The sequence below is a fragment of the Diplotaxodon limnothrissa genome, linkage group LG23, assembly GCF_057381915.1.
Source record: "Diplotaxodon limnothrissa isolate DT_005_m linkage group LG23, D_limnothrissa_male_GT1.1, whole genome shotgun sequence".
Taxonomy (NCBI): Eukaryota; Metazoa; Chordata; class Actinopteri; order Cichliformes; family Cichlidae; genus Diplotaxodon; species Diplotaxodon limnothrissa.
This window is the reverse complement of record NC_140617.1, coordinates 10,328,742-10,556,241: the sequence shown is the minus strand read 5'-3', so window position 1 is coordinate 10,556,241 and position 227,500 is coordinate 10,328,742. Positions and strand designations below refer to the sequence as shown.

Genomic DNA, 227,500 nt, shown 5'->3' with positions numbered 1-227,500 from the left:
CACACACATTCCTGAGGAGAAGTTGTTTGTCTGGATCAGGGAAGTGCGTATGGAAGATTTTTAAGTGTGTGTTGATGGATGTGATAGCTGTGTGTGTGTGTGTTGATGGATGTGTGTGTGTGTGTGTGTGTGTGTGTGTGTGTGTGTGTGTGTGAGAGAGAGAAGGATATCCTCTCTACTTTGTGTGTGTGTGTGCTAGACCTTGACCCTGGTGTTCAGCTACGTGTGTGCAGACACACACAGCTGGTCCTGATTATTCCTGTTGGGAAACAGAAGCCTGTACTTCCTCACTCATACTGATCCTTCCCTGGTACTACTGGTACTAGTACTACCTGTAATCCTGCTGCAGGTGTAGATTTCGGGGGCTTGTCAGTGGTTGGCTGTGCCGAAATGTGTTGGTGATACAGTAGTAATATAGTAATAACCCCCTCCCTCCCTCTGCTCACAGGTCACCTGGGCTTCCAGGATAGCTTCGTGACACCTGGAGTTTTCACGGTGGCCGAGCTCGTCCGAGTGTCTCAGAGTAAGTTCTGTCTCTCTCTCTCTCACTCTCCTCCTGCAGTGAGGCTGAATGAGGCCAAGCACTGATTGGATCGCAGATCTGTCATCGATAGTGCATCTAATGTAATTCCTCCAGACCAAACCACAGGCTGCCTATCTTAATGAACACACTGTGTGTGTGTGTGTGTGTGTGTGTGTGTGTGTGTGTGTGTGTGTGTGTGTGTGTGTGTGTGTGTGTGTGTGTGGCTGCTGATGTGTGTTTGAGTGGTCTTCCTGCTGATGAACATAAGAACATGTTTAGGAGAGTGTGAATTGTGAGCTCAGCTTGCAGCACGAGGCTGAGCACCTGGGCATCAGAGAGCCAGGTGTTCACCGTATTCTATAACAATAATAGTAATAACAATAGTAATAACTGTTACTTAGTAACACCTTATAAGTAACTGATTACCAAAATCACTGTATGTATAATAACATCATAGATTAAAATGTGAACAACACAGACTCAAACATTATGTGTTTTAAAGATGGTGAGAGTCGACGCTGCAGGAGAGTGCACGAGCGGCCAGTCAGCTCAAGGCTCTGAAGCACCATCGATTAATCGAATTCTCAGATAAGAACTACTTCTGTGATAAATATTCAGAAGAGAAAAACACAGGTCTTGCAAAATGACTCTTTACACACCATATTAAAATAGAAAACATTTTCTTAAATGCAAACATAAATAAACCTCAAGTCTCTTATCAAAGGTCAATATAATCTGTATGAAACTGAAACCTAAAACGTGTACCTTTACTCTGTGTTCTTGGAAGGTTTGTGACACTGTTTCATCTCCTTGATGAGCCAGATTACATTTGGTTTGTATGTATGTATTGTGTGCATATGTGTGCAGTGAATGACCGAGTTTGTGTCTGTAAGCCTTTAAAGGAGAATGCGGTGTCTGCGAGCATATTGGCATTGTGACGTTTGTCCTGTGCTTTGATGCAAAGTGCCTGTGCTGCTGAGAAGACATGCTTTGATGGTGCGTCGTTAATTAATATTAATAATAACAATTCATCTGCAGGTTTTTCTCTGTGTAGAACAAACAGCGTTGGGCAGAGCAGCTACAAACTTCCTTTTCTTCCTCTGGTAGTTTGTCGATCAGCTGCTTTGATGAAGGACTCCCGCTCGCTGTTTCCCAGTAAAGGTTTTAATGGTGATCACAGGAACATATACTGCTTTGGGCTATACAAACAAAGTTTTTTTACTGTATTGTTGTGGCTCCGCCTCTTGTGCAAACAGACTCCGCCTCCGTGTTAAACTGTCCCAGCATCATCAGGACTGCGTGGGCTGAATGTGGTCAGACTTTTTATCCACACGCTGCTCCTAAATGTGTTTCTACTGCAGGTCTGTGAGTGCTGCAGAGCTGTGCATTAAACGAGGATTTCATATAATCGAGTTATCCGAATTACTCGATGAATCGTTGCAGCCCCAGTTGATATTAAAACTCTTCAGATCCAGGATCTGCTGCCAATCAGCAGCCGCTCCAACTCAACTCTAATTATGAGGAAATATGAGCGACAGGCGGGCGATCGAGAGACCGCAGGGTGGAGGAGAGAGAGGGGAGGGGTAAGATGGGTGTGCAATGGACAGAAAGGACAAGTGAGAGAGAGAGGCGGGGGGACATGACCTTTAAAAAGTGCCGACATGCAGGAGAGAGAGAGAGGGAGAGAGAGCGCAGTGGGATCTATATGAGTCTGTCGATCGCCCACCGCTAACAATAGGCGATGTAAAGTGCCTGTCAGCACACACACAGACCCCCGATCAAAGAGCCATCGATCACACATACACACAGTTATCCCTGCTTGATCAGATACTCACATGCAGCTGCTATCTCACACTCACTTAATGACACTGAAATATAAGGCATTCTTTCAAATTAAAAGCATCAGTGAAGTCTGTTAAACTTTTTGTTCTCCAAGGGTAGCTTTGCATGATTCAAAGTTCTGAATAAGTCTCCTCAGCTATGTCCAAATCCAACTGAAACCCATGTACTCTGATTGGCCAGTATCTGGAAGGTTATTGAGGGTACAGAGCGCATAAGCACATGTACGAGTACGTGTTGGAGCCTGAATGGAGCCTGAACATCCTACATACAGCAGGAACATCATGATGTTGGTAAATAGTTTGCTCAGCAGGAAAAACCGAGGTTGGACTTAGTCTTTCAAGTACACAAACACATGTTGCTGCGTGCAGCGTGTCCCTGAAATGAGCTGTAATGTCAGGTAACGATTAAAATGACTGCAGCCTGTACAGACTCCTGTTCACACACTGGACTTCATTAAAGTGCGAGGGCTGTGGTTGTGATGCTTCACGGAAATACAGTTGTAGAAGAGTAACATGTTCCTCCACACAGAAACACGCAATTTATAGAATGATGGTACCTAGAACAGTGGTTTTTGGTGTTGCATTGCTGCTGATGTATTTGGCTTACCGTGTCTTCTTCAGGGTCTGTGTTTCTGCCCTGAAAGTGCCAAGTGGTGTTTTTTTAAGTGCCATCCATTTTTTGATTTGATTGAGCAGCCATAGAACTATTTTGAGCTGATAGCGCCGTGAGTGCAGTGGTGTTCAGAAGATGTTTGCTCTGAGCACTTTGAGCTCAGGCTTATTGGAATTGTTCAGAAAATAGACGCTGAGAGCAAAAGTGAGGCAGCCTGTGGGCAGACCTTTGCAAATCATGCTGTAAACAACACCTCTATGCTGACAACACTGTCCTTTACTGTTCAGTGGTGCTGTACATTGTGGTCTTTAGTGTTGCTTTGGATGGCTGAGAAACTGAATTTTAAATTTCACGTGACACCTGTCAGCACATTCGGCAGGAGAACTAGCTCCTTCAGAACAGTAGATGATAGAAGAGAAGAGAAAAGGCCTTTACTGTCATTGTACATGTACAACGAAGTTGTGGGTGCTTCACACCGACTTTGCCGGAATAAAATATAAAGCGTATAAAAGAAATAAATAACAAAAATAAGAGAAAGGCACACAATAGAGGACAAAGTGCTCGGAAGCAGTGCAAAGAAAAAAAGGACTTCTTAGAGTCCATGTGTGAGTGTCCTGAGTGATGAGGGTTACTCAGCCTAGGACTGGGCGATATATCGAGTTTTTAAATATATCAATATATTTTTATACGAGATATGAGATGTGATAATATCGTTTATATCGATATAGTCTATGTTACGTTATAATTATACTTGTGGAACCGCAAGTTTGCCTCTTTCATCCACTTTTGTCTCTACGCAACGTTACTCTGCCTCGCCTCTCTCCTTCACTGAACACAACTCCTCCCCCTCCATCACTTCACCTGCAGGCAACGAGAAGATGGACACGGCAGCTATCAAAGAGGAGCTGGTCAGTAAAAAGAAAACATTTGGAGATTACCATTTTAGTGCTGTCAGCGTTACTCTCGTTAAAATGACCTTAACGCTGTAACTGCATTAATGTGGCAAATTAACGAGTTACCGCGGATCACCCTGTGTGTGGGGCTACACGGCGTAGTGTTTGTTAACAGTCTGAATGGCCCAGGGGAAGAAGCTGTTAGTGTGCGGAGGTGTGGGACCTGATCGACTAGTGGGTCAAGCAGGTGGTGGGCGGGGTGCGAGGGGTCACCTGTGATGGCCCTGGTTTACCTGAGATGATTTTTTTCTCTGGGCAGATGGAAGCAGCATCCTATCAGTGTTGAGATCATTATAATGCTCCTCAATATAAGCTGAGGTTAGACCATCAGCCCTGGCTACTATTTCGCTCCAGTTACTTTTACCATCGCCCTAAGGAAAGCGTTGCAATTTTACTCAATGTGAAGCTGAAACAAAAAATATGAAGGACAATGAGATTTCTCATTTTCATCCTTTAATTTTGAATTCTACCTCCAGATGTTCTTGTTTCACTCCATTATTTGCTTTTCATAGAAATAACTTTATTACTTTTACTTTTTCTTTTTTCCCTACTGACAAAGTTTTTCTATTCGGCTGTATTATAAATGAAGTCTCTCTCAGGCTGAATGAACATGTATTCACACACACACACACACACACACACACACACACACACACACACACACACTATTCAAGTACATTAGCTTTTAACTGATAACCTGAAATGCCTATTGCGCGCACACACACACACACACACACACACACACACACACACACACTGTGGACTCTCCTGCACTCTAATCCATAAGTGATTCTTCCAGAGCCGCATCGCTGCAAATCTGCTGACCAACACAAAGCGCGCGCCTGCACACACACACACACACACACACACACACACACACACACACACACACACACACACACACACACACACAGAGCGAAAGGGTGTGTGTGTGTTTGTGAATACATTTGTGTCTGTCTGAATGTGTCTGTGTGTGTAAGTATATGAATATATACTGTACTTATAGAGTGTGTGTGTGTGTGTGTGTGTGTGTGTTTGTGTGTGTGTGTGTGTTGCAGCAGCATTAAAGCAGCTCTGCTTTGCTGCCACAGACACTTTTCTTACTCCTCACTTTGCTCGCATTAGAAATATTAAATGTAGACAAAGCTGAAAAATGTTTTTCATCTCATCTCCTTTTATATTAATACAATACACACGTTATTCTCAGTACATCTCAGTACATTTTATTCATACAGCCAAAAGTTACACATTTGTGTGAGTGATTTCTGTAGAAAAATTTATCCAGCCTGATGAAACCTGTAAATGTCTCAGATTACAGTGGAACCTGAAGGAAGCGCTCCATCCTCAGGTTCCTCCGCAGTCGAAGCGAATTCGTGTAGAAGTTTCTGCTGATTTATGTTAACGTTCACCTCGTGAGTCCGAACTCTACAGCTTTTTATGTTCTTCTTGATGAAGCTGTTGTCATAATTTCCTGTAGTTATATATTTGTGATGTTTTGAGCTCTCGGGGCCACCGTACGGTGGCCAAAGAATATATGTATGATGCTGAAGCAAACCTGGAAGGACACCTTTACTTCAGTGTAAAACTCAGCTGACGTCGGCAGATTCTTGCTGCGGCCCTCGTTCTCCTAAGCGTTCCCCTTTAAGAGCATAAAAAGAATTCATGCATTTCTTCATTCAAATAAGCAGCTGTGGGGGAGTGACAACAGGCGAACATCTGCATCATGCAGGATCAAATTCAGACTCCAGCATGTTTGGATGAGGTGGAAGATTACAGGAAGCAGAAATTACGATTTGCTGCCAAAGGTCACCTGATCACTTCAGTGTGTGTGTTATCAGGAGTATGTATTTCTTTTCTTTTTTTCTTTTTCTTTTGCCTGTCCCGTTTGGATCTTTAGCCATCAGAATTGTTGTCTTAAGGCCAAGAAAGATGCCAAGTTGATTTACTTTACCGGGTGGATCATCATGGCCTTGCCATATTGGTCCATTTGATTGACCTTTATTATAATTATGTATTTATTTTATTTTCGTTTTTTAAAGACGGGACAGACATGACTGGGGGATAGGACAGAGAGAAAGAATGAAAGAAAGAGAGGGAGAGAAAGAAAAATAGAGGGGAGAAGAGATGGTGAGAAAGGGGGGAAGAAAAAAAAGAAGAACAAACAAAACACCTGGATCACCCGTATGGAGATAAAAAAAAAAAAAAAAACCAGAGGAGAAAACGAACAACAAAGAGCAAAATAATAAAAACAACATCATCACAATAAACTAGCTAACAGTAGATAACAGTAGATGCAAAATATTACATGTTATTGTTTTTTTTGTTTTTGTTTTTTTTGTTTTTTTGTTTTTTAGTATGTATTTCAATGAAAGTGTTCCCGGTGGTAGGACATGGTGCAGAAGTAGCACTGGGAGTCTCCGTTTGATGCCAAAGAAAAGATAACAAACTTCTTCTGGTTCCTGCGTGCTGAAGGGGAAGTCTCAGGAGAACCTGAGACCAGGAAACCAGGAGCCTGAAGAAAATTTTAACATGTAATGTGACAGGCAGTGTGGAAAAACAGTGAGAATGAGGCACAGGAAAAAGGCAAAGTCCAAGAAACAGTCCAAAGATTAAAAACAAGGAAAGAACTCCGAACATGGCAATAGACAGAACCTTACTTGAAGCTTCACCTACATCACCATCACCCCACAGCACTCTTTGTGATTATATGAAGAATCATTTCTGGTGTGGTTCTTCTTTAAATGGAGTGAACACACACACACAAACACACACACACGCGGGGGTCTGCAGGGGTGACTGAAGCCTATAGCTCACCAGAAGATGAGATGTGGTTGTGGTGGAGGGGGGGCTGGTGGGGTATTGAACAGAGCGCGCACGCACACACACAGCGGGTGACCTTGGCGTTGTGCAGCCATTACACAATTCACTGGCAGGCCAATCGAATCTCTCTCTGTCGATCAATATCCTATTAAAGCAGCACACAAAGAGAGAGAGGCCGGCCGGGCGAGCGAGCGGGCAGGTTAGTGTAGCGGCCGCGGTCACATGTAATTGGTCACTTCAGTGTATTCCTGACTTCTCCTTCCTCTCTCTCGCTGCGATGTGTCATTAAACTCTCGCTCTCTCTTCCTGTCGTTCTTCCTCTGATCCTCCTCTTTCTTTTTTTTCTTTGCTCATATTCCTCCTCTCTTTCTTCCTCCCTCCGTCCTCTCCCTCGCAGTCTGTTTCTGCCGCTCTGTACAAACCTCACCTGAGCGAGACATTACAGCTGCGTTTATGAGGGCCATAACATTGTGGACAGTAACTTGTGTTTGTTGTGCTTGTTGAACTGACAACAGCGAGGCGTCCATCTGTCACCAGAATTCCTACCGGTCAAAATTTAACCAAAGCAGTGCTCCTCAGGAAATAAGAGCTGCTGGTTGCTGAGGGATGAGCATAAAATTGGGATCAGCATAAAATTGCTAGGTCTAGTTAATAGTTTTTTAAGGGTTATTTAATAGGAAAAAAAATATTACTGTACTCATATACACATACCAGCTAATGTTAGCCTCAAGTTTCCTAAAAATCACACTTTCCCTCTGACAAACAGTTTGATTACATTCTTATATTGTATGAGAGTTTAATCACTAAGAGTCCAACAATGTTAGATCCACTTCAAAGACCATTTCATTATGACCATAACAGTAGCTAACAGAGGCCAACGGCAGCTTACCGAGGCTATTAACAGTTAACTAAAGCCCCTTTTCCATTAATACCTACTCGGATATACTCACCACGGATCGCCACTCGGGTCGACTGGTTTTCCATTACAATCTGGTACTACCTAACGTTCGTGGTTGTCGTCATAGCAACGCATCCAAGCATCCCGCAATGTAATTAATATACGACATGATTGCTACAAAAAAGGTGGACGTCAAGTAGGGCTGCACGATTAATCGTTAGAAAATCACGATCTCAATTCATACTTATGTGCGATCTCATTTCCAAATGACAACGATTCCATCCAAAAAATAAATAAATAGCCGGCGACGATTGTACCGCATTTTGATCCGGGACGTAATTTGCATGAAGACAAGCGCTCACTCTTCCTGCTCAACAAATGACAAGGGCAGAGCCTTATACCACGTGATACTGGATGCTAAAATTGGCAGGGAAAAAACAACGGAGAGCACGTCAGAGATGATGAAAAAGTGACAGGAGAAAATCCGTCCCGGTCAACCACCCAAACATCAATAACAGGAACCTTATACAGCGCTTCCCTATACCCGTCGAACTCCCGCAGGCACAAAGAAATTACGGAGGCTATCACTTATCACCTGACCAAAGATATGGCTCCCATCAACACTGTGCAAAATGAGAGATTTAGGAAAATGATCAACACCCTAGACAAACGCTACACAGTGCCGTCCCGCAACTATTTTTCTATTGTTGCACTACCTGCTCTATACACGCAGTGTCGAGCAACGGTGGAGACGGAATTTCAAGCAGTACAACATTTTGCGGCAACCACAAAATGTGAGACATTTGTTGTTTTTATGTTTATTTATTGTTTTTATGTTCAGTCTCAACTGTTACGAAGTTGATGTGCAGTTAATAAGTGCAATAAATATTTTAATAATAAATATTTAAATAAATATTGGAAAAGAAAATCGTGAGAGAATCGTGATCTCAATTCTAAGCCAAAAAATCGTGATTCTCATTTTATGCAAAATCGTGCAGCCCTAATGTCAAGGCAAGAATATATCTGCTGCTCGGTCTGTGGCTTTTTGTCATACTCGGGGAACACGGCGTTGTTTTTTGTAACCGTTTCCTTCATTGGCGAGTTTCAAAAAAGGGTGGTTTTATTCTTGTCAACATGACGCTCTCATGACTCATCGAGTGACGCTACTGTCCAGCTAATCGGTGGCATGCAGTCTGACGATGTTACATTTTAGTACTGACTAAGAACCCTGGGCGAGCAGGTACTAAAAAAGTACTTGGTAACAGGTACTATAACCTAATGGAAAACCCTGATAACTGTTGTGAACCGTGCCAAGTCGATCCGAGTAGGTACTAATAGAAAAGGGGCTTAAGGCTAACACAAGCTAACAGTACCTAACTAAGGCTAACTACAGCTAACTTAAGGCTAAGGGTAGCTAAATAAATGAGGACACTTCTCACCCTGCATTGACAGCTGAGGTAAACAGTGGACTAACAGCGTTCCACAGAAAATTCTCGGGGAGATCCGTCTAGGTGCGGCTGTTATGGGGTAAACTCAAAATGTTTTTGATCTCTGTTAGCTGACATGTTAGCATGTTTGTCCTACAGAAGCTAACATATCTAGAATTATGCACTTGAATTGGGCAGTGTAAGAAAACGGAACTCGGTTGACTGCAATCTGTAATCTACTGACATCTAGTGGTGAAAAATGTTACACACTGAAAGTTTAAGATTTGAAAGGTAATTCAAGCATGATTGTGTATGGCAATCTGTTAAATTACTGCAGGTGAAGGGACTTCTCAAACCTGGTTTCTTTACATATTAGATTTAAAATGCTGATATTTGTGTTAAAATAATACGATCTCTACATTTTCATAGTCAGGGGATCTTTTTAAGTGAATCGATTAAACAATGGGTGTTCCAGTTATTAATTGTGCCTAGCAAACTGGCACGTGGGTGTAGCACAGGCTGTAAAAGGAGCTGCAGCTCACTCTGAGTCTCTTTGATGTTTTTAGACACTTGTAACCAGCTCTCTCACACACACTCACACACACAGATGCATGAGTGGAGTGCCAGCAGTGCACCTTGGCACTGAAACAGATTTCATGAAAACACACACACACACAAACTTCCTGCCAGTGTGTCAGGAGAGTTGATATTAGACGTAAGGATGTTGGGGATTACAGCTGATATGATGGCTTCACACACACACAGTGCAAACACACAAACACTCAAATAGATAAGAAGGCAGATGACCCACTTGGCACCTTCTCGTACCTTCGTCTGTCTCACTATCGCGCTCTCTCTCTCACACACACACACACACACACACACACACACACACACACACACACACACACAGGATGAAAGATGAATAAACCTGGAGGCCTGCATGCTTCAGACTCCTCCTCCTCCCTCCCCTGCCCTCTGCCACACACACCTGGTGGTGTGCCAGCAGCAGATGGGCACCGTGGCACAAATGACACAAAGATGTTTGACAATTTTAATAATAATCACAATAATAATCATAATAATGAAAGTGTGAATTGGAACAATAAAACAAAGGGAACAGCTGTAAGCGATCAAAGAGGTGCCTTTGCGAGTTCTCACAGAAACACGATGAAGATGTGCTTTAAAGGGGGGTTACAGTAGTAACCACTGTATGGCGAGTGACCTGAAAGCATCATTAATACAGCGAAGTTGAGCCGAAGCTCCAGCTGGCAGACGTCCAGACAGCAGAGCACCGGCCCCCGGCATTCAAATGCAAGAAGTAAACACAGAGCAGCTTCATTACTGCCAGAAATCTAATCAGCAAGGATACAAATCAACCAGGAGCAGCTGCAGAGTGCTGCCAGCGCCCTCCACAGGCTGCACACGTCAGTGCAGCAGTGCCTCTCAGACAGAGCCCATCAACACCATGTTTCAGCTGTCATCTCATTTATGATTAACCATTAACATCTCAGAGGTTCACCCACAGCCTCAGTGAGCACATGCAGCAGATTATCCATGATTGGCTGCTTTTATATCCTTATCTCTTTTTATTCTAGAAAAAATCAGCTTTTCACTGAATTTCCCAGAGGAATTATTAAAGTTCTATTTTTATTCTTAATATTAGATGGTACACCATACTTTGTGTCTACTGATTATCTTTATTTTTACCACTTTGGACAGTTTCAGTTCAGTTCAGCTTTATTTATATTGCACCAACAACAGTCGCCTCACGGCACTTCATATCGTAGGCTAAATATCCTACAATGATACAGAGAAACCCCAACAACAGACAACCCCCTATAAGCAAGCTTGGGAGACAGCTGGAAGGAAAAACTCCCTTTTAACAGGAAAAAACCTGGCGGAGCCAGGCTCAGTGAGGGGCGGCCATCTGAGAGACCAGTTAGATTTACTACTATCACAAGGGCTTATCCATTATTTTTAACAGTTTATGCAACTAGTAAAGGAGTCTAGGACTTGCTTATGATGGCTGTTTTAACATCAATGATTGTTGGCGATCTCCATGTTACCATGGAGATGTTTAAAATGTCTAAACATGAGTTAGCTTAGTGAGCGCGAAGCTTCAGAAAGCAAGTGAACAAAGTGGCGTACGATATAACATGTTCTCAAGGTTTTCAGCAAGACTGCGATAACGAAAATAATCGAGTCTATAGGGGAGTTTGGGATTTGCAGTGCATTATGGGATGAGTAGTTCCTTCACAGTTAAGTCACTCTCCACACGGTAGCTTTGCCTTTTTCAACTCAAGACTGGCTTCACTGAAAGCTTCACACTCTTTATGAGTTTGTAAAACCTCAGAGGAGAAGTGAACAAGAAGTTTCCGTCCAAAACTGGAGTCATAAAAAAGTGGACTGCAATTATTAAATTACAGGGTAAGTTTACTTGTCCTCAGACGTAAAAACACAGAACAGGTCGACTGTTCGTTACGAGCCGTGGCAGTCACAGGAAACTTGTACGTTCTTTATTTTTCAGTTTTTAAATTATCTTTGTTTTTACTTCCTGCTCCCGTGGGAAAGGAGTTTAAAACGTCCACACACGAATGACCAACTCTCTGTGTGTGTATATGTGTGGGTGTGTGTGTGTGTGTGTGCATGTGTGCGTGTCTCAGGTCAGCCCTATCTCTACAGGGCAGAGAGAGAGAGAGTGATAGATAGGTGGAGCGAGATCACGGTGCTGAGCTCAGCAGAAAACTCCCCACCAGGTCCTGTCAGTCCTCCCCCTCCCTCCTCCTTCTCCTTTCATCCCATCACACCATCATGCTATCTGTCAATAAAACGATGAAGAGTAGGGATGAGGGTGTGGGGGGGGGCTGGAGGCGAGGGGGTAGATGGATGTCCGGTTTTGAAGCTGATTGCTGCCTTTGTTCAGCAGGATTTTCAAATTGAAGCATTTGACAACAAAGAGCCGGATCGCTCCCTCGCTCCCTCCCTCCCTGCTTTAACACGGAGAGCCTCGCAGGGCTTTGTGGAAGAGCTTCTGTCCCCCGAGAATAGGATGGGGGGGGCAGCAGAACATGAACACATCAGAGAGGAAGAGGGCCACAGCTTGTTGTTGTTGGTAGATGCTAATGTTGCGTGCTAACTGCTCTCATATACAATGATGACATAAACTCCTGTTGTGAGCTAATATTGAATATGTAAACAGAGACAAGCGGTGCTCGGCCTCGTCAGGCTGTTTGTTGGGAGCAGTGGCTTCAGAGTCTCATTTATAAAAGCGACTCATTTTTGTCTTTTTTTAAGGAGGGCAGTAATTTTATCACCTCCTGAGCCAATTCATCCGCCCGCCAGATTAGTCCTGACGATCCTCTGACTGTCAGAGGAGACGTTAACAGCTCTGAGCTGAACAGAGTCCCACTACTGCACACACAGGTGGGGCAATTTTAAATGCATACACCTGTGCACTTACTGGAGTGTTTAACGAGGAGCTAAACAACAACACCTGTCCGCACACAATCCCTGCATCATGCGCTTCAGGGTGAGCTCAGAAAACGTTCCCTGGAAGCTGCAGGAGGATCATATGTCGAAGCTAATCTGCTGGTTCTGCTCGGCCAGAAAATCCCAGTGACTGATGCAAACACACAGTCACTCAGAATTTCTCCTTAAAATATTCTCCCAGGTTATTGGTGCTTTAACGTGGAGTTAATCAGGCTGTTCAATCAGTTGTGTTTTTGAAACGCAGGAATATTCACACGAGACATCTAGCAGGACGATAAGTGAAACTTATTTTCAAGGTCTGTCCCTCTCTTGTCCTTCACCTCCATCGGCACCATCTCTCCGTCACTTTACAGTTTTTGTTTTAGAAGTGCAGATTTAGCACAGAGGTTTCTGTTGGTCTAGTTTCCAGGGGAGAGGAGGTCCAGGATATAGCCTAACCCCGTCACTGGAAGAATGTGATAAAACTTATGTTATGCTTGTGGCGTGACGGGCGGTCAGATGTCCAGTGACGCGTTGTGTTGCAGCATCTCTTCAGGCAGGAGGAAACACATTTAATAAGAGTCAACCTTTACTTTTTAAATGTGCACTTTGGATGATTAGAAGCTTTAGCCTTCTTTTCTCGTGTGCAGCAGCTTTATGAGACAGTAACTGCTGCCGCAGCAGGCTTTCATTGGAGTGTCCGTACTCCCATGAAGTCTCCTTCACTGCTGGAAGTTTCTTGTCTCCTTTAAGGAAACCTGAAAGTGTCAGTGAGGAGCTTTCACAGCTTGTCCTCCTGATTTTTATCAACATGTTTAATGCACCTTGTTCAGCCTCCAGGTGTGTGTGTGTGTGTGTGTGTGTGTGTGTGTGTGTGTGTGTGTGTGTGTGTGTTCACTGGTTATATTAAAATGTCACCGTATCCGTACTGACACTCTCTGTCTGTCCGTCCATCAGCGCCCATCGCAGCCGGCACCGGGCCAAACTTCTCGCTGGCCGACCTCGACAGCTCCTCCTACTACAGCATGAGCCCAGGAGCCATGAGGAGACCACTGCCCAGTACCTCCTCCTCCAGGTACACACCAGCACACTCAGCACCTCCTCCTGTTGTTCATGTGACAATTTATCAGTTTTAATGACTGCAGTCAATCAATCGATTGACTAAGGTCAAAGTGTTTCTCAAAGAGGGAAACATGCGCATCATAGAAAACTCTAAACAATGATCCAATAAGTGCTTTTGTAAAATAGAAGAAGTAGAAAACTGATTCTATAATATTTCATGGAGCACCTGTAATAAAATAAATGGGACGCAGAGTCTGTGCAGTGACTCGCAGCACCTGCGCCCTGTTTAAATAACCTTTGTTGAGCTGTCAGCGGACAGAATGGTGAGGCGTCAGTGCTGAGTGTAAGCGCCACCTAGTGGCCCGTGGACTGACCTTTCAGCGATGCTGGAGAAGTCGCTTCATCATTGGCCGATGTTCCCAAACCAGAACTCGAGATGGCTTCATTTCGTTTTTTACTTCCAAACATTCAAATCCAGATGGTTTATGTTCCAGCCGTACAGTGCTCAGAGGACACACAAACAACAAAGAGTTGGTTGGATTTGTGAAATGAAATGACTGCAATGGACAGATGCAAGGATGACGACGGTCACACCCTCGTGCAGTGCACTGGATGGATGCTGTATCACAGACACGATAGGACAGCTGTCAGTATTTCACTAACTCACCTGCAGGGTGTGTAGAGTGTAGAGGCTACGGCAGCTTTGGTCTGTGCATGAACACTAACTGTTTGTTCCTAATGTGGCTTAATGTATGTTAGAGCACACACACACACACACACACACACACACACACACGCACACAGCTGATTGGTTCTGATCTGACCCCCTAAAACAGCCCTTAGAACACATGTGTCAAAGTCAAGGCCCGCGGGCCACATCCGGCCCGGCGTAAATTTATATCTGGCCCGCGAGATCATTTTATATAGATATATTATTATTGTTATGCATGGCCCGGCGATAGGAGGTGCTAATAATATACAAACAACAGATCCCATAATGCAGCGCTGCAGCCTCCTTGCCGAACGCTAGGCTATTTGGGAACATTCCCGCGTCAATCAAGTCAAACTTCTGTTATTGCGAAGCTAGCCGCTCACAATGGTGGAGAGAAAAGTTGACTCTGAAAGCAGAGCCTTTCAGCGCCAGTGGGTGACTGACTATATGTTTACAGACATTGCTAGTAAACCCGTGTGTCTTATTAGTGTTGCTAATGTGGCTGTAATTAAGGAATTTAATTTAAGACGGCACTACGAGACAAAACATCAGGATAAGCTGAAAAACCTAAATGCAGAGAAGAAACTACAGAAAGTAGAAGAGCTAAAGAAGAATCTGACATTTCAGCAGACTTGTTTTCACCAGAGCAAAATCACAAAGTGAAGCTGTTGTGAAAGCAAGTTTTATTGTAGCAGTGGAGATAGCCAAATCAGCCCGGTACCACTGTAAAGAGCTGCATGATGAAGGTGTGCGACGTCTTGTGTCCAGACAAAATGCAGATTTTGGCAAATGTGAGCCTGAGGAGAAATACGATTGCTGATGGGGTTTGTGAGATGGCCACTGATTTAAGAACACAGTTGTGTGAAAAAAGCAGAAACTTTATCGCATACTCTCTTGCTGTGGATGAAAGTATAGACATGATGGACATTGCACAGCTGGCCATCTTCATCCGTGGAGAGGAAATATTGAACATTAAATCGATGCACGGGACAATGACAGGAAAAGACATTTTTTTAAACGTATGTCAAAGTGTAACAAACTTGTTGGACTTACAACAGATGGAGCGCCGGTGTTGTGCGGTGAAAAAAGCAGACTAGTCAGCAGGATGCGAGTAAAGATGCAGGAGGAGAACTGCACTGGTGGGTTAACAGCATATCACTGCATCACACACCAGGAAAGGCTGTGTGGTAAAATGGAGCATGTAATGATCACCGTAACACAAACCGTAAATTTTATCCAAGCTAAAGGTTTAAATTACCGTCAATTTCAGTCTTTTATGTGGGAAATAGATTCAGTTTGCCGACATGCCATCATACAGAGGTCCTTTGGCTGAGTTGGGGAAAAGTTCTCAATAGAGTTTTTGAGCTCAGCAAGGAAACCTGTCAATTCATGGACATGACATGTATGATGCAGTGAAGGCATTTCAAGTGAAGCTGTCACAAATGCACCAGTGCAACTTGCCTCACTTTCCCTGTTGCCAAGTAATGTTGAACCAAATCAGCGCACTTTGCTGAACTGCACCTGTGCAGATTCAGATGGAGCTGCAGTGTAATGATACACTCAAGGGAAAGTACGACACTGAATGGCCCGCACAGTTTATTAGTTCCACTCCTGAAGCAATGCTCCGTCTACATGCGGCTCCAACCTTGTGTTTGCTTTCATTTATTTTTTTCTGGGGTTTTGGCAGCATGTTCATATTTCTAACTTGCATAATTTTGACAGGATATATTTTTATGAAGAGCAAAATATTTAAAGTTAAAGTTTATTTTTTTAAGTTTATTTAATCTGGAATAACATTCCTGTCTGTTTTTATTCATATTTGTTTAAAAAACATTGTTTTAGTGTGTTCAATAAATGTTTATCTTGTTTGGCCTGCGACCTAAAGTGTGCCTTGAGTTTTGGCCCCCTGTGCAATTGAGTTTGACACCCCTGCCTTAGAAGGTACTCACAACTCACTGATATCCTCACAGTGATGGTTTAAACTCAAATGATTATACAAACACACTCTCTCTCTCACTCACACACACACACACACACACACACACACTCTCTCACACACATATGCTTGCAGGGTTTGCCCTGACCTCTTCTCTTAAATCGATGCGGTCGCAAAAGTCGTCTGTCTGCTGAAATACCTGCCCTGCAGCGCACACGCACGCACGCACGCACACACAGTTAGCTGAGTGTGTGTGTGTGTGTCCTCTGTCTTCTACACCCTCTCCCCCTCTCTCTTCTCTGACTCCAAACACATCTCCAGAGACCTCCCACACACACACATTACCACACACACACACACACACAGAGATCGCTGTGAGGCAGTGAAGCAGATCCATATGGAAATATTTAAGTCTTTACTAATGTCAAAGACCCTCCATTCATACAAACACATCTCAGTGTACAGGCAGAACACACACACACACACACACACACACACACACACACACACTGTTAATGTTTTAACTTCCTGTTAAACAAACAGATCTGGCCAGTGAGGTGTAAACCTGCTGTCTGTGAGTCGTTGCTCTCATTTCTCAGGCTTAAACCTTAAAGTAAAGCAAACAGAAAATGTGTGAAATGCATAAATAACTGCACAAGTACACAAAGACTACAGCTGGGTTTGGAGGGTAAAGGAGGACATGTAAATTTATGTCTTACAGAAAGGTATGAAAACAAATGAGCACTGGACTCCAGTGAAAGCAAAAATGGCCTCCATGGAAAAGTTCAAGGAAAACACCACTGCTAGCCAAGAAGATCACAAAAGCAAACTGCAAACAAACATCTGGATGATCTCCGAGACTTCTGGGAAATCTTCTGTAGACTGACAAGACAGAAGCTGAACTTTGTGGAAGGTTTCAGTCCCATTACATCTGCATCAAACTAACAGCTTTGTTCCCTTAATGAATGAAATCATCATTTAAAACCTGCACTCTGCATTTACTCAGGTTCTCTTTATTTGATGATCTGAAACATGTGAGTGTGACCAATATGTGAGGAAAAAAGAAATAAGGGAGGGGCAGGTAGGTGAGATTGAACAGTTGGATGTGTGGGAGGGAGCCTGATGTGCTGGTCTCAGGTTTGGGTGGGACTTCAAACAGCTGATAGCAGGAATCAGAGGGGTCTGTGTGGGTGTTTAGGACTCCACCTGTTCTCCGTTTGAGCTCTGAGCTGGAGAACAGCGGGGTTAATAATGGGAGGAGTCACCAATGCTGCTCTGTCTCTCTGCAGCTCTGCCAAGAGGATAAAGTGCATGGAGGAGGACGTGGACAGCCCGGGGGAGGAGTCCTACTACCCAAGCCAGGGTCGGTCTCCAGGCAGCGGCAGCCAGGCCAGCAGCTGGCACGACGTGGAGCCAGGTATGTAACCACACCCCGAAACGAAACCCCAGCCGCCTCCTCTAATAACAGCCCCGCCATCTTAATACCCCATCTGACCCCGGCCCTAACACTCCCCCCACCTCCACCATGCAGACTCTCGTCATCACACATCCCAGAGCTAACCTGCCGCTCCAACGCAGCCCAGCGGAGCGATGCTACCATGGTGCAGTGTGCAGTTGGTGCTTCCAGCAGGGTGTGTGTGTGTGTGTGTGTGTGTGTGTGTGTGTGTGTGTGTGTGTGTGTGTAAGAGTGATTTTTTTAATGTTTTGTCAGAGAGTGTGATCTCTCGACTGCCTGTCTCATAAAGGGGACGTCACAGGTTTGATCCTGCACACTTGCAGAATCAGATCCAAAACAGTCACATAAACAGGAAGCAGCCTCCAGCATGCCTCCGTGTAGCTCAGTGTGAATCTGAACAGTTCAGAGACACAAATCTGTTCAGTGAGCCTCACGAAGCCGAGAAAGGGGGGAAAAATTTAATTCGCATTAATATGTCATTAAACTGTCATCTCAGAAGAAATCCATGTTTTTTAATTTGTCTTATAATTATTATAAATTAGTCGATTCATTCTTCACTTTTAATTACTTTTTCAACAGTCAGGCAGTTTGTTTAGTTACCCTTAGTTACCTTTAATTTTTGTATTTTTACGTCATATTTTTAAATATTTCTTTGGTGGGTTTTTCTAGATAGAGAAGTCAAATTATACATTTAAATTTCAAATGTTTTGATATAATATAAATAATAATCTGGCATTTGACAAATATACAAATATCAGTCAAATAAAATATATTTTAATACAAAAAGTCTTTACGTTCATTTTGACATTTTTATTCAGTATTTTTATGATATTTTATTTCAGTGAATGTTGCGTTTTTCAAATATATTTATAGATATTCTTTGCGTGGCTTTTATGGGTTAGAATGATTTTATATTTTGTTTGCCAGGTGTTTGTTTGCCATTTTGTTAAATGGGTTGGAAATTTATTCAGTTACATGTTTTAGTTTTTATTCTTAATTCAATTTTACATGATCATTTATTTATTTTTAATGTTCGTTAAAACTATACTGTAATTGTTATTGAACTTATTAAAATATTTAGATAGAAATTTTATTCTTGCATTTAAAAGATGTGAATATCAATCAAATATGTTTATTAATAATATTAGAATAAGAATATTATATTTTTATAATTGCTATTATGAAGGTATTTAAATTTTCTTTCTGTTCTCTATGTTTCTTTTTTTTTTTATTTCTTTAAAAAACATTTTTTAATAATATTTTGGAAATTCGAGCAGACCCCCGCGAGTACCCGGTTCGATTCCCAGCCGAGCGACCATCTGCTGCATGTCGTTCTTCTCTCTGTGCTGTTTCCTGTCACTCTCTCTGCTCTCAGTCTTTTGAAGGAACAAAAATGTCCAGGAAGATATGTGCAGAATAAACTGCTTTCCTAATATAAATTCATTTTACAGAGATGTTTAGGTTTCTGTTGAGTATTTCTATGATTTCAGTACAATCAAATCTATTTTTAAAGCCGGTTTACAGCTACAACAGAAGCACGTCCACTCTGGTTCATACTGAATTATAAATCACAGGTTAGCTGTCTCAAAGGAAACGTTTAAATATTTTATTTTTATTTGCGTTAGAAAAAATAGAAAATTGCTTTAATTCTCAGTTATTATTTATTATATTCAGTTCATTGCATTCACATTGTTCCAGTGCATTTTTGGTTTATTTTATTTTTTACTTTCATTTTTGCAGACTCAATATTTTTTTTTTGGTAACCATGTTCTTAAACACACACGCATACACTGATTATATTTATGAGTTCCTTCCTCTTCCTGTCTCCTCTTCCTCTCTCAGCCGGTGTATTCATGCTACTTTTCCTTTCCGTTTCTTTTCTTCCTTTCCTCCGTCTTGCGTTGGAAAGCTGGATATAAGCTGCGTGGCTCTCTAGCTAGCTCTTTCATCTCCCGACAAGGTAAAGACGTCAACACGCCTCCTCACTTCCTGTCTACATGTCTGTGAAACCGCCTCCTCCTCCTTCTCCTCCTTTTTGTCTGAGTTTCCGTCTCGTGCCCCCCTCAACCTCCTTCACCTCCCCACCGCACTCCACCCAACCCTAACTCCACTCACCTGGCAGCATGCTGATGATGTCACTGTGGCACGTCGATTTTGTTTAGTTTGTGGACGAGAAAACCAGCTGGATGGACAGCAGGACAGTTTGTGTCTGTGTGCGAGTGTGTGTGTGTGTGTGTTGAATGTGAATATGTGACATGGTAACGAGTAAAGGTGTTGTTAGTTTGTGTATCAGGAGACGTTTGAATCTGATAAATGACCAAAACTAACCACAGATTGTATATTAAAGATGGAAGGTAACTCAAACTGGTTTTCAGTGTGAGGCAGCCTAATGGCTGCTGGATGAGAGGGTGGAGCTCTAACTTACTGCTAATCAGTAACATCAAAACCCTTGAATTTCACTCAGCAGTCCTGGAGCTCCGCCTTTTTGGACGCTCTGCTAGTACAGGAACCTCACAGCAGCCAAGTTATTGGTCAGTTGACGTCATTATGACAGTCCAGAGGTCGAGTTCGGGTGAAGCCGAGCAGACAGCTAGCGGCTACAGCCACCTGTGTCACCATCCACCTGTCAATCAAAGAGGCCACACCCCTAATTATTATGAAGGGCAATATTATCTAGAGACCAAACAGTTTCTGGATTGTGTTGTATTGGACAAAGGTGGATGAAGATGGAGTTGCCAAGCAGAAAGAGAGGAGGAAGACCTCAGAGGATGTTCATGGATGTAGTGATGGAGGACATATTGGTGTGAGAGAGGAGGATGCTGGGAATGATGGAGGCAGACGATCTGCTGTGGAGACCCGTTAAAGGTCTCCACATTTAATTAAATGGTTGTGGGTTTTTATGTTTATTTTATTGTGTTGTTCCATTTTCATTTTGTAATGTTTTACAGATTTTTATTTGAAATAACATGTTTGGTTAAATTATTAACTGGGACACATTAAATAATGGCTAAATGGATGATGAATGAATGAATCATAATCAGTGATGGATTGATGGATCATGGATGGATGGATGATGAAGGATAGATGGATGGAGGATGGATGGATGGATGATGAAGGGTGGATGATGGATGGATGAATGATGGATGCATCATGGATGGATGACGAATGATGGATGGGTTGATGATGGATGGATGGATGAATAATGGATCACGGATGGATGGATGGATGGATGGATGGATCTTGAATGAATGATGGATGATTAATAATGGTGGATGCATCATGGATGGATGATGATGAATGATTGATGGGTGGATGGATAATGAATGATGGAGGGATGGACGATGGATGGATCAATCATGGATGACTGATAGATTGGATGGATGGATGGATGGATGGATGTGGAAACAGGATGAGGAAGAAGATATTGAACAGCCTCAGTTCCACCTGACAAAACCTCTTCGGTCCTTCATCACACTCACAAACAAACAACCCCCTCTGCCTCTTCCTCCTCCTACTGCACCTCTGCCCGTCACTACAAGCCCCACCCCTTCCAGGTAGACCACAATCTGTGTTGTTCCCTCTGTTCACAGCTCGTCTCCGAGCTGTGGAACAATCGTGTGTTTGTGCTGATAATCAGCCATGCAGAGCCTTATTTGCAGTAAAAGTACTTCAGAGTAAAAGTACTCCATTACAATAAAAGTATTGCATGTAGAAAGCAGCCAGCCCGGGTTCAAATCTGACATGCGGCCCTTTGCCACATGTCTCCCGCCCCTCGTGTCACTCTTCACTCCACTGTGTAATAAAGGCCAAAAATAAAATATTTTAAAAAGCTGTATTGAAGATGATCACTGTTGTTCCTGTGATGAACTAATTCAGCCTGAACTGCATCTATCTGGTAGCTATGGTAAAAATTAAAATGTGAGCAGTCAAGATGTTCCCGTCTGCTGAAGCTTATTAAATATTTCAAATAAAAATCATCACATGTAAGTGTGTCTCGATATTAACGGCAGCCAGGTTATGTTTGTTTTTATCCCAGCTGATAGCGTTTCACACTGCTGAGCTGACAGGAAAGAGAAACAGCATGTCTGAGTTTCACGTCTCTCAGAAAACTGACTTTTTATGTTTGAATAAAAATGCTGCCGGCTGGCCCATCTGACACACAAAGAAATAAAAATAAATGATGGGCTTTAGATCATCACTCACATTCACATTTTTATTTGGTTTTGTGTGTTTTTATTTATATATTTTGTTGCACACTTTTCATGTCGATATTATTATTTTTATAAAATTTCAGGCTTTTGTTCTTTTTTATATTTTAGTGTTTCATTTTATTTGTCATCATTTTTACTCATGTTGTCCTTTTTTGCTGGTATCTAAAAACTTAAAAAGGTTCAGACACACTAAACTCTCTGACACCTGCAGCCTGTGACTCAATCTCCAAGCCCCGCCCCTGATCTCTAAGCCCCACTCCAAACCACCACCTCCCTCCTCCCAACTCCTCCCCACATTGGAGGTGCATAAAAAGTGTTTAAAGAATCAAATCTGCCATGACCCGCTCCTCCTCATCATGATCATCATGGTTCTTGGCAGGGATGCCGTCACCCGCCAGCGCTCTAAAGAGGTCAGAGAAGTCCGGTTTCTGCGGCACTGCGCCTTCACCGAGCGGCGCCTCCTCCACCTCCTCCTCTTCTTCTTCCTCCTCTTCCCCCCGAACGGCTTTCACACACCATCACCGGCCCGTCATTACCGGGCCTCGAGGTGAGGTCATCCCCAGAAACCTCCCTCACCCGCCTCCCACCACACACACTCACCTCCTTCACCCCACCCCCACCCCCGTCAGTCTCTGTGGATTTTGTCAGGAGGAGGCACCTGTAGACACACACCTATAGGCTGTAGGCAGGGCACTGTGTGTGTGTGTGTGTGTGTGTGTGTGTGTGTGTGTGTGTGTGTGTTATGAGAGCATCCTTCCCACCTCACACCTGTTCTTACGTCCCACCCACCCACCACTAACCCGTCTCCTGCTCCTTTCTCGTCTTCTGATTGGCTGAAATAATCTACCACAGAAACACACTTCCTCCTTATGTGTGTGTGTGTGTGTGTGTCTGTGCGGCTGTTGAGTCTTGAGAAGTGTTTTCCATAATAATAATCTGCAGATAATCCTCATTCATCACTTTACCATCTAATCTGGCGAGCAGCTGAAAACTCACAGATCAGCTAAAAAATGATTTTTAAGATGACAAACTTTCTGTGTAGTACAACAGGAAGCAGAGGGGTTATAAAATAATCTGATTTACTGAGCAGCACAGGCGCACCTTAACGATGCGTCATGTGATGCTTTGTCCAACATGAGGAAATGAAATCCTCACATTTAGTGTGATTTGCTTGTAGTTCAGGTCTCAGTGAAGTTTGTGCAGGAGAGCCGATAAAGTCGTCACATTACATGTAAGAAAACATTCCATCTTAAAAGCTGCAACAGCCGTCAGAGCTGTGACGAAGATTAGTAGGCAGCAGGAAATCCTGCAATTTCGCTGCTGAAAGTTAAATGTTTCACTTTTTCGAGCTTCTTATTATTTCATCTGTTACCAATTAAAAGGCCTCAACACCGAACACTGTCACGTCTTTTATTGTGAAAGCTCTGCAGGAACGAGTTGAAGCAAACTCTGAGAGATTTTGAGTTGAGGTGGTTCAGGCATCTGACAAGGATGCCTCCTTGGCGAGGTTTTCCGGGCAGGTCCCACCAGGAGGAGGCCCCGGGGCAGACCCAGGACACGGTGGAGATTATATCTCTCGGCTGGCTTGGGAACGCCTTGGTGTTCCCCCGGACAAGCTGGAGGAGGTGGCTGGGGAGAGGGAGGTCTGGGCTTCTCTGCTTGGGCTGCTGCCCCCGCGACCCGGCCCCGGATAAGCAGAAGAAAATGGATGGATGGTCTGAAGATCACTTTTGGCCTTTCTTATCAAGGTCTTTCCTCCACACCCCCTCTCTGCACCTCCAGTGATGGAGTATGGAGTATTTCTGTATTTTCTTCATCCTCACCTCCTTTAAAATTCTTTCACATGTGGTGAAAATGAAGGAACTCTGCTGTTTTAATTCTTTGCCTTCTTCTTATCGTTTATCAATCCACCTCCTGATGGACAATATCTTCTTCAAGGAATAGTTGGCAGGGGAGAGAGGAGGAGGAGGAGAGGGGTGTCTGAGGTAGTGAAGCGAGGCAATTTGCAAAGTGGAACTAATCCCAGCTCTTTCTTCTGTGTTCGACATACCACACACACCGCTGCTGCAGCGCCGCTGAAGGCAAATCCTCCGCTTTGCCGTCTCGCCCGAAGAAAGACGAGAAGATCGATATCAGAGAAGTTCACAGATTCAGCTGATGACAGGGAAATCACACACTTTCATCCTACAGCTGAGATAGACGCTGAGATGTGGGAAGGGGGCTGATTTTACGCTGTGATTGGATTGGCCACCTGATCTATGCTTTAGCAAAAAGGAAAGTGTGAAGACTAATCTGAAAAGCAGAGATAGTGTCTGTCTCCCGAATCCAAATTGGAAGCTGGTTCCACAGAGTAGGGTCCTGAAAACTGAAGCTCTGCATCCCATTCTACTTGAAAATACTCTAGGAACAACAAGTAAGCCTGCAGTCTGAGAGCGAAGTGCTTTAATGGGGTGATATGGTACTGTAAGGTCATTAAGATAAGATGTGTCCGGATTATTCAGCAGGAGCAGGATTTTAAATTCTGGATTTAACAGGGAGCCAATGAGGGGATCTGAGGAGAAACGTGCGTGTTTTTATCTTTGGAAGTTGGTTTGTGGGTGTGAGATCCACTGGTTTACTCTGTCGATCACTGAGGCCATCAAATAAATGAAGTTGGCACAATGCATCGGAAAAAAATCCCAGAAACAGGATGTGGGACCAAACTAAATCAAACACACACACAGGTGGCTGAGCATGCCTGCACACTGAGTGAGATCATTTCTATTAATGTACACACACTCTGTCCCCGTGTGTGTGTGTGTCTGTGGTTACAAGAGAAAGAGAGAGGGCAGAGAAAGCCATCCATCCAATGATTACTGTAAATACACTGCTACAGAGCACATACACACACACACATACTCACACACACGGGCGGTCAGTGTGTATTGTCAGAGTGATAAATCACAGCAGACTTTAAGTGAATTAGTGCAGCAGCTTTAACTCTCCTTCCTACGCTCCCTCGCTCTCTCTCTGTCATTTCTAATGTCTCTCTATCTCCCTCGCTCCCCCCTCAGCATCTTCTCTGCACTCTCCTCAGACCTCCATACATCACAGGCCTTAATGAGGCCTCATCCGCTAACGAGCAATCAGAGAGTATTAGACCAATTAGAGCCTTAATTAGACTGAAGGAGAGAAGGAAGAGGAGGAGCCACGTAAATGATGTAGCCTCACCTCCATACACCTGTAGTGATTGACAGCTGGGGTGTCCTGTTGTCATTGGTTCATCTGCTCTGTGTGTCCATCGTCATGTATCTGCATGTTAAGCCACGCCCCCTTAATAAACTTAATAAACTCCTTGCTTCCCACAATGATTATGTCTCTACCTTCCTCCCCCAACTCTCCTTCCCTTTAATCATTTAATCTCTTCCTCTCTCTCTCCCCCCTCAGCGAGCCCCCACGCTCCCCCTTCCAGCCTCCACTTCTCCTCCTCCCCCATCCTGCAGCAGCCTGGCTCCTACTTCTCCCACCCAGCCATCAGGTATCACCCGCAGGAGACGCTCAAGGAGTTTGTCCAGCTGGTCTGTCCTGACTCCGCCCAGCAGGCCGGACAGGTGGGCTTCCTCAACGTAAGCACGCACAGAGACACAGACACATGCACGCACACACACATGTACACACACACAAACACATCTGAGCTGGGTTTTCCAGCCTCTGCAAAGGTGGGATCTGTTTGCAAAAGTGCTGCAGTGTGTGTGTGTGTGTGTGTGTGTGTGTGTGTGTGTGTGTGTGTGTGTGTGTGTGTGTGTGTGCCTGTGTGTGTGGCCTTTGTACTGCAGTGAGATAGTTGATATATCTAAGTCTAGACACTGAATCAATACACCTTCCACACACACACACACACACACACACACACAGGCAGACACACACACACACAGGCTCAGACACACAAACACAAACACAGAGCATCTGCTTTCCGTTTTTCCTACATGTTGGCCCGACTGCAGGGCGATCCCGATTGGAAGGCCGAGCCGCCTCTAACTTAACCTTAACCCCCGAGCACTCGTTCTCTGCCTGGTGTCGACTGGATGAAACAGCTGATCTTTTTCTAATCGTTACTAAGAACCGATTAAAATTGCGCGATAGTCACACTGAAATTTGTTGGAAACTGAAAGCATATTTTGTTTTGTTTTTTAACCTGGATAAAAACCAGGAAAAGAAAGCAGCCCGTGTCCTGTTTGAACACTTTGTCAGCTTTGCATTTCAAAAAATTAAAACCCATCATGTCAAATTTCTCAAATTCTAAAATGCGATGTTTGGGACAAAAAAAAAAAACTCACAACCTCACACGCACACAGATATAGCCGCTGGGAGGAGTGTTTCCACTATAGACACGCCCCTTTCACTTAATTGCAGAGTGTCACCAAGAGATGGGGCTTTCTTCCAAAAACCCTTGACCTGGATCGTTAGCTACAGATGGTTTTCTCACTTTTATTGTCGGGTCTTTGCTTTATACTCTAAAGCTCGCTGAGGCCACTGTTGTAAATAAAACTGAATTGAATTTGACATTCTTTGATAGCTGTCGCTGTAAAACTCTTTACCCATTAAAATATAAAAACTTTAATTTTTAAAAATGTAAAATAAAGGATAAAACTTCACAGTCTATTTGGCCATCCAGACGTTTTATACTGCAGATCACTAAAACTGTTTCCAGTAAAGTTCTTCATTTATCCATTTCAATCTAATCTAATAAATAAATAAAAAATTTTAAAAAAGAAATAAGCTTCCTCATAGATCCCAAACCAGATGTGGAGGTGATTTCTGAGACTGGTACATCTTCATTTATCATTTATTCTGTTGCTTGCTGGGCTGTTGCCTTTTCAGACCTCTGTTTGAATTATAAGCGCATCCTTCATCGTTTCTGTTAAGTTGCAGCTTAATATTCTCATTCATTCTTTAGATTTCTTTAAACTCTCATGTTGTGCAAAAGTCTTGAGCGAAATGTAATTCCTCTATAGTTTGTATAAGAGAGGCCGGACTTTCACCTGCCCTCCAGGCTGTATGATGGTTCCAGAATTGTCCTTTGGACATCCTCGTACCTGAGATGGGGATGTTTATGAAAGTTTATCAGAATAGTGTTACCTTGATGGATGTGCCTGGGTGTGTAACTCTTATCAGCTGAGTTGTCCAGGGGCTGGGATGATGTCTTTGGAAATGTGCGACATAAGCAAACAAACAAAGCAACCTCATGGTGCCTTCCATAAAACAGGACATCAGAAGACTGCCAAAGAAATGGAGTGCAGACTACTGTGTAAATTTTAATAAATGTAAGGTTTTCCTGTTTGATCTTCAGTTTCTGTTGAAAATCTTTGTTTCAAAAAGGAGAGACGCACTTTCACAGTTACTCCAAGATAAAACGAGTAATATTCTGATGTCAGAGTTTTCATGTACGCGGCGCTGCACTGAAATCTGTTTCTCTAAATGAGCGGCCTGACTAAACTAAACATGCATGTTCCGTCACGTCATTGCACCAAGTAGAAATTACTTCTGCATGTTGTTAATTTACACTCTGGTATAATTTTTATGTATGCAAACTTTAAAAACAGGATTTCAACATTTGTAAAAATCTAAATGCAACCTATGTGATGAAATTTATTAAAGGACACGGCGGTGGCGTTCAAACATCGCAGAGATGGGGGGTTGCTGCTTGTCTGTAGGAGGCTCGGAGCACGACAGTTGAACAACAAGCACTAAAATGAGAAAAGTGAAAAGTCCGGGAATATACAAAGAAAATGATTCCTGTTCGTGAGTTCAAATCACAGTCTGCGTTCTCGCTCACCTGTCTGTAAACGTTGGCGCTAAAATTCCTGCAGTGATTTATCACAGATGTGCAGAGCGCTGAAGGAGAGTTAAAAAATAGAAGCGGTTCACAGCTGCAGTTTACTGCACTTTAAATCCAGACATTATTAGTAAAACTACTGTTAATATATTTAACAAACTGTGTTATTAAAGTGTTTATTTATGTATCCATCATCAGGATTCTAATAAATTCAATAATTGCAGTGAAAAAGCAGCTTTAAATGCTCAGGACTCATCAGTACTGAAGGTCAACGCTATGATTCTCTTCTAATTCTAGGATCTATGAACAAATTGAAAAGGTCTCGTGTAACAAGCTTGTAAATGAATACGCCTCCACCCTGCTCCCCCTGATGGATACACAAGCCATTACAACTGATTTTCCTAAATGCTGCTTAGAGGTCTTACTACCCGATGTTGTGTTGTTCCCGTCATAGGCGGGAATATCATTACGGTCCCTCAGGGAGTCAGTCAAACTGATCAGAGAGTCGAATCACAGTAAATAAAGAGTAAAGTCAGAGGAGAGCAGCCAATCAGATGGCTCCACGCCTGAGGAGTAGAGCTGAGTAGGTGTCCCGGTGTCTTACTGATTTGAATCCCTCCTCGGTCCTTGCTCTTTGTTATGGTCAGTTTTCTTTGAAGGCAAACATATTTGTCCCTTTCTTTTTTTTCCCACTTCTTTGTATGTTTCTTCACATCCACTCTTATCGCCCTGCTGTCTGTCAGTCTTCGTATTAAGGTGTTGATTATTGTTCTGATAAATTCAATAATTGCAGTGAAAAAGTAGCTGGAAATGCTCAGGAGGACTCGTCGGTACTGAACAGACCAATCACAGTGGTTTGGGCTGCGTTAACGCAGCGTTTCCAGGAAGGTTTCAGAAGGGTTTGTGTTTGCGACGTACCTGCAGCATTGATTTAACACTGAAGCACCTGCACGTCCTTCTTGGGCTAAAAGCAGGAGGAATTCTGTGTACAGGTGTTTTGGATCATCATTTTATGGATGAGAACAAAATTAAACCAACATGTCCTTCTGACTGATGGAAACAAAGACGCACGTCTTTACTGCACTGACAGGACAAATATTTCATGCTTTGTGAGAGATGGTTCTTCACTTCCAGGCAGGTCTGTCACAGCAGTTTTTGCTGCATGTTCAGCCCAGGGGCGTAATTTGCAGGGGGGTTACAGTGGTAACCCTTACCCTAAACCATAACCTAACTGTAACGCTGACACTAAAACCACATTTTGAATCTCAAAACTCCCTTCAAACACACACACACTCTCACACACACACACACACACACACACGCACACTGTCACACAGTCTCACTCTCACACACTCTCAGACACTCTGTCTCTCTCTCTCTTTCTCACACACACACACACACACACACTGAGAGGACGAGCTGTGACCGACCTGTTGATGTTTCTTTACAGAATATCGTACACATATTCTAACTGTGTCCCCCCCACCTCTTCAGCCTAATGGTAGCTCCCAGGGAAAGGTCCACAACCCTTTCCTGCCGACGCCCATGCTGCCTCCCCCACCGCCTCCTCCGATGGCCCGTCCCGTCCCACTGCCTGTTGACGCCAAGCCGCCCTCCACCTCCTCCACTGAGGGAGGAGGAAACTCACCCACCTCACCCAGTGAGTGTGCGCGCACACACACACGGCAGATTTAAGTACCATCACGCATCACTTCTGCGTGTTTAAACTCGATTTTCCTGCTGGCTGTCACGCCCCCACACAAAAGGAACGACGCATCAGGGTTCAGTTATTAATCTGATATTTAGTTCTCGTGTAATCTGTGAGAAGTGATTTGTGATTGGATTATTTCTGACTGCAGGGTTCAGTGACGCTTCCTGTCTTTTGGCGAAAACAGATGCAGTCACTGCCAAAATATTTAATCCTCCTAATACTCATCAACGACACATGGAGACACTGAAATTTCTTTGTATTTATTACTGATGTTTTTGCTTGATGTGTTTGTCATCTGTCTGACCTACTTCTTCTAAATAACTCTGTCAAGTCTTTCAAAACTTTATTAACAACGGCGTAGAAAATATAAACTTTCAAATCAGGTTCCTCTGAATCTAACTTGATTTGGGTCTGAATTTAAGGAGATAAGGAGATTGAATTTACAGTGTATCAGAGCTCTGTCAGGTCATCACGTGTTAATAACGGGCCTGTGTGTTTGTTGTGCAGCCTACTCCACCCCCACCACGTCTCCAGCTCAGCGGTTCGTCAGCGTCGGACCTCGGGACCCCGGCTTTAACATCCCTCAGCAACCACAGGTAACCAACAAACACAGGTCTGTCAGCTGCAAACATGTTTACAAACATATAAACATGTTTATTTCTGCTGTAAAGTTTTAACATGGGAGTCTATGGGGACTAATTCACTGCTGGAGCCTCTGCTGGATGTCAGAGGAACTGCATCTTCTGGCCTCATTTTCAGCATGAGAGCGTGCTGCGCACACATGGTGTACCTGTGCTGGTCAGTGTGAAACTAGAGGAAGCAAAAAGAGGTCAGACACCCATCAGCCAATCGGAGAACAGGATTTTGGGATTTATAAACAAAGACATTAACAGGGAAAGAAGCAGCGCTTCACTTCAGGCCTGAATCATTTACTGCAGGGCGGGTGGTTAGTGAACACAGCATCCTCATTGGATACTCTGTGTGTGTGTGTGTGTGTGTGTGTGTGTGTGTGTGTGTGTGTGTGTGTGTGTGTGTGTTTGGGGGGGGTCAGGGTCTGTTTGCCAGCTGATTTATGAAGAGAGTAACGATTGGGCAGCCTTGACTTAACTCATCCTGCACGCACACACAAACAGTGAGGTGGGAGTCCTCTGTTGACAATCCAGACATGCTTGATCGCTTTGGTGTGTGTGTGTGTGTGTGTGGTGGCCCGCAGTGAACAAGGGTGTCGATTTATCGACTCTGTCACACACCAGCGCGCGCACACACACACTCTCTCTCGTGAAGACATGAGCCAGGTGTTTGTCACCGCTGCCAGAAACAGACTTGTGTTATTTATTCTTTCTCCGTCTCTCGGGGACGATGTCGCGCTCCTCGAGTGATGAGCAGCTTCTCCTCCAAAGGTTTCCTTTCTGGGAATGAATTTAACCGTCAGTCATCAGAAAAATACAAAAATATCCAGGAGAATTTTTGTGTTTTGTTGGAAAATAAAGAAAATTTGGTCTTTTTTTAGTTTTATTTCTGCTTCAGATTCAGCAGGTTTGGAAAACGACTCACAGCTTTTTTAGGAAATGTGGACGTTGTTTGGAGAGTTTAAACACAGTAGAGAAGAAGACATGTTTTTAAAGCCAGCATGTATGTTTTTTAAATAAGAGATTTATTATTTTTGGGGGGGTTATGTGATGGTGTTTTGGAGGAAAGTGGTGATATTTTAGGGTGGAGGTGGACATGATGAGGAAGGATTTAACATCTTTAACATCACACTTGGGCTGGATTAGGTCCTCACACATGAATGTAAACACGTGTGAGTGTGTTTACATTTATATGTGTGTGTGTGTTGGGGGCAGGGGGGGCAGCTGGCGTTGTCTTTGTGTGAGAGTGGGCGTCATGCCCACACAGGTCAGAGTGGTGGTTGCCCATGGTGACAAGGATGGAGGGAAGACGCCGAAACTAACACACACATACACACACACAACATCAGGGAGAACACGGACTTGCGGTGGGACACTGGGTCAGAAAGTCAGTGCTGAGCCATGCTGTCAGCATCACTGGGAGGCGAGACAAAACACAAAAGTACAGAAGAACCACAGCATGTTCTCTCCCAGGAGCTCCAGAACCAGCCCAGAAACCACAAACGCACTCTGAAGTGCTCGTTTTCTGCTTTTCTTTTATTTCCTGTCAGATATCTGCTGTTCCAGTCGTCAATGTTCACATCAAACACGATCAGAGTTTCTGATACTGAGCTCAGTGTACAGCAATCTCTGCGAGCCCAGAGCTCAGCCACATCTACATACTCAGGTTATCACAGCTTTTTCTACTGTAGCATCAGGATGATGTTGCATAGAGAAGCCCCACCCACCCACTTTGGCAGGTGCCAATCAGATGAAAGCTAACTTGAGAGGCTGAAGCCAGAAGAAGATGGGGAAGATATTTTGAGCTGTGAATCATGCAAAGCTACTCTGGAAAGATCCAAGAAAAATATTATGGAGCTGTAAATGAGCAAAGCAGGTCCTCTTTAACATCTTTTATGAGCCCGTTCTGAAGGACAGCTTGTATCTTTAAGACGTCAGAGGCGTTCACAAAAACCTGATGCTGTGCAAATGACAGCGAGCTGCAAAACTCAAAGACCTACATGAAAATCCTGCTTTTATTTGTGCCATAAGGGACACAAGTACATTTCACAGTCTGTAATTTTAGCTACTTTGATCATGTCTGTAATTCAGACATCAGGACTCAATCACGTGGACTCAATTACCAGGAATCACACAACAGGACTCCAGGACTCAAACATCAGGGTTTGGACACCAAGACTCAGATATCAGGATTCGGACATAAGGACAGACATCAGTTCTCAAACACCAGGACTCAAACATCAGGACACTAGGACTTGGACCACAGGACTCCGATACCAGGACTCAGATACCAAGATTCTGACACCAGGACTTAGACATCTGGAGTCACACATCAGGCTTCTGAACTTGTCTTTTTTATTCAATGAATATTTGTCTATCATCCATCTCTCTCCATCTATCATTGCTACTGTTTCTGTCTTGTCCTGAGTCAGCACTTCTCCAAGACTCACACACTCACTTAGTGAGTCATGATGTGGGTGTGGTGTTTGCACTGCATACGTGTGTGTGTTCAATACGAGTGTGTGTGTTTTAGATTCACCTTGCAAATCGGACACGGAGACGGTGGATGACTACACACACAAAGGGGAAAGCACCCTCACTGCCTCCAATGAAACCCTACCACACAAACACACACACACTTGTATTGATCAGGTTATGGCTGGCTGTGGTATCACGGTGTGTGTGTAAATGTTTTAGTACCAGTTTTTCAGAAATGAGATTCTTTTGAACTTTTTAGACTCTCAAAGACACAAGTGACTTTTTGTTAAACTGTCATGATATCAGGGCTTTTTCTCCACATGGACATTCGTACGGTGAAAGGTCGCTGTTGGAAGAAAAGAAGAAAATAGTCTTCATCACCTTTTGCTTTTAAGATAAGATAACCTTTATTAGTCCTACACGTGGGAAATTTGTTTTGAAACTGCCCTTGAGTTCCTCGTGTACCTCACACAGTTTTTCAAAGCTAATACTTGTTTGCTCCACAGCTCTGGTTGATAACTGGTTTTATATACCTCTATATTGGGAAATCTAAGAGATCTGTTGCATTAGCTTTGGTTGAGGCACACCTTCCTCTGCAGCAAATGACGGGCAGATGACACAGAGTGACTGTCACTGAAATCTTCTCTCTCTGAGTGATCGATAAGCCATCATACTTAATCAATATGTTATCGATATCTCTGGTTTTTCACCGCTTTTAGACTGGTGCTGAACGGTGATTTAGACTGGTTTTACTTGTTACTTTGGATTGGTTTTAGACATTGTCTTGAACAGCTTTTAGAGCGTCTTACAGACTTCCCTGGATGTTCAGGATGGTTGTTGTGCTGCACAATGAATTACTTCCTTGAAGCTAAGAGCCACAGACAGAGTGGGATGTACCAAGGTGGACAACACATTGAGATTGCTGAGAATATGAAAAACATGGAAAAACAACATCAGATTGCTCCTTTAAAATCGCCTTCCGTCTTTCGCTGTGATGAGTTTCTACAGTCTGAATCACAGCTGTCAGCATCAACCCACTGTGTGGTAACATTACTCCACACACACACACACACACAAACACACTCTGTCTGGCCTGTGAGAGTTTCATCTTCTGAGTCTTCTCAGGACAGAGGGAGGAGCTGCAGTGCAGCGAGCAAGCGAGAGGCCGAGAGACACCGATAGAAACAGGAAGAGAGAGAGCGAGGTAGAAAAGTCCCAGCGTCAGCAAGTTGTATTGATTAAAAACTAACCTTCCAGTCTTCTCCTCTATCACTACTGCAGACACACACACACACACACACACACACACACACACACACACAGCAATAGAATTACAACGAGTCAGGAGCAACTGAGGTCTGAGTGCAGAGAAACCCTGCAACACACGCACACAAAGAAAAAAAGGAATGCCTGATCCCGCGTGTTTCATTTAACTTTCACTTTAAATTCAAAATCCAGAAGCACATTTTCTAAAAAATGTACATTCTTTAAGTGTGTGTTTTGTTTTTATTCCTGTGTGTGTGTGTGTGTGTGTGTGTGTGTGTGTGTGTGTGTGTGTGTGTGTGTGTGTGTGTGTGTGTGTGTGTGTGAAGAAGTGCCGAGTGGGACGGGGAGGAGAAAGTGATCGAGAGAGGATGAACATAAAGAAAGAAACGGTGGGAGAGGATAAAAGAGGCGGGGTAGTGGGACGGGGATGTGGGGAGGTGATGCGGTTGCCTTGGCGATGGTAGTCACGTCCCGGGCCGTCTGGTTGTCCTTAGCAACCAGACATGATGTAACGCAGAGATGAACTTGAACTGGACGGGCCAGTGAGGAAGAGGAGGGAGAGATTCATGAACGATGCACCTTTGGCGATCGATACGAGCCTATCAGAGATGGATTACACACACACACACACACACAGAGTTTTGTGCTCCTGTGTCATAAACTCATACCCAGAGAGGAGAAGCAGCGTCCTGTGTTTGTAGTCCGAGAACCTGACAGTCTGACATCAGCCTGTTGTGGGTTCGACTAAATCAAGCCCCACTGGCATCCCCTAGAGGCAGCAGTGTTCATTACAACCACAGGATTATAGTGCTGGAAAGAGAATATCCTGAGGATAGCATCAAATAGCAAATAACAGAAATCCAGCCTGGAGGGACTGTTTGAGGTGTACTTAAAGGAGGCAAAGTCTTTTAATTCCCACAGTGTATCTGTATTATTGGACAGCAGCAGAGTAGCTCGGCATGATACAGGGTTCAAAATTATCTTCTTCTATCTCTTTACATTATGCTTTAGTGCACCACCTCAGTTTATGAACATGCAGTTTTAGCTCCTGCCCCTGGGAAAGACTTTCTTCTGATTTGCTGCTACTCGTAAATGGAAGGGTTGAACATGCTTATATGGTGATCTCTGTTGGAGACTATTTAATCATATCATATCTCTATGTCACACAGACCCAATAGAAGAAAAAAATGGATAAATTGGTCTCAGAAAGTTGACTCTGTTCATCTGGACAAAGCGTTTCCAAGTTTCTGAGATTTCCTTACCCGGGAGATTGAGCATCCATCAAGGCGTGACTGGGTGTTTAGAGCACTCTGTAGCCTAAGCTTTTAGCTCACAGTGATCACTGTACATACACTGACCTCATAAACTTCTAAAACTAATTTTTTTACACCTTTGCACTAGGGCTGCCACGATTAGTCGACTAATCACGATTACGTCGGCTATCAAAATTGTCAACGACAAATTTAATATTCAACGCGTCGTTTGAAGCTTTGTAAGATCCTGAAAGACGCAGGAATAAGTGGTAGGATTTAAGAGTTTAATAACAGACTGAAACAGAAGATGGCAGCAATGCATCTACAGCTGCCGCTAAACCCCGAAGAAGAAGAAGCAGTCTCCGGTATCGTAGCTGTGTCCAAATTTAGGGGCTGCATCCTTCGGATCCGATTATGTTACAGCGACGCAACGAAGGCTGTCCAAATTCGAAGACTTCTCCAAATGCGGCCGACAAATGCGTCCTCCTTTTCCCCAGATTTGAAGGATGGGTTGGGTGTGTCCTTCGTGGCCCAACCTATCCCAGAATTCATAGCGCGGCCCAGCCAATTCTAGTTTCCAACAATGGCGGCAACTACTTAGTATTAATATTACTCGTATTACTCTTTCTAGGTCACAAAATAAACTTTTAAGATATTTTCAGGTGAGAATGTAGGTGTGTAAACTTCAAATATCTGCTCGGTTTATCAAGACGTCACATATTTGTAAAAGTGCTCCGATGTTTTTTGAGACGTCTGTTACCCACCAGCTCAATAGCTAGCCGGGGGGTTCAAGGCTCACTAGAGCCAGTGAGAAAACCGGACTCCCGGCACATTGTTTTCAAACCCCCCGCAGTCTTTCGCTACTCAGGTTAAACATGATATATACCGTATTTTCACGACCATAAGACGCACTGTGCTAAAAGGCGCAGTCTCAGTTATGTGTGCCATTACTGTATTTAACACACACATAAGGCGCACTGGATCATAGGGCGCATACAAGTACCGTATGCGTATTTAAAAATAAAGCGGGAGCAAACCTGAGTTCGGTACCTTACTCACATTTTTATTACCAGTAATCGTCATCATCAACAACACACAAGCATACAAGTGTGCGTATTTAAAAATAAAGCAGGAGCAAAACAAAGTTTGGTACTCACATTTTTATCATCAATCAAACCCATCGAAGTCCTCATCCTCTGTGTCTGAATTGAACAGCTGCGCTAAATCTCCATCAAACATGCCAGGTTCACTTTCTTCACTGTCAGAGTCACTTTCCGTGCCGTGCGGCTCCTCGGAAATGATGCCGGCTTTTGCGAAAGCTCGAACAACAGTGCCAGCAGACATGTTAGCCCAAGCATCTACAATCCATTGGCAAATTGTGGCATAACTCGCCGGGCGCTGCCTTCCACTCTTGGTGAAACTGTGGTCTCCATCCGTCATCCATCGCTGGATGTGTTTGTCGCCGATGTGTTTGCTGCAGTAGGAGCGGAAGATGGCCAGCTTTTCCTTATAATCCGCTGGAAGTTGCTGCGCTACCGTAGTCCTGGTCCGGATGGAAAAATGGCACCGTTTCATAAAAAGTGAAAGTGAAACTGCTTTTAGCCGAATGGTGACCGTCGAAACGCTTCTCCCGCTCGTTCTTTGCTCGATGATCCACCGCTCGAGTCTTTCCTCCAACTCGGGCCACCTCGCCTTATGTCCGCGGAAACTCAACTGCGTTTTCTTGACCTGCCGGAGCTTGTTTTCTAGCTTCCTCCATTTGCGAACCATCGATTCGTTAATCTTAAATTCTCTCGCCGCTGCTCGATTTCCATGTTCCTCCGCGTAGCTGATGGCCTTCAGTTTAAACTGTGCTTCGTAAGCGTGTCTCTTTGCCACTTTCAGGGTTGTTAAAACAACGATGTCCTGCATAACGCACATACCTGTTCTTTTATACAGGTATGTGCGATAAAGTCAACGCACACACTTCACCCTTTAGCGTTCTCATGGTGTTCTCTACTACGTCCTCCTTACAACACACAGGGCGCACTGCGCTATAGGGCGCGCCGTACTTTTTGAAGAAAATCTAAGACTTTTAAGTGCGCCTTATGGTTGTGAAAATACGGTAAGTCACTTAGATAACTTAAAAATAATAATAATTAAAATTAATTATAGTTTGACTTTTTTCAGTATTTTATTTGTTCCTGAGTAAATTGGTTTTGCTGAGATTAAAGTTCTAATTTTCGCACAGCTGAATAAACGTCAAACAGAAAACTGATTAAACAGAAGTGTGAGATGGTCGAGAATTTACTCCAGTGTCCTGTTATATTTTAGATAGCAAGGAGCAGACGGCTGAGTTTATTATACTCCACCGAGATAATCTGCAAATTTCATTAAAAGTTTAATAAACTATCATCTTGTCTTTATTTTTAGTTAGCACATAACTTAAACACTTCAAACTGTAAGTTAATGATAGCTATATAAGAGCAGACGCATGCTGATGCAATAAGCTGTATGTTTTACGTCCAATGGATGCATGATCTGATTAGCCGACTAATCACAAAAATAATCGGCGACTAGTCGACTATCAAAATAATCGTTTGTGGCAGCCCTACTTTGCACCCATATAACTGAGAGGAAGTATGGAAAACTTCATATTTGCCCTTTGTTGGGGGCAGCCCACCAGACACCATCAGCATATATTTTTGTCACCTGTCCTACAAAAACAGGCAGTTTCACTCAAAAGTCAGTTAATGCTTTAATTTTAATCCATCTGGGTCCCAACTGTCTGGAGGTTGAATGTGGGTTTGTTTGGCCTACTGTCAGTGTCAGAGTGAAGATCATTCATGGACACACCTTTTCTGGTCTTGTGTTGTAACAGGATATATTGAATAACAGTCTCACTTATTTCAATCTAAAGAAATAATTCATGTTTCCTCAAAGACATACTTGAGTTATCCTGAATTCAGGAGAACACACATATTTAGTTTGGCGCTACAAGCTAATCCACCTTAAGATTTATACTGTAACATCATGAATCCTTAAGTAAGTTTTTCCATATTCAGTTTTTAACCACAGTTTGGAGAATTGTTTCTATAGCAACAGGAGTTGAATGTATCATCTGCATAGAAAAGTCCATAAACTTCAGTCACAGTGTCATTGGTTTGTGGCCAATAACAAACCACACAACAAGCCGTCCTGGAGGCTGCACGGTGGGAAGATTTCATACAGCCTTAGACTAATCTTTGAAACCTTAGTGATATATGTGTAACCCCGCTGATTGGTTCTGGGTAAATTTGGACGACAAGTACCTGCAGTCGGGATCGTCCGGTAAGTGGTTGCTAAAGCAGTCCAGATGTTAACATCTGTTTTTATCTCTCCACAGTGGTACCTGGGATAAGGACTCCAGAGGCCCCTCCGCCCACCTGTACGACAGATCGCTGCAGTCTCCTCTCCGACCTTTCACCTTTGATGCCAGCTGTGACAGAAAGCCCAGTCTAACCTATCCCTATTCCTTTCCTGTTCCGCCTCCACCAGCACCACACACAGGCTCAGCAGCATCAGCATGGCTACAGCGGATCAAACGCACCGTGACCCCCTGCAAACTGTATATCACAGACATCCGTGCAAACGTATGGTTCACACCTCAGTGTCCATATACAGTGCCAGACCCACCCCCCCCCCAAATCCAACCAGGTTGATAAGTACGTGGGCGACCTGAGCCTTTGGGAAAGACTGAGTCACAGAGCTTCTGACGACACATATGCTCTCCCATCATCCTTTGCAGCGGGTGCATCCGTGGACTTACAGTCATACGAAACCCTCCCCACACTCATCACCTGCCCCCCCGTCTGGAGTCCGATGGTTTGGGGGTTCGTGAAGTTGGGATGTGGCACAGTTGGTACGAGGGGCCACCAACATCGCCACCACCTGAGCCTTCACGGACTTCCTGGGATGGACTTCACGCCCCTCGGTTGCTGGCAGGTCAGGGAGGGGGAAGTTGGAAGGCTCTTTGAAAGGACATGGACCTGGATGGATGTGGAGGTGTGACGGGCGCAAACAGACGCCCCCACCTGTTTCACAGAAATAACAAGAACTTCATGTGGAGGGGGGGGGCTGTGACGGGCGACTGGGTGGAGGGTGGGTATAATCGTGGGGTTTTAGGGTTTAAGGTTTTCTTTATGTGAAGTGTTGCGACCAGATGCTGGTGGATCCGAGTTTGTTCCTCTTGGATGCTTTTTGGCTTCACGGCTCATTGATTTTTCTCTTTTCGCCACCATTTCAGCCTCCTCGTCCTCCACCATCCACCCATGGGGGTGAAGCTACAGCATGCTAAGAGTGGGCCGAAAACTCTGGTGTCCGAATCGAGGCAGGCAGATAGGAGAGAGAAGAGCAACTCAAACTTTACCAGTGAAATATTGATCATGAGGAAAGTGCAATTTTGTTGGCTAGCTGTTGGATAGTTAAATATCTTTGTAAGATAGCTCGTTGAAAACAGTTGATGAAAAGTATATATAAATATATATTTTTCTTCCTAGTCCGCTCACACCTCTGGGACTCTAAAATAGCGGGGTAAAAAAGACAACCACACAGCGCTGAAGTCGAAACCACAGCCGGGTGAGAAATAAGGCGAGCTGTATTCACTTTTATCGTTTCTTCTTTGTCGTTTGTTCATCGTGTGAAGCTGTTAGATGGTAGAATGAGAATCCCTTTAACAAATATCATTTTAAACAATCAGTCTTTTAAAGCAGCTGAAGTCTGCGCTTCATTTTGTTTGAGGAGGGAAAAATACGCCAAGCGGTTAACTTATTTTAATGAGCACATCGTTTTACTTTCGATCCGAATTTAATGAAATCTGGAGAAAAAGTACCATGTGAGTTTAAGCTGAAAATAATCGCGTGGTTTAATCTTTTAACGGGTGCCGCCCAGTAAGGGCCGGCCCTGTGATTGGCTGGGTCTCCTAGAGGTCGTGCCCAGCCAAAAGCACTTATTCCCGCAGTTGGCCAATAGGCTGTGAGTTTGTAATCAGGGGTTTTGGTTTAGCTATGAAGAGGTAGAGCAGAGGGTAACTCTCTGGAAGCTTTCGTCCACAAACAGACGGCCGACAGCGCTTCACGTGCAACTCAGCATTTTATCGATCTTGAGTTTTGTTTTTCCTTTCCTATACTATATATATAAATATATACACACACACACACACACACACACTTACGACCATCCAGCGTTGAACAAAAGTGAATTTAAGTGAAAAAGTTATTTTAAAAAAAAAAAGAACAAAAAAATGCATGTTCTAGTGTTAGTGACAGATTTTTCCATAGATGATGTAGTTAGTGAGAAAAGACACTATATTGTAAACCCAACATCCGGCACTTGCCAGCAGCCGTCTATTAGTTTCCTCTTGCTGTCCTTCACAAACAACCAGCTCTCTTCGCTTCTCGTCATCTCTCCATCCTTTTTATTTCTCCTTCCTTCCTTTTCCTGCCACAACAGATCAGTTCTGCTTCGGTTTCGAGACGTTCATTCTTCCGTTTGATCTCAGATTGCACGGAAACACGTGTTCCTCATCGATGTGCCTTGAGCTTCAATTCAGTCCTGAGAGGTTTCATGAGATCTGGCGTGGAGAGTCGTGATTGGTTGTTTCTTTCCTTTAGTTTTCCTACTTTTCCTCCATACCCGAGATGTCGTAGAAGGCATTGAAGCTGAGGAGGAACCCTTTGTATTACGAGCTCTCGGGCCTGCGTGGCGTTCTGCCCCGCCCTCCAACACCTGCAGACCTGAGCAGATGAAATCTACACCAGCTACTATCAGCTCCATGTGCTAACAGCTAAAAGCACGCTGAAGTTTGGTGGAATGAGCACCCAGTGCGAGGTCATGTGACGTGATGATGTCTGGTTTGAACAAAAGGAAGTGAGCAGCACGGTTTGAGCCAACAGTTCTGCAGCTAAAAGTAGGTTTCAGGAAGTGCAGAGGTCAAAGTTCAGGGTCTCTGCTTTAGCAGTTTGGTCTTAGTTTTACAGCTGAAAGTGTTCAGCCAACAGTTTCATGATGGCAGACTTTTCAGTAAGTGAGCCGACCACATCACCTAATGAGCAAAACGTCATCCAGGTCTTGGTGGTCTTACGCACTTCACCTGAAGGCAGCTGGACTTCTTCTTAAGGTTCCTCACCTCACTGAGAGGCTTCCTCCATCCTAAAAGTTAATGTGGAGTCCTGGTATTTCTCTCAGGACCTCCTCCAAGGTGACAACCTGAGACTCCCTGTTTCTAGAATGGAGGAAGTGTATCCTTTAGAAGTAGGATGAGGAGTTCACTCCTCCTGCTCCTCCACATCAAAAGGAGGCAGCCGGGGTGTCAGGCACGGCTCACCTCAGAGATTACATATCTCGGCTGTCCTGGGAACCAGCACCGCCGCTGTCCTTGGAGGTGGCAGAGGCAAGGGAAGTCTGGGCCCGGCCCCAGATAACCTGCAGAAAAAGTCGAGCAGCTTTAATGATAAATGTTAACAGAGCAGCATATTTGTTCGCCATGAGCAAAACAAAATGTGAACGAATTAACACACCGACAGGTTTTAAATATCACTCTGGGTCACCACACCTGAATCAAATGATAAGTTCATTACCAGGCCTCTGGTGGTAATTTAGCCATTTAAATCAGCTGTGTTGGATCAAGGAGACATCTAAAACCTGCAGGAAACCGGCCCTATTTTAAAGCCTGGTTAGGACACTTTTGGTCCAATGCATTCCAGGCCAGCTTGTTACAGGTGTTTAGATGGTCACATGATTCTCTGAGAGTCTGCTACGCCTGGTGTGAGTAGGCTGTCACTGCAGGTGTGCTCATTGCACTGACCTTCACGCTCGTGTTGAAGGGGCAGACTGCTCTCCTGCGATGACTTGCGTCTGTTGCTGCGATCTCTGAACAGCAAAAAAACGTTTCTTTCACGTCTTCCTGTTTCCATTTTCAGTCCGTCAGTTCGTCTACTTTTGTTCCCACATTTGAATAACAAGGACATAAAATATGCAATACCTGCTTGCACTCAGACTTACGTAGTCTTCTGTTTCGTCTGTTTTGTGTTTGTTTTTTTCTTTCAACCAAAGTTAGCGTGCATGTGACTTCTGTCATGCTCCATGGTCAGTCCCTGAAAATGGTGAAGCCCCGCGGCGCCGCTCAGGGTGATTTACTCCGTTTCTTTCTTCCTTCCTTCCTTCCTTCCAGACAACCACAGTCTGACATCCGGGTCTCTCTTTCCCAAATCCTTTTTATTTGATTCCTTTAGTTGCCTCCGACAAGTCCAACTTCTCGTCCATCGTTCGGAAACGTTTCCGACGCCACTGCCCGCCTGCTGTGACGGCGCCCGCGGCTGTGACGGTCGAGTGGTTTCTCTTGCGGGTGCCGTGTTTCTTCCTCGTGTTTGTTCTGTCTCTGTTCTTGCCTACCCTTTAGCCATGAGTTGGGCATTAATTATCTGCACTAAATATGAAATAAATAGTGAAAAGTATGAAATTTAAAAAATAAAAAAAATAAAAACAGCTTCCAGGGCTTAAAGCGAGTGAAGGGAATAAAATATTGCACGGACATTTTTTTGAAAGTGTCAGAAAAACTAAAAAAGCAGCCTAGCATCTAATCAGCGACGTACGGCTGCATGTAAGATAACAACCCAATTGCACCGTTTTTAAAGACAGAAAATGATATAAAGCAATAGTTTGGGCAGCGTGTTTTGTTCTCGTGTTGTGTCATTTAGTTCAGCGGCGAAGAGACGGGCGGTGGGCAGAGCAGCAGCTGACTGCAAGACTTGTTTGTATGTTGTATAGTTTTATTAATTACACTGATTTTAAAGCTGCCCTATTTTCTAATGCAGGACTTTTGTAACATTGATTAAATGAGGAAAAAGTAGTGTTGTGAATTTTCTGATCGTTTGTATCGAGGCCACATTACTAGAACTGGTTGGTTTGTTTTCTGGGAACTGGACTTGAGTTGAAAACTTTCCTGTTTCCTGATTTGATTTCTTAGTTTTTCCTTTATTTGTTTTCCTTTTTTTGTGTATTTAAGGACATTTCCTCTGTTGATGGTTTAGCATATTCCTGCACTTACACGTTTGGGCGCTGTGGTGATCAGACCTTTGTAAATGGATGTTACAGTATGCTGTATGTTTTTGAAGGTTCTTTGTTGCATCAGTGTCGATGAAGCTAAATCCAGTAATTCTGAGGAAAATTGGTAAGAAAAGCGAGTTTTTTATGCATTTTTAACATTTTCGTTTTAGGCAGGAGACAATGACATAGCCAGCCAAAGGATGCCCCTACTATAAATGCATCTCGGCATCTTTTTTTGTGTTCACCATTCCATGCGGGAAAATAAACAGCTTGATTATGCAACATGATTCTTTTTCTTTTCCATCTGTTTCTTTCTTCACTGGCCCACAAGATCACCACCTCCTCCTCACCCAGCCCTCCTCGAGCCTGGAGGTCCGCTTTGATCTCCGTCCATCCACACATCTGCCGCTGCTCCTCACATACAGTCAGCAGGTATCAGCCGGCGAGCGGCGAAGGCTGGCTTCCAGCGTGCTCTGAGGTCCCGCTCGCGATGTTTAGAGTAAACATTGAGAGGCGAGAACGCCAGCGAAGCTGCAGCTGGCGCTGTGGCCTCTGATTGCTTACAAGGGTCAAAGCGTCACGATGGCCACGGTGGCAGCAACGGTATTGTCATTGCCAGCCCCTTGCTGGCAGCGCCGCCATCTGTGACAGGAAGCAGGAAAAAAATCGCACGTTAACGTCAGTCAGTCAATGTGTCGTTATCCTGCTACTAACACGACACGTCTAAAGTTCAGTCGGGTGATTGAAGGAACGTGATCGGCAGAAACGGTTAAAGTTTAGAAGTTTAGGATTTTTACACGAGTCCACCTGTATCAAATTTTTTCTCACTCTAATGTAAACCAACTGACTCGACCAATCAGGTAGTTCCGTCACCTTTACAGTTTTGTCTTCGGAGAGGACGCCGACAGCTGCCCCGAGTGGTTTTACCGCTCGTTTGTGACTCAGATTCTAACTGCAGCAGGTTCCTGTCGTTTCATCTACGAGTCTGAGCTGCGCAACGTCACAGAAAACGCATAGCGAGCCAAAACCCGCATGGTGCTGCTGCGGTGACTGCACGTCCGGCCCGCAGCTCGTGTGCTCAGCGTCGGTGTGTTTTGAGTTCAGGACAGACTCAATCAGCGGAGCAGCAGTGGTCACGCTGGAACTCGTTGGAGAGACCCGGCTCTCTCACCCACCACACCTCCTTTACATTAAAAGACACATAAACCCCACCCCCACGCTGTGTCCAACCGGCTGAACCACCAGCAGGGGCGTTTGTTCGAAACACCTCACCCGCCTGCAGCCTCCTCCACTCCACTCACCCCCACACAATCATCCAAAGCTACCAGACAGAGAGCTGGAGTCACAGACTGAAAAACTCCAGAGGAGAGCCGCCGCCCGTGTCTCCTCCTCCTCGCTGCTAACCGTAGATCCTCGGGTTGGAGGAACCGTGCCGCTCCATCAGGAAACAGGGTTGAATGAAGGCCGCGCTTTTTACGCTAATGCCTTTGTTGTCTTCACGTTTGTCCAAATTCTCCTGGGCAGCGATTAACCCCTCCCACCTCACACACCCACCCCCGCCACCCGAGAAACACATCAGACCGGGCGCCGTGCGAGTCTGCGGGTCGGAAACAATCCGAAGGGGAGTCGGTAGAGCCAGGTGTTTTTTGTCCACCCAAGGGTGAAGGCAGAGCACTCTGGTGGGATCCGCCCCCACGCTTCGCTCTAAACCGAGTCCAAACGTTTCCCACGGAGCAGGAGGAAGACATCTTTCAGCACGTCGCTGTGCCGGAGCGCCAGCCAGGAAATCAGTACAAATGGCTTCAGTTTAGAGAAATGAAGGAAAGTCGTTGGACGCGAGGCAGGTAGCACTGGAGCTGCTCTCCGGCGCTCGGCTGTAATGAATCACGGTGTCACTGTTCCTTTGCAAAGATATTTATTTATCCTGCAAACATTACAAGGTGCTAAGTGTTAAATGGAGCCAGTGAAGCTGAGCTAAGCTGCAGAATGGGACAATTTGAACTCGCCATCATGCTTCATCACAGCATAGCAGTCTAATCTGCATGAGAACTATGCACTGACTAAAAACAGACACCCACACGTGCACGTGGCACGGTGTGGCACGGCAGCCCATGTGCGTGCGCCCGCCTGCTCGCCCACGTGGACTGGTTTGATCTAAAATCTTCAGCCTCTGCCTTCTTCTTCTTCTTCTTCTACGGTCGGTCCTTCCATTTCCAGATCCCAGCGAGTTAAACATGTGAAAAGAAAAGAGAAACCAACCAGCATATTACACGATATATCAAAAAAGATCAAATGTAGTGCCTGTGAACTCCTGTATTATAATGCTCTTCTGAATACTGATCCAATAATTGTTTGTAACTGTTGACATTTCTGAACACCAGTAGCCTTTGCTGTCTGTCAGGCCCCTCTGATTATAGCTGATGTACAATAACCATGAGATATAACTGCATGCTCTTCCATAATCGCCTAGTAAGCTGTGACGAAGACGACAAATGAGAAAAAAAAGACAACTTCTGTTTCTGACCTCTCCCTGTACGCCTCAAACTGACTCACCTCCTCTCCTTCATCCTCCTCATCCTCTCTCATCCACCTCTTTCTAATGGGCGTGCCACCATGATGACTGCCCCAGGCCGGCGCCGGCGGCCTCAGCCCCGCCGGGTTTCAATCCGACAATCTCCAGTGAACTTTTTACATCAGCAAATGCCCGGCTGGCCTGGCCTCCCCACCTCCTCCCCTCCCCCTGTGCATCCATTGACCAGCAGAAATCTGTATGTGGCTCTGGGTGAATCCCCCTCCTCCTCCTCAGGCAGTTTCCTGCAGGAGACCGAATCGATGGCCTCGGCCTTTTTCTGCAGCGCTCAGCATTCTCCAGGACCGAACCCCCTCCTTCCTCCTCCTGCCTCTGCTGCGTCTCCCTCAGTGGGGCTTCAAACGAGCCGCTGCTCCTCCAGGATGAGAAGGGTTTAGACGGAGGAGGTGGTAGCTGCACCTGGGAGACCCCCCTCCTCCTCTCCCACCTTCTCCTCCTCCTCTCCCAGGCCAGCTGGGGTCGATCGGCTCGTCTAGCTCACCTCCAGTGGCTCCTGCGTCTGTCGATGCCGCTCGGCTCTTTGAAACCGAACAGCTCCTTCGACTCGTGCGTCTCTTTCAGGCAGGAAACTTTCTTGATGACCACACGCTTTTGTTAGAGGACGCCGCCGCTCGATTCGCCTCCCGCCTGCTTCACTGCAGCCGGTTTTCTAAAACATGCTCTCCTGTTTTAAACTCTTTATTCACGTCTTTCTTTCTGAGAGCTCCTCAGTGCACAGCTCTGCACAGCTTAACCCTCAAACAGCCTCGACATACTGCTCTGTTTGTGTTCTTCACCGTTTCCTTTTCCTGTGACGGATGATCTAAAATGTTTTCATGTCATTAATGAAGGATAATAATAATGAGCCAACCCGACTGTCTGAGAACTGCAGACAGTACAGTCTAAAGATTAAAGTCACAATCAAAGCAACATTTCCTGTAAAAATAAAAACAAAATAAATAATCTGCTCTAAATATCTTATCCATTTAAACATGTAGTAACAAATGAAATAACTGCAAACTTGCTATTACATTGCATGTGCAATACATTCTGGGCCCATGACATCATCAGCCGTTGGCTGATGAGCCTCCAGAGTTCAGCTGCTGGTTGTGGTTTGAATTTCTGTCCCAAAGGGAACAGTGATATTATTCTGCACAGCAGAAGAGGAGAGACGATGAAGACAACTTCCAGAGCAGTCGCTGTGCTCTCAGTACTTCTGTCCTGAGGAATGTGATGCACAGAAAGACTCACAACAGCAAACAACATTAACGTCCTGTCAGGACCACGAACTTCGTCACGCGGTGATGCATGGTTCCCGGTGCAGGTCAATACGGTTGGTGGATGTAGACGGGGAAAAGAAAGTGGTCACTGCATGAAACTGCTCATGATCAGGTTACGGGTCATGACCTCAGCAGAGAGACAAGCTGCTGCTGCGGCTGATGATGATGAGTTTATTGAATATTTTTTAGGATTTTTTTTGGGCATAAAATATGAAGACAAAATTCACCAAAATCAAATAAATAAATATTTAATCTCACCGACTCAAACAGAACTACAAATCGACACAAACTTACACCAACGTGAGTTTTCATCAGAGTGCTCCAATGTCTCCTGAGCAACGTGCACGAAGTGAAGATTTTTCAGTTTAACAAGCAAAACATCCCATGAGGCTTGAGAGGTGTCATGATCGTATGTAATACCAATGTAATAACCTGAGGCGGTTAAACTGATTGTATTATTTTTATGTATTAATTAAAAACACATAAATATTTAAAAACTAAAAACATGTTTAAACAATAAAAACAAATTTGAAACTGAAACAAAAAGAAAGAAAGAAATATAAAGCAGTGAAAAATTCTAAACTGTAAGTCAGAAAGACGGGCATTATCAGGTGGGGTTGGTTGCAATGTGGCTTGTAGAGGCAGAATCAGCTTAAACAATAAAACCTGTTCCCAGTTAAATGTGTAGATGAGAATCAGCTGATGTGGACAGGCTCTGAAATCAGCTGATCTGCTGAGATTGAGATTAACTCCATGCTGGATAGAGTGGAATAAAATAGAATAGAATCCAGCGTTAGGAGTTTTTGCCCTGTATTTACATTTTTGTTCAAATAAAGCCAGGGATTCATTTTTTGATTATTTTTTTTAGTTCACTCATTTTGATGTTTGAGGCCGTCATCAAACGTATTGATCTGCTCAATCAGCTTTCAGAAGCTTCTGTCGTTGCCTTTTGTCCTGTCCGCTGGAGGTGAAGCTAACAGTCACTAACCCACGACAATCTCGAGGAAGGAGAGCTTTATCTTTACCCTGAGCGTTGCTGGGCAGGCGGGCCGCAACCCGGGGCAGTCTGAGTCACATAACCGTATCCCATCATCCCACTCTCACTGCCCAAATCACCATGGAAACCAGACACCATCTTCACCCACACCGCCACCCTGTGTTTAACCATTCAGCCATCAACTCCACCTTCATTCTCACCCAGAACTGACTGAAACCTTGTGCCTCTACAACTCTTTTATGGAACAGGGCGGCGTTTTCTGCTGCTGCCGCGCCGGTCCACCACCCGGTGTCGCCAAACCTTAGTTTGTGTAGTCTCCATTAGCTGTCCATCCTCTGTGTTCTGAAGTTTGCACTGACTTCTCCGTCTGTCCTTCGGTTTCTCTCGTTTCTGTTGAAATGGTGAACTTTAGGTCCATCCCTCCCAGCCCCATTAGTGACTCCATGTCCAACAAAGACTCAATTTACTGGAAGCAAAATGTGCATTTCCTATGCAACAACGACAAAAAATAAAGACGCTAAAGCTCTATCGACCTCCTCGGTTTCTTTTTCTCTCTGTACTGCTTTCTTTCCTTCCCAGGACAACAACTGCTGCACAATATTTATGTGCTAGCTGAACCAAACCTCCAGGTTTGACCTCTGACAGTGACCTCAGCCGCAGTATCTGAAACTTTATTTCTGTTTCACAAGTCAGTCATTTTAGTCTGCTTTTCACTTCTGGAAGTCTGTTTTGTTTGAATCTGCTCACACCATTAACTCTGTGAAGTCTGAGTCATTGACCGTGATGATCCCAACCCTGACCATATCACCATGATTCTTTCTGTTTTCTTGTCAGTCAGAGGACATGAAATAAAGAATTTAACTCCCATCAAGAATTTTCAGAATGTTTTTTATTTTGTTCTTGGGTTAGGATTCGGGTCTCACCAGTGATGATTTAGACCTCACCGAGTTAATGCAAACTCAAAGCTTCTTGTGTACAATCAATTAAAACTTATTGCATACATACTCGATATAACCACAGCTGAAAGAACGACAAACTGAAGTAGACGGTGGAAAGAATTCAGGTAGATTACATCAGAAGTGTCAAAAACCCGACCTGATATAAGAAAATTCTGGGTTACAACAATAGTGCAGAAAACACTTGAATATTGTTTTCTGCATTTTAAAACAGTCACACACACATCTCTACACTCATGAGTGAGTGCATAGAGTTCTTATCAAGTGTAATTCTCTTACTGCACTGGCAGATTTAGAAGATTTAGACTACAATCTATTATTTTTAACTTATTTTAAGATGGATAATTTTTGCAGTGCATGCACATGCACATCCTACACCTTTACTGATAAAATGCTGTGCTCACTTTTTCTTTCATGTTATAATAAATTGGGGGCTGATCCGGGATGGGTTTGTTATGTGTGTATACAGAGATGAGAGTGGAATTTTGGAGATGGAGGAATCCCAGGTTCTAGAGTAGTGATGTAGAATGGGGAAACAACTCACTTTCAAAGAACTAATAGATTGATGTTAAACTCTTCATAGTTTCCTATGGGGCTGTTTGTTTTATAAACAGGCTGTTGCTCCTCTTTGTGCATTTATCTGAACACACTGGAAAAAATAAGAACATATCACACAAGCTATCATGCATGCTCCTGAAACTTTGGCTAATATAAAGGTGAAACCATTGGATCCGTTCCTGCAGTGGCTCAAACAATTAACTACCCACCAGGGCCGTCACATCCCAACCATAAAGAGAGTGACCCTAAAAGGATCAAAACAACATTTGACATTAAGATTGCACTTAACCAATCCATTCTACACTGTTTTCACCAACCTGAGAAGCACATAAAAAACAGATAGTAAAAACTGGTGAGGAACACCACAATGTCATAAATGAAAATAACTTTATAATAAAGTAGCACATGACAAAGCATCTGCAATAATGTTGTTACTTTCTTTAATGTGTCTGACGTCAAGATTAAATGTCTGGAAAAACAGTGAATTAGGCGTCGGTTGTGACATCAGAGCAACTGTAGAAATGTCAGAGTTGTGATCAGTCTCAACAACTAAGGGAATTTAACCTTCTCCCACATATAGGTCAACGTGTTGCAAAGCCAAAATAAGTCCTAATGGCGCCTCCTCAATTACAGACTAGCTAACTTGATAACAGTTAAACTTGACTGACTGGTCTCACCAATGTAGGATCATCCTCTTACATCAAGACTGCCCCTGCACCCACTTGGCTGACGTCCACCAAACCCCAAAATCTTTGCAGTTCCTTCTTTGTTGTTGTTGGTAGAGGATACTGCTCGATTCCTGCAACCTCCTGCAACTCACATTTTGCCAAGTTAATATTCAATTAAATTTTATTTATTTATATAGCGCCAAATCACAACAACAGTCGCCTCAAGGCACTTTATATTGTAAGGTAGACCCTACAATAATACATACAGAGAAAACCCAACAATCATATGACCCCCTATGAGCAAGCATTTTGGGGACAGTGGGAAGGAAAAACTCCCTTTTAATAGGAAGAAACCTCCGGCAAAACCAGGCTCAGGAAGGGGCGGCCATCTGCTGCGACCTGTTGGGGTGAGAGAAGGAAGACAGGATAAAAGACATGCTGTGGAAGAGAGACAGAGATTAATAACAAGTACGATTCAATGCAGAGAGGTCTATTAACACATAGTGATTTAAAAAGGTGACTGAAAAGGAAAAACTCAATGCATCATGGGAGTCCCCCAGCAGCCTATGCCTATTGCAGCATAACTAAGGGAGGATTCAGGGTCACCTGATCCAGCCCTAACTATATGCTTCAGCAAAAAGGAAAGTTTTAAGCCTAATCTTAGAAGTAGAGGTAGTGTCTGTCTCCCGAAATCAAACTGGAAGCTGGTTCCATAGAAGAAAACTGAAGGCTCTGCCTCCCATTCTACTTTTAAATACGCTAGGAACAACAAGTAGGCCTGCAGAGCGAGAGCGAAGTGCTCTAATAGGGTGATATGGTACTACAAGGTCATTAAGATAACATGGGGCCTGATTATTTAAGACCTTGTATGTAAGGAGCAGGATTTTGAATTCAATTCTCCCTTCATCAGGGAGCCAATGTAGGGAAGCCAATGCAGGAGAAATATGCTCTCTCTTTCTAGTCCCTGTCAGTACTCTTGCTGCAGCATTTTGGATTAGCTGAAGGCTTTTCAGGGAGTTTTTAGGACATCCTGATAATAATGAATTACAGTAGTCCAGCCTGGAAGTAATAAATGCATGGACTAGCTTTTCAGCGTCACTCTGAGACAGGATAGTTCTAATTTTAGAGATGTTGAGCAAATGGAAGAAAGCAGTCCTACATATTTGTTTAATATGTACATTGAAGGACATGTCCTGGTCAAAAATTACTCCAAGGTTCCTCAAGGTGTTACTGGAGGCCAAAGTAATGCCATCCAGAGTAAGAATCTGGTTAGATACCATATTTCTAAGATTTTCAGGGCCGAGTACAATAACCTCAGTTTTATCTGAATTAAGAAGCAGAAAGTTAGTGGTCATCCAGGTCTTTATGTCTTTAAGACATTCCTGCAGTTTAACTAATTGGCGTGTGTTACCTGGCTTCATGGTAGTGATGTGCGATACCACTGATTTCCTTTCCGATCCGATACCAAGTAGAATTCAGGGTGGTATTGACGATACTGATCCGATACCAATACTTTGTACAAAAACTTATTTTATTTATTGTATCTTTTATTGTATATCTAATTACAGCATCATAATGATTACAGGACATCAGATTACTTGTTATTATCACTTAATAATGCAGAATTCATCATATAGAAATAAAAAAAACCTGAAGTTGTGCGCTATTTGAACACCTTGCCTCCCTGCAGCACTAAAGGACTCCATGAGAGACGTCTGTCTCGCCCTAGCAGCACCTGTCCATGTCCACTCCTCCTCTTCAGTTCGCTTCAACATACGCTCGTCATATTCTCTGATATGATTTACTCTGAGGTGTTTGACAAATTTGTGGTGTTGCCACAACACCTCACTTTCTTGCCACATGTATCGCAAACCACGTCTCGGCTGTTTGTGGATGTAAAATATGTCCGCACATGACTCCAATTACGCTCAGCCATTGTTGTGAGTGCGCATGCCAAGGGTCTACGACACATTTATACAGCCGTATTTCGCACATGACTATGAAAGGTGGAAGAGGAAGTAGTTCCTTCCAATGTAGACAATCCGAATGATATATTTTCTTTCCACTGTGTTCCGGTTAATGATAAACTACAAATTTACCCTAAATTACTAAAATATTGATATTTTAATGTGAGAATCGATTCTAGAACATAAATGACTGGTATCGGAGGAATCGATATTTCAGTATCGATCCGCACACCACTACTTCATGGATAGATAGAGCTGGGTGTCATCAGCTTAGCAGTGAAAATGTATACTACAGTGGGGCAAAAAAGTATTTAGTCAGCCACCGATTGTGCAAGTTCCCCCACCTAAAATGATGACAGAGGTCAGTAATTTGCACCAGAGGTACACTTCAACTGTGAGAGACAGAATGTGAAAAAAAAATCCATGAATCCACATGGTAGGATTTGTAAAGAATTTATTCGTAAATCAGGGTGGAAAATAAGTATTTGGTCAATAACAAAAATACAACTCAATACTTTGTAACATAACCTTTGTTGGCAATAACAGAGGTCAAATGTTTACTATAGGTCTTTACCAGGTTTGCACACACAGTAGCTGGTATTTTGACCCATTCCTCCATGCAGATCTTCTCGAGAGCAGTGATGTTTTGGGGCTGTCGCCGAGCAACACGGACTTTCAACTCCCGCCACAGATTTTCTATGGGGTTGAGGTCTGGAGACTGGCTAGGCCACTCCAGGACTTTCAAATGCTTCTTACGGAGCCACTCCTTTGTTGCCCGGGCGGTGTGTTTTGGATCGTTGTCATGTTGGAAGACCCAGCCTCGTTTCATCTTCAAAGTTCTCACTGATGGAAGGAGGTTTTGGCTCAAAATCTCACGATACATGGCCCCATTCATTCTGTCCTTAACGCGGATCAGTCGTCCTGTCCCCTTGGCAGAAAAACAGCCCCATAGCATGATGTTTCCACCCCCATGCTTCACAGTAGGTATGGTGTTCTTGGGATGCAACTCAGTATTCTTCGTCCTCCAAACACGACGAGTTGAGTTTATACCAAAAAGTTCTACTTTGGTTTCATCTGACCACATGACATTCTCCCAATCCTCTGCTGTATCATCCATGTGCTCTCTGGCAAACTTCAGACGGGCCTGGACATGCACTGGCTTCAGCAGCGGAACACGTCTGGCACTGCGGGATTTGATTCCCTGCCGTTGTAGTGTGTTACTGATGGTGACCTTTGTTACTTTGGTCCCAGCTCTCTGCAGGTCATTCACCAGGTCCCCCCGTGTGGTTCTGGGATCTTTGCTCACCGTTCTCATGATCATTTTGACCCCACGGGATGAGATCTTGCGTGGAGCCCCAGATCGAGGGAGATTATCAGTGGTCTTGTATGTCTTCCATTTTTTCACACCAAGCTGCTTGCCTATTGTAGATTCACTCTTCCCAGTCTGGTGCAGGTCTACAATACTTTTCCTGGTGTCCTTCGAAAGCTCTTTGGTCTTGGCCATGGCGGAGTTTGGAGTCTGACTGTTTGAGGCTGTGGACAGGTGTCTTTTATACAGATGATGAGTTCAAACAGGTGCCATTCATACAGGTAACGAGTGGGGGACAGAAAAGCTTCTTACAGAAGACGTTACAGGTCTGTGAGAGCCAGAGATTTTCCTTGTTTGAGGTGACAAAATACTTATTTTCCACCCTAATTTACGAATAAATTCTTTACAAATCCTACCATGTGAATTCATGGATATTTTTTTTTCACATTCTGTCTCTCACAGTTGAAGTGTACATCTGGTGCAAATTACTGACCTCTGTCATCATTTTAAGTGGGGGAACTTGCACAATCGGTGGCTGACTAAATACTTTTTTGCCCCACTGTATGTCTTCTGATGATACTGCCTAAGGCAAGCATTTATAATGTAAACAGAATTGGTCCTAGCACTGAACCCTGTGGAATACCATAATTAACGTCAGAGGACTCTCCATTTACATGAACATATTGGAACATATTAGATAGACACGATTTAAACCACTGCAGTGCAGTACCTGTAATACCTACAGTGTGTTCTAATCGCTCTAATAGAATATTATGGTCAACAGTATCGAACACTGAACTGAGGTCTAGCAGGACAAGCACAGAGTTGAGTCCACTGTCAGAGGCCATAAGAAGACAATTTGTAACCTTCACTAAAGCTGTTTCTGTGCTGTGATGAGCTCTGAAACCTGACTGAAACTCTTCAAATAAGCCATTCTGCTGCAGATGATCTGTTAGCTGTTTGACAACTACTCTTTCAAGAGTTTTTGATATTAAAGGAAGGTTGGAGATTGGCCTATAATTAGCTAAGACTGCTGGGTCTAGAGATGGCTTTTTGAGTAAAGGTTTAACTACTGCCAGCTTGAAGGCCTGTGGTACATAGCCGATTATTAGCGATAGGTTCATAATATTTAAGATTGAAGCATTAGTTAATGGCTGGACTTCATTGATGAGTCTTGTAGGAATGGGGTCTAAAAGACACGTTGATGGTTTGGAGGAAGTAATTATTGAAGTTAACTCAGAAAGATCAATTGGAGAAAAAGAGTCTAACTTAACATCAATGGCACTAAAGGTAGCTGTAGATAATCTTACATCTCTGAGATGGTTATGGGTAATTTTTTCTCTAATGATTAACGTTTTTATTTGTGAAGAAGTTCAATAATTCATTAGTAGTTAATGTTAAAGGAATAGTTGGCTCAACAGTGCTCTGACTTTTTGTCAGCCTGGCTGCAGTGCTGAAGAGAAACCTGGGGTTGTTCTTATTTTCTATAATCAGTGACGAATAATAAGATGTTCTAGCTTTGTGGAGGTCTTTCTTATAAAGCAACAAACTATTTCTCCAGGCTAAATGATGATCTTCTAAATTTGTGATTGTAGTAAGTGTAAGATTGGCATTAGCCAGTCGATGAAACAATACTCATATGCGATGAAGATGAGCATACCACATTTCACTGTATATTACCAAATCATCCAAAAACAACTGAACAGCCCTCTAAGCTGGCCACAGCTTTATTCATTAACCGGAGTTGGAGTGTTTCTTAAGCCAAGTGGTAAAACTTTATAAAGAGCAGAAGGGGTAACGAAAGCTGATATTTCCTGTGCTTGTTCTGACAATGGCACCTGCAGATAACCTTTAATCAGATCAAATTTGCTTACAAACTTGGTCGATCCAACCTGGCCAATACAGTCATCCATCCGTGCCAATGGTAAAGAGTCTGGTTTTTATACAGAATTGACTTTTCTAAAATCCATACAAAATCTTGATGTTTTCGCTGGCTTTGGCAACAGGATACATGGGGAAGCCCAGCTAGAGGAAGAAGGAGACGCAATGTTATTTTGGAGTATAAAAGAAGCTTCAGCAGTCAAATGTTTCAGTTTGTCTGGTGCCATGCGATCGAACCGCTGCTTGATTGGCTGTAGCCTACATCTCCAACATCAAGCTCATGCTTATGTTCATCCAGCAAGATGAAACATCACCAAACAAACAGATACTTCAAAATCAGTTCTGACAACTCACTGCATTCATCTTCTGGAAAATGAGACAGCAACTTATCCAAGTTACAAGAGACTCTGAATTTTTGAACCATAGAGCAAACTGTCATCGGGTTCTGGTATTTCATCAAAGAAACAGACAAAACTAGTTCTTAACACTGACTAGAATTTTGGTCACTTGCATAATACGGTTTGAGTATGTTTACATGACAGAGCTTAACTGACTTTTTCTGTTTTGGGTTTGAAGATCAGAAAGTTTCTCTTTAACCATATGAGGACCTGTATATCGGGCCTGAAAAGGAGATTGCACAATTGGCAACAGCGCCTAAACATGGTCCCTTAAAACTAAACTCACAATGTTTTGTGTCCTTTATTCTAGTCTTTGCAAAGTCAACCAAGGTTTTAGGTGGCTCTGAATCAACCCAGTTATCCTTTAATACAGCCAAGAGTCCACGCACACTATGTCCAAACACAAGCTCACTGGGGCTGAAGCCTGTGGTCTCCTGGTCTCTTGCAGCCAGAATCAGCCACGGAAGACCCTCTTTCCAGTCTTTACCAAGCAATAGGTATGCATAGATTACGGTTTATGTGCAGAGTTTCTAAAACTTCTCCAAACACGTAGGATGAAAAATTCGAACCTTGGTCACTCTGTATTGTTTTAGGAATACCAAACACTGAACTGAAAACTGACAAATGGTATCTCCCGTGACATCATCAACCAGAGTGAAGCACCTTCGAAACAACAGACCATTATGCAACATATAACCACAAACTTCACTGTGTATTTCAGCTTCAGGCAACACTCGATTGAATAGATCTTTCAGACTCTGATCATTCTGCTGCTCATGGAACAGCACATTCTGTGAAACTGTCAGAGAAAACTTATTTAAAGATGGAACCTGCAACTCCGGCACGTGTAACCACACAAGCAGAAAAATCCTCTGGGAACTGACCAACACCGTCATGACAGATTGCTTTGGAAAATATGTCACAATTGGTACAGGAGGAACATCAGCCCAAACCCCACTACCAGCCAAACCACTGCCCAAAATAAAGCAAACACCATGCATCCAGGCAATGCTGGATGTACTCCTGCAGAAGCTTCCCCTTGAAGAAGCTCACAATCACAAGAATCTCTCTCATAGAGCAGCACAAACTCATCTGCTGGCACAGCAGCTTCAGCAGCAGTTGGGTCTTTTTTCTCAGTGAATTAAATTGCTACTTCAGCCGAAAGCATGTTTTTAAACTGCTCCAAAATCTTTAACTCACACAAGTCATCAAATGTGGAAATTTCAAGTGCACCCAGCCAGCATTTAAAATAACTTGTTAAGTTAATTGAAAATAATTTTTTTATTTTAAATTAAGGAGTTTATTGGGCAAACTCAACATATGTTTGTCCATTTCTCTTTTCTGATGTTCTGAACCTCTGCCTTTATACAAGCTCATAAGCTTTAAGCACAGCAAACTTAATTTTGGCTTAATCACAGAAATCAATAGAGTTCAAAGACGCCTCCCGTGCCTTACCTTTAAGCAACAGCGCGCACTCTGCATCTGACCAGCCTCTAGCTTTGGAAACGCAATCAAGGAAAACAAAAAATGAATCTGGGCCCTTTTCATTAAATTGAGAGACTTAACGCAAATTATTAATGTCAAAAGGATGCAATGTCCCATCATCATCCAACTGTTTGTCCAAGGACAGATGAGAAATGTCCAGCCTTTTTTCTGTTTGCCTACAAATCATTTCCACTTCGATTTGCTTTTTAACTTCATTTACGTTTATTTTTTCCAAATTCCAGCTGAATTAAAAGAAGCTCTTTTTGCTGCTCAAAAGTAAGACCAGAAAACTCAGCCGGCGTCACACGAACTGAGGGAAGCGATTCCTCTGGAATTGGATTTAACACAGAAGGAAACCCTTCCTGGTCAACCTTAATAAGACCCATCTCCAACAACTTTAATTTCAGAGACTTTGATTGGTTCTTTGAGGCATTTATCTGTAACAAGAAAAGGATAATGCTCAGCAAGTCTCAACAGCTGTTCCTTTGTGCACTTTTCCAATGACTCCTCTGATGGAGAAACAACAAATGTTCCAAGTTCGGCCATTCTTTTTGGTTACACGGCTCACAACAGATTTTCATATGGATATGGATATGACCACAGATGTGAAGTCTCCCTTTTATCTAATATCAGCTCCCCCTAAATAATCTCCTCTCTAGTCTTCATGCAGCACTTGCAGCAGGTATTAAATAGTGAAAAACTAATAACAAGCTGGTGTATGAAGTCAGAAAAATCAGTCATGTCAATGTGAATGGGTGACAATGTTGAATGTAAATGATGAGTGTTAAATGAGGCAAACCAAACGTGAACAAACTTACAAATGTTGGCATCCCCAAAAAACACTGACCGCAACAAAGAGTCAGGACCCAGGATAGTAAAAAGTCCCGACATAAATATTGTTTTCAGCTCTGCTGAAACACCAGGACACCAGTTCATAAATGCTAACAACACATTGTGCACATTTGCATTCCCCGTTAACCGGCGCTGTTATCTCTTTGTTTTAACTTTGTACTGTTGGATAAACTTACATCCTCACCCCTCTGAGCACGCTCAGTAATCCGTCCGTGAAGCCCTCGTCTCTGCAGACCACAGGCTGTGAAATCCAGGCAGAGCGAGACCTCTGCTTCTGCTGCCTATCAGATCTGCTGATGTCAGCAGAGTTTGTGTGTGTGTGTGTGTGTGTGTGTGTGTGTGTGTGTGTGTGTGTGTGGTATGAACATCTCTAACAGTGTTTCACAGCATGAGCATGTGAGCATCTCTTCCCAGGACGTGTTTTTAAGTGTTTGTGATCTAAAGTCAGCTATTCAGTTAATCTCAGAAATCCTTCTTGGTTCATCTCCTCCTCCTCTTCCTCCTCCTCAGATGTGTGTTGTGTTGTTGTCGGCTGAGCTCAGTTTCCCCCCCGGGTGCCTGGTGGATGGAGGAGGGGTGGGAGCAGCCTCACCTTCTCTACTCAGGTTTCAGGGAGGGAGACAACCGCAGAGGAGCGTGAATAATTCAGCCAGCCGCCAACACCAGGCATCGCCTTTCCACAACACACACACACACACACAAAAACACACACATGGCCATGACCTGATATGCCCCCACAACACAGAAACCAACAGTCCAGAGGTCGGGCTGTGAACTTGGAAGAGGCTCACACCCTGAAACACAGACGAACACCTACACTGGGCTTCCAGAACGAGCATCAACAGAAAAGGTTTGGACCACAGGAAATGGACCCCCAGACAGGAAGTGGGGACTCTGTAAAGGATGTCAAGTGGTCTGAAATCAGGATAAAAAAGCTGGCTATTTTTCCCTTATTTACACACACACACACACACACACACACACACACACACACACACACACACACACACACACACACACACACGTGTATCAATCATGACGATGGTGCTGTGAAAAAAGGATGGACACAAAAACTCATCTACAGCAGTGGTCCCCATCCTTTTTTGCGCCACGGACCAGTTTATGTCCAACAATATTTTCACGGACCGGCTTTTAAGGTGCCGTGTATAAATACAACAAATAAAACCATTACTGGTACCAAAAAAAGGAAGATTTATTCATAATACACGGGAAAAGACCCAGCGAAAACAATTAAAAAATAATAATAAAAACCTTGAAAACCATAAACTGGTACCGGTCCGTGGCCCGAAGGTTGGAGTCCGCTGGTCTACCATCGTTGCTGTCCTGCTTTCTGGGAGAACTGGGACTAGAAGGAACTGGACTGAAAGTCTAAAAGGTTCCCTGGAAGTCTGAGAGAGGCACACTGAGCAGATATCAGCTGAAGCAGATATCCTTCATTTTAGCAGAGCAGCTGAGGATCTGACACTGATGGCATGTTGTCAGATATTAATCCTGGTCCATGCCACAGACGTGCAGCAGCAGCACTTCAGCGCTCTGTTTCTCTATCCAGGCTTCTGTTCCTGGTGGTACCATGACAGTTTGGATGACACAGACCTGAAGCCTGACCTGCTGTGGGAAAACCGGGTAGCTGATACTGGACCACATAGAGACTGTTTTAACCTGGTGTTCACCGATGATTATAAGGCTCAGGTGTGTGATTGGAGCCAAGCTCACGAAGCATCCCTGTGTTCCTGTCCCATCAGCTGGGATGGGTTCAGGTGACATTCACGTTGTTTGGTCTTCTGGCCAAAACTCTGAGGTGTTTGAGCCTGGAGTGTGTCTGAGGGTGAAGAGCTTTTTTTCCTCGTTCAGGGTGGAGTCTCTTGAGAGTGCATGTTCCTGTTCCTGTTCAGCTGTGATGTGACCCTGGGGAACCTTCTTTGTTCCGTGTGACCTCTGACCCTCAGAGAGCTCTGTTGCAGGCAGCAGTGTTTGTTAGAAGTGCGTGACAGCTGCAGGTGGATCTAGCAGAACGAGCCTCTGATGAGTCAAACAGATCCCGGAGTCGTCTGAACGCTGCAGCGCTGTTCAGTGGATTGAATGACGCTGATCTGACATCAGGGCTGATTCTGTGGTTCTGCCGTCTGTGGGAGTTCAGATGTTAGAGTTTTGGACATGAAGCTGTGATCAGCTGTGCCTAAACTGACTGTGGTTCAGGACAAACCCAGTGAGATGGCGGACGGCATCATTTTTTCCACAGATTTCAGCCGCTTATTGCAAATGTGACATTGAGAGAGTCACATGATCAAGCAGAGCAGTTTTAATAGTGTGAAACGTCGCTCGTTGTTTGTTCACTATATTTGTTTCCAGGCTGTCTCATGGACAGATTGCAGTGGGCCAGCGAGGGTGGAATTTAGAGCGTTAATGAGGGCGACTGGCCCCGGGTGAAGACACGTCTGGTGGAGTCGTGGCTGCAGGCGGTGCTGTGAAGCGTGGAAACTACAGACCCAGATATTCAGGCAGAAACATGCAGGTGAAACAGGTGTGAGCGCTCTGATCCTCCGAGACTACAAACCTTTGTTACCAGAAGCTTTCTGCTTTCTGCAGTTTTGAGCTCTGGTATCCAGTCAGGTTAGAGCATTCAGCTCTGCATGCAGGTAAATGCTCCGTATGGAGACAAAAAGAGGAAAACAATTGGAAAACGGTGGCTCACAGCTTTTCTTTTTTTCATAGATTTTTAAAGAGTTCCACCCTTGCTTTAAGGCCTTCACACTCCAAGCGTTTCGCTAAAAAATGACTGACTACTGAACTTGTAGTGTACCATATGTACACTCCGAACATGCTGTTTTTTTTGTCTTTAAAAGACTTACTGTGGAAAAAACTGAGTGAACATGAAGCGATGATGAACCGATCCTGATGTTTCTGAACAAGAAAAGAAAGAAACAGATTGTGGGTTCATCCGATTGTCAGCAGGAAGCAGCAGCAAGGCTTCCTGGTTTGATCCTGGACTTGAAGCTTTCGTCCATGTTTCAGGATGTCAGTGGGGCAGTCTGAGCTCTTGTTGGACCACTGAGATAAAACAGGATTATTTTACTGTGTATATTAGTGTGTGACAGTGTGAGGCGAGCGCAGAATGCAGACCTGAAGTCGTCTCTGACTGTGTGGATGCTGTGAGGCCATAAATCTCTCCACAGGTGGATTCTGCCAATGTTCTCAGCTCCTGACGACGACGCGAGCAGCAGCTCCACTTTTATGGTCAAACTTCTCCATCCACAATTAAAGTTTCTCTCTCTGTTCCCGGTCATCCATTCACACCCAGCCACGGTAACCACGGTGACATTGCTGTAACAAAGGGCCACGGACACGCCCCTCCAATTTCCCCTCAGACATCCTGAAAGACCAATTACAGAAGAGGATTAAGGCGTTCCGCGTCCACACGCAAATTAGCATTAATCAAAGGGTGTGTGTGTGTTTTGGGGTGAATAGTGATGAGCTCCAGACTCAGCGTGAACTCGTATAATTGCTCTTGGTGTTTGTGATCGATACCACATCCACCGCCGAGTGTAGCCAATGGCAGCAGGCTTCCAGCAAGTGTGTGTGTGTGGCTGATCAGTATCAGACAGATTTTATTCCTTAGATGGATGGTAATATTAAAACTAGAACAGGACACGAGCGGCTTGCTGAACGCCATTTGTTGATCTGAAGATTATTTCTCCTTTTATAATGACCAGATATGCTGTTTCCTGTCTTTACTTTAACATGAGCTTCTGTTTTTAGTTCATTATGACTCTGGATACTGTAGCGCCTGTGAAAAAGAGAGCCTCAAATCAGAAGGACTGCCTGCTCTGTATCACAAATTTAGAAGATCGTCATTTAGCCTGGAGAAATAGTTTGCTGCTTTATAAAAATGCCTACCGTAAAGGTAGAACATCTTACTATTCATCTGTCATGATGTGTGCTGTGGCAGGCAAGGATGTAGGACCCAAACGCAGGACTCAGAGACACAATGATTAACTAAGAGCAGCAGCTTTATTCCTGGAGATAAACGCAAGACACGAAGCTCAAACTAGAAAAATGGGAAACTAGAAAACAAAACCGGGAAACAGAGAACCAGAACATTACCAGAAGGACAGAAGAAAAACACAGCATGGTGAGGGTACGACGCAACAACTAACAGAGAGAAACACAGGGCTTAAATACACAAGCAGGACAACGAAAGGATGGGGAACAGGAGGTAACACAGCTGGGACAAGCACAACCAGACACACTGCACACAGGACCGAGACTATCAAAATAAAGAGGAAGCAAGAGACAGTCACAAAGACGCGGACTTGACACTGAGACACAGAGACATGAACTGTGGGACACGAAAAAGGCACCGAGTAGACAAAACACAGAAGGCACATAACCAAAACCTAAAGACTAGAAATCAGGAGATACTAAAGAACTTAGGGAACTAGAAATCAAGAAACAAAAACCAAGAGACTACTAGTGACAAATCATAATGAAATCGAGGATTAATGATAATATAAAACCCTGGGTCACCGACCCAGGACTGTGACATCATCATTGATTGAAGAAAATATGAACAACCCTAGGTTTCTCTTCAGCACCGTAGCCAGGCTGACAAAAGTCAGAGCACCGTTGAGCCAACCATTCCCTCCCAACCATTCCCATTAACTAGTAATGACTTCATGAATTTCTTCACAAATAAGATTTTAACCATTAGAGAAAAAATTACTCATAATCATCTCACAGATGTACACTGTAAAATGTAATATTGTGTTTAATTAAAAAATATTAAATAGGCTGAACTCAGTTTTTATCAATTTGTTATTAGAACTCGATTTAAATAAGTTACCAGTACTTTTTATGCAAAACCGCTGATCAACTCAATTTATTTGAGTTGTCTTAACTTAGAAAAACTAAGTAAGATGGAAGTTTTGCTTCTAAGTGCGGAAGGATGAAAGATGTGTTTTGAAAATGCCCCGTCACTACCGTCCTCCTCCCTCTCGGATCAGTCCGCATGTTCATGGTGCCAGCATTTGTTATGGAATATGTTGAGCAAACCTGGAAAAGCGTCAGCTCAAAATATTATTGTTGTCATTGCTGTGGATCTTTACCTGATACACTGACTTGGTGAGTAAATGTTTACTCTTATTCAAACTGATTTTGTGGCTTCTCTTAGTTTAGCACTGGGTTTATAATCTTGCTAGCTAGTTAGTGTTAGCCTAGCGTTGCTGCTGCAGACCCCACTCCTACAAAACTGCTCAAAGAAGTCCTGCCATTAATTAATGCTTCATTCTTAAATACGATCAGCCTTTCTTCTTCTCTCACGATGTGTTTTCACCTCTCTGCATTTAATTGTTAGTTATTATTAATCTCTGGCTTTCTTCCACAGTGCTCACAGTAGAAAAGCGCTATATAAGTGGGCGATCACCTAATGGCGATTGGCTAACAGCTTTTGAGAGGCAATGAGCAGATCCTGGATCAGCCAGGACCTTTTGATTGATAGAGTCAGACTGGAAACCAAAGGTGTCGCCCCCTGCTGTTCATGCAAGTTTAAGGCATTTTCACGTTAGCATCATGTAAATTTAAGCTACCGTATTTTCACGACCATAAGACGCACTGTACTAAAAGTCGCAGTCTCAGTTATGTGTGCCATTACTGTATTTAACACACACATAAGGCGCACTGGATTATAGGGCGCATACAAGTACCGTATGCGTATTTAAAAATAAAGCGGGAGCAAACCTGAGTTCGGTACCTTACTCACATTTCTATTACCGGTAATCGTCATCATCAACAACACACAAGCATACAAGTGTGCATATTTAAAAATAAAGCAGGAGCAAAACAAAGTTTGGTACTCACATTTTTATCATCAATCAAACCCATCGAAGTCCTCATCCTCTGTGTCTGAATTGAACAGCTGCGCTAAATCTCCATCAAACATGCCAGGTTCACTTTCTTCACTGTCAGAGTCACTTTCCGTGCCGTGCGGCTCCTCGGAAATGATGCCGGCTTTTGCGAAAGCTCGAACAACAGTGCCAGCAGACATGTTAGCCCAAGCATCTACAATCCATTGGCAAATTGTGGCGTAACTCGCCCGGCGCTGCCTTCCACTCTTGGTGAAACTGTGGTCTCCATCGGTCATCCATCGCTCCCAGGCCGCTCGCAGCCTTACTTTGAACGGGCGGTTCACACCGATGTCCAGCGGTTGGAGTTCCTTTGTCAGGCCTCCCGGAATGACAGCAAGCTCACAGTTCATTTGTTTCACTAGTTTTTTCACATTGGCTGTGAGATGGGCACGCATAGAGTCACAGATTAAGAGCGATGGTGATGCGTGGAAAAAAACCACCTGGTCTCCTTACATACACCTCCCTCAGCCACTCTTTCATCATTTCCTCATCCATCCAGCCCTTTTCATTTGCCTTAATGATGATTCCTGCTGGAAACTTCTCTTTAGGCAAAGTCTTTCGCTTAAAAATCACCATAGGCGGCAGTTTCTGTCCATTAGCATGGCAGCCAAGCACAACAGTAAAAGAAGACTTTTCATACCCCGTTGTGCGTATCGCTACCGTGCTGGTCCCCTTCTTCTCCACAGTGTGACTCACCGGGATGTCAAAAGTGAGCGGGACCTCGTCCATGTTCGTGATGTGGCTGAGCTGGATGTTTTTGTCGCCGATGTGTTTGCTGCAGTAGGACCGGAAGATGGCCAGCTTTTCCTTATAATCCGCTGGAAGTTGCTGCGCTACCGTAGTCCTGGTCCGGATGGAAAAATGGCACCGTTTCATAAAACGAAAGCACCAAGACGGACCTCCTTGGAAATGTTCAATGTTCATCTCTTCAGCTAGTGAAACTGCTTTTAGCCGAATGGTGACCGTCGAAACGCTTCTCCCGCTCGTTCTTTGCTCGATGATCCACCGCTCGAGTCTTTCCTCCAGCTCGGGCCACCTCGCCTTATGTCTGCGGAAACTCAGCTGCGTTTTCTTGACCTGCCGGAGCTTGTTTTCTAGCTTCCTCCATTTGCGAACCATCGATTCGTTAATCTTAAATTCTCTCGCCGCTGCTCGATTTCCATGTTCCTCCGCATAGCTGATGGCCTTCAGTTTAAACTGTGCTTCATAAGCGTGTCTCTTTGCCATTTTCAGGGTTGTTAAAACAACGATGTTCCACATAATGCACATACCTGTCCTTTTATACAGGTATGTGCGATTGTCCGGTATATACGATCAACGCCCACACTTCACCCTTTAGCGTTCTCATGGTGTTCTCTACTACGTCCTCCTTACAACACACAGGGCGCACTGCGCTATAGGGCGCGCCGTACTTTTTGAAGAAAATCTAAGACTTTTAAGTGCGCCTTATGGTCGTGAAAATACGGTATGTCCATGTTTTACAGTCTGTGGAAAAATCCTGAGCTCGGATTTGTTGCACTCTTACTTTTATATAATGTTCAGCTTTAATACAATTTAAACAGGTGTGTTATAGAAACAAGGAAATCGCAGTAGCCAAACAGATTCTGTATCAGGCTTTAAACGTGTGTATGTTTACGTCAGTCTGAAGTGTTCCACAGCAGAGACGTGAGGAGAAGATCAGTCTGTGAATCACAGCAGCGAGGAAAGGATGTGGAGGACAGAGTCACGATGACATGAGGAGGCGGTGGTGGGCTGGGCTTCCTCCTCAGGGGAGACGTTGACCTGTCAGAGTAAATGTCTCGTCTGCAGGGACATAAAATCATATTTAAAGATCAGATGCTTTAAATCGTGACCAGCTCTGTTTGAAGAACCTTGAAGGACCTTGATGGCTCAGTACCCTTTGTTTGGTAAATTAATAAATATATCATTAATATTTTCTCTGACGGGATTTAAAATTTGGAATAACGTGAAGACACTGCTGCAGTTGACCCCAAGCTGACAGGCCATCATTTACCTGTGATGACCTGGAGATACAGATGTGTACCTGATTTAAAGACTTTGTTTCTGAAGCATGAACACGGTTGCTGAAACTGAGACTCTGCCGTAAATGAGCTGTGAAGGATTCGGCCAAGCCCAAGTGTTAGGGGTCAATGCAGCTTATTGAATAATTATTGGTGGAAAATTGAGCAACAGCTAATAACTTAGAAACAAGCATGCTGTGTATTGTCAGCATATAGATTAAAAATATCGCATCATGTTTGACCTCTGACCTCTCCTAAAGCTGTTTGCCATTGCCATTGTTTGTACTGACAGTATATCGGCATATAGGGAATGATATATGGGGATTCTAAACACCACATTACATTATTGTGACTTTTTGTGCATCACAATAACAGGTTATAACTGTTTACATACATAAGAATTTAAATACATGGACTGTGCTCCTGAATACTTTATGCTTTTAAAGAAACGTTTTTTCTCTTGATATTTATGACGAAACATCTAACCAAATTTTATTAAACAATGAAATGAATGTGACACATGTTCACATAAATAAAAGTAATACAATAAAATAAACAATAATGACACTCAAAATGATGCCAGGTATGGGTTTCAACAGGGCAAATAAAAACAACTTTGCGCTAAATTATATTTAAAGAGAGAGAAAAATAAATTATATGTGAAGGAAGCACCACAGAGTGAGCTGCCTTCTTGTTTGATACAACGCTTGTTCTAATTTTACATTTGAACCAAAGGACAAAAGTAAAATAAAGTAACCTATTTTTAATTATCCTACAAATGAATCTTTATTTGAAGCAGATTCATAAAGACACAGGCAGCTGCAGCACCAATATCATGATTTTCTGAATTGAACACATTAGTGATCAGATCTGTCCAGTCTCAAACATCAGGCCAGAGGTTCAAATCCTGGAACGATTTTTCAAACCAAACACTCTTTAATGGAAAATCCATTTCTGCTTTCTGATATTAATGTGTAAAAATTAAACACACACACACACCGGTGCAGCTGAGCTTCACACAGTGCCCGTGTCACACAGTGACCGACCGAGTGTGAATATTGAAATGACTTATCTGGTCACACACACACACAGGGATTATAGCGGTCTGGCATTTATTTTGTGAACTTCCATCAACAAACACATTTGGACATCCGTCTTCGTGAGGACTTCTGACCCTGAATCCTGGTTTGAACCCTCAGACCCTCCTCCTCTCAGACCTGCAGGCCCCACCAGTTTCCTCGTTCCTGGTCCTCACAAAGACAGAAGTGCAGGAGGGCACACACTCAGCTGGGTGAAGGTTTGCATGAAGCTTCCACCTTATCTGCAAACTTTCCTCCTACTTCGTTCCAACCGACACAACTGTAATTTCATGGCCTCTGTTTCCCACACAGCACACTCTTTGTGTGTGTGTGTGTGTGTGTGTTTTACCTCCCAATCACAGTATTTTGTGACGACGGACTTGTGTGTATATATAAATATATGTTGGACATGGTCCACCAAGATGAGATGATGAACATCCACAAGTACATCAGGAAGATAGCCACAACTGACCATGTGCTTAGTCTATACCTGAGGCACCATGGAAGGCTAGGCCCCTGCACGGTATGCACCACTGGCAGATAGAGGAAGTGGCTGACATCCAAAAGTCCTACCAGTGGCTGGCAAAGCTGGACTGAAAGACAGCACAGAGGGACTAATCATGGCAGCACAGGACAAATGCCCCTGAGACAATCTAGCACATGACAGCAGGGTGCAAGATGCTAGCAAGCAGGGCATACATGGAACGCCACAACCAAGCAGCCAGCATAGTATACAGAAACATTTTTGCTGAGCATGGCCTGGAAGTCCCAAGGTCAAAATGGGAGACGCCCTCTAGGGTGGTGTAGAATGACCGAGCTAAGATCCCGTGGGAATTCCAGATACAGACAAACTGGTAATGGCTAACCAACTGGACATAGTAGTGGTGGACAAGCAGAGGAAGACAGCCATAGTGATAGATGTAACAATAAAAAATGACAGCAGGGGTCCCAGGGGTAATCGGAGCACTTAGTGCAGTGACTTCCAAACTAGGCGAGTGGCTCCAGCAGATTCCTGGAACAACATCTGAGACATCTGTCTAGAAGAGCGCAGTCCCAGGAGCAGCTAAGATACTGTGCAGGACCCTCAAGTCACAGAGGAGGACCCAAGCTTGCAGGGGCTAGAGGGGAATTTTCTACGAACCAATCAGTAGCCTCCTCTGTTGACATGTGACCATCTGCAGTTCCCTTGATGCCCACTAGATGCTGCTGTGATCAAACCCAGACTGACCCAAGTCCTCACGGTGCTGCTGTGAGAAATTATCCCTTAAAACATTTATGATAAAGTTAAGATTTAAGATAAATAACACATTTGTGTAAAATCGTGCTGCTGTAACTTCTTCAATGTGAATTATTACTTGAATCAAAACGTCCAGACATCAGAAGAGGTCAGACAGATGTGTTTAAAATGTAACGTATATGTTGATGCTGATTCTGACACAGCCACAATAGCTTTGAAGTGAAACCATCATTCTCCTGGCATGTGTGATGTGCCATATTTTGGCCTGGATGGAAGGTGTTGAAGACCGGGTTTCCATGTCTGTGATGTCTTCAGGTGGAAGTCCACGAGACTTTAGCTTTTACAGCTTTTTAATCTCACCTTTCAGATGGCTGGACTTACATTTATGAAGGCATTGCTAGTAAAATCCACTCTGTGTAAATCTACAGTTTTATGAAGATGTTTTCTTCTCCATGGAAAGAATCCTGAGATCATCCACTCAAATCTTCTAGCATTCCTCTTTTTAAGACTGAACCAAACTGTGGGTGACCCTAAGGTTTCTGCTGCTCAGAGTCTTCTCCATCCTTTCTTCTTCTGTGATCCTGCTGCAGGTTCCACAGCTGCTTGGGTCTGCTTACAGCTTTTTAACATCCTGTCTGCTGCTGAGGCCGACAGATGTTGGCACGTCAGCTTTCTCCTGATGCACTCGGACAATCAGACATCCACCTTTCTTCGCTAGGGTGGATGTTGAGATGAAAGGAAGGATCCTGGGATCATCCCTCTCTGTCATCTCTCTCTCTCTCTCACACACACACACACACACACACACACACACACAAAAGAGCTCCCACTCTTTCTGCTTCCTCCCGGTCTGAACTGTGAATCTTGTGAAGCGTGCTTCAGGATGATAATTGAATTTTGATGAAAGCCACATGGAGGCTAACTCTACATGGAAATACAAGGAGTACCCCCAACACACACACACACACACACACACACACACACGCTCACTCGCTCTGTGTACACAGTAATAATTAACCAGAGGAAATGCTCGCTGCTCAGCGCTAACAGGAACTCCTGTTTCTGTGTGTAAATTAGAAAATAAACTGGCCTTCATGTTTTACTTCAGCAGTTCAATTTGACTCCATTATCACATTTTCTGTTCATACACAGACAGCAATTGCAGAAACGAATATGCTCTACTCAAAGTTATTTGAATCCAGCTGTTACACATGAATGCATGGTCCAGCACCAGAAAGTTCAAAACCAGAAAGATAACATTAGAAAAACCACAAAAATGTACAAATGTCACCGGATGCTGTAGCTGCACATGACGGTGTTATGTCACAGGTTGCTGTTGTTGCAGATGTTAGTATGATGTCCGGTATTGTTGCACGTGTTCTCAGAGCGTTGCGTTTTCTCTAACAGTTGCTGTAATTGCACAGGTTTGTTTATTGCTTCAGTTACCATGTACAGTTGCAGGAGTCACTAGACTTTTAACCACATTTTTTTCACCGTCCAAACATTTCCAGACTGATGGTAGTGTGATATCATTTCCTGTCTGTGCTCTTGGCCGTATCGCTGTGTGGCAACACTGAAATGTGTCTTTGAGCCCTGAAAACTGGAAAACCCAGCAGTGGAAAAAGATCCAGCTCATTTTGAAGGTTTTTCCACTGTCTGGTTTTTAAGAAGTCTTAATGCATCATTACCTCCGTAAACTTCAACCACAAACAGGAAGTAAAAGCTTACATTAAACCTCAAATGTGACTAAAGTAGCCGAGGTTGGAAGAGAAGCTTTGAAATCTGCTGGAAATTCTGTGACTTCAGAAAAGTTTTCACACCCTTATCTGAAAAGTAGGAAAATATGTTTTCCTTTTAGTTTCCCCAGCAGTGGGTGGCACAGTGGTTAGCACTGCTGCCTCACAGCAGGAGAAGCTCCTGGCCTCTTGGCCGGGGTTTCTGTGTGGTTAGGTTAACTGGTGATTCTAACCCCCTGACAAGAAGATGGATTTAAACGTAGATTTAAACTAAAGGCAGACTGCTGGTGACTGTCAAACAGGCCTGAAATACATCTACAGTAATAACAGAGATGCTGGTGTGTAGATTAACAAAAAGAAACTTTATTTACAAAGTCTTTATGACAAACAGAATAAGTTAGAGACAGGAATGGGTGGAGCAACATGTCAGCACACCAAAAAACAAAAGTGCAATTAAGTGTTTTTTTTAAGGATGACTCGGAGCGACCATTGAATAGATTCAAACAGACTGTGACTGAAGATGAGGAGGGATTTCTTCACAGCAGGTCTGAATTTATTGCACTGATGGAGATGCCTAAACAGAGAGGGAGAAAATATCCTTTAATATTTGGTCATTCATAGAAGCCCCTCGATCAGGGACAACACTGATCAGATAAAAACAAAGATTTGGGAACAGTTCATCTTCCAACCATCAACCTCGGAGGCTGACTAAATGAAGCATCAAGAAACCCTACACACTGCGGAACATCAGTCATTTACTGACGTTTAAGACCTAAAAACTTACAGGCAGCGTCCAGGTGAGCTCACAGAGAGTGATGTGGCTTCCTGAAAGTCTCGTTGGTGATGGACAGACGGGTCAGACGGGCGCCGTAATAATCCACAATGTAGTTTGATCCGTCTGCTGGACCCACGATCTGCAGGAGAAACCAGAGAGAGGGAGGGAAATTAGAGCCAGGTTTTCAGAAAGCGGAGTTGTTGTTTCTGTGAGCTTCTAAAGCAGAGGTGGAGGTGATCGTGCTCAAAGCAGCTGAAGGCTGACGCTTTAACAAAGATGCTCAGCAGGAGGACAAGATTAATATTTGTGCGTTTGTGAGGATGGTTTGAGCCTCCATCAGCCAGAATCAGGTTTGGAGTTTGACTCTGGGTCCTCTTCTGTTTTTATTCATTGTCATATTCAGTGAGGATAAACGTAAAAGGGAATTTCATTTCCACGCTCGAAGAATGTCTGGAAAACCTGTCACATCAGAATCAGAAGATGTTATTTATTCCCAAGGGGCAATTAACAAACAACAGAGCAGCATAATGTTGAAGATAAGGACAATAAGAACAGGCAATAAGGGTGAAATAATAAATACACAGAATATACAGTTTTAAAATGACACAGTCTTAAAATTAAAGTGACTGAAAGGTGAATAAATAGCTGTAAGTGACTAAAAGTGAATAGTGTCTGTAGTATAAGAAGAGTGTAGGTTATTCTTATGGGTGTGGGAAATGGTCTTATCGGCTGGAGTTAAAAAGCAGAGTGGCTTTGGGGACAAAGGTGGCTCTCCTCGTCTCAGTCCTGCAGGAAATGCAGCGGAGGCGTCGCCCAGAGGGGAGCCATTGAAATGCGGGGTGAAGAATGTGAGAGGGGTCGTTGATGATTTTGGATGCCTGTCTGAGGGCCTGTTGGCTGAAAACCTGTGTTCTGACAGGCAGGCCAATGATTTTAGAGCACACTGATGCAGTGTGCTGCAGTCTGTTCTTGTTCTGAAGGCTGAGGGAATGGAACCAGCAGGTGATGGAGAAGGTCATGATGCTTTCCAGGAAGGCATAGTAAAAAGTCATCATGATGGGTGTGCTGACTCCAAAGGAGTTGAGTTTCCTAAGGAGGTATAGCCGTTGGTGGCACCTCCTAAGAATCTCCTCTGTGTTGGCAGAGAATTTCAGAAATAGAGTCCGGAACACACTTCCTAGTTGCCCTGCACAGTGCCTCAGAACTCGACTGCAATGTTGTCAGGGAGCTCCTCTCCCTGGTCCTCCTTAGGGCTCACACCACGTCCTCAGTCCTGAAGGTGAGTGGAGAGCTGCCAGGTTTGAGTGAGGATCTGGTCTCCTCAAGCTGGGCCATGTTGTCCGTCTCAAACCTGTAGAAAGTGTTGAGGTCGTCAGGGAGGGAAGGAGGGGTTGCTGCCCTCCACCTGGATGGTTCTGGGGGTGGTGACCGCAGTATTCACAGAGGCCATGGTTTTGGGGGCCTGCCAGGCTGAGTGGAGGTCCCCTGTGGTGAATTTGTTTTCAACTGTGTTTTTAATACTTCCGTTTAGCAGTTTTTATGGCCCTCTTGACCTCCTTTTTGTCCAGTGCAGAGCCGGTGAAGAAAATTTTTTATTAAGGATTTCCTTGAGTTCCTTGGTAATCCAGGGTTTGTTGTTGAGGTAGATGGAGACTGTTTTGAGGGGATAATGTTGTCAACACAGAAGGAGTTGTATGATGTCACCGTGTTGACTTATTTGTCAATGTCAGAAGGAGAAAGAAGGCTGTCCCAGTCAGTGGCTTCGAAACATCCTTGTAGGGTGAGGATACTTTCCTCTGTCCTCTTGATGACTGGGGTGTAAGCAGGAGCCAGCAGGATGTTTTAGCAGCAGCTTGAAGCAGCTAAAGCGCTAAATGACGTTCATCATCACTGAATTCTACTAACAGCATATTTTATCATCCACCAAATGTAATGAGCCTTGAATATTAATCACAGTTGTGGTCTGAATGGGGGCGGATACCTCCCAATGCCTAAAACTCCTAAAGGGCCGTTCGCTCTTCCTGTGTCTTAGTTGGGTGTGGGCGGGGTTAATAGCCACAGCCCGTTCAGCCCCCCCCCCGATGGATTTCCAGTCTATATTATCTAAAACGGTTCAGCAGGACAGGGAGATCTGTCCCTTCACCTTCTGCTTCATCCATCTGTCTCCGTGCTCTCAGAGTCCATTAGGACCTTCCGGAAGATTCATTCATTAAAGGGGCCTCGCCGAGCCACCAATGGATGGACGTAAATAATACCCAGAAAGCTGCTGCCTGCTTATTCATAAGGCCCCCACCACCACCCCACACAGACACACACACAGTGAAATGGAACAGAGGAATGCTTCATCACAGGCGTCACTGTTAACAACAGAGAAGAAGTGACAGCGGGCTCTAAATCGCTGCTCAGATCCATCTGATCTTTTGCTACAGTTTGGGTGAGTTTGATCTTCAGCCTGCTGACCTCTGACCCCAGGAAACAAACACATGAGACCAACCAAATTCAACGTAAAGGGGACATTTTCAGCCATGGCGATGATGATGATGATAATGGTGATCAGCTAGCTGGTGCCGGTGCAGGATTTATGACTCACCTGCATGGCGATCAATATGAAGTCGATGAGTGTGCCAATCCCACAGAAACCAACAGTGCAGAACTTCAACAGTCCTGAGAGAGAGACAGTCTTCATTAAATAACAAATATAAAATATTCCCATGACTGAAACATGTTCATCTTGTTTTAAATGGACACTTGATGTTTTCTGATAATTCTTTTTAAAAATTATTTTGTGTTTTTGGATCATGTTTGAATCTTTTCCTGTCCGTCTGGGTTTTATTTTGTGTTGTGTGAATGGATCTCATTCCTGTTTAAACAGGCGAAACATTCCAGGTTTGTAATCAGGAGGACGCAGCAACTCTCAGGTCACATGACTCTCTCAGATCACATGCAGCAGCAACACAGCCCGCTGAAACAGTTTTTTAAATTTTAATTCAGATTTTATTGTACAGTTTGTGTCAGAGATCAGCTGGGGTGTAAAGCCACACCTGAGGACGCCGGACACGCCGGGTGCAAAAACCCTCCAGCTGTCACTGTACGTAAGCCTGTGCGCTGAAGTGTCCTGTGGGGGCACAGGGACTCTGCTGCTAATTTTACAGCAGAAAGTCTTCAGAGTGCAAAGGAGTGAGGATGCATTATTTACATGAAGGAGCTGAGACTCATCAGCCTGCAGCCTCCTGCTCTGCTGTTGGTTTCGCTCAGATGAAACGCAATGAAAACATGTCTGCGTGTGCTTTCTCAAACTTCTCAACTCCTCCTCTTGTATCTGGTCTTCCTGCGCTGAGTCAGTGTCTGAGATCATTGTCTGAATGTTACAGTACATAGTAGAGCAGGGCAATATGACCAAAAATATTTATCACAATATACATTTGAAATTTTGTGATAACGATATAACTGACGATATAATTGACACCAGACAAAATACTTTACAACTCCACAACTTTATTAGTGCAAAAAAACCCAACCCATCAATGTATTTTCGCTTAAACAAGCAGCTGTTTTTTTATGTGCATTAAAGTTATAGAAAAATTTTACAGTGCAAATGCAAATTCTTTGACAGTTTAACCAAAAAGCATTTCCAGTGGAAATTGGCCGACATATCCTCAGTATAACCATGTATAATATCCACAAAACGTAAAAAGAGGTTTTACACACACAATACGGTAATATTATGTTGAAGCACCGTACGTATCACTCCGCGAGGCTCCTGCCTACGATAGCCGTAATGCTCCGACAATCCATCAAGCGGTGCGGCTTCGTAGCTTAGTAAAGTCGTACTGAAACATTTGACAGATTTTCGAGCGCCGTGTACATAAAATCGTTTCGAGGTCAGTAAACACAACCAGAATTCATACATAAGGCACACGGGATTATAAGGGGCACTGGCGATTTTCAGAAAAATCAAAGGATTGATTTTAAGTGTATTTTCCAAAAAACACGGTAATAACAACGGCCCGCTAGCATGCTCTACCAAAAGTAGTGCTTTGTTGTGTATGTGACGGATGAAAGCTAAACCAGTTCCACACCACTGAAGCTGCAGCATTTTTACAAACCAATTCTGGTTCATCCATTTCATTCAACGATCCGCTTTCCCCCTTCTCATTCTCCGTTGCCGCCAAGCTTTTTCCACCATGTGCATATGAAAACAAAGGCACTACGCATGCGCGTTTTACCCATATTCTACCACGATATTTCATTTTCTTATCGTTGCCCAACATTATACCGGTATTACCGTGAACTGTATGATATGGCCCAGCCCTAGTACATAGTATTCACTTTAATAAATACCTGCAGACATGAGAAAGCTGTAAATCTAAAGCGTGACTCTAAGGTGGTTTTTCCTTTTATTCAATTCTTTAAATTAAACCTGAAAGGCTGAACCTGAGGAATCACTGTCCAAATACTGACGCCTGACAGTACACCTGCTCAGCGACAGGTGTCACCTGGCTGCACCCCCACCCACCACACACACCTGCTTTACTAAAACTAGATGAAGTGAGAGAGCTGGCCACCCAAACTACAGGCATCAAAATGTGTGTGTGTGTGTGTGTGTGTGTGTGTGTGTGTGTGTGTGTGTGTGTGTGTGTGTGAGAGAGAGAGAGAGAGTACCCAGAGCAGGATATCCCAGGTAGAAGCGATCTGCTCCGAGCCAGCCCAGAAACAGAGACAATGCCACGGCCACTTTGTAGGAATAACCACTCCTGACAGGAAACACAGAGAGCATCAAACCACCTGAAGCTCACACACACACACACCAAAATCTATAGAGGAGTGTGTGTGTGTTTGTGCTTGCACTGTGAATACTCACACATTTCTGCAGGGGATGGATTTGTTGAAGCCGACCTCGTCCCCGCTAAACCTGAACACCGTCCCGTTGGAGAGCCGACAGCTGATGTTTGGAGCTGGGAGGCATTCCACTGTGTGCACACGCGAGCACACACACACACACACACACACACACACACACACACACTTGTTTAGATGCAGTTATGATCGTATTCGTGCCATTGAGCAGCTCCGCATGATTCACGATTCATAATAATCCTTCTTTGCCTGATCCCAGCTTCAGTGCAACCCCTCAGTTCATCCTGTCTGAAAAACTCTGCTCACTTTATACCCCGCCCCCAAAATAAAGTACAGTTTCTCTTGATTGGCTGACCTGTGGAAGCCTGCAGAAGAGGAGCTCTGCAACATCTTCAGTTTTAGAGTCTGTCTGTTTTTTAAGCCACCGCCCACAAACAGAAAAAAATCTAATCTGAAGTGAGACTCACCCCACGCCGTCATGTCCCTGCAGTTCTCTGGCTCCTGAGTGGATTCATCGATCTTTGGATCGTTGCATTTATACGTGAGCAGAGTAAAGGAAGGCAAACACACTTCAGTCGGAAAACATCTGCAGCCTGTTTCTACGTGACATGGCGTAGGCCGTGGTTTAGGGGCGGGGAAAAGAAGTCGATACAGCATCGTGTCAAGATACTGTATGGATACAAGGACCCCAAATATCGATACTTCATTAAATAAATGAAAATACTCTGGAATCCTACAAACAATCTCATGCACACCATCCTGAGATAACATTAGCTTCCTCACATGTACAATTAAATCAGCAACCTCTTGCCGACTGTACAGCTGTTTTCTCCGTACCTGGTGCTGACTGTGCGGCTGTTTTCTCTCACCCTGTGCAGGTGCCCACAGTTCGTAGGTGGTTCACTCACAATGATCACAGGTCATCTGACGGAAAGCAACATTTCTGCAAACACTCTGTCTTACTGCGGCCACTCGCCGAGACTGCTGAAGGTTTGCAAATAACTGCTTTATAAATGCAGATTGATTGCCATCATGTTCCCATCAGTTATCACGGAGCACAGATCGACTCTGGGCTGTACCCTGGTTATAATCCTCTAGCACAGGAAGGCTGCTGAGTGCAGATGTGATAATTAAATGTGAATTTCTGTCTATGGAGACAGCAACAGATGCATGATTTTCAAATTGTCACAAATCATACTTGTAATAAACTTTGGTGAATTATCAGAGACGGACTGCATTCAGTTGCAGACTAACTTCATCTTATGGCAACATTTACGGCAGGTTTTAGTGACAGTCTTGGCTTGGTTGACAATAACTGAACTTTATCTTACTGGGTAAAACAGACACTGATGAAGGACACGAAGGTTAAAAATCACAGTAATATCGTATCATTAGGTAGACTGACTGATGAAAACAGCAGAGTGCTGCACTGAGTAAACATTCTGTGTTTATGAAACAAACTTATTCTCCTGATTCGGGTCTCTGAGCTCTCCTGACACAAGTGAACTGTTCGGTCTTCAGACTGAAGTTAAATATCCGTTCGTAACTGCAAAGACAACGGGAAGCTTGTCTTCCTTTGAAACTTTAATCTGACCACACTGAAAATATCGATCAGACTGAAAAACCCTTCAGGTCCCAAACATGCAAACACACAGTGCTATTCTATGAGAGGAGAAACCCGCGTTAAGCCACGGACCCCCAAAAAACGTCCAAATGTAACGTTTTGATCTGAATGTCACAGAGAAGCTAGGCTAACGTTAGCCGTCCCGTGACCCCGGTAATGAGGCGTTAAAGCGCGGTAAACACGGACGGAAGGATATTGTCCGAGTCTCAGGTTCTGGCAGTTCTCCACCTCCTCGCTCAGGACCAGCTGCAGGTGCGAATAAACGCAGTAAAATAAGAGGCTGAGCGCCCCGGAGCGAACATACAGCAGCCGCCTCCGGGAGGACGCCATGATTCCCTCAATCACGTGACAGGGCGGTACCTTCATGGACTTGCAGCATGCTGGGAACTCAGAGCGATGTAGGACCAGGAAGGCTCGGCAAACCATTTATATTTATTATTTTGGTTTTATTTGTATCGTTTTCAAATCTAATCATTTTTAACCATAAGACATATATAACCTTTGTTCTTGTTATAAAATCAGCTCTTTAAATAAGCTTAAAATGCTGGCAGGTAAAACAGTTTCAACCTGCTTCATGTGTGTTATTTTCTCGTTTTAGTATGGATATTTTATCTCAGATGTAGAAATAATTTCTCTTCCTTATTGTGCTAAAATAATGAATGTGCTTTTAAACAGAATACGGAATAAAAAAACAGTTAAACTAATGATAAGAAAACAAAATGATCCTTACATTATGCTTTTGCATCCTTAGACATCAGATTTCCTACCGCCATGAATGCGGCATTAAAGTGACGCTGGTGGCAGACTGGATCCAGTTTATGTGAGTTTCTTACCAGTTTGAAACTCTGAGAATCTACGTCTTTTTCTGGGGAAAGTGTCGCTTCTTGTGCGGACTGTTTCTCTGTTAGAGTGCGGACCGGAAGCGCAGTTTCTGCCGCAGTTAGCGGCTAAGGCTAGCGGAGCGGAGTTCTCGGTGAGGAGAAAGAAGAGGAGGAGAAGCTCCTTTAACTCTTTACTTTATTCTCATGATCTGAACTCAGACTTTGTACCTGTGTGTGCGTGTGTGTGTGAGTGAGAGAGAGAGAGAGAGAGGCGGTTAAAGTGCGGCTTTCACCTGTTGTAAACTTTGACGCACCTGCTCGCGCGCTCTGTGACGCTATGAGGTGAACCAAGGGCCAAACATGCAGGTTAAAATATGTACAGGTGAAAATACCGTCTGTCCGCCCCCTCCCCCTCCGACTCCGCTGCTCAGTTTCACTTCCTGATTTCTCAGGTGAGCTGACAGGTGAGTGCCTCAGACCCCCTCTGCGTCATGCTGTTTGGTTTCGGTGTTGGGGGTGTGTGGACCGTGTGTGAGTGTGAGAGAGAGAGAGCTAGACAATAGCTCGGCTCGGCTCTGACTGAGAAAATATTCCGTGCTGATATCGAGGCTCACCTGCCACACCTGGACACTCCGAGGACGGCCGTGTTAGCCACAGGTGGGAAGTACCTGAGTGCTTTCAGTACCACAGTGAAAGAAGGTGTGAAGTAACTCCTTAGGTATTAGGTACAAGTTTTTAGAAAGTAGAATGGTGAAAAGTACGGTGGCTCGGAGGGCACAGTACACGGCAGGGCGAGAACGCGCAGGTAAGGTCAGAAACGTCACTTTGCGAAATGGAAACCAGTAAACACCGTCAGGTCAGGGCTACCGTTACCATGGTGACTCAAAGGGACTGTGTTAAAGTTGCGGTCACGTGATTGCGGGCACCTGCTGGGGTGTCGGTGGTAGGTTCAGGGTGTGGTGCTGTGTCACACGATTCTCCGGTGCTCGTGACGGTTTTGGTGTTGATGGTACGTTCTCGGTTTCCGGTTCCCTGTCATAGTTTTCATCTTGTTTTTTCCTGTTTGGTGTCAAATTTCAGTGTTTACAGGCCTGTTTCATAAATCTGCTCTGTGTAGTATTTTCTTCACGCAGGGCTGGTTTTTGTGGTACTTCAGTTTGTAGTATTTGCTGTTTGTGGTATTTGCCTTTTGTGTTTGGAGTTCGTAGTTTGTTATCTTTACCATCTTTACTTTATCGTTTTCAGGGATTTTCAGCATCACTTTGGTTTTTGTCTTTTTGAGGTTGATGGGGTTAGTTACGGTTAGTTAAGGTTAGGTTAGGCTCATTAATACCAGTTGGTTGTCTCTCTGTGTTTGCCCTGGACAATCTGGCCAGCTGTACCCGCATGTTGCCCTATGGCAGCTGGGATAGGCTCCACCCCCTGTGACCCTGATTTGGATAAGCAGAAAGAAATGAGCAAGGTGTTTGATGGTGTTTCTGATATTATGTTTTTGGTGTTCTGTGTTGGGTCATATTTTGGCCAATTTTGGTGGGAGAAAAGGTGAGTGTGACTCACCTGAGACAGACAGTGCACGGGTGCTGACATGCATGTTTTCCTGTGACTTCATGCAGTGTTGTTGATGACAGAAAGAGCGGTCAGTATGAGTCGTGCTGTGAGGTGTCAGAGCACAAGTATCTCCACACTTGCTCGTATTTTAGTAGGCGTTTATCAGACTTGGTCCAGAGCTGAAGGAAATAAAGTTGTTCTCGGTTCTTCCTGGTTTAGGTTAGGTCCTCCAGAACAGAGGACGGTGAGAGCACAGCAGAGATGTTTGAAAATGTCCTGACAGGTAAGTCCTGACTATAACTCAAGAGAAACCATCCAATGATTCGCGTTTATCCGAGACCACGCTTCACAAGCTGTTTTTGTCCTCAGTGTCCTCGACGGAGCGTCAGCAGGTGCTGGCAGCTCTGGAGCGTCTGCAGGCCAAACTGGTGCAGCGGGAGGAGTGGACCCACAGCGAAACCCTGGGAAACCTGCGGGAGACGCTGCAGAGCCCGCTCTTTAACCACATCCTGACCCTTCAACACTCGATCAAGCAGCTCCGCAGCCAGGTGAGCCTCACTGAGCATGCTCCGTCATACAAAATAGAGTGGATAGGATCACTCTGATCCTGGCACAGATGTTTAAGGCTTACCGGTACTTCACCTGGACTGCAGGAGCCATAGCTCAGGTGAAGGAGTTCACACAAAACAAAAGAGCCTTAAATGATGACGTTTTATATTAACAGCTAGTTTATGGAATATTTCATTCACAAGAATTTTATTGTTTTTATCCACAACCATGTTTCCCTCACCTCCTTTCTCGTGATATGGAAGCTGTGCACTGTATGAAAGAAACAACCTCGTAACAAGAAGAAAAAAGAGGTTAGCTAGCAACAGGGAGCTAGCTGCAGCGACACACTTTGTTTGTTGTTTGTCTTCATGCTAGGGCTGCACGATTAATCGTTAGAAAATCGCGATCTCGATTCATACTTATGTGCGATCTCATTTCCAAATGACGACTTAAAAAAGAAAAGAAAAAAAGACGGCGACGATTGTACCGCATTTTGATCCGGGACGTAATCTGCATGAAAACAAGCGTTCACTCTTCCTGCTCAACAAATGACAAGGGCGGAGCCTTATACCATGTGATACAGAAGCTGTGCCGTGTGATGCTAAAGTTAGCAGGGAAAAAACAACGGCGAGCACGTCAGGGATGACGAGAAAGTGACAGGAGAAAATCTGTCCCGGTCAACCACCCAAACATCAATAACGGGAACCTTATACAGCGCTTCCCTATACACGTCGAACTCCCGCAGGCACAAAGAAATTACGGAGGCTATTACTTATCACCTGACCAAAGATATGGCTCCCATCAACACTGTGCAAAACGAGGGATTTAGGAAAATGATCAACACCCTAGACAAACGCTATACAGTGCCGTCCCGCAACTATTTTTCTATTGTTGCACTACCTGCTCCATACACGCAGCGTCGAGCAACGGTGGAGACGGAATTTCAAGCAGTACAACATTTTGCGGCAACAACAAAACGTGAGACATTTGTTGTTTTTATGTTCAGTTTCAATTGTTACGAAGTTGATGTGCAGTTAATATGTGCAATAAATATTTATATTGGAAAAGAAAATCGTGAGAGAATCGTGATCTCAATTCTAAGCCAAAAAATCGTGATTCTTATTTTATGCAAAATCGTGCAGCCCTACTTCATGCCTTTACTCCACTGAGCCTGACACAGGGCTGCAAACACGAACATACAGGTTTTTCATTTGTACAGTTTTTTTTTATGACTAACTATCATCTACTGTGATCGCCATTTTATTTTTTAAATCATAGCCTATTTTTTAAATGTATGTTTTGACTGGTTTCAGTCCGAAAAGCAGACTGTAAGACAGACCCAAAATACACACAATGTTTGTGCTCACAGTTCAGCTTTTATTGCCAAGTTTCACATGTACAGCTACACAGTCTCTGCTCAGAGTTGGTCTCGGCACGCATGCACTGGCCTCTCACTATAAAAAGAAGAGACTGTGATTAGTCCAGTCGCCACCACCTGTGGCCTCCCCAGGCACCACCCACTTGAGCTCGCTGCGCCTCCCCTGCAGCTGAGCCAGGGACCACACCGCCGCCACATGCACATTCTCATGTCCAGCAGGGGGCGACTTCTCGGGTTGTACAAAAAAAGCACTACGTATATAAGAATGAGTCCATGATGAATTTCAGGGCTGACTGAATCAAACATGAGGTCATTTTGGAGATTTTTGTGCTCTCAGAGTCACAGCAGGAGCAGGAAGTAGACAAGGGCGGGGCTATACTGTGATTGAAAAGTCACCTCTTAATGAGTGAGCAGACTCCCCGAATTTTTCAGTCAGGTATGTCAGGCAGATGATGCACTGCGAGATAAATCGGTCCTGAGAGCTGCTATAGAGCTGGAGATGAGCAGAAGATGTCCAGAAACACATGAACGGTCCTGATTAAACCAGAAAAGAACCTGAGTTCAAGTAAAACGTCAGAAATGGAACAAAAAGCTTTCAGTTAGGTTTACTTCAGTGGGTGTTTCTCATCACATGTTCTCCATCTATCTGTGTGAGTGTTTCCCATCAGATCTGACAAGTGTAGCCCCGCCCAGGTGTTGACAGCCTATGGGTATCAGTCCTGTGCTGCCTCCCGCCCACCGCTGTGACCCGGGCCGTCGAATCCTCTCTGCATCGCCATCTGTATTCAGCTCGCGCCTGCGCTGACGTGAGCTTTACAATAAACAATCTGCAGGCCAAATTAAGATAATGGCAATAACCCGCGGCGGGCTTCATATTCTAAGTGCTGCGAAGGTCAGAGCGAGTCTATGAATGCACCGATGGAAGCCGGCGGAGGGTATATGAAGCGGGGACTTCTCCCTTTATTTCTGGCCCTCCCTCCCCAGCGTGCTGCAGATCTATCAGGCTTTAATATCTGGTGTCTCGGTTTGAGTAACGGCCTTGTCGAGGTGGTATTGATGAAATGGCTCGGGATCCTGCTCTGTCAGCCCGGTCTAAATAAGCCGCAGACTGATAAGTTTCCACAATGTGAGTGTAAAGGTCATTAATACATTACCTGTTCAGAGAGAGCGCCTGCAGAGGAATCTATTGATTTTAGTTTTTTCCTCTCTCCTCCCCACTTACCCCCGGCCTCGCCGCGTCTTTTTCTTTTTTTCTTTTTTTTTCTGCGTCCTTGCACATAAGGGCGCCTCCCATCTCTCTCCCAGTCTGCCTCTTCATCACAGTGAAGTTTGTGGCCAAAGTTCAAAAGTATGTGGACGGTTTCTTTATGCCCGCGCACACAGTCAGTCAGCGGAGCCTGGTTCACATTCATGTGTTTGAGTCTAAACACTGGACATCTGTGTCCAGCACGATCCCTGATGTCACTTCTGTTCACACCTGAGACAAACAGGAAAGCAGCAGGTGTTTAGTTCAGACTTGACATGCGTCAGTCTGACATTAGCTGATTGGCTCGTTTGGAGAACGGATGTATTAATTGGGCCACAGATTGAAGCTGTTCAGGGTTTTCCTGCACTTGTGCAGGCTCACTGCATTAACAGAAGCCTGTTTAAGTTTGATGAATACAAGTTTTTATTTATTTATTTCTAATCTCTGCTTAAAAAAAAAAGTATTTATCAGAGGCCAAAAGAAAAAACCTGGTTTTTATTGTCAGTAGAACTGACTGGCTTCTCAGACTACTGATCGAAACAAAAACCAGTAGTTAGTTATTTGTGACAGCATCCAGTCCTCACGTACAGTGAGACCAGCGTGCCGTTGCTGATGAAGACAAGTAAAGCCGTTAGCAGTGACAATCAGGGCGCCCGCTCTGGGATGTCTCCAGGTCTGGACTCAAACCTGTGACATCTGGAGCAGATCCACTAGAAACGTTTGAGTTTTAACAACTTCTTCACCATCTTTGCAGTTTAGCATCCGTCAGGTCTTTGGATCAAACGCGCTTATGTCATCGTATGGATCTAAAAATGGGAAAAAATGCACCAAAGTTGCGTCTTAAATTCTGCACCTCTTGAAGGGTTTAGGGTGACAGGTTTAGGTTGGGGCTTCAAAAGAATGTTTGTGTATTTCTTGGGATGCTACACACGTGTACCAAACCTCATATATGTACATTTCAGCAAGTCTGACTCTACAAATATGTGAGGATGTTCTCGCCTCAGATGTGACGATGGCGACCTGTCTTGTAGCTCTGATGAAATTTGATTTTATTTTCTGTGGTTTGAGCTTTGGAAATGTGGCGGCCCTGTTAGAGATTCAATTTTTACTCTGATAGTGAAAATAATCAGGTGATATAATCTAGAATGATCACTGTGCAGTAACCTCTGCCTTCAGTCTCTGTGGACTCGCAGGACGTGCGACGTCTTTGACAGGACAGAAAAGTCTCTCACTTCTCTATCAGCACTCAGCTATGATTGGAAGATCTGATGTATTGATTAACCTCTCCTCTCCCTGTAGCTAAGCGCCATGCCTCCAAACACCAGCAGCGATTTCAGTTTCTCCAAAAAAGGTCAACTGATCATGAGCGTCGATCCAGTCGGTGGCCCGGCCTCACCCACGCTATCCGCGACCTCCTCCATCCTCACCAATGGCTCGTTTCCGCCCAAACGTCAGACTCCGCCCACACCTGACCTCCAGAAGTGGATTCTTGATGCTGCCAAGGTGGGTGGAGCCAAGACGCTCACACACAATTTCACAAATGAACTCAACATGATATCAAACCGCTCAACTGATTGTGTGTCTGTGTCTCTGGTTGTGTGTGTGTGTGTGTGTGTGTGTGTGTGTGCACGCACACACTTGCGTGCAGGGACGTCTCACTGACGTGGTCAGATTGACTCGTCCTCTGACTGGTGGTCTGGGCTTCAGTGTGGTCGGTCTGAATCCAACAGGAAGCAGTAGCCGCGGCGTCTTCATCAAACACGTCCAGCCCGGAGGAATCGCTCACAGGTTCAGTGACGCGTGTTTAGTTTGTTCCTATCAGTGAGCAGCAGGTCACCACACCACGCTACACCCATTAATGCAGCAATAAAGCGTCATGTTAAACTTTTATTTTGAAAATATTGGAGCAGAACTGCTATGTGCCATTCCACTTCCTGTTATTCCCATCATACAGCAAGGGGAGCTTTCATCTGGTTTTGTGTGATCGGAGTCGGCCTGTGTACGACAAACATGACGAAAATTAATAGAAAAAATGTTTGAAACATTAAATTTACATGTGTGATGTGTGGCTGAATCAGCTGGTGTTACCTGACACAGCGTCTGGCTGTCCAACATGAGCCTGCCAGCATTGCTCAGATGATGTCATGCGACCATCATGTGTGGCTGACATGTTTTGGTAGTTAGAAGTGATTGGGTGCAGACTTTAAAGGCAAAGGCAGTGAAGTTTGCCTTTAAAGTAAGTATGCACCGCTCCAACGGATGTGGTGCTGTGTCTGCAGGGATGGGCGTCTGCAGGAGCGGGACCAGATCCTAGTGATAAACGGCAGTCCTCTGGAGCCGGGCATCAGCCAACAGCACGCGCTCTCCCTCCTGCAGCAGCCTGGAGAGACGGTGGAGCTGGTGGTGGCCAGAGGCCGCCCACCTGACGCATCGTTGCCGCCCACAACACCAATCAACCCGGTAAGGAAACTGTGGCATTTATTCAAAGGTTTAAAAGAGACTGGACTTCTGACGTTCTGTGTCTGGGGCTCTGACGATGTTACAGAGGTGGTTTTCATGTTTTGGCTGATTGTGAGCAGCACAGACTGAATCACAAATGCAGACATTGTTGTTTCCCGTACTCTGATTTATTTGTGGACACGCAGATCTAATGCTCTGTAGAAATGACTTCAGTCGAATTATCGTAAACTATAGCTGACTCCTGACGACAACTCAAGGATTTTCCCATGATGTTTAAATGCTTCAGAAAATAGGGATGCACCAATTGGACGGATTGGCGTCTGCATTTTCGTTCCCTCACAGGGAGCAGGATGGGCTCACACATCAAAGGAGTTTCTCATTTAAACACAAACTACGCTCAGGATGGAAAACTCACATGTCTCGCTTCTGCACTCGTCCAGGGTCAGACTTGTTTGGAAGCTTTTAATAATTAACAGGAGAAAATAACACGAGAGTGAATGATTACAGGAAAGACTCTCACATTGAGCTAAAGGAGACAAAAAATGTATTGATATATGGATTATAATTATACCACCTGCGGCTTTCAAAGCTTGGATGTATTTTTTATCATATCAGGTGTGTGCAGAGTTTAAATGGAGCCTGATGTTGTCATCAGTGTAAAGAGGAGTTCCTGTTGTTTGTGTAACTCCAGAACAGAGGCTGAGCTGTTGTATGGAAGCTGGAAAAGTCACCAGCAAACTGCGCGACCTCGTGGTCTGCAGGAATATAAACACCTCCTGTTCATGTGCGAGTCTGCAGACTCGCTGTTTCTCGCATCCTGACGTCTGAAAGCTGCTCCATGAAGCTCTCTGGCTAAACGATCCAGAGCAGCAATACAGACAGAATGCTGAGACCACAAACCTGGAAGGGACGGCATTTCTGATCCAGGTGTGCGCTTTAAATAAGATCCAGTAAAACAAGCACAGATGGAACTGCGCACACAGTAAAACTTTACTGTCAGCTGTTTGAAGCAAACTCCAAAACAAGTCGTGAAATCAACAGTTTACTCCAAAACGATGTCAGCAGCTTTAAAAAACCCGAACTCAGAGGATGTTCCAACATCAGGGCGACACAAAACCAGACGTCAGCGTTTGTTTGATTTTTATCGCTCCATATGAAACACGCATACACAGACACAAAGAGACACACACAAACAGGTGTGCACAAACAGCGAGCTGTCACTCATAACTGGAGGTCACTTTGGGACCACGCCTGTGGATCGGAGTGACACTTCCTGTCTGTGGCAAGCTGACTTTGACTCGGTTGATTTTTTTGACCTTAAAGCTGAAAGGAAATCGAGTTAGTGCTCCACCTGCAGCTTCGCTCCTGACAATATGTGTTTAAGTCTGAGTGGAGGCGCGATCGATGAATGTCGACATGGCGGGAGGTGAAGATTGGCAGTGAGGTGGGAGGGAGGGGCCAGAGAAAAATGAGATGATGACGCAGCTATGAATGCCTGCCTTTTTACTCTCTGGACCATGATAAAAGGTCAGAGATCAAACTGTAGGTGACGTTGCACTTGCAGATGGATTTATTTCATGGGTGAAGCTCGCGGCTCCTCGCACTTTGTGTCTGAGTGTCAGAAACATCTCATTTGTTATTTATTGTCTTTTAAAGGTCTTCGTCACAGTCACGTGATGGAGCAGCTCACACGTTTACCTGGAGCTTCAGGTGCCCTCGACTTACTGCATCTTCTCCTGAAGACTGGGGGGCAGGGGTTAGGGTTCAAACTGCTGGCTTCCTATAGCGGAGGCGTTGCTGTTCAGACTTTATATTCATTTTCTAGGATGTTCAGCTAATTGGCCTCAGATCAGTACCTGCAGGTACCTGGGTGATCTGGGGTCATCACATGACCCTTTCAGGTTGTTCTCAGTCTGCCATCTGTAAGAAGTTAGGGTCCACTAGAGCAGCGGTCCCCAACCCCCGGGCCTCGGACCGGTACCGGTCCGTGAGTCGTTTGGTACCGGGCCGCGAGAGTTGAGGCTCAGGTGTGAAATGTGTGGCTTTCAGGGTTTTTATCAGTTTTCAGTAGGGCTGAACGATTATGGAAAATAATCTAATTGCGATTTTTTTTTGCCCCAATATTGCGATTGCGATGCGATATGCGATTATTTTTTAAGGTCTTTGTCTTCTGTATTATTAAACAAAGACAAGCAATACATCATATAGTATGGCCAATACTATATTACATTAATTTTAAACTGTTCTTTCCTGGAAGACAGACCTCTGTTATGATGACATGAGGTGATGCATGAATTGATGACTGACATTTTTATTTAACTTCTTCAATCACAACAGTATATTTGAACATACACAATAGTTTATTTTTAGCTTACAAACATCTGAGCATAAAGTGCTGACAAGGAACCCTGGTGTAAACATTAAAATGAAAGTCAGTACAATGTGCAGATTGCAGAAATATACATAAAAAAAATCAGTGGCTTTACCACACTCAGTTTTTCGACATCTGTGAACTACTAGACAGTCATTCAATTAAAAAATAATATTAAATAAATAAAACTAATAAATAAAAAATACACGCATCTTACTGATCTCTGCAGTCAGTAACATTACACATAAAGTGCAAACATAATAGCAATTGTATAAACACACACACAAACACGCCTTTAAAATTTAAAGGCGTGAAATTGGACGGTTCTGATTAGCGTCACCGCTGTCTCGGTGGAGTTTAATAAACTCGGCCGTCTGCTTCTTGCTATCTAAAATATAACCAGACACTGGTGTAAATTCTCGACTGTCTCATACTTCTGTTTAATAAGTTTTCTGTTTGACGTTTAGTCAGCTGTGTGAAAACCAAGGAGGAACCCACCCGGGGGATTAATAAAGTTTTATTTTATCTAATCTAATAACTTTAATCTCAGCCAAACCGATTTACTCACGAACAAACAAAACACTGAAAAAAGCCCAACAATAACATTTTTAGGTTGTCTAAGTGACTTATATATTACGTTTAACGCGAGCAGCGAAACTCCGCGGTGATCTGAAAATGATGTGCCGGGAGTTGTGCCGTTCTCGGCCGCATCAGTAACCCTCGAGCTCCCGGCTAGCTGTCGAGCTGGTGGGTAGCAGACGCCTCTGAAAACGTCGAAGCACTTTTGCAAATATGGGATATCTTGATAAACCGAGCAGATATTTGATGTTTACACAACTACTTTCTCGCCTGAAAATATGTTAAAAGTTTATTTTGTGACCCAGAAAGATTAGTATGAGTAATTTTAAAACTTAGTAGCGGCCGCCATTGCTGGAAACGGGAGTTTGGCTGGGCCGCGCTATGAATTCTGGGATATGGTAGTAATTTGGACAGCCTTCGGCACGTCGCTGTGACGTAATCGGTCTACAAATGCGGCCTCAGGAGGATGCAGCCCATGAATTTGGACATGTCCAGAGTATAATCGCAGCCTTTGCGGTTAGAAAATTGCACTTGATCATGTCGCGATATTATCGCAAATGCGATATATCGTTCAGCGTTATTTTGTTATAGTTTTTATCGTTAACTCGGTTTTCCTGGGTCTTTTCACGTGTGTTATGAATAAATCTTCTTTTTTCGGTACCGGTACTAGTTTTATTTTGTTGTATTTATCCGCGACACCTTAAAGGCTGGTCCATGAAAATATTGTCGGGCATAAACTGGTCTGTGGTGCAAAAAAGGTTGGGGACCGCTGCACTAGAGCACCTCTGGCTGCAGTGTCCTCGCCTGTCAGGATTTCTCTGTGTGATCTGCTCCAGTACAGCAGACTGAACGTTAGCTCAGGCTCAAAGCTACGCACTGATCTGCTCCTGGAGCCAGAAGAGCTCATAAAGTTCCCTGGAATAGGTTCAGCTGCAGGAATGGAGAGAGTCATCCGTTTGTCCAGAATCAGAACTCCTCATCTGTCCATCCGTGCTAGACACAGGACAGAGGAGTGGCTTCGATAATGATCAGTGAGTGTGTTCAGGGATTATTGTGTTGCCGGAGGAGCAGCTGTGCATTAGAAACATGAAGTGAGAGCTGGCTCAGATTCATTCATTCGGGAACAAACCAGGATAACTAGCACCTGAGAGCAGTTGTGTTTTTTTCCACGAGATCACCCAGGTCTGGTCTTAAGGTGTGAGTCTCACCTGCCAGCAAAACCCGGTGTGTGGATGTGACGGAGGGTCATGGTGATTGTTGTATTTTGCCGGCAGCCAACGCCTCACTGCTCCACAGATCAGTTTTTCTCTCTTTTGATGGTGAAGCCCAGAGAGTTCCCAGAGAAGTTTAGCAACTTCCTGTGGGTAACTTCTGCTGAAGTTAGGCTCGGCCAGTCTTAAAGGCCCTTCCAGGTTTCTTTAACTGCACAATCTGTTATTTTTTTTTTTATCCCTGTGCTTTCTGCTTTTCAACAGTTTTAGCACAGCCATAAATTACCACTGAACTCCTGAGTGCGTTCGCCGTCACGGCGTCCTAATCGATGGTGGGATAATACTCACTAAATAGACAGAAGCAGTAAAAGCTGCGTGACTGGCTGATTTATGGCGTTCTTTATGGCAGGCTTTATAGTGCAGAATTTCCTGGCGGTGGCGGACGGATTCCAGCAGAAATGAGTTTTGACGCCAGTGCAGCACGTCGCCTGTGATGGCAGGTCAGAGACACCTGAAGCTGCCCAGCAGAGCTCACTAACTGATGGTTAGCCGGGCCAGGAGAACGGCCTTAAAGCCCAGTGCAGCGCTGTGTTTTTATGCCCACAGCTCCATTAAACGTGACCTCAATAGAAGCAGCACATGAATAAAACAAAAGCGGGCATCCGAGGCCCTCAGCATGGCTCGGATCCAGCAAAGCGTGAGGAGGAGGGTACCAAACAAGGGGGACAATGTAATTCTGCGTGATAATGACCCGACAATAGAGCGGAGCAGAGTGATTACAGCTCGGGCTAACCTGTGCTCCGCGCCTCGCATTAACAGTCCGGCCCCACTCGGTCCGACACCTCGTTTTTCTTCCTGAAATCTTCTCGGCTTATTTAAATGTCAGAGTTCGCACACGTTTTAACGTCCTCCTGTACTCAGCTCAGTAACCGTGTGAGAGCAGAGTGAGGAGGAGGCTTTTAATAGTTTTTATTTATCACTTAACTTCAGCCAGAGTGCAGCAGAGATGAGAGAGACGCTTAAATCAGATCAGTGTTTGCTGTGAGCACAGAGGCCCTGAAACCGTCAGGCTCTCAGGTAAAAGTGAAGGTGTTTCTGCTCCTCTCAGAGTGTGCAGCAGGTCCTCTGCATCAGGATTAAACTAACTTTACCACACCCTGCTCAGTGCCCAGGAGGAGGCGGCATCAGGGGTCCAGAAAGGTTGGAGATGTTTGACAGTCAGTGGGAACCTGAGAAGCTCAGTCTGATGCCGGCTGTCACGTCTCATCAGATGGGGTTGAAACACTGAGGTACCTCAAAGCATCAGGATGTCTCATTATAACTAAAAGGTGCAGAAAAAGGTCTAAGGGTGGAGGAATGCTGTGAGGAACATAAGAGAGCTTCATTAAAACCACATCGTCTCCTGAACACAGAGCGTCCAACACATCGAGCTTTATCTCCAGCGTCCTGGGACCAGCTGAGGAGGAGGAGGTCGGTTTCATTATACTGAGGAAGGCCTCGTCTATCAGATGGAAACTGTAATAAGAGTGCAGCCACTTCATAAATGCTGCCCGTGCGTGTTAGCAGCAGCCTCTGCAGCCTCTCATTGATCAGTAGCTGCTATCAGGCAGGAGGAAGTGCTCTCAGCTGGTAATTACCTGCCTCACTCTAATGACCTTTCACCTTGGGACAGATAACCAGGCGGTGGCTTGGCTGCAGACTGAGAAACATGAAGATAAACTCACGGAGCTGCTTTTAAAAGATGCAGCTGCAGCTTTGAGAGGGCTGATCGGGTCAAATCGCTCTGCCCGCACTGCAGCTTCAGAAGAATGACATCTGTTAACTCAGGGCTGCAGTTTTATTTTCAGCTGTCACTGAAATTCCTGAAAAACTACCAGCTGATGGACGACGAGCAAAAGATGAACCGTAGACGTTTGGTGTGGACGAGCTGGAGGAGCACAGCACTCATGGTATAACTTTGATCAACAAGCTGCAATGAGAACATGGTTTTCTTTTTACTGTAACATTAAACTTGAACAGAAATATGGCTCTCCTCTCTTTAGGCAGAACACATAAATGTTAACATCAGCGTGTGATGTGGGTCCTCTGTGCCCGACGGGATCCACCCACATTGCCACAGAGTCAGTCTGTCACTGACAAAATGTTGCTGTGCATGTCAACACCAGTGTTTATTCTGGCAGGGCGGGGAACCACTTCTAGATCATGAACCAGGAACCTCTTCTAGATCTGGAACCAGTGGAAAAGTCTTGTGATGGCAAAGTAAAACCTGCAGTTCAAAGAGGGCGGAAGAAAAATGTGCACAGTCTAAAATAATGATCTTTATTTATAAATGTAGTTTGAGTAGAAAGTAAACACAGTAAAAACATTCTCTTTTTTCACTGATTATTAATTTGATCTGGTCTTTTTGATTTGTTTGTAAAAGAAGCTTTGATACACTAGAGCTTCTAGTTAAATAAAGTTTAAAGCAGGACTCGTGTATATTGATGCTTTAGCTTTGTCTGCTGACTGGTTCTGGTTCTGAGGATCTCGCTGAACTTTCTGTGCTCCGCTCAGTAACCCCGTGTCTGTGCTGCAGGATCAGTGGGACCACGTGGAGGAGATCGAGCTGGTCAATGATGGATCTGGTCTTGGTTTCGGCATCGTGGGCGGGAAGACGTCCGGAGTGGTGGTCAGGACGCTGATACGAAACGGTGTGGCCGACAGGGTGAGTTTAGACTTTAAAATATAAGAAATACGTCTGCTTGAAGAGAATCACTGGGATTGTTAAAGCTCAGAGCTGGTCTTCAGCCTCATGTTCTGGGAGTCTGTGTGTAATCACACTGCGTGCTCTCATGAGCGTTAAATCCCAACGGCGAGAAATGTCAGAGCGCTGAAGCTTATGTTTACGGCCAGTTTTACCCCAGAGTAGACCGAATACTGGGGTGTGTTGATCTCATCTGTGTGCTTTCCACCAATCAGGATGGGCGCCTCCGCACAGGTGACCACATCCTTCGAATCGGGGCAACACCTACCAGCGGCCTCACCAGCGACCAGGTAGTCCAGGTGCTGCAGGGGTGCGGGAGCCGCGTGAACATGCTCATCGCCAGAGACCCCCAAGGTCAACAAGCAGCAGCACCTCCTCCCCCACCACCTCCTGTCTCTGCCCCCGTTTCCTCTTTACCACCCCAAACCCCCAAGCTGCCTCCCCAGAACCCGCCCCAGCGCCGTTTCAGCAAGGCGGTGAGTTCATACGAACTTACAAGCACATGGTGACTCTGAGCCAAAACATGTAAGCTCACTGTATGTGCGTGCGTGCGTGCGTGCGTGCGTGCGTGCGTGTGTGTGTGTGTGTGTGTGTGTGTGTGTGTGTGTGTTTGGTTTCAGCCCAATCTGGAAGGATACGAGATCCATGAGGTTACTCTCTCCAAGATGGAAGGACAGAGCCTCGGCATCTCCATCGTCGGCTACAACCCTCTGACCAGCCAAGGTGAGAGAGAAATCACCGTGCTGTCCCAGAAGGACGTCACACATCACACGGAGCTCTGTCACATGAGGCTCTCTGACCGTCAGCCTTCAGTCCAAGTCTAGACCAACTGAAACTTTCAAAACTTTTACTATGAAATCTTCTTTCAGTTGTTTGTGTGTGAATATTTGTGGTGGATTTGAATCCAGGACTTTCCTGCTGTGAGGTAATAGCACTAACTCTCTCTCTCTCTGTTTGTCTCTCACTCCATTCAGATGCAGTCGGTGTGTTTGTCAAACACGTGGTTCCCGGCAGCGCAGCGGATCAGAGTGGGAACATCCAAGTCCAAGACCGACTGATCGCTGTAAGAAAGCTACTGTTTTATTATAAGTGAACCCGGTTTGTGTTCTGCTGTGCTGTGGGGGTGCTTCAGGAGGATGGGTTTCTGACCACAGTGAGCGCTTGGTTTGCTTTGCCAGCAGTCAGTTATTCATGTTGGGCACGTGTTGGATTTTGAACCATTTCTGTTCTTGATCTTTAAAGACAGAGTTTGTGGGAGGTATCGGGTTTGGCGGTCTCAGCTTGGGGTCTCTGTTTGTGACTCCCAACTTGCTGTGGGTCGGGGAGTTTAAGTATTTAGATTGCACGCTTAGTTCTAAGAAGAGTTTGAAAAAGACGAGTGCTTAGATTTAGCACTCAACGAGCGTCTGTTCTCGTCAGACATGAATGTTTTTGGTAAGTACATAGAAAACTGAAGGGTCACTGGGTCTTGTTGAAGAATGAGGGGAGGTGGGGGAGGAGAATGACAGACTGGTGGTGTCAGCAGTGATGGTGATGTTGTGGAGATGAATGCTGGGCGTATAGGTGAAGCTGTTGATTTACTGGGTGGTCTACATTCGTGCACTCATCCACGGCTGTGAGCGCCGCATCCACACGGAAAGAATGAAGCTGAGGATACGAGCAGCAGGAATGAGCTCCTTCTTGTTTGGGCTTCAGGGGGCAGGTGTGCATGGATGGATTCTTGCACGGATGAAGCGTGAGCCAAAGTAAAACATGACCTTGAGTAAATGTTTGCCGGATAAGTTTCCTGCCATGCCGCATATGGTGGCTGGTTATTGATTAGTTATGTGATGCTATAAAAGGTTGTAATTGTTGAAGTTGCACAGCTCCTCTGAGGAAAGTGGTTCTGGAGGCTTCTGCAGAAAAACTGAGGCACATTCAGGCTAATAAAAATCAAAAATCTTTCATTGTTTGAGCCGTCTGCCACTTCCCTGGTTCCCCATCATTTCAGCTGATTCTTGAATGTGGTCTGGATCGGCTTCGGTTTGGTCGGTTGCACTCATGTTATCTTGTTCTTTCTCCTCCTCTGTCTGTCTGTCACAGCTGGACGGCGTCAGTCTGCACGGTCTGACCAACCAGGAGGTTCAGGAGGTGATGAAGCAGACGGGTCAGACTGTCATTCTCACTCTGGTCAGGAAGAAAGTCAGAGCTCTGGAGAGATCGTTGGATAAAGGTAGATAAATGTTTTAATCCAGTTTTGTCTGCCAGTCTGTGTTTCCTGAGTACTGTCCTGTGCGATTAAATGATGGCGTCAGTACTTTGACCGCACTCTGGTTAAGTCTGTGTGCGTCACAGTGGTTGTCTGATTCTGTGGGAGGGTGTAGGTCAGGGGACCCACAGAGTCCTTAAATGAGCACCTTGACTGTGCACAGAGCCGGCGACAGCGTCCCGTTAGACACTGGCCTGCAGATCACGCTGACTCGGCACACAACGAGGAGGCGGAAATTGAAGCCCGAGTACACTTCTGTGAGAACGATAAACTGACTTTTGACGTCACCGGGATGTGTGCGGGGCTGGACACAGCTCTGACTGCATGGTGCTGAAACAGTAATGTGCTCCAGCGGGAGAAGTTAACTCTGTGCTAAACTTATCGCAGCTTTTCTTCCTCCCTCCTATGCCTCTATCCTCTCACCCAGATTAAGATGACAAATTTGTTTACAACTCGGTGTAATTTCCCCAAACTCTGCTGCAGGAGGCTGCGATTTGTCCTTCACGCCGTCCACAGAGATTAATTTGCCCGCTTCTGGGTCATTTTTTTTGTCTTGCGGTCGGCCAGCAGCCCGCACTGGTCAGCCTCCAGGTCGGAGAGAAGCAGGTGATTTTTTTTAAAAAAGAGGAGGAGTGCGAGGCTCTTATCTCCTCCAGACGTCTTTTCATTTCATTACCGAGGAAGCACAGAGGAGGAAATCGGCTCAGGTTTTAACTTGTTATAATCTGGTTGTTTCTATGGCTCTTTTATCTGCTCTGAGTTATGAAGAGAGTCCGACGGGAAAGTGAGCTTAAATAAATACTCATCAGTCAGGAGGTCAAAGGTCAGAGTGAGCTGAGGGCTCCTGGGTGATCTGCTCTGTGTTTAGATAGATGGACTTACAGGACCACTGTCAGCATCCCACAGAGATTCGATGAATAAATTACAGACAACAAAACTCTGAAAGACTTTCAGATAAATACAAAATTCTATTAAACGGCACATTTATTCATTTAGGGGCAGCACGGTGGTTAGCACTGTTGCTGCACAGCAAAAAGGTCCTGAATTCAATTCCACCATCCGGCTGGTGTCTTTCTGTGTGGAGTTTGCATGTTCTCCCCATGTTTGCATGGGTTCCCTCCGGGTACTCCGGCTTCCTCCCACCGTCCAAAGACATGCAGCTTGTGGAGATAGGTTAATTGATTAATCCAAATTGCCCATAGGTGTGAATGTGAGTGCGAATGGTTGTCTGTCTCTATGTGTTAGCCCTTTGACAGACTGGTGATCTGTCCAGGGTGTACCCCGCCTCTTGCCCTATGACAGTTGGGATAGGCTCCAGCACCCCCCGCAACCCTGAAAAGGATAAGTGGAAGCAAATGGATGGATGGATTTATTCATTTACTCCATCCACCTATCAGAGAGGCCACGACCTTAAACCTTAAATTATCCACAATGATCAAACAGTTTTTTTTATCACACTGTAAACATGTTTATTTGTGCTGTGATGTTTAAAAATGGGGATCTATGGGGACTGACTCACTGCTGGGGCCTCAGCTTCAGTTCTGTGATTGGTTGATGCTTCTGTGCCGTCAATAGACACCCACCCCCAGACCTGATCCACAGTCCTTATTGAGGCCTCTCTCAGCCACGCTGGTACCAGCTCAGTGCTGTCAGTGCTCCTAAAATCTCATGTTTATCAGTGACATCAGTCACATCTTTGTCCTAAAATAACAAATTCTTACTTCGTGTGTGCGTGTGTGTGTGTGTGCGTGTGTGTCTGTCAGTGGAGAGAGAGCCTTCTCGAGTTTCTCTCAGGAGGTCATCGGAGGTCAAAGCTCACTTGTCTGGGTTTGGATCCACGATGTTGAAGCAGGAATCAACAGACCTAAACTCAGCACAGCTAAACAGGGGTGAGAGACACACACACATACACACGGTTGTGCTTGTCATTCAATCATGAAGCAGCAGATCTATGTGGTCTTCAGGGACAAATGTCTCCGGTCTGTCAGGACTAAAGACCCAAAAAAACCGGGGGGCTTGAAGACCCTAGGGGTTTCTTGATGAAAGTGCAAGAAATTGATAATGAAAGCTGAAGAAAGGAATGATGGAGGTGAAAGTGCAGAAAAACAGATTTAATGTTAGACGACCTTTGCCTGACAGACCTACATCATCATCACCTTCCTCCAGGTGGAGATTGATTTTATTAACACTTCACGTCTGTTTGCATGTTCCGTGGCTTTGGGTGGATCAAAGATCCAGAAAGGAATGGCAGTGTGGTTCAGTTCGATCTGAACTGAGGCGCCTCAGGATGGACTTATTATCTGCTCAAATCTGAGACCTGCGTGTGAAAGGTTCTGATGGTGCACACTCGGACAAAGCTTCATCTCCTGCTATATAGCGCCTACCTCAAGAAATATACGCCCGTAGCAGCCGACGGGAACACTTCCTCCCTCCAAACCACACCTGCTATCTTAAACCTGATAACAGATTCTCGTTTCAGGAGTTACAGGAAGTCTAGATTTCTCTGATTTTTCTCTGGGCGCTACCCTCCTCTTTGGATCACACTCTTATAAATAAAGGTTCATTCATCGTCAGCTGCCCACATACGTCATCCACAAGTTCCTCCTCCTCTGTGGTGTCACAAGAAAGCCCACTGCTGTTCTTCTTCTTCTCTCGTACACAGATGCAGGCATCAGTCCACGTTTCTTTAAACTCTAAGCACAGCATACAGGTGTGTTTAGAGTCTACTTCTGCTTCAGGCAAAGTCACTGAAACGCTGTAAAAAACAGGATTGTGTTGGAATTGTTATCTGTGTAACTGAAAACCTCAGATCAGCTCCTTTCTTCATTATCGCAGACAGATGACGTCTTTAATACTTGATATTTATTATGAATAAATAAGAGGTAAGTGTGTTTAATGATGCTGATCAGGCAGTTAAAAGCCTTCTCTCTGAAAGCCTCTAAAGATGTGTGATGCAGGCCTCTAACGGCTCTCCACACTGAATTATTTCCTCTCTTTTTATTCCTCATTAGCTTTGCTAAGTGGCCAAAACGCCACGCTAACACTTAGCACGCCGCTTGGCTGCTCCCGGCCGACAGATGTAAAGTGTCCAAGCTGTCTGACAGCCTCGCAGCGATGTATTGCCCCGTTTATTCAGCCAAACGCTGCAGATTAATTGCTGTGTGAAGGCCGGGGTTAGCAATGCTAATTTAATCAGAGGCGGTTGTTGTAGGGCTGCCAGAGCTGCCTCAGAGCGCTTTGACATGCGAACGGATTGGTGGGAACATGGAGGTGTTTTTGTGCAGCTCAGCAGCGGCACCGTCCTCCCAGAAATTAGGTGCCGGCACTCTGTAATCTGCTGCGACTGTCACCGCTGTATGACGCTCAGCTGCTTACTTTACACTTTATTTACGCGTTGAATTCCAATGAGCTGCACGACAAGCCGGCTCAGCGTATCCATGAACAGTCACACATGACCGGCTCGCACATGGTCAGTGCAAGGGTCACGCTCATGTCAGGTCACCTGCCCATTCATTCGCCCATTTACTCATCTGTCCGTCCACCCATCCATCCACCTATCTTCCAATTCATCCAGCCATCTCTCAATCTGTCCATTCGTCCCTTCATCTGCCCATTCTTCCATCCATCCTCCAGCCCATCCATCTGCCTATTCATCCATCCATCCACACACCCATCCATCCATCAGCCCATCAACACATCAATCCATCTATCCCCTGTTAATCCAGCCATCCATCCATTCATCCCTTCTTCTGCCCATTCTTCCATCCATCCCTCATTCATCCAGCCATCCATCCATATGACTTAAATGATCAGAGCTACTGTGCTATGATGTGGTAAAGACTTCCTGTGTCAGAAGGTGGTCTGGAGTCAATAGCCACCCACATCCATTTGCCCCAGGTCGTCACTGGACGACCTCTGCATCAGCTGATAGAGGAGTCTAAACAGTCTGTTTGAACAGAGCGATTCTCTCTCAGTGGTCCACTGAGCTCTGACCATCTCAGTGAAACTATCACAGTGTTCTTCTGCCCAAGTGCTACAGTACTCTCACACTATACTATTTGTTTGCAGCACTTTAACACTTTTTGAAGCTGATGAGAAAACTGTTGTTTTGTGTGTGTGTGTGTGTGTGTGTGTGTGTGTGTGTGTGTGTGAGACAACAGAGGCAGAACTAAGGGCTAAGTGGGAGCAGGCTCTTGGACCGAATTATCAAGTCCTGGTGAGACAAGACATTCAAAATTATTAAAAGCTTCACAGTGTTGCTGAGATCCAGGACTCAGTCAGTGTGTGTGTGTGTTTTATCAGATGGTGAATTTGGATCCCGTGATCGAAGACGATGAAGAGCTGCAGAAGTCATCGAAGCTGCTGCCTGTCCACACTCTGCGTCTTGGGGTCGAGTTGGACTCCTTTGATGGTCATCACTACATCTCGTCGGTGGCGCCCGGAGGCCCCGTCGACAGACACGGAGTCCTGAGACCTGAAGACGAGCTGCTGGAGGTAAGATTACAAGCTGAAAGTCATCGTCAGCTTCATTGTCTCACAGACCGTACCATCAAAGTCGCCCTCTGCTGGACATCAGACAAACTGCAGCTGTGTGACTGTGAGATGTAATCATGTTTTGTTCTTGTGTAGGTGAACGACGTTCAGCTGTACGGAAAGTCTCGCAGAGAAGTGGTGTCGTTCCTCAAAGAGGTGCCTCCTCCGTTCACTCTGGTCTGCTGCCGACACCCGATCGCCGACCTGGAACCAGAATCCGAATCTGAACCAGAACCAGTACTACGACTACAACCGAAAGCAGGACCAGCCAGACAGTCGCAGCGGGGTGTGGAGGAGGTGAGAACAGGGCTGTTTATGGTGCCGTGGGATGGCATTTGTAGTAACAACTACTTTATAAGCAGTTATGATCGTAAAGATGAAAAGCATCATTGTTTGGTTTGAAATGCTGCTGGAGCTCTGAGAATAACCGTGTGCTGTCTGTCAGATCGAGATGAAGCTGTCATCGATGCTCTGCAGTCAGACGCTCCTGAGAGATGATAGCAGTGGCAGACAGGTAACCTCTGCAACCACACACACGCACACACACAAATGATAAATGGACTGGTTGTTCTTACAGCGCTTTTCTACTCTGCTTAAGCACTCAAAATGCTTCATTCTACCGTCCACGCACACACACACTTTTTGTATGCTTAAGTGCTTAAGTGATGGATGCATCAGAGAGCAACTTGGAGTTGATATCTTGTCCAAGGATGTCTGGCATGCAGAGCAAAGCAGCCAGGGATCGAATTGCCAACCTTCCTTCTCTACCTCCTGAAGAGGAGGGTTGCAAGAAGGATCACGAACCCTGGTGCAGTGTATTTGTTATATGGACAGGTTCACTTCCTGCTGTCACTCTGTAGAGTATGAATTAAACCCAGACAGCTCCATCCTGAGTTCATTCCTGAACATTTCTTAAAACACTTCTCCATGACAGGAAGTGTTCAATGAAACAATCAAGCACCCGGCCTCTAATACCTGAGCTAGCAGCGTTAGCTTCCTAAACTGCTGATCACGCAGAGCGATCGCTCGGAGAATATGAAGTTTACTTTAGGACAGACCTCCTCAGTGCCGGGCTCGTTGACCTTTCCTGCTCAGGTTTATGGGTCAGGAGTCAGAGCAGGTCTAACGTGTCCTTGGGCGCATCCATGTGTGTGAATGTGAACTGGTGAACGGAGAGTGTTGCACAAAGCACTTTGAGTGCTCGGGTAGAGTTGGAGGTCTTTAAGGACCAGCCCATTTATCACTTATTACGTGTGAATGTCCTGAAACATGTCCTCGCTGAGCGCGCTTTAACTGCCGTTTAAATGTTTCTGTGTCAGGAGCAGGTCTCACCTGTAGAGGTGGTGCTGAGGGAGGAGCAGACCCACTACACCCAGGATGAGGAAGAAGAAGAGGAGGGAGATGAGGAGGATGAGGACGGAGAGCTTGCTCTGTGGTCTTCGGACATTCAGGTGTTGGAGCTGCAGAAAGAGCGAGACAAAGGCCTCGGCTTCAGCATCCTTGACTACCAGGTAAGAGTGGCAGCTCTGACGGCCGATCGTACGGCCCAGGAGACCACGTCAGACTGGCCTCCCAAAGTCTGAAAAGGTTTCACCTAACAGGTGTCTGTGTGCACATCCGACTTTCTTTAGCTGGACGGCAGGTTTTGCTACCGTCCAGCTGCTAGCATTTCCTCACGTTTTGCTCTGCTCGTTTCTAGTTTCACGTCGCACTGGTAGACTGCAGGTCGATGACTGCAGCTGTTTGTGTGAAGCCGGCGGTAACGTTAGCATTTCTGAAAGTGGTGTCCAGAACCAGCTTCCATCTTTAATTTTGCTCTGTGGCTGTGAACCATGTCAACGTCTCACTGAAAACGTTGTTTAAGGGGCATGTGACCAATTTAAAGGAATTTTGATAACACCTCCGAAGTATCTGGACACATGCTGGACTGAGGTCGGACAGGTCGGGTGAGGTACACCTGCGGAATCTCAGAGCCTCAGGTGGACAAGGGTACCTTGACACTCCAAAAATTCTAGGATGGAAGGAAAACCCCAGAGCTCAGGCAGCTCCGAGTCCAGACAAACAGCTGTCTTACAGGAAGGTGCCACTGGTATTCATGTGTTTCCCATCTCCTCACAGGACAGCGTAAACGGAGCGAAGCTGAAATGTTTTAAAGTGAATCTCATCTCAGAGGTTTTAGATTCATCGCTGTCTCTGGAGTAAATTTGGGAAACTCTGGTGTGTCTGCTGTCTTTATCTTCTCCAAACCTGCTTCAGTGCTTTATCTTTAGGCGCAGCTTCACCTCTAAGACCTCAGCCCCCTCCTCCTCCTCCTCTGTCAGACCCAGCTGAGGTGGTGGAGCGAGCTCCAGCATAACTCCCAGTTGGTCCACATCATGTCAGCCTGCAGACACAGGATCTGCCTAGGAGAGAGAGAGGTGTGTGTGTGTGTGTGTGTGTGTGTGTGTGTGTGTGTGTGTGTGTGTGTGTGTGTGTGCGCTACACAGTGTGATCCGCTCGTGTTTCTGGCTCTTGTTGGCCCTCGTCCTGCAGATGTTTGCAACGTTTCGTTGCCGTTATTCCTGCTGCAGCGTTTGTGCAGAGTGAAACTTCCACACTGTCTTTGCTGTAAAACGATGAACGTAACCGCTTCGCTGTTGGAAAACTGAGATTAGAATTTGGTCTGGATTCCAGCAGCTCTACAGGCTGAGCAGGAGGCTGCTGAGCATGCTTTGTGGTCCCAAAATTGTGAAAGTGCTTGAAGTCGTGGAGGAAAATGTTTTTGTGCATCACCAAGGATTTCTCCAGTGAATTTGTTGTAGAGCACAAACTGTAATGACGTGCCTGTAAAACAGTCTGATGGTTTAAAAGCAAAATGATGGCCTAAGAGGTCCTTTTGTTCATGCCTGATCACATCTCTGTTACGTGTCCTCGTTGTGCTCTGGGCTGCCTCTGGTTCTCCTCAGGGTCACAAAGCTTGTAGGTCCATAGGACGGAGTCCAGCCAGGGCTTTCAGGACCTGATGACGAAGTCTCAGACTCATCATGTTACTTCGGTTTCTCTCCTGTTTGACTTTAATATGATTTAAAATCATCGGCAGTAAGAGCGAAGCCTCTGCCTTAGAGTCAATCTGACCTGCATCATATTTAACAAAATAAAACAAATCAACTTCCTCACAAACCTTCACCCTCTCTATCCTCTCCGCTCTCTGTATCTCTCGCCCAAGGGCACGTCGGCCCAGTGTTCCTGCCAAACTGTTTCCTGTTACCGACTCTCGCCTGTCAGAGCTGAGTGAAAGATGGCCGCAGGCAATAAGAGGAGAGCTGCTGTCTGTCTGGATTCTGGCTCATAGTTTCCTCTGAAACAGAGCGAGCAGCTTCGTGGCACAAATACGAACGTGTTCTCCAAAGACTGAAGGAGCTCAGTTCGGGTCCGAAACCATCGGCGTGAGGGTGGTACGATTCTTTATCCTTGCGCCACGGCCGGATCACAGATGCACTGGTGGTCACAGGATACGAGAAGAATCAAAGCCGCCACAGTGTTCATCACACGAAGACAAACTCTGCCTTTGCTCTATTGTCAGCTTTTAGAAAAACAACTCATCTCATCATCTCAAAGCGAGTCTCACCTGTTTGTAGCCAGACACGTATGGAAGCACTTGGCACGCCCGAGCTTTAAAACAAGCTGACAGAGTTCGAATTTCCTCTAATAACAGGTTTTAAAATCACCCTTCCTGCTGTCATTAAGTCCTCAGGCTCCTCCCACCAGAGCACAGCACAAGCGCTGTGACGGCTCGCGCCAGTCCCACTTCACGTCTAGCCTTCACACACAAACCGCTGCAGCGCGAGCTGGAGGGCAGTGAAGTGCTGAGACCCGGTGTTTTCGCCCAGTGAACAGAAACACTTTCACAGCTGCAGTGCTCACACAGCTTTCTAATGTCAGTATTCTTAACATATAAGACAGAACATGGGTCTCATCATGTTCTCTTAAACATGACAAGACCCATCTTTGTTTGGGTGATAACCTCATATAGTCTGTGCAGGACGTGGTTCTTCTGATTTGTGAGATGACTCCACGTCTGTGTTCTCTTTTATTTCTGAGGTTGCCACGCTCAAGTTTCCAAAAGGGCGTTTTGTTTTGAAGAATCCAAAGATGAATCTTTTCTAATTAAAATGAATTTTTCTGCCTGATAGAAGATGAGTCTGTACATGCCCGTGAAGCGCTGATGGGCGAGTGGCCGAAAGCTGCGTTCAGGTTTCTGCCAGTTTTCCAACGAAGCCCACGTTAAAGTAAGAGAACGTGGAGCGTCCAAATGTTTCGGGCAAGTATCGATTAAGTTCTTAAAAGTCAGAAATATGATAAAACATGAGAGGCGCTGAAAGGTCTTGAAATATGTTCTTTAAATCAACAAATGTAAAGTTGAGTGAGAGCTCCTAAAATATTTGGGCTCGTGTTTATTTTGGTGAATAAACCTCCCGAGTTTGATTCTCTGTGGCATCGCGAAGGTCTTCAAAAGTCTAACTTTGTGCAGACGCCCTGCAACCTACATATCCAAAAACACCCAAACCCTGCTCGTTGTTCTGTGTGTGAAACATTTCACTACTCCTGGCAGAAACGCTTCTAATTTCTTTTTTCCAGCCCCTCCTACGTTTTTCTGATTCCTCCACTTCTTGACTGCGGCGGCCTTTCTTTTTCCGGAGGATCTTGTAGGAGTGGAGGACGTGAGTTCTGACTCCTCACCACCTGTAGCCATGTTGTTCAGTCTAAAAATATAGCTGGCTTTGTTCTGGCAGCCTCAAACTTGGCACGGCAGCTCGTACTGCAGCGCGGGCGATGCCCGGGGTTCGACGCCGGGGAATTCACGCCGCGCACATCCGCTCGCACCAGGAGAGGGTTTGAGAGTGGCGCGGGAGGCTCTGGGGGGAGCGTGGGTTTGGCCGGCCTTATAGTCACTCTGGTTAAAACTCTGAGCAGAGAGCAGCGCCGGCGGAGGAGGAGGTAATCGCCTGCAGACCACATGTTCTGTCACACTTCAGATGGGCAACGATGGTATTAATTAGTCGCGTCACTCGCTGTGGGTGAAGTGTTTACAAGGCTGAGGAGAAAATGAGTGTCCTGAGACAAATTACAGGTCAAATAAAGAAAATGTATAACGTGCTTCTTATTTCTTCCTGGCTGACCTGTGGAGATGTACAGCACACTGTGCACCAGAAGTTTTTATCTGATTATAAGATGAAAGAATTTAAAGACAACAATAACCTCAGAGTCGTGTCAGTAAACATGCAGCAAAGCCTTAATTTCTTAGATAGCTGTAGAGCATGCGGCTTCGTTTAAGGTTCGAGGGTTAATTTTAGAAAAGGAAAATCTTTTTTTTTTTTTACAGCACATGACTAATAACATGAGCAGGATAAAAGCTGCTTATTTACTGCTGCCCTCAGCAGCGACCATCACAAACCAAATGCTCAGATTAATTCTCTCAGAGTGCTGACACTCGGCCCAAACAGGGATGGATGGATGGATAGATATTTTACATGAAATTTAGATTCAGAGAAAGAAAAACAGATTTTCAGCGTCGTGGCAGATATTTGTCACGTCTGCGTGCTTGGACAGACTGCCGACGTGTCTATGTGTACCCTACCTCTTAAACTTTTGACCCCCCCCCCACCCTGAGTTTTAATTTCTTGGTTATTTTCTTTGCCTCATCTTTGCTTTTTCTTTCTGTATTGGTGTGAAACAGGAAGCAGGTCAGCTGTTCTGAGAAGACGAACTGCTCCTCAGGGTCTTTGAATGAGTTCAGTCTGGTTTTAACGTCCGCAGACTCTTGTGGTCTCGTCTTCATCAGTCGCTGAACGTCCTTAGCCTCGTCTTCCTCACGTCTGTGTGTTTGTGTGAATGTGTTTGCTGTTATTTCTCTGGTCTCTGGCTCCCCCTGCCTGTCCTCTGTGGTGATGGTGGTGATGATGATGGCGGTGTGTCTTCTTCGCTCTTCCCTGTGAGAGTGATGAAACAGACAGGATGATCTGTAATGGTCGTTGTCCCACTTCCCTCGACTCTGTGTGAAATATGAGCTCGGCTGATCTGGGGTCGGTCATGCTGGGCTGAGAGTTGGTTAAAGATTTCCAACTCAGTGGATGAGGCTCTTGGTTTTAAACTTGCTGAAACTAAAACTGGGAGCCGCTCTAATGATTGATTGATTGAATCTTTATTTTGAACATGTTGAAAAAGTATAAAAAAAAAATAGAATTAAAAGAGACAAATGAACAAAGCAAACAAAAGGAAAACGAGCAACCACAACTCCAAATAACGTCCATGTTCAAAAAGGAGCAGGAAGAAGCATAAGCTTATTTAATCCCACCCCTTTTCCACTATCTAGTATCAATAGACTACAGAAATACCTCCTTGTAATTACATTATATGTTATGTGTAATTTTTTTATTTTTTTAATATATACACATATATGTTCCTATCTATCCATACCTACGTATATACACACATACGCACATATACACATTTTCAATAACCCCATTAACACCTGAAGGATACACAACCTACAATTTTTTTTATATATATATATATATATATATATATATATATATATATATATATATATGACGAGGAACCATCATGGAAGGACAGGCCCCTGCACGGTATGTACCACCGGCAGATAGAGGAGGTGGCTGATATCCAGAAATCCTACCAGTGGCTGGACAAAGCTGGACTGAAAGACAGCACAGAGGCACTAATCATGGCAGCACAAGAACAAGCTCTGAGCACAAGATCCATAGAGGCTGGGGTCTATCACACCAGGCAAGACCCCAGGTGCAGGCTGTGTAAAGATGCCCCAGAGACAATCCAGCACATAACAGCAGGGTGCAAGATGCTAGCAGGCAAGGCATACATGGAACGCCATAACCAAGTGGCCGGCATAGTGTACAGGAACATCTGTGCCGAGTATAACCTGGAAGTCCCGAGGTCAAAATGGGAGATGCCCCCAAGGGTGGTGGAGAATGACCGAGCTAAGATCCTGTGGGACTTCCAGATACAGACGGACAAAATGGTGGTGGCTAACCAACCGGACATAGTGGTGGTAGACAAACAGAAGAAGATGGCCGTAGTGATCGATGTAGCAGTTCCGAATGACAGCAATATCAGGAAGAAGGAACACGAGAAGCTGGAGAAATACCAAGGGCTCAGAGAAGAGCTCGAGAGGATGTGGAGGGTGAAGGTAACGGTGGTCCCCGTGGTAATCGGAGCACTAGGTGCGGTGACTCCCAAGCTAGGCGAGTGGCTCCAGCAGATCCCAGGAACAACATCGGAGATCTCTGTCCAGAAGAGCGCAGTCCTGGGAACAGCTAAGATACTGCGCAGGACCCTCAAGCTCCCAGGCCTCTGGTAGAGGACCCGAGCTTGAAGGATAAACCGCCCGCAGGGGCGTGCTATGTATGTATGTATGTATGTATGTATGTATGTATGTATGTATGTATGTATGTATGTATGTATGTATGTATGTATGTATGTATGTATGTATGTATGTATGTATGTATGTATGTATGTATGTATGTATGTATGTATGTATGTATGTATGTATGTATGTATGTATGTATGTATGTATGTATGTATGTATGTATGTATGTATGTATGTATGTATGTATGTATGTATGTATGTATGTATGTATGTATGTATGTATGTATGTATGTATGTATGTATGTATGTATGTATGTATGTATGTATGTATGTATGTATGTATGTATGTATGTATGTATGTATGTATGTATGTATGTATGTATGTATGTATGTATGTATGTATGTATGTATGTATGTATGTATGTATGTATGTATGTATGTATGTATGTATGTATGTATGTATGTATGTATGTATGTATGTATGTATGTATGTATGTATGTATGTATGTATGTATGTATGTATGTATGTATGTATGTATGTATGTATGTATGTATGTATGTATGTATGTATGTATGTATGTATGTATGTATGTATGTATGTATGTATGTATGTATGTATGTATGTATGTATGTATGTATGTATGTATGTATGTATGTATGTATGTATGTATGTATGTATGTATGTATGTATGTATGTATGTATGTATGTATGTATGTATGTATGTATGTATGTATGTATGTATGTATGTATGTATGTATGTATGTATGTATGTATGTATGTATGTATGTATGTATGTATGTATGTATGTATGTATGTATGTATGTATGTATGTATGTATGTATGTATGTATGTATGTATGTATGTATGTATGTATGTATGTATGTATGTATGTATGTATGTATGTATGTATGTATGTATGTATGTATGTATGTATGTATGTATGTATGTATGTATGTATGTATGTATGTATGTATGTATGTATGTATGTATGTATGTATGTATGTATGTATGTATGTATGTATGTATGTATGTATGTATGTATGTATGTATGTATGTATGTATGTATTAATTAGACAAGAACACCCTATCAAATCTCTACCTTTTCCCTGTACCCTGTAAAAACCATATCCTTAAACCGCCTTTTAAACTGCGCCATGCTTGGACATTGCTTCATATCTTTACTTAGTCTGTTCCACAGCTTCACTCCACACACAGAGATGCAAAAACTTTTTAATGTTGTACGGATACGAGGATGTTTTAAATTTAATTCCCCCCTCAAATTGTATCCCCGTTCCCTTTTAGAAAACATTTTTAGAATATTGTCAGGAAGCAGGTTATTTATTGCTTTATATATAATTTGTGCTGTGAGAAAATGAACCAGATCTGTGAATTTTAGAATTTTTGATTTTAAGAATAGTGGATTTGTATGATCTCTGTAACCAGTTTTATGGATTATCCTTATGGCCCTTTTTTGTAATATAAAGATTGATGATAGCGAACATTTGTAAGTATTGCCCCAAACCTCTGCACAGTAATTCAAATACGGTGCAATCAGGGAACAATAGAGAATGTGGAGTGATTTGTGGTCCAGAATGTGTTTTACTTTACTCAAGATTGAGACACTTCTTGAAATTTTGTTATGTATATGATTTATATGAGACTTCCAGTTTAATTTATCATCTATAATCACACCAAGAAACTTATGTTCAAGTACTCTTTCAATTTCCACACCATCTACATGAATCTGCACTTGTGCATTTCTAAGGGAATTCCCAAATAAGATAATTTTAGTTTTACTTAGATTTAGCGATAGTTTGTTCCTGTTAAACCATTTTTTAATTTTGCACATTTCTGAAGTAATTGTATCCAGCAGCTCCTTTAGATTCCCCCCAGAACAAAAAATATTTGTGTCATCTGCAAATAATACTAATTTTAATATATCAGATGCCTTACAAATATCATTTATATAAATAATAAATAATTTTGGACCCAGTACAGAGCCTTGTGGAACACCACAAGCAATGTCCAAGCATGATGAGGAATGGACACCCAGCTTCACAAATTGTTTCCGGTCACTTAAATAATTTTTCACCCATTGCAGTACAACCCCCCTAATCCCATACCGTTCCAGTTTATTAATTAATATGTCATGATTGATTGTGTCGAATGCTTTCTTGAGATCCAGAAATACTCCAGCTGCATACTGTTTCTGATCTATAGCATTCGTAATCTCCTCAATTGATTCGATTAATGCCAGAGATGTTGATCTTTTTGATCTGAATCCATATTGACTGTCAGAGAGTAATGGTATACCTAATGGCCTCGGTATACCAAACATAGACACAAAAGAGTCCGTGAAGGTTCTCATACAGGTCGGGTAGTCTTAGGAGGTGAGGAGGAGGTGAGTGGACTCGCCACCTTTTGTGGTTTTCTTTTGAAGCTTTGAAGATTTGAGCATTTCTGTCTTTGTGCTGTTTTCGGTTTGGAAAGATGGATGTTTTCAACTTTCCAAACCACAATGTTCCGATCTCCCAGGTTCCTTAAAGTTGGCATTTCTGCCGGACAAAAGTTTGTTGGTCCACCTGCACGTGTTTCAGGCAGCTCCTCCTGATCATTGATTATTATTACTAATTATTAATGTTATCCCCACCTGTTCATTCACAGTGGTTCTCAAACTATGGGGCGTAGACCACCAAGGAAAGTATCTTTTTAATGTTAATGTTAAAAAAGATAAAATTGTGTTGTTTTTAAACCTTTTTTGTAAAATTGGCGAGCAGTTGTAGATCACTCAAACACAAGGTCATTTCAAGTGTAATTATTCCAGGGGAGGGGCTAATATTTCCATTTTATGTGATTAAAACGACAAATCGACCCTCGTTGGGGGCAATGGCATCCGCCCAGTCCTGACTGTAGCATCAGACTACAGGAGGTAAAATTTGGTGTTCTGCTTTAACGTTTTTCCTCTCTGGCTCGCAGGACCCGCTGGACCCCGGCAGATGTGTGATGGTGATCCGGTCTCTGGTACCTGGCGGTTCAGCGGAGCTCCACGGTGGTTTGCTCCCTGGAGACCAGCTTGTGTCAGTCAACCGCACCCAGCTGGACATGCTCAGTCTGGCCGAGGCTGTCGAGGTTCTCAAGTGTGCTCCGCCTGGTACGGTCTGCCTAGGAATCCGGAAGCCTCTGGTGGTAAGTCCAAAACGTAACCCTGACCCCTGAACTAACCTTTGGCAGGTTAGTCACCTGCTCACCTGGCTGAGCAGGTGACTAACATGGAAATTCAAATTCAAATTTTATTTGTCACGTACACAGTCATACACAGTACGATATGTAGTGAAATGCTTGGACAACTGCTCGTGACCTAAAGAAAACAAAAAAGGAAAAGGCTATGAATAAGATAGGAAATAAATATGAAAAATTAAAAAGGGTAAATTTAACTAGGAAGGAATAGAATATAAATTAAGGTTAAAAATGAAATAACTGTACAACACAAATTAGAATGAAGGGTAAATTTAACTGGGAAGAATAAGATAAAGATAAATATATAAATTAAAGTTGAAAATAAAATAACTGTACAACAAAATACACAATACACAATATAGAACTATATAAGAATGTATGAAGAAATCTAAATATAAATAAATATATACACAATAACAGCAGCTGTACAAGTATTAACCGGAAATGAAGAATATAGTGACCAGTGTTGTGCAAAACCAAAGTCCAGAAAGTCCAGTGTGTGTGTAAGAACTGTATGTGTGGGTCAGTACTGTGTGGTGGTGTGATTGAGAGACCGTATCGCCTGCGGGAAGAAGCTCCTCCTCAGTCTCTCTGTGTTGGTCTTCAGGGAGCGGAATCGCTTTCCTGACCTCAGCAGAGAGAACAGTCTGTTGTTGGGATGGCTGAGGTCCTTCACGATCTTCCTGGCCTTGGTCCGGCACCGCCTGCTGTAGATTGAGTGCAGGTCAGGGAGCTCGGAGCGGATGGTGCGCTCAGCTGACCGCACAACCCTCTGTAGAGCTCGTCTGTCCTGCATGGTGCTGTTCCCGAACCAGGTTAAGATGTTTCCCGCCAGGATGCTCTCTATGGTGCACGAGTAAAAGTTCCTGAGCACCTTGGAGGGCAGTTGGAAGTCTCTCAAGCGTCTGAGGTGGTAGAGACGCTGTCGGGCCTTTTTCACCACGGTGTTGATGTGACAGGACCATGACAGGTCCTGCTTGATGTGAACTCCGAGGTATTTGAAGCTGTCCACTCTCTCCACTGGGCACTCGTTGATGACGGGGGTCTGGTAGTTCCTCTCCTGCTTAGTGCTGAAGTCCACTATCAGCTCCTTTGTCTTACTGACGTTTAGAAGGAGGTTGTTCCTCTGGCACCAGTTCTCCAGATTCCTAATCTCCTTCAGGTAGGCCGTCTCGTTGTTATCAGAGATCAGGCCCACCACGACGGTGTCGTCAGCAAACTTGATGATGGTGGTGGACCCAGATTTCCTGGTTTTTGGTTCAGACTGGTAGGTCCGAGGTTTGAAGGTGTTTTATGCCTGAACGCATAAATCAACCGCTTCCAGTGTTTGTTCATCCACCAGCAAATATAATCCCATCACTGGGAAAGTGATTCTGCAGCGATGTCAGAGCTGCGAGAGTAAATGAAAAGAACCCCTTCTGTCTGCATCACATGAATGAACTGCAGTGGACTCTTACCTGCTGAAATCTTACCTCGGCCTCCCGCTGGGAGAGCACCGTGCAGTTGTGGTGAACCTTCATGCCTCCACACTCTTCTGTAGTCTTCCTCTGTGGATGGACCTGACTTCACTCTGATCTGCATGTTTGTGTAGGTGGAGGCACCAGAGAGGAGGAGAGAGGACAGCAGCACATCACTACCTGTGGCAAAGGTACACACACAGACACACACACACGATGCTAATAGCGATGGAGGGCATTCATATCCTCAGTGATGTGAGGATATTGTTGCTGTTGAGCTCTCTCTAAGGCTGTTCTGTCCTTTATCTTGCTCTCATGGTTTGGATTCTGATGATGGTGAAGCACACAGTTGGACTCCTCACTTGCTTCCTTTTTACTTGAACCCTTGCTGCCTTTGTGACCTCACTGAGTTTCCTGCTCTGAATGAAGGCATTAAACAGCTGTGTGTGTGTGTGTGTGTGTGTGTGTGTGTGTGTGTGTGTGTGTGTGTGTGTGTGTGTGTGTGTGTGTGTGTGTGTGTGTGTGTGTGTGTGTGTGTGTGTGTGTGTGTGTGTGTGTACGTTTTGAATTAGAAACGCGTTTCACGTGAACGCACGCCGTGGGAACAAGAAAAGTGCAGATAGTTTCAGTATAAAGGTTGTACAGTTTGATCTGTGATGGATTTTACAGGTGTACCTAATAAAGTGGGCTCTGACTGTCTCTGTTAGAAACGTTAATCTGTCCAGACTAATTGGACATTAAGATTTTGTCCCCCGTCGCATCGCTCACCTCCTCCCTCGCTGCTCTGCTCCCTCCATCTGTGTTCATCTTCCAAATGGAAATCTTTCTGTCTTAATCTCTTCTTCCTGCTCTCCTTTCACTTCAGTTTGCTTTATTAGTCTGGATACCAGATGAACGGCGCTGCCAGAGCATCTGACCATAAAGAAAGATGAATCGAGGGCCGAATGAATGTAAATAAATATGTAGAGCGTGACGGGGATGAAGAGAAATGGCTGCTCTGTTCAGACTGAGTGGAGTGAGTTTGAATTTAAAAGATCCTTTTTTTGATTATTTCTGATCAGGAGCTTTTAAATTTGGTTACCAGAGTGCGCAGGACACTCACTTCTTTAAAGTAGTATATTCTGAGATGAAGTGTAAGGTGGGGGCAGGAACCTCACCTGAAACCAGCCACTGATGCAGCAGCTGCAGGACTTTACACCAAACTCCATTCAAAAATCATGAGATTTTACTGGCATGTTCTGATCACAGTCAGAAATCTGCAGATTTAACAGGCGCTGCTCAGATAAATAATAAAGTCTGTAAAGCAGAAACATTCAGCCATGAAGCAGTTTTATTAAATATCAGAAACAGGTGCAGACGTTCTGCAGTGAGCAGAACGTGCGGAGGCTGGTTCCATATCGGATCCAAATAAGATGGAAAATCTGCTATGAGGTCGTTCCTGTGGTGAAATGTGCTGAAAACATCTCTGAAACTGGGAGCGAAGAGTACAGGACTTTGGTCCTTACACTTATAAAAATGAGCGTGTCATCAGCCCAGTGCATGCTGGGAGCAGTGAGTCGGGCCAACAGAAAGTGAGATTCTCTTTCCTCAGATTTCATTTGGATGTTTAATGGCCGTCATGTTTCTGCACCTTCCTCCTTGTACATGAGCTCAGCTGTCCATGAAACGAGCCGAGAGCTCGACATCAGCGCTGATAACCCGCCATGACGTCATCTTCCCTCTTCCTGCTTTCTTCCATCTCACTGCTCTTCACTCTTGTGCCTTCACCTCCATGCTCCCCTCTCCTCTATCATCTCCTCCACATCTTTCTCTCTCTCTCTTTCTCTCTCTCTCTTGCTGCTCTTTCATCTCCTCCTCCTCTCCTCTCTTTCACCTTCCTTCACCCTCCTCTCCCTCCTCTCTGTCTCTGTGAAGCTGCTGACTCAGCGGGATGGTTGAATGGTATAAAGTGCTCCATCAGCTCAACCAGCAGCAGCATCTCTCTTAAGTGGAGGGGTGGAGGGGGGTACTCTGAGGACACTCTGGTCCTCCAGCATCTGTACACGTAGTACTGCAGTATTACGACTCACTAATACTGCAGACAGAGAAGAATACAAGCTGTTTGTCTTTGCACAGATACTTATGGACAGAAATTTTTACAGAAACTGAGACGTTGTTACGTTTTTTTGTCTGCAGTTTGTGACATCACAGTGTGACATCATTATGATCGCAGCTGTCAAAATCAAATAAAGTAATAAATAATCCAGTGAATAAATGAATGAACCCTCACACACGTGAAATATTAAAAACAAAAGTGTGAATTTCTTTTTCAGTCAGTCTTTGCTGAGTAGAAGCACAGAAAAAAGTTTGGGAAAAATCTTCCAAAAATTAATGTAAAACTTGAGAAAAGGATTAAGAAAATAAACAGAGGGGACTGTGTTCATGAGTAAACACAGAAATTGATGACTGAGTTCAACCTTTAAATAAATAATTACAGAAGCACCATCAAATACATTTTAATGCATGTCAAACGGACTAATACATGTATCACGCTTTTTACTGCAAACCTCATTCAGTCACACACACACACACATGCATACACACACACACACACGTGCACGCATCCACACACGCACGTGCAGTATGATGGGGGAGCCGGGAATCGAACTGCTGACCTTTGCGGGTAGGCGTCCAATTATAGTTGCTGATTTGTGTGTTTAGCAACATGTGGATTCATTTTCGGAGCATTTGTCGTGTCACTGCTCCGTACCTGAGCAGGTGGTTGTGATTTGCTGAAGAAAAGCAGAAGCCTCTGATATCTGCACACGTGTCTGTGAAGCATCAGCCCGCTGAGCTCGTCTTTGTTCTGCCATTTCTGCTGAGTTCTGCTCTTCTTCGTGTCCTGTGCCGTCGCCGTCCTCTGCGCCGCTGTTTTATTTCCTCTTTTATATGCAGCCCATTTGGCTGAAGAGGTTTTTTCACAGCCCACAGGTCTCTGATGGGTTTCCATAAAGACGGCCGGGTGGGCACTTACACTTTGCTGCCGGATCCTTCTCTGTCACACTGACCAGAGAGAGACCCCGTTACACGCCCACGCCTCGTTAACTTTTAGAGGTCAGGTGTGCAAGAACGAGCTACTGCCGTCGTTTCACTTCATTCTGCTCCTGTTTGTGCAGATAAAGAGCTGCCACGGCGCGTTCAGCTGGCTGAAGCCTGCGTACGACAGAAAGTGAGCCGGAGGAACCCAGAGGACACTCAAGACCCAGTTTACTGCTGCTTCACTTTATTTTACTGAGAAGGCTGTAAAACCACGCTGCTTAGTGTCTCCACTGCAGTAATCTGATTACTGCCCACTTTGGCCAAATGGATTTCTGAACGTTTCAGCAGTAGCTTCAGAAGCTCTGGGTTTAAAACTGAAGCCTGTCAGTCTTTGATTTGTCTACAGGACTTCCGGTTAAATTCCTCTGCTGTGTGAGGTTTGAAGGTCTGTTAGTACAGTAACCTTACAGCGGCCATGTTATTGGTCAGATTATGTCATTTTGACAGTCCAGAGGTCCAGTTCACGTGACGCTAGCAGACAGCTAGCAGCTACAGCCACCTGTGTCTCCATCCACCTGTCAGTCACAGAGGCCACGCCCCAAGAAAGCTAAAACGTCCCCTGCACAGTTATGAAGAGGAGGGAAACGTGGGAGTCTATGTGGAGTGACTCACTACTGCCTCTGCTGGACGTCAGGGGAACTGCAGCTGTGGTTGTTTCAGCTGCAGAAGGAGGATCATTAAAGACTGTAAGCCTAGGTGCGACCTCTGACCTTTGTTTCTGTCACACAGCAGAAACATGGCTGTTGGTGGAGTTTCCTGTGGGAGTGATGCAGTTTGTTTTTTTTTTTGTTTTTTTTTCTTTCCTGTGAGGATTGTCATGTAGTCATGTGACTCTGCAGTCGCTGCAGCGAGGCGGTGAAGACAGTCGTTGAGGATCCTCACGTGAACCGCAGCGATGCTCCGATGCTCCGTCCTCATCGTCTAATGGCAGAGACATTAAATGACAGCGTCTTTAAATCTTATGAATATGAGGCCAGGCAGTCACGGCCAATACACATCAGTCTGCAGAACATCCTGTTAGCATTATGAGCTCTCTGCCGCTGCCGCCGTCTACTCCTCACCTCCATTATACGCCGTGATGGGCCGGCTTCCCGGGCCCAAATTAAAAGAAGAGGAGCAGAGTCCTTGACGATGAGGCTTCGTCGATGGAAATTAGCCTAAGTGTTGTCATTAATATTTCCCGGCGCGGGCTAATGTCTGCATCGTAATGTTAAGAACAGGATATCCCCTCAGTATCTGCTGAGGAGGCTCTTTGGGGAGTTGGAGATGAAGGCTAATGTCCAAAGTCAGGCGAGTTTTAGATTTAGTGCGAGCTGCAGAGACACTCTCACACTTTCACATGAAACACTGGGAACCATGATGGATTCTGATTTCTGCCTCCTTTTGTCCTTCACGACCTCCAGAAATCCAAATTGAGTCATCTTGTTTGTTTTCCACAGACACGGGAGTCATCTCGGCTGTGAGTGTTTCATTATTTCTCACACCTGTCCTCTGAGCAGGTGTGAGAAACAAGAAACCATTAAAGAGCAGAAACGAGCTGAGAAACCAGAAAGTCCTTTCAGATTCAAATCTATGTTTTTAAAGGCAAATGGCCAACAAAGCTGAGTGCTTACAGGAATGATAAAAATCACGTCTAACGCAAGCAGACAGAAATACAGCCAATCAGAGCAAATGGCTAATGACACTGTTTAGTCAATTGCATTTGATTACGTCTCTGCACTGCTGCCAGGTGAAAAATGTCTCTGTGTGTTTATCGATGCATCTCATGACACGTTGGAGGCTGAACATTCTTCAGACATGGTGAACCTGAGCTCACTGGTGAAGTTTGAAGCTGCTGGATTTCCTGTCGTCATTTCTGTCTTAATTACGCGGTCGCTCCTCTGGAGCTTCGTCTCTGAATGCTGCCGTCTGTGTTTTAGGGTTTCAGCGAGGCCGCCATCCTTCCACAGAGCCTTCATCTGGAGGAGGAAGAGGAGGAGGAGCCAGAGCTGATCCTGGATGCTCTCCCTCGCTACGCCACCTCCTCTCTGACCTCTGACCTCCAGCCAGAGGAGGAATTCAGGGAGATGGGTGTTGATGAAGAGGAGGTAGAGCCGGAGGACAGCGTGAGCCCCGCCCCCAGGAAACCCCCACCATCTTGGGAAGAGTGGAAGTTGGCCTCCCTTACCCGAGCTGGGGGGGCAGATGAGGTGAGTTGACGAGCAAGGGGAAGTTTCATTGACGTTGACTCGCTCACACAAAACATGAAGTGAACGGCTGCGAGTGGCGAGGTATTGGCGAGAACTCATTACCCTGCCTACGGTCCCCCATGTTTCCGTGACCGGGGGTGGTGCTGCCTCTGCAGCGACGCCCCAAAACCCCCAGAAACTGTTCTAAAGCACAACTCGATTGAGCTGACGTGTCCGAACTGCCCGTTGGCGGTACGGCGGGTTGAGAAGCACTGTTTTTACAGGGGAAAGAGCTGGAGAACCATACGCTCTCCTGACTCCACCTGCACTCAGGTGGTTTTAGGCTCAGACACACCTTATCTCCATTTTCTTTCATACTGTTCATTTTTGGGTATTAATATTTCCAGCATGTTTTTAATGGGAAAAGTTCAGCAGTTTAACATTCGTGTGTTTTCTAAAGGCTGATTTCTGCGTGACTGGATGAAGGTCAGAACAAAAGTCGTGACATTCTGCTTCTGTATGTATTTGTAGTTATTTGGTGATTTTTGTCCTCAGGCCTGGAGCAGAGAGATGCAGGAGGAGGAAGACCTGCAGAGATCGGACCATGAAAGCATTGTGTCTGTGGGAAAGCTGATTCTGGGTGAGAGGAGAGCGCACGAGTCTAAATCATGTTTAAGATAATTTAGACTCGAGATCCATGATCTCTCTCTTTTTTTTTTTTCCATCTCATGACCTGGTGAATAGGAACAGGATGTCATTTAAAGAAAATCCACCTAGATCAGGGTCAGCGGTTCTGCAGTTCATGGTGAAGGATGAGGATGAGGTCCTCACAGTGATAGCAGTACAGATGTTTGTGTGTGTTTCAGGTCTTCCGGACTCCAGAGACAGCGAAGCAGACTCTGAGCTGACTCTCACGGACACTGACACAGAGTGAGTTCCTGCTGCACCTTCACGCTCGCCGTCACTCTTCCTCCTCATACACACTCGCTCAGAGAGTCAGAGGTCTGCTATCGTGCTGTATGTCGTGTTTAAACAGCCGTATCTGCTAAGAGAGGCCGAATTTTCTGGAAACAGAAGCTTCAATCATGCCCCAAGTAACGTCTGGTGTCCTCTTCCCTGCCAGGTTAAAGTTGCCCACAGTGCTGAAACCTGCTAACTGTTCGCAGCTCACAAGCTTAGACCTCACACACACTAATTTCCTCCTCCATCAGCTCCTCTTACGTCCCGTCACAGTGCTGTGGCACCCTCTGCTGCTCTCACACTCTAACTGCAGTCTGATTTCTCCATGAGTCAACTGTTTCCTGCTGTTTTTAATAACATATGGTCAGCGGGCACCCGGCGCTCACTCTCAGCCTCGTTAGATTAATCTGGATCATTGTGGTCACAAACCAGCCTCAGAGTTTAATCACAGAAACTTCCTGTCTGTGTTTTTCTTCCCCTGGAGGTCTGTCAGGAGGATTGATACTGCGAAGAGGAAGAGGCGGAGCCAGGGGGGATCCTCTCTGCCAATCAGTGGCCACAGGTAGGACAGCTGCTTCACGTTCTGCTGGTTTGAACACAGATGTAAACAGGTAGATGCCTCAAGTGTGGGTGCATTTCTGTTTAGAATCAACGCTGCTTTATGTGGTTAAAGTTGTGTCTGTGTGTCTGTGGCCCAGCATCTCACCTGTTCCTGATTTTCAGGCTCAGGTTTTCTTTCTTTCAAAAAGTAGTGTTTGACTGTGGGTCTGTGTTCACAGTGACTTGCCTGAAAGAGAGGAGGGGGAAGGACAGGAAACACCTGCCTTCAGCCACTGGGGACCGCCCCGCAGGTAACACAAACACCCACACACACACAGGTACATTATGATATCCCAGGAGACTGTGTACAGGTCAGGTGACCCAGAGAGACTGGTACATTATTCAAACTTCCACCTTCGCTGTTGTGCAGGGTGGAGGTGTGGCCTGAGGAGGGTCAGTCTCTGGGTCTGAGCATTGTTGGAGGTCGCCATGTCATCAAGCGACTGAGGAATGGAGAGGAACTGAAGGGAATCTTCATCAAGCAGGTTTTACCCAACAGCCCCGCCGCCAACACCCACTGTCTGAAGACCGGGGACAAGATCCTGGAGGTAGGGCCTTGTCTAATTCCTGGGTCTCTATACACACACACACAAGCGCGCGCACACACACACACACACACACACACGTGCGCTACATCCATAGTTTACACACAGCCTGAGACTGAATCTTTCAGAGCGACCCCTTTATGAAGGAAAAGACTTTATAAGTAAAAACAGTTTTATGATTAACATTTTCATAATGTCTGACCTTCAACTCCGTGTGTGTGCGTGCGTGCGTGCGTGTATAAAGGTGTCAGGTGTTGACTTGCGAGCTGCCAGTCACGAGGAGGCGGTCAACACGATCAAATCTGCCCCGAGCCCCGTTGTCTTCATCGTCCAGAGCCTGACAGCGACTCCACGGGTACACACACACACACACACACACACACACACACACACACACAAATCTGTATGAAGTTCTAAGCTATCAACTTTTGCTAACTGAGCATAGACAGAGGTTTCTGTCTCATACACGTCAAACAGTCCAAACTGTTTGATTCTTCGAGTTTCTGTGTGTTTAATTGTGTGTGTATGTGTGTTTCAGCCCATGTCTCTGACAGCTTCAACCATCAGCAGATCCCAAACAAAGAGGATGGAGTCTCCGGTAAGAGCTCCACACTCTGTATTAACGAGGACACACAGAAATGTATGTCTGTGAGATGCCTGCACAGCTCAACAGAGACCAGCAGAGGGCGACACAGCCTCTGCACAAACAGCGGCATGTCATTCCGGAGCTCAGAAATCACATTTAACAGATTAGATCTGCTGCCTGTGGAGACTCAGATAAGATGAGACTGAATTTATTTTTCCCAGGATTTGGAAAATCCATCTTAGAGCAGCTGAAGACGACATGAGCTGTAACATAATCATTTACAACATGACAGAAACAACAGAGACGAGTTTAATAAGTAAGAAATGCAACAAAACACTGTGAGAGCAGCTGAATATGATCCCATAAAACAGCTTAGAATGGGACAAAATAAAAACATCTTACTGACGTGGGCTAACGAAACAAAATGATCGGCTCTTTCAGTGTGAAACAAGATCTGATGTTTGATGGTGTTTGTCCTCAAGCTGCAGCCGGGCGCTGCGTCCACACAGGGCACGGTCCTGGTCTGAGGATCAGTGTGAGAGGACGTCAAAGTCTCAGCTTCAGCCATGCTTAAACCACACTCACCATCATACTCCAGTCTTTATCTAACGCCTTTGAGACAGATGGACAGTATAAAGAATCCATAATAAAGCTGGCAGCCTGATTAATAAATATAAAAAGAATGAAATAAGACAGAGCTCTGAGACAGACGTCATGATGGAGTGATCGACGCAGGATTGTGCTATGCAGTCACGCGAGTCCTCAGAGCTTCCGGTGTTTCTTTGTTAATGTCAGTGTAGCCTCCAAAAGTCTGATACAGGAAACGACAGCAGAAACTGCACGAGAAAGACAAACTGGAAAAAACAAAAACTGAATTATACAACACAAAGTCTGCTGTGGTAGTAGTTTGACTTTACACGCTGCAGGCGACCTCTACAGTTACTACAGATGACCAAGCAGGGCTTAGATCAGAGTTTAAACTGAGCCGTGCAGCACGGAGCCTAAAGGTTGGAGGTCATATTGGTGGTGGTGCTGATTGTTTCTTGCTCACAGCTGCCATTTAGTTTTACCAGGTTTCAGTGTGTTCCAGGCTCCTATCTCACACAGCCCGAGGCTCGTGCACAACCGTCTGCACACTTATGGTCTATAGTCTGACTGGAAGTCAACAGAGTCCATGTTTTTATGAATAAATGTGTTTGTTTGCAGAAATCAGAGGTAGTGCTGCCCCCCCCGAGACAGCCCCCACCCTACAGGCCTCCCAGCTACTCAGACAAGGAGCTAAACTCTGACTTGGAGGAGGCCAAAGGTCAGTAACACACAGCAGAATCTGTTACAGTGATGTGGTTAAAAGTCGTCTTTATTTTCTATGCTTTGGAGAAATACGTAGTTCCTGTCGGCATTATGGGAAGACTGGGTGGAAACTACAACCACTCCTAAAGATGGATGTTTATCATGAGCTATATTTCTCATTAATGCTCACTGGGATCTTTCAGACTTCTGATTGGTCAGCAGGCAGTTATTTCATGTCTGTCCTCTGTAGCAGGTTAGGTCTGCAGTTGTACTGCCTTCATAACACTGAACACACACAGGTAACCCTCTGTATACACAAGCACACCTGCAGCCTGTGCTGGAGGGCTCACACTACCTGACCTTGGGTGGCCGGTCAAAGCCCAATCATCTGTGTTCTCACCGAATTTGTCATATTTTTTGAGCTTTTGCAGTCTCAGATCAGCCAATCAGCCAGCGGCAGCATGTGACCACAGAGCTATGGCTGGGGGGAGGGGGAGGTAAGGGGTGAACTCTGTGCGTGATGCTGTGTGGACTTGGGTCTCAGAGGAACTGCTGGGGCATGGTCAGGCCTGGTAACTTCCCTCTATCGTCAGAGTGTCACAGCCAGAGAAAGGTTTGATCGCTTACGTCCTGCCTGCCACTTGTTTGCTCAAAGGCACTTCAGCAGCAGTGCAATGAAGCAGAGGATTTAGCTGCGTGCACGCGTCTGAACAGGTTCAGGTAAAAGCTGAAGCAGGAACTCATCACGCTCTTAGCTTCATCTCAATCAGGTCACGTCTGTCTGAAGAACGATTACCAGAGAATCTGTTTCTGCAGCTGTCACTGAATATCTGACGGGCTTCATTTCATCTCAGATCATCTCCTCGATTTCCTTTCAAGGATCTGTGTCTGAATGTCTGTGTCATGTGTTCCAACAAAACTGAGATTACAGCAAATATCTGAACATCTCAGTTAATCTGGACTTGTTTTATCTCACGTTAACTCACAGAATATTTCACATTGTGTAGTTTTTCTTGCTGAACCGCATTGGGTCTCATTTTGGATCATGTTAATTTACTTCCTGTGATCTGCGGCACTAATTATTTGAAAGCCTGTTTTTGAGTCTGTTTTCATTTTTGTCTCAGTAAACGTACATCAGTATCTCACTGTTTGTGTGTGTGTGTGTGTGTGTTTGTGTTTCTGTTTTTGCAGGCCATGTATGAACCGGCAGGCCCTCAGTCCCGTTCGTGACGTATTTCAGCACACGCTGGATGCTTTTGTTGTGATTTTTGTTGCTCTCAGTTCCTCTCGGTCTTTCTCTCTCTGGGTTTCTGCTGTCTTTGCCTCGCTTTGGTTTGGGTACGTTTGGTTTGCTACGTCTGAAGCAAGCGGGCGGACGGGGCTGTCGGCTTTTTCATTCTGACCTCTGGTTTTAATGGCATTTGGGTTTTCTGAGCTGGCATCTCATCTGGGATTAGGGTGGATTAGCTTTTTTGGTCAAAGCTGTTTCCTCTAGACTTCAACTGTCCTTTTAAAGCCTGTCTTCATTTTGGAAGTCTGAGTATATCTTTATCTTGAAACACTAAACTGGACACTAAAATTCTGCAAGTAAAATCTTTCAATGAATGACACAGAACGTCTTGTTTAAAGAAAAATGATGTATAAATGAATTGATGTTGTTTGTGTCAGAGGTTAAATGCAGGTTAAGTTTTATATATTAATAAAGTTTCTGTAATTGGACTGAATAGACTCAATAAAATTACCTTTAAAAACAAACACAAACCAAAGTTTCCATCAGCTTCATCTTCAGGGTCTTTGGCGTGAACCAAAGCAAAGCTCATACTTTTAGCGTGTCCTCAGACTCGTGCGTTTCTTGTCTGTGGAATGATGAACTGGTTTGAACCTGGAGAACGTTATGTTCCTTAACCTTCCTTAACTGGTAAAGCTGAGGAAGAGCTCAGTCTGCTGACTGTTAAACAAAATAACTCAGTTCCTCTCATCTGAAGTCAAAAATGTTGGATGGTCTGGCATGAGTCCTGGATCTTGGTCTGGGACTCTGGGACCGGAAGTTCGGTCTTTGCTGATCTTTAGCCTGGATGCTGGTCCAGTTCTCCATGTCTGACTTTCATCCTGGGTCGAGTAACTTTCTTTTAGCGTGAACTTGAAAGAAGCTCATGGTCTTTATCCAGGCCTCTGTGGTCACTAAAGCTCAGTCTTAGGGTAATAAACACTCACCCCTTTCCTCTTTAGGCGCACTTCTCTTGGTCACTGGTATAAATTCTTGGTGCAGCTGTATCCCATTGGTCTCTATCCTGGAATCTAGGACGGTTTGGTTCAGTCTTTCTGACCTTTAACCTGTTCTCCTAGGCCTGAGCCTTATCTTTGGGACTAGTCAGGCTAGGTGTCTCCAGATTTTACCCTTGCCTGTGTAGGACAGCTGAGGCTTACTTTAGCTTGGACCTGGGATAGCCAATGCCTGGTACCACTTTGTTTTTCAGGATGGACAGACCGGTCCTGTTAATGGGGAAACAGCATCAGCCTCCAATGACATGTGTTTTCAGTTTGATGGTGATAATCTGACAGAATGAAACTGCCAAATGTTTCATGTTTGGCTTGGGAGACAACGTCTGTCCAGAGGTTTGTGCCAAGTGCAAATTTTACGGCCTGTTGTCAAGCTTTGTGCCAGCTGTCTGATTTGTATATTAGTTGTGGCAAACAGAAATGTCTGAAACACTCGAGTGCGAGGGCAAAGTTTGGGCAGAGCACTGGGTTTCTGGTGAATCTGAGCTTTTTCACTGCAGTCTCATAAGAGTCAGACACAAATACAATAAAGCTTACATGAGCAGGGATGGAAGGAATGATGAATTGGTGGTGCTTGTCTCTCGGGCCACGCCGCTGCCTGCTCTTCTCTCTCGGCTTGTTGTCTTATTTATATTCTTGGTGAAACATTATATTGGCTGCTGCAACAGTAATGAATGATTCAGATCAATTCCACATGCTGTTTCAGGTTGTTTGTCTCGCAGCAAAACGAGCAGCCGAGCAAATAGCCTTCATCTCTGCAGCCTCTGAGTAGATTGGTTTTACTGTACAGCGTCAGGGTCAAAGCACGTCATCGTGGAGCTAAAAAACTCCATGAATCATGTGTCTGCTGCGATATCTGATGGTAGACTGATTGTGTCGATGCAGACGAAAATAAATCACCACTGTTACCAAAACCAGCTCCTGTTTGCATCTTACTTACGGGCCTGCTTTAAATGAAAGCTTACTCCATCAACAGGAAAAGCACAGTTGTCTATATAAGCCTTTAAATCTTGGTGACTGGTCGGGATGGAGAACAGACTTGACATTTGGTTAATCGTGAACAGTTCGTGTGTGCACACAGACTTGTGTACAAAATTAGCTAAACACTGTATAAATGACGTTGTTGATTCATTGGTTTGTAAGATCCCATTTTTATGTGTTGAAGTTGCATTCACAGACACAGATACCTGCTAATCAGCGCTCGTTAACATCCAATCAAAATCCTTAAATCTTATTGTGCACCCAAACGTCGCCTTCTTTGAAGGTGTGTTAGTACAGTAACCTCCCAGCAGCTTTGTCATTGGTTAGATAACACCATTAAAATGCTCCAAAAGGCTCCAACAGCACAAACATGGTGCAGAGGTCTAGTAAAGGTGAAGCTAGCATCCACCTGTATCACCATCCACCTGTCAGTTAGAGGCCACGCCCCTAGTAAAACACACAGTTTGTGTATCGGGCTGTGAACATGTTAATTCAATTCAAGAGAATGCATTTAGCAACCTAATTAATGAAAAGCATTTAAACGCATAATTTTATTATCTAAAAAAATGGCATCAAACATTTTAGTAATGTTATGCTTGGCTGAAATCAGTTTTGTGTGAATGTTGTAACCTGTGTCCTCAGCTTTTAGCTTGTGCATGAGAGGCTGAATAAAGAAAACAGGAGATATCTGCAGCTTCCGCCTGTGCTGCATCATAGCACATTATTCTGCAGGTAGAACACAGTCAGGTGTGTGTGCCGTTTAATCTTGTAAAGAAACTGCAGTATGTTGTGAAGAGGAGCTCTCTGATGGATGATTGACAGCTCTGTGAGGAGGATTTAAAGGTTAAACGGGGATGAAGGGGGTAAATGCAGGATTAAAAGTCACACACCTGGTGATCGAGGTGATTTAACAGAGAATTAACAGGTCAGATTTAAATCATTGATCTGTGGTCTGATCAGCGCTGTGGCAGTTTGATCGGTTAAAAACTCCTCCTGAAAATCCAGTTTTCCTCCACCCAGGAGTAATAACGGGAGGGATGCTCAGCGGCCGTGTCCATGATGTGTCTGGCGTTGTGTCTCCTCCTGCAGATTCGTCCCTATCCAGCTGACCGTCGTCATCAGTTTCAAAGCTCTCTGCTGTGGTTCTTACAGGTTACACAGCAAAACGATGACATGTTGTTCCCCAAATTTGTGCTTAATGCAGCGCTTTTCCGCAGGCTGGGTCCGGTTTTAACTCAGATACTTACAGTCTGGGAGGAAGTGCTGATTACAGGTATGAAAAAAAGAGCCATTCTATAATCTTATTGAAATAACGTGGATTAGTAAGATTATCCCCACCTGTTCTGTGATTCTACATGGATCCACCCCCAGTCTGAGAGCACCTGATGGACAATAGAAGAGATGGACGTAGCTTGTGCTGAAGTGCCCCAAGCCATTCTTTCTCATCTCCAACAGAGGGCGACTGTGTTTTGCGTGGCCGTAGGGAGGTCTGTCAGAAAGTGGCCATTGGCTATCCTGCTCTATAACCAGAGTAAACAGTTTCTCGTCCTTTTAAATGAAACATGTTTGTTTTATAAATCGCCGTCCTGTTAAAGTCAGACAGACATGTCGTCCTCCGTTTCTCAGTCAGTGACAAAAACTCTCTCGACTGTAATGTTTCACCAAGGCTTCACCACAAAATGTGCTGGTTAACATCACGGGGATGTAAGGAGATCAGTCCTCACAATAGACTCTAAGCTTATGCCCCCATGTTGTTATTACTAACAACAATATGCTACTGTTTTTGCATTTAGCATATTGTAGCTACAGGATAGGGATGCGAGAATGTTAAAATATGCTGATGGCTATTGTTGGTCTCTTTCAGAGGAACAGGAAGAACAGTGTAAATCTCATCAGTTTTTGATTAAACCAACAAGCTTGTCTTGAATTACACAGGCCTCATAACAGGTCTTTCACTTCCTGGTCAGTCTGTGGAAGTTGTTGATGGCTTTAAGTATTTGGGAACAAGTTTACTTGATGACAAGTTTAGTTTTATGGTTTAAGATGCTGGGATGTGTTTCTCTTGTTGTATTGAAGTTTTGTATATGTGTATGTAGGATTTTTTTGGGTTGATATGAAGTGATTTGATTGATTTGTTTATGACTTTGTGAACCAAAGACAATTTTACATTCATGTGGATAATATAGTTATTTTGTTTTATTCTATTCTTGCTGATACGGGGTGAGATTTCACTTCATATCTCAGAATGAACCAGAATCTGAGCCTGGTTCTGCCAGAGGTTTCTTCCTGTTAAAAGGGAGTTTTTCCTTCCCACTGTCGCCAAAGTGCTTGCTCATAGGGGGTCATATGATTGTTGGGTTTTCTCTGAATGTATTATTTTAGGGTCTACCTTACAATATAAAGTGTCTAGAGGTGACTGTTGTTGTGATTTGGCGCTGTATAAATAAAAATGAAAGTAATCCATACCTGCAGCAGAGCAATGACTGACCTCCAACTGTGGACGGATCACTTCAGATGTTCTCTCAGCTGAAGTTTAGTCCTCCTCCAGAGAGTGTTTGACTCTGCCCATCAGGGCCCCTTAACACAAACAGTTTAATCCTGATCCTCCATCTTGGTTCTGCTAATATGTTTGTATGACCTAACCACAGCTTTCAGTGAATGCTGACATCAAACTTTACGGTAACAGCTGTGAGAACAGCCGCACTCATCATGTTGTTTGAGCTGATTGCACCAGTTTTTTAAAATTTTTGGGCAATGAAGTTGGTAACATCATACTGAACAGCAGGCCTGGTCCTAAACATTACAGTGGCCAGGGTGACCTTTGTTCTAAAACCACCAGCCTCTGTGAAAATCAGCATGTCAGAGCTGCAGCCATCGCTGAAACGTTCGCAGAAATCTGTCTGACATGCCCTGATTTTATCTGTTCCTCAGAGGATGAACTCACAGGACAAATTTTGCACATCATCACTTCATCAGCAGACGAAGCATGGAGAGGCTATCCTTCATGTGTGGTGTGAGTACTGAGGGTCTGTCAGCAGCATTTGGTATAAGCTGTTCTGTGGATGTCAATCTGTATTCACAACCACTCCAAAGGTAATTAAATCAGTTGAAAGTTGATTGAGTCTGTGGGGAAAGTGGGTCATTGCAGCAGCAGACAGTAACAGGACCAACAGAGTATAAATAGAAACTGAGCCGAAACAAGCATCGCACACTCTGATCTAAAACTGCTGTGAAAGTATGGGGGATGAGGGATGTGACAATAAGATCTTATCTGCAGTTTACTGTTGAGGCTTTCTGCAGTGGTGTGTAGTGTCCAAAAACTCCAACCTCATTTGTTCAGACCATCAGTTTATGAAAGTCTTAAAGGGGAGTAGCTAAAGCAGCATGATACCCAGTATGAGAGAAAGAACTGTGAAGCATGCATAGCGACTCAGAGAGAGTCCGGAGTTAAAAAAAGCCCGGGGGGGTCTTAATTTGGGCAGCTTCCTTGCCTCAGACAGTTTGATGACGTGGTTGCATTTTATTTGTGAGTCATGTCAACTTGGAGGGGAGGTGCTAGCATGAATGGTGATAAAGGGGCTGCCTGAACTCTGTGTGTGTGTGGGTGTGTGTGTGTCTGTTTGTGGGTGTGTGTTGGATCAATGAGCTACCATAATAGAAGAGTTGGCTGCATACATCTACTCCCTGCAGACTGTAACAACACACTGCTCTGAATTTGTGTGTGTGTGTGTGTGTGTGTGTGTGTGTGTCCCAGCTTCCTGTCCTTATATAGCCTCCACCCCCAGCCTCTTTGATTGCCTCGACATTCATAAACATCATTTATCATCTTGTTGGTATCAAGTGCATCATTTAGAGCCTGCTTGTGTTAATTATGCATATCTTCAAAGCTGTAGTTTCTCAGGCATGGTTTTAAGGCCTTGCAGGAATTCCAGGAGTCCTGGAGCTGGGCTGGGAACATTTAAGGTGGTCCTTTGAGCCTTTATGAAGGTTTAGATTGTGGTTTGAAGGGAGCTGTTAGAAAGTTCAAAGTCAACTTTAAAAAGAATTTACTTGTCCAGAATTGAGAGTTAACTAAAGGGGAGTCCAGAAATCCCACTAGAGCCCTTTGTGATTCATGATGTGGTTCCAGTAGGTTCAAAATAGGTCATTCTGGGCACCATTGACCATGTTTAATGCTTTTGGTAATAAAGCAGGATGATGAGGTAGCTACTTCTTTAGGTTATTATGGAGGTTAAAAATTCTCCAGGCATTGTTGAGTCATGTGTCATTGAACAGCTCCAGAGATGATTAAAGATGCTGAAGGTTCTTAAGAAAGACCAAGAATGTCCAAACCATAGTCTTTAAGGGCTGTGTAGACCTCACAGACGAACCTGGTACAGGGAAGGGTGGGGTTCCTACCTGAGAAGAAAGAGCATGGACACAGGACAAGACTACGAATGAATTACTGAATATCCATCCATCAGCTATAAAACAGTGATGAGTCTTTGGCTGTTGATCCCAATCAGAACAGAGCTGGTGAATCTGTGAGAACCTGCTGGAAGGACCATCTCTGGCACTCTTCATCAACCACATCTTCATGGTGCAGTAGCTGGACTGATCTGAGGCACCAGCTGAACTCTTCTCATCGCAGCAAAGAGAGACAGCGGCAGGTTCTTGCTGTAGGGTCCACCAGCGTGTCAGCCTATGAGCTGCTGACTTCACTGTCCAGCCTCTGTCCACTTCACACCATCAATTAAAAGGTCCGATGCCCGTCCTTCATAGTTCTGACTGGTTATAACTGACTGCTGCTTTCTCCACGCCAGCGTTTCAAGAAATATGAAAACATTCTAAAAAAATGTTCAGTTTTCCATCCCAGTTACTCAGGGATCAGTTTGTGTAGAAACGATCATTAAAAATGAAAAATAGAACTGGGCTGATTACTTTCTGAAGCAAGTGTAAATGAAGGGCTGTGACCGTAAATGTGTGCGAGGCACCAATGAACATCTTTACCAGGAGGAGTGCTAATGGAGAACGAAGAGGAGAAAAGGATTGGGACAGAGAGAAAAATGCACAGGAGAGGGGGAGGGAGAGGGGTAAGGAAAGGTAGAGCAGCAGCAGGAGGAGGGTGAAGGGAGAGGGAGAGCCGGGGATGAGGAAAGGGAGTAATTGAGGTTGAGTGTATAACAGAGCTGTACGTCGCTCTCAGCCTCAGCATCACAGCAGCCAGCTCTCTCTCTCACACGCACACATCACATTTTCTGGAGATCAGAGCGCCACAGCAGAGCTGAAACTGAGACAGCGCACACACACACACACGCACACACACACTCTCTCTGCCGTACATGTGGATTTATCTCTGCGTGTGAAGACTGAAGTATGGACTATGTTGCCTCCAGGTTAGTATGCGCTCTCACTCTGTGTGTGTGTGTGTGTGTGTGTGTGTGTGTGTTTTCTAGTGGATTATCAAGCGTCTGTCAGAGCTGAGTTATGAGACGGCTCATTACGTGTGTGTGTGTGTGTGTGTTTGCTTTCCTACCTGATCCCAGTCAACATATCGAGTAGGGGTCACCTTTAACCTGTGTGCATGTGTCTGCACACAATCAGGTGGGGAAAGACAAATCATGTGTGTGCTGCATTATTTTGGTGTGTGTGTGAGAGAGAGAGGGGAGAGAGACAGCAGCACTTTTACCTATGATGTATTTTGCTGTGTATGTGTGACGGGCATGGGCTCGCTCTCAGGTTCCCCATGTGGTGCTGCATCAGTATCAGGACCACAGATTGGGGCTCTGAGCTGCACCATGACCGATGATAATAAATGCATCCATCACATATGTCAGGTCACATGATTGTCCCGGCAAGCATTCTGTTTCTGCTGCGTGGAGCTCGGTCTGGAGGCAGAGGGCAGCGTACACCATCCTGCCAAAAGTGTTCACTTGTCTGCCTTCAGAGTGTGCAAAACTGACTGACCTCCCATTCTTAATCCACACAGTTTAATAGGATGTCGGCCCTTTGCAGCTGTAACAGTTTCAGCTCTTCAGACAAGCCTTCATGCAGATTTAAGAATGTTTATGGGGATTTTTGCTGCAGGTCAGTCAAGTTCTTCACACCAGGAAGGGGGCATCCCCAAACTGTTCCCAAAAAGTTGGGAACACGAAAGTGTCCAAAGTATGCTGAAGCATGAAGCGTTCCTTTCACTGGAACTAATGGGTGGAGCCCAACTCCTGGAAAACACCCCACACCATAGTCCCCCTTCACCAAACTTTACGCTTGGCACAGTGCAGTCAGACAAGTACCGTTGTCCTGGCAACCACAAACCCAGACTCGTCCATCGTGGCCGATCGTGGCTCAAGAGTTGGGAGTTTGCCTTGTAATCGGAAGGTTGCCGGTTCGAGTCCCGGCTTGGACAGTCTCGGTCGTTGTGTCCTTGGGCAAGACACTTCACCCGTTGCCTACTGGTGGTGGTGAGAGGGCCCGGTGGCACCAGTGTCCGGCAGCCTCGCCTCTGTCAGTGCGCCCCAGGGTGGCTGTGACTACAATGTAGCTTGCCATCACCTGTGTGTGAATGGGTGGATGACTGGATATGTAAAGCGCTTTGGGGTCCTTAGGGACTAGTAAAGCGCTATATAAATACAGGCCATTTACCATTTTACCATCGGAGACGTGTGATTGGTCACTCCGGAGAACATGTCTCCACGGCTCTAGAGTCCAGTGGCATGTGCTTTGCTTTACTGCGTCCAATGCTTTGCTGTTTGTTTGGTGATGTAAGGCTTGGATGCATTTGGTTGTCATGGAAACCCATTCCACGCATTGTTCTTAAGTTAATCTGAAGTCACGTGAAGTTTGGATGTCTTTAACGGTTGACTCTGCAGAAAGTCTGTGAACTCTGTGCACCATGATCCTCAGCTTCCACTGAGCCCGCTCTCTGATTTACGTTGCCGACCACTTCGTGGCTGAGATGGTGTCGTTCCCAGTCACTTCCGCTTGGTTATAATCCCATTAACAGCTGACTGTGGAGTATTTGGTTGCGAGGACATTCCTAGTGTCCTATCACGGCACCACACTGGAGCTCACTGAGCTCCTGAGAGCGAGCTATTCTTTACAAATGTGTGTAGAAGCAGTCTGCATGCTCAGATGCTCATTTTATACACCTGTGGACATGAAACTGATGGAGCACCTGGAATGAGGGATTTGGATGGGCGAGTGAATACTTTTGGCAATATAGTGTATTTCGTCCAGATGTTCCTTAGCTTGGCAGCTGTTTCCAATCAAACTAAGACATTGGGCATTTTAGACGTTTATGCCACAGTAGCTTTACCTGGCAGTGTTTACAGTGGACCTAATATTTGTTTGACCCTGATAGGTGTAAGTCATCACTGGTGTCAACCCTGGCCTTGATTTTGTGAAGATAAACAGAAAGGACTTTAGTTTTGTGTAAGAGTGAATATCAGCACAGAGCTTGGAGATCAGGTCATCCCTCGATGATTCCTTAAGCCTCAGTTATACGCTGCTGTAGAAGCGAGCAGCTGGAGACAAACAACAGGCACATGAACGTCCAGATCTTAGCGCTAACTGTGCAATAACGAAGTCTACGTCACTTTCTGCTTCCGGGCGCATGGAAGCAGAAAGTATCGTCCCTGCTTCAGACCTCAGAGGGCTAAAAGAGGCCCTTATAAGATTTTGCGCTGTGAATGACTTTGGCTTTGCATGTTTCATCTAATCTCATCACGTGTCCTACATTTTATCCATCTCATTGCATCTATTCTATTTTTTATTAGCTGTTATCAAAACCACCAGTAAAAATTATATATATATCCGCTACCATCCCAACCAGTTGTGCCAGATAGCTGCCACTCCCCGATCCTGGTTTTAGTGGAAGTCATGTTTTGTTAAAGGGAGTTCTTCCTTCCCACCATCACCAGGTGCTGTTCATGGGGCACTCCCTCTAATATTATTTTGTTTTTATTTTACAGCATGTTGGGGCGACTGTTGATGTCAAATGGCGCTGTAGAAATTTAACTGAAATTAATTCAAATATAAAAACACTGTAGTGTTCCTACAAGACTCTTAGAAAAGTATAGTTCCATCCATCCAGCCACCCACCTTCCTACTTATAGCTTATCCAGTTCTCGGTCAAGACAGCAAGAATATAATTTAATGACGTTTTGTCAGATCTGCTTTACACACATGCTGGCATCAGTACCTTGATGCACCAACTGTGGAAACACCAGCCGCTGAGATAACCGACCAGTCCGTCCACGTTAGGAGGCTGGAGTGTAGCGTCGGCGTAGACTGCAGTTTGTGTCCTGTATATGGTTGTTTTCTCTTCTGTTTCCCCCTTTGACTTCGTCTTGCTGGTTTTGTTTAGGGACTCAAAAGTACCTGGTTGGGTTTGTGCCAGTCCATCTCAGGGCTACCACAGTACCACATGTAATCATCAGATTAACATAACATGCACACGTCTGGATCTTAGGAGGCTCATTCTGCTGAGAAACTGGTCTCGGCCGGGGGTTCGTGTTTTGTTCCCGGCCCTCGGCCACATCCCCAAAGTGGTCTGAGTCTGCTTTTACACCATATGAGCCAGTGGGCTGTAAAATATTATAATATTATGTGTGACAGAAAAAAATAAACTAAAATATAGAAATGAGAGCTTTCAGAACTCTGGGAAAGCAGTCTAAGCTTTGTGGGGTATCGTCTTTGAACTGCATGTCTTCATTTACTGAAAGGAGCTACCTCAGGTGTTAAAGGAGATGTTAATCAATAACACAGACTAACGGAAAATAGAAACCAACCCAACTTTAATCCACCATCAGTCTCGCTTACAGAGGCGCTCCAGAGCAGCCAATCGCATTCACAGCGTGTGCTCCATCGACCTTTTTCTCAGCAGAGCAACCGGGCTGTCAGCGTCGCTGTAATTTATGAGGTTAATGTTGGCTGCGTCCCATTTAGCTTTACCTGTTTTTCAGGGTCCTGCTAGCTGGAATGTGAGGTACTGAGTCACTCCGTGCTGCTTAGGTTAGAAGACGATGTGAGCCGTGCAGCGGTGCACAGCCTCATCTCGGACACACACACTGATCTGTGTGTGATATTTAATTGTGTGTCAGTGTGGATGCGTCCTCGATTGTGTGTTGTCCTTAAATCATCGTCTTTGAGCAGAGATGTGTTGTTGCTAACTGGACTGGTCCAGGCAGATTAATGCACCCTTGTATTGCTCATGCTGTAGGGACTGGACTTCCTTTTAGAGACAAACTGGTCGCTGTACTTTAAATCATTACGTTTTGTGGGGATGAGCTGGTTTAAAGGTTGAGTAATTCTGCAGGAAATGAACGCAAGTCGATGTGATGTCCCCTGAAGTGATGAAAATGGGACGGTGTGTGTGCAGCAGGCTGAGCTGTTGCATTGCAGTGACCTCCAGGAGCTACTGCAGCACTGATGCACACAGCTTGAAGGAGGATGCTCTCTGCAGCTTTAGTGTCTTTCTTAAACTGCTTTCAGACATTAGAGGTGACAGTGCTGCTTTATAAGCCATTAAAAGGGCCGCTGGTTTTAAGACACAGCATTATTGTCCCTAATGGTTGTATTCAGACGGGCTATGGCTGTTAGGAAAGAGCCACTCGATAGCCGTCTCTAATGAGCACGAACAGACAATAGAGGAAGTCATATACAGGATTCAAAGCTACATCTGATGTAAATGTGACCCGTTTACTCTTACAGGTCGTTAGGGTGTTTGAGGGAAAGTGTTAAAGAGCTGTCCACACAGGCAGAGGCCAGCAGCAGAGCACCAACCAGAGGCCATCAAATGCCAGCAAGTTTCAAAGAAGACGGCCAAATTGATGGTTGCCAACGGCTCCCATGGCTGCTTTTGAACAGCTGGCAGCATAAAGCTCACTATATGTAATAAAAGCAGACTGTGAGTGCATCGTTAAAGCTGTGCTGTTCTCAGAAAAGCCAAACTCAGGTCTGGACTCTGATTTAGACTGAACAGACCACAAACCTGATCAGACTGCTTTTTTCTGTGTGTAAAAAATCGGTTAATGGTAGCAGATACTTTAGCTCAGGCTGGTGTGGCTGTGCACGCTTGATCTCGTCTCAGAAGCTGAGCAGGGTCGGGCCTGGTTGGTAGTTGGAGCTGGAAATACCAGCCTGTCTCTGAGATGGCCATCCATCCCTGAGCCCGGTTCTGCCGGAGGTTTCTTCCTCCCCACTGTCGCCAAGTGCTTAGGGGCGTCTGATTGTTGGGGTTCCTCTGTATGATTGTAGGTTCTTTACCTCACATGATATTAAGTGCTATATAAATAAAATTGAATTGAATGAAACCGTTAAGAACTGCAGAGCTACACAGCTGGTTAGATATGTTAAAGTTTTAACATGGGATTTGGACTGACTCACTGCTGCCTCTGCTAGACACTAGAGGGTTTGGCTTCCTGTTTAAGGTTTGGACTTTGATAATTGGTCAGAACAGTGTGTTGCTATCCATCCGTGAAGCTGCATTATTCATTTTTAGTTTTGTTTATACGAGCTCCAAACTGTAAAACGTCCACTTAGATTTAAAGTCTGTGAATCCTGAAAAGCTTGAAGCGCTTGGCTTAAGGGTGAGAAAAATGAATAGTAATGCTGTCAGGCAGACCTCAGAGAGAAGGATCATTAAAAGCCTTCATTCATTCCACTGCTGGAGGCACTTTAATGAATGTGGCGTCCTTCCTGCAGCTCACTGCGCCTGCAGAGCATTTTCTTTGTGGATGTTGTCATGTCCACAGTCAGGTGGATTCAGGAACAACGCGGGAGCTTGGCAGGGAGTCGGGCTTTGTGCATCTTCGTTTCCAGCAGCTTTTCCACCTGAGTTCAGCCTCACGCAGGTATCTCTGTTTCCAGCACACATCCCGTTACTGGCCCATTATCAGCACAAACACACTCCTGCTCGTGCGTGACGCATCAAACCCAGGAGAAGCTGCAGCAGCCGCCTGTCTGTCTGTCTGTCCCAGAGGGCGCTGGAATAAATCAGCTGATGGCGTTTCCTGCTTTTAATGCCAGACCTTTGAAGTGTTCAGGTGGAGCTGAGCCTCAGCAGTTTGTATTATTGGGTTTTTTATCTTTATTGACAGCTGGCTGATCATGGACAGGGACAGGAGAGGTCTGTGATGTGTAAAAACAGTGAACAGTTTGAACATCCTCAGCACAGATTTAAGACCAGGGCTCTAGAGTGCGACCAAAATGTTCAATAGTGCGACTAAAAAAACTTTGAGTAAAAAAAAAACAACCAAAACTCTTTGTGTGGTCAAGACACACATTATGCCCCTATCATGGTCTAAACCAATCAGAGATAGCCAGGGGCGGGACCTCTCTGATTAACCGTGGTCCAGTTGAAAGTGCAGGTGAGTAGCTTGAATAAAGCGATATCGATTCATTAAATCCTGAATCGACTTTTAAATATAAATGTATTTTGCCAGAAACGCCAGAATCTCAGGTTAAAGCTCACAAAACTATTTCAACAACCACCAAACAGCAAATAAGGTCAGGTAAACTGATTCCACACAAAGACGTAAACACAGAGTGCGGACCCGACGCATCAGATCAGCTTTCTCTTTCTCGGCTTTCTCACCCGACGGCCCGTACACGGACGCACCGTCGGGGCTGAAAGCCGACAGCTCACTGATTCTGATGCGTCGGGTCCGCGCTGTCTTTACGTCTTTTTTGCGCTAGATTCTGAGCTGCAGGTTTCGTCTGTCTCCAACCAAAATTCACCGAGCCAGTAGCAAAAGAAGCAGCATACTACGCTTCACATTTGATAAACATCGTCATGAATTCCCTCTTACTTTTGCTATTTTGCTTCCACCACGATAAAATCACACTTCATGCACAGCTCTCTCTCTCTGTACTTCAAGAACAGTTTCCCTTCTCAAATCTCTGTTTTCAGCATTATTCATTCACTTATTACCCACCAGTCCACCGTTGTTTACAGCGCTGTCGGCCGCTGTCTTTCTTTTTTTCTTTTTACTTAAATGACCTCGGACAAGAAAGCCTAATTTCTGCTGTTCAATACTGAAGAAATTCAAAATTTTTAAAAATATGCAAAAATGCAGAATATTTTTAAGGTTATCTGCTATGAAAAGCCAGGCCAGCAAAATCTCCTTCATGTTTTCTGTGTTTTATTCTCAGTTACTTTGACACAAAGGCATCTGCTGTGATGCTCACATTTCTAAAAAGTCTCATAAGTGTCAGTACTGATAAATGATCAGAGTTATAATATTTCTGACTGTCTGAGGCAAAATTGAATCGAATCGGGACCTTGTGAATCGGAATCAAATGGATTATAGAAATCAGTGATGATACCCAGCCCTAGTGAATAGCCTAGGCCCGACAGAAGTGGATGTAGCTGTGGGTAATGAGAAAAGATAAGAACGATTGATAACCTCTTTTTTTTTTTTTTTTTTTTTTTTTAAAGTTAAGGCCTGATCCATTTGAAATTCATAGCCAGTGCTCTGACACGGAGCCATCAATCACTGAACGCTGAAAAAGCACAATGTATCCAGAAAACACATTATATGTCGTGATAAATGCACTGCCCAAGTGTCCCCTCTCCCCACAGCGGCAGGCAGCAGCAAACAGGTCGTCAGAGGAGGCCGATGTGATGATTAAGTTTAATATTGTCTACAATATTGCCAAAGAGTGCCAACGCATTTTAAGCACAAGCACAAAATTGTTAGTTAATCATTTACAAATCAATATTGTCTGTATGGACATCAATTTTCCCCCAAAAAAGTGCACATGTAAAACTGCGGTGTTAAGCGATACGGTTGAACAATTTGGGTGCGCCTAACTTTTGTGCTGGTGTGCTTAAGTTAGGCGCACCAGTACAACCATGGCAAAGATTAGTCTACAGCCCTGTTTAAGACGATACTTATTTTCTGCTTGGACAGAAAACGATGATAAATGATCACAGAAACATATTTAACATGGAGTCCTTTCCTGCAACGTCAGCAGAGGAAGTGATGAAGCCAAGGCAAAGGCCTTTTAACCAGATGGGCATCGGTAATTCAGGTGCATCGTTTTAAAGTGGTGCCAGTTAATCATGGCGTTTGGCACAGAGTTATCAGTCCTTTGTTTGCTTATAGCCCAGCTGGATTTTATGATCTCTGCAGTCACAAGAGACTCAGACAGCTCAGTGAGGTTAAATAGAGCATGTGACTGAATGTTGACGTTTCTGTCTTTGGTGGAAACCTCTACATCATTTCCTTTGTGTCATTCACGGATTCAGGTGGTGATTCACCTGAAATCTACGTGAATGATGTGTGTGTGGTTGGGTGGCATTAGTTTGATTGGTGTGTTAAGTGTCGCTCAGCTACAGAAGCTGTACTTCAGCTCATATGTTAGACAGACACGATTCTAACGTGCAGAAATAAAACGCACAGTTTTTCATTTCGTTCTTTATTTGAATTTCTTTATTTTCTGTTTGTCAGCCTTGAGAAACTCTTGCACATTAAACTGGGTTAGGCGAACACGTAAAGGCTAAAGAAGCTTACCAGTGACGTTTTGCCAGATCTGGGTGTGGGTGCCGAACCAGAGTGCAGCACATCACACTTCATCAGCCCCATCACTGGGTTCAGTTAAAATAATCCCCAGAAACAGGAAGTCATATTTCAGAAGTGCTGTGTGTATATGTGGGTCTGTGTGGCTGTGTGTGTGTGTGTGTGTGTGTGTGTGTGTGTGTGTGTTCAGTAACTGTGTCTCACCTTGCTGTCACCTTGTTCCTGCACAATGGTGCAGGTTCAGGTACCACTATCAGTCTGTTATTGGTCGGATGCTGTTACGTGTCCAAACAGCTGTTGTGGAGTGAACACTGAGATGTGATTGGCTGAGTACCTCTTTGTAGACACCGAGGGGTAAAGTGCTGAACGTTAACACGTTATTATTAGTTAACGAGATTCCGATTTAATTGTTCATCTTCCGGATCAGCTGCTGACATCTTTGAGGATAAAAGTGATTCGACAGCTGTAAAAAGGTTCTAATAATGAAGGCAGCGTTTCACAATACAGCACACACCTCCTCCACATGACCCGCACGCTTTGTCTAATTTAGCTGACCTGTTGTATGTGTTGAAGGAGAAGAGGAGTGTTTCCACCCTCAGATACACGTTAATTCATTTACTGTAGTGTGTGTGCAGATCCGACTCGCAGCCGGCTGTGAGATGCGGACATCCAGAAAATAAAGTTGATCTCTGCAGCTGCGATCGACATCGCAGAAGTTGTAAAAAACCTAAAATGACAGGAAAGGAAAAAATAAAAATAAGTGAAGAAGAAAACGGAGACACACACACACTGACAGGACGTAATGTTGTACAGGTTGGCTCTAAAAGGCTTTCAGGTGTGGATGGAGCTGTGATGGCTCTCAGGGTGCAGCACTGAGTTGGTGCTGCAACAGGCTGGTGTGACTCTGAGACTGTGAGCACTGTTACTGTAGGCGGGAAAATGCTGCATCATTTAGGCACAAATACAAAGCGTTACAGTAATCTAATGAGAGGAATAAGGTGTGGCCGACCTGCGATGCTGTGAGGATTGGAGCTCAGGGTCTTGATGGGCTCCTTTGGGTGCCTGTAACACCTGGGCGTGATTACTGTGAAATGCAGACATCAGTAACACCTTCAGATGTGCATAATTTACATTTGATCTGTTTTCGGACACATTTCTATCTGTGATATTAACGAACCAATACCCGAAGGAAGTGGATTTCTGACGTGGTAGAGCTTCACTGTTCACTTTGCTGTCCTCCCTGCAGGTTTTATTATGGACTCACGTTTGTGCACTAAAGTAAAGATGGATAAATGTTGTGCATGTCTTGTTATTCTCCCCTGATTGAAGCGTGTGGGCTGAGAGTGGTGTGCATGGGCACAGTGCCACACTGACTTACCTTTGAGCGAGCCAAGGTAACACATTACAAATGTATCCACATGAGCCTTTACTGTGTGATATGCAGCAGCAGACACACTCACTTCTGCCTTTTCCTGATATTCCTCAGCATTTTATCTTATTGTTGGAAACTCCTTTTAAGACTGGGCTGGACTGAAATGGTCACATGACCGCTTTTGATTACAGGATAGGGCTGAAATCTTTCAGGCATTTATCTCGTGCCGGTATGACAACATGTTCTCCTACTAGGGCTGGGCGATATGACCCAAAATTCATATCTCGATATTTTTTAGCTGGATGGCGATATAAGATATATATCTCGATATTTTTTTTAAGCCATAAAGTAAGAACAAAAAGAGTTCTTAGTCAAAGCTGTGTCCCAGATGTCACACAGGCACTTTTATTAACATACAGCACAGATGTACATGAAAAATTACTCAAAATTAAATTATGAGCATTCATTAAATAATAATGCTCCATAAATAAAAGAAAACAAGGTTGTTTTTGTGCTAAACAAAGAGCTCACAATTGTGCAGTCAAAATGTAAACTAAAAGACGCTGAGCGTAATAACAAAGACAGACAGATTTTACAGCTGCTCTGTTCCCAAGTTTTACTGCGTGACTGATAGCCTGGAGTTTGAAATCCGCTTCATAACCACGTCTCTTACAGGTGCCATTTATGGTCCTTATACACACACAATACGGTAATATTACGTTGATGCACAGTACGTATCACTCCGCGAAGCTCCTCGGTAGCCGTAATGCGCCGACAATCTATCAAGCGGTGCAGCTCCGTAGCTTACCAAAGTCGTACTCAAACATTTTTGACAGATTGCTGAGCGCCGTGTACCACATAAAATCGGTTCGCGGCCACCAAGCACAACCAGAATTCATACATAAGGCGCGCTATCAACTTTTGAGAGAATGAAAGGATTTTAGGGTTAGCTCGTTAGCATGTTTAGCTCGTTAGCACGTTGACGCCGTCCAGCCCCACGCATGGGGCGATGCGCAGTAACTCGTTAACGGAGATTTGCCGTGTCCGTCTTGTCGCTGCCTGCACGTGAAGCGATGGGGTAGGAGGGGGAGTTGTCTTCAGTGAAGGCGAGGCGGAGTAACGTTGCGTAGAGACAAAAGTGGACGAAAGAGAGGCAAACTTGCGGCTCCACAACTATAATTATAACGTAACATAGACTATATCGATATAAAGGATATTGTCACATCTTATATCTCGTATAAAAATATATCGATATGTTTTAAAAACTCGATATATCGCCCAGCTCTATCTCCTACTGTTCCAGCGCTGAGAGTAGCCACTGTTCTTTCAGTCAAAGGTCACACACACATCTGCATTTCCATTCTCATCATCCAGCTGCTGCACGCCTGTTTTTTCTGTATCACGAATGTTGGCTTGTGTCATCACACCAAAGTCTTCCTGTTACTTCGGCTCACGTGTCTGTTCAGCAGCGTCAGGTCCTGTCGTGTGCCTGCTGGGTTTTAGTTTTACGGATGATGTGAAATATTTGAACCAAACAGCAGACACACACACACAGTAAAGGGATACCAAATTCAGAATGTGTGTGTGCACTGATTTACTGTGACATGTCACCTTGCTAGAAGCACACACAGATTCAGATTTTGAATCTGACACCCCGTCACGCAGGATTTTGTGTGACAGGTTGTCACTGGTGTCTGTGTGTGTGTGTGTGTGTGTGTGTGTGTGTGTGTGTGTGTGGTCACTGCAGACAAACTGGACCACAGTGCTGTAGAGGAATGGTAATGTGGATCATGTTGAGCTTGTATTTGCTTTTTTACGCCTTGTGCAGCCCTCACACTCTGATGAACGCATCGGGGGGCGGTCCCTGAGCCACTGCTGCCGTTAAACTGGACTAAACTGTCCTTGAGGACTACAGAGTGTTAGAGGAAGGGCGGAATGAAAAGTTTAAAAAAATGGGGCAAAAATCAGGTCTCATGGACCCAATAAAACCAGGTTGCAGGCTCTGAAGAAAAGTGATAGAGACAAACTGGAGCAACATTCATGAAGTGGAATACCACACTGAGGGGAACGCCACCATCCTGCTGTGTGTGAGAGAGAGAGAGAGAGAGAGAGAGAGAACCTGCTGCAGGCTAGAGCGACAGTGTTCATCAGTGTGTGACAGTAGGGCTGCTCAATCAATCGAATTTTAATCTCGATTACGATCTGGGCTTTCAACGATCATTAAAAATGACTGAGCCGATTATTAGCCCCTCCCTTGTGCTTTACTCTCGCGCTGCTCCGTGTGGCAAATCGAGCGCACCTCTCTGCATTTCGAACATGTGTCACAACAATTAAGAGCAGCGGTCTCCAACCTTTTTTGCGCCACGGACCGGTTTATGCCCGACAATATTTTCATGGACCGGCCTTTAAGGTGTCGCGGATAAATACAACAAAATAAAACTAGTACCGGTACCGAAAAAAATAAAATTTATTCATAACACACGTGAAAAGACCAAGGAAAACCGAGTAAACGATAAAAACGATAACAAAATAACGCTGAAAACCGATTTAAAAACCCTGAAAACTATACATTTCACACCTGAGCCTCAACTCTCGCGGCCCGGTACCAAACGACTCATGGACCGGTACCGGTCCGAGGCCCGGGGGTTGGGGACCGCTGATTAAGAGGACCCGAGGGAAGCTCGGAAAGCTAAGCAGAAGTTATTTGGAGAGGAGAGTGACTGCCGTTGGTTGAAAAGAGAGGTAAAAAAAAAACTTCAGTGGTGTGGAAACATTATGGTTCACGGAGTCAGACGTGGATCAAGTAGACATAGTGTGTAAACTTTGCTACGGTGTTGTAGCTGCACCACAGAGCAACACCGTAGCAAAGTTTACTAAACATAGATGTTTACATTTTTCATTTATTTTTTATATTGCAAACATTTGCACTGTTATCAGTATTTGCACACTATTTTATATTATTTTTTGACAATCTTTAAAGTCATTATTCAATACATTGTTATTGTTAAATAAAAATCGCCAAATAATCGAGATCTCAATTTCAGTGAAAATAATCGTGATTATCATTTTTGCCATAATCGAGCAGCCCTATGTGACAGTCGGTGCTTGGTGCCATCACGCTGAAGGCAGCCTGTGTGCTGCATTGATATATTGATTGCATGTGCGCCGTCTTTGCAGCGCCCCCTGTAGTCACAGTGTGTTTTTTGGCTTGGAGTGTGTGTGTGTGTGTGTGTGTGTGTATGCACACAAACCCTTAAATCTACATTTAAGCTTTTATGACCTGCAGTTCAGGGTCTGCATAAACTTCCTGCTCACTTTCCAGTAGAAGTAATGATGACCACTTCGGCAGGTCACATTCACCCACCTGCCCATCCTCTTGTTTTTATCCGAAGCTGAGGTGGGAATGGTGTCATATTCCACATGGATTTTTCCTGAAAGTGTGCTTGGCCTCCTCCTGAGGGATCCTCAGCTGCTTTCAGCCCAGATGAGATATAAAATCTCTCCAATGACTTCGCAGTCTATCTCCTCCCAGTCCTCCTCCCCGAAGGGTGCCATGATTAGACGCTGCACCACCTCTGCTGGCTCTGCTCAGTACGAAGAAGCAGCTGAGCTTCTTGTAGTCCATGCCTCGTTCTTTCTTTCCTTACCCAAAGCGAATAACCATGGGTGAGGGCAGCACCACATTCTGCCTCTGCTCCTCCCAATTACTCATGGACGACTCTTTCCCAAACCCGAAGAAGGAGATCTGAATACCTGTGTGATATATTTTGAAATGTTGGGTAACCACTCCATCTGCCTAAAACTAGCTTCTTTAAAAACACTGAAGTGTGAGAAACTGTTTTACTTTAATTTATAATGAAGAAAAGACTAAAAACTGATATTTTTCTCTTGCTGGTTGTTTAAAAGCTGCAGACTGACTTTTCTGTGACCTCAGCAGGAGGGTGGAGCCTCATCCATAACAGATATGACAGTGATGAGAGGAGGCACTGGGTGAAGGTGGGTTGCAAAGTGGAATGGAGATGTGCAGCAGCTAAGTAGGCTGACCTGCTGGGTTTCTGAACTTGATTCAATCTTTTATACCTTTTGGACAATTTTTGCTGCAAAATCTTTCCACCATAAATGAGGCGGAGCCCAAACTCACCGTCAGGGTTCTGAGTCTATTTAATCATCTGGATAATGTCCTGTCTGTGACACGTAGCTGCTGTCCCATCGTCCACCACCACGCACCTGCAGTCCATGAACTGAGTCTGAACACCAAACTCTGAGCTGCATTCTGCTGCTTTGATAAACCATTTCAAATGAGTGGCCAGAGCAGCGGAGTGGAAGTGGTTAATTAATTTGGTGGTTTCTGTGCTGCGGGCGTAGGGCAGCAGTTTAGCTCCTTATGTATTTTTAATAGATTTCTGGCAGCTGAACACATTGAGCCTCCTGAAGGAGAGCTTAACAAGACATCCTGTCATCCTGACAAAGAGAAGCACTCCCAACAATTTAATTCACATTAAACACACAATAAAAGGTGCGCCTGCTCCTCTTCCTGACACGCCTCCATCATCAGAGCAGCAGCCGGTGATGGAGGCGCTCCGTCCTTCAGCCACCTCTCCTCACCCCGAGAGGCATTAACACCTGCAGTTACCTGTCACATTAAAGCTATTAATAGCTCATTAAATACACACACACACACACCTGCCTCCCGTCTGAAAACTGTTAGCCTTTGATTAAACTGTGTTTGCGTGTGTATGTGTGAGATTTTAATAGCATGGTAGTGTGTTTTCTGTAGATATTTTTGTTTTCCAGCTTCACACAGACAAATGCAAAGTTCTTTTTATATTTAGTGTTTTATGGAAACGCTGCAGGGAAAGTCTGTGTGCAACTATAGACTGTAAATAGAAGATGGACATTCAGACGCTCTGCTTTAGCATTTTGGCTGTGACCATATTTGTGTGAGAGGATGGGGTGCTCACAAAGCTCCAAAATCACAAACACAGTGCAGAGGTCCCGTTCAGGTGAAGCTAGCAGACAGGTAGCAGCTACAGTTACCTGTGTCACCATCCACCCGTCACTCGCAAAGGCCACGCCCCTAATACCAAACCACACAATTTGTGTATCAGGCTGTAAACATGTTTGTTTCTGCTGTGACATTTTAACATCAGGTCTGTGGAGCCTGACTCACTGTTGCCTCTGCTGGATGTCAGAGGAGCTGCAGTGACCTCGGGTACCTGAGGTGGCGTGTGAGGAGCTAGTGATGAGAGCGGGCTCTTCTCGGGTCCATGTATGAATGTGATTCAGCTGTGGACGATATTTTGGGGTGGCTGTTTGCCATCTCAGATATTTCCTATGATTCTCGACGTGCTTAGCTTCATGGCGTTGTGTTAAGTCGTTTGTAGCTGAGTGTGTGACAGCTTCTTCCGATCAGATCTTATCTGACCTGGTCGTTTGAGTCGATGCCACAGAGGAAAGGAGGCGTTTGTGGCAGCTTGTTTTCCTCAGAAAGTGCTCTGACAGCAACATGATGATTAAAAACAAGCGCTCAACTTGTTTCCAGGCATGTCTCAGAGAATTTCTGCTGCCTCGGGCCCCAGAGCCACAAACACAGGACGGGTCTGACCTCCTGCCCCCTCAACAAGCAGGTTTTGGTGCTTGAACCTGAGCAAACAAAAGGAAACAAAAAGTGCTGCAGGACTGATCTCCGAGTCTGACACTGATCATGGTTCTGATGCTGACAGAGGCCCATTTACATCATCATTTTAAATGTATTAAATTACAAATACTGCACTCTCTGCCTTCGTGGCATGGCAGCGTGGCTTCGGTAAGTACCAACGCGGTCGTGACCTCACCGGGTTTGCTCGGCTGTGAATCAAACTTTATACGCAGTGTCTCTGGCTGCTCGCAGCAAACTGAGGCAGGCTGAACCAAAACACCAACTAAACTCACCTGTCGTGTGTTATAACAGGAGCAGGCTGCAGCCCGGCACGTTAAACTGTTCTCAGGTCAATGCTGAGGTAAAGCATGACCTTTCACCTGCTTTAACCAGTTCTGAAAGTTTACCCAAAATGCATTTTGTGAATGATCGTACCAGTTTCTTCAGACTCTGGTTCAGCTAAAGTGCCTGATCATCAGCACAGCTGACGGTCATGTTCTTTGAATGATCCTGTGAGCAGACGGCATCGGTCTGCACTCTTTAATGCTGTCATCGTCATCATCTCATGGCTCCTCATCCTCACCTCCCTCCTCTTCTTTGCGCTGAAGCTAATTAGAATGAACTTTTCTGATGATTTGAACCTGGACAGTCTCTCCTTCAGTGTCACCTCCCTTTGCAGCTTGTACAATTAGTTTTAATGTCTTCAGTTTTGTGCTTCCATGTAAAAACTAAAGAAAAACGTCACGTTTTAACTGCAGATGTTTTACGTTTTCTTTGGTGTCACAGGAAGCCGCTGATGGTTTGCTGTCTCAGCAGACTCGGTGAACGTGACATTTGAAATGTAAAATTTGTCGAATGTCTCCTGGAAATCAAGTCTGGTTTCAGTTATTCTCCAGTTTGAAGTGATTTACTGGTTTTCAGTTTATCTCTGATAACTGCAGTGACCTTTAAATCCAAAAACACAAAACCCTTCACATCTTCAAAGCGGCCACTGATTCTGGAAAGGTCAGTAAGTACGAAGAGCAATAATTAAAGGCACGTTTGCTGACAGTGGAGGAGTTTAGTCTCAGCTGCAGGTTTCCTCACCCTCGCCGTTTGTTGTTTCTTTCACAGATCATTAAACTGATTTTTGTTTGACACCAGATTTGTCTCTGCTTTTCTCCTCGTCTCATCCTCCCTCCTCTCTGTTTCATAATTACCTCCTCACCTCGTTACTCTTCTCCTTCACATCTTAAATGCTCCTCTTTGTTCTTCTTTCTTCTCTCCTCCCCTTCTGCTCTTGTGTTTTGGATTTCTTACTCACTTTCTTTCACATTTTTCTCCTCTTCACCTCCCCCTTCATGCTTTTAATTTTATCTCCTCCTCCCTGTCTATGAGCCAATCCGAAAACCGGGCTCCTGATCACTGAGTGAATTTGAGGCATTATTTTTCACATGTAAGTGGCTTCCTGGGAATCCCAACAAATACAGCCATAAACCTCTATCAGTGCTCGGACTCTTTGTCTTTTAACTTGGCACATTTATATAACTGCTCAAAAAGATTATGCACCAGCGTAGGGTCTGAGAGTGCATCCAAGGATTTCATCCTCATACCTGATGACAGTCAGGGTGCTGTTGCCTCACCTGCAGAGGTCTATGTGTCTCTCCATGGATAAGCCTCCCCAGACCAGCATAACGTTCTCCACAGCTTCTACAGACCCTTTCACGTCTATCACATGTGCTCAGGGTGAACCTGCTCTCATCTGTGAACAGCACAGGGCATTCTATGACAAATGTCAGTCAGGTCCACGGTGCCGTGCAGTGAGCGCACTAGAAGGCATCGGGCCCTCAGGCCACCCTCATGAAGCCTGTGTCTGGTTGCTTGTTCAGAGACGTTCACTCCAGCGACCTGCTGGAGATCCTTTTGTAGCCCTTCCAGTGCTCGTCCTCTCCCTCCTTGCACAGAGGATCAGATTCCGGTATTGCTGATGGGTTAAGGCCTTCTACGGCCCTGTCCGGCTCTCCTGGAATCTCTTCCATGTTCCTGAGACTGTGCTGGGAGACAGCAAACCTTCTGGCAGTGGCACGTATTGATGTTCCACGCTGGAGGAGTTGAACTACCTGTGCAACCTCTGTAGGGTCCTGGTATTACCTCATGCTACCAGCAGTGACACTGATCTTAGCCAAATGCAGTCATAAAAGACGAGGAGGGGAAAATTAAAAACATTCCTGGTTTGGGGTCGTCTCATTGTTGCCCCTCTATTGCACCCCCCTCTGATCCTTACCTGATCAGATCAATATCCAGGAATTTAAGTGACTTGATGATGTGCTCTGATTAAAAAGTGTTTTTGTGAGAGGTGTATAATTTCTCATGTTGGTTGTTCTCCTCTCCTGGTTCTCCTCCTCTTCCCTGGGCTGCAGAGCGGTGGTGTGAGCGTTATGGAGACCTGCGAGGGGAGCTGCTATGCGTGGAGCTGGAGAAGGAACGGCAGGGTTTGGGCCTCAGCCTGGCGGGGAACAGGGATCGCTCCCGCGTCAGCATCTTCGTGGTCGGGCTCCATCCCGGGGGGCCGGCTGCCCGCGATGGGCGCATTCAGATTGGAGATGAGCTTCTGGAGGTGAGAAGAGTCCAGATTATCATTTTACATAAATTACATCAACCACAGTGAGAGTGAAAGCATGGCGTTCATGAGAGATGATTTTAATCATGTGTGAGGAATTTGGTGCAACATCTGCAACATCTGGGCCATCCTTTTTTTTTTTATAAATTTGTTTTTGTCAATTATGTCAAAGCCTCATGCAGGTGGCTCTTCTACCTGCAGACGAGCAGATGCATCAGACTGAAGAGAAAACACTTGAGTGCAGCTCTCAGGTCGATCTGCTGTGTGTGTGTGTGTGTGTGTGTGTGTGTGTGTGTGTGTGTGTATTGATATAACATTTTGTTTCTTGTAGTTCTCGGGGACCTTTCAGCGGTCTGCCGCTCTGAGGACACATTTACTACTGTTGTTGTCTGTCTGTTTGTATTCAGGAAGTAATAACCCTCCCTCACTTTCAGCACCTGTGGACATCAGGTAACTCGTCTCCACCCCTCTGTCTGCATTTCAGATTAACAACCAGATTCTTTATGGGCGGAGCCACCAGAACGCCTCAGCCATCATTAAGAGTGCCACCTCCAAGGTGAAGCTCATCCTGCTCAGGTAGGACTGCAGTGCATGGTGGGAAAGTCTGAGCATTTAAAAAAGGTTCCATACACAGTGGCCTGCTGCGTTATGGAACCTTTTGGTTATTAAACTAACACTGGTGCTGCTACCAGTGTTAGTTTAATAACACTAATAAGTAACATTTTTATTCAGTCAACAAAAAAAGTCATTTTACAAATAAACCTTTCAGTGTCTGATTCAGCAAGCTGTGGTCTCTTCCTCCTGTTACAGCAATAAAAAAACAAAAAACAAAAAATTAAAATTTCATATAATTAAGTTAAATAATATTTGATCTCACAGCAGCTGAAACAAACAGTAATAATAAATATCAGTAATAATATTTCATTTTAAAATAATTAAAGCAATATTTGTGCATTAAGTTGTTAAAAATTATTAAAGAATTATTATTATTAATAAAGACTTCTTTGCAAAGCCGTCTGGTGAGCTGCATCAGACCCTTTGCCCGGTTTCCTGACCTAAACACTTCCTGACTCCGCCCCCTTTTTTATCCTGTATAGCGTGTTCTATTGCTGTGTGTCTTGATTGTGAATAATATCATAGTTATTCTCTGATGCTGTCGTTCATCCACAAAAATATAACCTTGTGCGTCAGTGAGAAGGTCTGTGCAGGAAACTCATGAAGAACAAGCTGTTTCTGTTTCCTGTCACTGCATTCTCTGCAGCACATCATCAGCTGATGCATACTGAGCATGCTCAGCTGAGTCTGAGGAAAACACAGCTGCATTCCCTTCAAAATAAAAGCTGCTTCCTGATGTGGAGGATGACTCCCAGGCTGTGGAGATGAAGCTCAAAGCATCCCAGAGCTCAGGCTTTACCACAGCAGGGACGGTGAAACGCCTCCTTCACACTCACTGAGGAGTCATTTACGATCCAGGGAGGAGATGGGCAGATTATACTCCTCCTTCCTCCTCCTCCTTCCTCTGCAGATCCATAAATGATCTTTTGTAATTAGCAGCTTTGAAGCAAGCGGGTGTGTTTAAGTCCAAAGCCTGGCTCATGGGGCCGGGTTAGCACTCCGTCACGCAGATTTAAACCCTCAGCCTGACAGGATGAAGACCATCGCGCTTATCCTCCTCTTTCTGAGGAGAGTTTATCCACATTGTCACTCAGTTTCACCTGATATGGGACGTGACGGAGCTGTAAGTGGATCAAATTATCAGCACAGGAGAGATGAAAGGGAGGAGATGGTTTCAGGTGAATGTGCTCAGACTTTAATCAGCACAGATTGTTCATGTTTGAAGTGTGAAAAGCAGACGTTAGCTTTGATAAAAGGAAAAATAGGATTCAACTTTTTGTCTGCAGCCCTCATTTCGACAGGATGTCAGAGGCAGAGGTGAAGAATGAAGTCCTCACTGTTCTCTTCTAATTTAACTCATCAGTTAAATTCAGCCATCAGAGAAACAGCAGAATGAGAGACACTTAAGTTGAAATCCTTCTCTGAGCTTCAGGCCGTACCTCTCTCCAGGTTTGGTGAGAGAAATTTGAAGATTTTGATTGGAGGTTACTGATTAGCGGGTATATCTGTGAGTAAGGCTCTCTCATGCACTCTTTGATTTGATATTCGCAGAACGACAAAAGTCGCAGATCATTGACTGCTCACATCCCAACCCACTCTCATTGTTCCCACTGCTTCATACCAGCCCCAAACCCAGCGTCCCCACAGCTACACCTCAGCCCACTCCCAGCATCCCCACAGCTTAATCCCAGCCCACACCCAGCGTCCCCACAGCAACACCTCAGCCCACTCCCAGCATCCCCCATAGCTTCCTTCCAACCACTCCCAGCATCCCAGCTCACTGCCATGTCCACACAGCTTCTTCCCAGCCCACTCCCAGCATCCCCACAGCTTCATCCCAACCTGCTCTCACATCCTCACAGAATTATCCTAACCCACTCCCAGTGTCCCTGCAGCTTCATCCCAACCCACTTTCAACACCACCATAGCCTCATACCAGCCCACCAGGTCAAAGCAGCTCTGACCTCCTGAGAGGGAGCTGCAGTAGATCAGCGGATTTTCTCTTCCGGATGTTTTTCTCTGTATGAGATCACGTTTACATGGTTTCTACATCATGTTGCTTTTAAGACTTCCTGACTGTTATATGATTGGCAGATTTATCACACAGACTCACAAGACAAACATCGGAGCTAAGCAAGCGTCTCATGGGGCCTCACCCTGCAACATACTTTAATAACGGGGCTAATTCTGCATGAAACTGTAGCAGAAAAACAGGAAATATTAAGCTGCTCATACTGATCATTTAGATGGGGTCAAACCACCAGGTTGATGTTTAGTTAAGATTTCACTGCTGAGCATCTCAAAGTTATTTAATTGATTTTCTTTTTATTAAAGAAAGCAGGTCAATATGAGGTGGATGAAGGTGTCAGTCTGAAGTGTGAGACTGCTAAAGATCTCCTTTACCCCATCTGATTGGTCGTTCACTGCACCCCAGTGTCGGCATGGAAACAAGTAAATCACAGGGAAAACAGGAGATCAGTGCTCACTGAGCCAGGGAAGCAGCAACCAACAATCAGCTGACTTTGATGTGTCTGTGATGTCCTCATCAATCCACCGGCGCCGGTGTCTGTCACTTCCTGACAGCTGTAGTGTTGGCCTGAGACAGTGATGGAAACGTGTGACTGATGGTCAATCAAAACCCGCAGACTTCACAGGTTTAACGAGACCTGATCGAATCATTGATTTCTGACATCAGAGACGTCTGACGTCAGAAACCTGACTGATACGTTTCACCTGATTTAGCAGCATTGCATTGTTTTATTTTTGTAATTATTCACAAAACTGTTGAGAGGAAGTCTGATGATGTTTCCAACTTAGTGTTTGTGTCAGTGTTAGTCTTCTCTTCTGCTGGTGTAAGACGAATGCAGCATAACAGATAAACCTGACTGAAGCTGTAACAAATGCTGGTCAGCGCTGACTCACAGATATCTGTAACACTACCAGTGTTGGTCAAGTTACTTCAAAAAAGTAATTAGTAACTAATTACTGATTACTTCTCCAATAAGGAATAGAATAGAATAGCTCTTTATTGTCACTGTTACAAGAACAATGAAAGGCAGTTTGGCATCTCTCCGTGTGAAATACACAATAGTGTAAGTAAGTATTTGCATAATAACACAGATTTACATTTACACAAGAAAGATATGTACAACTTATTCATACACCTGCATACATACAGATGCACCCATACATACATACATACATATATGTATATATACATGCATATATGTATGTGTACGTACATACGCACACATATTTCCACATACACGCTTGCGTATATATACATACACATACATGCCATCTGAGGAGCAGGTGCTTTGTGAGGTGCAGTGTGTGATCAGTGATATTGCACATTGAGAGTGTGTGTGTGTGTGGGGGGGGATGCTGTTGCTACTATAATAATACGGTTATAGAGATACGATGTATAAATAAAATGTAATGCCCATGAGTGCAGTTGTCCTCCAATCAGGGTGGAGGTAGGGTAGCCTGTTTGTCTTTGACCTGATGGACCTGTAGCGTTTACCAGAAGGAAGGAGGAGGGGAGTGAGTGTCCAGGGTGCAAGGGGTCTTGGATGATGATGCTGGCTTTCTTCTGAAGTCTGCCAGTATAAATGTCTCTGTGGGGGGTTAGTGAGATGCCAATTGCCCGCTCTGCTGCCCTCAGGTCCATCAGGTCAAAGACAAACAGGCTACCCTACCTCCGCTGCAGTTTCCTCTTGTCCTCAGAGTGTGCAGCAGTAAGTCAGAAGGCTCTCAATGGTGGAGCGGTAGAAGTTTACTAGCAGTCTCTAGGGTAATTGGGCCTGACGCAGTTTCCTGAGAAAGTACAGCCTTTGTTGTGCTTTCCCCACCTGGTCCTGGTCAGCCGAGATGTGGACTCCGAGAAACTTAAGGCTCTCTACCCTTTCTACCTCCTCCCCATCAATGTAGAGGGTAGAGTGCTCAGGTCGCTTTGTTCTTCTGAAGTCGATTACAGTCTCCTTGGTCTTGACTGTGTTCAGATGCAGGTTGTTGTTGTCACACCATCACTTCAGATGCTGAACCTCCTCTCTGTAGGTTGATTCGTTGTTGTCGATCAGTCCTATGATGGTGGTGTCATCAGCAAATTTTATAACGGTGTTACTGGTGTGGATTGAAGAACAGTCATGGGTGAAAAGTGAGGATAAGAGAATGAGGGTGGAGGTGGTGTGCTCTCTCACTACAGAAGTTGATGTATGAGAGTACAGCAGATGTGTGGCCCTTCAAGTCTGATCCTTCAGCAAATACACTCCAATTTGTGTTATTAAAACAGTCTTGTAGGGCCATGGTGGCATCCGCGGTCCACACTCGTACTGTTTTTACAGATGGTTTTTGTCTTTGAATTAGAGGTTTATAACCAGGGATCAGGGACAGAGAGAGATGGTCAGGGAGTCCGAGATGAGGCAGTGGGGTGGCTTTGTAAGCATCTGGGATGTTGGTGTAAACCTGGTCCAGTGTGTTGTTTTCCCTCATCGGGAAAAATCATGTTTTTTAAGAATCCAGGCAGGACAGATTTCAGGTTTGCATGGTTAAAATCTCCTGCCACGATCACAGCTCAGTCCAGTTGCGTTGTTATCTGTTTATTAATGGAGCGCTGGAGTAGCTCCATGGCTGACTTAGCATTAGCTTGCGGTGGCACATAAACTGCTATTATTGTGACCGGTGTGAGCTCTCTCAGCAAGTAGAAGGGTCTACACTGAACTATCATGTACTCATGATAGTTCATGAATGTCCTGTCACTCTTAAATCTATTTTCACCTGTTTAGCAGAAGTGGAGCAGGCGGCGGTTTGCCCGTTGCTGCAGCAGTCTTGTCAGTGGGGGGTTTCTCTGTGAATTTCACATTCCCGTGGCAGCATGCGAGGTACTTGCTCAGAAGTTTAGGGTTTTTTACGCTCTAGAAATTTAGAAAGTTTTCTTCCCACGGAGAGTACAGCACATGCAGATGTTTTTTTTCACTTTTTACGGATTTATACTCAAAGTAAGGTCAGTACTTCCATGCTTTAAACGCTGTATAGTCATACTCGCAATCCATATTATCCATTGTTGATCTGCACATGTCTGTTACCACGAACGTTGCACGTACTTACGTCAGTGTCATGAGACACTCTCACAAACAAAATCATGGTTTAGTAACGCATTAACGCAGCGTGCTTACAGGAAAGTAACAGTAATCTAATAACTTTTTTGCAATAGTAATCCCTTACTTTACTCGTTACTTGAAAAAAGTAACCGTGTTACTTGTAACGCGTTATTGCTCATCTCTGAACACTATGCAGATATGGCCATGATGTTATGTCTCCTGTTTCTTAACGTCCTTTGTTTTTTGAATTTGAAATATTAAAACGCAGCAACTTTTTTATGTTTTTATGATCATCATACTAAATGTAATGTTTCCTTGTGAATATTTTTCTTTGGCTGAATAAATGAAGGAAGCTGTTTCCTGCAGTTGAGTTTGTATCTCTGTGCTGCATTCAGGACTTTTATTCTTCCTGCAGCGTGAATGACGTCCGCCTCTCAGGGTAAACGTGGTCTTTAGAATGAATCAGTATGGCGGAGGAGGGAGAGGATGAGGAGGTGGTGTGTTTGGAAGAGATGAAGGGACTCCTCCCATGATTCCCTGATCATATCAGTGTTCTGTTTTGACTCTTATGATGGTCCTCTCTCTCGCTCTCTCTCTCTCACGCTCTCTCTTTTTCTTCCTTCCTCCTGCGGCTCTGATTAAATCGTGTCAGAGCTGCAGGACGTTGGCGCTCTCGCCGTGTTCAGCATCCTCGGACTGAGTGCTGCAGTAATGAGCTCTGAGAATGAACATAAGAACAGGACGAGGACCTTAGCGGCTCCCGTGATGCAGATGGCTCCATTTAATGGCGATGCCTCAAATCCAACGAGCTTCAGACACCTCCTCTGAGGGTTTGAAGTGACGGCGGAGTTGTTCCACATGGCGCTACGCCCTCCTTCGTGTCTGCCGGCTCTCTGGGGGGCGTTGCTGCTGTTTTCTGCTCTGTTACCCGCCAAGCTGTTGCTGCAGTTGTAGATATAATAAATGCGGCTTCAGCCGGGCCCGGTGGACTGAGCCTAAGTTTGGATTACAGCTATGGCCCTATCAGGAGAGGAAGAGGAGGAGGAGAGATGGTGTCACACTGTCTGCCATTACAGCGTTACATTTTCTGTTTACACGTCAGTGTTTAAAACTTAATTCTGCTTTGTTCCAGCCTGCTGTTCCTCTCATTCGTGAGTCAGCTGAGACATGAGAACTTTGCAGTGTGTTGATGTATGCCGAGACTGTACATAAAGGTTGAATATCATCTTAGGTTTGTGATGTCCTGGCATGAAGTTGAACATTTCCATCATCACAATTTTGCCTTTTTGGGGTCAGATGAATACGGCCTGGATCGTTTGCTTTCTCTGGCCTCCTTTCTGACTGTAACAGGTCCTTCAGTTCCAAAGCAAACACTACGTTCTATTCAATCAGAGCTGAAACCAGCAACCAAGACAAGAAACTCCTTTGCAAACTTTTTAGTGACCTCAGTGATCGAATGAGCAGGCGACCCATTTCCTGACTTCTATCCAATCAGACATCATTTTACAATCAGTCATGCTGACAGCCAGAGGATACCTGCTGCGTAAGGCATAAACACACAAATTCTGCAGGTGTGGCAGAGCTGTGATCCGAATGTATCAAATTTCAGATCCGTGGAAGAAAATGGATGAATCAATATTTAAGATTTCACCACTAGGTGGCAGTGTTTTATGAGAAAGTCCTGGCTTAGCTGTCCCTGCAGTGCAGGGGTGATGAGGTTTGAACTTACTGTTTGTGAAGCTGAAGTTTGTTCTCACGGTTTTGTGTTTTTCTATTTTTGTGTAAATCTGTGTTTCCTTTTTTCTAAATGTATTGATCAAACTAAGATCCGGGGAGGGATAAAAAAAACAAAACAAAACAAAACTGGGCTCTCCCACCTGGAGGGGGAAACCAGGTGGGGATTGCCCAGAGGTGTGAGGAAACCAGGAGCTGCACAGACTACGCTGAGGAAACATGAGTGAGTCATCAGTGAGGAGTGTTCACTACAGCAGCACAAAGTGACAGATGGATGACAACGTAGAGGAAACCGTTGCTGATGCTGCAGTGTGAGACTCGAAAGAGCACACAAGGAGACGCCTTCACAGTAAAACTGAAGCATCTGTCTGTTTTTATTTCTTTTTTACTTAAAAAAGATTAAAAAGATGAAACCTGCAGCTGCTGAGGAGGACCTCGGACTGTGGAGCTTTGTTTCCGGTTGTCCTCCTCTGTGGATTCTCCCGGGATCACAGATTTCTTTAGCCTGTTGTTGAGCCCTGACACTCAGCTATGTGAAGCATCACCGTCATGCTGCTGCAGTTTAAAGAGCTGCACTGCTCTGTCCAAGTTGTAGGTGAGCTGCAGCTACTCTGCAGCTGTTACAGCTCTGCTGCACCTCCACGACACACTCTGGAAATTCCAAACCAACAGACATAATGAGTTTAAGCCAGAGAGACTGGTGAATCTGATGGCACAGTCACAAAGCTTTGCATAGTTCCAGAGCAGATTCAGTCTGTCCTGCAATTAGGATGGATAATTTGTCTAATTCCCAAGGTTTAAACGAGATATACAATTGGATATCATCTGCATACAGATGGTAGGAAATCATTTTGAAACTGCTAATGATAAGGCCTAAAGGCAGAATATATAATGAAAATAACAAGGGGCTTAAAACCAATCCTTGTGGAACCCCGCATGAAAATTCAGCTATATCTGACCAAAGGTTTCCTACTGAAACCAAAAGTGATCTAACTGCCAGAAATGATGTGATGCATTTTAGGACAGATCCAGATATCCCTACCATGTGATTTAAGTGGTGGATTAAGATCTGATGATCAAAGGTTGAGCTAAGGTCCAGTAGAACAAGGACTGAGCAAACACCTCTGTCTGTGGCCATCAAAAGGTCATTTGTGACTTTAAAGAGAGCTGTCTCTGTGGAGTGTAACTTTCAAAAACCTGACTGAAAGTTATCGAGACTTTTTCTAATATTTTAGAAATGAAAGGAAGTTTTGAGATGCGTCTGTAGCTTGTCTGAAGTGTTGGATCCAGGTTAGGCTTTTTCAGCAGAGGTTGAATAACCCCCTGTTTAAAACACCTGGGGACAGAGCCGGACAGCAGGGAAAAGTTTATCAATGTGACCACAGAGGGCCCAATGGTGTCAAAAACAGAGAAGTAGGTAAGACATCAGCTGGACTCGTTGAGGGTTTCATTTGACTTAGTATTTCCGATGGATCTTTTAAAGAAACTGAGTGAAAAGACTCCATAATTATGGGATGTGGGAGATCACAGTTGAAGGGGCTATCTAAGGGAGTTATATTTCCTCTTAGGCCACTAATCTTATCTTGGAAAAATCTTAAAAAGGCATTGCAATCCATATCTGAGAAGACTGGTATACATGGAGTTGGAGGAGAGATGATGCTATTGACTGTATCGAAAGAACCTTAGGATTTCTTTTTCTTACTGCAAGTAGTTTAGAGAAATAAGTGGCTCTCACATCTTTCACTATGTTGTTAAAGGTGGATAATAGCTCTTTTAAGTGGAGCTTATGAACCTCAAGTTTTGTGGCTTTCCACAGGCGCTCAGTTTAACGGCAGATTTGCCTAAAGCTGCGGATAGCTTCTGTGATCCAGGGCGGGGATTTTACAGTGCTGCCTTTCTGATTTTGAGAGGATCCACTTTATCTAGAATTTTTAGACATTGCAAATTGAAGGATGCCACATGCATCATCAGTTTCAGGTAGATTATTATAAAACCCTCCATCCATCCATCCATCCATCCATTTCTTCGGCTTATCCGGGGCCGGGGTCGTGGGGGCAGCAGCCCAAGCAGAGAAGCCCAGACCTCCCTCTCCCCAGCCACCTCCTCCAGTTTATCCGGGGGAACACCAAGGCGTTCCCAGGCCAGCTGAGAGATATCTCTCCAGCATGCCCTGGGTCTGCCCCGGGGCCTCCTCCCAGTGGGACATGGCCGGAAAACCTTGCCCAGGAGGCGTCCTCGTCAGATGCTTGAACCACCTCAACTGGGTCCTTTCGATGTGGAGGAGCAGCAGCTTTACTCTGAGCCCCTCCCGAATGGCTGAACTTCTCACCCTATCCTATCTCTAAGGGATTATATTTACACGATATTATAAAACAATTCCACAAATTCTTCTACCACAGAGTCAGTAATTAGACATGAATGCTTCACATGAACAAAGGGCAGAGTGTCACAGATAAAGGAGAGATCAAATACAGTACAGGTGTGGGCGTGTGTGTAGCAGTCTGTTCAAACTGAAGTGAAAAACTCGTTATTCTCTGTGTCTCTGCAGAAACGACGATGCAATAAACCAGATGGCCGTCCCTCCCTTCCCCTCTCCCCCTCCACCACCCTCTCTCAGCCCAGCCAGCCCTGAGGTAAACAAACACACACACACACACACACACACACACACACACACACACACACACACGGGATACAGCTTCTCTGTCCCCATACCTTTGGATATGTGCTCTCCAGTTTTGAGCAGTGACACTTGTCCTGGTATAAATATCAGGTGCTGCATTTAAAATCCTTTTGTTGAATGAAGCAGTATTTTTGTCTGTTGTAATGTCACTGTGTCAGGCTGAGTGATTACAGACTCGTTAATGTCGCCTTTTTGAGAAAAATATATATACACTGCTACCTTGTCAGTGCTTGGTCACTTTCATGACGTCTTCACGTCATCATCAAGCCGCAATACAGCTGACATTTTGTGGTGTAAACCTATATGATGCCAGCCAGATAGTGTGAAAAGAATAAAAAGGTTTGTCGTCAAAGTTGAAACAGACCAGAGGAAGCAGGTGAAGGTCACCGTGAGATCATTTAGCCAAACGTCCATGTAAGTGTGAGTAATGGCAGGATGGAGTTCTCTTTAATGACCGTGGTTTGGTTTAATCCTCAAAATGTTCAGACTGCTGTGTGTAAAATGTTTTGATCTGATTTATTTGGTCGTCTTGATGAAAAAGTTCACCTGTGAGAATTTGCAGGAGGTGTAGGTAAAAGTTTTCAGGTAATGTTTCCTGTCCTTTGTGAAGATGTTAGTGTTTCACAGACGGATGAGCCTTCAGTGTTTGCACAAAGAAGAGAAACTATTCATATTTAAAGTTTAGGGTCGCGAAACAGTCGGTTATTGATTGTTTATGTGGAAGTCCATCAGCTGTGTGACCGCGCTCAGAACACAACAACGTTCAGCTTTGACCTCCACAGAGAAGAAAGTGGCGTCTGCTTGTTTGAGACGAGCACCGAAGTTCATTCTTTGTGTTTGTATGTCAGTGTATCTCGCCCACCCTGCTCAGTGGATCCACCCCCTCTGACGGGCCCTGCCCCCCCGACGGCTTGACGCTCCACCCGCTGTCGGATGCGCCGGTGAGTGTGAAGCTGAATCTGAAACGGAAACGTGGGAACGAGTTGTAAGTGTGAGCTGATCTGAGGTCTGCTTAACAGGACGAGCCAAGCGACGAAGCCGAGCAGAACAGCAGGAGCAGGAACAGCGTCCCCGAGAGTCTGAGAGAGGCCAACACTTTCAGAAAGGTACACAGCCATCAGACTCCGCCCCCAGGGTGTAATTGTTCAGATTATTATGGTAATGTTCACCCTTGGGAACCTTAATACTGACATTCTCTGATCAAACAGACCAGACTTCATGTGAACTTTTCCAATTTTGGAACTGTTGTCTTCTGTTTACTCCTGACCATCGTCAACTTTTCCTGTGTATGAATCTCATCAACAATTATGAGTGACGGATGAGATAAGGTGTAAAACATACCCTTAGATCTGCAGGTCTCCAAAATCCAAGAAAGTGAAAACAGCCAGAAGAGTGATTTTATTGGGACATATTTCATATCTCCAAAAGTTGATTCTGTTCATCTGGACGTAACGTTTTCAGTGGGAGACTTCTTCAGTCTCAGCTGACTGCAGGTTTCCCAAATCTTATAAACAGTACATTTGCATAATAACTGAAACCAGCCCACTGGAGGAACAGTAGGCTGGGAGGTCAGTTCCTTCATCATGATTATGCAAATTCTCATGACCATTGACCAACAACCATGGCCGTGAGTACCATTCACAGAGAGTTGGGGAATGGCTGCAATCACAGCATTGTACGATGGCGAAAGATGTACCCTTAGGCCCCCTCCTCGATTCAGAGATGGTCTTTCCCTTTTCACGTAAATGGCCTCCTTGACTCCGCGCTCAAACCAGCGTTCCTCCCTGTCAAGGATGTGTACATCCTCATCATTGATGTGCCAAAAATTGTTCCACCCCAAGGATCCGGTCCCCCGAAACAAACAGAGTAACATAGTGTACGCAGTTAAGTGCCAGGAGGATTGCCAGGACATCAGGGAAACCAAACAAACTCTGGCAAAGCGGATGGCACAACACAGAAGAGCCACCTCTTCAGGCCAGGACTCTGCAATCTATTCACACCTACAGGCCAGTGGACACTCTTTCAATGATGAGGATGTACACATCCTGGACAGGTCACTTGGATGAGTGACGAAACGTTTCTCCCACTGAAAACGCTACGTCCAGATGAACAGAATCAACCTTTGGAGATTTACTTACCTGGATGATTGAGAATGCATCAAGACGACATATTTCATATTACAAACTTTGTCCTCAGGGTTTTGTTCCAGATGTCCCAGAAATGTGACTGAATGAGGACATGAATGTGTCTCCTTGACCCGCTGTGCTCTGTTTCCTCTGCAGAGGCTGAAATCTACAGAGTCTCCAGAAAATGAGCTGCAGGCTACACTGGAGCAGCAGGTAACCTCACAGGAAGCGCCCATATCCTTTAAGTTAAAGATGAGATCATGTGGTTGCTGTTATTATGGACTTATTTCACTTCGCTCAGTTTGTTCTTATCAGTCACACAAAAGCCTCTATCAATACATCTGATCTGTGTGTGTGTGTGTGTGTGTGTGTGTGTGTGTGTGTCCAGTCACACAGTAAACGGATGGCAGCTTCTCCTCCTCTGATCAGCCCCGATCAGCACAGAGGTACAAACACAGACATTTAACTGTGAAAAATCAGATCGACATGCAGACTTCATGTTTCTAAGAGTAAACTGATCCTCGTCCTCCTCAGACCCAACCTGCTGTGCTGTGGTTCCTGGTCAGGAGACACTGCTCGAGATCTGCAAAGGTCGATCTGGACTGGGACTCAGTATAGTGGGAGGAAGAGACACACAGCTGGTAACACACACACACACACACACACACACACACACACACCGTGTGTAACTTTACAGTCCAGTGCTATACCTGCTTTTGTAACCAGCTGTGAGCATCAGTGATGATCTAACAGCTGTTACTGTCCGTCCTTTTAAAGTTATTAAGGATCACAAATGCTGGAAACTCCTTAAAAAGTGTCAGATTTTTAATTATTGTTTTTGCCTTTATTTGATAGTAACAGTGTAGAGAGACAGGAAAGCAGGGAGAGAGAGGGAGGGGAAGACAGCAAAGGTCCGCGGGTCAGACTCCAACCCGGGCCCATGGCACGTGGTTGCCAGCTCATCCCACTGAGCTAAACTGGCACCAAACACGCTAGATGTTCCCGTGTGCAGCTAAATTGTTTCTCCGTTTAAATAAGGTTTTTACAGAAAATAACCGGCTGACTGACAGGCAATCAGGAAAGAGTGCTGGACACACCGTTCTGTGACAGAAAGCCTGACGTTCACACTTTACCTGTAGAATCTGTGTTTAGTATTTGGTGTGAGACAGACTTGAGTGAGAGTCTCACACTCTCCTCAGCATCGAGGACGGTGCTGAGAATGCTCAGCCTTTTTCGATAATCGATTTTCTGATTAAAATCGATTTCGGCTTGAATAAAGTCATATCGATTCATTAAATCCCAAATCAATTTTTAAATATAAATGTATTTTGCCAGAAATGCCAGAATCTAAGGTTAAACCTCACAAAATTATTTCAACAACCACCAAACAGCTAAAGCAGTAAATGAGAGCAGGATTCCACAAAAAGACGTAAACACAAAGTGCGGACCCGATGCATCATAATCAGTGAAATGTCGTCTTTCTCACCCGATGGCACGTACCCAGACGTGTACGTACAGGTGGAGCTGAAAGCCGACAGCTCACAGATTCTGAAGCTGCAGGTTTAGTCACTCTCCAATGAAAGTTGACTGAACCAGCAGCAAAAGAAGATCCAAACTACGCTTCACATTTCGCTTCACATAAACATCGACATGAATTCCCTCTTAGTTTTGCTATTTTGCTTCCACCACGATAAAATCACACTTCCTGCACAGCTCTTTCTCTCTCTGTCAGTGTACTTCAAGAACAGTTTCCCATCTCAAATCTCTGTTTTCTGAATTATTTGCTTGGTTAACCCTAGAACACTATCGCTGGGTGATTTTCACCCGAGCAAATACATTTACATTTTGGAGCATTATTTTAGGGTCACCCCATGACACTTTTTTTCATTTTGTTAGACATGGCACAGTTGAAAGTAAAAGCAGACCACTCTGATTTGTCATGTGTTGTCATATTTTGATATATTTTGATGACAAGTACGTTTTGTTGGTCATATTATATCACGTAAAAATCACCCGGTATTAGTGATTGTGTTTATTTATAGTTTATTTATAGCAATAGTGTTCTAGGGTTAATACCCACCAGTCATAAATGATCAGAATTATAACATTTCTATAAATGACAAACTGGAGGACTATGATCAAATCTGGAGGTCACTCACTGAGTATCTGGAAACTATGGACAAACAAGAAACTACTATGTGGGCTTTACCCTAGGTTATAACAAAGTGATAGCACTCTGGGATCAGGGAAGGGTGTGGGGAGGGAGATTTTTTTTTTGTTGTTGTTGTTGTTTGGCTTTTTCTACCGTCTTGGTTGTCTGTTTCATTTTTTGTTGTTGTTGTTTTCCCCCTTTCTTGGTGATAAAAATATAAAAATTAAGCAATGAGAGCCCATGGGGCATTTTTGTAATCGTTACTTGTGCTTCACTGTAAAAATATTTGAAGAGAGAGAGAGAGAGATTATAATATTTCTAAATGTCGGAGTCAAAATTGAATCGAATCGGATCAGGACCTTGTGAATTGGAATCAAATCAATTCTAGAAATCAGTGACGATACCCATCCTTACTGTTTAACATGAAGCCAGGACAGCGTTCCACTCTGATGATGAAGATCAGTCTTCTTCATCTTCAGTTCATGAACAGACTCTAGCCAGGCCTCACCCTCTCTTCTTGTTTCTCCACTAGGATGCCATCATGATCCACGAGGTGTACGAAGAAGGAGCTGCAGCCAGAGATGGGCGTCTGTGGGCCGGAGACCAGATACTGGAGGTATTCACAGACACAGCACCACCCACGGGAGGAGGCGCCCATCTACCTGTCATTACATCATTAACAGGATGTATACGAGCCATAACGTTAGCTGGCGAATGTAGTTACTGCTCACAGTAGGAGGTCCGACCTTCTGCAGAGTCGTCAAAAACTCAGTTGGATCAAAAAGATATTTAGATTTGAAAGTTGAATCTAATGTTGTCTGCTCAGAAACTAACCTGCTTCAGCTCCCCCTGCTCAAACACAGCTCATACATCCACCGTCTGTGTGTGTGTGTGTGTGTGTGTGTGTGTGTGTGTGTGTGTGTGTAGGTGAATGAAGTGGATCTCCGCGGGGCGTCCCACGAGGAGGCGATCGCCGCCCTGCGTCAGACACCGGCTAAGGTCCGTCTGACAGTCCTGAGGGACGAGGCTCAGTACAGAGATGAGGAGAACCTGGACGTCTTTAAGGTGGAGCTGCAGAAGAAGAGCGGCAGAGGGCTGGGGCTCAGCATCGTCGGGAAGAGGTCCGCATTAAAAAAAAAAAAAAAACCTGTCAGGAAAATTAAGGAAGTCATGAGATCTGATTTTAGGAGGATTACGTCTCATTTTTGATTATAACGACAGGAAAACATCAGAGTTAAATCTGTTTCTGCTTAAAGTTTGTCTTGGAACGTTTTTTTGATTACAGATGAGAAAATGTCGTCTGTCTGTCTGTCTGTCTGTCCGTCCCAGGAGTGGCAGCGGTGTGTTTATCTCAGAGGTGGTCAGAGGGGGCGCCGCTGAGCTGGACGGCCGGCTGATGCAGGGAGATCAGATTCTGTCAGTGAATGGTGATGACGCGAGACATGCTTCCCAGGAAGCTGTGGCTGCCATCCTGAAGGTGCTGAACAGTACTGTGAGCGTTTACTGCAGTAACACTGATCTGTAGAAGTACTGATACTACATTTAATCAGAAGCACATGCTGAGGCGGAGCTTTTTATTTCACGCACTAACAGATCATTTTCATTGGTCGGTCACTAGAAGTGAGAGATTTCTGTGTTTCACTGACAGACCTAAAAAAAATCAGTTTACTGGATTCAGATTGTTCCACAAACACTAAAGAGGCGGTGCATGAACGTGTTTCTTCACGTAGAAAAAGTAAAATTTCGAGGACACAAAGAGTGCACGAGGAATTCAGGGAACATGTTCCAGCACTTTCTCTTCCAACACTGCTGCTCGGTCTTTACCACGCTACCTGAATCCAACTCTGAAAGCAGACTTTTTATTGTGTGCTTCTGCTGCTGAAATCATTTCAGAGTTAACACAGAGCTGCAGGAATGCGTTAGCATCCCTCACTTCCTGTTTCCCCGCATGGATGTGGATGTTTCACTTATTTGCAGCCCTGTAACACAACAGTAAATTCCTTCCACTGTTAAAGCTTTCCACGACTTCGCTCAAAGTCAGCGTCACACTTTTTTTGAGATGATCTCAAATTGATGCAAACTTCAGCGCTAGTTTACCATAAAAGTCTTTACTGCAGCTCTGAGGTGGTCTGGTTTAACGTGTGTGTGTGTTTGTGTGTGTGTGTCTGTCCTGCAGTGTGCTCGGGGTCCTGTCCTGTTGGAGCTCGGCCGACTCAAAGCTGCCTCCTGGATCACATCCAGACGTAACTCACATGGGAGCCAGGTGTGAGAGAGTTCAGATTTATGATGGTCCCTAACACTGTAAGATAAGCAATACTACAAGCCCAAAGATACAAAATCCCAACAATCAGATCGCCATGAGCAAGATCTTGGTGGTAGTGGGAAGGAAAAACTCCCTTTTAACAGGAAGAAACCTCCAGCAGAACCAGGCTCGGGGAGGGGCGACCGTCAGTAGGGAAAGAGGAGAGAAGAAGAGCACAGAGAGACGGGTTCATTAAATCAGAGTTTAGCCCTTTCTGTTTTTTTGTTTGTGCTTATGTTAGTCAGGACACCTGAGCAGGGATTCAAACCAGCAGGCTTGGATGGCTCACCAGCTTTTCCTTCTGCTCCTCTCACCCACAATGACCCACCCCGGGTCTGAGTTCATTCTGGAACAGAGCGCCAGGATTGTCCTGATCTCAGCTTTAACAAAATAAACCTGCTTCCTGTGTAAACTGTAAAGCGATGATGGACATGCCTCCTCACCTGGGAGCACCTGAACTAGATTTTCTTTCTCTGACATGGCGAGCAGCGTGAGCTGATATGACACTTCCTGTTTCAGATGAGTCACGCCAGCACAAACAGCTCAGGCGTTCCAGCTCCGTCCCTCACACAGTCACCTGAGCCATCTGACCCCCCAACTTCAAGCCTGCCCCTCAATAACAACGCCGAGCCCACTGGTGAAATCACTTCCTCCACCTCAGGTAGACACATGTGATTGGTCAGAGTGATGCAAATGTGTTGATTACAGAGAGAGCACTGATCGCGTTTTCTCTGCTGTGTGTGCAGGGCTCGACGAAGGCATCCGAACAGTGGAGATCACCAGGGTAATGACCTCACATGCACATACAAACACACTGTAGGTCACCTGACCTCTGATCCCTGGATTGCTGTAAAATAAAAACTCACATGAATAGTGCAGACCAGATGTCACTGTCACCGCACAGTGAGAAGGTCTGCGTCCACCTTTTATTTTATATTTTTATTTCCATCAAACCACAAGAAAAAACAAAAACAGTGAGTCCTGGATAAGAAAGACCCGTAGCTGTGATTTCATGGTTAAAGCTAGATGTCATTCTGCTCTCCTTTTATTCTTCCACCCGTGTATCTCAGGGTCTCGGCGACTCCCTTGGGGTGAGTGTAGCAGGAGGGAAGGGCAGTCCTCTGGGTGACATCCCCATCTTCATCGCCATGATTCAGGCCAGCGGAGTTGCTGCTAAAACCCACCAGCTCAAGGTGACTGAGACCACGCCTTTTCCACCTGAAAGCTGCACCCACCAACCATGTGAAAAAAACAGGCTGAAACCAAACTTTAGTCTCACTGTAGCTGTGTGGGTGTGCAGGCGGGGAGCAGACTTCGTCACAGGGCCACGATGCCCCCCCTAAAGCAAAAGTTGGATCAGTTCTAAGTATAAAGGCTTGGTTTAAGGGTAGGAGGAGGCTGGAGAGATGAGGCCGTCTCCAGGAAGTGATGGAAACGTGTCTCTCTGTGTTTTCAGGTGGGAGACAGGATCGTCAGTGTTAACGGGCAGTCTGTGGACGGCCTGTCTCACAGCGAGGTTGTGGCCATGCTGAAGAACAGCTACGGAAACATCAGCCTGCAGGTAAAACATGCCTGGCACACCTGTACACGGGGAGGACTGTGAGAATGCAGGTGGTGAGCAATACTCCAGCATGTGACCCACTATTACAGCAGATTTACTGGAAAACTGAGGCGGGCAACAGGGTCAGGCCAAGTAATGTCTGCAACTGTTGGGGGGGGGGGTGCACTGGAGTCTGGACTACACACACTGTGCATTCTTCCTCTGATTGGAGGAGAAAGTAAAACAATAAAAAGAAGAACCACTGTGGAACGCCTTTTGGTTCAAAAACACTTGTGAGCACTTGTGACCCACAGTGAGCTTGTTAATGCCCCCTGAAGCCAGAGGGTGGAAGTTCATCCACTGCCTGATCTTTGCCCGACAAACCTAAGACGCAGCAATGAGCTGATAACACACAGAGAGATTTTACTCTCCGTGTGTTATCAGAAGTTTGTTTTATTTGTGAGCATCACAGGAAGAACATGGAAGCCCGGGTGAGACGTTCTGGATCACTCGATGGGAAAGTCTCTCTACAACACCAGAGCCTCCGGAGCTCATGATTAGCTTCTCGACAGCATCATCATTAATCAGTGTGTGTGCACCCAAATGACATGAAGTAAATACTGCCTGCGTTCCCCAGTGTTTGTGCTGCTTTGGGATTTGTTCATAAAACGCCCTTTTACTGTCACGTTCGTCACTCGGGGGATAAAAATGTTCAGTAAAGAGAGAGGTCTGTCACGTGTTTACATTCAGAGCACACATGAACTATTCTGATTTCTCTTTGGGTGTGTGTGTGTTTGTGTGTGTGCGCTTCTCAGGTGGTGGCGGACACCAACATCAGCGCCATCGTCTCACAGGTGGAAAGTCTGACCAGCAGCTCCATTCCCTCGGACAACACTGACACACACACAGCAGAGCCTGAGTGAGTACACACACACACACACTCAGGAGTAATGACAGGAAGTACTGATCTGACCCAGAGTCTCTCCTCCCCCTCCTCGTCAGCGGTCCACGGCCTCGCAGCATCAGCCTAGAAAAAGGTTCAGAGGGGCTCGGCTTCAGCATCGTCGGTGGCTTCGGCAGTCCGCACGGAGACCTGCCGATCTACGTGAAGACAGTCTTCAGCAAGGTCAGGACCCGTCTCTGTCTGATGATGTCACGTGCTGCGAGGCACTGGGAATGTAAACGTGCTGCGTGTCGGCTGATTTCAGGGCGCGGCAGCGGCGGACGGGCGTCTGAAACGAGGCGATCAGATCCTGGCGGTGAACGGAGAGAGTCTGCAGGGAGCGACGCACGAACAGGCCGTTGCCATCCTGAAAAAACAGAGAGGAACGGTCACGCTGGATGTCCTGTCATAACACACGTCTGCTCACACACCTGCACACACACACGGAGCTCCTGCTGCGACGCACACGCTCAGACTCCTGGACAACAACTCTGATAGTCACTCTGAACCCCAACACGCAAAAAATTGACAAAAGAAACGGTGTCAGACACACACGCGCGCGCGCGCACACTTCCTGTGCACGGGTTGGTGGGTTTTGGCCTTCTTTACATGTTAAACAGAGCTTCTCAACCTCTGGGTCAGGGCGCCACATTGGGTCTCAGCTGATGTGTTCGTGCTCGCTGTTTGGATCTAAAGTAAACTTCCCGCGCTGTAGTTTTCACGCTGTAATATTTAATCCTTAAACAGGCATGCCCACGCTTTCTAAAATACCACAAATCAAAGCTCCTAAACAGATAATAAAGTGTAGTTACCTTGCTCTTGTCCACCCTCTTGGACTGCAGTTGGTGGTCCTTCCAGATGCGCCTTCGGGAGCAGTAACTCATCTTTGAAGCGCTGCTGGTGAGTTATTTTGCATCTGCAGAATCAGCGGTCACAAACCTGCTCACAGAATAATGGCTGTGAGCAGCGTAGCAGCTCGATCCAAAATACCGCCAGATCAATGTTCTGCCCCCCCCTTTCATCTTTACTACAATAACGAGCAGGTCGGTCTGACACCACCCAGCTCAAGCTGTCCTCGACTGTGCAGCAACACGAGTGGCTCATTTGTTTCTCACTGGGTGCTGATTGACTGATTTTGCAGTTAAAGCATTTTTCCAGAACCGGGACGACCATCACCAAGGATGTGTAAGTGGAGTCTGCCCAAGGGTAGCTGAACCTGGTCAGCCTGCCTAGTTCGAGAGAATGAGAACGAGAAGGAATTAATTGATTGCTAATAAACTGATCTCGCACCACGTTGTTCTCAGGTAGAGATAAAAACGAGTCAGCTGATATCCTGTAGCATCAATTCTGTCCTGTAATCGTGGAACCGACCCAACCCAACTACAAAATCTGATGTCATAACCCAGAACCAGGTTGAGAAGCTCTGCTGTTATTTATCCTTTGATCGACACAACGCTCCGTACTGACGGAGGCATGGCCAAATCAGCCTGCACTAACTGATACTAACTGAGACACGGACTGATGGGAAACCTTTCACGAATGGAACCAGAGGAACAAAAAGGGAAAGATGTGGCTGATGTTAGCCTAGCATCTCTTCTGTGGTCCACTGTTAGCCGTGTAGTAGCCGTTATTGTAAAAGTGAAGACCGATGTGGAGCGTAACGCCGCTGACTGTCAGCTTCCCTTTTTTTTTTTTTTTTTTTTTTTTTCTGCCATCACAACCAGCCAAACATGAAAGAAACAGCTGCTAGCCTTTAGTTTCATCCTCATATTGGCTCTATACCTGTGATTTTCCACTCCAAACCTTTTTTTTCATTTTTAAGAACTTTCATTTGGGTCTAAAAGCACCTTTTCACCGCAGGAACTCAAACAATGCACAATCTGGAGCAAACATTTACAAGAGCAGGCTCCAGTGGTCCTTTCAGACTTTAACCAATCAGCATGCAAGGAAGCCGAGCCAGAAAGCACAATGTTTCCCTAAACCTAATCAAACTGTAGCTGGACATATATTTTAAAATAACTAACTGTAAACACCAAGTCTGAAAATAATTCCACTTCCTGTTTGATGGTTTCATCCACGACAACCTGCAACTCATGTTGCTATGTTTGGACTGCAACATAAACAACACATAGTTATGTGACTGGCCAGTTCAAATATTTGAGCTTCATTAATAAGATCTTTAAAGAACTTCACTTTTAGTTTTATAGCTTAAAGGTGTGCAACAGACAGATGGGAAACTCTAAGGGGGTGGGGGTGTCTCCTGGCAGTTAGACCCTGGTTCCTGCTGTGGAAAAGGTTCGTGTTTAGATCTGAAAATTACAGTCATCGTTGGGTTTTAATTACTGTTTTGTTATTTTGTCAAGTATTGAGCAAGAAAAGTGGCCAAAAACCTCCTTATGAAAAAATATAAACCTGTAAGAGCTGAAATCTGTAAACTTGTTTCCACATAAATCGTAGAAGATGGGAAGAGACTAATAACACAAAGTTTGTCTAGAAATGAGGAAACTGTTTCTTGCCAACATCGCCATCTAATAGAAAATGTTGTGTCCTAAAAACCTGCAAACTGTTCACTCAAAATCTGGAAAATGAAAACAGTGGGCGTGAAGCTCATTTAAAATATCCCTTCATAACAGAGGTATATTTATTTTTGATTCCTTTTTATTTATTAGAGTGCTTCCACTGTATTTCTGTTGTTTAGCCAAACATGTTAAACGGTGCCATCATTTGATACCATCATATATCCTCTGTTTCCACGTACGCTAACTGCTGAACAGAGCACACACAAGCATACCGATGTGAAACTCCCGCTATCTTCCACTGAGTTCATGCAACACTTTATAGAACATGTAAACATGTCTGTCTCCATGGAGACTCTCAGGACTTGGTGGGTATGGAGACTCCTGTCGCCCCTGGCAACAGATACAGTGTCTTCCACATTGTAGTTGAAGGAGACGTGAATAAAAGCATCGGGCCGACATTCAGTGAAATCCTTGCGTTCTCCGTCATGTTCTTTTCTTTGCTGCAGTCAGTCATAGCCGCAATCTGCTACTGATCTCTGCAGTCATGAGGAGGTGTCAACTAGCGACCACAAGCAACCTCCTGCAACCGGTGGTTACCGTGGCGTTCCTGACCGGTCTTTAGGCCTTGCGTTCTGAACCCTCTCACCTCTGAGTATAAGCAAAGAATATCGGCTGTTTTCACTCAGGTGTGCATAAAAGTCACACTGAGCAGCTTTTTTTCTGGTTTCTTCTCCATGAGGAGTCTGTCCTGTGTTACCAGCTCTGTAAAACAGCAGAAGCTAACTTGAGAAAGTGTGGAAACTGGACAAGAGCTTTCCCCAGAGCTGCCACAGGCCTTCAAATTCAGGTCTGCTGGTGGCAGCTATCTGCAAGTTGCAAATCTGCAAGTTGCAAATTGCAACCAATAAACTTCTAATATTAATTCTCATCCAGAATCCAGATCTTCTCATTCAACAAATATGAGTAGAGCTCTCAGTTTAATCCCTTTCATTAAATACCCAGTATTTATGAGCAGCTGTCCTGAAGTGCTAAGAAACTCAGTTTGTTTTAGACTGAGAACACGACGATCCAACTGAATGTCAGCATTTTGCTTTGAATGGTTTCCTACTGTGCAGGTAGCTGTTTGTGGCTGCGCATCTTCGTCTGACTCAAGTGTTTAGCAGCAGCTGAGCACCGGCCTCAGCAGCATCCTGTACTTTATACATATCAATCAAATGCAAAATACTTTATGTTCAACTTTTACTTTGTCATAATTATTGTCTTAATTTTTTGGTACTTCATATGCAAATGCCAGAGTAGATGAAATCTAATTTATTTTTGATCTTGTTGAGAATTAACAATGTATTTTTGTTGCTGTTGTGTTGTTATGAGCACTAATATGTCCGAATATCAGAAATCAGAGTGGAAACCTGCAGCTTTGGTCTGCTAGCGCTTCCTTGTTATTCTGCATCATTTCTTAATCATGTTCTCAGAAGTTGTTGAGAAAATTTGTTTGATTTCAAATAAATAACAGATAATAGATCCAAACTGACTTTGAAGGACTGTTTTACTGTATGATTCTCAGTTCAAAATGATCTGTAGCCAATCAGAAGAAAGCGTTGTTTTTTGTTTTTTACTGCTGGCAGGTCAGCAGTCGAGATTTATTTCATGAAGCTGAAATATTGGTAATGACTCAGAGAACAACCAGAAGTTTGAAACCGAATGAGGTTTGTACTAGTATGTACAATATACTTGTTTTTCATTAGCTGTTCACTAGCCATTCAAATCAAATCAAATCACTTTTATTGTCACATCACATGTGCAGGTACATTGGTACAGCACATGTGAGTGAAATTCTTGTGTGCGAGCTTCACAAGCAACAAAGTTGTGCAAAATACAATAATGTAAACAAGCAAAATACAAGAATGGCTACATCTGAAACTAATAAATATATGTACAATATATAATAGTATATGCATTTCTGGACGTGTATACTAAATATTTTTCTACGTGTGTGTGTGTGTGTGTGTACACATATTTTACAAATTAAATAGAGTAAACAATAAATAAAATATATAAAAATATACAGAGTTGAGACATGTGCAAAACAGTGGCATTACTGTACAGTATGGAGTGCATAATGTTAAAGTTCCGGTAGTGAAGGTGAGGTGTCTATGACGTGTTCAGCAGTCTGATGGCCTGGTGGAAGAAGCTGTCTCTCAGTCTGCTGGTACGGGACCGGATGCTGCAGAACCTCCTTCCTGATGGAAGTAGTCTGAACAGTTTATGGCTGGGGTGACTGGAGTCCTTGATGATCCTCCCCGCTTTCCTCAGGCACCGCTTCCTGTAGATGTCTTGGAGGGAGGGAAGCTCACCTCCAATTATCCGTTCAGAGCACCGCACTACTCGCTGGAGTAGTGAGTTACTGAGTCTACTCAGTACAATTCATTTTATCTCAGGCTAGTTTTTTCAGGCTGGTTTTGCTCATTTCAGTTTACCTTTTGGTTTTTGAATTGTTTCGTTTTCAAAGCCACTTTCAGTAACTGGGGATCAGGTGCCTGGGCCACATTGGACCAGTGAGGTAACAGTCTGCTGTGGTGAAGAGAGAGCTGAGCTGGGAAGCATCAATTTACCAGTCAATCGATCTTCATAATCTTATCTATGGTCATGAGTTCAAAGTAGTGACAAAATTAAATTAGATCACAGAAATTACCAGCAGAAATATGGAAGTATTTGTTTGAACACAACACAATACACAACATTTTTACAGGAATCCTCAGTGTCATTAAAGAAAACACCACACCCTCAGCATCAGGCTGTACAAATCTTTATTTCTGCTGTGACGTTTTAATATGGTGACTGACTCACTGCTGCCTCTGCTGGACATTAGAGGAACTGCATGTGACTTTTATTAATTTCATTCAACCCCCCACCGCCCAAAGCCGGATTCTGCTGTTGTTAGTCTCTTCAGTGTTTACTGTCATGTTGAATGATTAATCAGAGACCCGACACAGCAGTTTGTTAGAAAACATAACTTATTAATGAGCACAGAGTCAGCACAGTCGATGAACCTTTAACAAACACAGCAGCTGATGCGTTACTCTGAGTACAGATCATTGATATTAATTCCACACATTCAATTATTCACAATCAGGAGGAAAAATAAAGCCAATCATACAGTAAGTGTAAATAAATTCCTTCGCCCTGGTGAACTCCTCACACCTTAAAACAGACACGCGCACAACAAAACAAATAATTACACTTTGCACGAAAAAAGAATTTTGTGTCTCTGCAGACTCCATGTTGAGACAGCCAACAGACTCTCTGCAGGGCAGTCACATGGCGGTTGTCTTGCCATTGATGTCGGCTGCCAGGTTGTTGAAGGCGTTTGGTGCATCTTTGCTCCTGATGGACAAACGACAGATTCAGTGAAGAGTGCATCTAAAGCTTCTCAGAGTTTATTAGCAGTAGCTGTGAATGTGGTTGGACTCCAGCATTAGGATACCTGAGCTGGGAACTATTGTTTTTACTCAGTTACTCATATTTGATAGTAATGTACCTCAATTTGGAAGAACGATTTGTGCCTTCACCATGCGACTTTTTATTTTCATCTTTCTGACCACGGCACGGAGTGAGGACTTGGCAGGCTGTGGTATAAAGCACTGTGAAGGAATCACAGGAGCTGGAGGTGTGCTGGAGGCGAGTGAGGGTGAGTGAGGGTGAGTGGAGGTGTGCTGGAAGTGTACTGGAGGCGTGTGTTTCTGGTTTTTGTGTTGAAGTTAACCACAGAGGGCGCTGATGGTGACTCTGACGCTCTGTGACTGTGTGGCTGTGTTTGAGCACTGAGTGTGTTTAAGGGAAGAAGCTTCGGCCCTCAGGTTGTTTTGATGGAGGTTTTTGTGTTTCTACCTGAAGGCGTCCAGATTAGTCTCGTAGGTGTTTTCGTTCCCTGACTCGGTGCTCTTCCTCCTGGTGCAGAACAAAAACGAGAAGTAGAATAAACGGTCGTGTTCACAATCAGAGTTTTATGTCTCAAGGATCTTTGGTGTTACAGAAGCGTCTTCAGCGTTTCCTGTCTTGTTCCTACCTGATGGAGCTGAGGCGCATATCATACAGGTTGCTGCTGATAATGTCACGTTCTCTCACATCTTCAATGCTTGTCCTGCTGCGCAGACACAGAAAAATCACAGAATGTAACGTTTCTGCACTGAAACATTCAAACGGTCCTTCGGCGGTATTTGGCCAACTGACCTGCTGGGGTTTTCACACCACGCCTTCTTCGCCAGGATGACGACAAAGGCGAGGAACAGGAAGCCGCAGACGGCAATGATGCCGGTCAGCCACTGAGGCAGTGCCCGCTCGTTGGTGTTAGTGGGCTCTGCAAAGCAAACGCACAGAGGGGTCAAAGGTCAGAGAAAAGATGAAGCTCTGATGGTTTTGAACTTTTCCAGCACAGAAAATATCGTGTCGACTTCCAGGCGCGAGCTAAACCTTCGCCTACAATCCTCACTTTTTCAAACTGGTTCCGCTTCACTGTCATTAGAGTGAATTAAAAGCACTTTTTTAATCCACGAAACGTTGTTATTTAAGCCAGACTTTTAGTAGATTTGTCAGAAGTGTAAATAAACCTGTCATTTCTTCCACAGGCACAGATCTCAGTCCAACAGAGCACCTTTGGGATTTGGTGAAACGGGAGATTCTTACCATGGATGCAGCAGCTGTGCAACAATGTCATGATGATGTCACATCAACATGTACCAAAGTCTCTGAGGATTGCTTCCAGCAGCTTGTTGAATCTACTAATGAGGCGTACCTAATAAAGTGTCCGATGAGCTTGTATACTCTGGGTACGTGAAGTGATTATTTAATGGTGTGATTGGTGAAGCTGTCAGATAATTAACACTGTTAAGCTTTTATAGCTTGACCCTTACACAGTCATTAACAGCTGATATGTCCTTGTTTGTTTCCTAGTTTGTGTCCTTGGTTGTTTCCTTGTTTGTTATCAGTTTTTAAACATGATATTAGCAGAACATTCAAAAATCGCCTTTGTGTTGGATGATATTGCGATCGGGGTAGATTGGAGATTAATTTAAAGCTTTGAATGAAGCACAGCGACAAACACACACACGATATTAATAAAACATCAGACCTTTGAGTTTATGGTGTGAGAATTCATTTTATAACCATAAAAGCTGCATCCTTATCTTTCTTTATCTTCATCAACATTTCCTTTTAAACTCACTAAAATTAAGCTGATAATAGCTAAATAGACGTGCAGGTTCACAACAAACCAGCGTTTCTGTTCAACATGCGACCAATCAGGAAAGCTTCTAATGTGAATCACTGATGAACTGAGTGTTTCAGGGAAAACGAGACATTCCCAACAGCAAATGGGAATTCTTCAGTTTTCTGACAACACATTTTTAGAGAAGGTTCGTACCTGTCTGAGCAGTGACCGTTCCGACGGCGAGCAGTAAACAGGAAGTCAGTGCGTAGAGCGTCCCCATGGCTGAGTCTGTGAGGAAAACCGGAGCTGCTGCAGTCGAGTTAAAGACAGAGTGAGGACAAGGATCTGGGAGCAGCAGCTCCCTGCAGGCCTGTCAATGTTTAACCCTCAACACAGACAAGCTTTTATGAAGACAGCCCATCACCTGTCTTCAACGTCATGCTGGAACAATCCACGGCCTTCATTCATAGGTGATTAATAAACAGGAACCAGCAGTTTAACTTTGACCCGAGGGAGCGTAGTGTCTCATTCACAGCCACGCGTTCATATTTCAGCCTCTAAAACAGTAACACATTGACTGCTTACTCCAAACAGCACGCTCATAATAACATTATTACAAGTTCATGAAGCAAAAATCACCTTGAGAAACTTCAAACTGCTCTAAATATTCATTGTTTTACAGTCACATAACCTGCTGCTGACTGAGCAGTCAAAGTACAAACAGCACACCAGTCAAGGCCCCTCGGCAGGCTTCCAAAAGTTAACCAATCGGTAGAAAGTGGACTTCTAGAAAGGAGGACCCTAAAGTGATGGGAGCGGCCTGTATCAGATAAACAAAGATTATTTTGAATTGTGACTCATGCACAGCTGCTCTACTGTGGAATAAAAATAAAGAGCAGTAAAGATATTTTCTCTGTATGCATTAGTTTACAGCTTTGTGTACCAAGATAATAATGATGACAGTGGTTGTGTCTGATTTGGATTCTTTAGAAAGAAGCAGGAAGTTTCTGGTCTCTTACGAGGAAACTGTACAAGCAGTTAAACCAGTGAAAGCACAAAAAGAACCAAACTGAATTATCAAATAATCAATATTTGCATATTTTAAATGAAAATCCTTCAGAAAAGTTGAATTTTTATATGAAACTGTCAGTCCTGCTGCAGACGGCTCAGCATCACAAAAACATGAAGCTTTTAAATCTTCAATGTGTAAAGAAAGGATTCACTCACTGTGTTTTCAACACTATAATCAGCTTCAGAGAAACTGAATGTTTGCAGTAATTCACAGGAGAACAAGCGTGTGCTGTACTGATTACATGTTTATTAAATATAATGATCAAATATTGGTAAATAACATTTTTTTTCCCCTCCTTGAACGGCCAGTGAAGGGTCCGGGAGCCGTGACTTGGGCCCTGCTGTCCTACAGCATGACACATGCAGAGGAGGGTTTGGCTTTGAACATGCCCACGAGGTTCAGGTTTAACTGGGTGGGGTTAAAGTCCTGCAGGTTGGATACGGAGGTCTGCGGTCCTTCCCGGTCCTTCTCCCTAGAGGTGACCCGGTACTGGGCCCTGAAACTCCTCACAGGGTTGTAGTCGGGCCCGATGTGGTCTGGACACCGAAACAGCTCTCTGATGATGGCGCCCTGCCGGGTTATGGCCACAAAGCCGTCCCTGAAGGTCACCATTCGGACAACGGGGGAGTAGACGTACTGAACGAAGAGCAGGTTTCCTGACGGGAGAAATGAATAAAGCTCAGTGGCTGGAATGATAGAACTGTTTATAAAATCCCAAAGGCCAAACTGTTGGAGAATCTTTTGTTTGCAGCTGACTGAACTCTAGAGAGTTGCAACCAGGACGGCTCAGACCTGGGAGTGGTCCAGGTGCAAAACTGCTGGTGCACGCTTCAGTGCTTGTCTGTATCCCAGATTTTTGCCTTTTTTAGCCCTAAAATCTAACTCTGCAGCCGAACACAAACATGCATACCTGATGCAACGTCCCAGACTTTGATGGTTCGGTCCTGAGACCCGGTGAAGATGAAGCGGTCGGTTTCAGAGAACGCAGCAGAGAGGACGCCCTCAAAGAGAAAGCCCTAAAAATGAGATGACAGAAGAAGAGACGGACCAAAGGCCCGACAGTGACATCGGCACAAGTCATCCATGCTCATACTCGCAGAGCGTTCCTTTGACCTCTCACCTTGTACTCCATGGTGTGGTCCAGGGCCAGCGGGTTCAGGGCCCACAGCCTCTGCACAGTGTCCTCGGAGCCCACCAGAGCATGAGCCCCCCGGTTACTGACCGTCACACAGGTCACTCCGCTGCGGTGAGGCTCCAAGTCGGAGACGTCGCCACCCCTGCCAAAGTCCCACAGCGTCACCTCCCCACAGCTCGTGCCGTACAGCAGCCTGCGGTCGGGAAGCAGGGCCATGGCGGACAGCGGGGCGTGGAGAAGGGGCAGTGCAAACTTCTTCAGAGGCCCCTCCACCGTGGGAAAGTTGTCCCTGGAAGCAATCTCGAACAGGCACACCGAGTCCTCGTAGGCCACCGCCAGGTGCTTCTCCTTGGTGCCGGCGGTGAGGCAGAGGACCCTGCAGAGGCTCTCCGGGGGGGGGATGCAAAGCGTCTCCTGAGGCAGGGCTAATGGGTAGATGAGGACGGTGCCACTCGTCAGGCCGCAGAGGAGGAGACGTTTGTTCTGAGCCAACTCCAGACAGGACACCTCGGAGGAGACGGGCAAACGCTCGCACACAGAACCTGCAGGGGGAACCAGCATAGACCTCAGGGGGCGTGACATCATTCTAATGTTTATTCTAATGTTTTCTAATGTTCTGTAAGTAGCCGCCACCTTTCACCTCTGACCTGTGTGGCTGTTCCAGCTCATGACCTCGGTATGGCTCTGCTGGTGGACATAGAAAACCTGATTGCCGTCTTTGGTGAGGGCAATGTGGGCGGAGTCTGCAGGAATGCGGATGGTAGGTTTGGTGCTGGCGTCGTACTTCAGGTTCCACAGCAGGATGGAAGAGGTGGCCGTCGAGGCCGAAACCACAAAGTCATTAAAGAGAAGCACACAGGTGACAGGGGCGTCCGCCCCACACAGAGAGTCCAACAGCGCCCCCGTGGTCACCGACCACACCTGTGAGAGAATAACAGTCTTTTCAGAATAAAATGAGCTGTAATTACAGAGAGACACTCTGTGGCTTCAGTCATCTTTATAAAATGCCCAATGTCTTCAGTGTTTTGAACTGAGTGAATCGGATCGTGCTTCCTGCTGGTTTCTTACTCGTACAAGTTGGTCTGCAGCTCCAGACACGAGCCGCCTGCCGTCTGAGGAGACACAGGCGGATAAAATGTCATCGTCGTGCTGGAGGTCAAGGAATCGGTCCAGAGAGTCGCCGAGGATGCTGAAGAGGCTCAGAGTGCACTCGCTGGCTGCGGACGACACAAAGAATCAGGATGCTTCTGTGCAGGTCCGAAGCACAGCGCTCAGCGCTCAGGCCTACCTGCTAACAGGGTTTTTTCATCTTCAGTGACTGAGAAGAAGGAAGGAAGCAGAGGAAACTCGCCAACAGTCTGTTTGCCTGTCCTGGAAATCTGCACGATAAAATGGCATCATCGTCGTCATTGTGGAAAGTAAAAGGAAAAAAAAGCTTTTTAGAGTGAATTCAGCTGCAGACCTGAGAGCGCCACTCAAAATATTTTAAATTCTTACACCACATTTACCTAACCTGTACAAACACAACCTTTTTAATTGTGATATATTAAATTTACATTTCCTTTTTATATTATGTATTTTATTGGATAACTATAATTATTGTGGCTTGTTTAATTGCATTTTCAGAAATGTATTAATATAGTCACATATTTATAGGCGTACATTTTTAAACCTTTAAAAACCTTAAAATCGTATAATTTTTGATCATTAATCTTGATTTTTAATGTTTTAATTTCATACTATTATAATTATTTCAGGTGTGTGTGTGTGTGTGTGAGAGAGAGAGAGAGACACACACACCTGGTGGAGGAATCCTCCTTTATACACAACAAACACTTTCTCACGTTTGGGGAGCATCAACGTGGTTACGACAGTCCGGTGCCTCACTGAGTTTTCCTGCGGAGTTTTCACCGTTAACTGAGTCCCGTAAACTGGGTGCGAGATCCTGACCCGACCGGAGTTGGACAGATAGACCACCGATTCTCCAAGAACCCCGAGAACCAACCAGACCTCATCGTCGCTGCTGTTCAGGTGAAGCTCCGCCCCATCCAGCTGCCACACCTTCACCTGAAGCAAGAGCAGAAGCGGGATCAGATATGACGAGAGACATTCGGCAGTGCGTGAACGAAGCTAGGCGCGGAGGCGGTACCTGTGTCCTGGTGTAAACGAAGAGCAGCTGCTCAGATAGGTGGAGGTGCACCGATGAAGGGATGGAGTCTATAGGCACTGCCTCCTCGATGCAGAAGAGCTGCTGGCCATTCATCAGGCTCCACCTCCTCAGTGAACCGTCAGCAGCCAATGAGAGGCAGTGGGCGGGGCTGCCGATCACCTTGACAGCCAAGATTGAAGCTATAAAACATACAGAAGGCATAATTATCACCTGTGTTCATCGCCTGGGCAAAGCTAAATGAAGACCCTGCAGCCCTTTTCTGGTTTCTACATGCTCAGTGTTTGCTAACCAATTCATCCCTGGAAATGGTTTTCTACAGAGGTTTGCTTGGCACGACTGTCACTACAGGGAGTGCAGAATTATTAGGCAAATTGTATTTTTGAGGAATAATTTTGTTATTGAACAACAACCATGTTCTCAATGAACCCAAAAAACTCATTAATATCAAAGCTGAATGTTTTTGGAAGTAGTTTTTAGTTTGTTTTTAGCTTTAGCTATTTTAGGGGGATATCTGTGTGTGCAGGTGACTATTACTGTGCATAATTATTAGGCAACTTAACAAAAAATAAATATATACCCATTTCAATTATTTATTTTTACCAGTGACACCAATATAACATCTCCACATTCACAAATATACATTTCTGACATTCAAAAACAAAACAAAAACAAATCAGCGACCAATATAGCCACCTTTCTTTGCAAGGACACTCAAAAGCCTGCCATCCATGGATTCTGTCAGTGTTTTGATCTGTTCACCATCAACATTGCGTGCAGCAGCAACCACAGCCTCCCAGACACTGTTCAGAGAAGTGTACTGTTTTCCCTCCTTGTAAATCTCACATTTGATGATGGACCACAGGTTCTCAATGGGGTTCAGATCAGGTGAACAAGGAGGCCATGTCATTAGTTTTTCTTCTTTTATACCCTTTCTTGCCAGCCACGCTGTGGAGTACTTGGACGCGTGTGATGGAGCATTGTCCTGCATGAAAATCATGTTTTTCTTGAAGGATGCAGACTTCTTCCTGTACCACTGCTTGAAGAAGGTGTCTTCCAGAAACTGGCAGTAGGACTGGGAGTTGAGCTTGACTCCATCCTCAACCTGAAAAGGCCCCACAAGCTCATCTTTGATGATACCAGCCCAAACCAGTACTCCACCTCCACCTTGCTGGCGTCTGAGTCGGACTGGAGCTCTCTGCCCTTTACCAATCCAGCCACGGGCCCATCCACCTGGCCCATCAAGACTCACTCTCATTTCATCAGTCCATAAAACCTTAGAAAAATCAGTCTTGAGATATTTCTTGGCCCAGTCTTGACGTTTCAGCTTGTGTGTCTTGTTCAGCGGTGGTCGTCTTTCAGCCTTTCTTACCTTGGCCATGTCTCTGAGTATTGCACACCTTGTGCTTTTGGGCACTCCAGTGATGTTGCAGCTCTGAAATATGGCCAAACTGGTGGCAAGTGGCATCTTGGCAGCTGCACGCTTGACTTTTCTCAGTTCATGGGAAGTTATTTGGCACCTTGGTTTTTCCACACGCTTCTTGCGACCCTGTTGACTATTTTGAATGAAACGCTTGATTGTTCGATGATCACGCTTCAGAAGCTTTGCAATTTTGAGACTGCTGCATCCCTCTGCAAGATATCTCACTATTTTTGACTTTTCTGAGCCTGTCAAGTCCTTCTTTTGACCCATTTTGCCAAAGGAAAGGAAGTTGCCTAATAATTATGCACACCTGATATAGGGTGTTGATGTCATTAGACCACACCCCTTCTCATTACAGAGATTCACATCACCTCCATTCATCCATCCATCCTCATCCGCTTTGTCCGGGGCCGGGTCGCGGGGGCAGCAGCCTAAGCAAAGAGGCCCAGACCTCCCTCTCCCCAGCCACCTCCTCCAGCTTATCCGGGGGAATACCAAGGCGTTCCCAGGCCAGCCGAGAGATATAATCTCTCCAGAGATCCTGTCCTGGGTCTGCCCCGGGGCCTCCTCCCGGTGGGACATGCCTGGAACACCTCACCCAGGAGGCGCCCAGGGGGGCATCCTTGTCAGATGCCCGAACCACCTCAGCTGGCTCCTTTCGATGTGGAGCAGCAGCTGCTCTACTCTGAGCCCCTCCCGGATGGCCGAACTTCTCACCCTATCTCTAAGGGAGAGGCCAGCCACCCTTCGGAGGAAGCTCATTTCTGCCGCTTGTATCCGCGATCTCGTTCTTTCGGTCACTACCCACAGCTCGTGGCCATAGGTGAGGGTAGGGATGTAGATCGACCGGTAAATTGAGAGCTTCGCTTTTACACTCAGCTCCCTCTTCACCACGACGGACCGGTATAGCGTCCGCATTACTGCAGCTGCAGCCCCAATCTGTCTGTCGATCTCCGGCTCCCTTCTCCCATCACTCGCGAACAAGACCCCGAGATACTTGAACTCCTCCACTTGGGGCAGGAACTCATCCCCGACCCGGAGTGGGCACTACACCCTTTTCCGGCTGAGAACCATGGCCTCAGATTTGGAGGTGCTGATCCTCATTCCCGCTGCTTCACACTCGGCTGCGAACCGTTCCAGTGCGAGCTGGAGGCCCTCACCCGATGAAGCCAACAGAACCACATCATCTGCAAAAATCAGAGATGAGATTCTGAGGCCACCAAAGCGAAAGCCCTCCGCCACTTGGCTGCGCCTAGAAATCCTGTCCATAAAAATTATGAACAGAACCGGAGACAAAGGGCAGCCCTGGCGGAGCCCATCACCCACCGGGAACGAGTCCGACTTATTGCCGGCAATGCAAACCAAGCTCTTGCAACGGTTGTATAGGGATCGAATGGCCCGTAGCAATGGGCCAGACACCCCATATTCCCGCAACACGGTCGAATGCCTTCTCCAAGTCCACAAAACACATGTAGACTGGTTGGGCAAACTCCCATGCACCCTCAAGTATCCTGGAGAGGATAAAGAGCTGGTCCAGTGTTCCGCGACCAGGACGAAAACCGCATTGTTCCTCCTGTATCCGAGGTTCGACTAACGGACGAACTCTCCTTTCCAGCACCCTGGCATAGACTTTCCCAGGGAGGCTGAGGAGTGTGATCCCCCTGTAGTTGGAACACACCCTCCGGTCCCCTTTCTTAAAGATGGGGACCACCACCCCGGTCTGCCAGTCCACAGGTACTGCCCCTGATCTCCACGCAACATTGCAGAGGCGTGTCAACCAGGACAGCCCTACAACGTCCAGAGCCTTCAGGAACTCGGGGCGGACCTCATCAACACCAGGGGCTCTGCCACCAAGGAGTTGTTTAACTGCCTCAGTGACCTCGCCCCCGGAAATTGGCGGGTCATTCCCCTCATCCCCAGACTCTGCTTCCTCCTCGGAAGACGTGTCAGTGGGATTAAGGAGGTCCTCGAAGTATTCCTTCCACCATCTGACAATTTTCTCAGTCGACGTCAGCAGCGCTCCGCCAGCACTATACACAGTGCAGGTAGAGCACCGCTTTCCCCTCCTGAGACGTCTGACGGTTTGCCAGAATCTCTTCGAGGCAGTCCGAAAGTCTTTTTCCATGGCCTCTCCGAACTCCTCCCACACCCGAGTTTTTGCTTCAGCCACTGCCCGAGCCGCATTCCGCTTGGCCTGTCGATACCTGTCGGCTGCCTCCGGAGTCCCACAGGCTAACCAAGCCCGATAGGACTCCTTCTTCAGCCTAGTGGCTCCCTTCACCTCTGGTGTCCACCATTTGGTTCGGGGATTACCACCACGGCAGGCACCAACCACCTTGCGGCCGCAGCTCAATGCAGCAGCTTCGGCAATGGAGACGCTGAACATGGTCCATTCGGACTCAATGTCCCCAGTCTCCCTCGGAATGCTGTTGAAGCTCTGCCAGAGGTGTGCGTTGAAGATCTCGCGGACTGGGGCCTCTGCTAGACGTTCCCAGCACACCCTCACTACGCGTTTAGGTGCACCAGGTCTGTCCAGCGTCTTCCCCCGCCACCTGATCCAACTCACCACCAGGTGGTGATCAGTTGACAGCTCAGCCCCTCTCTTTACCCGAGTGTCCAGAACATATGGTCGCAGGTCTGCTGATACGATTACAAAATCGATCATCGACCTACGGCCTAGAGCGTCCTGGTGCCACGTGCACTTATGGACACTCTTATGTTCGAACAGGGTGTTCGTTATGGCCAAACTGTGATTAGCACAGAAGTCCAATAACAGAGCACCGCTCGGGTTCAGATCAGGGAGGCCGTTCCTCCCAATCACGTCCCTCCAGGTCTCGCTGTCGTTACCCACGTGAGCATTGAAGTCTCCCAGCAGGACAACAGAGCACCCTCCAGCACCCCCCCCCCCCCCCCCCCGGGACTCTAAGAAGGCTGGGTACTCTGAACTGCCACTCGGCGCATAAGCGCAGATGACAGTCAGGACCCGTTCCACGACCCTAAGGCGCAGGGAACAAACCCTCTCGTCCACCGGGAAAAACCCCAACGTACCGGCAGCAAGCCGAGGGGATATTAGGATACCCACCCCAGCCTGCCGCCTCTCACCAAGGGCAACTCCAGACTGAGACAGAGTCCAGCCCCTCTCCAGGAGACTGGTTCCAGAGCCCAAGCCATGTGTAGAGGTGAGCCCGACTATATCTAGCCGGTACCTCTCAACCTCACGCACTAACTCAGGCTCCTTCCCCACCAGAGAGGTGACATTCCATGTCCCTATTGCCAGTCTTGGCAGCCGGGGGTCAGTCCGCCAGGGCCTCCGCTCCTGGCCGCCACCCGGCACACAATGCACCCGACCCCTATGGCGCCTCCTGCGGGTGGTGGGCCTGCGGGAGGATGGGCCCATGCCTCCTCTTCGGGCTGTGCCCGGCTGGGCCCCATGGACTAAGGCCCGGCCACCAGACGCTCGCCCTCGGGCACCCTCCCCGGGCCTGGCTCCAGGGCGAGGCCCCGGTAACCCTATCCCGGGCAGGGTAAACTGTTCCCTCGGTGTCCTTTTCATAAGGGTCTTATGAATCGCTCTTTGTCTGGTCCCTCACCCAGGGCCAATTTGCCATGGGAGACCCTACCAGGGGGCAAAAGCCCCCAGACAACATAGCCCCTGGGATCCCTGTGACACACAAACCCCTCCACCACGATAAGGTAGCGATTCATCACCTAATATGCTTAATTGGTAGCAGGCTTTCGAGCCTATACAGATTGGAGTAAGACAACATGCATGAAGAGTAAGACAACATGCATGAAGAGGATGATGTGGACAAAATACTCATTTGCCTAATAATTCTGCACTCCCTGTATTTGCATCACCCATGTGGTTCCTTACTGCAGAGCAAGTCGGACTGTAGACGGATCTAACAGGTGGGGTTTAGAGCTAGATGACGTGGAAGAAAACTGCATAAAACTCACTTATTTTTCGGAGGAAACAAGACAAAAACTGATTGTTAATGCTTTAACACTGACGTTTATCCCTCTGAAATTCAGCGTCAGTTCCTGTTTTTTTGTTTTGTTTATTTGTTGTTGTTTTTTTATTGATCAAATACCCACTCTGGGTTGGAGGAGTTTAAGTATCTGAGGTTCACAGCGAGGGGAGATGGAGCAGGAGATCGACAGGTGGATCAGCAAACCTGTGTGCTCAGAGTCGAGAAGTGCTATATATATATGAACCACTGAAAAAATAAGATCATGGACGCATGTGGTGGATATTAGCTTCCTCTGAAACGGGTCTGAGCTTGTAGTGCCGCTGGTCCCCCACATTGAAAGGAGGCAGGATGAGGTGAACTGTCTCCTAGGAGACGATGGGGCAGGCCCAGGACACGCCGGAGAGCCTGTGTCTCTGTCGGAGTCACTGCTGCCCTAAGACTAAAGAGCATAAATCAGATGAAGCCTGGACTTTTATCGGCTGAAGGGGGTTTGGCACAAAAAAATTTGAGTGCTCATATGGCTCTGCAACAGATCCCATGAGTTACCTGTCTGTGTTTAAGACAGGTAAGTAAACAAGCCTTTAACAGTTACCTTCATCCTGCTGTACAAACGTGGAGCGGGAGGAAGACACCCTGTGTTCTATCGTTCAGTCAGCTGTGTGTTCTGGGCCAGACTCACCTGTGTGTCCCAGCAAGGTGTGGACAAGCTGCTTGTCAAGCATGCTCCAAACCTCCACCACGCCGTCATCTGACCCCGCAACTAGGAGCCTCAACACCACGCTGATGTCCATGCAGACAACACCTGCAAAAATGTCACAGAGTCAGGCTGCTGAATGAGTCAAAGCAAAAACCGAATTAAACCAAATTAAACCAAAAACGCATCATCTGACCTCCCCGCAGCACACTTAGCGTGTGCTGCAGCGCCCCCCCTGGCTGCTGCAGGAAGCTGCTCCTTGGGATGAGAATCGGATCCGGATACTTCAGTAACCACTCCTCGCACTGGCTACACAGCCGCCCAATCACAGTGGGGAAGGCGGAGTTGAGCGAGGACAGTCGGGCCAACAGCTCGGAGTAAAACAAAGACACTTCTGCGGCAAGAGAGAAGACTGTAAAACTTTAACATGACATGTGACTGTGAGCCAGTGAACACATCTAACTGACCCATGTGTCCCTCCAGGAAGCATAAGCTGGGTTTCATCAGGACCAGAGCATCTCGTATCAGTCCAGTCTCTGTGCAGTCCATGTACTTGGAGCACTGGTCCAGGTCATGGATCACAGATGAGACACCACACAGCCGGCTCTTAATGAACAGCCACTCAGCACAGCCTGCAAACACACAGAGGTAAATTGGGAGCAGTGGAGACACACAGAGGTGAACGGAGAACAGTGGAGATACACAGAGGTAAACCAGGTGTAGTTGAAACACTGACACACTTTAGTTTGGTCTCAGCTGAGAATAGTGGGAGTGAGCGGGACCCACATGCCCCTTTCCCCCTGTGTTGTGTCTTACTAATAACTTCCTGTCGAAGCTCCTCCCACAGACCACTGTGCAGCAGGTGGTAGGGCAGCTCCTGCAGCTTCCTGATGTTAGCCAATCCTGGAGCAAACCACAGCGGCTGGGGCGGGACCTGTGACAGCATAGGATCAATCAAAATGCACCATGGACGCAAAAAACTATTTCCACAGATTGTTTAGGCTTGGTCAGATCACACATTTATATTTTTATCAAACTTACCAACGACTCATAAATCATGGATCATGAACCTGATCTGATATGGCAGCTTTCACAAACTGCAAGCTCGCTCCTATGTGTTTTTGCATTCTCATAAACTCATTAATTAAGAGTTTATGAGAATGCATCAGTTTGGAGGAAGATGTAATGACACACTAATTTCCTTATATTCATGAGTACACTATCCTTTTTTTAAATTAAATAACCTCACAAAACAACTAACTGACCCCTGATTTTGTACCTTTCTGTCAGACAGCAGCAGTGAGAGACCCGGCAGAGACGCTGGCCTCAGTTTCCCTGACCACCGACCCAGGAAGTACTCTGCCAGGATCCTCAAACTTCGCCCCCGCCGCTCTGACCTCAGATAATGTGCTGAGACCGCCTCGGACAGACGCCTAAACACAAACAGTTTTCATTTCAATTTCAGCTGGTTGCCAGATGTAGATTTAGTTGTTGTTGTTTTTTTTATTTATGATTGATTTGTCTGCTCCGATCAATCATTTCTCAGATTTTCTTACTTGTTGTTGAAGGCGATGGTGGCGACTCCATCAGTCCAGCGCTCCTCCAGGTGGTCCTCAAGGTCCCGCCTTAGCCGCGCCCACAGGAGGGGCGGCAGCCGGATCAGTGAGGGAATCGGAGGAAGGGAGTACCGGTACACCTCACTGATGACATCATCATCCAGGGACATGACATCACGCAACTCAGCCTCCAGCAGACCCTCCCTGTGGAGTCAAGTGATCAAATGATGAGATTTTTGTGTGTTTTGGTTGTTTTCTGGCTTTCTGAGTTCAGACTTTTAGAAACACTGATCACCTTTTTGTGATCAATCAATCATGTTCTCAGTATTAATCGATGGATAAATCCAAACTGAAACAGTGGCGATCTTATGTGGTGATCTGACGTTCGTCAGAAAGGTGTGACCATATCCTCACCTTGCTAGAGTGATGTACCCCAAAGCCCCGCCCACCAGCTCCTTCCCGTGTTTTTCCTCCAGCCTAAGGAAGAGGTGTGACATCATTTCCTGAGTGCTGGTACCCAGACGCAGCTCTGTCAGTGGCGTGAAGGACATCCAGCGTTTGGCGACAGACAGGATGAGTTTGAGGTGGAGTGGGCAGCCAGATGACTCAACAGTTTGCAGCACAGCGCTACTCTGCTCGCACGTCAGCGTCCGCTGAGACGCTCGCAGGTCTGACTCTATGATGCGTTCACCTTCCTCGCAAGACAAACGCTCTGCCTCAAAGAAGCTTCCCAGAGACTCCAACTTAAACCGCATGTTAGCAAATGCCTCGCTGTTGGTTTCCATGGAGACAACCACATGGACGTTGGGCGGGAGGTCAACAGGCAACCAGCGGAGCTTGTGAGCGTGATGTTGGTCTGCAAGCTGCTCCACAGAGTCCAGGACGATGACCAGACCACTGCCCTGCTGGGAAACCTGCTCAAGAACATCCCAGAAGAATCGCAGCAGCTCCAAGTGAGTGGAGACCGTCAGCGGTGAGGGCGGAGCCAGACCAGAAGCCAAACACACCTGTGTGCAGATGCTGTGGAGGACGTGGTCAATGTCAGGTTTTTGAGGGTGGCAAGCTGCGAGCAGCCTGATCACCACCACTGCCCTGGCCTCCAGTACACCACGCATCTCCTGGGCCAGTTTGCACAGCACCGCCGTCTTCCCCATCCCGGCGCCACCATGAACCACCAGCGGCCTGTGGCGGACATTACTGGACTCCCACATGGCAAGGCACAGCTTCCCCAGCAGCCCCTCCCTGCCATGGAAACCTCTGCAAAGCTCAGCAGTGATGGCAATGTGGCGCCTTGCCTCCGTGACCACCAACCCGTCCATCTTCTCCTCTTCCTCGGTGGTTCCCCACATCTTCCTCCGGCCCAGTGAATCCATCGCTGCGCCAATCCGAGCCTTCATCTGTGAGACAAACTGCTCGCAGACGCTGTCCAGGTACTGAGCATGCTCCTTGCACTTCGGATTTATGCTTCCTCTGCTCAGCTCCACAGAGTGCAGGTTGAGGATCTTCTGTGACTTGACGAAGAGCCGTGTCTTCAGCCCGGCGAGGAGTCCCTGAGCTTCGGCATCCAGCAGGCCGTCGCCGGTCACATCCATGAACTTGGCAAAACGTTTGGGCCCCTCCCTGGACTTCTGACGGGGAATCTCACGAACGAAGAGCAGAGCAGATGATTCATAGTCATTCTGCCACAAACCACGCTCAAACTCCCGCTCTGTGACTGTGGGCAAGAAGAACCAGAAAACACTGAGAAAACAGAGACAACAGAGGGCGACCTGAGTGGCGAGCTGGGCATGGTGTCCGCGAGCTTTCACCTGATGTGTAGAACCGTTGTTTCTCCTCGGCTGTGATCTCGCCGGTGTCCTCGGCGTCAGTGGCTGCAGATCGAAGTAGTCGCAGTAGCCGAGTCTCTGCTAGGCGCCATGACAGGACATCTTTGTCGTGCTGCTTCCCGCTCTCAGGCCGAAGGTCAATGTAATGAGGGAAGTGAGCTATGATTGGCTGAAGGACATAGGTGGGTGGGACAGCATTGCTGTCTTTTTTAAACCACTGGTTAAGTGTCTTAATGCCTTCTGGGTTTTTGGAGAGTTTGGACAGAAGAGCGTCAAAGAGTTTCTCTGGAATGAGGCGAGGAAGAGCTCGGTGGCCGTACCGGTTCCCCAGCAGAGCCTTCAGAGCCAAGAAACAGGAAAATAAAAAGAAGAAGAATGAGTGCACAATTCAGATCCAAAAGAACTGTGGCCTCAGCTTCAGCTCTATGTGTACTTATAATCCACACGTAAACTAAAAAAAATTAAAGTCAAGAAAGAAATAGAGACATTTCAATTCCACTAAACACACATAAAATGTTAATAAAAATAAACATAGTGCTCATTTGTGGCTGAAGTCCAACCTTAACCTTTGACCCGGTGACGAAGAGGACAAAGCACTCACAACGAACGTTGGACCAGCTGACATCTGCTCGCAGCGCTGGATCTCCTCCAGGAAGACCTCACAGGCCTCGTGGTCTCCTGACGGGACGTTTCGGATCCCCCAGCGTAGATCCACAACCTGAAGAGGAAGTGACCTCATTCAACTTTAAGCAGGTATAAACCTCCACTCAGGCAGCTCACAGCAGTTCAGGAGGGAGATGCGTGGTCAATGGGTTAAATGTGGAGTCCTGAAGCCCTGCACCTGCTCATGGGTCATTTGTTATTCATGGGGTGTGTTTTGGTTGTTTTGGTATTGTGACGCACCAACCAGGAAGTGAACTGTCCCAGTTTAGAGCTCACAGCCAGGATTTTATGCTTCACCGTGTTTAGGCAGTAAAAACTTTTCAGCTGGGTTCAGGAAAGGATCGTGCTTTGGGTTAAGATAGTGTGATAGGAGGCGAGGGTCCACTTTGGACTGAGGTATTTGTTTCACCTCGTCAGGTTTGATGGGACGGTTGCCACATGCAGCAAGGAGGGTTCCTACCAACAGACCGGGCCAGTTAAGCTATTATTTTTAATCTGTTTGAATAAGTCTTCATGTATAGATGATCCTTTCCTGCCTAATTTCAGGCTAGAAATCCTGATAAACAGTGTTGGTGGTTAACTTGGAGTGGTCCTTGTTTGCTGCCGCGTCCACGGTGGAGCCTTTGTGACTGTCGAGTAGGGTTTGTAATAATTTAAGTAAAGGAGCTGCAAATTTCTGATTTCATACTAAAGACTAGGTTGGACGTTTTATGATAACGTTTATTGAACTCTATTTCAAATAAAGATTTTGTTTTGAAGTTTTTGGTTGTTTGGTAATTTTTGACCTCTGAACACTGGACTAGACTGGTTTAACAAAGGTAGTGACAGTGTTAGCTGTTTAAGTTTTATTATGCTCCTTCATAGCAGGAACCCTCACGGCCTCTACTCGCTCATATTACCTGGTGCTTCATGTCAGCCCACCAAAGGGCACCTTATGTGTAACTAACACCTCAGCAGCTTTCACATAACTGACCCTGAGACACATTAACTGTCCCAGTTTGGTAACACCGGCAGAAAAGCTGGCATTTCCTGTGTGAGGAAAATCTGCTCCTGCCAATCACTGAGACTTTGTTGCCATAGCTACTAAAATACCGCTGATGTCAGCGGTTCTTTGGCACCAGTCTATTTCACATGGATACAGGTCATTTATGTTGATCATTTCTGCCTTGGTCAGTGGAAAAGACCATGGAGAAAACATGCCACATAGGCAGAAACTGAAAAAAGAGACGTGAACACAAAGATGATCAAATCTAAGTGAAAAAGGAAAGAAAACATGAAGGTAACAAACCGGTCCAGCAGGTGAAAGAGGAGGAACAAAGTGGGCAGAAAACTGGGGGAAAACGCACGCATGTTAGGAGACTTGATTTCAAAATAAAACAGGAAAGGAGTAGAAATGGTCAAACCCTCATGAATGACAGTTACACATGAGGTTTAATGAGCACAACACGTGTGAACTGACCTCGAACACCAAGCCAAGCCCGCAGCAGAAGGACCGGACTTCTGGGTAAGCTTTCTCCAGCAGAGCCTTCCTCTCGCTGCTCATATCTGACCACAGATCAGAGAAACTGTCAATCACACGTGGCGCTCAGAGCACAACCAATCAGAGCGTCTGAGCTGGCTTCACATCAAGTTAAGACTGAACAGAAGAGCAAAGAAAGTCTCAGTTGAGAGTTTCAGTGAATGAACCTGGAGCAGAGACGAACCTTCACTCTGAGATCTGATCTGGACAAGTGTACAGGAAGTCGAGCTCAGAACTAAGAATGACACTTTGATCCACATCTGGACTCTTTATCATCATGAGCGTAGACAACACATCTGACATTAAAACATCACAACAGATCAAACTGCAGAATAAAAGTGGAAGACATCGTCCCGATGTTCTGACCCGGATCCAGAGGAGCAGAGCGAGATACAAAGTTTCAACCTGCTCCACTTTCACTGTGTTTGACATTTAGCTGATTTTGTGAGATATCTGAAAATATAAGCCTGCATGGTTTGAGCGCTCTCTGGCTGAAACCATGCAGTTTGAGCCGGAAGAAACTGCTCCCTGACCAAAAATAAAGTCTGTATCACACCAACTCTCAGCAGTCTTTACACAACAAGGTCAAACGCAATCTAACGACTTCCCATCTACAGTGGGTACGGAAAGTATTCAGACCCCCTGGTATTTAGGCCCTGTCACAACCCTAATCCGGTTGTGAGGGGGTATACGTTAGTCGTCGATGCTGCTAGAACTTTGGCTAATGCATCACCCAGCTTGCGACAAACCACTCACGGAGCATCAGGGGCTCAATAAGTCTACCTTGAAAATTTTGACTGACACAATTGCCAAGTGGATTAGTTTAGAACACGTGCTTTACATAGCTTTGGTTCCTCGTTTCAAGGACTTGAAGTGCCTCCTCAAGAGTGACAGAGAGAGAGAGTGGATAAATGTTTACAAGTTTTGTTAACATGAATGTGCAATGTGATAGTTCAGTTTTTCTTTTTTAATAAATCTGCAAAAATGTCAGAAAAACTGTATTTCTGTCAATATCAGGTGCAGTGTGCACGTTAATGAGAAAAAATGAGCTTAAATGATTTTTAGCACATGGCTGCATTATAACGAAGAGTGGAAAATTTAAGGGTGTCTGAATACTTTCCGTACCCACTGTATATTTGTTCAAACTGTGTGCATTACATGGACATGACACTTCATTACGTGGACACTTCAAAGGCATTTCAGCCTTTTTACTACCAAAAAACAAGCACAGGAAATGCTCCATCGCCAGTGTATGAAATGGTTAAAGCACCTTTCTGCTCAGCTCCATGCTTCTTTTTTTCCCACTTGATTAGATTAACTCTGCATGATCAGAATAATCGTATTCATCCTATAAAGACGTGATTTGATGACATCAGCTCATTACAGAAGCAGAAAAGCAGTTTTCAGGTCAGTCTGAGGCTCCTCAGTTTGTCTCATTATTTCAGCTTCAGCAGCATCTGACCCAGCAGAATAACTCTGTAGCCTTTGACCTGTATTTTCTGGAGAACAGTTATCAGTTATAGTCAGTTATGTTTGAAAGTGCTGCAGAATCAGATCCAGACTGATGGAGCTGGAGAAAAATAGATCTGTGAAAGTTCTGCAGCTGTTCATCATTCTGGTTTAACGATGAAGAGCAGCTGCAGAGCTCTTCATCATTAAACCAGTTCCAGCTTTGATGGGATTTCATGTTTGAGCTTCAAACTGGTGCTGAGCAGCATGCGTAGGTTCGCTCTGAGCCCACAGAGGTAATCTGACCTGTGAACGTGGAGCTGATGAACACTCGGATCATGTTGCTCTTCGTCCTCTGAGCGCCGTCTGTGCATCCTCTCAGCACGTCTTGCGGGCCGATCTCTCCTCCTCTTCCTTCTGTCGGACTCTGTGCCATCATCCACAGCCTGGAACTGGTCGTCCTCCTCTCCTTCTCCTGGCGTCTGAGGCTCCTCGGCTGCGCTCCAGCCTGTTTGTTCCCTCAGAGAGCTTCCTCCAGGACAACCATCCTCCCACCTGAGCTGCAGGTGTGCCCACAGAGTGGCGTCAGTGTTGCTGCGCTCATGTTAAACTGGAAGATCTGCCAAACAAAACACCCTTACTACTCTTCTGCTCTGACTCAGAGTTCATAATGATGTTTACTGCAGATCATTCTAATAAAATCACAGTTGATCTTGCTAACAGGAGCATGCGGCCATTTAACCTCCTGACAAACTCCAACAGGAGGCGTTGGAGAAAGGACGACAAGACGTGCATTTCCCTGGGGTCGCATCGGGAAGGACGTCCAGTGTAAAACTGATCAGATTGAAATGCCCGGGGGGGGCTGACAGTAGCATCAGTGAGGTCATTTTAGTGCCTGATGTTAATTTGCCCTCAAGTGTTTACCCCAAGTGCAAATACCAACATCAAGTAAACAGCATGAAAACCTTACTTTTAGTTACTCACGCCACCTGGATGTTGTCTGATGTTTTTGTAAGTACTCTATAATTCCTGTAATATGAAAGCTCAGCTGGGCAGGGGTTCAGCTTCAGTCGTACAACTCATTTTAACTAGTTTTAAAAATAAAATATAAAAAGAAAAATAAATAAATATGACCGGTCAAAGTCAAACTGGCTGAAAGGTTTTTTAAACAATGTCTTTTTTATTAAGAGGTTTCCTTTTATACACATAAGCATCAACATATATATTATACATATAAACAGAAAGAAAAGAGAAGGATTACAGATGATCTGTACATTAAGGTTAAGTAGTACATTTAAGCTGTGAAATGAGTTCAGAAATGTATCTTCGGCTGTGAAATAAAAGGAAAGAAGAAAAAAGGGAAACAAAGAGAAAAATATAAACAAATGTATAATATATCCCAAAGTAACATAATCCCTGCAAAACAATCCCATTCATTCCCACCCAGGTCACTGCCTGCACTCGCACACTGCATTTCCACACCTGACTTAAGAGAGTTTGCTGAAAAATTCTTATAGATTTTGAAAAGCATCAAGGAAGGGTCCCCACATTTTTTGAAATTTCCCAGCGGAGTTCTGAAGTGAGTGTCTTATCTTGGCTGAAAGGTTTCACAGAAAATAAATATTTGCTTTGGTAGATGGACTCGGCCCTTCATACGACATGCCTCATTCACATGAGTTCATGCAAACACTTTATATCTAACAGTCTGATGAATGCATCGGACAGCTGCTCAGGGTCAGTGTCTTGCTTGTATTTGGCATACAGACTGAGGCACCCAGGGATTGACCCACCAACCTTGTGATTCGCAGACAACCTGCTCTTTGAATCTGTAAGGAAATGTTTATTTGTGGATTGCATGAATTCAGTTTGTCATCAGCTGGATATTAAACTCATTGTTAGTTTCAGGCTGTGTTGACATGGAATCAATGTTTTCATGTAAAAATTAAAGCTATTAAAGAACTGAGAGGATTTTCAAGAATCCCATAATGTTCCTCTCTGTGGGCTCTGCTCCCACAGAGATTGGCTCACCTGCTCAGGCGTTAAAGTGAGCTCACCCGTGTTTACTAAGCCGGGGCGCTCAGGGGCCGCCGCTCACAGCTGCAGCTCACGCTAATTATGTGCCAGAAGAACAATGATAACGAGAAAAACAAAGGTGGGCGGTCGCAGAGCGGCATGAGCCTGAGCCAACTACCTTCAAACCTAAACGTGTGCAAAGTGATGAGTACCTCACGATCAGTCTCTATGGCTTCACTTCCTTCACCTGTTGGCTGTTTAAGTGGTTCTTTGGCACTGCTGCATTAAGCATCAACCAGCCCAGCAGGTCAAAATCTGATTTATATGCACGTTGCTGTAAAAACGATGGAAATCAAGTTTCAGAGCTTTTTCAGTGTTTCATGTAAAACCCAAACATTAAAGTCTTGATGTGAGCAGTCTGGCAGAGTGAGCAGTTCAGAGTGAGAGCAGCTCTGAGAGCATCGTCTGCACTCGGAGGAGTTTCCTGGTCGGATGTAACCTCCTCAGAGAGCTCTGATTGTAAAAAAAACAGCCCGAAGGTGAAAATGGAGAACAAACAGTTGATCCAATGTAAACACGAACCTGTCGGGGTTTGGATCCCCTCCTGCAGGCGCCCGAGTTCATAAAGCAGAAAGAAGTAGCAGCTGTTTACTGCTCTGCTGCAGGCTGAAAGTCAGCAGTTTGACTACTTAGAAGAACAACAAGCTTCCAGGAAGATCTATGTTTTATTACTTGCCAGATGAAGCTTTATGAGTGGTGAAGACAAAGAGACGTCACAACTTTAGGTTCTAGAGAGATTTTTAGAGTTTGTTCTTCAGTAAAAGTTAATCAGACACGGTCTCACTGTTTTAGATGCTGAACACACAAAGCTGCAACTCCTCTGCCCTCCAGCAGGTCTCCAGCTGTGGGTCAGTCACCATAGACTCCCATGTTAAAAAGCTAATTTTTTTCCATTAAGACAGTTACAACAGATAATATATACTGTATGTAAGGTTTAAAGGAGAGGTACGGTTGATGAAGAGTATTAAAACTAATTATGTGACCCAATGGCAGAATATACAATGGAAATAAGTAGGGACTTAAACCAGATCCTTGAGGAACACCACACGAGACAGTGAGACTGAAAATGTTTCATCAGCAAGATTGAATCACTCAAACACAAGGCATGGATCCCTACCATGTGGTTTGATTAAGATTAACGATGATAAAAGGTATCAAATGCAGAGCCGGGCAAACATTTATCTGCAAAAGGTTGTTTGAAACTTTGAGGAGAGCCTTTTCCGTAACTTCCCACACCACACCACAGCAAGAATATTGTGCTTCTCCAACAACCTTTTTTAACATTTTGACAGTAAAAGGAAGTTGTATGATGCTGGATATCACCTTTACACCACCTTTGTGTCCTTCAATCTTCTCTGAAGAAAAGATGAGATATGTCTCTGACCCCAGTCCATCTATAGAGACACGTGGACGATTTAGTAGAGTCAGGGATTATAATATTAAAGAACCCTGCACAGGAATGGCATGGAGACAAAAACAGACACTTTACAGCCAGACTGAAGGATGCCAAGGACAACCTGGTGAAAGATCCTGCAGACTGAACCTTCCTTGGTCAAATGAAATTAAACTGGCGCTCAGTGGACACAGAAACACTGTGAAGCATGGTGATGGCAGCATTATGCTGTGGGAACTGGGAATTTCATCAAACTGGAAGGAATCATGAAGAAAGGAGGAAGGATCCACTGAGAAGCAAAGCTGGGTCTCCCAACCAGAGGTGGGCGTTAGTGTAATATGATTGCTTTTTTCAAGTAATGAGTAAAGTAAGAGATTACTATTGTAAAAGAAGTAATTACATTACTGTTTCTTTCCTGTAAACACACTGCATTACTAAACAGTAATTTTGTTTGTGTCTCATGACAATGATGTACGAGCGTGCAACAGACGTGTGTAGATCAATAATGGATCATATGTAGTGTGGGAGTGAGTACGACCATGCAGCGTTTAAAGCTTGGAAGTACTGACATTACTTTGAGCTGGATTCCGTAAAAAACAAAACATTAGCGTCCGCTTTACACTGCATGGGAAGAAAACTTCTTTTTACAGCATAAAAATAAAACTTTAAATCTGAGCAAGCACCTAGCACGCTGCCACAGGAATGTGAAATTTACAAAGAAACCCCCAGATCCCCCCCCACGGACATGACCACTGAGACAACGGGCAAACCTCTGACGGCCCCACTCCTGCTAAACAGGTGAAAATAGATTTAAGAGTGATAGGACTTAGTGCTGCTGAATCTTTGATTTTATTTATTTTTGCTGTGTTTTACTTGCACTTACTATTTAAATAAAATGTATTATTATTATTATTATTATTATTATCTAATTGAAAAATTGAGTGCAATTATTTTATATGCTGGAATATACAGAAAATAGGTTTAAATATTAAATTTCTTCAAGCCAGAGACTGCATATAATTTAATTTGTGCTTGATGCAATGTGCATAAATGTGCATGGTAGTTAAAAGATTAAAACTAATAAAACAAGTTTTAAAGAGACTTTTTCCATTTGATTCAGTTTTATATGATTGATTATGCAGAGAAAATAGAATTGGGCTGAAAGGTCTATTGCTTTATTATGTATTGAGGTTGTGTATCATGTTTTTAAAAAGTAACTAAGTAATAAACTAATTACTTTTGAAAATAAGTAATCAGATAAGTAACAAGATTACTTTCTTAAATAATCAGCAATTAGTAACCAATTACTTTTTTCAAGTAACTTAATCAACACTGCTCCCAACACAACGACCCAAGAATGAGCTCCAGAAGACCAAAGTGAGCGTTACTGAGCAGCCTGCACAAAACCCTGACCGTGGGCTGGAGTGAAGACCAAGGTCCATGCCAGAAAATAGTCAGAAGAGCCTGACAGGTTCTCCAAAGATTAATGGGCTGGGATCGCCCCAGAGATGAGTTAGTGAGTCGACTACAGGCTGTTATCAGCCAAAAGGCCACACAGCTGATCATTAGCATCGGAGGAGGGGGAAGGATGGGGGACAAAATTAAAAAAAAAAAAAGTTTGGAAAAGCTTCTGTTTAACAGCACCCCGGAACACTTAAGAATGAATTTTCATTGGGGGCTAATCGTTTTATTTTGTCAACAATCATTTTTTTCCTGACAAAAACATGTTGATAACCAAATACCTCAATCACAAAAAAAAGTGATGAAACGTGTCGAAACTTTTATCAAAAATTAAGGAAAACTGTTTTGGGGACCAATCAGAAGTACTTAAGTTGTGCAGAAAGGCAGGGATAGTTTAAAGTGATCCAATCAGAAGGAACCCTCTGTGTCATGCAGTGAGGTTACCGACAAAGAGGGCGTAAAATCTTTTGATTTTATTTACGATAATCTTTGTTTAGTCAACTAAAGCTAGATGAATTTAATGGCTAAACTGTGACAAACTAAATCTGCTGCCTAAATTAATGCTGGGGCTAATAATTCGGTCCTCATCAGTAAACGGCAGCCATGTTTGAAGCTGAACTGCAGCATGTTAAGATGATGCAAGCTTCATCCAACGCCGGAGAAACGCGATGGAGACGCCGACTTTAACCAATCGGTTCTTATCTGCCACGTTTTTCTTTTATGTCATTTGGCAAAAATGTGGACTCTGAAACCAAATGTCCAAAAGCAGACTCTTATTTTAGAAAACTCACTCAGAAGGAAACTTCCTGTGAGCACCCTCAGTCAGGTATTGAGACACAACACAAGTCACCTTGAATCGTTTTATTCACAGGTTTTTCTCCATGTTGGAACATTTTACAGTTTTTTCTAGAAAATCTCAGTCTGTACTTTTATATGTTTCACGTCTGGGAACGAGGAGGGGGTGGAGCCAGCTGCTGTGATTGGTCAGCAGGGACATGGTGTGCTGGCGTCCAGCTCCAACGTTAGTCCTTTGCTCAGTAGGAAGGCTTCCTGTTTGGGTTCCCGCCCGAGGAACTTCCTCAGCATCTCAGAGGCGTCCTCTGAGCCGCCGGGCCGCAGGATGAACTTCCTGTAGTCAAGACCCACCTGGGGGACCAATCAGAGAAGAGAAACTAGGAATGAGTTAGATGACCCTCAGGGAAAGTCCTGAAACCATCCTCGCTCAGTTTCCTTAGACTGTGAGAAGTAAAGATGGTCAAATACGAGGTGAGCTCTGCATTTCTGAGTCACCGCACGGTAAATCCTGTCACTTGGAAACATCACCCTCACTTGGCAGGTGACAACACCTGTTCATGTCACACGGATAAAGAAAATCGGCTCAGCTCAGGGATGACCAGTAACATCAGCTGATCAACTGTTTTATCCAGAAACTAAAACACTAAATTATGGAGGAGGAGAGGGGCTAAAACATCTGGAGAACCTCCGTCAGCTTCTAATACAAAAACTTGAGAAAGTGTTTTTACTCTTTTACTGTAATTAATAAATCCTGATGCTTTTCATTGCGGCCCTGAAAACACATCTCCGTCTCTGTTTTGGTACTTTTGGGCCACCGTAGCCTCCAGACCTCCTCCTCCTCCTCACAGTCACTCAGTTGCTGTGAGGCCTCGTTTCCTCTGCGGGGATCATTAAAGTCTCTGCTTATCTAATCACCATGGTAACGAGTGCACCTGGACAGGTGTGCTCCATCAGAGATACAGACTGTTCAAACAGAGCTGTGCTGTTTTTCACTTTTTTTTTTCCAAACACATTTTAAATGAGAATTGTAGTTCTGAACTACATGAAGTTAAAGGATCCCAAGATTATCAGTTTTTTATGTGATCACACAGTTTAACACTGTTTATTAATATTTCTGCTTGTATACATTTTGCTGTAAATGCCCTAAATGTCACACTTTTCACTTCATTTGTTTAATAAACATTTACGTTTTTTTTAATGACAGATGTTCTGACACACTGCTTTTTATCATCTTCCATATTTATTTAAAATAACTATATCTGAAGGTTTGACTTTGTGCAGTTTCAGACTGTTCTGCAGTGTTTTGTAAACTGTTGATTTTTTTGTGTAGAGTTTGTGTTTCATTAACATTTTGTTGTTATTTTATTGATTATTTGAAGGCTGTTCATTGACAAACTATAAATCAGGACCTCCTCCTGTCACATGTTCAGCCGCTCAACTTTATTTATACCTCAAAGCTGATCTTGTAGTAGTTTAGCAGAGTGACCTTTGACCTCCTGCCTGTCTATCTGAATGTAAACGTTGGAGCTGCTGACCTTTGGGTTCATTATTCCCTCCTGTTTGAAGCGGGCATAGAACATGTCCATGGAGAACACCTCGCTCCACAGGTAACCGTAGTACTGAGCATCGTACCCGCCCGCCAGGTGTCCAAAGGTCGCCGGCATGTTGGTTCCTGCAGGATAGGAAGGAGAGGTCAATGGCCAGAGAAGAAGAAAGAGGCAACAGTGAAGGTGGAGTTTGGACACTTGTCTTCATCATGTTCACTTCATTTGCTTTTACACAGACTGTAAATGAAGATGGAGAGTTTCGTTATATCAAAGTTTTTAATAGTGGAAGGTGAACCAAAGAGAGCACAGTGGATATAAAGAGACAAGAATGATCCAGAAGAGGAATGCAGTGACGCTCCAGAGACAAAAGTGACCACAAAAAAAGCACAAACACAAACGGAGGTGAAAGATCCGTGTGTGCTAGTGTCACATCCTGCCACGACCAATCAGAAGTACATACCAGGTGAGGCAGGTATTCCCAGGATATCCTGGCAGAGGCGTCCGTACTCCTCTGCGGGGTCCAGGCCTTTCCTGGTGTGCAGAGCCTGATCCACTTTGGCCAGGACGATCTGCCTCAAGTTAAAGAGACCTGCAGAGAGTCAGAGGTCATCAGGGTGATTACGGCCGTGTGGTCGAGCGTCTCAGCCAAAGAAACAAAGACACTGCATTACTAGTTGGAGCGCTCTCGATGGCTTTATTAAGTTTAATGAGCCAAACATCCACAAAGCACGTCCCTGCTTCCACATGCGAGCTGTCAGCTGGTGGAACTAAGCCGTACACCAGTGCTTTGCGTAATGATGCTCTCTGCTGGAGAGACTGAGGAGAGGCGGAGTTGAAACTTTGGCTGAAAAATAATTTACTGTGTTAATTATGAATTGGATTATTTTTGTTGTGATGTCATGTAGAAATGTGATTATCAGAAGACTCAGTTTAGCAGCAAAGCTCATTTTATTTGATTCCGATCTGTCCAGTGAAGCTGTGTGAGCATATTAAAGCTTCTCCCAACTGTCCCAGATTTTCAAAAAAAACATAAGCCCTGCTGAATTCCCAATGACAAGATTTAACCAGACAAACCGTCTCCAGTGTAACAGAGGGCCCTGTGCAATACGTACCGGTGTTAGCAAGGCGGGACTTGATGAGTTTGTCAAGCAGCTCGTCAGGGATCGGGTTTCTGGTCTTATAGTGCTTGGACATCCTTTGCAGAGGCTCCTTTTCCCAAACCCAGTTCTCCAACATCTGAGACGGAGCCTCCACAAAGTCCCGCTCCACATGAGTCCCGCTAAACATGGCGTAGTCTGCCTGCAGTGAGGAAGTTCACCATGACATAATTTTATCATTTAGTGCCACATTAAAGAGTGTTTATCTGAAACTATTCATCACAACCACGAGAACCTGGGCATCGTTATTGGCCCCAGGTGAACATCAACTAACCTGAGCGCACAGCTGGTGCATGACGTGGCCAAACTCATGGAAGTACGTCTCCACCTCGTCGTGCTGCAGGAGCGACGGGGCATCCGCCGTCGGTTTGCTGAAGTTGGCCACCATTGCAGCCACCGACATCTGGCGCGTGCCATCACTCAGCAGACAGCCTGGCTGCAGGCCGAAGCAGGCGGCGTGGCCGTACTTCCCTTCACTGCACGGAACAGGAAGCACAGTGCCAAGTTAACCCTCTGGGGTCCAGGATACAATTGGCCATTTTTGACTACTTTTATTTTACCTCTACATTTCACCTTTAAAAACCATTTAGCTCGCCTTGTTTGGTATCATTCTCTTCAGCACAATCTCATATGTCTGAATTTATAGTTATTTTTTCATTTTGACATACTGTATGTCTGTACTGTACTGTAACACAATTGATCTAAATTCAGACAAAAAAAACAAAACAAAAAAACAAAATCCGAGTAGAAAAATAGTATTTTTTAAAAGATTTTTTACTGTAACAACCACAAACATGTTTAACGAATCCTTTTCATAACTTGAAATGCAAATAGAAATAGTACATTTTAAAAACTAAAAGTTTTGCAAACAAAGTTATATGTGGCTATTTACCTAAAAATGCAGCCAAGGCGTTTTTTATATAACCATTTCAAACTATTTACAGAACAATCATTTGTGCCACTCCAAAAACTTGTTTCTGTCCACTATAAGACAGAGGAGAACACCACAGGCCTAAACGCTGCAGGTCTGACAACATGAGGTGTATCACCTGTTTTCCAGCTGGTGACAGTGTTAACACTGCAATTTGCCTTTCGTGGCTTTTTGGAAGAAACTGTGACATTCAGCATTGTTCGGACATACAAAACAAAACAAAACAACGACTACACTACACACTAACTACACAAGACAACACACTAACTACAGACTCCAAACACGCTAAACATCACAAGTCTCTCACATCTCAAAACTCGCTCTCTCTCTCGCCAGCGTCACACCTAAAACTTCCACCTCATCCTAAACAACCAAATGCCACATGCTGCTATATAATGCTTTTGATTGGTCAACATGGTAAACTTTAACACCAATAGGGAAGGGGTGATTTTTCCTTTCTTTTTTACTCGGACAGTGCTTGTTAGCGCTGTCCTTAGAACATACCATGGTTTATTCAGAAAAAACTCCACCGCGTGTATTTTTTTATCATAACTCAGGTTTTAGGTGGCCTATCAACACAATTTGAAAACTGGTAAGTAGTTTGAAGTCTGCACTTTAGACACAAGTAGAAATGGATCTTGTTGCTGTGTTGTCTTAAGTTAGTCGTGTAATTTGGATGTGCGTCTGTCGACCCCAGAGGGTTAAAATTCAGCTCAACTCTCTGTAACAGCAGCTCGCCGTTTCACCTGGCTACCATCCACTTCCCTCTGTTTTCACGCTGCCCGTCAAAATCAGGACACCTGAATTTACAGCAAACACTCCAAAGCCTACACACCTGCAGCGCGCCCAAAACTCCAACCAGAGTGCCACAGAAGCCACACATGTACCTTCTTTAGTTTAGACTCTTTATTCTAAACATATTACCGTGAAAATATCTGAGGCTGATCTAGAACATGGACCTCCAAACCCCAGGAGCCGCGTATTTAGCCTGTTCTGTCTAATGTCCAGCATCATGGTGCCACTAAAACATTTGCCGAGCAGCTCCTGAAGAAAATTTCCTGTTTTGGTTGTCCTGATGAATCTCTGCGTGTGTTTCAGGATAACTTCATTACCCAGGATGCAAAGTTTCATACCGCGGATAGAGGTCCAGGTAGAACTGCCCGACCACCTGACCAGTGACACGGTCCTTCACGCAGTACAGAGTGACATCAGGATGCCAGGTGGCAGCTCCGTCCACCAGCTCGAAGGACAGACCCAGCAGCTCCTGGTAGATGTCCAGCAGACCCTGAGTCACCACCTCCATCGGAAAGTACTCCTTCAACAGGTTTTGATCCACGGCATATTGAGTCTCCTCCACCTGACAGGAGAGGAAGAGGAGGAGATAAACAGAAATACGACTTATCAAATGGCCTCAGTTCCTCTGCTTCCTTGTTAAACTTGGACAGACCTAACGTGAGTCTAAAGCTCTGTGGATTAGGGCTGCTCGATTATGGCAAAAATGATAATCACGATTATTTTCACTGAAATTGAGATCTCGATTATTTGACGATATTTATTTAACCCTTTAAGACCTACCATAGAACCAAGTCCGCCAGAGCTTATATTATTTTTTTACATGTTGTAGTGCCATTTGTGGGAGCATTTCAAGTTGCTATACAACTGTTATAGCCCATATTTTAATAATATGTATGCATTATGTCCATAGTAACTACATAAATTGCAAAAAAGTTGCAATAAACTACAAAAAAATTGAAAATCGGTTTTGTTTTTTTACATATATTTCTACTTGGAGAAATTTAAGAGGTTTATCCCTCAAAACTTTAAATACAAAAAAGTTGCAAAAAATAGTTTACAACAACAGGAAATTTATTTTGAGTGTCTTCATAGTTTTATTTTGGAGATACACCAATTTTTATATACACTGCAGGAAAAACAAAAAAACAATCCTATGATGCAAATTTGCAAAGAAAACAGAAGGTGCATCAAAATAAACGATTTCCAGCAGTGCAATTCGAGTTCTAAGCATCCCAGAAACTATTCAGAAAAGTCAAACATGACCAGTATAGGCTTTTAAGGCCTACAAGTAAAAAACTACATTTCCGCGAAAATGACGTCACTTCCGGTTTCGGGGAGGAAATGGCCGACATGTGATAGTTCGTGCTGACGTCTGATTCACTGTGGGAAGTGTTATGAACAGCTGATCGGATCGGCAAAGCGTGTTTCTGGAATATTATGTTTTTGTTCCTGCAAGCGCTTTTTATGCAATTTTTGCAAAGCTTTATGTGGAAGGAAACCGTGACCGAGGACAAGCTGATGGCATCAGATGTAAGTACAACTCCTCCGGTTTCATATGCAAAAAAAATTATTGCGCTAGCTTACACGGTTCAGGTTCTACAGGGATTTAAAAATAGTTACACAAAACGGAGTGTGCTGCTCTGACCGGCTTCAATGACTTTAAAAAATAATATAAAATAGTGTGCAACACCACTGAAGTTTTTTTTTTTTTAACCTCTCTTTTCAACCAACAGCAGTCACTCTCTCCTCTCCAAATAACTTCTGCTTAGCTTTCCGAGCTTCCCTCGGGTCCTCTTAATCAGCGCCACGGACCGGTTTATGCCCGACAATATTTTCACGGACTGGCCTTTAAGGTGTCGCGGATAAACGAGGGAGGGGCTAATAATCGGCTCAGTCATTTTTAATGATCGTTGAAAGCCCAGATCGTAATCGTGATTAAAATTCGATTAATTGAGCAGCCCTACTGTGGATGTCAGTCTTTTAGCTCCTTACAGAGCATCAGTGGGACTGCAGTACACCATTACCTACCATCCTTTGTGCTCTTACCTGGGTCATGTAGTAGCGCGTGTCCCAGGCATGCAGCTCCCCGTTGAAAGGCAGGCCTCTCTTCTGACACTCCTTCTCCTTCAGCTTGAGGATAACCGCTCGCTCTTCCTCACCCAGCGGCTTCAGCTTCCGGGCGAGGTCCTCTGAGAGACAACAGAGAAAAACCGGACATCACCGCGGTGTGAAAACTACACTTCACAACACCATCTCGTTTATTTCAGCAAGAATAAAATCTCCCAGCAGGTAATTGCCACCATCATCACCAACAGCAGCTCTGAGGCTGCAGCTGGGCTCTCAGGACTCACCCAGGAAGCTGGCCACCTTCTTCCCAGACTTGGCCATGTTCATCTCCAGGATGAAGTCGGCGTGCGTGGTGAAGCCAAGCAGAGCGCACTTCTGAGCCCGGAGCTCCACTAGCTCCTTCAGGATCGCCGAGTTCTCCTGCAAACCAGCACGAGATCCATTAAGACCAAACTGTTTGTGGATGACATTGCCAAGTTTCACCCCCACCCCACAGCTCGTCCGACTCCTGACTGACATCTGCTCTTCAGCAGACCTCACACATCAACCAAAATCAATAACAGTTTTCCTGTGGACAGGGCAAAAATAATAAATGATTGTTTTTCCTTCAGTTTACTGGAAATAAAGCCAATACACAAAATAATAAATCATTTTTCTCCTCTGCCTGAAGTTACAGCTCGCCCTGTGTGTAAATTAAGGAGGACAGCTCTGCGAGTCTGTCTTAAATGTTTTCTGGAGGTCCTCTGCTCTCACCTCCTTGCAGCGGGAGTTGAAGGCCTCCTCCAGCTTCTGGCGGGTTTCTGGGACAAAGCATTTCTTCATGGTGGGGAAGTAATGAGGATACTTCAGCGTGACTTTCAGCTTGTCGCCGTCCTTCTCCAGAGAGCTCAGGAAGTCTTCGGGGAGGCCGCCTGAAACAGTTTGACTGTTTAAATGTGATGAATTAAATGTGCTTCTCTATCATCGACAATAAACAATGCACCACCCACTCCCGGATCACTGAGGCTACATCTACTTTTCCTCTGAGCAGCGTGAGCATCACACCACCGGCGCTGGTGCATTCTGGGTAAACTTTGATAGCTCATATCCGCTTTTGGGGCAGGCGTGAGTGAGAGCAGGTGAGAGGTCTCCTTCCTACCTACATTTAGAGACCAGGATCATCCACCACTGAGCTGCTGCAGTAAAAACCGAGCTGTGGTTAACCAAAGTGTTTTCTGATTGGTCAGGTGGATGGCAAATTACCCAGCAGGCCTCAGTGGCACTTTGACTGTGCAGCGATCTACAAACAGCAGCTTTTAGGGCTTTTAAAATGTTGAAGGAGCTCCACTCACCCAGCTCATCTCTGGTGAAGGACAGGCTGGTGGTGTCTTCGTTTAGGTTCTTGTTGAAGTCGATGCACAGGTTGCTCAGCTTCTTCTTGATGGTTTTGATCTCCTGTGACAGCAGAGAGAGAAGTCAGGTCAGACCTTACATTAAACTTAAAAACACATTTCAGCTCTGAATGGGTGCGTCATCATACAGTTCAGCATTTAAATCATGAGCGAAGGCACCGGCATTAGCCTGTCCATGGACCAATCAAGTATCCTGAAGCTCTCTTCCTGGCTCAGCACACTCAGGAACCGGGACCACCAGCTGCAGAACTGCATGCAGGAGACTGATTACACTGCTCGTTACTGGGTTAGGGTGACACCCGAGGATACCTCTACAGTGGCAGAGACACACCCATGTTACACATGAAGCAGCGTGCGGGTGAAAGCTGGCCTGTAACACTTCTCCTTCAGGTGCGGCGGCTTTACTGATGGTTGGTCACATGTTTAACACACGCAACCAATTAAGGAAAAAAAAAAGACTTCCTGCTGCAGCCTGATAGGTTGATTAATCACAGGACAACAGGTGCATTAGTCACCTGACCATCTCAGCAGTAAGTAAGGAGATGTTTTTCTCTCTCAGCTCTACTTTTGGGGTCGAGGACCCTAATTTGGCAAGACTTGAGGATTTGAGGCCTGTGGTAATCTGAAGGTCACAGCAGGAGGTATTGTACACAAGAGCTTTTAAATAAAGGTTAGAAAAAAGGAAGGAGCTACCTCCTGTGTGTCTTTGGGCAGGTGGAGGCCATTCCTCTTCCCCAGTTTGATCAGTCGCTCCATGTACCGCTTGGACTCCACGGTGAGGCTTTCAGGGTCAATCTTCTTCTGCAGACACAAACACAACAGGACGTTCAAAGAGCAGCAGGGTTCCAGGGTGTAAAAATGGGCTTTATTCTTTTTCAGTAACAGAATAAAACCATTGCAGCACCTCTGCAACCTCCCTCTTCATACCCCTCCCCTAATCTCTCCCTAAAAGCTGTCTTCCTCCTGATTGGCTGACTCCTGGAAAACTGACTGCAAAGTGACATCATCTCACCTCCAGAGCGACGATCCTCTGGTAGACGTCTTCCCTCATGCTCATCTCCACGTCAAACTCGGAAAGGCGTTTGTCGGCATCTGTGCTCGCTGCTCGCACCTCCTTACAGGGAGACACATGCTGCGGGAAGTCCAATGTGTTCCTCTGAACTGGGGTGCAGAAGGCAGGGGCAAACAAAGAGACAGAGGAAGGGCAGGGCCATGTATGAGGCAGACTTTTGACAGATTTATGAGTATTGATAGGAAAAACAATGCTTGAAAGAAAAGAACAAAAAGATGCTTTCCTGGATTCAAACATGTGAATCAAACATGGAGGTTGGTCTTCAGCTGTTGTCAGGCTGCAGTTAACAGCGAGGAGCACTTACCACAGTCATTTATACATTAGTATGTTGGACATTTCCACTGAACCACAGTGACGTCTGAGGTTTTGTTTCAGAGTTCATGCAGAACAAAGACAAACTCCAAACGATCAAATATTTGAAGTAAAAGTGAGATTTTACTTCTTATTCCACCTTTAATTATTCTTTTATTCCTAAAGGAACTCTTATTCAGCTCATTTCTAGCTCACGCTTTTACTCTTTGGCTTTGGTGCAGTTTGTTTTATCCTGTTAGTGGTTCGAGCGTCTGCTCAGATATCAGAAACGCGGAGGCCGCAATGGATGCCCGTGTTCAGCCTCAGTGGCGTGCATGGCTGTTTGTGCGCTTCCTCCTGCAGAGCTGGAGGTGTTTTTGGGTTTCAGCTGCCTGTGAACAAAGCCTCAGTCTCCATTGTTGCAGCAGCTGGTTCAGCTGCTTTCTCTGCAAACTGCTGATGAGTCTTTACCATCACAGCCCCACTGTGCTGACACAGAGCTTCACTGCAGCGAGCGCTCACAAAGACCCAACAGCCCACGAGGTCCACGCAGCACGCTCGATCCCTTTACATTCAGGGTCACCATCTCACCACCGAAACATCTGGAAGGACAACTGTACCCACGGAGCATGGAAAACCTCCGCAGACTTGCCTAAATCCCCCGATCTGACCATGTTACTTGTATTTATTTCAAAAATGTTTTTTTTTCTTTGGTTTTATGTTATAATGTCGTGTAACAAAGTTAGATCTGGAAAAGAAAGCGTACATTAAACACAGCCCATCTTCATCAAGCTCAAATTCCAGCAGAACGTAGTAACTACGTCCTCACAGTTATTATACTTCATAAAACTAAAACTAGAATCTGTGTTCACAAAATGCTTAAAAAAAAAATTACAGTTACAGATTACAGTTATGAGCATGCATCATCACAGAGCTCTGCTCCTTCTCTGGTTATAATACTGAGAAAAGGCAGTACCGCGTGAGTACTTGATATAACAAATCTACAGATCATCATTTCCTGCTGCAGGTTTTAAGAGTCCAAAAACATTTCAGACCAAAAAGAATCCAAACGTCCAGAGAAGCTGCAGGTGTGTTAGTGTGAAGCCTCCATGCTCACTGCCGGGGTGATGATGATGAACAGCTGTCAGTGATATCTGATCAGATATCGGTGCTCGTCCAGTCAGCTGACTGACAGGAAGTTACTTCTGACCAGAATCTGAACTTTGACCCTCACATGGAGAAACCTTCAGTTTCTCAGGCCTCTCGCTTGCTCCGTGCTCAGCTCAAACGTTCTGACATGTTCACTCATTACGTCATCACTCAATACGTTTTTGCACGGGGACGCTGTTCCTGTAATTCTGCCTCAGTGCAGCGCTACATTAAAGAACAAAAGATGACAATCTGCACCAGCTATTCAGGAATTATCTTTACTTTTTTCTCATTTATTTTCAGAGGCTCACTCATGAGCTAACATAAACTAATGAAACTCAATTAGTCGCAACCAACCAACCCAGTGATGTAATCTCCTTTACTGACAGAAGATGGGGCTGAACATGTTTTAAAAACTTGAAGCACTTATTTCTTAAATCACGTCGACTTTAAACGTGAAAGCTGAGAGTCGGCACTTCAGTTACATCCTGACAATCTGATTTAAAATCTGATGTACTTGCAACATGGACACTGAAACCTATGGACCTAACTGTGTGTGTGTGTGTGTGTGTGTGTGTGTGTGTGTGTGTGTCTTTAATGTGGTGTTTTTTTTTTAAATATCCAAACTCTGAAGCAGGTTGTAATTGTGTCTTTGAACAGTGTTATAAAGTAAAGCTGTTACCAATATTATTTATTATTATTATTATGAAAAAGTCAGTCTTCAGGGTCAGGGAAGCGCTCACCGGTGTACTCGACCTCCACGTTGGCGAGCGCCTTCAGCGTGTTCTCAAAGGTGACGTTGTCAAGGTCAAGGGCTCCGATGCAGTCGTACACCTTCTTGGTGTTGGCAATGAGCTCCTCGGAGAGCTGCTGGATCTGCTCGGGGTTCAGATCCCATCGCAACCGGTTCTCAGGGCAGACCGGCACCGGGCTGCCAAACACCACCTCACCTGAGGAGGAGACAGGTGAGGACATCACAGCAGAGGAAGAGGATGGAGAAGAGGAAGGTACGTGTCTTTAGCGCTGAACATGCCGTTGGGAGCTGGGAGCTGAGCAGCAGGCTTATAACAGGTTTGTCTACCTGTCTACCTCGACACCACTTTCAATCCCACAGGTGAAAAACTAAGATGCAGCTTTTTATATGAAGATTAGAACAACATCAATGACGACACAAGTTTTAAAGTGTCTGCCAGGCGGGCTGCTGCTGAATTCAGACTCAAATCACTGTTATCCTGTTACAGCGTGAGCCGACGTCACAGACAGCAGGACCGACAGCACCCTTTTCCTCCTGCACAAAGTCGTTCAGTGATGAGTGCTCCAGCTTTTAGAAGCTGGAGGAGCCGCTGGAGGAGACGAGGCATCCATACTGCTGTAAATCTAATCCAATATAGAAATTTAGAATATTGATTAGGATCTATTAATTTCATGGCCGTCTTATTGTCTGAAAAAGTCCAGCTTGCTTCAGAGCTGAACTTCATTAAACCAGATGCTGAAGAGTAATGCCAATGATCCGGATATTGATTAAAGCACAGAAAGTGAGAAAACATCAAAGCTATAAGAGGACAAAGCAGTCTGTACTCTACAGATCTGTGCCACGTATCTGTTAACAGAGCCAAGCAACATTATTATAGATTATTATTACTGATGGTGTTGGTTGTGTGGATTTATTTGTTTTCCCCTTTGTAAACTCCCAACTGAAGAATGGGCCATTCTAAATTGATATAAAAGGCCAGTTATACTGAAATAATAACAGTAATCATAGCCTTATATATTTACATAATATCCTAGAGTTTCCATGAAATATAAATGATCATCCAACTAAATCTGGCTAAAAACGATTAAAGGCTCACTTTTTTCACGCTGCAGTTGCAGAGAGACATCGTCTGCTGCGTGTCAGAGAGCAGAACATAAAGGGATAACAACAGGTCTGCTTCTCACACCATTTAATTAATACCTAATAAAAACGTATAAAAGGCGATCAGCTTTAACACCTCCCATGATGGAATACGTCATGTTTGGCATTCAGCGCTTTGCCGGAATCATTATTAGGCGATGAAGGTTTAGAAGAGGTGTTTACTTTTGTTTTAGGAAGTTACACGTGTGGTAGAGAACAGCGCTAACGTTAAATTGGCGGATTTTTGAATGAAGTCCGGCGGAGTTTGTCTCTGATCTGTGGAAGTTAACCCGTGTTGTGTGTCTGCGAGTAAAATCGCGCTTCCCCGTTAAAGAACATGCTGCCCCACAGGCAGGTAGTTCATAGCTAGCTCCATGAATAAGCAGCCCGGTTAGCTCACATGCTACAGAAACGTGCAGAACACCTGGACACACTGGCCTACCGGCTCCTTTATTCTGCTCTCGAACAAATATGGACACCTTTTCTTCTCCAGTTGAGCTTTTATTACCGAGCTCAGCTGCTAGCGGCTAGCTAAGCTGCTGCTAGCTGCCTCAGAGTCCGCAGCTGGAGCTCAGAGAGGACCCGGGAGGAGGCACGCGCAGACAGCCGCTCATTTCACCTGAAAACGCCGCGGTCAGGCGACAGACTCCCCGCCGTCACTCACCTGTTGGCCCCATGCTCACAGATTCGATAAAGCTTGGCTCTGTGCGTGTAGCTCACTGACAGGTGGCTCCGCGGCTCTGGACTAAAAAACAGACCCTCACCCCTTCCGGTCACACCTTTCAAAATAAAACCAAATGAAAACGTTTACTGTTTATTTTCCAAGCTTTTAAAAAAAACAAAAATCCGCTGAAGGTAACAGCAGAACAACAGGAAATTATAAACACTGAAAATAAAAATAAATAATAAATAAAAGACAATAACCCAGCCATTGCCAGGGTACACATACCCCCATTAAATTACAAATGAAATGCACATAAACTGTTTGTGCTGTTCCTAAATCAATCCTGACATCAATGGCGTGTCCAGCGGGGTGGCCTGGGGGGGCACAGGCCACCCCCCCCAACCAGACTGGCCACCCCAGGTGCCACCCCAAAGGTAAAACAATAAAATTCAATCAAATATCAAATGTACGATTATGTTTTCACGGTGAAGCTCAGATATCCGAGTGTACGTGAATGCAGCATCGGCTTCTGCGCTATGCGCATCACGTTAGCAAAGGTAGGAGAGCCAAGCACGAAGGACAACACTGCAGGAAACAATTTTTCGGTGAAAGAAAATGAGGACAGAATAAATGTCCCGGTAAGTAATATTAAGTTTGTTGAGTTTAGTAAACTTCGGTGAAATTAGAATACCAAGGGAAAAAATAACACTTAAAGAATTTTTGCAACCATCGAATATTTCAGACAGTATGCTACTGAGGGCAGCTAACATAAGAGTTATGAGTTATAAGATGCAGGTCGATGTGTAAAAATAACTCAGTGGTTTGGTGGTGGCTATGGCGGGGCTTCCACAGAGGCCAGCAGGTGGATGAGGGAAGGGGAGGCAGGAGGAGAGACCCGAGGCGGCCACCAGTCCGAGTGTCAGGTGAACTGAACTTCAGGTAAGAAGTTATGACCTGCAGTCTATCTGGGTCAGATATAAACCAAGTTTAGGTGGAGTTTATTTTCGTTGTGCTGACTTTTTACAGTCAGTTACAATACCTCATACTGCGTGAGCTAGCATGACGAGTTTATACAGCTGTTCGGTTGCTATGATGTTACTGATAGTGAACTTTATTTTATTCATAAGGTTAGTTAGTAGAGTTGCCAACAGCTCCTTAAAAATGGAATGGTCCCTCATTCAGAGAAAATATTATGGGTTTGGTATTGAGCTGAGAAGAGACGCAGTTTGTCCCGGACTTCAGCTAGAATGGAAAAAGACACAAAACTGGAGTTATTCTGTCTTTACGCTGCACAGCTGCCTCTTCTCTCATTCTCTCTCCTCTCTCTCCTGTTGCTACTTCAATCATGAAACTGATCAATGATCAGCTGATCGTCTCTCTTGTTTGTTTATCACCCACTTTGCGCCAGAAAGAGGAAACCAGCAGATGTCGCGCTAAACAGCAGCAGCACGTTTAAGCTTGATCAGCTGTTGTTAGAATTTATTTAGTTAGAATGTTTGCTGGAGCCACAGCTGTAAAGCTGTAAAGCTGCTGGTCATGATGTCGGTTTGCATATGTGGTGAGAGGGAAACATGAAGATGAAACCAGGAGATGTCCTTACTGAATCATCAGAGCTGAACAGGTGATGGAGAAACAGGTTTACCTTTTAGGTGACATGAATGAGTTGAAGTTATGAACTGTTTCTGAGAGATAAATAACACCAGGATCCTTTTTTTATGTAGCTGACAGCTGGTAACTGTGCAGGGGCGGGTCTAGCAAAGTGTTGCCAGGGGGCCAGGTAGGGCATTAACAGGGAGAGGAGGGCACAAAGAAATACTTTTCTTTTTTATTCTCATTTAAAATATCTAGCTTTTATTAAATAATTATCTGAATCTTGCGAAGAAAGTTTTTATCTGACGTAAAATGTATAGAAATCATACATATACCAAAAAGACTGTACATCACTGTCACAACAGCATTTGTTTTCATTCAAAGGCTTTATGGCTTTAATACCTGGTGGGCCAATCTGTAGTGAAAATGCCCAATTTTTTGTCCCAGTCCAGCCCTGCAGGTTAATACTGGCAGTGTCACCATGCCAGCTGACTGCATTTCATCATCAGCCAGTGTTGTTCTCAATATTACCAAAGTAAGGCAGCATATAAAGTATTTACTTGCTTTCAGGTTTTATTCAAATGTTAGTCTTTTCAGTTGTTTCTCCACTTTTTTCCTGTTTCAAAATCAAACACCAGTTTGTGAGAAGATTATCTTCTTTTTTTTTTTTTTTTTTTACAGGCATTGGTTTTGCATTGGAATTGGCTAATTTGCCAATTGTATGTTACAAATGTTCGTATTTTAATATTCAAAAATGTTTTTGCCCAAAACATATGTGCACTACATGTCAGTAAAAATACTATGCAAATATTGATGTCCTTGAATGCTGAATAAACACTGACTGATTGTATCTCTTGTACTTAATCAACACAGTATCTAAACACTTTGCACCGTAGTGGTTAAAATCTCATTCTAATAAGGTTACGGTTATTAGGTTTACAGGGTTATTGAATTATGGTTAACGGTTGGTAGAATTGTTTTTAACATTATCTGCCAATTACATCTGCCACCCTTCTCCAAATCTGTGCCCCTACCTGGCCCCCCCAACAAAAATTTTCTAGACACGCCACTGCCTGACATATCTCTTTAAATGCATGAATAAATGTATGAATGCTTTAATGGTGTTCGTCGGAAAGGGAAGATGTGTACCTGTCCTGGAAATCAGTTCAAAACCAACTTCTGATCAGTTCAAGCTTTGGGAGCACAGCTGGCTGGGGCACTTGAACTCTGACCTGATGCTGCTGATCTTGCCAGTAAAAAAAACGTAGAGATTTTTCACGGTCATTAGCTTTAGACATTACAGCTTAGGTTGTGTTTATTAACGTTATCCAGGGTCAGGCCTCTTTTATGAACTGGTGAACATGGAGATTGGTGTTTTCCAACTGTACTCTCCTTTTTGATGATCCAGGTCGAAGGACTGATGACTGTGCTATCCAAAATTTAAAAAAAAATAACGTAGTCACAGAGATGTGAAAAATGGGATGTAGAGGAGCTCCCATCAGACAGGCGATCTGAAGCGAAGCAGCAGTGGCTGTGAACCTGTCAGACTATGTGCAGGGTAGGAAGACCTGGAACCACGGAGCAGACAGAGGACAAGGGGAGGCTCGGATAATAAACACACAGCAGATGATAAGGGGCGAGGAAACAAGTGGAAACAGGTGGGAACAAATCAGGGATAACGAGACAAGGAAAGTTAAACCAGACACAAGGACAAGAAACAAGACCACCAAAGTAAAACAGGAAGTAACAGATGACAGACTCAAACAGGAGAGCTTAGTTTAACACAGAGACGAAAGACAAACAGGAAGGAACAGACTGGGAGCACAGGATGGATTAACCCACGGATCCCGGGAACAGACGCTCCCAACTAAATAACAAAAGAAAGTCACATCCACAAACACAAAAGCCCGAGACACTCCGTCTAATACATTGTAAACACTGCAATAGTTACACCCTTTTGCACACGCTCTACAGTAAAATAGCAAATGACAAAGTTCACAGGCTAGAGTTAAATGTCAACCACATATATTCCACCTCTGTAATATTCTCACCACTGTTATATTCTTTGTCAGTAGTCTTAATGTTTATAATTGAGCGATTTGCAGTGTTGGGAAGGTTACTTTTGGATTGCAGATTATACAGAATACATGCCCCAAAATGTATTTTGCAACGTATTCCGTTACGTTACTCAATGAGAGTAACGTATTCTGAATACCTTGGATTACTTAATATATTATCATGCTTTTTACAACTAAAATGAGTAATAGGGTGGACATTAGGCAAGGCTGCACTTTTTGCAGCGATCTAGTATAGAAAACTTTTCCATGCATAAAAGAGGTCCGCGGCTCTGAACCATAGTAAAGGGACCTCTGGCTAATACGGCCGAAAACTAGCTTTACTTTGTTGTCTGGGTAAACGTTGCTAGCCAGAGACAGAGGGAGGCGTTGAAAGGCTGCTCCAGCGGAACTTATTGTTTCGGAGGAAAACAGGAACACAGTGTACAGTCGAGTCTTAATGGCTTACTTACAACTGGGCTTGTCAGGCACTCTTTTTGGCTGCAGTGGTTATTATTATATTTACATGCTTCCGGCTCACGTTTCTGCTCAGTGACAAGTCGTACTTTTCCACTCACCTTTTTCTCCCTCCCTCACTCACAGACACATAACAGGTATGGCAGTCCATTCTCCCTGCAGCACGGACTACACTGCCCATGAAGCTACATTATTTAGGGCTATGCCTGTAACACTCTGCTATTGCTTTCATATTAAATCATTTTAAAAAATATCTCTTCAAGTCATTATGAGACATGAAATTGAGACACAGGCATTTGAGCCTCTTAATGCGTGTTTTGTTTGGGTTTCCAATGGTGTGGAATTACCAAAAATAGAGAGACCATAGCCTAACATATGAAACAGGAAAAGACCACCGTGTAATCCCTTTATTTCAACAAAGTAACTGTATTCTAAATACCACCCTAATAAACTGTAACTGTAACGGAATATAGTTACTCATATTTTGTATTCTAGATACATAACGGCGGTACATGTATTCCGTTACTCCCCAACACTGGCGATTTGTATATATTAGTGCTATTTCTTCAATTTGTAAACTTTGTAATATATTGTATTATTTCATTAGTTTAGTCTGTTACTGTTACTGTCTTGGAGCAATTGTAACCCATATAATTTCCTTAGGGATTATTGAAGTATTCTGATTCTGATGTCACAGACAGACCTGAGTAAAATCCACTCTCTGGGGTCAATAACACTGAATGAAGTAACTTGGCACATCAGAGAATTCACTCAAGAAATCAAACTGAAGTTTAAAGAGTGATGAGTGACATGAGGCGCTCACTTTTCCATTCATACCTACTCGGATCGACTCAGCACGGTTTTCACGGTTTTTCATTAGGTCATAGTTCCTGGTACCTGGTACTTTTTTAGTATCCTAGCTCCAGGGCCGGATTCCAAGCAAGAATGAGTTCTGAGCAGGTACTAACATGTGGTTGTCAGTCTGCATGTCACCGATTGGCTGGTCAGTGGCATCACTCGATGAGTCATGACAGCATCTCCTCTTTTAAACTCATCAACGAGGAAACAGCTGCATAAAACAAGGCACAGTAGGTATATTCCCGCCTCCAAGGCCACCTTTGTTGTAGTTAGATGCGTTGGAATGACAACGACCGCTCAAATTTGTGTCAGGATACAGACAGCATTTCTGAGACATGACAAAATTATTTATGACAACATCTACTGTTAAAATGATTATTTAGCCTGTGTGCACAAAAATGGTCGATATGACATTTTTTAATCACAGTTACCGGTAAAGTGGAGGTGGCTGCTATTTACACCAGGAAACTGGGTGTAGTGCAGGGGTCACCTCTCAGGGGTGGCAATTCAGCTATTTGACTCATGTTACAGCAGCTCAAGAGTGAATGAACATGGTGCAATAAAAGTGGTTTTAGGAGTTTTTTTTTAATAAAACTAATGACCTACAAATTCTATTCAGGTGTATTGCAGCAAGGACACCTGTAAAAGTTTCACGACACTGGCCCTCGAGAACTGGAGTTCAACACCTGTGGTGTAGTGGGAAGAACAAAAGGAAGAGTGAAGCTGCAGAGTGTGAGGAGCAGTGTCAGAGTGAAACAATTTAAATCGCCACCTTCAGGCTTTTTATTCCAGTTTGTGCAGCTCATGCTGGGGCTTCAGTTATGCTGCTGTAGTTTTGGATCATTTGCAGATGATTTTTCAAAGACTTGCAGACTGTTAACATTTAACTTAAAGTTTCTCATTTAGTAGCATGTGTGTGTAAGATGGGTTTTCAGTGTAAAGCATTAACTTTTAACATCCGAGCACGACCCAGCCTGGTGTTGTGGCGTTGGTGAAATCATTGGCGCTGGGTATAGAGAGTACGCACCGAAAAATTAGACCTGCATCTCTTATCATTGTAAAAGCTGTGTTGAATTAATTCAAAGCCATTCATAAATATAAAATGTGCTAAACTAATGTTTAATTTCACTTTAAAATAAATGATTAAACAGTTCACAGCCACAGTGGAAATCAAAAGTGAAGCAAACCTTTTTAACTGTGGGAAAACCCATGTTTATTCCACAGCACAGCCTGGTGGAAAAGCTGTGCAGGACACGCCTGCAGACATGAAAAGCTGTCACTGTGGGACTCCTGCAGGTGAGCACGAAGAAGCAGAGGCACTGCAGATCATCAGCTGAACAATGACACTGTGCTCCAATTTATGTCCCTAAAATAACGTTGTAGTGATTTTAGCACCTCAACTGGGAATTCAAGAACAAATGTGTTGTGTTATTTCCACAGTTCTGCACTCAGCATAGACATTGTGGTTTAGCAGAATTAAACCACAGCTATGGCAGAGCAGCATGGTAAAAGGCGGTTATACTGACTGAATGATGACACCATCACAGGAAGCTGCACGTCAGTAGCAGTAAAGCAGAGATGCGAGGTACACAGTGTGCTAATGTTTCATAGACACACACAGCATTTATTATTTCTGTAACAGTAGTCACCTTGAGGTGCTTTGTATTACAAAGACCCTACACTGATACAGAAACACTGAGACGACCCCCTGTGAATGAGCAGTCAGCTCTAAATTCACTGCTCTAAATTTTAAGTGAAGATGCAAAGAAATCGTGCTGTAGAAATGGATTCTGAAGTGTCTCCTGAGCAGTCTCTATATTGTTGTCCCACAGTTCGTCATACATGTCTTCTTCCACTGTGGATGAACATTTTTGTAAATTAGAACCTTCTGTTATGTAATTCAAAGCTTTGTCTGCATGTGAAAGCGTTCAACCCAAGCACATCTTTGCAAAAAGAAGGCTCATATATCGTGTTTCAGAGTGCAGTGTATGAAACAGTTGATCTCTTTTATGACTCCACTGGTGAACAGGTGACTTTGGGATGTCTGTGCACCATCCTGTTCACACTATACTGAAGATCTAGTTTCACATGTTTAATTCAAATCTGGGTGCCTTCTGCTCTTTGTGTGAGACACAAGGAACACAACATCGCAAAGTAATGTGGAAATACAGCTTAGCTTCTTATTGAAAGGAAGAGGATGGTGTGGGAGCTCTCTCTTCTGCTCACGCTGAAGTTCATGTGTAACATCTGCACACTGACCCATCATCAAGTGACAAAAACATCTGCATCAAACTGTCTTATATGGAAGGAAAATCCTGTAGATGAATATATATTTGTTTTACTGAGGCAAAAAGCGAAATATAATGAGTGAGGTGTTTTAACATGATCCACATTACAGCTGGCCCCAGGATTTCAGTTACACCATTTAAATCAATCAAGTGAGCAATGCGTCATATTTAATCACGTCCAGAGTCGAGGTCTGGCAGCTGCGATTGGTTGTTCTAGCTCTGACAGTCTCTGAATAACTGAGACTGTTAATATAAAGTATTGAAATAGAATAACTGTCATCTTCAGTGAAGCCACACAGACTGCATCTTCTGTCCTCCTCCTAAATTAAAAAAAAAACTCAGTTCGGCAGCTCTGCAGTGATAAGAAACTGAAGTGTGTCCACTTCCTGATTCTCCAGGAATTCTCTTTTCTACAGATTTATAATACAGTCTTCCAAGTTAGAAGCTTAGATATGAACTGAACTGTCAGTCAGTATGTTCAGTTTTATACCTGTGCTGATTTCTGTCAGGCGTTTTCTAACACACACCTGGATAAACGATTCAGCGGAGGCAACTGAACTGTCCATGAGCATGAACTCAGTTACAGCCTGCTGGCTCATTCTCAGAATCTCCTCTCTTGCATCAATTCAGTTCATTTCATTTCAGTTGGTGTACAAGTGGAGACGCGTGGGTTTACCGCCCAGTTATTGCCACATGGCTTCAGGAACATCACTGATATAGAATGTGTCCGTTGAGTCTTTAGTTCCTTGGAAGAAATCCACCATGACATAAGAAACCAACTGTGGCTGTGATGTTTATGTACCGCCTCCACCCCCTCAGGCACATGAAGGCCTAAAGGTAGGCTGTGGGATTTTGTGAAAAATGGTGTAAGAATACTCATTGGCCACCTCATGAGAAAAAAGTATTTGAACTCTCAAAGAACCAGAGACAGGAAATATATCTGTGGGCTCATGTTTAAGCTCATGTGTAAGCTCGTGTGTAAACTCAAAACATGTTGGAGCCAAGTTTTATCATAAGGGAGTGGCAGAAAAAACCTGTGGGACGGGTGTTTGTTTGACAGTGTATGCTTTCACCAGCTTCCACAGCTTTCATTTTCCAGGTAGCATCATGATCTTCAGAGGACAAAGTAGTTGAAGTACTAAGTCAATTTTTTACTCTTTAAGTGAAAAAATACAGTAGTAGTAGATACTAGTAGCAGTAGAAGATTAGAGTGTTTTCTACCAGCTATTATATATATTAAAAAAAAAATCATGAGTGCATTAGATTAATGCACTCAGCTTTAACATCTGTTATGCTGAGCACAAGCAGAGACAATCAAAAAGAATAACAGAGATCTAGTTGTGGCTGCATTATACCGATATCTGCCTCCCACTGCTAAGAATGAGTTTGTCCTGTTTTTGCATATTTACATTTTTCAGACCATCAAATTTGAATATTGGACAAAGATAGTGATGAAAGTTATGTAAACCTACCTGCCCTGTGTGCAAAAGTAACGGCCCCTAAACCTGATAACTGGCTGTTCCACCACCAAGTATTTGTGATGCCTTCAGTGAGTCTTTCATGTCACTGTGGAGGAAATTTAGCCCACTCTTCTTTGCAGAAATGCTTTAATTCAGACACATTAGAGAATTTTCCAGCATGAACGCCTGTTTAAGGTCACAATGAAGCAGCTCAGTCTGATTTAAGTCCAGACTTTGACTCCAAAACATTCATTTAGTCTTTCAGAGTCTTTCAGCGAATCAGAGGTGGACTTGTTGCTGTGTTTTTGATTAACTGTCCTGCTGTATAAGCTCTATCAAAAAGAAAAGTTCAGAGTTTTAAAGGTTTTGAAGGTTCCGTCTATCATTGTACTTTTAAAGCCACACGTCCATTCACAAGCTGATTACAATGACAGCTGTCACTTGTGTCATTCCTTATATGTCGTGCACCTGTAACTCAGTTTGCATTAGCTCTGTGTTTCAGCTTTTAGGATGATGATGAACTTCAGTCACAGGAAACCTGAATAAAGGAGATCCAGAGGAGATGGACGGGATCAGCAGGGGGAAGAAAAAATGAATGATGTAACAAACATATCAGATTTTCTGAGCTCCGTGCTCCTTTCCTTCACCTCATGACACAGAAAGTGGTCAGGAAAAGACAGAGCAGTCACACTGCGCCCTGCTGGCGAAACCCTGCAGAGGGCAGATCACTCCGGCTGAGTTCAGCTGTAATGGGAAAAACCTCTCACACTGTGCTGATGAGTCAGGGAACAAAAAGAGGATTTTCTTACAAATGCTTGTGTTTATTGGAAAAGCTCATGTCCACAGGCACAGCGGCACAGCATCATTGGGAGGAAAACCTCAATCTACTGGCTAAATCAGGCTTTAGTAGAACAGTCGGGGCTGTGTTCATGCAAATATGTTTTCCATGCAGTTTGCATAAGTTTCAAATCTCTTCTACATTCTCTGTGGTTAAATACGAAATAATATTGCACACACAATATTATAAAAGAGTACAGTCACGTGTGCTCGCTGAATTCGTTGTGCTTATTCATGGGTCATTTCAAAATAAAATCAAGCAGCAGCTCCCATCTGACCCCTCACAATAAGCTGATTCTTTCAGATTATTTACTGATGCCACACATATCTTTACCTTCATACCGGGAATATTTTACACTCATGATTACTTTCATAAGTGCACATGAACCCGTCAGGGCTGAAAACACATTTAAGCTGCATCTCGATACATGCTCAGTCATCCAGGTAAAGAAATACCAGTAAAGTTGATTCTGTTCATCTGGATGCTTTCAGTGGGAGAAACGTTTTGTCCTCATCCTTCTTCAGTGAGAGTTTAGAGACTTCTTCAGTCTCAGCTGACTGCAGGTCTCCAACCTTATAAACAGTACCTCTGCACAATGACTGAAACCAGCCCACTGAATGAACACTGGGCTGTTTCTTCCAGATGGACAGAATCAACCTTTTGGGACATTTAAACTGTGTTTCAGACTGCAGCAGTTCGACTTTGTGAAGATGTTTCAGCTCTTATCCAGAAGACACCAGGTGTTTAACGCCACTCAGTTTAACTCTGCAGACCTCTGAACTCTGTTCCTCATCTCTGAGCAGCTGTGAGCAACAGTGTGACGATCTGTCACAGTTTAGGTGCATCCTGGGTAAATTTCAGGCTCATATCAGCAGGTGGGACAGGGGAGAGCAGGTGAAGGCTCGCTTGTACGGTAGGGTCATGTTGCAGCTGACTGTGAGGGGTTCGGATCGATCTCACGCAGCACGACCCCGCTCTAAAAAGCCTACGCACTGGATTATTTGTAGAATTATTGCTCCGGTCAGCGTAACGTGAGTCCGGCCACGGCGCTGCCTCCAACATTGCATAAATAATGAGGTGAGTGTAAACAAACAGTGCAGGTCCAAATACCAGAACGTCTGTTTTCAAGCAGCTTAAAGGCTGAAACGTCCATGTCTGAACAAATATTCAAGTATTATTGTGTCACCGCTAACAAAAAGGCCTGTGTGCTTCTCATGCTGTGGTTCATGTTCTCCTCAGGCCACGCTTGTTACAGTCACGAGGACCGCTTCAGAAGCTTCTGGTTCAGCGCCACGACGGTGGGCACGAAGCAGCTCTCCGAGACGAAGTCGCCGGCGATGATGTTCAGCGAGCCGTCCTCCTCGCCGGGCGTCTGCTCTTTGACCCAGCCGAGCAGCGTCGGGTACGTGGACATCACCAGGTCCTTCAGGGACTCAGTTGGGTGGGTGCAGATGTACTTCAGGTCCTCCGTCAGATTAATCCCCGTCACAAAGAAACCTCCTGAAACACACACGCACACACGGTGAGATCCAGATGGTGAATGTGTTTAATCCTCACCTGTCTGACATCATGACTCGTCAGCAGGTCACCTGGTCTCCTGTTTTGTTGCTTCATGCGTTCAAACTCATCAATCAGAGCCTCGGCTTTGCATTTGTTGGCCCACCAGTATGGGATGTCCGGCCACAGCTCAGTGTGCCGGCGCTCCGTGCTGTGCTCGTAGGACGCGATCACCTGGTAGCCCGAAGCCCAGAGCTTACGAAGAGTGACCTCAGCCTGAAAGCAACACATCAGAGCCGTGAACGCCTTAATAATCCAGGTAATGCAATCACCACGGCTCCCATAATCCTCCCTAAAAGTTTAAATAAACCCCACCAGGCTCTTTAATATGAGTTAAAGGTCAAAGAAGTACACTTAATGGAAGTCCACTTTTTTGATATATGAAGTTTGTGTACAGTCGGTTTTAATGTTTGCACATTTTGTGGGCGGAGCTAAACTGGAGGAGGCATAAATGGATGGATGAATCCTCTCTGTGGTCACGTCCAGGTGTTTGATACTGACACTGGCTGACTGATGCGTGTGCGACTGCCGTGAAATGGGTTCATCCAGTGTGAGCTATTTAACAGGAGCGCCCTGTCAGCACCTCTGCTGTAAATCTGTAAAACAGGATACTTTGGGATTCTGTGCCGGCTTCACCCTTACAGTTAGAAACCTATGAGATGTTTCAGGAAACAGGAAGTGCATCCGTACCTTTTTGGGACAGAGTTTGGAGGCAAACACGGTACGTATGGTGGTGAGCAGCACCGCGTGGAGCTCCTGGCTCAGGCCGAGGAAGTGGCTGAAGGAGAGGACGACCACCTCTTTGGGATGGGCGTCCAGCCACTCTCGGATCTCCGTCAGCACTGTCTGTCAGAGACACAGGCGAGCTCAACCCTCACACACCAAAATGAACTTCATCCCGCCCACGTGCACAGCTGATTTGACGTGTTATTGCTGCCATTTTGTTCCTAATGATGTAGTCCTGCTGTTTTCAGTTCCTGCTTTAAAACACGCGTGTGGGATTGCTCATGTCAAACATAGTCAAAGTTTCTAAAAATGAGCTCAGTGTGTGTGCAGTAATCCCTGAACACTCAGATTAACATAGGGATACTCTTACTCTGTGTGTGTGTGTGTGTGTGTGTGTGTGTGTGTGTGTGTGTGTGTGTGTGTGCTCACTTCCAAAGACGGTCTGTCTCTTATGGAAGTTATCACAGAATATCACAGAATATCAACCAAAGACGCAGAACAAACCTGAAAGGTATAAACTGGTTTTCATGTCATTGAGTGAACGCGTATTAAAGGAAAGCAGCAGGACCAGACGGCATCCCAGGTCGTATCCTAAGAGACTGCGCATACCAGCTAGCTCCTGTGTTCACTGAGATATTCAACATCTCTTTATCTCAGTCGGTGATCCCCACATGCTTCAAAGAGTCCATTATTGTTCCTGTCCCGAAGAAACCCCACCCTGCTTCTCTCAATGACTATCGCCCTGTAGCCCTCACCTCAGTAGTGATGAAGTGCTTTGAACGCCTGGTCAGAGACTTCATCATTTCTTCACTACCAGACACACTGGACCCACTACAGTTCGCTTACCGTCCAAATCGTTCCACAGACGATGCCATCTCTCATCTCCTCCACACATCACTCACTCACTTGGACACTAGAAGGGGGAATTATGTTAAAATGCTCTTCATAGACTACAGCTCTGCATTTAACACCATAATTCCCTCCACACTCACCACCAAGCTGGAGCATCTGGGACTCACCACAGGCAGTAAGGATGGGCGGACATGTCTCAGCCTCCACCACTCTCAGCACTGGAGCCCCCCAGGGGTGTGTTCTGAGCCCCCTGCTGTACTCCTTGTACACATATGACTGTGTGGCCACTACCAGCTCCACCACCATCATCAAGTTTGCTGACGACACCGTCGTGGTGGGCCTGATCTCTGATAACAGCGAGACGGCCTACCTGAAGGAGATTAGGAATCTGGAGAACTGGTGCCAGAGGAACAACCTCCTTCTAAACGTCAGTAAGACAAAGGAGCTGATAGTGGACTTCAGCACTAAGCAGGAGAGGAACTACCAGACCCCCGTCATCAACGAGTGCCCAGTGGAGAGAGTGGACAGCTTCAAATACCTCGGAGTTCACATCACGCAGGACCTGTCATGGTCCTGTCACATCAACACCGTGGTGAAAAAGGCCCGACAGCGTCTCTACCACCTCAGACGCTTGAGAGACTTCCAACTGCCCTCCAAGGTGCTCAGGAACTTTTACTCGTGCACCATAGAGAGCATCCTGGCGGGAAACATCTTAACCTGGTTCGGGAACAGCACCATGCAGGACAGACGAGCTCTACAGAGGGTTGTGCGGTCAGCTGAGCGCACCATCCGCTCCGAGCTCCCTGACCTGCACTCAATCTACAGCAGGCGGTGCCGGACCAAGGCCAGGAAGATCGTGAAGGACCTCAGCCATCCCAACAACAGACTGTTCTCTCTGCTGAGGTCAGGAAAGCGATTCCGCTCCCTGAAGACCAACACAGAGAGACTGAGGAGGAGCTTCTTCCCGCAGGCGATACGGTCTCTCAATCACACCACCACACAGTACTGACCCACACATATGGTTCTTACACACACACACTGGACATTCTGGACATTGTTTTTGCACAACACTGGTCACTATATTCTTCATTTCCGGTTAATACTTGTACAGCTGCTGTTATTGTGTATATATTTATTTATATTTAGATTTCTTCATACATTCTTATATAGTTCTATATTGTGTATTGTGTATTTTGTTGTACAGTTATTTTATTTTCAACTTTAATTTATATATTTTATCTTATTCTTTCCCAGTTAAATTTACCCTTCATTCTAATTTGTGTTGTACAGTTATTTCATTTTTAACCTTAATTTATATTTTATTCCTTCCTAGTTAAATTTACCCTTTTTAATTTTTCATATTTATTTCCTATCTTATTCATAGCCTTTCCTTTTTTGTTTTCTTTAGGTCACGAGCAGTTGTCCAAGCATTTCACTACATATCGTACTGTGTATGACTGTGTACGTGACAAATAAAATTTGAATTTGAATTTGAAAACGCGACTCAGCACTTTCTGTCAAGCTTGTGATTCACATGTTCACTGCAAACTTCATGCTACTTGCGGTGTCATCTGTGACTGTCGTTAACAAGCTCCTCCCACCACCTTTCTCAGGATCATCCTCACTTTAGATTTCTGAATAATCGCACTGACAGCTTCACCTTCTCTCCTGTCGCTCCGTCACCCTGGTGCAGGTCTGCAGTCCTGCCCCTGACATCCGGTGACAGCTCTTTGGTCTTGCAGTCTGTGGACAGCGGTGCTTTATTCGCACACCGAGCTGAGATCAGGAGTATCTGACTGGGTGATTGTGCTACGTGGGCCACACAGCCATTCTGTGGGCGTCTGTAGGGGATCAAATACTTATTTCAAACTGAGTTTCTGGATTTTTGGTTGATATTCTGTTGCTCTCTATTGAAACATAACTTTCTCTGTAAGCTGTGAAGAAGAAAGCTAAAAGCCAGAATGGATAACCATGAAGCCCACAGAATTCCAAATCTAAACCTGTCATGGATTTAGCATCTGTTTGCATATGTGTGACCGGGCTGTGAGTCACCTCCACAGTGAGCGTGGTGTAGACGCCATGGTAGAAGTACAGGTGTGTGGAGCTGTCGTTGGGCCTGTGTGCAATCCTCAGGTCGCAGTACCTCACCCCACAGTCCAGCTGATGCTTTATACAACACTCCTGAAACATGGAGGACACACAACTCATCACAGCAGGTCCGGCTTTATACACAAGAAGGACTAACACAGGTACAGTTACAGCCTGTCATCACATTGTGCTCCTCCTCCCCACTGTCACCGTGAGCTGCTGGTAGAGGATCGTGGGATGGCTGGGTTTCTCTCTGATACTGTACAGTGTAATCCGCCTGAGGCGACAGCTGTTTCAGAACAGTGCTGTAAAAGTATTACCTGGGTTTTTGCCCACTTGTACACAAATGGACGAATGAGGGGCTTCATGAATTTGTCGAGCTTCTGCAGCATGTCAGGCTGCATGAGGTCGATGGGAGACCTGTCGTCCGTATCCAGGCAGTAGGTTATTGCATTATGGCTGCCTGAAAGGGACAAAGATAATCCTGAATGTTCCACTTGGCCCTGACAGACTTCCTGCACATACACTCAACAAAAATATAAACGCAACACCTTTGTTACTGCTCCCATTCCCCATGGGATGGACGTAGAGACCTAAAATTCATTCCAGATACACAATATAACCATCCCTCCCAAACAGTGGTCACAAATCAGTCCAAATGTGTGGTAGTGGGCACATCTGCTATATTGAGATAATCCATCCCACCTCACAGGTGTGCCACATCAGGATGCTGATCTGACATCATGAGTAGTGCACAGGTGTACCTCAGACTGCCCACAACAAAAGGCCACCCTGGAATGTGCAGTTTTGTCTCACAGCAAAATGCCACAGATGCCACAAGCAATGAGGGAGCGTGTAATTGGCATGCTGACAGCAGGAATGTCAACCAGATCTGTCGCCCGTGCATTGAATGTTCATTTCTCAACCATAAGCCGTCTCCACAGGCGTTTCAGAGAATATGGCAGCACATCCAACCGGCCTCACAACCGCAGACCTCGTGTAACCACACCAGCCCAGGACCTCCACATCCAGCAGGTTCACCTCCAAGATCGTCTGAGACCAGCCACCCAGACAGCTGCTGGAACAATTGGTTTGCACAACCAAACAATTTCTGCACAAACTGTCAGAAACCGTCTCAGGGACGCTCAACTGCATGCCCGTCGTCCTCATCGGGGTCTTGACCTGACTCCAGCTCGTCGCCGTAACAGACTTGTGTGGGCAAATGCTCACATTCGATGGCGTCTGGCACGTTGGAGAGGTGTGCGCTTCACGGATGAATCATGGTTCACATTGTTCAGGGCAGATGGCAGCTGAGAATGTCCCAGTTCTTGCATGGCCAGCATACTCACCGGACATGTCACCCATTGAGCATGTTCGGGATGTGCCTGACCGGCGTATACGACAGCGTGTACCAGTTCCCACGAATATCCAACAACCTCGCACAGCCATTAAAGTGGAGTGGACCAACATTCCACAGGCCACAATTGACAATCTGATAGACTCCATGCGACGATGTGTTGCACTGCATGAGGCAAATGGTGGTCACACCAGATCCTGACCGGTTCTGGGTCCCCAGACCCCCAATAGCACAAAAAACTGCACATTCCAGGGTGGCCTTTTGTTGTGGGCAGTCTGAGGTACACCTGTGCACTACTCATGATGTCAGATCAGCATCCTGATGTGGCACACCTGTGAGATGGGATGGATTATCTCAATATAGCAGATGTGCCCACTACCACACATTTGGACTGATTTGTGACCACTGTTTGGGAGGGATGGTTATATTGTGTATCTGGAATGAATTTTAGGTCTCTGCGTCCATCCCATGGGGAATGGGAGCAGTAACAAAGGTGTTGCGTTTATATTTTTGTTGAGTGTATGAAGCTGTGGATCTGGAGCTTCTCCAACCCCCAAACTGAGCCCAAAACCTTTAAAGTCACACAATAAATACTGTTTTTGGCACGTGTGTGTAAAAAGGTGCTTCATCAATGTCTTCATTTATTAATCAACCATTTTTAGCAGCTGAAACGACCGAGTCAGCACATGTATGATCCTTGTTAAAGCCGCTGTTCCTGTTTCTCTGACAGATATTTCAAATATTCAATAAAACCAGGAAAATGTAACTGAGAAAATGAATTTTCATTTTACTGCTCGTGACAAATCCGAGCTCATGTGGAATTTGGCGGGGGCGACGTGCCCTATAAGTTGGGATCGAGCAACAAAAGCGTGTGAAAGTCAGCGGTGCTAAAGAGAAGATCAAAAGTGAGCTGGCAGCAGGTCGGTCACGTGATCAGGTAGAAAAAGATCATCTCAGAGATGCGGAGCTTCTCAGAGGTTCACAACCTGTTTCAGAATCGCAGTCCTCGCTGTGAACATCTCATCATCTACACAACATGACATCATCAGCACACTCGGAGGATCTGGGGGAATCTCTGTGCGCAGGCTGATGACTGTAACCTTCAGCAGAAACACTGCTCTGTGATAAATCTGTGCACGGCTCAGGAACACTTCCAGAAACCAGTGTCTTCAAGCAGCTCGGCATGCCGTCCACACATGCAGCTACAGCTCCGTCACTCCGACACGAAGCCACGTGTGACCATGATGGAGAAACGGCACTGCCTCCTCTTTAAAATGGACCAAGACAAAGAGGAAACTGATCTCATGTCGTGTCTTAGTCTTGAAAAGATCCACTGCTCCATCCAGAACCAAAAGGGTACATTTGATTAAATCTGGGGTCTTTTTCTGACAAACCTCTCTAACCTTTAATTTAAGGATGTTTCTGCTGACTAACTGATTTGCTTATTCCATAGAGGTCCAATGTGTGTCCGTGTTAATGGGAATGTGAAGCTCAGTGGTGTTGCAGCTAACTTCTGCGTGGTTTGTAAGAAAAGGGTTTGTTAGTATCAATCGCCCCTCCTGGGTTGTCTTTTTCTGTTTCTGTTTGTTTGTTTGTTTGTTTTCTTT

At 44.9% G+C, this 227,500-nt stretch overlaps 7 protein-coding genes across 16 annotated transcripts in view; 2 read left to right on the top strand and 5 right to left on the bottom strand.

Annotated features, from left to right (window-relative positions):
* Positions 1–39,167, top strand: part of nfia (nuclear factor I/A) — a 105,715-nt gene extending 66,548 nt beyond the window's left edge. Inside the window, exons 4-11 of one of the 2 annotated variants that reach the window (XM_085347812.1) lie at positions 449–523; positions 13,504–13,621; positions 17,546–17,673; positions 22,303–22,470; positions 25,350–25,528; positions 29,233–29,398; positions 29,957–30,045; positions 38,440–39,167. In XM_085347812.1, coding sequence (XP_085203938.1) covers positions 449–523; positions 13,504–13,621; positions 17,546–17,673; positions 22,303–22,470; positions 25,350–25,528; positions 29,233–29,398; positions 29,957–30,045; positions 38,440–38,454 — 938 coding nt within the window. In that variant the 3' untranslated portion in view covers positions 38,455–39,167. The remainder of the gene's footprint in view (positions 1–448; positions 524–13,503; positions 13,622–17,545; positions 17,674–22,302; positions 22,471–25,349; positions 25,529–29,232; positions 29,399–29,956; positions 30,046–38,439) is intronic. The other variant, XM_085347813.1, reaches the window with a different exon arrangement.
* A 31,294-nt stretch (positions 39,168–70,461) lies between these two features.
* tm2d1 (TM2 domain containing 1) lies at positions 70,462–77,735 on the bottom strand. The gene is made up of 7 exons (XM_085348174.1): positions 77,506–77,735; positions 76,153–76,226; positions 75,690–75,798; positions 75,491–75,582; positions 73,419–73,492; positions 70,838–70,967; positions 70,462–70,627 (listed from the first exon to the last, which is right to left on the bottom strand). The coding sequence occupies exons 1-6, from the start codon at positions 77,733–77,735 to the stop codon at positions 70,857–70,859; spliced, it is 690 nt and encodes a 229-aa protein (XP_085204300.1). The 3' UTR covers positions 70,462–70,627; positions 70,838–70,856.
* A 351-nt stretch (positions 77,736–78,086) lies between these two features.
* patj (PATJ crumbs cell polarity complex component) lies at positions 78,087–167,566 on the top strand. 8 transcript variants are annotated; one of them, XM_085347463.1, is made up of 47 exons: positions 78,087–78,129; positions 79,898–79,961; positions 80,048–80,226; positions 84,151–84,354; positions 84,500–84,639; positions 85,131–85,311; positions 92,048–92,176; positions 92,431–92,691; positions 92,836–92,938; positions 93,190–93,278; positions 94,298–94,427; positions 96,227–96,352; positions 98,624–98,679; positions 98,766–98,957; positions 99,093–99,293; positions 99,442–99,510; positions 100,316–100,507; positions 109,358–109,567; positions 111,210–111,266; positions 116,073–116,342; positions 116,877–116,961; positions 117,188–117,251; positions 117,766–117,843; positions 118,061–118,132; positions 118,252–118,429; positions 118,671–118,781; positions 118,965–119,024; positions 120,219–120,318; positions 146,475–146,671; positions 147,159–147,250; positions 156,671–156,755; positions 157,654–157,746; positions 157,825–157,911; positions 159,088–159,144; positions 159,320–159,377; positions 159,466–159,572; positions 161,616–161,699; positions 162,011–162,204; positions 162,413–162,560; positions 163,260–163,346; positions 163,905–164,046; positions 164,132–164,169; positions 164,456–164,578; positions 164,842–164,946; positions 165,741–165,844; positions 165,928–166,051; positions 166,134–167,566. In XM_085347463.1, the coding sequence occupies exons 2-47, from the start codon at positions 79,940–79,942 to the stop codon at positions 166,278–166,280; spliced, it is 5,631 nt and encodes a 1,876-aa protein (XP_085203589.1). In that variant the 5' UTR covers positions 78,087–78,129; positions 79,898–79,939; the 3' UTR covers positions 166,281–167,566. The 8 variants fall into 8 exon arrangements, with proteins under 8 accessions (XP_085203589.1, XP_085203588.1, XP_085203590.1 ...); XM_085347462.1 differs by lacking the exon at positions 78,087–78,129 and adding an exon at positions 78,215–78,582; XM_085347464.1 differs by lacking the exon at positions 78,087–78,129 and adding an exon at positions 78,225–78,282 and having other exon boundaries at positions 100,322–100,507.
* A 3,618-nt stretch (positions 167,567–171,184) lies between these two features.
* Positions 171,185–173,924, bottom strand: pdzk1ip1 (PDZK1 interacting protein 1). 2 transcript variants are annotated; one of them, XM_085348707.1, is made up of 5 exons: positions 173,807–173,924; positions 172,618–172,744; positions 172,454–172,531; positions 172,276–172,335; positions 171,185–171,771 (listed from the first exon to the last, which is right to left on the bottom strand). In XM_085348707.1, the coding sequence occupies exons 1-5, from the start codon at positions 173,871–173,873 to the stop codon at positions 171,702–171,704; spliced, it is 402 nt and encodes a 133-aa protein (XP_085204833.1). In that variant the 5' UTR covers positions 173,874–173,924; the 3' UTR covers positions 171,185–171,701. The 2 variants fall into 2 exon arrangements, with proteins under 2 accessions (XP_085204833.1, XP_085204834.1); XM_085348708.1 differs by having other exon boundaries at positions 172,454–172,528.
* Positions 173,925–175,010: 1,086 nt separating this feature from the next.
* Positions 175,011–191,507, bottom strand: nwd1 (NACHT and WD repeat domain containing 1). Its single transcript, XM_085348609.1, has 19 exons — positions 191,375–191,507; positions 189,560–189,645; positions 188,039–188,155; positions 187,420–187,774; positions 186,026–187,325; positions 185,612–185,815; positions 185,335–185,488; positions 184,872–184,989; positions 184,523–184,687; positions 184,252–184,449; positions 184,041–184,163; positions 177,950–178,149; positions 177,601–177,867; positions 177,089–177,179; positions 176,869–177,017; positions 176,448–176,721; positions 175,786–176,342; positions 175,576–175,681; positions 175,011–175,321 (listed from the first exon to the last, which is right to left on the bottom strand). Exons 1-19 carry the CDS (start codon positions 191,505–191,507, stop codon positions 175,011–175,013), a joined length of 4,908 nt encoding a protein of 1,635 aa, XP_085204735.1.
* Positions 191,508–196,851: 5,344 nt separating this feature from the next.
* Positions 196,852–209,819, bottom strand: thop1 (thimet oligopeptidase 1). The gene is made up of 14 exons (XM_085347255.1): positions 209,749–209,819; positions 207,934–208,140; positions 205,691–205,839; positions 205,372–205,479; positions 204,619–204,721; positions 204,041–204,198; positions 203,572–203,707; positions 203,267–203,409; positions 201,559–201,782; positions 199,769–199,970; positions 199,450–199,636; positions 198,798–198,926; positions 198,326–198,462; positions 196,852–197,141 (listed from the first exon to the last, which is right to left on the bottom strand). The coding sequence occupies exons 1-14, from the start codon at positions 209,759–209,761 to the stop codon at positions 196,980–196,982; spliced, it is 2,058 nt and encodes a 685-aa protein (XP_085203381.1). The 5' UTR covers positions 209,762–209,819; the 3' UTR covers positions 196,852–196,979.
* A 10,749-nt stretch (positions 209,820–220,568) lies between these two features.
* Positions 220,569–227,500, bottom strand: part of plcxd1.1 (phosphatidylinositol-specific phospholipase C, X domain containing 1, tandem duplicate 1) — a 7,735-nt gene continuing 803 nt past the window's right edge. The window contains exons 2-6 of the mRNA XM_085348128.1: positions 224,857–224,999; positions 224,501–224,629; positions 221,561–221,716; positions 220,903–221,086; positions 220,569–220,813 (exon numbers count right to left, since the gene is read on the bottom strand). Of these exons, the coding sequence (XP_085204254.1) occupies positions 220,569–220,813; positions 220,903–221,086; positions 221,561–221,716; positions 224,501–224,629; positions 224,857–224,999 (857 nt within the window). The remainder of the gene's footprint in view (positions 220,814–220,902; positions 221,087–221,560; positions 221,717–224,500; positions 224,630–224,856; positions 225,000–227,500) is intronic.

What these genes read in the sequence shown, in the direction of transcription:
- tm2d1 (XM_085348174.1), bottom strand. Translation starts at nt 77,735, where the DNA reads ATGGTTTGCCGAGCCTTCCTGGTCCTACATCGCTCTGAGTTCCCAGCA. An exon ending in CAGGGACATGACGGCGTGGG is followed by an intron (nt 75,799 to 76,152) that starts GTGAGTCTCACT and finishes GTGTGCACACAG; the next exon opens with TGGAATGCCTCCCAGCTCCA. An exon ending in CCTGGGATATCCTGCTCTGG is followed by an intron (nt 73,493 to 75,490) that starts GTACTCTCTCTC and finishes TCTCTCTCTCAG; the next exon opens with GACTGTTGAAGTTCTGCACT.
- patj (XM_085347467.1), top strand. Translation starts at nt 79,527, where the DNA reads ATGGCAGCTGGGATAGGCTCCACCCCCTGTGACCCTGATTTGGATAAG. An exon ending in GGATTCTTGATGCTGCCAAG is followed by an intron (nt 84,355 to 84,499) that starts GTGGGTGGAGCC and finishes ACTTGCGTGCAG; the next exon opens with GGACGTCTCACTGACGTGGT. An exon ending in CACTGGGGACCGCCCCGCAG is followed by an intron (nt 118,133 to 118,251) that starts GTAACACAAACA and finishes GCTGTTGTGCAG; the next exon opens with GGTGGAGGTGTGGCCTGAGG.
- pdzk1ip1 (XM_085348707.1), bottom strand. Translation starts at nt 173,873, where the DNA reads ATGGGGACGCTCTACGCACTGACTTCCTGTTTACTGCTCGCCGTCGGA. An exon ending in AACGGTCACTGCTCAGACAG is followed by an intron (nt 172,745 to 173,806) that starts GTACGAACCTTC and finishes TTTGCTTTGCAG; the next exon opens with AGCCCACTAACACCAACGAG. An exon ending in ATGCGCCTCAGCTCCATCAG is followed by an intron (nt 172,336 to 172,453) that starts GTAGGAACAAGA and finishes GTTCTGCACCAG; the next exon opens with GAGGAAGAGCACCGAGTCAG.
- nwd1 (XM_085348609.1), bottom strand. Translation starts at nt 191,507, where the DNA reads ATGATGGCACAGAGTCCGACAGAAGGAAGAGGAGGAGAGATCGGCCCG. An exon ending in GCTTCGACAGGAAGTTATTA is followed by an intron (nt 184,688 to 184,871) that starts GTAAGACACAAC and finishes GTGTGTTTGCAG; the next exon opens with GCTGTGCTGAGTGGCTGTTC. An exon ending in CTTCCTGGAGGGACACATGG is followed by an intron (nt 184,450 to 184,522) that starts GTCAGTTAGATG and finishes CTCTTGCCGCAG; the next exon opens with AAGTGTCTTTGTTTTACTCC.
- thop1 (XM_085347255.1), bottom strand. An exon ending in TGCACCAGCTGTGCGCTCAG is followed by an intron (nt 199,637 to 199,768) that starts GTTAGTTGATGT and finishes TCCTCACTGCAG; the next exon opens with GCAGACTACGCCATGTTTAG. An exon ending in AGGGAATAATGAACCCAAAG is followed by an intron (nt 197,142 to 198,325) that starts GTCAGCAGCTCC and finishes TTGGTCCCCCAG; the next exon opens with GTGGGTCTTGACTACAGGAA.